This window comes from Heteronotia binoei, chromosome 6 (genome assembly GCF_032191835.1).
Source record: "Heteronotia binoei isolate CCM8104 ecotype False Entrance Well chromosome 6, APGP_CSIRO_Hbin_v1, whole genome shotgun sequence".
NCBI lineage: Eukaryota > Metazoa > Chordata > Lepidosauria > Squamata > Gekkonidae > Heteronotia > Heteronotia binoei.
This window is the reverse complement of record NC_083228.1, coordinates 35801097-36089454: the sequence shown is the minus strand read 5'-3', so window position 1 is coordinate 36089454 and position 288358 is coordinate 35801097. Positions and strand designations below refer to the sequence as shown.

General features: G+C 42.5%; 3 protein-coding genes across 6 annotated transcripts; 1 reads left to right on the top strand and 2 right to left on the bottom strand.

The window, feature by feature from the left end:
• Positions 1 to 47064: 47064 nt before the first annotated feature.
• MINPP1 (multiple inositol-polyphosphate phosphatase 1) lies at positions 47065 to 65873 on the bottom strand. Its single transcript, XM_060241255.1, has 5 exons — positions 65281 to 65873; positions 62503 to 62700; positions 60097 to 60194; positions 55749 to 55882; positions 47065 to 47942 (listed from the first exon to the last, which is right to left on the bottom strand). Exons 1-5 carry the CDS (start codon positions 65864 to 65866, stop codon positions 47552 to 47554), a joined length of 1407 nt encoding a protein of 468 aa, XP_060097238.1. The 5' UTR covers positions 65867 to 65873; the 3' UTR covers positions 47065 to 47551.
• A 33774-nt stretch (positions 65874 to 99647) lies between these two features.
• On the top strand, positions 99648 to 212885 carry SGMS1 (sphingomyelin synthase 1). Of its 3 annotated transcripts, XM_060241251.1 has the most exons (7): positions 99648 to 99683; positions 154584 to 154646; positions 199007 to 199854; positions 204520 to 204637; positions 208646 to 208799; positions 210063 to 210229; positions 211248 to 212885. In XM_060241251.1, the coding sequence occupies exons 3-7, from the start codon at positions 199232 to 199234 to the stop codon at positions 211425 to 211427; spliced, it is 1242 nt and encodes a 413-aa protein (XP_060097234.1). In that variant the 5' UTR covers positions 99648 to 99683; positions 154584 to 154646; positions 199007 to 199231; the 3' UTR covers positions 211428 to 212885. The 3 variants fall into 3 exon arrangements, with proteins under 3 accessions (XP_060097234.1, XP_060097235.1, XP_060097236.1); XM_060241252.1 differs by lacking the exon at positions 99648 to 99683 and having other exon boundaries at positions 154564 to 154646; XM_060241253.1 differs by lacking the exons at positions 99648 to 99683; positions 154584 to 154646 and adding an exon at positions 170733 to 170755.
• A 24694-nt stretch (positions 212886 to 237579) lies between these two features.
• On the bottom strand, positions 237580 to 277943 carry A1CF (APOBEC1 complementation factor). Of its 2 annotated transcripts, none has more exons than XM_060241250.1 (13): positions 277814 to 277943; positions 268772 to 268915; positions 266949 to 267083; positions 261993 to 262123; positions 261019 to 261257; positions 260050 to 260214; positions 256834 to 256931; positions 254973 to 255243; positions 251733 to 251944; positions 249830 to 249966; positions 247843 to 247976; positions 240443 to 242504; positions 237580 to 240408 (listed from the first exon to the last, which is right to left on the bottom strand). In XM_060241250.1, exons 2-12 carry the CDS (start codon positions 268868 to 268870, stop codon positions 242353 to 242355), a joined length of 1773 nt encoding a protein of 590 aa, XP_060097233.1. In that variant the 5' UTR covers positions 268871 to 268915; positions 277814 to 277943; the 3' UTR covers positions 237580 to 240408; positions 240443 to 242352. The 2 variants fall into 2 exon arrangements, with proteins under 2 accessions (XP_060097233.1, XP_060097232.1); XM_060241249.1 differs by lacking the exon at positions 277814 to 277943 and adding an exon at positions 277470 to 277600.
• Positions 277944 to 288358: the final 10415 nt, after the last annotated feature.

Here is a 288358-nt window from a genome sequence, read left to right as displayed (position 1 = left end):
TATGTACAGATCAGACCATTGCAATATCATAAACTTTGTGCGATATAGAAAGAACACGACATACTTTTAAAGTAACTAGTAGTATAGATAAGAACTCATGAAACCCAGCCATAAAAAAACAGAATAGCTAAACAACTGAAAACTACTGCTTAACAAACTGCTTCTCACACAGGGAGTTTGGACCAATGTAGCTTAGTTTTTTGAGCTTATCTGGGACATGGTCCAGTGGAAATTTCCAGAGCTGAAGCACCTATTGTGGTATTGTAACTCTGTGCTGGAAGTCCCAGTAGAAACTTTGGGTGTCACAACAAAAATGGAGATATAAGCAACACAAAGATACTGTAGAATATTGTAACAGTTAATTCAGTTCTGGGCAATTGTAGCTGTGTGGATGTACTTTTTTCACAAAAGTAGTGCAGCATTTTCCCTCATTTCCTCAGAGGAGTGGTACTCAGTGGCTCAGTAGCCACATGTGGCTCTTTTGAGCACTGTTCTTCAATTTGGCATCTACCTCATATTTCAGAATAATGGACAAGAACCATGCCCAGTGGGGTTTATGGTTGGCAGAGTGGCTGCTACCTTGAAACAGCCATGGTTAGAAGAATGAGTAATTTTGGAGCCTCTTTGAGGTGTGGCTCTCATGCCAGGGATGGAAGTAAATGTGGCCTTTTTGGTGATGGTAATTGCAAAACTGGCTCTCCATGGGCCATAGACTAAGTACAACTGCCTCAAAGTATGGGATGTAAAATACTGTGAACACGGGCGCAAAGCAAAGATCCTCTGGATCCCCACTGAAGTAACCATTTGGTTTTTTTTTTTTTTTAAGTAGTGAGGTACTCCATTATTGAAGTAACTGTAGCTGTTTGAAACAATGCAACCTCACCATGGTTAGCTAGCAGGACTACTCAATTTTTTTCTTTACTTCAGCACTGTCCCATGCAACTTTTTGTTCATATGGGTCCCACAATCCCCCTGGGATCAAAAGAGGGCCTTTTGTCCCTCTTGCACCAGTGGAAAAGTTTAAGCATTATTTAACATTGAAAAGAGGACATTCCTGTTGCTATTCTTAGATCTATCAGCAGCGTGTGATTCAAGTGACCACTCCATTTTTATCCATCAAATGGAATATGGAATTGTCATTAAGAGAGTAGCCCTTTGGTAGTTTTTGGTCTTTTCTGTTTGAACAGACACAAAGAGTTTCCACTGGAGGAACCAAATCAATGGTCTTGGATTTGTTCTTTGGAATGCCACAGAGTTCTATTCTGTCACCTGTGTTGTTCAGTATCTATATGTGGCTGCTGAATGAGATTGTCTAGAGCAGTGTTTCCCATTTACAGGGTTGCGACTTGGTACCGGGCCACGAAAGCTTCAATACCGGGTCACCAGGGGTGGACCAACAGCCCCTGCCCCCCTCCCCTCTCTGTTTATCTTTGGTACTGCATGCGGTGCCGCACTCCAGCCTCTGCCTTCCATGCTGCCACTGCCACCGACTGTAGCATTCTCTGAGCATCCTCCATGCAGAGGACGCTCAGAGAGCACTACAGAGACTGTGTGTTGGCCAGAAGCCCTCCCCCATCCCTCTCTGATGTTCGGAAACATCAGAGAGGAGTGGGAATAGCTCCTGGCCAGGGTGCAATTTCTGTATCGCTCCCTGAGCATCCTCCGCCTGGATGGGAAGAAACCGGGCCACAAGGGGGAAAAGTTTGGGAAACCCTGGTCTAGAGCTTTGGGGTTGGATCTCATCAATGAGCAGATAACATTCAGATCTATGTTCTGTTGTCCAAACCTCCAGATGCAACAAACAGATAACATTCAGATCTATTGCCCAACCCTCCAGATGCTTCCATCTTGGCTGTGAAATGGTGTTTGGAGGCCATGTTAGGTGACTAAGGGTAAAACAAGGTGGAACTGAATTTAGACGAGACAGAGGCAATACTGGGTGGGAAGGCTGATGCTTTGGAGGGACTGCTTTGGATGGAACTGAATCGGCATTTGCAGACCAGGTTTATTTTTTAAATGTTTTTTATAGTCTGCCTTTCTCACTTGGCACTCCAGGTTGATTATACAGAGTAAGTCAGTACAGTCAGAATGGGACATCCAGTAAACAGTGCAATAGATCTAGTTTGTAGAAATCTGGAACCAACCTGAAAATAGTTCTGACTCAAATTCTGTTAATTCTTTTGGACCTCTTATTTCTGAGGTATCAAAACTTGCAAAAAAAGACATAAATTTCAATAGGATTCTCAGTGAATTAAGAAAATTCATATCATCGTTATCTGTCCCTTTAGCTTTTTATTAAATGTATTCCTTGACCATTTTCATTTTCTTATATATATTTGTAGCTATATATATTGGAATATAGTAATATTTTAATATGCTGACCTAAGAAATGGCCCTCCAACAGAACAACCTGATCACCTTCTTGCAGTAACACGTTCATAGATTAACTGCATCCATGTTTTTCTTACCTACTGTATAATGGTATAAAGAAGGCATTGTTTTGCTGCTGTGGTTTCAGAAGATTTACTTATGCCCTGTGAATTTGCTAAGGGTTTCTTTTTCTTTACAGCTGTTGAAAGTTTCTCTCTCTAAAAAGCACATATCCTCATAACCATGACAATGAGCTTTCCTAAGTCAAGCAGGATTCAGGCTTCCTCAACTTGAAATAAGAGTAGGGTGGCTTACTGAGAAGAGGTATTTATTACATTTCCTTCTCTCCAGGCTTGCAACTTGTAGAAGGTGAGTTCCCCCTATCCCTCAGCCTGTTTTCTTCCCTTACATTGGTCTGTTAGCCATTCTAGTTATTGACCTCTGCTCTGAAATAACAGTTGGTTATGTAATAACACTGCAGCTGGGATGTTGACTGGAGTGAGTCATACAATGTCACTCAAGTCTTGGCACACCTACACTGGCTTCCAGTTTGTTTCAGGGCACAATGCAATGTGCCAGTCTTAACCCTCAAAGCCCTATATGGTTTCGGACCAACATACTGAACCTGCCTGACCATTATGGTTGTTTTCATAGGCACAGTTTCAGGTCTCCCTACCTTTTGAGATCAAGTGGGAGGTAACCCAGGAGAGGGCTTTCTTGGTCATTGCATTAAAGTTCCAGAACATTCTCTTCTTGGAGATTTGTTTGTCCCCTTCTATTGTCCTCCCTCAGCAGGTGAAGGCTTCTTTTTGTTGTTGTTCTGTTTGGCAGTTCTTCAGTGATCCCTCTTTCCTAACCAATGTTTTCTGTTTTGTATGTATTTTAACTGTCTTATATGTATTTTAGCTCTGTTGTTTAACTCTTTTTAAAGTTGTTTTAATGAGGCGTGTTTGGGAGGGGGGTTTATTTTGATGTTTTTATAATGTGATTTTATCATGTATGTTTTAAATTGTTAGCCTCTTTGATGGCTCTTGTAAGGACAGAAAGGGGGGAGATATAATTTTGTATAAATAAATAGGCCATTAAGTTAAATAATAAGTAACCTGAACATTCAGAAGTTAAAATGGTAATTAATATCTCATGAATTTTTAAAATTTATTTATAATGGTGTGTCCCATCCCGGCTGAGACAGGACTCCAATGGAAGCCCCTTCCGCACCCCCCGGGGCCCCAACATACTTCTCGGCCGCCCGGTGTGGCCCTTGCGGCCGATGTGCCCACCAGTGCACGGAGCCGGTGTGTCCAGACCCAGGCTTGGGAGAAGTGGCAGAGCTGCGGCTGCGGCCACGGAGCGGGAAAGGCAGGAACGATGGCCCATGGAGAGGGCAGGAAAGTCAGGAGCTTTGAGCCCAGATGCAGCGCCAGCATCCCAGCCCCCTCGGCCTCCCCATGGAGAACATGCCCCAGGAAGTCCTTCCACAGCATCCTTGCTTATAAGCGGGGGCGGAGCAAACCTGGGGTGGGACCTGGGAGGAAGGGAGGGGGCCAGGGGAAGTATAAAAGGCCAGAGGCTGAGAAGTCAGGAAGGAAGCAGTGCATGTTGGATCAAGCCAATGGCCCATCCAACCCAAGACTCTGTCATACAATGGCCAAAACTCGGGTGCCATCAGGAGGTTCACCAGTGGCGCCAGAACTACAGAAGCCCTACCACTCTTGCCCTCCATGTACGAAGAATACAGAGCATCACTTGCCCTAGACAGAGAGTTCCATCTATACCTTGTGGCTAATAGTCACTGATGGACCTCTGCTCCATATATCCTCTCTTCAAGCCAACTATGCTTGTAGCTGCCGTCACCTCCTGTGGCAGTGAATTCCATGTGTTAATCATTCTTTGGGTGAAGAAATAATTCCTTTTATCCATTCTAACCCAACTGCAGCAATTTCATTGAGTGCCCAAAAGTTTTTGTATTGTGAGAAAAGGAGAAAAGTACTTCCTCTACCTTCTCTATCCCATGCATAATCTTGTAAACCCCTATCATGTCACTCCTCAGTCAATATTTTTCAAAGCTAAAGAGCCCCAAGCACTTTAACCTTTCCTCTTCTAACCCTTTAATCATTCTAGTTGATTAAAGGCCTCAGAATCACTGCCACCTCTCTAGGGCCAAGCAAGGGGTGCTCCACAATATGTTCAAGGTAGGCAGGATTTGATGCCACTGGAAGCCAGCTGACCAAACCCTAGACCGGATGGGTATGGGTGGTGGCAGAAGCTTACTCTCCTTCTTTTCTTACCTTTTGATGGGGGTGGTGGGTAGTTAGGGCCCCTTCCAGTGTGGGACCCAGGTCAGTTGCCCTGTTGTCAGTTGACTAAGACCACCTTTGGCTTTTTGGATGTCTGGACCTTTGACCATTTTTACAGTGCTATCCTAATCAAAGTTAAATCATTCTAAATGCTTTTAAGTCACTAGGCCTAGAAAGGTGTAACTTTACTAAGGATGGCACAGTTAGCTCATTGAACCTCTGTCTTCTTACAGAGGTGTTATTAGTGTTATTCATGTCTCAGTGATGCAACATTGGACTATTGTGTAATGTGCTGATCATGGGGTCACCCATGAAGATGGCTTAAAAGCGTCAAGTGATACAAAATGCTACTGCCTGTCATAATGTGTGCCAGTCAGCATATTCCTGTGAAAACTTTTTAAAAGAGCTACATTGATTGCCTGTGTGTTCTGAAGCCCAAATTAAAAAGCCAGTTTTACCTATAACTCCTCATATGGTTTGGGCCATTTTGGCAGACATAATTTCTTCTGTGAAACTCCCCATAGCTTAAGATCCACCACGAAAGCCTGCTACAATTTTCGTCTTATGTCAAAGTGGGACTTCCTTGGTTGTCACTGCATAGCTCTAGAAATCTTGTTCATGAGCTGTTCAGGTAGATTTCTCCATTATGGCATTCTGGAAGCAGGGAGGTAACAGCTATTCTGATCCTTTATATTTTGAGGAATTAGCTTGACTGTGTGTTTATGCTTTGGTTGTGCTCTTTTTATATGCATATACAGGGCTTTTTTTGAGCAGGAACGCAGTTCCGGCTGGCTTGGCATCAGGGGGTGTGGCCTAATATGCAAATGAACCCCTGCTGGGCTTTTTCTACAAAAGAACGCTATGTGAAACGATTGTGATGTCAGGGTGTGTGGCCTAATATGTAAATGAGTTCCTGCTGGGCTTTTTCTACAAACAAAGCCCTGTGCATATACATGTTACTGTAAGGTGTATAGTTGAACTGTTTTATGTCATTTTCAGAGATTTTTACATCCCAATCAAAATTCCTGCAATTGACTCTTCTAACGTCACGTATAATCCAGCACTGGATAGCATTAGTGCTGTTGTCCTCTGTTGTTGATATCTACATGTGGGGCCAGGGTAGTTTAAAAAACTAATTAAAAATAAATAAAACTTTTCACTATTTTACCTGGTAAAATGAAATTGTGGCATCCTTTAATTATATATCAATTAAAATTATATTATCATTTAAACTTGAGCTGTATATTATCAACAATATTGCAAGTTCTACATAAAAATAAACTACTCTAGATTCTGGTAGTGGAAGATGATGTGATTTGTGAACTTTGCATACTAAAGTTCTTGTTAAAAGACATAAATCTCCACACAGGAAATTATAGCATGCGTTCTCATTAGAAAATATTTCTTTAATTATCAGTTAACTGTATTGCAATGCCCAAGGGTATATACTAAGGATCATAACACACAATAAATACACTTTCACCTAATTTTACCAGCATGCTGTACATGATATATTTTTTCCACCCTTAAAACACATGCTTTATGATTGACATTACCTTATGCAGTTTATATGTGCTGTTCCTCTACGTGCTCCAAACTTCACTCCAATAATGCTCATGATCAAAGCTTTATTTGTAGGGAAAGCACAGCAGGAACTCATTTGCATATTAGGCCACACACACCTGATCTCACCATTGTTTCACGCAGGGCTTTTTGTAGGAAAAGCCCAGCAGGAACTCATTTGCATATTAGGCCACATCCCCTGATGCCAAGCCAGCCGGGACTGTGCTCCTGTGCATTCCTGCTAAAAAAAACGCCCTACTCACGGTAGTATGTGACCAAGGGATGCAAAATGTCTTCTGAGTTTATTATTAATGCAAGCATTTTATCCACAGTATCCACTGTATTCACATAACCACCATTCTGATTTATTAATAGGAAAAAAGGATTCTGAAACATTTTGAGGGATTGTGGCTCACCATCACCCATGTCAAGTGAAGGAGCGCAGAGGTGCTTCACCTGAGCCCTTATCCTGCCTCCATGTTAGCTTCTCCATTTGAATTGACTATTTTCAGACTTGGGAAGGGGTTTTTGGACCCCTTTTGACCTCCTACTCTCTGCAGGCCCACATGTACTGCTGATGGAGTACACCTGCTGTCCATCCTGCTCAGCCTGCCTTCTGACCCCTGGCCTGGACCCCACTCTCTCAGGGTAACAGGAGCCAAGCAAGAGGTCAGAGCCCATGTGGATGGCCATCCCATTGTCTTCCCACCCCCAGACTTGTTACTTGTCTACCTGCCATGGGAACTACCCCTTCGCTGCCCATCTGAAGTTTCAAAACGGTGTGCTGGCTCTTCATATTGCCTTTGCTGGCTTCTCAGCCTGTTGGGAGAGAGGTCAGCCTAGCCCGGGCAGAGTCCCCAACAGCTTCCAAGATTTTCATCTATCACCAATCACAGGCCTGCAGCTAGCATCCCCATGAACCTATGAATGGTTGTTGCCTCTTCCTCCTTCATACAAGGGGCATTCAGTCACTGTGGCATCATGGTTGAGTATCTTTGGCCCTTGCGTGTACATCAAGGTGTGGTCAGGTACGTTCAGGTGTCAGGGAAGCACTGGAAAGTTTTCATGTTAAGATGCTTGCATGTGCTGGATTTAAGTTTATTTTATTATTTAAAACATTTATTAGCTGCTTTCTCCCCTGCATAACTCAAGGAAGCATATAATATAGATAAAACATTGAAAAAACACAATAGAAACAGTTATAAAACCCAGAAAAGTCACAGTTTATAAACTCCAATTAGGACTGCCAATAATGAAAGTTAAATAGATCAAAATGCACTTTTAAATACAACAGATCTCAAGTCCCTGGTCTACCTTTCTGCTAACTCAAAAAACCACTATCTTGTCAAGATTAAGTTTCAGCTTGTTCACTCTCATCTAGCCCATTACTGACTCCAAGTAAAACAATTTTATTGCATTGTTTTAAAATTCAAATTGTTTTTTTTAATTGTTGTTCAGTTCATGTGATCCACCTTTAACCCATTATGGGAAAGGGCAGAATATATGCCTACTAAACCAGCAAGCAAGCAAACAAATAAATAAGTACCAGTTCAGAACATCAACAGCATCCTTGGAATTAGGTAGAAAAGAAAGTTATCATTTGCATATTGGTGACACTAGCCCAGACCACCTCACCCAGCAGCTTCATAGAGATGTTAAACAGCATGAAGGATGTGATAGAGTCCTGTGGCACGCCACCGCTCAAGGGGCAGAAAAGGAATCCCCACAACACTACCTTCTGAGACCAGCCCCTCAGTTATGACTTGATCCACTAAGATGCCGCTTAGTCCCAATGCTGAGAGGAGGCTCAGTTGAATACTATGGTTGATAGTATCGAAGGCTGCTGAGATCCAGCAGAACTAGTATGGTCATGTTCCCCCTATCTAGTTCTCAATACAAGTAACCAACCAAGGTGATCAAAGCAGTCTCTGTTCCAATTTTGGCCTGAAGCCAGATTGAAATGGATCCAGAATATTTTAGGGCACAATAAGTGGTGGTTATAGAACACGCATGAAGGTTCCTTATACTAAGTCAAACCATTGGTCCAGAAAGGATAGCATTATCTAATCAGACTGGCAGCAGCTTTCCAGTGCGTTAGGTAGCGGTCTTTCACATCATCTGCTACCTGATGTTTTAACTGGAGATGCCAGGGATTGAACCTGGAACTTTTTGCATGCCAAATCGATGTTCTACCATGAACCACAGCCCTTTCTAAATTATCTGGGATGAAGAACCAAATACATATTGAGCACTCATTATATATTCAGATGAAATTGTAAATATTCAGTTGGAAGAGAATCAATAGATGTTCATGAAGAGATGTCACTTGTAACATATGTCAGCTAGCTGAGGTCTTTCACAGTAGTTTAAATTTAAAAAAAAGAAAATAGAGCAGATCAGTTGGGAAGGAGAAGAGGCTAAATTTTTGGAAGCTGCATTCAATCTTTGCAGGCTCTTTTAATGCATTTCTTTCTTTCTTTGTACTTGCCATCAATGTACAATCAAAGCTTATGGCCAAATAATTGTTTGGTTAGTTCTAATCAGTATGTGAAATTCAGTGTCCCTCTTCATAATCTGTCTGCTTGCACATGTGCCCTGCCCCTTCGTTTGTTATCTTTGAGATTATTTGAGATTACCAGGTTGCAGTGTTCTAAACACTGTACTCGTCTTTCCTTTTTGGCAAAAGTGTGCAACCCCTTTTGTTTCTAGGCACCACGTGTCATTTTCCTATATTTTCTGTTTTCTACACAGCTCCCCTCTGCCCCCCGCTTAGTGTCTCCACCATCCACTCTTTCCAGGCTGCTGCATACCTTATCCTGCTTCCTTTGGCCCCCATGTATATCACACAGCCTCTCAATTACTCTTCCCTTGGCATAGCACCCTCCCTGTTTAGCCTCTTTCTGTCTTAATGCCCAATCCCCTCTGCCCTTTACCTTTTTATTACAATTGCCCATTCCATTGAGAGCAAAACAATACAGACAGATAGCAATGGCATGCAGATGCACATCTGATTTAGGCTCATTGTTCCTGATGCAAAGCTGGAAGGCTGCCTCCCATCCTTAGTTGGATCAGATTCAGCAGACAAAATGTGGCTGTGGGGTGGGAAGGGGGAATATCCTGTTTGCTCTGTCCCTCTTCTTCATCTGGGTAAGGTATAAGGGAATTCATGTGTGAATTTAAAATAATGAGTCTTACATGTTTTTTTATAAAAATATTTATTACAGAATAAGCAAAAACAAAAAATGCAATCATATAACATAAGACATCAGATGGACAATGCGGTTGGAGTAGGATTAGAAGACAATTCAAACAACAAACTGCCTAGGTGGTTAGTAGAATTACAAAGGCAGAAATAAATGCAATAAAACCAAGCTGATATCTAGAACAATCACCACAGTAGACTACAATTCTGTTGCATTGTTGGAATGGCCCCCTGGACTGTTCCATTCTATGACAGTTCTAATCCCCTTAGAAAAATGCCCTCCTGAACACTTCCATTGTTCTGTGGAATGACAGACATGTGGGAACCTTCCTGACCCCCTCAAGAAGAAGGAGGAGGAGGTCTTACAGTTAATATTCTAATTGCCCTTGCTCTTTGCATAAGAGGAGAGATCTTAAAAGATAGTCAGGGCTCATATACAAAACATGATCAATTGATGCTGGCATTTCACTATGAAATGTTCTTAATTTGGTCCTATTATTTGCTGCAGCAGTGTTGGAGTAGGAGTTTACTTGCAGCTGCACCAGAATAGCTTAATGAATTGTTGGGGTGAGTTGCTGTTGAGCAAAATATTAAGTGCTATAAAGCCTATCTGCTAGTGGCAGAGATTGCAGATACTGCAAAGACAGGCATCAATGAACCTTGATAAATCATTTCTGTTTCCAATGAGCCAGTTACATTGGCTTGTACTCCTTGTTGTATGCTAGTAAAATAGTAAAAAAATTTGCACTAAGATACTTTCCATGTTTAAAAATTGATAATGAAAAAAACCTTAGCCCTGCACTGGAACAGGATTGCCACGTAGCAGAATTGACCACCAGCCTATCTTGCTTTGTACAGAGGGTGCCACTGTGCTAATATTACCAGATAATATCCCAAGAGTTATTTATATTTTCAGGATCATATCTTTAGGATCAGTCCGTTAAAGTGTCAAAAAGACAAGCAGAAGAAGATAAAGCGGCAACTGTTTCCAGGCAGTTACGATCAACTAGCAGGCTGCAGGTTCTCAAAAGCACGAGACAGCAGTCACCAAAACAGAAGCAAAATGTTCCAAGAACATCTGAAATCCTGTGCAGACTCATTTAGAAATAAATCCCATTGACTGAACTGGAATAAAACTTTTTAGGATTGCATTGCACTACCTTTAAAATGCTTAGTTGGTTGGTAATAGAAAAGATCTCTAATGCAAATATAAAATCTACATTTAACAAAAAAAGTCCTTTTCTCTTTCATGGCTATCTCTAATTAAATGTTATTTACACATGCCACAAATAATGCAAGGGAGTCACCTGTGTTTAGATGTGAAACACCTTAATGAATGTTTGGTGGCATAACAGGATTTTAAACTGATGCCATGTGAAAGAAATCTTTGGGGGTAAAAACTCTGGCTTGAGCAGAGAACACATATTTACAGCATTATCTATTTTTGGATTTTGTTGTTTGTTTACATGACTTATCAGGAAGCAATTACAGATTTTCAAATTAAGCATTTGTTGATTGTCAAATAAACTCAAATGTGGGTATGTGATTTATCCCTCCTGCTGAAGCTGAAAATTCTATTCATGGTAACTTTCTTTGGACTGAGTACAGATGTATCTGAGAGAAAAAAATGATTAGTAAATTACCCTTAGAGGGTTTTTTTTGTATGTTTAAGTTTCCGTCCGATGAGCTCTTGGGCCTGGTTCAACATGCAAGGGAATGAGATGCTAATGCAGTGATAGAGACCCAAAATTAATTTTTATATTAATGGAGTGCAATTAGACATCAGATAGAACATCACATTTTCAGATGTTTCCCTCCAGTGAAAATTCCCTTCAAGTAGTGAATGAGCACAGTGAGCAAAGGCATAGAACTGATCTCCCTGTAATTCTAGCTTTCTGTTTGTGCAGAGTTTATAATGAGGAAACCAGGGCCCAAGCATTTTTTTCCCCAGGCCCAGTACAAGCTTGTAATATGCCCCTCATCCCAATACCTAGTCCTCTATCCCATACATACTATCCCATGAACCATGAGAAAGGTTCTTATAATTCTGAAATTACTGTTACATATTCTACATTTCTTTTTTAAAATACTCATTGTTGCTACTCCTGTTTTAATAATAACACTTCTCCTGAGAGTGCTATAAGTTTGCTATTTATTTTAACTTTCTGGTCATTAAAAAGGGATTATCCTGATTTCTTAAAATTCTAATAGAACAATGTGGCTGCAAACATTAGGCTAATTAGCTTCAAAGCTTTATTTTTCTGCCCTTTTTCATTGGAAAATCATGAATCACGCTCCCCAAGTCAGTTCCTCGTTAACGTCACATTAAATAGACAGGACAGTTAGGTGGCATACCTGCTCTTGTCCCATTGTAGAAAGCTGGCATTTTTTGAGGAGTGCTAGCTCAACTTCTTTCAGCTTTCTGCCACAGTCACTGACAAAGTGCCAAACACCTGTAGAACTATAAACACTTTTAGGGTTGCCAAATTCCAGGTGGGGCCTGGAGTTCTCTCAGAATCACAGTAGATCTCCAGATCACAGAAATCAGCTCCCCTGGAGAAAATTACAACTTCAGCAGGTGGACTCTATGACATTATAACCAACTGGGGGCCCTCTCCTCCTCAGACTCGATCTTGCTCAAGCTTCACTCCCAAATATGTAGTAGTCTCCCAAGTTGGCAAAGCCAGGTGTAGTGGTTAAAAGTGTGGACTCTAATCTGGGAATACCAGGTGTGATTCCCCACTCCTCCACATGCAGCTGCTGGGTGACCTTGGGCCAGCCACTGTTCTCTCAAGAGCAGTTCTGGAAAGAGCTCTCTTTACGCTATCTACCTCACAGGGTATCTGTTGTGGAGACCGGAAGAGAAAGGAGATTGTTAACCATTCTGAGACTTTTGAGTTAAAGGCATGGTATAAATCTAATCTCTTCCTCTTCACATTTCACTGGAAATTAGTTACCACCAACTTGATATTGATGGACCATTGTCAGAGGAAAACCAATCTCTCTGTATCTCAGTCTCACTGGCACATAAGCACAGTCTGTATTCTAGAGAAGGGCCAAGCAGGAGGCTCAGAATGCTGTTTGTGATTGGCTACAGCAAATCTCACAAGAGATCTGGAGCACAGATACAAGGAAATGAGTTTCTGTAAATATCCTCAGGCACAAACTACTGTTTGTCCTCAGTTTTCTCCCAGTGGTAATAGGGATTCCAATCTGAGCCACCGTTGAGCCCCTTGGTACCTCCAAGCCCCCTGGGGTAAAGTATTCCAAGGGAGCCTTGAAGCTGGAATCCACCACCTGCAGTATGAAATAGTACAGTCTGATCTACCATCGCAGGGCTTTACCTCCTCATCCTCTTGCAAGTGTGAACAAGGCCTTACACATCAGGTTCCAAATACAGCGGCATTAAAAACAACAAAACAATAAGGGTTACTGTAGCAAGGTAACAGTCTGATCATCATAGGCAGAGCATTTTTAAAATGTTCTTGCTTATACTTTTTTACACACAAATTCGTAGTGTTGAGATACTAAGAGCTCAATTCAACCCATTCTAAAGTAGGCAAATAGAATTCTTTGGGAGTTGTTGAAAACATGAGTGCTGTTGTGTCAGCAGGGTGTGTAAAGCAAGCAAGCTTTGTAAAGCATACCTTCCACAATTCCAGTCATACATAGAATCATAGAGTTGGAAGGGATCTCCCTGGATCTTCTTCGTGGTCTCTGTGCATTCACACATATGGGTATTCCTCCAGAATGGCCCTGACCTCGGAGAGTTCAAAGCAATCTTGATCGTAGATCTGGCGCGCCTCCCCCTCGTCCTGGGGCGGAGCCACCGTTTGCGCATGCGCGGACGAGGGGGGAGGCGTCTAGCCACTCAGTTTCTTCCTTACCGCTGACCCGATCGCACCTACCTCGTTGATCTCCAACTTCCTCATTGCAATCTTCAGCAAACTACCTCTTTCTTCAAACCTACTTCAGTCTTTCATCTTCACCGGGTATCGTATAAAAAAAAAAAAAAAAAAAAACCTTCCTCACTATCTTTCGGACTTTCTCCCTCACCCCCCCCCCCCCGGGAGCGGATGGAAGGAAGGGACAAGGTCACTTTCAAACGCTGCACGCGCTGCTCTGCCAAGATCCCATCGTCTGACGGGCACTCCCTCTGCCTTTTCTGCCTCGGGGAGACCCACCGCACGGATTCCTGCGTCCACTGTAGCCAGTTCGGCAAACAGGCCCGCAAGAATCGCGCCGCGAGACTCCGGAGCCATCTAATGGAAGCCTCCCTCCGACCGCATGGCGCGCAACACCAGCCTCCGCCATCTTCCCCACTCCACGTGGGAACGGCGCAGCCGGCAGCTTCCGTGGCTCAAGGTCCCTGCAAGCCTAAGTCCGGCAAACATACCACAAAGTCGGACGGCACCAAGAAGCGTCACCGCTCCGAGTCCGCCCACGTGGATCCGACGAGCACCGCCAGCATAAAGAAAACCAAGTCTGCGCATCGACCCTCCGACCAATCTGGGCAACCCACGAGCTCGAACCCGGCCACGAGCTCGACCGCAGTAAGATCGACATCGAACCCGACCACGAGTTCCGCCTCGGCTCCAAAGACACCAACAGTGAAATCGACGCCGACGCCGAACATCACACCATTGGAGATTGTGCGCATCTCCTCCAAGTCGCCGTCAATCACGACCTCTCCACCCGACCAAATACTCGAGGTCCACTCCCCTGCAAAGAGCCACCAACCACTCGACCCCCGCGCCTTCATAGATCTCTCTAAGCCGCTGGAAGCCCAATCCCTGACCAGGGAACCTTCAACTCCGAGAGTCCTTTTACCACGGCAACCCACACCAAGAGCTCACAGCCGCCAACGCTCACGCAGTCGCCGACGCTCCCGCAGCCACCGTAGGCAACGTTCCCGTAGCCGCCGTAGGGACAGCCGCCAACGTTCCCGCAGCCGCCGCAGTCACCGTTCCCACAGCCGCCGTAGAGAGAGATACTCCTACTACTCCCCGTCGAGATCTAGATCTCGCTCTCCCCGGACCCGACGAGGGCACCGACGATCCCCCTCTCACGACCGCTACCGCTCGGATTCGAGAGGGCGCCACTACCACAGCTACCATGACTCCCCTCGGTACCGAGACCGCGCGGACAGACACGATCGAACCCGACACTACGAAGCGTCCCCGCGCACACACCACCTCGACTACGACACACTCGCTCAGCTCCATGACGAACGCAGTCGCCTCGACCTCGAGCCGAAACTGCCCTCACCACCGGGCTCCATACACACTGCGACAAACAAACAGCTGCCACCTGTAGAAACCCAACCAGACCTACAGCACGGATCCGACGACGACTCCGAAGCCGAACTCTCCGAATCCGACCGCTCCTCGGGGTCGGACCTACAATCCCCGGCTTCCGACATAGCTAAACCGGCGGACCTGTCTCCATCAGAGGGTCCGAAATCCTACCTTGACTTAGTCTCCAATATGGCGAACTCGCTGAATCTGAAGCTTAACACAGACGCACCCAGGGTCTCGGACGTCGTCTTTGACCTCGTACATTCAGACCTCCCAGCAAGCTCCTCTCTCCCTATGCTTCCCGTCCTCCTCGAGACACTCAAGGAAGCCTGGGACAAGCCGGCATTGGTACCTCCAACCTCCAAAAGAGTCGAAGCCCTTTACAAGATCCACGCACCCGATGCAAAGTTCTTGTTCACCCACCCGGCTCCCAACTCCATAATAGTTCACTCCTCCTCGAAATCGAAACAGACGAGACACCCGGTACCCCCGGAAAGAGAAGGCAAGAAGCTCGATACTATACTCGCTCACTACAGCTGCAACAAAGATACAAAACTACACGGCATGCTTCTCAGCATATGCATACAACCTAACCACCTATCTCAACACCCTGATACCCTCCTTACCCGAGGAATCACAAAAACCAGCCTCTAACGCCCTACAGGAATTAGCAAGACTGAGCAAGCAGCAGATTAACACAGCTCGCCATGCTGCACAGTGCTCCTCCAAAGCCTTGGCCTCAGCTATAGCCTTACGCAGACATGCGTGGCTTAGGTCCTCGTCACTCCAACCGGACATTAAATATAAGATTGAGGACTTACCCTTCGACGGCCTTGGACTGTTTAACGCAGCCACAGACGACATCCTCACATCAGTCGATGACGGCAGGAAACGGGCGAAACGCTTGGGGGTCTCCCAACACCAACCCCAGTTCAACAGGCAGAGGAACTGGAAGTCCACCTACCATAAGGGTACCAAGTCCCCCAGACAGCAAACCTCATGGAGACGGAAAACCCCCCAGTCCAAGCTGTCATCCCAATACAGACCACGCACGCAAACTTCCAAAAAGACCGCAGCTACCTCAAAACCGTCTCTTTGACCACCCTGCCACGAGACGTCCAGTTTCCCTCCTTCAGCCAAACCCCCACACCCGTCTACAACAGTTTTACTCCGCCTGGAGAGACATAACATCGGACGCTTGGGTCCTCACCATCATACAGAGAGGATACCTAATAGAATTCACATCCACCCCGAAACATCACAGATTTCTTACCACCCCATCGTCCGCACCGCTACAGACAGAAATCGCGTCCCTGCTAGACAAGAACGCGATAGAACCAGTCCCACCCCAATACCATCGCACCGGGTTCTATTCCCGCTACTTCCTGGTGCCGAAAAGGGACGGAGGTCTCCGCCCGATCCTCGACCTTCGCAAACTAAACCTCCACATCACCTACAAGAAATTCCGTATGATCACACTCCAGGCAATCCTTCCGCTTATCCCAGAACGCTCCTGGATGGCATCCATAGATCTACAGGACGCCTACTTCCACATCACAATCAACCACCATCACAGAAGATTTCTCAGATTCGCCGTCGGGGAGCAACACTTCCAGTTCCGCTCTCTCCCATTCGGCCTATCGACGGCCCCGAGAGTCTTCACCAAATGCATGGCAGTGGTTGCCGCATCATTACGACAACGGAGCATATCAATATACCCATATATAGACGACTGGCTGATCGTCGCCCATTCAAGGGAACAACTCCAACTGGACGTCTCCACTACCCTCTCCCTCTTGGCCACACTCGGCCTCCAGGTCAACTTATCAAAATCCAAACTAACCCCCACTCAGAGAATTCAGTTCATAGGAGCAGACATCTCCACAATCTCCCAAACAGCCTCTCTACCGCACGACAGAGTACTCAGCATACAATCTCTGACCAACACCATCATTGCCCGGCGCTCCCAGACAGCCCTAACGTTTCAAAGGATGCTAGGCCTAATGGCAGCAACCACCGCAGTCCTATGCTTCGCAAAACTTCACATGCGACCCCTGCAGATGTGGTTTGTCAGGACCTTTCATCCTCACACACAGCACCAATCCACACTCTTGACCCTCCCATCGCACATCGTAACATCCCTCAAATGGTGGACGATGGAACATCACCTCCGCACGGGCATGCCCTTCAAACAAGCCCCTCCCTCAGTGATCGTCACCACGGACGCCTCCAGGTGGGGATGGGGAGCCCACTTAGGAACCCTCACAGTCCAAGGCCAATGGTCGGACTACGAGCGGTCCCTCCACATCAACTGCCTAGAGCTCCTTGCAGTACACAAAGCGCTGAGATCCTTTCTCCCATCGCTACGGAATCAGCACGTCCAGGTCACTTCCGACAACATCGCCACGGTCTTCTACATCAACAGACAGGGAGGCACCGCCTCCATCAGACTCTGCAAGAGGGCCCTGGCATTGTGGCATTGGAGCATCACCCAGGGCATCTTCCTCACGGCCGTTCACCTACCAGGGACCGAGAATACCCAGGCGGATGCCCTGAGCCGCCACTCGACCAACAACCACGAGTGGTCTATCAGCACTCAATACATCCAACAAATCTTCAAAACCTTCGGAACCCCGAGCATAGATGTATTTGCCTCACCATCAAATGCCCAGTGCACCCACTTCTACATGAGAGGTCCACCATCCCAGCTCTCCAGAGGGGATGCATTCCTCCAAACCTGGAAGGGAAAACTACACTACCTGTTTCCCCCCATCCCACTCATCACAAGGGTCCTGCAGAAAATCCAAACAGACCGCACGAACTGCATCCTCATAACCCCATGGTGGCCACGCCAACCCTGGTTCACCACCCTCCTGTCTCTGTCCAACAGGACATTCCTAATCCTCCCACAAGCACAGGACCTCCTCTCCCAACAAGACGGGAAGGTCCTACACCACAACCCGGCATCCCTCAAATTGACGGCCTGGAGAATCAGTTTTTAGACTTTCCCCCGGACGTTCGCCAAGTCCTAGTGAACTCTAGAAAACCATCCACTAGGAAAGCCTATCTACTAAAATGGAAGCGCTTCACCCACTACGCCTCTCAACACAACTTTGACCCTAACTGCGCTACCATCTCTCAGGTATTAACTTATACCTTAGCACTCTCAAGAACAGGCCTCTCATACTCCTCCCTGAAGGTACACCTCGCAGCTATCTCTGCCTTCCACCCCCACATCGGGGGAACAACAGTCTTCTCTCATCATGCCACGAAGGCCTTCCTCAAGGGCATCATTCGCCTACACCCTCCTGTCAGACAAATCCTTCCAACCTGGAGCCTCTCTCTAGTGCTCAGCCAGCTCATGAAACCACCCTTTGAGCCCATGGCATCTATTCCACTGCACCTGCTATCGTGGAAAACAGCACTACTCACGGCTCTCACCACAGGCAAGAGGGCTAGCGACATCTGTGCCCTGAGGGCGGACCCACCCTACACAATCTTTCACAGTAACAGGGTGGTCCTTCGCCCCGACCCGACCTTCCTACCAAAGGTCGTCTCTCCATTCCACCTAGGGAAACAGTCAACCATACCAGCCTTTTTCCAGCACCCCTCGGACGCAGGCCAGAGGGCTCTCCACAACTTGGACGCGCGCAGAGCGCTAGCTTTCTACATAGACAGAACTCGAGAATTCCGTAAGGATCCGAGACTCTTTGTCACCTACGCCACCCATAATAAGGGCAGCAAAATATCTACTCAGAGGCTCTCTAAGTGGCTCGTTGCCACCATAGAACTCTGCTACCAACTGGCGAAACAACCAGTCCCGCAACACATACGAGCTCATTCTACTAGAGCCGTCGCCACCTCGTCAGCTTTCACGAAGGGCATCCCTATTGAGGACATCTGCGATGCAGCGGTCTGGTCCTCCACGTCTACCTTCGCCTCGCACTACGCTCTTGACGTTCGTGCCCGGCGTGATGCCTCCTTCGGACAGGCTGTACTTCGCTCCATCTTCGACTGACCACCGTAAGTACCACTCTCATTACATTCTGGTCTAACCTTGCATACTTTTTACAGATCCAGCACCCGCCTCCGAAGGGATAGCTCGCTAATCACCCATATGTGTGAATGCACAGAGACCACGAAGAAGATGGACAGGTTTCTTACCTGTAACTGGTGATCTTCGAGTGGTCATCTGTGCAATCACACAGACCCACCCAGCCTTCCCCGCTGCTGGACACTCACCTAGCACGTCTTCCACCTGTCCGGTGGCGGGAAGAAACTGAGTGGCTAGACGCCTCCCCCCTCGTCCGCGCATGCGCAAACGGTGGCTCCGCCCCAGGACGAGGGGGAGGCGCGCCAGATCTACGATCAAGATTGCTTTGAACTCTCCGAGGTCAGGGCCATTCTGGAGGAATACCCATATGTGTGATTGCACAGATGACCACTCGAAGATCACCAGTTACAGGTAAGAAACCTGTCCTTATTTACCCCAATCATACATAGCATCATAGAGTTGGAAGGGACCTCTTTCTAGTCCAACTCCCTGCACAATGCAGGAAATTCATAAATACTCCTCCCCACATACACCTCAATGATGCCTGCTCCGCACCCAGAAGACTGCAAATAATAACAATAAAACCTTCCAGGATTCCTGACAACGCTGGCCTGGAGAAAAATTGCTGGCTGATCCCAAAGTGGTGAACAGCATTTCCCTAGGCATGTAAGAATGGGCCACAAGAACTAATCACTGATGCAACCCTTCCTGCTCTCTTTCTCATATCTGCTTAAGTTCACAGAATCACCATTGCTGTAAGAGGGCCATCTAGCCTCTGTTTAAAAGCTTCCAAATATGAGCCTCCTACCTCCCCTAAGCCATGAAAATATGAACTCTCTCACTTACGAATACTTTTAAAAAACGGTGGCAGACCTTTTCTTTCCATAACACAAATCTAATAACAATTTCCTCAGAAGTGTGTGTGAAGTTCAGCATGTAAAGTATGCCTCAGCTTGATGAGTAGGTGAAGAAATGCCCTTATATTTGCAGATACCAAAGACACAAAGTTCTGATTTTTACATTGTTGCTGAAGAGAATTTGAAAAGTGTTCCCCCCTTCTCCTTTGTTGTTGCATTTTTTAGTGGCAAGTACCAGAACTTTTTTTCTAACAATAATGCAAACATTAAAATGGAACAGATGACTACATTTCACTTAATGATTAAGAAAAGGCTTGGTAAAAGTTAAACTTTCATTCTTTTTAAGACTGCAAAGTTAGGCTATGTCTCTGTGTTAATCAGCCTGCATGTCGGTCTAATGTGGACCATTTTCAGCAGTGCAACCCAGAGTTACACCTTTCCACTCCCATTTACTTCAATAGACTTTAGAGGGGTGTAACTTTATTTAGGAGAGTGCTGTAAGTCATTACATTAAAGCTATAAAATGCGCTTTGGCATAGAGCCTTGGGCAAATGTATAGTCAAGAGATGAACTGGAGCAAAAGTTATTACAAAGCCAGAGTACATGAAGAGATATTCATAAATGACAATAATCAAATGCATTGTTAATGTTTATTGGAGCTGTGTTGAAATTGTAATTGCAAAATATTTATACTTTGTTATTTAATAATCACTATTTGCTTTTTCTTTATTTCTCTGTCCTTTAAAATCAAATAAAAATCTTTGAAAAGGAAAGATAAATGACCTTACATAAAATTTAGGAAGGTGTGTGAGACTGATCAGGCCTCATTAGACATGCAAAAGATTTACAGATGTTGCCTCTTATCACAGTAGAGTAGTCCTGAACTGCTTAACATGTTCACAGGAAAATAATATAACTTATAACAAGAGAGAACACTGGAGGTATCACCCTGCTATATTGTGACATCCCTGCATACTTGGTGTCTTTTAGCTACTACACATCATATCTACCTAACTTTTATTGTCAATGTTTACAAAAGTCTTTAATGCAAAAGTACTTCTAACAGAGAACTTGACAAGCATAACGCAATCAGTATGGGTCACTCAGAAACAAACTGGAGTCTAGTCATACTGAAAAATGATGTAGTTATACTGAAAAATATTAATTTTGAAATTATTATTTTTTTAATCCAAATAACCCTGTGAAGACTGAATATTTTCATTGCCCCAGAGTATTCTAATAATCTGACCTGCCTGAGTCAGTTTAAAGGATGTTGAAGGAACGGGTGAAAATATGTGCCATGGAATGCACATCTCAATTCTAGTTTCCTCCCCCAGTCTAGGATATGACAAGATCTTTGCGGGCTTTGACCCCTTAGATTCAGGAATGAAGGCAAGCCAGTATGGGCCACTCCAGAGTACCAGTTAAAAAAAATGCTGAAACTGTTCCAATCTTCTGCTTTGAGACCCCACCTTAAGAGACTTTAAGAAATTTAAAGTTACTGTAATCTTTGTTTGAAAATGAAAGAGGCTCTGGGGGAAGCATTTATTAGGATTGGAGGAAAACCCTTACATTCTCTCCTAATTATCCTTTCAAGGTTAGAGATGGGCACAAACTGGGAGCTTGGTTCATTATATGCCCCATTTGTGATCCATGGACCATCATGAATTTTTAGCTGCCTTTCAAACTGGTGAGGTTCATGGCCCAGTAGAACACCCCCTCCCCAGGCTTGTTAGAGACACCAGACTTACAGGGAATCTCTGACTCACCCGCCCCTCCAAGTTTGGGTTAGGATTGGATGTACAGGTTCTGAATTATTGCCGCCCCCCAGTAAGGTGCCACAGGAAAGTGCTTTCTGGGGAAATGACAGGCTATCATTTCCCAGAAAGTACTTTCTTAGGCTGTAACTTGGACTTCATAAATCTAGTTCTTAACAAAGTTGGAGGTCAGGTAGAAGAGAGTCAGATGGAGATGCCTTGCGTTTGGTGTCTCTAGCTTTCACAGGATCTGTTATATACACTCCTGAACCTGGGCCTGTCAAAATGACAGCTGCAGGCAGTCATTTTGACAGGCACAAGTTCAGGAGTGTATGGTATGGATCCTATACAAGCTAGAGACACAAAACTCGAAGGACATGTAGAGGCGCTCTGATGTGAGTTTGATGCCTCTAGCTTGCAAAGAATCTATTCTATACCCTCCAGAACCAGCATCTATCAAAGTGACGAGGTTCTAGAACAGATCTTGTGCAAGCTAGAGACATCAAACTCTTAGCAGACCTCCCCCAGATGCTCCTTTACATTCCCTCCAGTTTGTTGTTTTGAACTTCAGTAAACATTTTGATTCAGTTGAGACAGTCTGTTTGGGAATGTATTCACTCACGAATTGGCACAAACCTCCACAAAAAAGTCAAAGTTCGTGCTGGGCACTTTGCCAAAAACTTGATTTTGCAAACCATAAACAGGGCTCCCCCCCCTTTTTTTGTTTTGTTTTATGATATGGTTCACGCCTATCCCTATTCAAGACTCTTTCCACTACAAAGCTGGTGGGGAGAGGGAGAACTAACAGTTTACACTATCCTGTAATCTGTAAAATAGAGGCAGGCTGTGTACCTTGAGCCTGCAGACCCCCCAAACCCATTTTCCACATCAAGCTCTTCCTTAGTCCATAGAGAAAGGGAGAGTTTATTTTAAAAGCCCTCTCAGAGTTTAGGATTAGATGAGTAGCTTCTTCCTCAGCAGTCAGTGCTATATGGCACGTGCTCATAAGCACTAAATCTTTGAGGTTCAGGGCGAGGTGTACAGGAATCTATTCCTTTAGCCTCAGACCTCAATAATTTGATGCTATTTAACTATGGAAGGGAATTTCCAGTTGTTTAACTTCTCACAACTCATGGCCCCACACTTGTTTTCTCGCGTGGTAAACTTAGTTTCTCTCTGTGGAGTCATCAGGGAAATGAAACAAGGCAATTCACAAATGGAGGAGGATGCCTCAAGTCTGCATAAAAGTATTACTTTGGGGGGAGTGCCAAAGAGCCATCCCAATAAGAGCTGTGCCTCAGAAAAGCTCTCCTCTAAATGCAAAGAAATAGAAACAGTTAAAAGCCATGACAGTAATAAAAATAAGACAGAGTGAAAGTTGGCATTTGGAAGATACTTTGTTAATGTTTGTAAGTGTCAGCTGTACAGGAGCTAGCTGTTCAGAAATACAAATTTAATTACAGAAATGTGGGCTCAAGCTGAATCACAGCCCAGTTTCTGAGACTGATTGTTAATACACAGAAACAAAGTGATACATGGCTATGACACATAATGTACAGAAACGCATCCCTACAAACAAAAGCCAAAAAGATTGGCACCCTGAACCAATAGAAATTATGTTCAGGACAGAGCTAATATCTGATGGGGAGACTTGGAGCCAAATTAGACATTATATATGACTTGAGTCAGAACATAAGTGCCTGATCCCAGCTCCCTGTCATTTATATGAACAGGGAAACTTACCTTGAAAATGCTCTGTTCAGCTGTAGAATACTCCAAAGGGGAAAGAGGGGCTTCATGTTTCCCCTCCCATGTCATTTTTGCCAGTGGATATGGCCAGGATTGGGGGCTGCTTGTCTCTTTCTCTAGTGTCACCTGTCCCAACTTGTGTCACTTGTAACATCTTGTTTGGTTCTTTGTTAGATTTTGAGAGTAAAGGCAGGTGGGACAGTTTAGTGTGGGAGAGAAGAGTTGTATCCGCAGGAGCATCACAAAACCAGATTTTTGGTTAAGTTTACCTGTCTATGTAAACTGTGTAAAAAGAGTTTGCTGGGTCTGATATGTAACTAAGTGGAAGCAGTGTGTTGTATTTGATTATATAACTGTAAACGAGAGAGGGTTTTCCCCCCCTTGGGCATGCACTGTGTAGGACCTAACATCCCACAACTCCTGGTTAATATTTAATATTTACCACACTTGAGTTTTTTTCTGAATAAACTTTGTTCTTGTTGAATTTTAAAAGCAATCTGTCTTGTTCCTGTCTGTTTACCTTACTGTCCCTCAGTTATCAGTCCAGGCTTGGGTGGCTTAATGAGGCCCAGATTCTGTTCTTTCAGACTTTTTTTTTAAATTCCTGCTGAAAACTCTGGGGTACTGTCGTATGTGTAAGTGTCTGTGGGTGGAACTAAGTGAGTTTGGAAAGTAGATGGGGAATAACTCAGGGGCATGGCAGAATAGAGACTGAGGAAACAGTTATAGGAACTTAGCAGAGAAGCAGAGAGAGTTCAAGAGAGGGAGCTTTCAGAAGTTTCAAGCAGATTGGTTAATAAATACTTTTTCATATTATTTCTGTCCAGGGCTTTTTTGTAGCAGGAGTTCATTTGCATACTAGGCCACCACCCTGATGTAGCCAATCCTCCAAGAGCCTTACAGGGCTCTTAGTACAGGGCCTACTGCAAGCTCCAGGAGGATTGGCTACATCAGGGGTGTGTGGCCTAATATGCAAAGAAGTTAAGAACATAAGAACATAAAAGAAGCCATGTTGGATCAGACCAATGGCCCATCCAGTCCAACACTCTGTGTCACACATTGGCCAAAAAAAAATTTATATATATATACACACACACTGTGGCTAATAGCCACTGATGGACCTCTGCTCCATATTTTTATCCAATCCCCTCTTGAAGCTGGCCATGCTTGTAGCCGCCACCACCTCCTGTGGCAGTGAATTCCACATGTTAATCACCCTTCGGGTGAAGAAGTACTTCCTTTTATCCATTCTAACCCGACTGCTCAGCAATTTCATCAAATGCCCACGAGTTCTTGTATTGTGAGAAATTTCTCTACTTTCTCCATCCCATGCATTATCTTGTAAACCTCTATCATGTCACCCCACAGGCGACGTTTCTCCAAGCTAAAGAGCCCCAAGCGTTTCAACCTTTCTTCATAGGGAAAGTGTTCCAACCCTTTAATCATTCTAGTTGCCCTTTTCTGGACTTTCTCCAATGCTATAATATCCTTTTTGAGGTGCAGCTACAAAAAAAGCCCTGCTTCTTGACTCTCAGTTACGGCCCCACTTGAACCATAGTGAACCATAGAAACCAGCTATAGCAGTGCGGCAAGAACAACTAAATTGGAAAGGGCTTTTGCAACAAGAAGCTGGGCTACCATACAAGCCAAGAGCATAATTGCTCCAGTAGATACCAGCAGAGGCTGGATCAGGAGGCTAGTTATTGTGAGAAAAATATCAGGGCATTCGTATTGATCTTATACTTTTGAATAGAGCACTAAAATGTAATTATTACCCATGATCAACCATTGATTATGGGATTTGTGACTGTGCTATACTAAGATTTTCTCAGTGTTTGATATAAAGAATGGATTCTGGCACATAGAACTGGAAGCTATTTGACCACATCTGCAACTCCTTTGGAGGCAGGGGTGTTAGTTTTTTTTTAGTAGGAATATAGAGGAATGCAGTTATGGCTGACTTGGCATCAGGGGGTGTGCCTAATATGAAATTGAGTTCCTGCTGGGCCTTTTCTACTAAAAAAGCCCTGTGCTAAACAATGGTGACACCAAGGGTGTGGCGTAATAGGCAAATGAGTTTCTGCTGGACTTTTTCTACTAAAAATGGCCTGCTTGCAAGTATTGTTGGCTCTGTATGAAAATGGGCATTAACCCCTATGGTGAAAAGCTTTACATCCCAGAATTTTCACACTCCTTACAATGTTCCCTCTAAGCTGCAGAGTCTTGTGAGCAAAAAAATCTACTTTGTGAGCTACTGGCATTAAAGTTGTGAGCTACTGCATAAATTATTGTGCTCTGGGGTCAACCTTCCTGAGCTAAGACAAAAATGTGTGAGATGGAGGCTAAAAATCTGAGCTAGCTCACAGGGAACACTGACTCCTAAATGTGCATCCAGATCTGTAGTAACTGGGTTGGCATTCTGTACTACCTCAGTGGTTATAAAATTCCTTGTGCTGGTTAGCAGAGGTAAGGAGAAAGTGGAATAATTCACATCCCAGGTGTGTAGCTATCCAGTGCCATAGAAATGCAAATGATCCTAGCCAGACAAAAGATAATAGCCAGGTCTTACCTTTGGGCAGCGGCGTCACTAGGGCGGGGCCAAGGGGGCCATCGGCCCTCCCCAGAGCATTCTCATTGGCCCCAGGCACTGACCCATGACCCCCCCCAACAGGAAGGGGCTGGCCCTGGGACTAGAACGCTGCTGCTGTGTGTGGGCTGGCCGGGATTCTGAAACCGGGGCCGTGTTGCCGCCGGCTCAGCTAAAAGCGTGTGGGTGAGTGGGGGAAACTTAAATGCTGCAAAACTGGTATCTTGGATTACGGGGGCTGGTCATGTGACCAGAGGGTGGATGAGGGAGGGGCCATGTGAAGTGGGTGGGGTTGTGTGCAGAGGGGGTGACGCAGCCCTCCAAAAGGGGTGATGCCCAATGGGGGGGGTGACTTGAATCAGTTACACCCCAGGGTGCAACCCACCCTAGTGACGCCTCTGCCTTTGGGACAGGAAAAGAAAGACAATCTGCAAAGGGAGGAGCAAGGTAAATTATAAGACATCCAGACAGGAGGTAGAAGAAACTATTCTGTACCTTAGCCATTTTTGACTGCAAGCCACCCAAAGCAGCTTCCATATTAACCTAGACTCCATTTTTAGCACATGTTGCTGAGACAGGGGAAGAGCTCCAACCACTAAACTAAAGTAATGGGTGATTTCTAAGTGTTTTGAAGATTCAAGGATCAACATCTTAATTTTCTTTCTTCTAGGGCTTGGGTGTCAAACATACCGCCTCAGGCTGGAACTGGCCTGTCCAGGACTCTTATCCGTCCCAGGAGCAACTAACTCTTATCTGGCCACTGCTTTCTCTGCTTCCTTCACCTTGGGGCTGCTGTTGCTGCCTCCACTGGTGTGTCACTGCTTGATCTTGCCTGCTTGCATTCCATGGGGAGTAGTACAAAGGTGAGCCCCTAGAATTGGGGGCAACTTTGCCCAGGAGATGGATCTGCATCCAAGCTAAGCATCCATGTGGCTAAGGTTAGTCAAACCTACTTCCCTCCATTAGCTGAGGTCTCCTTCCCCCACCTTTATTCTTTGCTACTTACTGACTGAGGGAGGGAGAAAGAGGAAGAGAGAAGGATGGAGGGAGAGGGATCTTTTTGACAAGCACAATTTACATTGAGATTTCCCTTCAGTTAAAAGAAAAGGAAGTGGGCAGGGTAAAGTGATGTGTTGCAGTAGGAGGAAAGGGTAATCAAAAGGAAATTATTTTGGTTCATTCTAAAAAGTTTTTTTTTAATTAGATGTTTCTCTGGGATTTTATTTTCCTTCAAAAAGACTCTGATTAGGAATGACAACACTTGGATTTGATTCCATTGTTTAATTATTAGAAATAGATAGCTAAGGAGATTCCATAAGGAATATTATTTAAAAATACATTTATGGTTCAACATGTCCACTGTCTCCCCACCCACCTCGCTGACTTCCTTTCTTCACATTAATCCTTCTTCCTTTGCTTTTTAAAATGTTTCATTATCATTACTAGCACTGAGTGGATTTACTCATTACTAGCACTGAGTGAAATTAACACCTTATTTCACTTGAGAGATCCCCCTCCATTTCTAACAGATTTTTAAAGAAACTTAACAGCACATTATGCAATCTTTATTTGTGGATTTGATCTAGAGATTCAAGTTACAGAAGAATTTGTAGAAATCATTCCAATGAAAAACACAACCACAGGTGATTACATCTTCAAGAACTTGTTAGGCGCTCTGGATAAAATAGGGGCCAAATGGGCAACAGCAGTGAGTCTGGCCACAGATGGAGCACCGCAGATAGTGAAGAAAAAAGCTGGAGTTGCTGAAAAACTCAAGGAAAAATTGGTAGCTGCAAACCCAAAACGTCAGTTTTTCAGTTTGCATCAGGAAACTCTGCAGTAAAAATCTGAAGATGGATATTGCAATGACTGTGGTCATAAAAACTGTTAATTTTATTCAAGCCAGAGCTCTCAACCACAGGCAATTTAACAGTCTTCTCTAGGAAAGCATGATCAGACATGGAGTACAATATCATACTTAAGTGTGCTGTTTAAGTCATAGAGCTGTACCTGAAACACTTTTATAAACTACAAAGTGAAATAGAAATAGTTATGGATAAGAAATAGAAGGCTGTTTCTGAATTACAAGATAATAAATAGCTTCAAGATCATGCTTGTATGGTGGTTATTATAGCATACCTGAACTGTCTCAACAAAAAGATGCAGAGCTGAAACAAAGCTGTGAAAGAATTTCATGACAGCCTTTGAGATGAAGCTTCAGCTTTGGAAGAAGCAACTCAGGAAAATAATTTGGCACTTTTCCAACATGAAATCTCATCTGGTGAAATTCTGAACTAAAAAAAATAAATCCCAGGAAAGATTTTTCGACATCAGAAACCTATACAGAGATTTTGGAATTTCCCATAATCCATTCAGTGGATGTCTGTGGGGTTCTAGAGGAGCTCCAGGTGGAAATAAGTGATTTGCAGTATACTGAAGTATATGGATTTGCAGCTGTACCGAAGGGTAACCTTTCTGAAGTTGACATTAGCAAATTTTGGCAGTTTTGGGATCCAGATTACCCCAATTTAAGGCCTTTGCTTTTAAAATTCTTTCTATGTTTGGGGCAATGTATGTCTGTGAACAGTTCTTTTCTGTAATGATTGTCAATAAATCAAAGGTATGTTTTCAGTTTACAGACACACATGAACAGCATAGGATTTCTCCAGCATAGACATTGACTTCAGATTGATACAATAATTCAGAGCAAGAGGTGCCAGTTACCAAAGTCTGTTAAATAAAAGAAATACTGTTGGAGTGATGTTTTAAGCATGTTTGTATTTTGAGTAAAAAAATATCACTAATTGATTTTGCTTGTGTTCTTTATAAAGTTTATATCTTTGGTACCTGGCATTACCTTTTATGGCACACATAGCCCAGCCAGACAAAGTGACATTTATGTCAGATCCAGCTCTTGTAACAAATGAGTGCAACACCTCTGACCAGGATATGAAAGATGTGGGATTATGGTTTTATCACCTGTTCTTGCTCAGTCCATTGATGTTTGTGCTTTTATTTATTTACATTTTAAATGCAGTATGTTTGATCTCTTTGGTCACATTAAGCCTTGGTTGGTCACATTTATCAAGGAGCAGTAGGGGGCGGGGTGCAAGAGAGTACTGGTCCTGGCTGTAGCTAGAGGGAATGCTGTGTCCTACCCACTTCCTCACCAAGTTACTCAGGTCAACAGTCTCAAGCAACACAACAGCTCTGTGAGACTATCTTGGTATTGTGTCTCTAGTACAGGGTATCAGACATGTGGCCCAGGGGCTGAAGTCTGCTCCTTCTCCCTCTCTCTTGCTTCTTTCTGCATCGCAGCTTGCTTTTCCAGGCTTGCTCAATTGCACAGGAGCTACAGAGCAAAGCCTCTGTCTTCTCCATTGGCTGAGGCTCCTCCCTTGGGGAGGAAAGCAGGGAGGGAGAGATTGCTTTGCTGTGCTCTCTCAATCACACAATATAATATAATACAAGGGTTGGAGAACACAGAAAGAAACAAGAAAACAAAACCCAAATCTGTGTTCTAAGACGCTACAAATACATTTATATCATGACTAAATACATAATCATATTCATCATTGCCACTTTCCTGATTAGATCAAATTCCTGATTAGACCAAATGAAAATATAGTAATACTCCTATTTATGAACAATACAATCTTGAAGATAAAGTAGCTCGTGAAATGGACGGTCTGTTCCAAGAAGAAAGTTGTAGATCAGTTTGAAATATAGTACACAATGTGATGGACCCTCCATTTCACAAGCTACTTTGCTACAGCCATGCAAGAAAAGCTTCTCGGTTGCACAATACAGAAAAGTTTTTCTTTTTTTGTTACAAATAAGTATACAGATGTCTGTCTTTAACAACATGCATTTTACACATTTTTTTATCCATTTTGTAGAGGCATGGTGATAGCTACGAAACACTACCAGAGTAAAATTAACTAAACCAGGGGTCGTTTTGTAGAAAAATAGGTGGTGGAGCTCATCCAGGGATTGTTATGCGGCTGCACCTACTATTCAATGGACAAGGTGGGAAGGAGGTGGAGAAACCCTCAGAAAGGTTCAGGAGCTGTGCTCCTGTGAGCTCCCACTGAATCTGAGGCCTCAACTAAACTCTTACAGGCTACAAGAGGTTAGATCCCATGAAAGATTTTTGCAGACTGAAGGAATTTCCAATTGCAGAGTATGACTTCCTTTGCATCTACCCACTGGCTGTCATCCAAAACGCTGCTCCTGGGAGACAGGAGGCCTCCAGGAGTAACTTGGTGGGAAGTCAGAGCCCTGAAGCAGGAGGATGGAACTGGCAAAATCTCCTTTGCCCCTCCAATTCAGGGTTCTAAGCCACAATATCTATTCACTTGTTTTATAATTCATTTCTTCTAGGTAAATTATTGATAATGGTATGTCTCCACTTTACCAAGCAAAGATTGCTTTGGAACATCACACTGCTAAACCAGAAGTGTGGGAAGAAATACCCCCCCAAAAGGAAAGAGGTACAAAGTTTTCTGTGTTGCAAAAGAACTCAGAACACTTCTTTGTTTGAACTGTGCCACTTCTCCTGACCTTGCTTATCTTGTTGTCTACCATTTGAAGGAGTTAAAATTGACAAGTATGGGGTGTGTCCAAGAGCATGTAAAACCTCTACCTGGAAGCACCTCAAAGCAGCTACATAAATTTGAGGAATCAGTAAAGTAATTTCTAAACCCTGTCTTCAGACTAACAAAAGAGACTATTTTCAGATAAATTCTGTGATCTCTTTTTGTTGTTAACAACCACTAGCTGGTTATCTAACATCACACAAAGTTCACAGCCTGATCAAGGTACATTCTCAGCAAGTAGTTATTTGCTCACAGTTTTGTTATAATTAGAACTCTGATCAGAATTACGTAAGTTACTGATTTGGCTGCATTTCACTCAGATTAAACATACTGGCCCAGTGTTATTTTCCTTCAAGAACAAGAGAGAAACATTGCTGATTAGAAGTTCTGAACAGCAGTGAAGTGATCCAAAGAACACATTTCATTTCCTACTTGCCTCCCAGTTGATTCAAATGCATTATTTCACTCATGCAGAAATGTGTTGTATTTCAAACAAAGCTGTTCTTCCTATGGGCAACAGTCCAGCATGGAAATTAAGGGCTTCACCACCACTATATCAGTCCTGCAGATTAAACTTTACTTAACAGATCTATTTTAGGCATTCTTACTCACAAGTAAATCCCAACACAATTGGGCTTTCTTCCAAACTTTCATGAGGCTGCAAACTTCATTAATGAATATCCCATATCATCCAGTTTGCACCAGCAACTCACAACCCAAGCACAGAAAGATAAAATAAAAAAAAAACATTAACTTCACTTGCTAATCATTTTGAATCAAGTGCCTTTTAACTATCAAGTGACCATTTATTTCAAAGCCAGAGAAAGTCTTCATAGAGAAACTAGATTCAGGTCCCGTAGCATCTTAGAGACCAACAGGTTTTCGAAGTAACTTTGACTCTCAAAAGCACATGCCCCCAAAATCATGGTACAGAACAAATATGCGCAATGCAAAAACCCCCAAAAGAGTAGCCTTCAAAATTATAATAGGCTGCCAAAGCACTATTTTTGTAAAAAAAAACAAAAGATTTTTGCAAGAGACTTGAAGACTGAGACAAAAATTACTCAGCCAAATCTTCATAAGAAAGGAGTTCCAAAGATTGGGAACTGCATTTAAAGACATTCCTAGACGTCCCCTTACCATCCGTGCAATAAGGAGAAGAACAGCAGAGCATCCCCTGCAGATCTTAAGGCACAAGATATCTTGGTCCCAAGTCATTTAGGCCTGTAAAAGTCAACACAAACATTTTTGAACTAAGTCTAGAAATAGCTTGACAAGTAATGCAGCTGTTTCAAGATAGATGCTATATGTTCTCTAAATATAAACTCATTTTCTGGCATTTGCTGAAAACTGATTAAGTACTCAAATCATAAGTACCTAGGTATGTATGAAAGTAGTTATGGAATTTACAGGTCACCTCTCCAGAGTTCTGCTCAAGATGGCTAAAGTGATGCTGTGATTCTTACAGCAGCATCAGATCTAGCCCTCTTCCTTCTGAAATAGTTCTGTAGTTATCCCTTCCAACAGACATTTTAACTGATATTGTGATCTTACTCATCAGCAGTAGCTGTGGGAGGACAAGGAATGACCTTGGTCTCTACAGCTACTTCAGAATCCTCACCCTAATTGAAGAGACAGAAATAACTATGCTGTCTTCCTTCCTGCCAGATCAACCCTCCTTCTGACCCCTTTCAGAAGGAGCACTCCTTCTGCTGATGGTCATAAAATAGTGACCCATGCAGCAAAATGCAGCCACAATCAGATGGGGAAAATAAGGGGTTCTTACTGAGCTCTGGTAGGCTGCCATAGAGGGTTGAAGGGCTGAACTTGCAGATCACAGGTTATATAACCCTGCACTACACTATTGATAGAACAATGAATGAGAGTAAACAAAAGAATACTGCCAAACCCAGCAGACATGTCCTCACATGATGACAAACCTAAACCACCACACTGTGTGAAGGACAATTGCAATTCTGGTCATGTTGAGATCACCAGGACCTGTAGTTGGCAGCGTGGTCACAGAGCAGCTCCTGGGGGCAGGCTGTTCATTTTTCTCACGCAAGAAAGTGAAAAAGCTGAAGTTCATCCATCCTTTGCCCAGATAAGGGAATTCAGAGTATTAGGAATTTGCAATATCCATAATGAAAAAGTACAGAGTGACTACAGAGTGTGTACACAGTTGATTCACATGAACAAACAATCTGTATAGCACTTTGGTTTGGTTTGTGACTAAGCAAACTAGGAATTTGCTAAGGGAGTTCTGAGCTTGGCAGGATACTGTAGAATATTATCTTCCAGATTAGGTAATCAGGATCAAGGTGGAAATGTGACCTTTTGAATTAGTACATGGCCGATAGTTTTTTAAAGCATCTGACACAGAGAATGCTAGTGTCACAAAATAAATGCTCATATCTGACTCTAAAATGAATTACACCTAGGATGATACAATTCATTCATGCTACAAGTTATTCTAAATTCTGGTTTAAAACTCATAGTCCTAAAGCACTAGGAGGCCTATGGTCATAAACTAGAGAGCTAATTTAGACATATCCAAGTTCTTGTCTGCAAACAGTAACAGCACTCTCCCCAGTACCACCCTAGTGCTCCAACACAAATTCCTTTTCAGACTTCCATTAGTTTCCAAAGCAAGCCATCATTCCACCCCCAAAATACCATCAACTAAATAACCCATCAATTTAGCAGCAACTAAATATATCCCTATTGTTTTCAATGAGAATCATGCAATTTACAATATTATTTACTTTGAGCCATTGTGACTTTCCCAAGCAGCGGGGATTGGCTGAGCCCAGTATACCTTGACTGCTATGGGCTCACATGGAGGTGAGCGCTGGAGGAGTCTAGTAAAATCAGGATAGGTATTCTTGTCCCAAGCGCAGCTGTCTGGGAAATATTCCGGGCTCCTTCCAGAAACACTTTTTATTTAAGGGGGAAAGCTTTTTGACTTAACAGAGAGATGAAAAAATGTGTAGGTACTGTTCTACTGTATAAATGAACCTGCATCCAACTTCCAATATAAACAAAGACCAACCAATGAGCCTTGATCAGAAGGGGGCAGTTTTTCCCCACTTTAATTCCCACATCCATATCTCCACCCAGTTTGGGGAATTCAGAGTTGTATGCCAGCTCTATTTCCAGCACTATTAGAAACATAATAACCTGCATTCAACTCTGTACCTTTAAAGGTGGGCAGAGAAACAGAGCCAGTTCTAGGTTTTGAGGGGCCCTGTTTAGATAGGGGTCAGAGGACCCCCTCCCCTATCCACAATCCAGACTTCCACTTGCACCTCCCCTTCTTTCCCTTCACATACCCCACCTGCCTCTGCATTCTTCTGCCTGCTTTCAAGTCTTCTTACTGCCTGTGCTCACAGCTACCTACATGCTTTTTCATTAATAGCACTGAGTACTGTGTGTGGCTGGGAGTGCCACTGCTGTGACATTCAGAGCACTGTTTTCATCACCTGCATACTCTACCCTGGTAGTGCTGGGCAGCCAGGAACACAGGAGGTGGAGTACTTGCGAGCAAGTGGGAGAGGATGTGCGGGCAGAGGGCAGAGGACGTGTTTGGGTGAAGGTCAGTGGCCACACCTCAGAGTATGCTGATGCCAGCCCTGGCAGAGAGCCACATATGGCCATCTCTTCTATTGCTGCTTGTGACAGCCTGCACCTTTAAAAAGGTAAAGTGTTGTATAACAGCTAAGGACTGTGAAGGGTTAATTCCTCACAGAAACAGAGAGCCTTGAGTGACAGTCTGCTGCAAGGAATCTGATTGGTTAGCATCCACTGAGCAGAGGAACTCTTGAGAATTGAATGGAGGAGAAATTCAGTCTGATTTCAGCCTTAGCAGAGAAGAGTTGAATACTGATAGTGTCTGAATTCAGCCCTGGCTGAGAGCAGTTTAACATAGACAGGTACTGGAGAGGTTGGCAAGGAAGGTGGGTGGACAGTTAGGCAAAGACTTTCATTCAGAGCAAAGAAGAGATAGATCTTTTAGAGATAAGAATTTCCTTACCCAGTCAAAACAGGGAGATCACTCTGAAGACTGGAGAGATCCCTGGTCTGATGTGGTTAGAGACTGCCTTGTGAAATCTTAAGAGTCAGTTAAAACTCAAGAAGAATACTCCCAAGGAAGCAGGAGACCATCTCCCAGTGATGCTGGATCCGCCCCCCCCTCTGGAACAGAACATGGGGCATTTCTTGTTCTCGGTCGTGGCGAAGACATCCAGCTGCGGGTACCCCCAAAGCTGGAATACAGGCTTCAGGAAACACCACTGCAGTTCCCACTCGTGTGGGGAAGCCCCACCCCTGCTGAGGGAGTCTGCCTGTATGTTGAGGATCCCTGGAAGATGTGCAGCCTTCAGAAAGATGTCGTATTGTAGACACTCCAACCAGAGATCCATCGCCAATGCACAGAGCCGGCGAGAAACTGTTCCTCCCTGCCTGTTGATGTAGCACAGGGCAGTGGTATTGTCCATGAGTAACGCTACAATCTTCCCTGCCACCAAGGGGCGGAAAGAGCGTAGGGCAAAATGAACTGCCAGCAGTTCTAGGTAATTTATGTGGCACTGAGTCAGTTTTGGTGGCCAAGGGCCCCCCGCACACAGACCTTCCACGTGGGCCCCCCAACCCCACAAGGAAGCATCTGTTGTGATAGTCACAGTGGGAGTCGGGAGATGAAAGGGAGCTCCCTGACAGATGTTGTTCTCTGACTCCCACCACTGTAGCATCTGAAGAGTCATGGATGGGATGACGAACCTCTTTCGAGGTGAGTCTCTGAGTGGATGAAACTGGCGAAGAAACCACAACTGTAGGCCTCTCATCCTCAGTTTCGTAAAAAGTAGCATGCTTGTCGTCGCTGCCATCAGCCCCAGCATCCACTGCAGCAGCTGCGCTGTGCCCCACTTTCACCTCTGTAGAAGTTGTACCAGACAGATAATGTCCCTCGCTCTCTGCAGAGGCAGATATGCGCGATGCAGGTTCGTATCCAGCAAAGCCCCTATGAACTGCACTGTCCTTGACGGAGTAAGGTGAGATTTCTCCAAATTGACTTGCAACCCCAAGGTGTCGAGAAGACGTAGAGTGATGGCAATGTGAGTTGACAAGCTTTCCCTCGACTTCGCCACAAGGAGCCAGTCGTTGATGTATGGAAAGACGATAACTCCCTGGAGACAGAGATGGGCAGCCACAACGCTCATCATCTTCGTAAACACCCGAGGTGCAGTGGACAGGCCAAATGGAAGAGCTTTGAACTGGAAGTGTTGGGAACCCACTGCAAACCGAAGGAAACGCCTGAACGCCGGATGGATGCTGACATGGTAGTAGGCATCTTTGAGGTTCAGGGTCGCCATCCAGTCCCCTTGACTGATGAGGGGCAGGATTGTTTACAGCGTGGACATTCTGAACTTCTGGTACAGAATAAATTTGTTCAGATTCCGAAGATCCATAATTGGTCTTAAGCCCCTGTCCCGCTTGGGGACCAGGAAGTAACGAGAGTAAAAAGCCCCCGGCCTGGCCTCCATCGGAACTCTCTCTATGGCTTGTTTCTGTAGGAAGTTGTTCACCTCCACCAGCAGAGGTGGGGAAGGGGGAGTGGTGATTACCACGGATTGGTTCGGAATCTGAACAAACTCTATTTTATAGCCCTCTTCTATGATGGACAGCGCCCACCTGTCTGTAGAGATCAACTCCCAGGCAGGTAGGAAAGGGCGGAGGCAGATAGATGCAGAACCAGTGGGGACGATGACGCGTGCCACGAGAAAGTCAAAGGCTCTGCTTTTGAGGGCAAGTGCCCTTGGACTTGCCAGAGGTCTGGGAGACATAACGGTTCCTGTTGTTGCCTGAGTATGGTGGCCGGCTGTCAGGCTGGGTCGAACGAGGTCACCATTGTTGTTCAGGCAAGAACTTTTGATAGGTCTTCTTGGCCCAGGGTTTGTGCCACTGCTTTGCCTTGGGAGCTCTGGAGGTTGCCTGCACATCCAAGTTCCTGGAGGTCTTCAGGCTCTTGTCTATCTCCTGCAGTGCACTATCTGTGGTGGTGCTGAAAAGGCCGTCCCCTTCAAAGGGCAAGTCCTCGACAAAGGCCCTCGTGTCTTGCTGCAGAGTTGTTGACCTTAGCCATGAGTGTCGACAAAGGCACACGGCAGACGTGATGGTCTTTGCGGACACATCCACCATGTGCTTTGCTGCAGCCAATTGTTGCTTGGCCACAGCAAAGCCTTCTTTCTGCAGCTTCCTGGCAGCAGCCTTTTTGTCTTCGCTCAGGGAAGAGAGGAGAGGGGTGAGTTGTTCCCATACGGAGTATTGGTATCTAGCCATGCAAGCAGCATAGTTAGATACCTTTACCCCTAGGGCCCCTGCAGAATAGACTTTTCTTTCCATATTGTCCAGCTTCTTCCCTTCCTTGTCAGGTGGGGATGAGTGGACCTTATGCGCCTTGGAGGAGGAAGAGACGACCACTGAGTTCAATTTCGGGTGGGCGAAAAGGAACTCGGCACCCACCTCCTGGACCCTATACATGTGGTCCAGCCTTCTAGATGACACCGGCATAGAAGATGGTTTCTTCCAGGGCTCCTTGACTGCCTGCAGAATCACTTTCGTGACCGGCAAAGTGATTGCTGTGGATGTGTCCCTTTGCATAATGTCGAAGACATTATCATCCACGACAGGTTGTGATTGCGTCACAGGCAGGGAGAGGAAAGTTGCCATCCTCTTCACCAGTTCGCCATAGGACTTCAGATCTTCCGATGGCGATATAGGAAGATCCTCGGCCGTATGGGACACTGGCGAAGGTTCCAAGGCTCTTTCCTGGTTGTTGGTACCGCTCTCAGAGTCCGACGAGGAAGACTCCCTTTGCATGGAGTGCTCGGAGAGGATTGGCGTCGATTTCTGGATGGGTGAACGGGTCGATGCCGATGGTTGCCGATGAGTCTCAGCCACTGGGGTGATGTGCCTCTCCGGAGGGATCGATGCTGATGCCGTGGGCCTTCTGGAGTGGTGTGAAAGCCTCGACAAGTAGGATGCCTCCGATTGCTGATCCCACTCTGCAAACTCCTTCGGTGGAAACCACTGATATGGTGGGTAAGAGTACGGATAGGTGGGCGGCCACTGGCGCTGCTCCCACAGTGGTAGTGGTGGGAAACGGCAGCGTGCCATGGAAGGCTCCAGATCTCGTCTGCCTCTAGGCTCCATCGGGGTCGATGGGTCCATCGGCGCCGATGCCTCCACTTCGGAGATCGAACCACTCCTACTACGTCGCCTCGACCCAGAAGAAGAGGATCGCTGAGTGAGGTCGATCTCCTGTTCGGACATCGAGAGACAAGATTGATGAACACTGCCTCTCGATGCCGATGGGCTGCGGCACGGGGACGCCAGGATCTTCCTCGGCGGAGCAGAAGTCATCGGTGCCGAAACATCGCGAGAAGGCGATGTAGTGCAGGACCTCTTCCACTTCTCTTTCGACTTCGCCTTCTTTGGAATGGATGCTTGGGTCCCCGAGTCATCCTGACGTTTCTTGGCGGGCGTATCCACTGATCCTTCATGGGATCGTTTTGTGGAGGAACCTTGCTCAATCGGCAATTTGGTCAAGACCGGTGCCACATCAGCCGATGTGACCGTCGGGGCTGCAGTGTCTGCCATCGTCGATGCCGATGGGCCCGATGCCGATTTTTGAGGGTGAAGTGCCGACTCAGTTAAAGCAGCCGAAAGCTGTGCCACTCGGTTCTTCCTCGTTTGCTTGGAGAAGCGGAGACAGTGCGGGCAGGACTCCACGCGGTGCGCTTCACCCAAGCAGAGAAGGCACAGAGAATGGCCGTCTGGGGGGGGCAATCTTCTTCCCACAAGAGCAGCAGCATTTGAAAACCCCCCAACATCTTTCCATAGATGCCAAACACAAAAAAACCCACTCAGAGTCCTCTGAGGGGAAAAATTTTGGGGGGGAAAACAAACGGGGGGAAAGGCCCCGAAGGGCAAGTCCAACAAGCACAAACTCTTTTTTTTTTAAAACTATCTACTAACTAACTAACTATCTATACTAGAAAAAACAACAAACAGGCTATATACAACGATAAGGCAAAAACCAATATCTCACCGACCGGGGACACGAAAGGTAGACCCTCTCCGTGCAGCGGTCAGAAAGGAACTGGCGGGATCCCCGCACTGGCGCCGGTGAGCATGCGTACTGGGACGTCTGTGCATGCCCATTGGCGCCGAGCGCGGGAAAATCCTGGGCTTTTCAGATACCGATTCGGGGATCGGTGCAGGCGCTCTATCCCATGAGTGTGAAGAACAGAGACCACGAAGAAGATCTAGGGCAGCTCAGTCACAAAGGAAAAGAAAAACTGAGGGAAAATCTTGCCTCTGAGGGAGGGAAGTTGGATGGGTGCATTTAGAGAAGGGGTTACCCTCTTTGAAATGTCTTACTGCTGACCAGCTCTCAATATGAAATGAAATATTAGGAGCATCATCCTGCTAGCCAATGCTGCATTCTCATGAATCAGTGTTCCCAACAAAAGGTTAAGTGGCTTGAGTGACAAATATGCCACTATCACCGTGCTATAACTTTCTCTCAGTTTGGTGTAGTGGTTAAGTGTGCAGACTCTTATCTGGGAGAACCGGGTTTGATTCCCCACTCCTCCATTTGCAGCTGCTGGAATGGCCTTGGGTCAGCCATAGCTCTCCCAGTTGTCCTTGAAAGGGCAGCTGCTGTGAGAGCCCTCTCAGCCCCACCTACCTCACAGGGTGTCTGTTGTGGGGGGAGAAGGTAAAGGAGATTGTGAGCCGCTCTGAGACTCTGAGTATAGAGCGGGATATAAATCCAGTATCATCATAACTTTCTGCCTCTGTCCAAGATCTTACATGGTAATGTTAACCTAGCTAAGGTAGAAGCTGTGCGTACTCAAATTGTCCCGATTTCCTGATATTTGTCCCTGCCTTTTGGACACCCAATACCATCGCACTGCTTCCCTTCCATCCCTCTCCTATAACTGTCTGAATAGTAAACAATGCCAGGTATGTTTGAGTTGCAGCTTGTCTATGAGCACAAGCAGATCCATTGTGCTGTTTAACAACCAATTAAACACATGGGTGTGTGATCCATTGTGCTGTTTAACAACCAATTAAACACATGGGTGTGTGATTTTTTTTAAAGTAAGCTGTTCTGGTCCATTTAACATAAGAGACCTGTACAAGTATGTGATCTTTGGTGTGATAATAGTGGTGTTCTATAAGAATGTCCTTATTCTCACAGAGAAGTATTGAAGGGTATACAGCTGTAAACAGTATGGAGTTATAGCCACATTTTCTATGCTGCTTTTTGAGAGACGATCACATCATTGAAAGCCCTCTAAAGAAAACGAGGTGACTGTTATAAAAATTTACAGGACACAGAGTAAATATAGACTGCTGTATCCTGTGTTATTTCCATGAACATTTGAATCCTGCAATTAGGAAAACCTTAGTTTTGCATTATTTTCAAATTCCATCCATAATAAAAAAAATGTATTGCAACAAGAGTACAGCTTGTTCAGATAGTAAAGATAAGGAACATAAATGAGTTCCCAAAAATAATTTGTGTACATTGGCTTACTAAATGTGTTTCAGTAGAATTTTGGAATGGATCTTGCATGCCAGCAGAGGCTCCAACCCATTGTTTGATTTGAAGTACACAAGGTTTGTTAATTTCTACTTTTGTGCTTATGTCAGGTAGTAATCTCTGACTCATTAAAGAAATAATGCTGCCTCTCCAAACAGCCACCTTGGATCCCAAACTGGAAACAGAAAATACTTGTGAAGCATCTCAACACAGCCATAATTCCAAATGCTGGAGACCTGCATGCAAGCTGTATTTATCCCATGTGAAAGGTATAGGTCTGTTGGGGTGTCATCTGTCTGAAGTCACTGGGACTTGCCTACAGGTAATTGTAGGCAAGAATTACATTTCAGCAGCCCTAGCTGACATGCTTGTTAGCTTCCACATGATCACTTAACATCAGTTTGCAGGGTCAACAGCAAACTTATGCTAGGCCAAAGTGCCAGCACCTTAAGGGAATGGCCTGTTTTAAAAAGATGTTGAAATCACTACCTGCACAATGTTCTCTCTAAGCTGTGGAGTCTTGTGAACAAAAATTTTACTTTGTGAGCTACTGGCATTAAAGTTGTGAGCTACTGCATAAATTAGATTGCTCTGGGGCCATTCCTTCCTGAGCTAAGACAAAAATGTATGAGCCAGAAACTAAAAAACAGTGAGCTAGCTCACACTAACTCAGCTTGGAGGGAACACTGCTGCACACCCATCATAAAACTAGTATATAGGCAACTATTGTACCTAAAACTATACAAATGTTTTCCTGTTTTCCTTCCTACCCCCATCATTTTTTAAGGAAGGCTCTGTGTTTGTCTGTCCTTTCATTGGACTGCAATTCATGCATGAAGGAAAAATCAAAACAAAAGATGAGGAAAGATAACAGGCAATATTTGGAGAATCAATAACTTTCATTTGGGAGCCCCCACCCCAATGCCTCTTTTCCCTTAGAAAGCCAGTCTGAGCTTCCAGGTTTCTGGTATGACCAACAATTCAACCATTAATCTCCTGCTTCCCATATCTATTTGCATGATGTCTGTCCAATTGCTTATCAGCATTCTATGTGAACTAAATTTTTTTTTGTCATACCAGATAATTGACAAGCAGGCCTAAGCACACTCTCAAGGACACAAGTCCAGACAACTGTCTAATGCAAACATACTTAAAGCCTAATTCTAATTCGAAGTTACTGACAATTTGGCAGTTCTTCAGAAGTGCTGGAGCTGCTTGCACTGAGAGAGGGAAAGTAAGCCCAGAGAGCATTCTAGATATTTATTAAAGGGAAAGCACATGCCATGAGCAAACACCTACATAAACATTTGTTGTTCTAATAAGACTCATTAGGGATGCTGTAAGATCTGTGAAAAGAAACAAATGATCACTAGCTTCTCATAAACAAAATAGCTTTTTCCCAATTTAAAATTCAAGGTCAATTTGCTGCATTATGGTTCACTATAAAATATTCAGATTATCCAAGATTGCACTATTCACAGGAAAAAGCCCATGTTCTCATAAAATGCTGCCAAGCAAGACAAGACTATGAAGATATATATCACGTAAGTTACTGAAACAACAGGTTTCTGCCATAAATGACAATTTTATTGAAAGCAAATACATCAATTCACAGTTTTCATCAAAGTATATATTTAAAGCTTAAATTCTGCATCTTTAAAAAGAAGAAACAGTCCACTTAGTTGTAACATTTTCAAAATATTTATAAAAATCACATTTTTTATTGATAATCAAATTGTATGAATGCCTAGAAAGATCTATCGATTGTGGAGGCATAGCACAGGTTTTCAGCTCAAAAACACTGAACAGAGAAGTGATTTTTTTTAATTAACAAAGATTGAGAGTAGGAGACAAACACTTAAATCCTCTAGATATAAAGATTGATTTTGTGCAATTACTTTCATTTGAACACATAAACTGTGATATCCTTGATAGGCAGGAATGCAATCAAGAGAGGAACCATTCTTCAAGCCTCTTCCAATGAGGCAGAAACATGATCTCCACTGTTTGAGACTACACATACAGTTCCCAATTCTGGTCTGAGACTCTGTGTGGAATGCTGGATTGATGACTGATACAGTAAGCTCTGACAGTGTTGATTAACATACCCAATCCAAAACTCTCTTCCAAATGGGATGACTAGAGGTGTCAAAACTAACTGCACTGACCATCTGGTGCACTGATTCATCTCTGTGTGTGCTTCTCTCTAGATTCTAGAGTACATGCCAGTATTTTCAAAATGTAGCTTTAAAACTCACTAAAGATGAATAATTACTACTATGTATAAATGTATTCAGTAATTTTAAATCAAGCTCTCATCACTTCAGTGAAGGTTACTGAGTAAGTAATATTTACTGCCAAAACCTCCAAACACAGAAAAATATCAGGTAGCACAGGCATTTCAGCAGTCCCTCAAATAAATACAGTGCAAGTAAAATATATCTTTGGCAGAAGTTCACAAAAAAACCCTGACCCATAAGCATAAAACATGTTTTTCTTTTTAGACATCTGGACCAATTTTAGTTTTTAAAGTGTTGTCAGATACTTTTAACTGCATAATAATAAATAATATTATTATTATTATTATAACTGTATCCAGTGCAAAATTTCAGCTTGCAGTACAGCTTTTGCAGAAGTGGAAGTGGAAGAAAAAGACAATGATAGTCTCTTATGCTAAGTCCAATTTATTGCATCTCCACTAGCATTTCTAATTTGTGTAATAAATTTCTGGGCACTTCAACATACAGAGAAGAAAGTGCTAGGTGTTATACAAGGTCTTGCACATGTCAACAGAGTTAGCACAGTTTCATGTTTCTGCTTGCACATCACTGGATCCAAGGTATCATATTAAATGCATACCCATTACAAAATATGAAAAACCATGTCCATTGATCAACAATGCTATCTCAAAAAAATCATCACTGTGTAAATTACAGAGAGCCAGTTTGGTGTAGTGGTCAGGTCCAGCTTACCCACTAGACAAACTAGGTTGTTGCCTAAGGCGCCGGGAGGCAAGGGGCGGCAAACTGGGCTCTTCCCCCCCTCCAGTGCCCCAGGCAAGCACCTAGTTTGCCTCCCTTCCCCCCGCGGCTGCTGCTAGACCCTTTTGGCCCGCCGCCACCAGGCTCGCTCCCCCCGAAGCTCACCGCCACTAGCCCCCTCCGGCCTGCCACCGTGCCCCTCCACACTCACTCCCCCCCCCCAGAAGCTGACTGCAAGTAAAAGTAAGCCCTGCTGGCTTCTCACAGCCCACACTTGCATGTTTTGTTGAGACATTGCGTAACAAAATGCGCAGGCGTGGGCTGCAAGTAGCCAGCAGGGCTTACTTCACTCGCAGTGAGCTTCAGGGGGGGAGGGGGAGAGCCAGTACGGCAGCAGTGGGGAGGGTGGCGTTGGCGGGCCGGAGGGGGCTAGCGGTGGGGAGGAGGCGATGGGGAGGAGGTACAGGGGGCACCAGGCAGTAAGTCTGCCTAGGGCGCCATGGGGCATTGGGCTGCCCCTGGTAGTGGTTAAGTGTGTGGACTCTTATCTGGAAGAACTGGGTTTGATTCCCCACTCCTCCACTTGAAGCTGCTGGAATGGTCTCTGGGTCAACCATAGCTCTCATTGAGCTGTCCTTGAAAGGGCAGCTTCTGTGAGAGCTCTCTCAACCCCACTCACCTCACAGGGTGACTGTTGTGAGGGAGGAAGATAAAGGAGATTGTAAGCCGCTCTGAGACTCTGATTCGGATAGAAGGGTGGGGTATATATCTAAGTCTTCTTTAATGTGATATAATTTGCCACTCAATAACAGAAGTGTTTTGCCCATTCTGTAAATTACAAAACCAACACCAGATCTTCCATTAAAGCACCCCAACACTACATTTTACCTGCTTGTCTGACATATTCTCCTACTTTATCTTCAGTGATTTAGAAGTGTCCATTAGGGATGTGCACCTTGAAAACAAAATCAGTATTCAAGGAGCTGAGAAGTATCAGTATTTCTGGTTGTCCAGGTTCCAAAAACTAGTTGGGTATTCAGATGGGGAGAGGGGTTGGAGGGGGATTTCAATGCTATCTGGCTCCATTATTCCTTTCCAGAGAGTAAGATGCACCATTTGTGGAACAAATTGCACCAAAATTGCATCAACAACCCCCAAGTTTCAGGTGGCTCTATGAATTAAGGTACTCCCAACCATCCTTCATTGTTTCTTATACAAGACAGGGATTCAATGCTTTCTCTGGGGCAAAGAATAGCCAAAGAACCAAAAGCAAGCAAAGTAACTCCTAGCCAATAGCTTCTCAAAGGAGAGAGAACCAACAAGACCAAAGAACCAATGCAGAATCAGGACAATGTGGCAATCCTAATACTACAAATGTACAACCTGAGAACCCAACCCAATGTCAAACCAGAGAACTCTCTAAAGCAAACTGAATAGGAACACTGTTGCAAGCCCAACAAACATAAAATTAGAGAATTCAACCCAACGGACAACCCAAGAATTCAAGGCAATGTTAAAACAGAGATTCCACCACAAGCCTGACACAAACCAACTTCCACAAAGAACACAATGTTGCAAGACCCATAGAATTAATTTCAAAGCACATAATCTAACAAATCAATTTGACAAGCTGAAACCAAGTCCTGGAAGATACTGCAGAAACCACAAAATTCAAGGGAAAAACCAACACAAGCCTTAAAGCTGTCATTCCCAGTTACTCCAGAATATTCCCAGGACCCATTTCCTGGTATCCTGGAAAATCCCATGTACTCTCCAGAGACCTGAATATATCTGGAAAACACCAATAAAGATATTTTTCAGATATATATTGGACCAGATATATACAAAGGCACATCCGTAGTACCCATCTGAATCAAAATCTTAACAAGCAGCTATATTGGAGATTTAGGATGTTGGTGCAGCTTCCACAATAGTCACACTCCATATTTAAGGGAGCCTCTCCTATGGTTCTTACTGCCAATTCAATACTGTTTAAAGGTGATGTTATAAATCAGTTTTTATTGTTTCCCCACTTCCTAGGAACTCAGTTGTATTTACAAAGCAGAAATAAAACAACCTAGTCCTTCTAGATAAAGAAGTGCTTCCCAGTAACTTCACAACAACTAGTATTTCAAGTTACAAGATTCTATGCCTCCATGAGAAAGAAAGAAGCGATGAAATTTTAATCAGGAGATCAATTTGATCTTAGTTTCTCTCTCCTATTTTGTTATGCAGAACCAAAGACCATGATACTCTTATGTATGTTAACTAAAATTATATAATTAGATTGAGTTTGCAAGCCAACTGCAACTTAAAACACGCTTATACTATAAGCAGACAAACTAACCACACAGCCCCTAAATACATAATTCACCTTCATCTAGTCTAAAAAGAGGTTATCCATGATACATATTTCACTTAAAAGAAGCAACAAAGACAAGACAGTTTAATATAGTAAGAATATTTTGATTTTGTTTGTTTGACTTAATTGTTATGAAAAATGCTAATGTCCATTATTTATCCTTTGGGACAGCTCTAAAAGTGAGATAAGCGCAGGACTTCCTTAGAGAATGCAAAGCTCTGCAAATTAAACAGACATTCCAACAGGTTTATTGACTTTGTGAATGATTTTGCACTCGCCCTGCGCCGCTCTTGACGTTCCTCTTTTCAGCGCGGCGTCCTTCTGATTTCCCACTATCTGCCCCGGGGCTTCACATCGCGTCGCCATTTTTGCGCAGCAAAGAGAAACTGGTTTTTAGTGATTTCTCTTTGCCTTGCAAAAACAGCGACGCAAGCTGAAGCCCCGGGGCAGATAATGGGAAATTGGAAGGACGCTGCACTGAAAAGAGAAATGTCAGAGCTGCATAGGGTGAGTGCAAAATCGGTCTATATCTTTCAATAAGCAAATCTCAAACTGGCCTGCATATTGGCTCTTTAGAAATATCTGTAACACTGTTGTAAGGCACACTATGTTCTAATTTAACTCAAAATGTTCTGTAAACACTGAACGATAAATTTTAACCTTGAACCCCTGTTTCCTAAATATTTTCTGTCTTATCTGCATAATTTGCAATCATGATTGCTTCTATTTCATATTCAGGGTATTGTATGTTCAATTATTTGTTTTAAGGGAATTTTATTTTTGAAGAAGCGATGCTTGTTACTGTTTATCCTTCTTAAAATATTTGTTCAAAAATACTAAATACTATTATCCAAGATAGCGCCATTAACTAAAAGCCATCCAAGTAAAGACATAGTTTGAAGGTGAAAGAAACTTATACACAAATGAACAACTATACAAAATTGACTAAAATGTAGATTGAATGCTTTGTGATGTTAAGTGCAAATTACTGATAAATGTATGAGACTGGTTTGTGTCCAGTAAACCCTAAGTAATATGCTGCTTCTGAAAGGGGACTCACTGGCACATGCCTCTCTTCTGCTGCAGCCAACCACGTTCTCTAAAATACGGCCCCATGGCTCAGGAAATACTAAAAATTGTCACTCAGTTGGTGGAAGTGCCCTTCCACTGGCAGGAAACAAGTACTTCTCCTAATAAAACATATTTCCAGCTTCCCCATAGGAATGCAAAGGATTTCAACACAATGCAATGGACCTAGACAAACTTTACCAATGGCAGAACAGAATTTTCCTGCCTTCTCCTTTCTACTGCAGTCCACCGATCTCTATGAAATACTGCTCCTGGGAATACAAGAACCCTAAGGAATGATGTGACGGGGACTCGGAACGGGGAGTCAGGATTCAATCCAATAGACAAAAACAGTGCAAAGCAGGGAGAGGCCACAGAAATCTTTTGATGTAAGAAAAGCCCTACACAACATGCCATAGATGTTACTTGTGTTGTGTGAAAGCAGATTTCCCTTTATAATGTTCAGTTTATGTTACTCCACAAAGCCCAGTTATTCTTCACTCTATTGTGCTCAAACTAGTGGCTCCTCACCGTCACTGTCATGAAAGAAGACAATGACAACCCTTTGGACTGGTTTGTATTTAGACAGCAGCCATTACTCTCCTTCTACAGTCACAGAATTCTATTATAATCATATTATCACCAGTCAAAACTAAATAAACTGGGGGGGGGGGGGGAATGGGGTCAGAAGAAGGTGACAACCCATGCAGCTGTCATTGGACAATTTTTTTCAAGATCTTAAATACGTTCCATTCAGAAAGGAATGATTTCAGTAAAGATTTGTAGGGTTAAAAACTACAACCCAGTGTTCTATCAGCGTTGTTTTTTGTTTTGTTTTTTGCTGGTTTTGCAAATGACTATTCCAGTGAAGCAGGGTGTTTTTTTTAAATTCACAGTGTCCAGAATATTCATATTGGATAAAATGGGATTGATGTGAAATTAAATTGCATGCTAAATAGAATGTTCTTACTCCTGATGATCTTGATTCCAGCGACAGCAGTACTTTTTCAGGAACAGAGCTATTACCGAAATGCCTGAGGTATTCTGAATGCTACCTAATAAATGCTTACTTTTGTTGGGATTTTAAATTACAAGAAGTTGTCTAAGATGCTGTTTGAAAGCAGTGCAGTACAACAGAATGCCTCCTAATTAAGAGGATATGTTCTAGGATATGTTCTGTACTGCACTTTTCCCCCAGTTCAAGCACCAGCTGTAGTGTTCTGAGGCAAGTCACACACATCTGTGAAGTGGCATTTCTGAAGGATATCTTTATAGCGGTTTTTCAGGTTGGCAAATGAAATGACCGTCTTTTTTGATGAAGGATATTCCAGCAGTTTCTCATTGAGCAGGATCTGTACTTTGTACTCTTCCTTGGGAGACTGGACTTGATCACAGTGGTAAAGCACGAACACCAGGTTGGCAGCATAAGGGACAATTCGGCCACTGCGAAATTTCCGATTCATATGCTTACGGTAGTTATTTGCTTTAAGAGGCTCGTTGTCCTTGAAGTAACCCATGAGAGCAAGGAGCGGCTGAAGGGTCTCTGCATGACCAAACTGGAGGATCGCAGGTGAAGAAATAGGCTTTGAACTAGAAAGCCAAAACAAAACAAAAAAATCAATCAAGTTAATTAAAACAATAAAAATATCAGCATACTAGAATATACTCTAGTACAGTATTTTAAAACGTTTGCTTCACATACAGAGAGCTGAAGAACAAGGATTAGCAGTCAACAAAAGCTTAGCCAACTGACCTGTGAAATATTGGCAAAATAGTCTCAAACAATAGTCAGCTATTCCAAGCTTTGTTTTGGAGCCAGAACTGGTTAGTACTTGGATTACAGACTATCAAGAAGTCTGGCGTTGCTGCACAGATGCAAATGATGGCAAATCACCTTTGTTCACTTCCTGCCTTGAAAACCCTACAGAGTCACCTTGTTGGCCATAACTTGATGGCATTTTCACCACCAGGATAACTATGCTGATTTTTCGAAAACAATGATTTAACAGAAGACTGGTCCAGAGTCCAGTTCACCAGCAAAGTTCTGCATATGGCAGCTCTCTTCCTCACAGCAGATGCAGCAGACTGTGATAGCCCTGACTTCTGGGCATGTGTTTTGCACTGCTCAGATATTTTTGCTTCATGTAAATACTGTGGTCTTGTTATGAGATACCCATGGGCAGCAAAAGAAACTAGACAATGTAGTTTATGGAGAAAAAAATGGAAACAAGTTCAGCGAATGAGGGGCTAAGTGCAGGTGCGATCTGACTCCTTACTGGGCTAGGAATCAAGGAACTCCTTCCCCTCCCACCTGATGACTACAGAAGGCAATAGAAAGTCAGGCTGTCACACATGGGGAGCATTCTGGATTTCATAAAATATTTATTCAATTTATCATCTCTACTGAGACACCAATTCAAATAACTGTTCTGTTCAGTTGCAAACCACTCGTTTGAGTCCAGTAGTGCCTTTAAGACTACCATAGCTTTATTCAAGGTATAAGCTTTCATGAGCAAGTACACTTCTTCAGATACAGTGATTAAGTGTGCTTCCACATGAAAGCTTATATCTTGAATAAAACTGTGTTGGTATTAAAGGTACAACTGGCCTCAAACTTTGTTCTGCTACTTACAGCACAGCTACCCATCTAAGCTGTTCCTTTGTTTGCTGAATTTGCACTGAAGTATTTGTCTGGCTGCTTCACCTTGACAGATGGTGACCACACCTTTACTTAATCCACCTACACAAGATTTCCAAAGACGTTGGATTTCATGCTTGGTGCTGATGGTATATCAAACAAGATGGCCACTTCAAGCCACATTCAGCTACTGTTTAAGAGCACCATCCCATTTTATAACTCACCACCGAAACTGTTGTAATGTGCTTCTCTTTTAAGCTTTTGCTGTAGATTTAAAGAATCTTGTTTAACTACCTTTAGAACTGATTTTTATCAATATTTAGAAAACTGGTGATAGTCGTTGAATAAGCCTTTACCACTTCTTTTTCTACTATAAGTTTCAGTAGAATCCACCAATTAACAGACAGGTGCAACAACGTTTTAAAATTAATTTTGCAGTATACAATATACCTGAGTGCAGGGTATTTTTTGTAGCAGGAACTCATTTGCATATTAGGCCACACAGCTCTGATATAGCCAATCCTCCAAGAGCTTACAGGGCTCTTACTACAGGGCCTACTGTTAGCTCCAGGAGGATTGGCTACATCGGGGGGGGGGGGGTGTGTGGCCTAATATGCAAAGGAGTTCCTGCTACAAAAAGAGCCCTGCCTGAGCTGCAACATGGGTGGAATTTAGATTAACACACAGCTGAACTAACCAGCGTGGTGTAGAGGTTAGAGTGCCCCTACTTTGCTGTGGAGGCTTGCTGGGTGACCTCAGGCCAGTGACATGCTGTCAGCCTAAGGTTCTTGTGAGGATGAATGAAGTAAGCAATAAAAACAACAGCTTTAGGAATTCACAAACTTAGGACATTATCACTGTTAAATTAACAAGGGTATTCAATATTTCCAATAACTACGGATAAACATAAAAAAGTAAAGCAACAAGCTAGAGTCATGGTATAATAAGCAGAAGCCTCTTTGCCCTTCCAATTAATTTGCTACACTGATAAAGTCATAAAGTACACTGATTTGACCTTTTGAGACTGACCACATGCATCAGCGGACCCTACCAGAGTCCTAAAGGATAGTCTTGAGGTCTGACAACTAACAATGCAACCCTAAGCGACACTATACCTTTCTAGACTTCAACAGACTGGGCTTAGGATGGCACGGCAAGTCCCATCTCATTAAAACTTTTCCATAAGGAAGCACAGCCTGAAGCTGTACCAATATCCTACCTCCAGAGCTGGCAATAAAACACTTGTGACTACATGAAGGCAGTTAAATAGTGAATTCTCAAGTTTAAGGAAAGACACCCATTGATGTTTCCCTTTAGTCAGAACGTATATATTAGCTTTGTGCCTGCTTACCTGAAACCCCTTTGCCCTCAATCACCTCTGCTATGTTGGTACAGCTTTTGACACACACACACACACATCCCTGCAGAATGATGTGACAAGCCAGTGTTTAGGAATAATTAGACTATTGGACATTCTATGCAGCACAGGTACAGCTAAAAGCTCTGTTGGTTTTTTTTATTGAAGTAGAAAGTAGTAATGAAACCTAGATCAACACACTAGTACATCAAGGGTAAGAAACCAGAACCAAAGTTCATCCAGCAGGATATCTGGCAGCACCTCAAGCCTAGAAGCATGAACTGCTCTCACTCCTAAAATGATCAGTGTAAACAAATGTCTGTCCTTTCCATTTAGGCAAAAGGTATTACTTAAATCATCTGTTCTGTTGAATGCCATACCCACAAATGATGGGAGAATATGACTGGCTCACCAAGAAGGCGTTTCTCACAAGCACAAACTCAGTCATAATGTCTGACGTGCTATTTAAATTGGCTGGTTTGTGCAACAAAATGTAGCTTTAAATTACAAATATCTGAAGCATAACTACTGAGAGGGGGAAACAAGCATGGCTCTGCTTTAAGCTGTATAACCTTACATTTCTATTTCTAAGAAGCATATGCCAGGGATAGTCGAGTGCACACATTACCTCACCAATGGTTTGGAGATCCTGCATCTTATCCCTTAGTAGTAAATCCTGAAGAGCTACTACTAGTCAGTAGACTAGACTAATGGTCCACTCTGAATCGGAAGGAAGCAGCTTCATACATTTGTAATTAAGGAATATATCTAGTCAACATTAACTATTTCTTCAATTCCTGAAAATCCTTTCAAAAGACCATTATGGTTTGTCACCTTCTCCATTTCCAGTACTTATTACATTCAATGTAAACACTCCTTCCCCAAAACCTTCTGTTGATTTTCATGTAGTTGTTACTTTCTAACAGCTAGTAATAAAAATAACCAGCAGAGTAAACTGTGATTACCATCTCTTCTTTTGAACTGAATAAAATGACCACTTTATCTGGCACTCCCTGTTCTGGGCAGAATATTAGAAGCCATTGTTTCACAATATTTACTCAAATACAAGTCTATTTATTTTCTCAGCTATGCCACTTAAAAAAGGAGATTAACTTACGTTTGTAGAGTTCCGTCTGGTAATAATTGGGGAGGGGGAAGGATTGTAATATTTTTAAGGGAGTCATCTTACATTGAGGGCCATCTTTCTTTTAAGTAAACATGGTACTTTATAAAGCTAAAGACTTGGAGGAGGACGGAGGTGCATTGGAGTCCCCCTCACCCATTCCCTGTAATGGCTCAGTGCACTGACTGCATACATATCCACGTGCTAATGATGGCGAGAAAGCATGTCGCTTTTATGTCCCCGGTAATTCTCTGCACATATATGAACTGTGAAGGACTAGATACTACTAAAAAAATTGTTGTTGTTGTTCAGTCGCACAGTCAAGTCCGACTCTTTGCGACCCCATGGACAAAGTCACGCCAGGCCCTCCTGTCTTCCACCATCCTCCGCAGTCTGCTCAAATTTGTGTTTGTTACATCAGTAACGCTGTCCAGCCATCTCCTCTTTTGCCATCCCCTTTTTTTGCCTTCTGTCCTTCCCAGCATCAGGACCTTCTCCAGTGAGTGCTCCCTTCTCATTTGGTGGCCAAAGTATTTGAGCTTCAGCTTCAGCATCTGACCTTCCAGGGAACAGTATGGGTTGATTTCCCTTAGGACTGACTGATTTGATCTTGCAGTCCAAGGGACTCTCAAGATTCTTCTCCAGCACCATATCTCAAAAGCATCTATTCTTCTGCGCTTGGCCTTCCTTATGGTCCAGCTCTCACAGCCATACATTACTACTGGGAATACCATTGCTTTGACTATACAGATTTTAGTTGGCAGGGTGATGTCTCTACTTTTTATTATTACTAAAAAATTAATAGTGTATTGAAAAGGATTGCCCTTATAATCATCAAGATGCTGGATAAATTAAACAACTGAATATCAGATATTCAGGAGTTGGGATTTGGCAAACATCTGAATGAAGTTCTAAAAATTGCAGTGCAGAAAAAAAACAAACATTCAAAGTCCCCTCTCAGTGTTAACCCATTGTTGCTACTCGAGGCAACAGACAAAAGTGTCATCTGACCATAATCTGTAATGCAATGAGATAGAGGAGAAGAGAGAGTCATATTCACCTTTTAACACTGAATGAAGTATGGCACCATCATTAGGTATGGAGTACTATACTGCCTTAAGGGGACCTCCTCTCCTGTTATGACACCCTGGAGTGCTTGTGTTCCACTTCACATGGACTTCTGGTGGTGCCTGGACCTTGGGTAGCTGGTTCACTTTTGACCAAAACAAGGGTTTTTTCAATTGTGGTCCAAATCTGGTGAGATTCATGCCCCGTGGACCCTGCCTAGGTTCCACCAGGCCTGTAAAATGGGATTATTCCAACAGGCATTCCATTGAGGCAGTTTTACTGGGCCTACTATCAGTGCCTCTAATCAGAATGCCAGAGTATTAAATTGTTTTAGAGAATATTTGTATTTTATGTTTTTTATTTAAGTTAACCATCTCAAGCACCAGGGAAGGGCTGAAAACTGAAATAAATAAATTCCTTTGCCCCACAGGCCTCCAATTTTGTTGGTGTTTATACACATCTAAGCAATTATGCAAAGGGACAGATTCATAGGCATGTTATGGCATTGATCTAAGCGTTCAGGGAATCCTTGATATATTCCTATCAGGGAAAATAGGTGCACTTGTAGACTTAGAGTAGCATTTCTTCTCTGCGGCCCAGAAGCCCTCTATTGGTACTAATTTCCATGCATGATTAGCAGGCATGCACAAGACACCATCCTCACCACTGCGCTTGGTAAGCAGAAGGTCCCAGGTTCAATCCCTGGCACCTCCAACTAAAAAAACTCCCGGCAAATAGGTGTGAAAAACCTCAGCTTGAGACCTGGAGAGCCGCTGTCAGTCTGAGTAGACAATACTGACTTTGATGGACTGAGGGTCTGATTCAGTATAAGGCAACTTCATATGTTGCTAGTGGACAGTAATTGCAATTACTTTTGTTACGATTTGTTACTTTTGTTACGATTTGTTATCCCAGCTTCATATGAAGTAGATAAACATGAGGCATTTGAGCCATGCCACCTTGCCCCAGGTTCTCTCTTATAAAAAAAGTTCTACTTACCAAAATATATTGTTGCTGTAAACTTATAAATCTGCATTTAGAATACAACTTAATACTTTCTCACTTCTCCATTTCACTAAAGTTGAAATCCTATACTCTGTGAATGTTTGCACATCCTACTTGCCTCTTAGATATCAGCAAGTTTTCTAGCACAGGTGCTAATCATTATGCAAGATGTTTTTCTTGGACCTCACGTATATTTTACAGCTTATGTATCATAGGGAAGAAATGTCTTTAAATTCTGCAAATTCTATTCTGCAGTGCCTGCTTGCTCAAATATGACTGGGTCACATTTAAACATTCTGGAACTCAGACTGTGGCAATCCTCCCAGCTGGATCTAAGCTAAACACCGAACAAACAAATGAACTTGTTTTCAACCTCAGCATGAAGTTTCAGATTTGGATGTAGCTGAACACTTTCTCCCCTGAGGTTAAACGGTGATATAACTTAAGAATGTTTTCTAAGTGGCATAATCAAATTGATAAGCGCTCAATAAAAAATACTAGATTAATCCCTAATCAAATCAAAATTAATACATACATAAATCTCTCTTTCCACAATACTGCCTTAGAGTAAGGAGTCTGTTAAATAAAATAGTATTCCCTCCCAGTCCTTAAGGAGAGTTTTTGTTTTTCTCTTAAACTTTTATTACCAAGGCTCTACTGCCTTAAGCTCCTCCTGTGTTGTTCTGTAAGGCATCCCACACCACAATTAGGGTTGCCAGCCTCCAGGTGGGGCCTGGAGATCCCCTGCTTTTACAACTGATCTCCAGCTGGCAGAGATCAACTCCCCTGGAGAAAATAGCTGCTTTGAAGGGTGGACTCGATGGCATTGTACCATGTTGAGGCCTCTCCCCTCCCCAAACCCCACCCTCTCCAGATCCACTCCCAAAGTCTCCAGGTATTTTCTAACACAGACCTGGCAACCCTAACCACAGGGCAAAATTCCCTTGACTATTTCTGTATGCCGAATCTTGGACTTTGTGGAAATCTTTGTACAATTCAAGCTCATTGCAGAAAATTTAAAACTTTCTGATTGAATGCAGCTGCATAGAGAAAGTAACTTCTCACCCAGCGCTTCTTTGCTAAAATGACCACTTCCTTGCAGTGGTTTGCATTAGATGCTGTAGGATAAAGGAAGCATGCTTAAGCAATTTTCACCAGCAGCATAGCATGAAATACTTAAGGTGAGAAGTCTTGTTTAGGCATCAGTCATACCTTTGAGTTGCTGAATAAATATTTGAACTTGTGACCAATTACCATGTGAAGAAAGGGCTCATGTACCTCTGAACAGTACAAGAAAAAAATGTCAGCAGCCGTAGCAGGTTCACAAAGGAGTGAGAATCTGCATCTGCTGAAATTCCTTTTTCTACACAGCTACTGAAGACAAGCAGCCTTTGGCATCTAATTGACCAATATAGGCTAATTGCATTGCTCTTACAACGTGTGCGTGTCACAGAGGCAAAATGAAATTAAAATTGGAGATAAAGAACCAGCTACGTAGTTACAGTGGTAAGAGAAACAATCCTGATGAAGCAACTACATGCTTTAATTATATCCAATGATCCTCTAGGTCAGAGGGTAAGCACAGTTATATCGGTAACATCTCAAGCCTTGATTCACAACTAGGTTCATAAACTGAAGTACAAATATTAAAAGATATGGCCATGGCCTCAACGTTACTAACACCCAACTATACTCGTGTTCAGTAAACGTAGACAGGATTTGATTCCAAATAAGTACACTTAGGGCTGGAGAACAAACCAGGTTTATAAAAGAGTTAGCTTAAATTATCTGCGTATACCTAGAGAGGGACCCTCTTTAGTTTTGTTTTGCATGGAAAAAAAAATCAAATTATGAACTTTACTGCTGTTAATCAGGATCTCAGAAGAGTGTTCTCATCATCTTAACCTCTTAGGAATGCAAGGATCATCCAACACTCACTTATTGAAGGTAAAGAAGTGCTTAGTATTTGTTCCAGCAAACAGGAAACGGAAAAGGTAAAAAGTTGTTTGCACCACATTTAACATTTTGCGTTTATACTGCCATCAGCTGTTAGGAGATGGAACTACACTACAGAGTTCCCTCACTGAATATAACAAGCAACTCAACACATTAAATTAACATGAAAGAGCACATTTAATACTGTCACGAATGAGAGCATGTGGCTCTCCCCTCCCCCAGTCCATCCACAGCACACATACACCTTACTTTTTACATTCTGCTACAGCCTGGTCCAAATTTCTGATGATATCCTGGAAAAGAACGCAGCTGGAGCGACTGTTTATATCATATCCGTATCCTCTCTTCCAGTATTGCTTCAGATCATTCAGATATTCAAGTACCTAAAATCATAACATTAAATGCTTTGTTGCATTAAAAAAAAGTATTTGTGTGTGCGTGTGTGTGTTGATTTGATTCAGTAAACAGTGTGAACAAACGGACCAAGGAATGGATTTGTCTCTAGCATAACCCTGTCCCCATCTGAAGAAGAAGAAGAAGAAGAATTGCAGATTTATACCCCACCCTTCTCTCTGAATCAGTGACTCAGAGTGGCTTACAATCTCCTTTATCTTCTCCCCCCACAACAGACACTCTGTGAGGTGGGTGGGGCTGAGACGGCTCTCACAGCAGCTGCCCTTTCAAGGACAACCTCTGCCAGAGCTATGGCTAACCCAAGGCCATTCCAGCAGGTGCAGGTGGAGGAGTGGGGAATCAAACCTGGTTCTCTGGGTCTGCACACTTAACCACCACACCAAACTGGCTCTGTACTGTATATGCAATACAGCACCCCCCCCCCCACACAAGTCAGGTACCGGTAATATTTTTTAAGTCCCCCTTGCTGCTCCACCACGCTTAGCAACCAGGACTTTGGTAGAGTCCTTACTTTATACTCCTCAGTGTCAACACAAGCCAGGCACAACAAATGAACAACCAAAACCCATTCATTATTACAATATGAGAGAGAGTGAGAGAGGAAAGCATTTAAAAAAAAATACTGAAAAAGGGGCTAAAGGGGAAGTCTCCTCTATTGCTATTCATACTGGAGAGAAAGGAGGTAGTGGCAGCTACAAGCGTAGATGTCTTCAAGAGGGGATTGGATAAACATATGGAGCAGAGGTCCATCAGTGGCTATTAGCCACAAGATATAGATGGAACTCTCTGGCTGGGGCAAGTGATGTTCTGTATTCTTGGTGCTTGGTGGGAGTGGGAGTACAATGGGAGGGCTTCTAGTGTCCTGGACACACTGATGGACCTCCTTATGGCACCTGGGGTTTTTGGCAACTTTGTGAGTGTTGGACTGGATAGGCCACTGGCCTGATACAACATGGCTTCTCTTATGTTTTTATGAGTCACTTGTGCAAGAGAATGAGACGTGTGTCATCTATGTTGCTGACTTTTCAGACACTGTGGAATTCAAAGGATGTGCCCTGCTTAACAAAGTTGCCAACTAGGCACTTAAACTTTTAAACACCTCTTTAAAACATGGACTGCTAGGTGTTTATGTATATTACTCCCATCATTCATACGCAATCATACTCCCATCATTCATATGCTAGGTGTTTATGTATATTGCTACCATCATTCATATGGAAGATGACTGATCAAAAAGGGTACCTAAACTACCATAAAAAAAATACTAAAGAAGTGCAAGACCCAAGTGCACATGTAAGTACCGGGCATCATCCAGATGCAACACGACATTGGGTGGGGGGGCTCTTTTGCTCAGAAACGTTCATGGAGGCTAGAGATCTATGGATCCAGAGGAATATATACTTGTACTGCAGGCAGGGATTCACATATTTCCTAGTAAGCACACACACAAACACTTCTGCAAATAGTAAGCTAGCCTGTCGAGAAGATAGGTTCAGTATGAGGTTGTAAATTTATGTTGTAAGGCTTTCAAAGAAAAAAAAATACAGCATAGTACAAGGTGAGGCCAATGTGTATATAAGACATATTATCAGTTCCCTGCAAAGTATCATCCTGTCTTTGCTTCATTGTTTTCTACCAATGCAATACCAATTTCCATTATTATATCTGCTCTCTGTATCATGCCTAACAGGCTATGCTGATTCAGATTATGGGAACCCTAGTCCTAGTTCACGGCTCATTAGATGTCTCCTCGTAAAGATTGTATCAATCTACGCTGTGCTTAGTAGAAGCCTCTTTGTATGGAATGTTATCAACTTACTGTACACTCTGCTCTGACTCTCAGTGAGAAAATTGGAATATAAATACAGTAAATAAATATATATGAGGACAGCTGGCACGGTGTAGTAGTTAAGGATACAATCATGGAATTCAGGTTCATGTTATGTCAGGTTTGTTTATTTATTTCTTGTAAGCATTTATAAGCCACCTTTCTTCCTTCTAGGAACTCAAGGCAGCTTGCATGTCTGAGCTGACAGCTGAGTTTTTAAACAAAAAAAAAGTTAATGGAAAACCTGTGAGGATACACACTCAAATACATTACGAACAACAACTGTAATCCAATCTAGAAATCAGTACGCAACAAGTTCTTTCTCAGGCATTCACAAATGCACTTCACAAAGAAGCAACTCCACAAATTCTTCCAGAGAGATTCAATTTCTCTCTGAGCAAATAAAGCAGGAAAATAAATTGTAATAATTATCAATGGAAAAAATGGAAGTTGCAGCAATAGTGTCATTACAAACTGATCAGTCGCTATTTGAAATATATTAAGATAGTTTAGAGCTGAGGAGATTAAACATGCTAGTCCAGCCACTGGGCGTCCCTTTGCTGAGCAGACAGGTTAAAACGGATAAAAGGAAGTATTTCTTCACCCAAAGGGTGAGTAACATGTGGAATTCACTGCCACAGGAGGTGGTGGCGGCCACAAGCATAGCCACCTTCAAGAGGGGTTTAGATAAAAATATGGAGCAGAGGTCCATCAGTGGCTATTAGCCACAGTGTGTGTGTGTATATATATATATATATATATATATATATATATATATATATATATATATATATAATTTTTTTTTGGCCACTGTGTGACACAGAGTGTTGGACTGGATGGGCCATTGGCCTGATCCAACATGGCTTCTCTTATGTTCTTATGTACATAGGCTAGGGTGGGCATTTACTTCAAAAACAGTAAAACCAGGTAGACTTAATTCTCTCCCTAGCCTGGGTTTCTTGGACCATAATAATATGAAAGTCAGATAAATAGGAACTGACAACAGGATCCTTCAGTCTACCACTCCAGCCTGTGATGTTCCAGGATAATATTTTCACATGGGCACTTGGACATAGTCAGCCCCAGGAGAAGAATTATTTGGACAAAGGACATCATGGGACTTCTCAGTCTCTTTATTTACTATAATCATTGACTCCAAGGGAATATGCTTAGTGCTTTGCAGTGGGACATCTAAGGTTACAGAAATATCTTTGTTTATTTTAGGGGAGGTAGTCCTAAGTAGGGGGGACTCCACTAAGAGTTGGGAGCTTTTTCTAATCTCCCTGAGAGAGGACAACAGTTCTTGCGTCATATTGCAGGAGTTCCCAATTAGCATTGCAGGGATTGCATTTAGAAAGGAATCTGCACAGTGCTCTTTTGAGTCTAGAGCTTGGAAGGCTGCTTTTAAACTGAGTTTTCAGGGCAGTTTTCATGAGTTTCAATGTTCACAGTGGTCTCCTTCATCTTCTAAAGGAGGACAATTATAAATGTACTTGGGTAAAATATGTAGAAAATAAGCTGGAGAAGATTGGTCTTTTCTCCACAGTACTTAACAATACAAACCATCAAGATGCACTAAACTTGGCTAGACTGAGGGTGACAACTATAGATCAAATTAGCACCTCCATGCAAGGCATGTGCTAATTTCGCACTAGGGATTGTGTCCCCTAAGAAAATCCCTTCTTTTATGAGCTTCTTACAATCCCCAGATTTAGATATGCTTTTATGCTAGCTAGGCTGAATATTTTTCCAACTGCAGAGCTAAGGGGACATTTTGCTAAAATTCCATACTCAGACTGGTCTTGTGACTGTGCATCAGGTATAATAGACACTAGACCACCTTATGTTATTCTGCCATCAGCGGACTGTGTCCAGATCCTTTTGCATTACTCCTATTTTACATAAACATTGACTTCCTGTGGAATCTTGGGTGACAACCCTACTGCTGGCAGATGTGGACCCTGAAATCTCACTTGGTGGCAAAACATTTGTCAACAGTGTTCTCTCTAAAATGGCCTTGTTGTGCTGTTATTATGTACTAAGATTTCAACTCTAATTTTATAATGTTAAAGAGTTTATGGAATTTTATATTAACATTAGGTAGTCTTTCAGATTATTCAATTATATATTGTGGTCATGATTATTGGTTTTCCTCCTTGTTAGTTTTAAATTATCTGTAACTTGTTTTCCTGTCTTGGTTTATCTTAAGCTTAAGATCATTGGTCAAAGAAGCTAACAAATAAAAGGAAAAAGGAGATGAAGGAAACTTATCCATTGCTAGCGGCATAATTATTTGAAACAAAGTAGTAAATCTACCTGTGTTGGAATGCTGAATTAGCAGGACACAGCACTTACCAGAGCATCTTCTTTACTAAATATTGAACACCAAGGGCTGCTGATGTTTTTGATAGCTAGCTCAAAGGAACATGTGAAAAATGCCACCTGAACCAAATCTGTAGAAAAGATAAGCAACAGTTGACATAAAAATCACAAACTGCTATTAATTGTTAAACAAGTTAGATGACCCAAGTCACCAAATGCAATGCTTATATGAAAGTGCAACCACCCCCACCTCAACCATGTGTGAGACAATGAAGCAAATGCAAAAAAGGCAATGCAGGGCTAGGTCATGCAGAGGGAGACGATATGCAAGAACAAATGGAATCTGAAGTGAGAGCATGATTCCACCCTCATCCTGCATTTGTTTCATCTCTACAACTTGCTGTGTACCTGTAGAACTGTGGACACGCAGACTATAGCTGCACTGCCAGAATCCATCAGGGCCATTGTTTACAACTTGGAATTTACATGCATTCACTCTGATTTTAAAAAACAAAGTGTAATAAACCAAGGTTTTTATATAAACTGATTTTAATCTGCTGTTTAAATACTGCACACAAGGAAGATATGCCATGTGCTCAATGAATATACTTGATTAGTATAAACCAAAATGTACTAGTGGAAGAAGTCAAAGTACAATATGCCAAAAAATAGTAAAATGAAGGTATAAACATATCTGACCAGGGAGTTGCTATTAGATGTCCCGTTCATAGTTTTCATGGATGGAGGCAAAACTGGAATGTGAATGTAGAGATTCCCATCTGGCTGTCATCAATCCGCTGAGAGGGAATCAGGAGGTTGTTTTATATGTGGGCTGACTTGTTAGATTCCAGCAGCACTGGAAGTGGGTGGTTCAAACAGGTTACATTGTTCGTTCAGAGGACTGGAGTGAAGCTCAGTCAGACCACTGGTATGGGCATGGCCTCAGGGCAGGAGAGAACTGTGTCCACAGTTTTCCTGATGGCCTTTGGCCAATCATTGTTCCTGTTTGCTCATCTGGATGTTTGAGCAGGAGCTGAAGGTTAGGGGAAAGGAGACCCTGAATTCTGTGTGAATTCCACCACTGGCCTCATAAGGGGCTTAGGAGCAGCCCATTGAGAAAGTGGCTGGGGTCTCTCTCCAAGGTGCACAGGAGAAGTCCAGTGGAGAAACTGGATGTTGCAAACCACTTCTCTTCTCTAGTTCTGAGGCTCCACAATCCCCTGAGCAGACAGAGAGGAGTGTCAGGGATGAGGGAATTCCTGCACTCTTGAGGGGACACCATGAGCCCCACATATCACGGTAATCGGTACATGCAAAATAAGCATGTTGTTTGTTAGCAGCTACTGAATTTACTGGTAAAAGGGATATTTTGTAGTAAAGAAGCAGTGCAGCAGCAAAATGCGCATATAACTATTATGTAAAAATTTCATGGAAGAGTCCCCATAGCATATCCTTCCTTTTTTGTGCTGTTAAGTCAGAACTGACTTATAGCAACCTCATACAGTTTTCAAGGCAGGAGACATTCAGAGGTGTCTTGCCATTGCCTGGCTCCATGTCAGTCACTTCTCAGAGTTCAAAAGAACTTTTCGTTGAACAATGAAGAGATGATGCAAACCAGGAAATTCACTAGCCAGGGCTGATCCTGCTTAGCTTCCGAGATCTGATGAGATCGCGCTTGCCTGGGCTATCCAGGTCAAGGGCTATGTTCCCTCTAAGCTGCCGAGTCTTGTGAGCAAAAATTCTACTTTGTGAGCTACTGGCATTAAAATTGTGAGCTACTGCATAAATTATTGTGTTCTGGGATCATCCTTCCTGAGCTAAGACAAAAATGTATGAGCTGGAGGCTAAAAATCTGTGAGCTAGCTCATGCTAACTCAGCTTAGAGGGAACACTGGTCAAGGGCTGTATCATTTCTACATTCCAGCCATCTAAAATGCTGTCATAAGTTCACTCAATAGAATACGACTTTCTGCTCTCTTCAGCCTACCATCTAAGCACAAGCTAGAGATAAAATGGAAACCTCATGGGTAAACGTAGCATGTGTGCATGCACAAACACACCATGTGCATCATAATACATGTCACTACTAAAAGTAAGAACATATTTCTTAAGTTCACATGGAATAAACCCTTAAATGGTAATGAATAAACAAGGTATTATATAGAGGTATATAGAGCTCTCTACTAAGGTTACTTTAACTTTTGAAAATATTTAGATTAGAGCACAGTAGCATTTCAGAAACCAACAAGAGTTTCAGGGTATAAGCTTTTGAGAGTCAAAACTCCCATTGTCAGACTCGAAGGTGGTACTGGACTCAAATTTGACTGCCGACTATTTTACTGCCGACCTCTGAAACGGAAAATATGCTAACATTTATTCATGTAATAGCAGAAACCAGTTAGCAATACAGGCAACTTAAGAAATCAAAGAGAGCATTACCTGCATTTAACTGATCTGCTTGTAGACACAATTTATCTGCAACTCTCTCTACCACCTTCTTCATCTCAGGACCTGTTTTGAAGTCATCCAGTTCATGCATAGCTTCCTTATTGTTTTCTACATCTCTTACAAATTTTTCACAAAGGTCAAAAAATCTCATTAATGTGTCATTAATTTTAATGTCTCCCAGCATAGCAGCTGAAAATGAAAACAAGAAAATGCATAGTTAATTCTTTTCATGTAAAACTTTAGAATTATACTGCACAGAAAGTTAAACCATCGTAGATTAAAAACCAAAAACTAATGTAAGGTAACCATCGTAGATTAAAAACCAAGATCAATACATGCATGACTAGATTAGACAAAGTTTTTAGTTTTTTCATACTAACGACTGGAGTGTAAGAGCAGTCTTACTGGATCAGATGGAAGTTAATCTGGTCCAATATTTTGTATCCAACAGGGACCAGCTAATTTTTTTCAGGAACCAGCCAGTAAAGCAAATCATCTGTTGCTTACACCCAAGATATTACACCCAAGATATTCCGATATCTATTAATCCTGAACGTCGAAGCTCCATTGAGTTATCATGATCACCAGAAGAGATACCGTGCTCCTTTTTCTTTGTGATGACCATTTTACATGGGTACCAAAGCAGACCTGGAATCTGTCACATTAAGCCAATGAGATTTCCTCCCTTCTCTCCTCTGAGAAATGCTCTGAACATGTACAATTTCTAGAGACAGAGCCCAATTATGATTAATTAGCAATCAAACCCAATGCAGCAGGAGTAGCGTAATGTTAACGGAACCAATGTGGAGTCATGATTAGAGGGGAAAGCACAGGTTCAGATCCCTGCTTACCACAAAACCCTTTGGGTGGCCTTAGATCACTCTCAATTTAACCTACCTAGCAAGATTGTTGTGAAGCTAAAAGGGAGGAAAGGGACAACCATCATGCCACCCTGTGCTCCTTGGAGACAGGATAACAAACAAAATAACCCCACAAAGGTGAAACTTTCACAATCCTGTTCTCAAAGGGTGTAAGGTTTTGCATTCCACTCCAGCCTATGATTAGCACCCTCCCACGATACTGGAAAAATCCTTTTTGGCCTGATGCCAGGTCAAAGAAAATGTACATGTAGCTTTCCTCTTTTTGATCAATAAGAGCTCAGTGCTTTTTTCTCTCTTTTCCCTGAACAGTCAACAGTCAGGATGTCAGCAAAGGTCCAGTCAACTATTTTGAAAAAGCAGCTGCACATATAGATATGATGGGTAATGTTTAGTCAGAAACTCTTTGCTTTGGAACCTGTATTTCTTTCCTCATCCATCATGATTTATTCCTAAATATATACATTTATGCCTACAACAAAACTTCTAAAAACTGGGACCAAATACCTTGAGAAATCTCATCTCTGCTGCAAGCTGACTCGCAATACTAGTTCAGTGATAAATAAAGAGTTAATCATTGCTGTGCCAAAATATTAACTGAATGTCTGGAGAGAGTAAATGCAGCATGGTCTCATTTTCTGTTTATACTCCTTTTTTTAATTAAAGGAAGACAGTAATGGGGTTAAGGCTCATACATAATTTATGCGCAATTGCTGTCCCTAGGGAAAACGTGGTCTCCATTATTCCCTATGGACAAGTGTGGTCTCCATTATTCCTTATGGGCAAGTGTGGATTCTCTATTGGCAATCATATATAGTCTATGGGCAATCGCTCTCCTTGGGGCAAGTGTGGTCTCCATTATTCCCTATGGGCAATCATGCATTCTCTATTAGCAATCATGTGTAGTCTATGTAGTCTTTCCTTAGCACTAGCCTGGTCTCAATTTTTCCTGATGGGCAAGTGTGCTCTCCATTATTCCCTAAGGACATTCTGTACTGGCAATCACATGTAGTCTATGGGCAATCACTGCTCCTACTGGGAAAGCATGGATTCTATTATTTCCTTTGGGCAAGTGTGGATTCTATTATTTCTTATGGGCAAATGTGGTCTCCATTATTCCCTATGGGCAAGGTTAGTTTCCATTATTTCCTTGGGGAAGGTTAGTTTCCATTATTCCCTATGGGCAAGAGTGGTATCCTTTATCCCCTATGGGCAAGCCTAGTCTCCATTATTCTCTATGGGCAAGGTTAGTTTCCATCTGCCCTATGGTCAAGCGTGGTGTCCATTATTCCCTATGGGCAGTCATGTACTCTCTATTGGCAATTATACATAGGCAATGGGAATCGCTGTCCTCAGGACTAGCCTGGTCTCCATTACTCCCTATGGTCAAGTGTAGATTCTCTGCTGGCAATCATGTATAGTCTATGGGCAACCGCTGTCTTTAGGTCAAGCCTAATTTCCATTATTCCCTATGGGCAATCATGCAATCTCTATTAGAGATCATATAAAGTCTATGGGCAATCGCTGTCCTTGGTTTTAGTACCTCCTGCACAAAAGCAACATAGCAGAGCCTTTACTCAACAGGATGTACTTTCCAGTAAACACACAGCAGGATTTTTTTTTTTTAACATGGGGCAGCCTTTGGTGGATGTTTATAAGGAACATGTAATTCCTTATAATCCAGTGGCATTTTAAAGACTACAAATCTATTATTTAAAATGTCACTAGACTTCTGCTTTATTTTTCCTCTACACGGTTGCCGTCTGTAGGCCTAGGCTTTGCCTGGAACGACGATTTCAACACCGCCGAGGGCTGAGAAGGAGCGACTGGGGCAGCTTAAAGTGACCTGGGGGTGGAAGGAGGGCGAAGGGCCGGAAGAGAAGCCACTCACGGTTGTTTTCCAGCGTGGGCTGCTGCTGCCCGTAAAGGGCTCGATAGAGCCCTTCCCTGAAGGCGTCGCTGCTGTTCACGCATCGGGACTTGTGGCTGCTGATGAAGGCGAAGCGGCGCTGCGGGGCCAGGAGGCCGGGGAAGCGGGCGGCCAGGCGTCGGGCCAGCATGCTCATGTCGTAGCGGCCGCGCTCGGCCAGCATCCCGTCCATCTCCTCGCGGTACCACATCGCCCAGCCGGCCAAGGCCTCGGAGGCGGGGCAGCTGCCATTCCTCTGGTCGAGCAGGCCGTGGAGGCGCGCCAGCTTCTTGATCTGGCCGCGGGTGGGGTAGCGGGTGCCGTGGCGGAAGACGGCGTTGAGCTGCAGCGGCGTGCAGGAGGCCGGCGGCAAGGGGAAGCCCGGCTGCGGCGGCCCCAGCGACAGCGGATCCCGCAGGAGGTGCGGGTTGACGATCTCGTAGCGGGACTTGGTGCCGAAGTAAGGGCTTAGCCGCTCCGCCGCCGACTCCTGCTGGCCTCTCCCGACGGCCAGGAGCGCCGCCAGGCACAGCAGCCGCGACCAAAAGCATCCCGTGCAGCGCGACATGAAGCCGGCGGGGGCCAAGCGGCTCTGAAGGGCGCCGGGGAGCATGGCTCTGGTCTGGCGGCGCCTCTCGGCTCAGGAGGGGAGGGAACCACCTGGCCGCCCAGCGACCCGCCCCCAGGCCGAGATAGCGCCTCTAGAGCGCCGCGCGCGCAACTGGGCCGGCTCCCTTCTCCCCGGCGGATCGAGCCGGGGCGCGCGTTTTGTACTGTGCGCCCGCCGGAGGGGCTCAATTATGCGGTTAGCTGTTCATTGGTTAAAGCACATGCTTGGGAGGGCGTGGGCGAGAGCGTATATTTGAGCCAGTCGCCTACATAATTGAACGGGGGCAGGGGAATGTAGACTGGAGCAGGCATCGCGTAGGACTGCAGAAGGTTTGTCTGGTGCACCTGTGCGTCCGTTTGTTCTGCAAAAAAGCAGCCCCCAAGAGAATGTGGACAGTGGACCTGGTTTGGGGGCAGAAAGGCAAACAATTGGCACTACTGGGCTGTTAGCTCTGGTTATTATGGGCGGCCCTATAAACGGCATCCCAGCTGTGTTTCCGACCAACTAAAATATTTTATGTATTTCGTTTATTTATGGGACTCAATGTGGTTAACATCATTCTCCTCTCCATTCTGTCCTCAAAACGACCCTGGGAGTTAAAGCAGGCTGAGAGTGTGTGACTGTCCCAACGTCACTGAGCGAGATTCCATGGGCAGAGTGAGGACTCGATCCTGGGTTTCCCCAAATCCTAGTCCGATAATCTAGTCACTGCACCATGCTAGCTATAAAGCGGCACGAAGCAGCGTACACAAACTTTTCACCAAACTGGATGTTTTTGAAGGAGAAGAGAAAATAAATGCATAATACGGCTGGGATTGCTGGGGTGATAATTTATAACCCACCCCGGTTGCAAAAGTGGAAATAATAACGCTGGGAGACGCTACGCGGCTGTTAGTCACAGTCTTTCGCTGTGCCACAATGTGTAAAACTACTATAGGGTGTATTAATATATGCAGCATAATATATTAATTAAATTATGCTGCGTATATTATCATTCATTTTTATAAAACTAACAAGAGTTAAGATCTGAATTGCATCAGTCAGTCGTTGGAATTTTCGGCGGTGGGGCCCCCTGCTGTTTATTCCTGGGTTTTTCTGTCGCTTCCTTACACGTGGCTGTCACCTGTAGGGGGCAGCCTCGTGCGGGGAGGAGAGTGACGTCGAAAGAACAAGGAAGTCACGTCTCCAGATAATGCAAAACGCCCAGCCCACGCATTCTCCTGCCCTCATCCATAATGGCCACCGCCTCTCATATGCAAAAGTGACAGGCGCCCTGAAGCAAGATGACGTTTGCTCTCTTAAGTCCAATACATGGTGTCCTCGTGGGGTTAAATAAAAGAGCCCCCTGGCATCTTAAAGAGTAACGAAATGTAAAGACGCATAAAATTCCAACAGAAGCTTTCATGAGTCACTGTTCATAAGAATTCAACAGGAGCTGCTGTAATGCTGTTATCAGCGACCGATAGTGTGTCTTGCCCTTCTAAGGTGCGGAAGACGATTGGAGCTGCACGTGCTTCTAAGATTAAAGGTTCCATCTGACGGGTTCTTGGAATGTGCGCTATGCACTGTACAACTTGACACTGGTCAATTAGGGTTGCCAGTAGGATTGCCACTCCCTAGGTGGGGGCAAGGGATCCCCCGGTTTGGAGGCCCTCCCACCCCCTTCAGGGTAATCAGAAAGGGGGGGAGGGAAATTAGACCGATTTCCATAGGGTCTAATGGAGAATTGATCCTCAGGTATCTGGGGCTCTGGAGGGGTTGGTTTTTGAGGTAGAGGCACCGCATTTTCAGCATAGCATCCGATGCTACTCCTCTAAGCACCCTCCAAGTTTCAAAAGGATTGGACCATGGGGTTCAGTTCTATGAGCCCCCAAACAAGGTGCCCCATCCTTCATTATTTGCAATGGAGGGAAGGCATTTAAAAGGTGTGTGGTCTCTTTAAATGTGATGGCCAGAACTCCCTCTGGAGTTCAATTCAGTTTGTCACACCCTGCTCCTGGCTCTGCCCCATTGTCTCCTGTCTCCACCCCCAAAGTCCCCAGATATTTCATGAATTGGACTTGGCAACCCTAGTTGCCAGCTCCAAGCTGGGAAATTCCTGGAGATTTGGGGGTGGAGCCAGGGAGAGCATGGCTTGCAAGGGGAATAATGCCATAGAATCCACCCTGCAAAGCAGCTATTTTGTTCAAGAGAAGCTGATTCCTGGCGTCTCAAATGCAATTGTGGGGGGGGGGGGGGGTCCTCCAGTGACCACCTGGAACAAAGTATGGAGCAAAAAGGTTTAAAAATTATTTCATATTTTAGGACTTGTATTATGTCGCATATTTTTATTCTGTGATGGGTGTTACACTGGGCATGCAAAACGGAATATTCCAGGTAGGGGTTTGCCTCAATTCAAGATTACAGCAGTAAGCAACACAGACTGTGGATTGTAAACTATGAATTTCAGCCTGCAGGTGGGACCTGGGGATCCCCCAGAATTACATACAGGTCATCTCCAGACTACTGAGATCAGTTTCCCTGGAGAAAACGGATGCTTTGGAGGGTGGATTCTATGGCATTATACCTCTGAGGTTCCTGAGCTCCCTAAGCTCCATTCCTAAATCCTCAGGAGTTTCTCAGCCTGGCAACCACACCCCCACTATCCTCTGCTGCTGGCAAGGGGGACCTGGTGACCCTACTATAATCATAAAGAACTTGAGAGTTATATGATAATTGTACCCTAATTCATCTCTTTGTGTGTTTGTAGGTGCTTTTCATTTTCTTTGATACAAGTTCCTGACAGCACCTGCACAAAACACCCCACATGTAAAGGATATCCCCCCACACCAGAGTTTCCTCTAAACTGAGTTAGTGTGAGCTAGCTCACGGGTTTGTTTGTTTTTTTTGCCTCAGGCTCACACATTTTTGTCTTAAATCAGGAAGGATGGCCCCAGAGCAAACAAATTTATGCAGTAGCCAAATTGCTCACTCACAACTTGAATCCAATAGCTCACAAAGTAGAATTTTTGCTCACATGACTCTACGGCTTAGAGGGAACATTGCCCCCCCACCCCCCCGGCCAGTGAGCATGAATGGAAATTTACTCTGTAAAACTTCTGCATGTACAGAAATAATCATTGTCAAAGCAGTGAAGACTAAAAATCGGCCATGAAATCACACACTACTTTACAAATTACAATTGTCTAGTAAAAACAAACATCAAAAAATAATAGCAATTTTCCACTCAATTTCTACACATCTCACAGCAGAGAACATCCTAGTGCACCACACCAAATCAAAACAGATTTCCCTGTACTTCACCAGTTAGCTCAATGCCTGACATAACAGCTGTAGGAGACCTGCCATACAACATCGGATAAGGCTTTAAAATGGCAAGTCACTTTTGCTGCATCCTTCGAGTGTGCTTCTTGAGTTACCACCTTGTTTTTATAGCAAAGCAAGGCAGAAGTTCAGAAAGTAAAGATTTTCCTTACATTGTAATGCAGGGCTGAGAAGGGGGAAATTCATTTAGTAGGTAATATCCTTTGTGCGGTTTTAAAGGTGTAAAGATCAGGTGACAGTTCTAGCTGACTAGTGGAGGATGTTCCGATCAAAATCAAAAGGCCCAAACATGGTTATATTGGCTTGGGGAGGGGGGGAATCCTGCTTAAAATAAAAATCTGAGTTCAGTTCTTTAGCTGTGAAAACAAAAAGAGGTTCATAGCCTTCAGTTCTACCTATCAATATTTGCTGAAGAGTTATTAAATGGGACATTACATAAGAATACACTTGAGGCGGCCTTGAAAGAGTACACGTAACTGTCAAGCAGTTGATCCATCATCTTAATGTCTTTGTACTGCTTCTACCACAACACTGGGAGCAAATTCAGTTCTTAGAGACCAATTGGAAAGAACATTGTATTATATCTCCATAGCTGAAAGAGCCTTCAAGGAGAGAGCATAGAATAGCCATAGGGGGTAAGGCTGTCACAAATCTGTTCATGGCTGCAGCCAGCCCTTTTTTTGGTAGCTGGAACTTCTTTGCATATTAGGCTACACCCCCCTGATGTAGCCAATCCTCCAAGAGCTTACAGGGCTCTTCTTACAGGGTCTACTGTAAGCTCTTGGAGGATTGGCCACATCAGGGGTGTGTGGCCTAATGCAAAGGAGTTCCTGCTACAAAAAAAGCCCTGGCTGCAGCTCTTAGCAGAAGAGATTCAAAGAATTTGTTATGAAAGTCATGGAGATTCCCTTGATTGGCATTTCAACATTGATTTCATGATATTTTAAAGAGGTTATGGGTGGGAGGTTGGCTTTACAAGTCCTGCTCTGTAGTGCAATCTGCTGATCTAGGATATCTGCTAAAATTTAGATTCCAAAATAAGGCAAGGCTTCATTTTGGGGGAAATGTAACATTAAGCCAATGAGATGTAGTGGCTAGAGAGTTGATTTAGGGCCTGGGTAACCCATCATCATATCCTCCTTATGCCATAAAGCTCACTGGAGGACCTTGGGGCAGTCATTCTGTCAGCCAAACCAAACTCATAGAGCTGTTATGGGGATTTATTTTGAATCCCCACTGTGCTATGGAAGCTTACTGGGTGACCTTTGTGTACAGAATACAAGATTATAACAAACCATTGTGTAAAACTCTATTTTAGAGAGAGAGAGAGAGAGAGAGAGAGAGAGAGAGAGAGAGAGAGAGAGAGAGAGAGAGAGAGATGAATGTTATACAATTATATACCGACAGGAATTGTCTTATATTTTGTACATGCCAATATTAACAAAGTTAGAGAATTTATTTATTAATAAAGTTAGAATTTATTTATTTATTCAATTTATATCCTGCCCTCTCTGCAAGTGGGCTCAGGGTGGGTTATGAGGTCAGATAAATTGTGGCGATAAAACAGTATCACATTTATCATATACAATCAGAACATTCAAACTGAAGTGATAATGAGAAACCAACATAAGACATTGCCTTGGTAGCAGTGCTTGCCAGGGCTACCAGTAGGTGAGGCCAAGGGCAGGAAGACTTTGGATGCCCACTGCCTCACCTAAAAGCCCCAAGAACAGTACTGTGTAAAAGTATTGATTATAAGCTTGCACTTGCAGAGAACTGGCATTAACACTGGGACAACTTTGTGTGTGTGAATAACTTTATGAGCAGTGGTTCCATCTAGAAAGGAAGGTGACCTGTTGAAACCTGCAACTCAGCCTAGGAAGCATGTTTTGAACTTTGGTCTGAATTGAACTACTAGCAATAACTCAAGAGTCTGCTTTAAGGCTATCAGACTTTTGTGGTGCATATTGTGGACTATACCATTGTGTATTATTTGAGTGAGTGTTTGTGTATTACATGTGGAGTATTTCAGAATTATTATGTAACAAGGCACTTATAAATAAAGAAGACACCATACAGGTATATAAGTTCAAGTTTATTATCAATAATTTCACACAGTGCAGTTCTTGTGGTCGCTTAGGCTTATACACTGTGATTTCCTAGGTTTTGCTGTTCTCAACTAAAAGCCCGGCAGATCAGCACCGCCTTGCAGGGCCTGCGGAATTGTAATAGATCCTGCAGGACCTTGGTCTCAATTGGGAGCTCGTTCCATCAGGCTGGGGCCTGGGCTGGCCCTGGTTGAGATTAGTTGAATGTCCTTTGGGCCAGGGACAACCAGAAGATGTTGATTAATTGAGTGCAAGGCTCTACGACAGTGCTCCCCAACCTTTTTGGCACCAGGGACCGGTTTTGTGGAAGACAATTTTTCCAAGGACCGGGGGATGGGATGGTTTTGAGGTTTTACAATTGTGCACTTTATTTCTATTAGTTTGGTGTAATGATTAAGTGTGCGGACTCTGGGAGAACCAGGTTTGATTCCCCACTCCCCCACTTGCAGCTGCTGGAATGGCCTTGGGTCAGCCATAGTTCTCCCAGAGCTGTCCTTAAAAGGGCAGCTTCTGGGAGAGTCCTCTCAGCCCCACCCACCTCACAGGGTGTCTGTTGTGGGGGAGGAAGGTAAAGGAGATTGTGAGCCACTCTGAGACTCTGAAATTGGAGGGCAGGATATAAATCCAATGTCGTCATTGTCTTCTTATTATTACTACATTGTAATATATAATGAAATAATTATACAACTCATGGCCTGGTTGTTAACAGGCCACGGTCCGGTACTGGGCCACGGCCCAGGGGTTGGGGACCCCTGCTCTATGAGGCACATATGGGGAGAGACGGCTCCTGAGATATGCAGGTCCCTGGTCACATAGAGCTTTGAAAGTCTGCACTAGAATCATGAACTGGATCCTGTACTCTATAGGCAGCCAGTGCAGTTGGCAAAGTGCTGTCTGAATGTGAACCCACACAGGCATCACTGTTGGCACCCATGCCTCTGCATTTTGCACTAGCTGCAGTTTCTGTGTCAAGTTCAATGCCAGCCACATATAGAGCAAGTTAAAACAATATGTGATTCATGTGATTGTAATATTACCTTGCAAGCGGAAATAAACTCACAAAAAACTTATTGTCCAAGCCAAAGACAACAAAGAGCAAAATAAAGATGCAGCTTGTAAATAATCTTCAAGTGAAAGTTACCGCTTGCAGTTATCAAACTGACAAGATTCCTAAGTTGATTCTTCTTTCTGGTCTTTATCAGAGTAACATTTTCATCTACGCGCAAGAAGCTTGAGTCTGGAGCTGGTTACAAATATATGCAAAAGATACACATAATTATGTGGAGCCTTCTGCAAGTAAATAATGATTTAAGGGCAAACTGTTATCACAACTTAAATATTCCATTTACCGCAAATATCTAATATGAAACAAATCCCAGTTTAACAAGGAGCCAAATATTCTTCAAACTCAAAAAGTTTGGTAAGAAGTTCTCAGAAGTTGTCAGTATTTATAAATAGCTCATTAGTTACAACAACATTATAACTAATAACTAGGGCTTTTTTTGAGCAGGAACTCACAGGAACGCATATTAGGCCACACACCCTGATTTATGTGGGTGAGTGTGTAATTGTATAAAATTCATATTAGCTTATAAAATATATATGTAATAATAGAGTTTTACACAGTAGTTTGTTATAATTTTGTATTCTGTACACTGCGTTCCCCTGTGTTGCTTGTCTATTGTTTTGGGATGGCTCAGTGGAGCAATCAATTCATGTTCATTGATGCAGATAAAGAACAGATTCTGTATAATTTTACCATGTTAGAGGAACGATTTGGTGATAAAAATGTTGATTGGGCACAACTACTATTTTTGAAGAACAAGGAAACACAATTACTTCTGCATGCCATTCTCTCACTGACTATTGTAAAGTGAGACATATTCCAAGAGGTTTAAGAGTCCAAAAGGGTCCTGCCTTATTTACAGACAATGAGAATTTTAAGATGAAATGGATCTTGATGGGTGACTTTTGGCAGGTTACATGCCCTCAGCCTAACGTACCTCACAGGGTGGTGAAAATAAAATCAAAGAGAGGAGAATAGTGCAAACTCCTTTGAGTCCCAATTGGTGAGAAAGGTAGGGCTATAAATGAAGAAAATAAATAAAATTTATTAGCATTGTGCAAATGAGGCAGCTAATATCTGTATACTTTGTGCTATTAAAGACTCAATTATGGATCAATAGACATTTTTAGGCCTAGCCAAATTATACGAAGTGTTTGTTACAGAGTTAGTGTAGTCTCTCCAGGATTTCACCACCCCAATCTGTAGGTGGAGTACTGTGTTTTGAATGTTCAGCCATGTAATGTTCTGTGTGGTCTTCACAATGGTGCCACACCTCGTCTAAGCAGGTATACTCAGAATCCTACTCTAGTCTACTTAGTAGAGCTTAATAATGAGTAAAGCATTCTTAAGGATTGTACTGGGGGTCTCTCCTGAGGAAAATAATTTGTCCTATTCAAGTAACTTAATTTGATGGGGCATTCTTCCAAGTTGGAAGACCTAGTCACTGGGGTAAGACATTTCCAGCTATCAAAGCCACCAGCAGGTAGAAAGAGGGCACAAAGGACTGGTTCTCCATGTTGGACCAGTTCTCAGTAAATTATTGCAGTATTCCATGGAACCTCATGTATCATGTAGGGAAAAATCCCAGCAGAACAATGAATCACAACAACTTTTAACCAAAACAACCCCGAACTCAACAATAACAAAAATGGATTTTTGCTGTAAACCACATTGCAAGCCAATCTGTTCACAAAGCAGGGTTTAAATCAAGGAAATAATCAAGCAACAGGACAAATATTTCTCACATAGGAAAAAAGGACATGTTTGGACAAAGTCTATAATAGAACCCACCTTCCTAACTTGGGTAAGGTGGTTTTCTGTCCTTTGTGGGGAGATCTGAAGTTTGTTTAGAGTGTATTGGGTGTGCCATACTGTGTCCCTGCATTGACAACACCTTATTTATGACAATTTTGTAGCAGTTTGCAACTCTGTGGCTAGATACAGACGGGGAGCTCCATGTGCACAGGAGGCATCGCAAATTGTGCCTCCCCAAAATGGAGCAGACAAATCCTAATTGGACACTCTTGCACAAGCTGCCCATATATTGTGTATGTGTGTGTGGGGAGGGCACAATGGTGCATTCACACAGTTGTTGCATACCATCCCCCTTTGTGTTTTTTCCTCTTAAAAAAGAATGCCGGTGAGCACCTGAGCAGATTGGTGGATTCACACCACCAATCTGCCTTGTTTGCGAGCTCGTGCAATCAGCTGCCAGGAAACGTGGGAGAAGTGTGGCAGAAGACTTTGCTACCACTTCTCAACTGGTAGCTATTTGATGTGTTTCAGAGACGTCAGAGAACGGAGTGAGTGTAAGGGCAGAAAGGGTGGCAGCTGTTTGCGTCTGACCTTGACTTTTTGATCCGCCTGGGGGAAATGCCTATGTCAACTCAAACTGGCCATCTGAATCCAGCCCATGAGTCAGCTGAGACAGATGGTCTTCAGTTCCAGCCACTCTGTGAAAATCTTCTGCAAGACTCAGGAGTGTGCTAGACACCCTCACACACATGGGTTGAACAGGGGGAGGGACAGTGGCTCAATGGTAGAGCATCTGCTTGGGAAGCAGAAGGTCCCAGGTTCAATCCCTGGCATCTCCAAAAAAGGGTCCAGGCAAATAGGTGTGAAAAAACCTCAGCTTGAGACCCTGGAGAGCTGCTGCCAGTCTGAGAAGACAATACTGACTTTGATGGACCAAAGGTCTGATTCAATATAAGGCCGCTTCATATGTTCAACATAGATGAGCATTTGTTTTTATAGTGTTGCCTGGATATTGCTCCTAGTTTCTCTACACATCTACACTAAATCCACTGGGATATGTTCTTTTAAAAAATTAAATTATAAAAATGAAATGACTGCCAAGGTTTCACCCTAGGGAAACAATACTGAGGAACAAAGACAAAAGGTCCATGATTAGGATTCTCCAGGTCAACTGCTTTGAAGATTAGGGCGGCAGTACCAGTTGATTGATTTACCAGTATTTATATCCTTCTACAATTTAAAACACCCTTTCAAAGATGCAACTAGGTCTGTAATTAGATAGGTTGACTTGTCTTTTTTCTGCTCAGGAGAACTAATGGAATTGCCATGAACTTTGTTTAGCTTGTTTTTAGATGGCCTTTCAACTAAAAAGCCCCCAAGGTGGTTTCACGACACAATGAAATACAATTTTAAAAATCAGGTTAAGTACAATTCTAAAACAATTCAACTTCAATACAAAAGTCTTGGAAGAGGATGCGGAGGAAAAGGTTAACATTCTCTCAATGATACTTCATAAATCGTAGACGTAATGTAGAAGCACCTACTCACTACTTTTCCAGTTTCCTCAAGAGATTGTCTCTGAGGTTCCTTAGTAGGCAAAGAGCCAGCAGAAACCAAATTGGTTTGGTATCAACTTGCCCAACAGATTAGTGAACAGTGTAATCACGCCTCCTTGGAACCATCCCTGGCATTTTAGAATAATTGATTTAGAGACACATTATGAGTTTTAGAAAATTACACATATTGCTCAGCGATTTGTGTTGCCAAAGATAGCACATAGAATAATGATTCAAAATCCAAAGAGTAAAAAATAGCAGTACGACAATTCTTACCTCAGGAAATGCCTTTCCTTGGAGTACAAAGGTCTACGGAGAGGTCAATCCAGTCAATCCAAAATTAGGTTCAAACTAAACGCAACAAATAAAGTTCACTTTGGTTTTAGACTCAGTTATATCCTGAGTATTTAGCTTCACAGGTCCTTGGTGAGTGAATCTGAGACAGTTGGTCAGTCATGCTCAGATTCATAGGGTTCTTATGAGAATAAAACAGAGGAAGTACATTGCCCTGAAATGGAATAAAAATCTAACAATATTTAAATAAACCAAATATTACAAGACCCATAAGCTTCTAGTGCTGCTTACAAAGGGAACAAACCCAAGCAGCACTGGTTTCTCTGGAACTTTTCAACATGCATAAAAATTGGTGGTACATACCTATATTTTAGTGCCTCAGATTATTTGTTATCAAGTAATGTCATTATATGCTTAATTCCTAAAGAGACCCGTTGTCTATCAGTGTGTTGCTTCTTACATTTAATTTGCTGTTTGTATGTGTAATGTATGTGAGCTAAAAATGATGTTGGGATTTGGGATTTGAGGGTGGAGCTTAAGAAAGGTGGGGTTTGGGGAGGAGAAGGACCTCAGTGGAGTTTAAAGCCATAGATTCAGGGTTTTTTTCCTGGAGCGGAATACAGCAGAAAGGAGTTCTGGAACATATTTGTAGAAAGAAAGTTCTCAAAAAATGTTTAAAAGTTCATGAGGGGCACTGATGTGTTTCTTCTTCACTTCCCTCTTGAGAGTTCTGGCACCTCTTTTTCCAGAAAAAAAAGTCCTGCATAGTGTCCACCCTTCAAAGTAGTCTTTCTCTCCGGAGGAACTGATCTATGTAACTGGGAGATCAGTTGTAATTCTAGGTGGCCTCCAGACCCCACCTAGAAGTTGCTAAGCCTTACACTTTTAAGGCGTTCATCAACCCACTTTCTACATATAGCATATATCAGCAAGTGTATAAAGTTAGGTTAAAATCAAAATACTGCACAATGGTTTAGTTTAGCTGAGTGATTTATATCCTGCCCTCCCCGCCGAAGCAGGCTTAGGGAACTATGACGTTCCATAGTCAAGAACAAATTCATGTTTTTCATCTTGTGGAGATGGCGGGATAGAAATCTAAAGTAATACAAATAAATAAATAAACGTATCGTAGACATACATGTTTTAATGAGCCATGGCTACTAGTCAAATGTACTTTCTTCCTAATGCATAACATGGGAACTGTGGTCCACAGAACTAATATTATTTGGAAATACTCAGAGACTGTACTGAAGGAAGAGGAACTGGTTTTAAAAGGAAACACCTTGCCCCTTGCAACATCACGGGGAAAACTACATTGCAGTTCCCTTTTTAGATTTTTTTTCCGTTGCATGTGTGTGTGTGCGTGCGCACATGCTGGGAAGTAATGGCAACCTCTGGTGACTCCTACTAGGACATGGAGGTCATTTAGAGAAGTGGCTTGATAGCCTGCCTCTGCCTCCTGATCCTGGTATTCTCTGGAGGTCTCCCATCTAAATATTTGTCAGGGTTGACCCCACTTAAGTTCTGAGATCTGACAAGATCTGGTTTGCCTGGATTATCCAGATCAGGGCTCTCCCTTTTTAGCTTTGATTTAACACGTCTCATCAGAAAGTTAAAAAAAAAAAAAGCACTCAGCCAATTACTGCAATGGGCAATATAATATAGTGAGTTCTATACATTAATGAGGCGAGGTTGTAGTGAACATAGCTCTTTTATTGAATACAGCATGGTATAGCGCTAACTACGAAGACTGAACAATAGGGCCGTAGGGCCCCTTATGTATACACACCCAAAGTTCCCACACTGCCTGTGACCGGACCATTCAAACCAGTCGGGGGCTCTTGATTGGAGCAGGGCAGCAGGATTTGGATCCTGCTGCCTATTGTTCCTGAGTCCCCCAAGCGCTGTCCTTCAGGCCCCAGTGAGCCAGGCAAGAACTCCAGCTTATAGATACAATTCTAAGCACATATGCAACAGGCAAGAAAACAAAGCATGGTAGGAAGAAACAGGAAACATCCCCCAAAATACTACTTCTGTGCACCCTGAAGAAGCTGCTGCATCAGCAAAGCAAAAGTAACAGCTCTGGCAGAAAGAAAGTTATGATCATCTGATGTGAGTCCATGCGGCTCTGAGTCACGATCCCTTTCCCGTTCAGTCTATGGCTGTGGTAATCTTTGTGTTCATAAAATAATGAACAGATCATCACATTTCTTTTCCTGTGCCTCTGAATAGGAAAGGGAAGCATGGATTTGAGCACAAATGATGTGAAACCATGTGAACTTCACTAGACCATAATTCCTCGGAGTAATGCAAGGTCATTTAGATTGCCGTGTTAAAAAGAGAGGCAAGTGGATGAAGTCAATACAGATTATTGCATTTACTATTATAATTATTGTTAAGCATATGTAGACTATAAAAGGGTGTGCCAAAAGCAGTAATCAGATATGCTATACATGAGCAAAGAATTATTCATGTTGTTACAACTACACCATCCAAAAGAGGGTTTGGTAAAACTGGATAGAAACACAAATGGATCAGTTGCCTTCGGCAGCACACTTGCAAGCGTCAAAGCCTTCAGCACGAAGATACTCGCCTTAATCAATATTCTGCATCATCACCAATAACATAAGTTGTACTTACTTAATTGTTATCCTAATCATTCTCTCCTCTGGCCCTACTTAGAGAAACATTATTGTGAGAGATGGTGATTGGACTGTGATTATCCAAGTCCAGCACACTATCTGCTATATCACCATCTCTCTCTAGCTGATAAAAACATCCTTGCGCCTTACATTAGCCCAGTTAAAGTTACAGTCCTAAACAGAGTTAGATGCTTCTAAGCCCATGGATTTATGTAAATAATTGTGGGAGGATAGGGAGGGAAGGGTCGGAGGGGGAGTGGCTCTGTATGGCAGAAAGGGTATACAGTAAATTTGAAAATCTAAGAGAAATGGATTCATTTTCAAAAATGCTATGAGTGGAAATAGTGGGAAATTGGTGGAATCCGTTAATAAAGGTAGAATTAGTAGCACATTAATGAACAAAGGCTATTTAGGAAGAATCAGTATGGGCTCTGTAAGGGAAGATCTTGTCTCGCTAACCTTTTTGAGTTCTTTGAGGGGGTGAACAAGCATGTGACCCTGTTTACCTAGGCTTTTAGAAAGCTTTTGATAACGTTCCTAACCAAAGGCTACAAAGTAAACTCAACAGTCATGGGATAACAGGGCAAGTCAGAATCAGCATGATGTATTGGTTAAGTGTAGCAGACTCTAATCTGGAGAACCAGGTTCAATTACACACTCCCCAACATGAAGCCTGCTGAGTGACCTTGGGTCAGTCACTGTTCACTCAGAGCTCTCAGCACCATCTACCTCACAGGGTTTCTGTTGTGGGGAGAGAAAGGGAAGGTGATTGTAAACTGCTTTGAGACCCCTTTGGATAGAGAAAAGTGGGGTGTAACAACCAACTCTCTTCCTCTTCTTGTGAATTTAAAACTGTTATTTGACAGGAAACAGAGAGTAAGTATAAATGAGCTGTTTTCACAGTGGAAGATGGTAAGCAGTGTGGTACCACAGGGCTTGGTACTAGGTCCAATGTTTTTTAACTTGTTCATTAATGATTTGAAGTTGGGAGTAAGCAGTGAAGTGTCTAAGTTTACAGATGATGCTAAGCTGTTCAGGGTGATGAGAACCAGGGAGGATTGTAAGGAGGGATCTATCAAGGCTGGCAAAGTAGGCGTCAACATGGCAAATGAAGTTCAGCATGGGCAGGTCAAAATCCGAACTATAAATACATCTTGAAGATAGAAGAGGTTATTTGTTAGTAATATTAGCCAATAGAAACAGGGAAATTACCTTTAAAGTGGCAAAATATTGCTGGTTTTCTATTAATAGGAGGAAAATGTGGTTAGATATGGCTAACCCTAGACAAATAGTATCCCATAATAATATATGGCAATTGAATTCTATGTATTTTATATTATATAAACTATACTGCTATAATTTTACTGATTGTTTGGATATATTTTAAAGTGCATACTGAAGTTTGCTGACTGAATAACTATGTCTTTTTAGGATAGATTTATCGACTAAATTTTTAAACATTCATCATTGCTCTGTGATATGTAGCTGGCTCAGTGTTTGTTTTTAATACTGTTAGTGTGCCTGGCTGTTCAGTTTTTGTAATTCTGAATTGTTACTAAGAAAGTGATGGCCTTCGGCTAATAAAAAACTATTAATCTATTCTACTAAAAAACGATGCATGTTCTGGCGACGTAACAAAATCACCTTCCCCTGACTCTTCCTCTAGGCTTTCTTGGTGAACAGCCTCAGAATTAGATGTCAGTATAGGACTGCACATCTGGCAGACCTCCTGGGTGGACTGGTCAGCAGCTTCGGCTGCTATGGCCTCTTCAAGAGCTATTTTGAATGTGCACTCTTTTTTCTTTTGCAAATAGCCACCATTGTACCTTCATGTCTAGCAAACCGCACACCAAACAGTCTCGGAGGGCAGTTTCTAGATCTGCAAAGTTGCAACAATATGCTGCTTGGCGTAAGCTCGCCACTCTGGGCTCCTCCCTGCCACCGCTCCGCCTCTTCCTGCCTGGGCTTCAGCCCTGGGAGGGAGGAGCTTCTTGCCGCCACTACCAAGGGAGGGGGTGGGGATGGGAAGCCTCTCCTAGGGCCTAGCAGTAATAGAATACAACAAAGTTTATATTGCAGCAGGTAGAAAATCCAGGGCTTTTTATTTGCACAGGCATTGCATACAGTTTGATGGAAACATTACCGTAGATGCCAGTGTGCTGAACTCAGGCCCATATCTAGGATTTTTAAGCTACAGCCCTGGCTGTATTATGTAGATTAGGACCAGAGAGATTCAAGCGCAAATCATTGCTTGTCATGTAATTTACTGTGTAAGCCTGGATCAGTCTTTCTCTTTCTGCCTAACCTACCTCACAAAATTGTTGTGAAGGTAAAATAGAGGAGGAGGGAACTAATGGCCTGAGCTCCTTGAGGGAAAGGTTGGACAAATGCACTAAACAAACAAACACTGGTAAATGTTTTTGGTAGCTAATGTTATTTTGATTACTGTTATCTAATTTTTGAGACTGCACAATGTTTTTATCATAACTGAGAAGCCACTTGGCCAGCATAAAAAGAGGGTGAGTATCAATAGGCAAACAGTCTTATATGTATGTTTGTATGGGTACCCCCCACAAAAAAAAATTATACTGTGCACCAATCTTCCAAAGGTGCCTCAAATAATACAATGACACACACAATTCTAAGTCAAATATGAAACAAGAAAATACAAGTTAGAAAGAACAGGAAGAAGTGTGTGATTGATTGATTTAGTAAAATGCTTATACCCTGCCTTGCTCTTGGCTCTAGGTGGCTATTTATTTATATGTATTCCCATAAAATTATTGCAGAAAAAGATCACTTCCCAGCATGGGTGTGTGTGCACACACACACATACATGCCAAAATGGTCACTCTATATTAAAAATTGTATGTACTTGTATGAATGTGAGGGTGCACAAAGATCAAGAGCTGTAGAGATTGTCTTCACAACTACTTTTTAACATTCATACCATATTAAAACCAAATCATAGGCTCGGCTTGCTTTTCCTGCTAGCACTTGCAGAACGGGCAAGATTGCGTTGTTACCAGCTATCACTTTTTTGATTATCTTTGTGTATTCACTTATTTAGTTTCTCACTGAGACTCAAGATGGATTTCACAATTAAAAGCATTGCAAATAAGGACAATATAAGACAAACAATGCAATGAAGCTGGATTGCAAGGATAAGAATAGTGCTGAACATATATGAACATATGAAGCTGCCTTATATTGAATCAGACCCTCAGTCCATCAAAATCAGTGTTGTCTCCTCAGACTGGCAGTGGCCCTCCAGGGTCTCAAGCTGAGGTTTTTCACGCCTAGTTGCCTGGACCCTTTTTAGTTGGAGATGCTGGGGATTGAACCTGGGACCTTCTGCTTACCGTGCTTACCATAGGGCTTCCTATTCCACTGACCGGCCGTATGTGGCGATCCACCTCTGCTGTAATATAAATTTATTTTATTTACTATCTTTGGTTCATATAATATGTGACCAACTGAGCTGCCATTTGAAACTTTGTTATGATTTGTCAAATTGTTTACATTGCTCTGGTTTTAACTGTTGTTTTTATACTATTTTTTGAATGTTGTGATCCGCCCTGAACCCTTCCCTGGGATAGGGATAGGGCAGACTATAAATTGCATTAAATAAATAAATAAATGCTCTACCACTGAGCCACCGTCCCTCCCTTTCTCACTAATACAGAATATACAGCGATTAATGTGATGAACTGCTTAAAATTTGACAGATAGACCTCACTGTTTACATTTTTCTTGTATATCTGTATGTGTACACACATGCTGTCATGGGCCAGCCAGCTGCCATCTCCTCAGAGGAGGAATCTGAAGAATCAGGCCCTGCACCAATGGAATCCCCACCTGAGCAGCTGAGTTTAGCAGCAGACCCAACAGGGGAAGCATCAGGAAGTGAGAATGCTTTCCAGTCATGGCCAGGCTGCTCAGTCTTCCAGGATAAGAAACACCACAGAGGCCGGTATTTCCATCTCCGTAGGCCTCTCATGAACCAGCAGAGCATAGATGGAGGAGAGAGTGCTTGACAACTCTAGAGATAAGATGAAATGCTTACCTGATTGCTCAGCAACAATCAGTATTAATTCCTGGAGTGAAGTCCTTACATGACCAGAACTGACAGGCTGATAGGGAAACAGTAAAAGACCTGCATCTGTAGGAAGGTGAATGCAACTGTAAGGAGTGACACCTGGGCCTTGGGGGATGAATCAGCAAAAGAGGCAGATAAAAGGAACACTCTGAGCAAGGCTTGGTGTGGAAGCAATCTTGCTTTTCACCCCTCTATGAGCTGACCTGCATAGCAAACAGAGCTCTACCCTGACTTGCTGCTTTGTACCTTGATGCTGGTAACCTGTGCTTGCTCCTATAGTCCAGGATCCAGACCCTGTATCCCGCACCTGTTCCCCAGCACCCTTGAGCCCTTGACCCTCCTTTCCTTGACTCTTGGACTGGACCTTTGATCTCTGACTCAGGACTGGTTTGTAGATGTGGCCTCTGTACCTGTTGTTGTGCCTATTGTTACTTTGTTTGTGTATCTCAGAAACCCCAGGTAGAGCAACAGTGAAGGCTTTGTCTAAATGTGACACATGCACACACACACATTTCATGCACCAGATGAAGTGGGCTTTAGTCCATGAATGCTTATACCATAATAAATTGGCTTTAAGGGGCCACAAAACTCATTTTTGCCTTAAGAGTAAATAGAAACTATGGACTATTTTTTCTGTTATTTCCGCCCTGATCTGCCAGAGCATGATAAGCTCAGCCCGCACTCATCCAATGCCTGTTACTCTTTTGGAAATTAAAAATAGGCAAAGGTGATTGTCTTGCCGAGAGGCATCATATATAAACCAATAGGGAATAGTAAATATCCAAGGAATTCCATATATTTTAATGTATGTTATTTAATTTATTTATGAACATTAAGAATAGAACATTAAATTTGAATAAAATTTAAAAATATGTCTGAAGAGTCCACCAAACTACTCTTAAGCCAGGAAAAAAGGAATGCCTACTTGTCCCACTGGGTCCCAATTTAAATGTGACTGTGGGCAGGCAAGAAAATGTTACTGCGACATTCCTTGCAAGCTGGTTTCACTTTTAAACAGAGCCCTCAGTTGATACATGGCAGCCAGGCAGTGTGAGAATTCTAGAGTGGCAGAGTGGTTAGAGCATTAAGCTAGGACCAGAGAGGCCATAGCTCAAATTCCTGTTCTGTCAAGGGGCGTGTGAAGTGACCTTAAACACAGGGCTTTTGTTGTAACAGGAACTCCTTTGCATATTAGGCCACACACCCCTGATGTAGCCAATACTCCTGGTGCTTACAGTAGGTCCTGTACTAAAAGGCCCTGTACTTGGAGGATTGGCTACATCAGGGGTGTATGCAAAGGAGTTCCTGCTACAAAAAAAGCCCTGCTTAAACTGATCACACTTGCTCAGCTTATCCTATTTCACAGGGTTGATGTGATGATCAAAATAAATTGTGTACCATTCTGAGCTCCTTGGAAGAAGGCTAGAATAGAAATGTGCTCAATACATAAACAAACAACCTGCAAGAACAGAGTGCTTACTACCAATTCCACTGGCAGGACTGGCTCAACCAGTAGGTGTGTTGGGTAACCTCTTACAACAGCAATATGGGAGAGAGGATGATGCCAAAATAATCTTCCCCAAGCCTACAAAGTGGGAGTCTGTTCCCACCTCCAGTTTTGTTCAATGTTGTGCACATCTGCTTATAGTACTCTATCAGTATAGCAGCTAGAATATCGGACCAGGATATGAGAGAACCAGTTTCAAAATCCTCATCCTACCTCAAAGCTTGCTGGGTGATGTTAGGCTGTTCTCAGCCTACCTACTTCACAGGCTTGTCATGAGAATTAAATGGAGAAGGGAGGGGCATGTACTCTGTCCTGAGCTCCTTAGAAGAAAAGCGGGAGGAGGGGGCAGAAGTATCAGGTAGAAAAAAAGTACCATATTACTGAGTCCCACTCTGTGTAGGATGCTTCCAGACCATAAAGGGATGGTAGACATCCAATCACTGGAGCTGTTGAAGGGACTGGAAAGATTATGTGTTCCATGTGGTATCACCCTTCTGAAATAGGACAGCAATATTACAATCCGCTTGCTATTGCCAGGGGTGGAGCGCTCTTGTTTAAAAGATCTCTAACGCCAGGAATTTTGATGTGACATCGCCATGAGCTGTTCTCAAACAGTTTCAACACACCCTGCTGGAAGAATGCCACAATTTCTATTAGTGATTCTGCAAATACACCTTCCTGTATGCATCCTGCTAAGTATAAACATATATTCCTGGCTGTTACTGGAAATCCTGCTTCCTCAGCATGGGAAGACAAATCCCCAAACCCTGTGTAGGTTGTTCCATATTTAGACTTTATACCCTGACTGCTTTGACAGTTCCTGGGCTGATTCTGATTCCAGTGCAAGGAGAAAGTGGCACACTGCTGCATTTTGTTGTTTGTGTGGCTTGAAATGAGTTTGGCTGGAGTACTGGTGGCTATGGATAGCTCAGGCTAGCTCTGTCTTATCAGATCTTGGAAGCTAAGCAGGGTCTGGCCTGCCTAGTATTTGGATGGGACCTCCAAGAAATACCAGGGTCCTGATGCAGAGGCAGGTTGTGGCAAGCCAGTTTGGTGTAGTGGTTAAGTGCACGGACTCTTATCTGGGAGAACTGGGTTTGATTCCCCACTCCTCCACTTGCACCTGCTGGAATGGCCTTGGGTTAGCCATAGCTCTGGCAGGGGTTGTCCTTGAAAGGGCAGCTGCTGTGTGAGCCCTCTCAGCCCCACCTACTTCACAGGGTGTCTGTTGTGGGGGGAGAAGATGTAGGAGATTGTAAGCTGCTCTGAGACTTTGATTCAGAGAGAAGGGTGGGGTATAAATCTGCAGTCTTCTTCTTCTTCTCTGAACCTCTCTTGCCTTAAAAACCCTGCAGGGTTGCCCTGAATCAGCTGTGACTCAGCAGAACTTCCCACTACCACCACTGGTGACTACACTGGAGTAGTCTTCAAGACCCAGCTTTTAGAGGTGGCATTAAAAAGGTCTAATTTTCAAACCCGTCAAATAATCTTGAACAAAATACATAGGCAAATGTTAGAGGTCTGTCATCTGGGGAAATACCTAGCAAGTCTGTTACTCCAGTCAGTAAGGCTTGTGTTGTGCATGTTAAATGCTGTCAAGACACTTCTGGCCTATGGTGACCTATGAATCTGGCCTATGAATTAATGGCCTCCACAATGTCCTGGCAATGGACTTGTTCAGATCTTGCATCCTGAGACTCAGGGCTTCCTTCTCTGAGTCAATCCATCTCACGTTGGGTCTTGGTAGCACCAGCAATTATTTATAAATCATCTTAAACAATAGGCACTAGAGAACCGAACTTTTGCAACAACTGATCATTGTGGTGGGCAATGGGCTTTTGGAAGATCTCTCTGCCAGCTCTGTGTGGTACTGTTTTTCTTTGTAGATCTTCACGTTAAATGGGCTCTGAAGCAATGCACTGAAACAAAGGAGAAGTGTAAATGGATGCTACACACTTTGACTCTCATGAAATTCCCAGGAATTGGATCCAGACTATATTTTCCATCAGTGGAATGAACTTCCCTGCTTTCCCCCCTCCCACTGATCTCCACAAAATGCTGCTCCTGGTGGTTGGGGAACCCAGAGGAAACACCGAGGGCTGGGGGCAGGGGAGAGAGGAGGGTTCAGTGGGGAGGGAGAATCAACAACAACTGCCTCTCCAGTAATGTTAGTAGAAAATTTAGCCTGGGTTCCTCCCCCTCTCTCATTTAAGTAGGAGTGAAAAAATAAATCCCATGATACATGTTTTAAAGAGGGTCTGCATTTTGCTGTCAAGTGCTTTGATTCTATATTGAACATTATTTACACCAAGTATAGAAAATAAGAGCTGTGAAAGAAAAGATTCAGTGGCTTTTAAAAATACTGTTTTAAGATGCTGTGTTGATATATTCCACTTGGGGGCAACCTATTTCTATACAACTCAGCACCAGAAAGATATTTATAAATGTTCATCCTGTGTCATTTCTGTTCTACTGCCTGATCTTATAAAAAGGAGATGGCTGGTAGATATTTCCGATTCCATAATGTAAGTCAGAAGGTATTTGCATGTAATTCTGTTGTCCTGTGCTTTGGTGTTGATCCTTAACTACAGGACTTTGCATAGGCCAATAGATTACAAAGCATGCTTTAAAAGCCATAGTTTTTAAAAATCTAAATTAAATACAAATAGGCTCTACAAAAGCTTACACCATAGTAAATTTGTTAATCCTTAAATTGCTCTAAAATTCCTTTCTGTGTAAAATGTGTGAGAATAACATGGCTGACCCTCTGAAGTAATTTTTAATTAGCTTTTTAATAATTTTGGAAGATTGTTGTTATTGTCAAAACATTTATACCCCACTGTTCCTTGTGGTTCAAGGTGGCTTACTATACTAGATCTTAAAATTCCCATTTAAACCAGAAAATAATGAACTCCATAGCTGGAAAGTACCAAAGAACCACCTCATCCAACCCCCCTCATGAAAGGTAAGCCCATCTTCCATCACAACTGGTATTAATCCACAAAAGGTAAATAATATATTTATTGGTGAAGTAAATCAGTGTATCTGTTACAGCTCCATTCTGCCCATCAAGGGCTGAAACATAATGAACGCTTACCTGGAAATAAACCCCACTGAACACAATGCAACTAACTTCTGCTTAAGTGACTGTAGGATTGTGCAGTTGGAAGCAGAGGTAGTATACATGATTCTCCTTCATTTCAGCCTCCCAGCAACCCTGTGGAGCTTGTTAAGCTTAGATAAAACGTACCATCCCAAGGTCAGACAGGAATGTCATGGCTGGTTGAGGGATCTGAAGAACCCAGATCTCCCCTGTCCAGCATTCTAATTGCTAGAGCACACTGGCTCATATTCTGAGGCACTTTTTTGAGCAAAAATTTAAAATACGCTGATGGTGGATTCCTTGTGGCTTGCATGAATTTCTAAGCTTTCTCCCTCCAGCGTATTGGCCAGGGCTTTTATGTGTAGAAAAAGTCCAGCAAGAACTCATTTTCATATTAGGCGCACCTCATGATGTCACCATTGTTTCACACAGGGCTTTTTTTAAGAAAAAGCCCAGCAGGAGCTCATTTGCTTATTAGGCCACACCTCCTGATACCAAGTCAGCCAGAACTATGTTTCTGGGCATTCTTGCTAAAAAAAAGCCCTGGTATTGGCTATTGTCTTTCCCTAGTGTTGGTATGCCAATGGGTGACACACCAGAATTAATAATGGATTAACTGTAATGGACTTCCTAGCAAAGACTGTATAAATTGTAAGTCCATGTCCCTTCTCTCTCTCCTTAGTGACTGCCATTTCACAGTGTTAATAGTTCTATTAACCTTTATCTTTGTTCTATCAACACTTCAGCAATTTATAATGTCTCTCCATTCTGCTACCATAACTCTTTATATCTTCAAGCATGGTAGAAATGTCAACCAGTTGAATCCTTCCTTTCCAATGGCTGGGTGATTTATGAGTGATACAGAGAGAATGAATATGGAGAGAATTATTTGACCTCTGCTATAATAACAATAAAAAGACTCAGGGACTGGATAGGCTAAAGTTCTGAAACAAACTAAAAACAATGTTTCTTTGAACAATGCACAAGTAATACATTGAATTTACTGCATACAGATGTTGTGAGTCCCACTAGTATAGATAGACTTAAAAATGCATACATACACCACACACATCTGTGCGGGGAAGGTTTGATTGTCTCAATTACAAAATAATCCACTTTGATTTTCATTTAGCTTTTTGTTAGAAAACGAAAAGAATGGAAGTGTTTACATTTTAAAATACTTATCTGGATCCTCCATATTTTCTATGTAATGAAGAAATTATCTGGGAAAAATATGATAGAAATCTCTTAGGGCTTTTGTTAATGGGAGTGGAATCTTTAGGGGTAACAAAATAGAAAGTGAAATTGAAAAACCTGTCATGAATCTTCCTTTCTGTTTCCCTTTCAGGGCACGTTTCAGAAGAGGTGGCTTCCTTATTTTAATAGATTTACTAGTGTGAGGAACACTGATGGAGTGAATAGATAAAAATTGCAGTCAGACTTGTATGGTTGAAATCTTCGCAGAATAGAACTGGGGACAGGAAGTGAGGTTTTGCTGCTTGCATATTTATTTCTGTTTTCTCTTTTTCTGACCTCCATATTATTTTGGAACCAATTACAGTCAATTAATCTGAACAGAAAGCACAGATTATTAGCAATAAGATATTTCAAACTGGCAATTGTGTCCTGGCACAGAACAGAAAATGGACGTCTACTAACTAGTAAAATACACTTAGTTTATTAACTTCATAGGAAGATTAATCCTAAGTACAACAAAAAGCAGCAGTATTATTAGCTGACTCAAGACAAGTGTGACATTTCTAAGAAGCAGAACAAAAACACCATTCCATTTAGATAAGGCATCTAATTTGGGGAGAATCATAAATCTGGAATAATTATGTGATATACTGAGGTTCCTGACAACTAAACTGTGAAATATTGTGGCTTCAGTTGCAATAAACTCCTGTAATAAAATTCTATTTTAGTCACCTGGAGACTTGAAGCTGGGAAGACTAGCTTGGTCTCAAAATAATCTGCTGGGAGGCCAAATGCAAGACAGTCCCTTGTCAGCTTCATTTACCTCTCTCCCCCCCGCCCCCCACTGACTTGCTTAGAGCTCCACCCCCTATTAGTTGTAAAGGAAGGCAAAAGAGATAGAAAGCCAGGGCAGTTCCTCTTCTGCAAGTTAGGCTACCAGCAAGTCCTGTTGCCACAACCTCGCCTCCTCCTGCCATAGATTTGCCTTCAGAATGGCAACTGGGAGGGGCCCTGGCTTGGGGTCAGGTTATATGAAGGACTGCCTTCACCCATACTGTCCGGTCCTCCAGTTAAGATCTGTCTCACAAGCTGTCATGGCTCCTGCTGGGTAGTTTATGAACTGAGACATGGAATCTTCAGAAGAGGAACCAGTATTGCCATCTGAGGGAGAGAAGGGGAGTCAGGGAGACCCTCTGAATTGTAGCAGCCCCCTCACACTCTGACATGTCAGCTCTTGGGACCAGCCTTGAGGGACCTGATGCTGGGGCTCCACCACCAGAACAGCTGTCCTCCCAGATTCTGGGGCAGCTGTGCACCAGCCAAAATGGATCAGGGCCGAGACCACTAATCCTTCAAGATTCTCCCCAACTTGCCAGAAATGTCAAAGGCAGCAGGCTTGCACAGATACAACTGAGAAAAGAGGCAGCACTCAGCAACTAGCCAGTTTTCCACACAAGCTGACTTTTGGCCCCATGAGGACCAAGCCAGGAAAATTCCAGAGGCTGCCTCCAGAACAGCTGGGGCTGCTTTCCCCCAAGTTTAAGTTGAGGGTTAGGAAGGGAGCTTTTCTAGATTGAGTGCTTAGCAAGAAGAATAACCTTGGGCTCCAAACCCTGCCCAGCCATAGATGGCAGAATAAGTCCCTGTTCTTTAAGGACACCAATAGGCTTAGAGGCCTGAGGTCAAAATATGTCATTCTCTAAATGCCACCACACCTCCTGGTCTTCAAAGGTGAAGTAGGTGGCAACTAGAGACCAGGCATTTTCAAGAGTGACACCCTGCTTATGGAATGCCCTTCCCCTTGTGGCTTTCCTGGCACGTTGGTAAAATGTTTTTGTTCTCCTTAACCCTTAATTAAGGGTTTGATTTTTAAGACCATTTTATAAAGCACTGTTATTTGAAGGTACTCAGTGATCTGTTGTTTGACCAATTAAAAAAAAGAACATGGAATGTTTTTGGTTTTTTATTATGTTCATTGAAGACGTGGCATAACACTTTTCTAAATCGTCAAACTGGTGTCCCTCAGAGGAGTCATTTGGCAGCAAGGTTTCCAACTGTCAGTCTTTAGCCAATGATGTTAGCTGGCCTTGTGAATGATGGCTCTGAAAAGAGCTGTTGGTGGAAGTTTGCGCTGCCCCATCTCTTGCTTATTTCATCAGGTTGTGCAAGTCGGTCTTGTTTACAAGGGATTTTAATTAACTGGTTGACTTGTGTTGTTGATTTTTAGATGGTTGTCCTGGAATATGGAATTAGTCTGTTGAAGATAATTGTGAGCAGTGAACTGCATAATGTGTCTCAATTTAATGATTATATGAATTATTTATGCAGGCTTCTTTTGAGCTAGCCATGGGTGAGGAAAAGTGGCTTTAATGTACTCTTAAACAAAGAACTTGTCCAGACCTCAACTTTTGCTTCTCTACACAGTTTTGGCTCCCACGCAAGCCATTTCTGGCTCAACATTAGGAAGAACTTCCTGACAGAGCATTTCCTCAGCGGAACAGGCTTCCTTGGGAGGTGGTGGGCTCTCATTCCTTGGAGGTTTTAAAAAAGAGGCTAGATGGCCATCTGACAGCAATGCTGATCCTGTGAATTTAGGTGGAGGTATTTGTGAATTTCCTGCATTGTGCAGGGGGTTGGATAAAATGAGCATAGAAGTCCCTTCCAACTCTATGATTCTATGATTTATTTGCAGTCTAGGTACTGCCACCAGATGCACTGGAAGTTGAGTTGCCAGCTCCAGGGAGGGAAATACTTGGCAATTTGGGGGTGGAGCCTGAAAAGGGCAAGATTTGGGGAAGTGAGGTACTTCAGTGCGGTATAATGCCGTAGAGTCCACCTTCCAAAGCAGCCATTTTCTCCAGGTAACCTGAACTATGTCATCTGGAGATCAGATGTAATAGCAGGAGATCTCCAGCCACCACCTGGAGGTTGGCAGCCCTAACTGGAAGTCTCACCCAGTGTCAAGACTTCCTTCCCTTCCTTTTGCCCAAGGTGCTTACATTTCAAAACTGAAAAAAGATAAGGGGAGGTGGAGAGCCAAAAACAGATACAAGTCAATTTTAGATACTCTGATTTCAACATCATAACACTGGTGTGGAAAATAAAGGCAAGAGTTTTTGGTCTGCTGTACATGACCCCTAATATATCAGGGCCTAGAAAAACTTTGTGGAAAAAGAGGAGAAAGTCTGTACTTAAAAACCTGAAACGCTATTTTGAAGTCTGTCCTTCAAAATCTGAAGAAACTTACTGTTACGTGAGGATCTTATGGGGAGATTATTTAGAAGACTGGGAAAGGCCTAAGAAAAAGAAAAGAGTTGAGATTTGAAATGCAGCTGCACTTCCTAGATAATCCACCTCACAGGTAAATAGGACAATGATGCATTTGTTCTGTGTTGGATGGAAAATGCTTTACATCATGGGAGGGAACAAACATAACAATATGATTAATTCCAGGAGAGAAGCCACTCTCTAACATTAAGACACTAGACAACCAAGACTTATCAGACCATGTAATCAAGATCTTAGGAGCAATTTCCCCGGCTTGGTGCTTGAGTCAATGATTATGATGTTTGAATGAATGACTCAGTATGCCTGGACATGGGAGAACTCACTCTTACGTGTATATATGTCTTATCTCCTTGAATGGGATGCCTCTCTGTCTTAACCTGGGAGCTGCCTTCTGACCCACATCTCACTCCTTACACATGGCCTTCTATGGAGACACATGTCTCTGCCAATGCGCCCTCTAAGCTGTGGAGTCTTGTGAGCAAAACTTCTACTTCATAAGCTACTGGCATTGAAACTGTGAGCTACTGCATACATTAGTTTGCTCTGGGGCCATTTTTCCTGAGCTAAGACAAAAATGTGTGAGCCACAGGCTAAAAAACTGTGAGCTAGCTCACACTCAGCTTAGAGGGAACATGGGATTCTCTGCAGGTCCCGACAATGCCTTCATAGTCCCATACACATGATGCTGGACAAGTGGGCCATTTGTGATAGGGAAAATACTCTTTAGATTAGGCTTCTCTCGCTTCATTTGACTGCAACCTGAATGTCAACTGAATCTACTTGAATAAAAGTAAGTTTCCTTTTTCTTTTTGCCATTTACTTCTTGGGAATTTTGTTTACTGCACTCAGTATCATGCTTCTATGACTGGGCAAAACTCTGCTATAGTAACCAAATATCCCAATAAACGAAAGAGACGGAGGGTGCAACACTGACAAATGCTTCCATATCTAAAGAAATTGCAAGTATTGCTATGACATGTTCTTGGAAGACCCACAAATGGATACAGCACCCTGGCAAATCAGGATGTGTCATACCCATTTGTATCCATTATGAAAAATTACTAAGGCAAATACTCAAGGACCTGATAGAACCAAGGCCACCATGACTGGAAAAAAAAAATATTACACCCACTGTGAATGATTAAAAGACTGCAGGTTGCTACAGAAGTAACCTAACTGCCGTTGCAAGATCTAGTGGGGTTATCCGTTAAACCAGGAGAGCCATAGATGTTGAGTGCCTATGCAAATTATACTGGAAGTTTAAAGCAACAACAACAACAACAACAAAACACTAGGCATGATTTCCCAAGAAAATATCTAAAGGAGGCATTTAGACAAGCGAGAGATGGCAAGAGTGAAAACCTGCCATAGGAACTCTGTGAGTTCAGCCTTGTGCTGTTCCCTCAGCTACAACAGATGAAATGGCAAGCAGCCCAGAAAATGATGAACCTCTAAAACAGATGCTGCAGAAACCATTCCCTGGAATCATTGTCCAGGCTTGCATAGACTTACTGTGCAGGAACTCAATAACAACCAGATCCTAAGCCAACCAGTTTGGCAAAGACCCAAAGGGACCAGGCTGCTGAAGTTATCACTTAATGTCCATCTGCAGTGGACAATCCATAGTTTATGTATACAATATGGAAATCTGTCTGGGGCAGGGGAGAGAGGAGCAAATAAGCTATGTAAATGTTTCAGCACATTCATATTGAAACAATCAAACGTGTTACCAGTGGTCAAAATGTGCAATGGTCAATGCTTAATACAATGAGCAATTGAAATCCGGAAAGACTGCCTGATTGTTTTAGTAAATTCTATGGGCAGCTGCAGTCCCAAAAACATTTGAGGAAAGAAACACATCAGTGGCATAATCCTTTCTGTTCCCAAAGTTTACCTTCTCCAAGTTGAAACCTTTGTCTACAGCACCCACTGTCCTCATTCTGGGGTACTAACTAACCCCAAAGTTAGCTAGCAGTTAAAGCAACTAACCCATTTGAGAGCACTGCTACAAGCCAAGGTGAAGCCAGTCACTTTCAGCAAAATTACAATTCCAAACCCCGGGAGGGGCGGAATGGACAGGGTAAAATAGCCAAGGACACAGCTCAGAGATGCAGGAAGCAGCTCCGAATGGAACAAATCATGTAATGGTCAAGCAGGAATTCAACCTGTGGCAGCCCTTTCATTTTGTTAAATAGTTCCCACGAAGAACTTATAAGCAATCCTTTAACTTGCATAGACCCAGGAGAAGCTGTACACGGCTACCACAGGAATTCTGCATGGATGTTAAGTACATATATTTAGAACCCCAGGGATTCTAGTTCAAGGCCTACCATACCTCTGTTCCTGCTGGCCCAGAAGCACCCAAGAAAACATTTTCATTGTTTATAGCCCATCCAGAATCGTGTATTTATGGGTTCCCTTCAGGTTCACAGAGGGAATGAGGAAATAAACCAGATGTACCCTTCTAGGAGGAATAAAGTACCCTATTGTAATGAACATTTTGGCAGCAACTTAAGCTTAGAAACAGGAACGCACCTGTCACAGCTCTCTGCTTCCCAAGCAGTAATGGCTTTGAAACTGCCTTTATCAACTTGATATGCTCCCAGACTAGGGGTGCGCAAACTGGCTCTTGACCAAATGTGGTTCAGTACAGAAACAACTATGCCTCACTTAAAAAAACCCCAAAGTCTTAAATTGGTGGAGGAGTAGGTGGGATGCTAGGATAACTGGCATGTTATGTGATTGGCAGGCAAAGATTTTTTACAGGATTAAAGCGTTTCTTATAACTGCTTTACAGAAAGAAAAATTATAGAGTAAGCCAAGAGCAAACCATTCAGAGATTTATGTCAAGTGCTAAAAAACCCCCATGTTGGGTGCTTCTGTGTCTATCTACTGCTCATCAGAACACTTTTATGTATGTCACTTCCTACTCAAGGACTGCAGAACTTTATGGGTTATTAATCAGCATATCAATTATCAGTAACTAGCAGGGGAGCCTGCCCTATTTCCTCTCCCCCCCCCCTTTCCTTCCCTCATAGCCTATCCCTTTTTTTTGCTTCTTTCTCTACTTGTCATCTACCTTTATCAGTTTCTCTTCAGCTTTTTCTCCTTCCCTTCTCCGACAGCCTCTCCTTTAAAACCTCTGCAGTTTCAGCTGCTAAGTCAGGCAGGGCCCAGTTGACTGGCAAGGAATCCTCAATAAGTTAAAGTGTGTGTGTCTTAACATCACACACACATTACTTACTTTCTCCCCAGACTTCCCGTTAGCTTGCAGTCCAGTCAGAAATCTGGAGCAGAAAGTTGCTGATTTCCCTTTTCCCCTGATATCATACCGCCCACCACCATCCTGTGTAAAATCTGCCCCCGTTTCTCCTAGTGTCACCTGAGGTCAACACTTAAAGGGGTATATTTCATTAGCATTCCTAATGACAAGCTGGGGAGTAAGGAAGTACACAGACTTTTTGGATCACTTTGTTACTACAAGGCACAAATTCAGGATAGCTACAAGTCAGATTCTAGGTACAGCTAATTTTTTTTTTTTAGAAAAAGCCCAGCAGGAATTCATTTGAATATTAGGCCACACCCCCCCAATGTCACCTTTGTTTTGCACAAGGCTTTTCTTAGTAGAAAAGGTGCAGCGGGAACTCAGTTGCATATTAGGCCACACCCCCTGACACCAAGCCAGCCAGAACTGTGTTCCTGTGCGTTCTTGCTAAACCCCACCCCCTGCATCTCAGTTCCCATTATTCGTACTACATAACAGTGGTCTGTTAAAGTGCCATCTGTTGGACGACTTATCTTTGTGTTTTGCCTCCTTTTAGTTTTCATACAGATTATCCTGTTTGTTCGTTCTTCCTTTCTTCATGAATGTGAATGAGAAGTCTGTTATGCCTTAAAACGAAGATAAAAATAGGACGAAGGCTGATGGTGCAAAATCAGGTAAAAATATACTTTATTAATTAAATTTCCATGTTTTTGTTTTGCCAGGAGGCTTCATCAGGGGAATGTGTAATACATTATTACAGCACTTAGTTTACATAAGTATAGTTAGAATTATATACTGTACATATTATATTAAGAATTAAAATCTGGGTCCTAAAATATCAGTGACATACAAAACCACTAGAGCTTATTCTGTCCTTGAAGATAAACTCCTTGTAAAGAACTGAGATAAGGCTGCCCAGCACCCAAAAGATTTTGGCTCAAAAGTAAAGAAATCTTTTGACTGTGCCTAAATGAACGTTACTAACCTGTTCGTCTTGCAGCAGTTCTTTAAAAAGAGTAAAAGATCAGTAGGTAATTGTCACTGGAAGAACTTCACTAAATTCTGGCATCGTTGATGTAATCTTTCCCATTTTTTTACAGATGTTGATGCAGTTCTAAAGACACATGTAACCATTTCAGTGTCATGTCTCCCATTTTTAAACAGCTGATGCAATTCTAAAGAAGCATTTAACCCTTTAGGTGAGCAGTGCTTTTTTTGTAGAAAAAGCCCAACAGGAGCTAATTTGCATATTACGCAACAACGCCTGGCCTGAGAGTATGTGGCTGCCGCATGGCGGTTTGGGCCAGCTGGAGCCCTGGCCAGCCCAGGAGGAGCTCCGCCCCTGTGGGCTCTGGCAGAAAAAAAGCCCTGGGTATCAGTGTCTAGAGTCTAACAATCCAGTCTGCTTCTTTTTTCAGTAGCACCCTTTTTAAAAAAAGACGTTAATTTCTGCACAGGCCCAAAAATAAAACCAGAGGGACCATGATTAGTCTCAACAAAGTGTTTAGCCAATGGGGCAGTTGTCTTTTTCAATTTTATATTACTTTTTATGTTCTGCTATGTATGTTCTTAGCTTTCTGGTTTCCAACCTAAAGGTTTTCTTTACAGGGGCATTGGATGATATATATAACCTGTGTAGAGTTACCTGTTGTAAAATCCTTTAGCATGTATTTTTTCTTATCTAAAGGGTTGATAAAGTATTTCATATTACATGCTAATTTACAGCAATCGTTCTTATATTATTGTAGGAAAGACTGCATATAATCTGATCACAAGCAGTTTCTCCTTGAGTATGAGTAATTTCTTCCTGTTTGCAATGTGCTAAGCAAATGGTCATAATATGCCCCCGAGCAGTCCATCTCCTCCTGCAGGTCAGATCCTCTGACTATCCTGAAGAGCTCCACTCTACACTGTATAGGCACAGTGATGGTGGGAAAATGTTTCTTTCCCACCATAGACTATGCTTTAAAATGAGCTTCTGCCTGTGTCCTACTGGATTTGGCCCAATAGGTCTTTCTCCACTTTGCTTTAGCCATCCCCCTTCTCATCTGCAGAATACGGACAGATTTAAACCTCAAAACCAGGGATTGCCTATGGTAATTGTAGGTTAATGTAGTAGGGTGCAGCATCTTTAAGAGGGCGTGAAGTTTCAGGTAGGGATAGGATCCAGAGACAGGTGACTACTACTCAGGAGCCAAGATCTGTGTGGACTAAATGTCCCTGATAGAAGGCCATTCTTCATGTGCGCTGGATTTATTGAGGTGGCTGTCAATTTATTGTTCCGTCACCCTAAACTGGTTTGCAGGGCTGAGGAAGGTTGGTTTAAGGAACTGCTGCATTCTTTTTCTAAAGGGAATGAAAGAGATCCTGTTCCTTTCTTCTTCTGGTGCCAATGCTGGAATTAAACCTTAAATCCACAGATCGTTGCCTGCAGCACAGGGCTATATATGTAGAACACAGCATCTCTGCATGTTCTGCTGTGCAGCGAATGGTTGGTGCTGATTTGGGGAATCCTAGAAAAGAGAACGACAGTGGGCCAGAGAGAGCAAAAAACTAGATCATCACTGACTTAATGAGTTACAATTTGCAACGCAGACATGTGGGAACCTTTTGAGGCCCCGCTGTACACCTCACCCTCTAGCTTCTTGGCACAGAGTATGCTTCTGACAAGACATGCAGAACCACATCATCTTTACACTCAGTGTTAATCAGGGTATCCAGCAGCACATGTTTGCCTATAAGAACTCACTGAAAAGGTGGAACCATTTCACAACCATAACTGTATTCTCATACAGAACTTGAAAACTGCCCAAGGGGAAAGCTAAAAACTCATTAAGTCCTCCTTGTGTAAAAGCTCCGGGCTTCTCTTTCACACGGTTTCACTCTGTATCAGTGCTATAAAATCTGATTTTGCTTAGAACACCCCTATAGGCGGGCCAATTTTTTTTTTTTAAATACTACTTTTTAAGTAAGCCTGTTTAGAACCTGCTGCCTGCTATTTGGGTCTCTTCTCTCATTACTCTACACCATTAAAAAAAAAAGTGCTGCACCCATATCTGGCAATGGCCACCTGGTATGTCTCTCCATGGCATTTTATTGTCAAACTAGGAAAGTGTCAGAATACAGTGAGGCCGATTTCTCACTAGCAGTTGCTCCGCCCATGGACTTCTGTTTTCCCTGGTTCAAACAATGAATTCCCCACCAGTTGCTCCAAAAAACAGGAACAAGAGTAAAGGAAATGGGAAGCAGCTGTGGATCAAAATGCGCCTGCACAGAAACTGGTGGGGAATTGGTTACTTGAGCCAGGGAAAGCAGAAGCCCAGGGGCGGAGCAACAATGAGTGGTTCGAGGGATAAGCTTTCAAAAGTCACAGCTCCTTTCATCAGGAATGGAGACAAAAAGGCTCCAAGATCTCCATTCCTGCTTGTGTCTGAAGAAAGGAACTTTGACTCACGAAAGCATATACTTGAAAATCTTGTTGATCTCTAAAGTGCTACCGGATTCCAAATCAGGCCAACTAGGGTTGCCGGATTCACTTTGGCCACCAGCAGGGGATGGGGGATATAATTGCCAGATCCAGACTGGGAAACTCCTGGAGCGTTGGGGATTGAACCTGAGGACGACAAGCATCTCAATGGGGTCCAATGCCACCCCCCAAAGCATCCATTTTCCCCAGGGGAGAACTGATCTCTGTAGTCTGGAAATGAGCTGTAATCCAAGGGGGACCCCCAGATCTTACCTGGAGGCTGGCATCCCTAAATGCAACAGGGTTAACTTCTGAAACTATCTTCACGATACAGCTTCTGAATGCTGACTTGTAATCCTGAGGCACCCTTTCTCTGCGAGTCTTGCCCTAACGCCTCCTTCAACATGCTTAGGCTCGAGTTTGTAAGCCCGCAAATCCTACGCACGCTTACTTCCAGGTAACAACGCTTCCCGCACCCACCCCACCCCAAAAGGGGACTTGCTTCTATAAATAGCTGCCAAGGCGCTGAAACCAGGCCAGTCCAATAAGATAGCCATTAAAAAGAAAACGCAGTTGGGCAAGCGAGGCGAGAAACCCTGTTCCGAATGCAAACCTCCTTCCTTGCATGCCTGGACGTTGCGCGGCACTAACCCGGCTCGGGAAAGGGGCCACGCAGGCCGGCTCCTGAGGTGTTCCCTCCTCCTCCTCGGCACAGCCAGCAGGCGGAGCCGCCCGGACGGAAGATGGCTGCGCGCGATGACAAGGCCCGTCACGTGGGACAGCCGTCGCTGGCTCGCCCGCCCCCAGCTCAGTCGCCGTCCCAGACCCCTCGGGCCGCCAGCTGCTGTTGCCGCCGCCGCCGCTCCGGTCCTACTATGTCCCTCTGGCTGCAGGCAGGCAGCCCGCGCGAGGAAAGCCACCCACCCGCCCGGCGGCCGAGCCCAGCCTAGGCTTCCTCCAGCGCTCCAAAAGGCCAGCCAGAAGGTCCCTCCTCTGCAGACGCCGCCGCTGCACGCCAGCCTCTCTCCCTTCTCCGTCCCGCACTAGCAGTCAGGAGAAGGAAAAGGAGGGCGGCCCGCGGAGGGAGAGCCAGCAAGCGAGCCAAGTGAGTGCCTCAGGTTGCCAGATGCGCCACAGCCCGGCCGCCACCGCGCTCTGAGTCTCCAGCGGAGCTCCGAAGACAGGCAAGCAGGGCAGCGAGCACGAGCAAAGGGCAGGTTTTAGACAGGAGGCTGCGGCCGTGGGGAGAAGCGGAGCTGCCTACGGTGCGGACGAGAAGAGGAAGACGGAGAGGAGAAGAGAAGGTGGGGTCTCCAGGCCCTTGCGTGAGGAGGAAAGGAGCTTGGGGTGGGGTGAGAGGCACTGGAAGCCAGAGGTGTTGCTTTCTGCCAAGTCTTTGGCTAAGCAGCGGCTGGCTCTGAAGGAGGCGGCAAAGCGTGCGGGTGGAGTGAGGTGAAGAGTAGCGTAGCCATGGGTGGCATTGAAGTAAGATGTGTGGCGTAGTCGGGGGCTGTGGTTGGCCCGGTGGGTTGCTAGGATATATTTGCTTTGGTGGGGATGGAGGCCGAGAGGAGGGGGGTTGGGTGCCGTGGTAAAGTAGAAGAAGAACCACTGAAGGAAGCTGCTTTCCGGAGGAAGATGACAGCCGCACAGCCGAAGTGGACGGGGAATGTATTTTGTTATACTTGGAGAAGGGGGCAGCTGTTGTGCTCAGAGTCTGCTTAGGTTCCCTCTAAGCTGCAGAGACTTGTGAGCAGAAATTCTACGTTGTGTTAAACTTGTGACCTACTGGCTTTAAAGTTGTGAGCTGCTGCATAAATTATTGTGCTCTGGGATCATTTTTCCTGAGCTAAGACAAAAAATGTGTGAGCTGGAGGCGAAAAAGTCTGTGAGCTAGGCTCAGCTTAGAGGGAACACTGGTTGTGACGTGGAGCAGAGGCAGTGATGATTCTGGAAGCCTGATCCTTAGGACTGCATTGGGATTCTCTCTGAACTTTGCGGGGCTTACTTTTGAGGAACGGTTCAAGTGGACTGGCGTTGCAGTCCTGAACCAAGTTATATCCCTGGGTTTGGAAGGGGGTAGCTCTGTTTAAGATTGCAGTGTTCCTCTCATCGGTGATAACCTGAGAGAAGCGTTCAGCATGAGGTGGAGGGAAGGTGTCACAGCATGAGGCTAAGTGCAGGGTGGTTGTGTGCAACACAGAAATTATATGGTGTGTTGGGGTGACAGTGCATGAATAACAATCATGCCAGTTATATTGTTATGTTTGGTTGAAGGGTTTCATGTGGATTTTATCGGCCACAGCAGCTGTATAAGGCCGGGAGGTGTTAGTACCCCCATGCTTTGGATGACGTCTTTGTTTGAGAGACAGTGGCTTGCCCGAAGGCCACTTCGTAGTTGATGAGATTTAAGGTGGGTAGCTAAAAGTAGTTTTCATCAGAGGATATGGTGTCTGTACGGGCAAGGTTAAGGAGAAAAGCTTCGTGTAACTATGTTTGTGTGATTCGTGTCACAGTTAGAAAAAGGAGTGTTCTAGGGTCAGCTGCCCTTTGGGGACCCTGGGGCTGAGATAATTCTTTTGAGGAAGCTGTGAAAGACAGCCAGGTATCTGAGTCACATGATAATGGAAAAAAGTTACCTATTCTGCTACAGTCGTACAGTATTATTCCGCCTAGACTGCTAGGTTTCTTTCTTAGGTTTAAAATTTTTTATTGGCATAAGTTTTCCTGTACAGTAGGAAGTGAAAATTGAAAGAATTGAATGTGTTGCAGTGTGGGACTAGTAAATGTGCTGCTTACACTATACATCAGTGGGGCTTAGGGCTAGTGCTAAAATGCTAGTGGTACAATCCTTATTAAAAAGTAGAATAATTTTTTGTAGGAGGGACCTGATGGGAGTAACTTTTGACATTCCTTCTAGTAGCCCTAGTAGGTATGTAAATATGTGGATTTTGACAGTTGTAAAATCATTTTCAGCCATTATTTTTACTGTTTGTTGGGAATGCATGTGATGTATGATTGTGATACGTGTGATCACCATTTAATCTGAAAAGGGTGACATATGTATTTCAGTCTTGGTGGATATATATTGAAACCCAGTAGTTTGATACTTTTATACCAAGATGGCAAATATACCCCATCCATACAAAATGGCAGTTATGGAGATTTGGGGGGCTTGCATATGGCACACTCTCCTGGTACGTGTGGTAAAATGTAATTACTGAAAAGGGCTTTTGAGTTAAGCTAGAAGAAGAACAGGTTTTTATACCTTACTTTTTTTCTACCTTAAGGAGTCTTAAAGTGGCTTATAGTCACCTTTCCTCTGCCCACAAGAATCACCCAGAGACTTCTGAGAGAACTGTAACAGGCCCAAGGTCACTCAGCAGGCTTCATGTGGAGAAGTGGGAAATCAAACCCAGTTCTCCAGATTGGAGGCCACCACTCTTAACCACTACACCGCACTGGCTTCAGCTAAAAGTTTTTCTGGGTCCCTGCAACAAGATTGAGGATTTACTATGATGATGAGAGAAGAGCTTATACTATGGCTGAATTGCTGGCACAAACTAGCAATGATTTGTCAGCTACTTGTACCATAGTTTGGTGACTGGTTTTTCAAAGGTTAGCAGTGCCAGCAGTTGTTCCAATATGTACTTTAAATGTGGACAAACTGTCCTAAGTTCTATGATGTCATGTCTCTTTCCCATATTGAATTGTTAGTAAGAGTGGGTTCTGTGCTGTTTACATAGTTGAGTTAGTGTTCTTGCCCTTGCAGGTATTTATTTTCAGCTGCTTGCCATGTTATATTTTAAATATATATTAAAGATCTTTTAACTTAATAGTGCTGTGAGGTATTGTGAAGATCCAAACAACTCAACCTTTATGTGAACAGAATTTTAAGGCAGATTTATATTATATAAAGGTGTTGGTGGTGAAAATGTAGGGGACTTGTGCACTCTCTTTTTAACAAATAGTTGAAGGGGAAACTACTATAGCTTCCACACTTTGGGGAAAGTGTGTATGCACGTGAAAGCTTATACTCAGAATCAAACTTGGTTGGTTTGAAAGATGCCACTGGACTCAAACTTTGGCCTGTTCATTCATTGTGATTACGCTAAGTTAAATCTTGCCTACAACAAGTAGAACTGAATGTTAGTTTAGCAATGCCACCTTCTTGGGGATGCTAACCTCCAAGTGGGATCAGGGGCTCCCCCAGAATTAAAGCTCATCTGCAAAATACAGAGATTAGTTCTTCTCTGGATGCTTCTCTGGACAATTCTTTGAAGATTAGATGCTTCTCTGGATCATTCTTTGAAGCTAATGTAGTGAAGGAGTTAGAATGCTTGGGACTAGGACCTTTGGAGACCCAGATTTGAATCATGCCTCTGCCTTGGAAACTTGCTGGGTAACCTTAGGATAGCCACATACTGTCAGCTTAGCCTGCCTCACAGGGTTGTTGAGAGGATAAAGTGGAGGAGAGGAGAATTATTTAAGCTGGTTTGGGTTTCTATTGGAGAGAAAGGTGGAGTATAAATGAAGCAAATAAATACCATTGGGTTCTCCATGGGGAGCTCCAAATGTGAGATGGGCTTGCAAACGATATGTTTGAGTCACTGCTTGGTATTGCCACATTTACCTAACACAAGGAGTTGTTTTTGGCTTTGATTCAAAAGCAACAATAACTTTTGTCTTTGAACTAGTGTTTTTTTTTTTTTTAAAGGGTGCAGTATTTACTTTGAAAGCATTTTGAAGACGCAAAGAATGTTAGTGCTGTTTTTGTTTTTTTGTAGAAAGAGGCTACTCCTGGATTTGCGCTCCAAGTGATTTTGAGTAAAATATGAATGTTAGATAAATGGAGGATTGTAATCTTTTTTTTGTGTTACAAGTTGTGATTTAAAGCACTAACATGTTTTGTTTAGAAAATGTCTACAACTAACTGCTTCTTTAAGGAACCTGCTGGAGGTGATTTTCAAAATAAAACAGTAAAAAGTTTAAACATCATAAATTGTTCATTAATTCTGGCACTAAAAAAGCCAGAGAATAAAAACATAAAATGTTGTGCAGCTTAAAATGTGTCTTGCGCAAACTTAACAGCAGAATAGAAAAATGCTGCTAAAATTCAACCCTTAATTAGAAGTCCATGTAAAAATAAGCTTGGCTGGATACCTAAAAGAGAGTAGCGTAGGCACCAGGTGAAGCTCAAAGGGAAGGGTGTTCCACAGGTCCCATGCCACTGCTGAAATAGCCCTGTCTCTGATTGCTACTCATCTCTCCTAACAAGGTAAGAGCACAGGGACTACGACTAGCAAGGAAGATTTTAGCTGGCAGGTTGAGCTTGTGAAAGGAGGCAGTTCAGCCATTTTGAATTATGCCTAGAAAAAGATGGCCAGCTAGTTCTGATTGTTTATCATGAGGGGGGGGGTGATACATCCCCTGACAATAGTTGCTTTTTGGGCCAGCTGAAGTTTCCAGCTTCCTCCAGGACAGGCTGATTTCTCAGGCGGCTTTGTCATTGACCAAAAGCCTTGTCTGGATTGAGCTTCAATTTATTAGTCCTCATCCATCTCATCACTTTCTCCAAGCACTGGGTCAGGATTTCCACCGACTCAGCAATTAAAGAGAAACAGAGATGGGTGTCCTCTACATTCTGGTAGCACTTTACTTAAAATCCCTATAATGAACTCTCAACGCTTTTTCACATAGATGTTAGAAAGTGTGGGGAACAGAATGGATCCCTGTGAGGCTCCATAGCATAAATGCGCTAGGGCTGAGCAACTATCTTCCAGAACCACTGCCCAGAATCAGTCAAGTTAACAGTGGAATCACCCTGACCTGGATGGCCCAGGCAAGCCCGATCTCATCAGGTCTCGGAAGCTAAGCAGGTTTGACTCTGGCAAATATTTGGATGGGTGACCTCCTTGAACTACCAGAAATCAGGAGGCGGGGTGGACTTTATTCAGCCACCTCCTTCAATATCCTGCAACCCTCTGGTAGGAGTCAGTCACCAGAGGTCATCATGAGTTCCAGGTGCACAAACTCACACATGCACACACACTCTTATTAAAAATACAAAAAAAGTTAACAGTGGAACCACCAAAGCACAGTGCTCCCTATTTCTGACACAGTCAGCCTCTCCAGAAGGATGGTCATTGATACTGAAAGCCATCGGAAGGTCCAGGAGAATCAACAGAGAGAAACTCCCCATGTCATTCCTGCATTTAAGATTATAGGTCAGGAGAATCAAGGTCATTTCCATCCAAAACCCAAGCCTGAATCCAGAATAAAATGGATTTAGATAATTTGTATCTTCATATACTGCCTTAAACTGCCTACCCACCATCTACTCAGGCACCTTGCCAAGAAAAGGAACGTGGGTTATCAGGTTCTAATTGGGTTTCAGGGACATTTTTTGGAGGAGTCTCATGACTGCATCTTTCAAGGCAGTCAGAGTAATATCATTCCATTGAGAGAAATTTATGACCTCCCAGGCCCACACAGTTAACTTGATGTAGCAGGAAATTTAGCCTGTAACCAAGATACTTGCACTCAGACTATAAACAGCATTTTTGAAAGTATGTCCTCGTAATTTAGTGGACTTTACTTGCTCATATCTGTGCTGAAAATTCTGGCCTTATGTACTGATCCAGTTCTGTGTTGTGCATAGACTGCTGCTTTAGCTATTGTGCCATGGTAGGCCTCTCTCTTGATTACTCCTCATCCCTTTGAAATGGTTTATTTGTGAGATATGTCCACTAGTTTAATTTGTTAATAGACAGTTAAAAATAAAATTGAGCCAACTTTGACTCTTATAAGACCTGCGTATCATAGCTGATTTATTCTTCAGACTGGTTTTTTTTCCTTTTGGAATTTTTTTCCTTCTTACAACTAAGTTTTGACTCATAGAGTTATTCCAATAAAGCCCAAAACGATTCTGACAGTAAACTGCATATTTCCAACAGACACACACACTGACACCTGCCTCCCCACCCATGGACAGGAGAATGGCATCCTTAATTTGTTTTTACTATTTCCTCCCCATTACCAAGTGTTCAGGAAGGGGAATGCTAGATAACGCTTTCCTCCCAAGACGATTCTAGGAAATAGTTGAAAAGCTGATTCTGTTTTGATGCATACCAAGAAACAGTAGAATATAGTGTAGGCTCTCATATTTCTTTTTTTCCCCCTACTCATCTTTTACATCCTTTTGGAAAAGAAATGCACCCACAAGCTTCAATCCCCCCAAGAATGAGAAAATAACCGCAATGACTGTAAATTTCACTTAACCTATTGGCTGTTTGGGAGCTTGAGATTGCACTCTGTACCTATTGACTGACGTTGTCATAGCAGTTGGATGAGGGGAAGGCCTTTATTTTCTAGAAAAGGTGACTTATTAATAGAAAGTGGTAGGTTTTATTACTAAGGTTGCAATCATGTGCTCTTTATTGTGGAGTAAACTCCACTGAACATATTAGGACTTGATTGTGAATTAATGTGCCTAGGCTCAGGCTCCAAGTTAAGAGTTAGACGTGGGCGAAAAAATAGCACCTACAGTGATAAAGAAGTTCTAGAACCTCCCTCTTTAGTTTTCCATCCTGGGATATGTAGGTTTTTAACTCTCAGGATAATTGTAATTTACTGTAACAACGCCTGCAATCCACAAGCAGGGCTGGCTCTGCCGCTAGGCAAACTAGGCGGTTGCCTATGGTGCTGGGAGGCAGGGGGCGGCAAATTGGGCCCCCCCGGCGGCCCAGGAAAACACTTAGTTTGCCTTCCTCCCCCCCCGCTGCTGTGGCCACTGCCGCAGCCACTATCCCCATCCAGCCCGCTGCCGCCCCTCACACCCTCCAGCCGGTTGGCGAGCTCTACTCACTCTCCCTCCCTCCCGCGCCGCTCACTGCTTACCAAACTAAAACCTGTCGGCTACTCACAGCCTGCGCCTGCCATTTTGTTGAGTCAAAATGCGCAGGTGCGGGCTGTGAGTAGCCGACAGGCCTTAGTTTGGCGAGTGGCGTGGGAGGGAGAGCGAGTAGAGCTCAGCGACTGGCTGGAGGGGGTGGGGGGCGGCGGCAGCAGGCCGGAGGGGTGGCAGCAGGCCAGAGGGGGATAGTGGCCACGGCAGTGGTGGCAGTGTGGGGGGAAGAAAGGCAAATTAAATGCTTGCCTGGGGCGCCAGGGGGCAAATGGGAAAGGAAGGGGGGAGGGAGGAGACGGGGGGACTCTGTGCTACAGGGGGGCGGTGGGGGGGCGCCTGCCTAGGGCGCCAGGGACGCACAAGCTGGCCCTGTCTACAACACACGTGCATGTAGGAACCTTCCGCTGAAATTAGTAATCATTACTTCCAAGCAAACATACAATCTGATGATGAAAAATATAAAATCAGTGGCAAATGGTGCAGCTAGAGGCGATTGTACTTAAAGTTGATTGAATAGAGAATGTATTTTTAAGCCTTCAATTTGATGTGTAGGCTGTAGAAACTGCTGGCATTAGAACCCTTCTCTGGAAGAGCTAAACTTTCTGATTTCTTTCTGTTGTATATGTGGTTGGAATTGTATCTAGTATATGGAGTTCTTGCCTGGCTCATTGGAGCCTGTAGGACTGAGCTTGGGGACTCAGGAACAATAGGCAGTAGGATCCAAATTCCTGCTGCTCTGCTCCAATCACGAGCCCCCTGCTGTTTTGAATGGTCCAATAGCATGTTAGCGTGGGAACTTTGTGTGTATATGTAGTTGGCCCAGTCTTCAGTCTTCTGAGGCAGCACTATACTATGCTGTATTCAATAAAAGAGCTATGTCCACTACCACCTCGCCTCATCATTACATAGAACCTACTATATTATACTTTCATTTTCTTCACTCACATTCATTGCCATCCTCGTCACATTCTGTATTCTGTGTGCTTATTTTCTGCAGATCCTGTTGACTGGAGTGCCCATCTGTTGACAGAGTCTTGTCAACTGTAGATATTTTTCGTGTTGAATCAAAATGATATCCTAAAGAAAGTTGTGGAAATGCTTTCATTAATATTTACTCTTGCGCATTCAAACTTTTAACATGTAAATTTGCTTCCTAGTTGTTTTTTCTTATTTCCCATGTTATTTTACTACCTAAGGAGAGCTTTTCCCCCACATGTAAGGAAAAGCGTATGGTTTGCAATATGTGGGGTGCTTTTACATGGCGACCGTTTGCAAGTGGATTTTGCTATTCTTACCCAGTAAAAATCCAGCTGCAAAGTGCGTTATTTAGTGTGTGTGAATGCACTCCTTGTGTTACATATTTATTTACTTTATTTATACCCCCACTTTTCTCCCAGTGTGGATCCAAAGCAACTTACATCATTCTCCTTTCCCCCATTCATCACAACAACCCTGTGAGTTACCGTATTTTTCGGACCATAAGGCGCTCCGGTCCATAGGATGCACCTTCCTCCTGGGGGGCGATCCGCTGCCTCCGCCTCCGATCCCGGCGCTTCCCCCGCGCCTGCCTGGCTCCAGCTTCTTCCAGCAAGCGCTGGGATCGCTCCACGCTGCCCTCACCGCAAACCCAGCGCTTTGCGAGTGCCGGCTGCGGAGAGGGCAGCGTGCTTCCTCCGTGCCTGTCTGCCTGGCTTCAGCTCTGATGCTTAAAGCAAGCGCTGGGATCAGAGGGCGGAGGGAGTGATCCCAGCGCTTGCTTTAAGCATCAGAGCTGAAGCCAGGCAGACAGGCACGGAGGAAGCACGCTGCCCCCTCCACAGCCGGTGCTTGCGAAGCGCTGGGTTTGCGGAGAGGGCGGGTGCTTCCTCCGTGCCTGTCTGCCTGGCTTCAGCTCTGATGCTTAAAGCAAGCGCTGGGATTGGAGGGCGGAGGGAGCGATCCCAGCGCTTGCTTTAAGCATCAGAGCTGAAGCCAGGCAGGCAGGCACGGAGGAAGCATGCTGCCCTCTCCGCAGCCGGCGCTCGCAAAGCGCTGCGTTTGCGGTGGAGGCAGCGTGGAGCGATTCCAGTGCTTGCTGGAAGAAGCTGGAGCCAGGCAGGCAGGCACGCGGGGGAAGCGCCGGGATCAGAGGAGGAGGCAACGGATCGCCCCCCCCCGGAAGGTACCTTCACTCCATAAGATGCACACACTCCCCCCCCCACTTTTTTTGGGGGGGGGGGAAGTGCGTCTTATGGTCTGAAAAATACGGTAGGTTAGACTGAGAATGTGTGAAAATTGAATCTATAGGTATAGTATTATAGCTGGGCCAATACTGGTGAACCTTGTGTAGTGAAGTAATTTAAGATGTTCTGAGATGAAAGAGAACAGTGAGATTCCATTGTTTGAAAACTGTGACTGATCCATGGCAGTTTTGTTTGTAGTCTGTCTTTACATCAACCCATTATATGGTCCCATTATACAAAATGGAGCAATGTTTGCTGATTCAAGCTTGCATGTTTGTTCTAGCTGCCAAGATGGCCTGCAAGTTTCTCCCAAGCCAACCGGGTATTGTCGCATCACATGATGTGCCTTTGGTTCCTGATTAAAATAGGTGAGGCTGTGCTGGCTAGTGTAGTTCTTCTTACTGTGCAGAATTCTACACAGTAGTTTGTCCAGGAGCTGTAATTCATGTTTTCATCTTGAACATATGTTTTAATGTAACAATTAAGATGTCTGATTCTACTCAGTGCTTCCCAAGCATACATTTATCCTTGTGTGGGGAAGAGGGAGGGAGAATAACAGTTTAGAACAATTTAGTCAGTGTGGAAATCAGGGGCCAAGAGATAAAGAAAATAGCAAAGGACGAGGAGTAGGATGCTTCAGTTTGCTCATCCAGTCATTCTGTTGACATCAGTGGCCGAGATTCAGGTAAATAGTGCTGGAGGAGGTGACCCTTTAGTAATAGCCATTCATAAGCCAGAATGGCAGCAACAGGGAGGATGGACTCTTGTGTTTTCCTCTGCCAGGCTCGCTGCAGCTCAGCTCCATGAGGCTGAAGACCTGGGCCTTGTTCTGGAACAGGAAAAGTGCCAAGGAATGGCTGGGGAAGCTTGGTCTCTCCCCCCTCCCCCCTGCAGCTCAGTGACTGAAGGGAAATAACCTGTAAGCTGTTTGCTTCCTTTCCATATAACAGTTGCAAGGTAGTCTGCTTGCGCTCAGCCATGGTTCTGTGGCAGTATGGAGGCAGTATGCATACACATCTTTTCTTTCTCTTCATTTGGTGTGTGGGGGGGGGATTTGTCCCCACATGGGGAGGTTAAAGGGGAAGGTTCCCCAATATGGGGGGAAAAACATCCTTCTTTCTTGTACTTGACCCTATTGTGCTGTTCTAAACATCTGCACAAGGGCCAGTCATTTTACTTTTAAATGTAATGGTGGTTTGGGGACCTACAAGGAATCACTGGTCAGGGAGTATGGGAGAGAAACAATCTGAAAATTCCACCCTGTCCCTCAGAATCTCTGCTAGGACTCCTTAAGCCAGGGGTGTAAAACACCTGACCCACGGAGGGCTCCAATCAGGCCCTCCAGCACCTGGCTGTCATCTGCTTCATTTTCCCTTGCCTGCTTTTTTTGGTTGCCATTTTGTGTTTCTCCCCGGATAAGCCAGGCAGCAAAGCAGCCTTTCCCTCTCCACTCTCCCTTTTCCCAAAGGGAGGAGGAGGGAGGAGCAGCCTCAGCCAGTGAGGGAGCTTGGCTCTATAGCTCTGCTGGGCGATTAAGTTTGCCAGGCTCAATTAATCACTATGCAGAGCTACTGAGACAAGCCTCTTCTTCTAATTAATGGCTGAGGTCCCTCCTCATGCCCCAGGGAAGGAAAAAAAGAGCCAGAGCTTCCTTTGCATAGTCAAGAGAGCTACAAAGAATTCTTTTAACATTAGCAACATTTTTGTGAAGGTATGAGCTTTTTCCCTTGTTACAGAGAGAGAGAAAGAGAGTGTTTTGTTGGGCTTGTTATGGGTGTAACTGGGTTCCCCTTCTCTTTTTCACTGTACTCATGCCCTCCAGTCTTTCTCAATAGGAAAGCATGTGAACGGTTTAGAAGAGAAATATCAGTATTAGGCTGAGAGTGTGTTCCACCCCAGGTTTACCCAGCAAATTTTCCTTAATTTTTCTTTCACATTTTCCTTTGATTGGGGGTCTTGAATTTAGACTTCCAAGATAGTAGGCTGACACTGACCACTGCATATGACTGTCTCTCTGTTCTTGTAGTTGTTTTTTGGGGGAAGTTGTATTTTTTTTTTAGTTGTAGTCATTTTTCTAGAGGAAAATTATAGTTTTGTTGACAAGCACATAGCCCTCAGTCTGTGCCATAGTGCCTTCACATGTTCTTGCTTAGTACGTGATGCAACTTCTGTACAAAAGCTCACAATGCCCAGCTGCTTCATGTTCCTCTGAGTCTTAGGCTCAAAGCATTGACCATGAGATGTCTGTAATGAATGTCAGTGAATCAAAAGTAGGTTTGCAACTTACAGATGTACACACCTGAACAGCACATATTCAAGACTGGTACAGCGCAGACATTGCAGTTTTTGATGCAATAATTCATAGCAAGAGGTGACATTTATCAGAGAGGGTAAAACAAAATATTGCAAGCGTGCTAATATTTTAAGCACATTTTATTTTAAGTTTTAAAAAATCTTTAATTGTGTGTCTGTGCACTTTATAAAGTTTATATTACATTTTACGATACACATGGCCCGGCCTGACCCGACAAGGTCTCATTTATGTCAAATCCAGCCCTCATAGCAAATGAGTTTGACACCCCTGCCTTACTTGAGCAGGCTGGTTTCTGCTTCCCCTCCTACAAGTGATGTTCAGCTGCTGTTGACACTCTGTGTTTCTAAAATATTGTTAATACTTATCAGACTGTTTTAAAGGGTTCCCCCCCCCCTTTGGTTAATTTACAGATTTGTATTTTTCTGCATTGCTGGGAAGTCCCCTAAGTAGATAGAGACCCCTGCTGTGTCTGTCTCTTTGTAGCCCAGTTTATGAAATTCTCCAAGGCAACCAGTCAGGTTATTAATAGTCAGAGGAATTCTATTATATGTGTTGACTGTGTAATACTTCTAAATGTCCAGCTATAATATATTGAATTAAGGTATTTATTTACAGGACTGCTATTTACAAGAACATTTCTTAACAGGCTTAATGCTTCTGTAATACTGTACCTTACTCTTCCATACTTAGTATCCACCTTCCCCTTCCCCCCAGCAAATACTGACTCATGGATTTGTCCACAAAATCTTTCTATAATGCAATTTTACCTCTTACTGCTGATTTGCTACACTGCAAATTTCTGGCATCAGTCCCCTCTTTGCTTTCAAGTAAGAACTTGCCATGCAATTGAAGTTTGTCGGTTGCCAAGCCTGAAGAGGCCTATTCATATGCAGAATAGAATGTAATTGCAGTGAAATATTCTGCAGTACTACCACCTGTGTACCTAAAAGTTTTTGGAAAGACACTTGCCTAGGAAAGTCCATAGAATCATAAATTAGATTGGTTCAAAGGTATCATAGCACTTTTCATTGTTTGAAACTTTTCATTGCATCTTGTTTTGGGGGGAAGGTAAGTCGTCCCCCCCCCCACACCTGGAGTAATACTCTGTGAATGCAGAGACTATTTTTCTAGGTTCTTTTAACTGTGATAAATTGGAGTTCTGGCAATATGTGTAATTATAAATGGCAAAATGTAGTATGAAAGAAGTCCCTAAAATGTAATTAGAAGGAAAATCCTACAGGTAGAGGGAGGGATGCCACCAATGCCAATGTCTTTAATAACTCAAAAGTCCACCTTTGTATTTTTATAGTTTTTTTCTTGCAATAATCATGATTCTGAAGGTTACATTTACCAGGAGGAGAGAAACTACCGGGAAACTGGTACAATGTCACAATGATGGCACAGTAAACATAATTGCATCAAGGTTTTTCTCCCCTGCCTATGAGGTTTCATTACTGGTTGCTTTTAAAAATCCTTGTGGTCTCCTGGAGTGCATGCATCCTGTTTCCTTAGTCCCTGGGAAAAGAGGGGAGGAGACATGTTGATGATGTAGATATGCTGGCTGCTGTGGAAGTTGTACACAGTACATTTGTAGGGAATCTGACCAATAACTTTGGAATACCTTTCCTGTGCAGATCTGGTGGAGAGTAAAGCCTGCACATCTTTCACACGAGTGTTAAAAATCTTTATTTGGGCTAGCTTTCTGATTAGTTGGGATTGTTAGTATCTATTTGTAAGGCATAAGATATTTCTTCATTTACTATAAAGGAAGTTCTCTAGTATTAAAAATTATGCTTATTGGTTTAAGATAGCATTTTTAAAAATTGACTACTTTGTGGTTTATAAGTTGATACATACATGCTTCATTCTTGATAGAGCAACTTTTCTAGTTGGACCATTAAATGATTACTCAAGAAAAGAGAAACTCACAAAGTTGGTTTTAACAAGCAAAGATATAACTCTTGCTTACTATCTCTGCATGTTAACCTTTCCTTTGTATGTGACTAATATTAATATTGGTAGTTGCTTTAGTCTGCTGATAAATAATGGAGTTGCTAAATAGCAAACATTTGGGTATATAGGAAATATGTTCTAAAAGGCTAAGGAACATCCAATGTTCTCATTTGCATAAACATGTGCAGATATTATTTATAAGGGATAATTTTTATGGAGTTGAATTTTTATGGAGTCTTTATATCTAACTTGTTTTTGTATAGTTCCTTTTAAAAATCTTTATTCTTAAAGCAAAGGACCACAGTAAAACAAAGTAGAACACAATTGCAGGTTCAATAAGTATTGCAATTAAATTAAACTGAGGTAAGTCACAGACAATATACTTAAATTAAAAAAAAACCCCACATAATTTAAAACAGAGAAACGGTAATCCTCTAAATCCCTCTTCACTCCTTTTCAAGTCAAATTACAAGGATACAGTTAAGAAAAGACAGAGAAGAGTCAGGCCAAAGAGATTGTAACTGCTTGGAAAAAGTAAATTGAAGAACCTTGAAGTTTCTGGAATGTTGGCTGTGGGAGTGCATTGCAGGAAAGGTGACCAAATCAGATGGATTTGCTTGGCCTTTGTGCAGTTCAGTTTTCGATTCAGTAGGGATGGCCTATTTTGTTAAGAACTATAAAGGCAAAACAAGCTATCAAGTTGCTATGTAAAGCCTATTAGGCAAGAATTATTCACCTGGAAAACAAATGCTGATTTGTTCGACAACCACCATAATAACTTAAGGGATTTGGAAATATAAAGTCTTAGTTCCGAAGTTCTAAATCCACCAAAATCAATGGCATTTAATGCTGAACTGTCATTTATAGAATAGCAGTTTTTATTTAAGTCACTGGGGCATACTTCCATGTAAATGTAATTAAGTCTGAAATATAAGTAACTGTTTAATATTCTCAGGTGAAATTGTGAAAATCTTCGTTTGGTCTTTTTAAGTTCTCAGCCAAATTTCTTGAGTGAGTTCCAGGCAATAGCTGGAATCAGCCCTCCAAGGATGTAAGTGGGAACTGCTTTGGAAATACAGGAGGGGAATATTTCTTTCCATCAGCAGCCTCTCATGTCTCTGTCTATAATTCATTGTACTATAATTCATTGTAATAAGTGGATACTGACCTCTTACCTTTCCATAAAAAGGTAAAGGTAGTCCCTGTGCAAGCACCATTCATTTTCGACTCTCGGGTGACATTGCTTTCACAACATTTTCACGGCAGACTTTTTTACAGGGTGGTTTGCCATTGCCTTCCCCAGTCATCTACATTTTCCCCCCAGCAAGCTGGGAACTCATTTTACTGACCTCGGAAGGATGGAAGGCTGAGTCAACCTGGAGCCAGCTACCTGAACCAGCTTTCACTGGGATTGAACTCAGGTTGTGAGCAGAGGACTCCGACTACACTACTGCAGTTTTACCACTCTGCACCACGGGGCTCTTACCTTTCTATAATTGCATGTTATTTCATCTCTTGACAAAGGAATTTATCCAAAACGATTGCTATCGAACCACCGTAGAGATTTTCAAGAGATTCTCATATTGGATTTGGAATTATTGGCTTAGATGCTTTTTGGAATCCTGACATTGTTATGTGTACTATGTTTTGCTGGTGAAGACCTGCTAGGTTACTGCAGTTTCTGGGAAATCCTTGTACATTGCTTGAAGTCATCTTCATGAGGGTTCTGTTTTCAGAAGATTTTCTTCACCTTGGTTGAGGTGGATTGAGCTGTAATTTATTGAATTCAATTTGGATTGATTCTCTATTGGATACTTGGATTTTCTGTTGTGTGACTTGTTATATGTTCTTGAATTTGTGATGTGTGTTCTTCTTGTGATTACAATTGTATTTATTCTCTAAGTATTTTAGGATTTATTTTTTCTTTTCATTGGTTTGCTTATTTCCCTGCCGATAATATATTGTCCCTTGTGTTTCCAACAGGCCCACAATCTTCAAGGGGCCTTTGAGGAGTTTCAGTTTATTCGTTTTCCACAATAGCTATTGTCAAGTGCACTTATTTAGGACATCAAGAAGCATCAGAACTGGATGTCCAGTTTAATCTTGAGTAGTCTGCTTTTGCTGTGATTTAGACTTGTGCAGTAAAGAGAAGAATAGTTTAGAAGGCTTTGCATCTGGAATGATAGCAGATCTTCAGGGAACAAGATTATTGTGAAGAGAAGATGTTATGGAGTGTGCTGCAAGGTGAGGAGCTCACAAAATCATGGTCTATACACCAGGTGCATAGTTCAGGATTCATTTAGCAGTATCTTATTATTTAAGTAAATTGATGGCTTTGCCTAGGGTCTTAGCTGCTAAAAGGGTAGATTGGCCAAACAAGTTTAGAACTCCCACTGTACTGGCCTGGTAGTGGATGGTAGTGGATGATGCCAAATTATTTTGGTATGTGTTCCACGCGATTAACTGCTGCAGCTAAATGCTGACTGGCCCTACCTAGGTAGCCCAGGCTAGCTTAATCTTGTCAGATTTTGGAAGCTATTCCACGCGATTAACTGCTGCAGCTAAATGCTGACTGGCCCTACCTAGGTAGCCCAGGCTAGCTTAATCTTGTCAGATTTTGGAAGCTAAGCAGGGTTGGCTCTGGCTAGAATTTGGGTGGGAGAAATCCAGAAAGTACCAGGTCATGATGTGGTGGCAGGCAATGGCAAACCACTTCTAAAAGTTGCTTTCTTTGAAAACTCCATAGGGTTGCTATAAGTCAGCTGGTGGCACTTTCTACCATCAAATTTTGATAGACCTGCTTGTATCTTGTGTCAAGATTGGTAGCATCTTCTCTTGCCTCTGGGGCATTGGTGAGAGGAGTGCCACTTTTTAACCAGTCATCTTTTTCTCTAGTGCATGATAGCTTTTTTAAACTGTCGGGTGGAGGGCTCATATCTGCTATAATGACAGCTGCTTATTCAGTCCTCTTTATTCCATCCTTAAAAGGGAACCAAAATCTTGTAAGTAGAGGTCAAAGTTGAAGATCTTAGACTTTTAGTCTCATCTTCAATCTCCGAGATTTCTTACAGCTAACTTGTATACTGAGTGACTGCTGCATTTTGATGGGTGGTGGTTGTCATATGCTGTTCTTTAATAAACTTGGTTTTATGTCAGGCTTCAGTCTTGTGTTTTCCTGCTCTTCTATCTTCACAAATTCCTGTCTTTCCTTGTTTCAGGGTGCTAGTGACTTTAAGCTGAGGAATCAAGAATAATCTTACTAACGTGTGTAATATAAATAGGTGTTGTACAAAGTTCTTAAATTGGCTAAGGTCCTACCTGTAGGCTTACAGTATGAATAATACTGTGATTACAATTGAAATTCTCTGCCATCTCTTGATAATGTCCAGCTAGTTTTTCATAGATCTACAAGATTCTCTGAGGAATAAGTGAAATTTTGGCATCAGCTCAGTAATCTGAGGAAGAGCCCTGTGGCACAGAGTGTTAAAGCTGCAGTACTGCAGTCCTAAGCTCTGCTCACGACCTGAGTTCGATCCCTAGCGGAAGTTGGGTTTTCAGGTAGCTGGCTCGAGGTTGACTCAGCCTTCCATCCTTCTGAGGTCGGTAAAATGAGTACCCAGCTGATTGGGGAAGGCAATGGCAAACCACCCTGTAAAAAGTCTGCTGTGAAAACGTTGTGAAAGCAACGTCACCCCAGAGTCAGAAACGACTGGTGCTTGCACAGGGGACCTTTCCTTTCCCCCCAGTAATCTGAATGGAGTTCCAGTAACATAACATGTTTATCTTGGTCAGTTATAAAGCTGAATGATGGGATGTGTTTTTGGGGTGGGGAGTGGTTACATTACCTATGCCACTTTTTAATCTAAAGTTCTGAACTAAAGGTCAAAGATCTATACTAGTGTGCTTGACATTGGTAGTACTGTAGATCAAGAAGCCCAGTGGCATTTATTTTGAGTGCTCTTTTGGTTGTTCCTTGTTGATGTTCTGAAACACGGTTCTGGTTCAAAGGTCTGACTTAAAAATGGAATTGCTACGCTAAAGATTATTGTAATAGCTGTATTTTGGAAAAATTGTTTATTGTTTCAATTAAGCTACTGCTTTGTGCAACAAATTGTGGCAAAAAAAAGTGTTTGAAACTGCCAATTTTGTATAATTCTCTCATTGTGACACCTAGAATTAGAAGATCATGCATCAAGTTAACATGGTTTGGGTGTTACTTCAGAGTAGAAGCTGAGAATTTGTTTTGCTTGGTTTGCATCTTTTTTCTTGTTTTTATTTGGTAAAAGCTCCCCCCCCCCCCGCAAAAAAAAATGTATTTAGAGGTTTCAAGTTTCTTTTACTTGTGTTCTGTGTTTCCTGCTGCAGCTGGTTTCCTTGGATTTATAATACAACACAGCCTCGCTTAGATCTCCTTTCCTTGTGCAAGTCTTTATAAATATTTTCTTCTGTTTCCACATCTGTCATTGAGCCATTACTATCCAAGCAAGGAAGGAATTGGTTTTAAAGCCAGAGCTTACCTATGGAAACCTTTTATTGTTCCAGAGAGTAATCCAGAAAGCTGCCAGACACTGATGGGTGCAGATGATGAGAAAATAATGTACCCAAAAGGCTAGGAAAATGGAAGAGATAGCCGTAGTCTGATTACAGACTAAGGGCTAGTATTCTAGAAATTCTTAAGAAAAGATTATAGAATGTGGATAAACGGCAGAAGCTTTTGGGCTGCATATGAAGGAGGCATTTAGAACATTCATTCTTTTACAAAATATTAGCATGTGTGGATAGATTAAGTTAAGCAAGAGCTTTGCGATAGAGAAAGGGAAACTAAACAAAGAACAAATCATATTGTGGGTATAATTTTCGGGCAGTTATTTGGTGTAAAATAGAAGACAGCTCCAGGGAAAACATACTTTTGACAAAATATTCTTAACTTTAAAAGTTTGCATTTTATACCTATATATTAGTTGCTGTAGCCTTGCTCTGTTGCTTTGTACAAATCTTCTGATCATAGTAGTTGACTGTTAGGCATTGAGCAAGATAGATCCCTTAAAAAGGCTTGCGTTATAAATTAAAATTGTAGTGTACATTACTAGGTGGTCCGTTGCCTTCTGTTCCAGTTGTACTTTAACAAAAAGGACTTTGACAAGTAAAATGTTATATGGTCATGGAAGCGTATATATTGGTTTTTATTCACTTGCTTCATTTATATCTTGCCTTTCTCTATAATGGGAACCCAAAGTGGCTTTCATGGTCCTGTTAGATTCAGCTGAGACTGTGTGTAGGTCACTCAACAGACTTTCATGGTGGAGTGGGGATTCAAGCCTGGGTCTCCCAAATCCTAGTTGGACACTCAACTACTACAGCATACTAGTAATGGTATTGTTATTTAATCAAAATGCTGTAGAGCTATGTAAGTATAGCATTTACATGTATACTGTCTTGTTTTTTAAAGGAAATTAAAGTTAAGATGGTTTTTTAATTCCTAATTGGATCCCCCTAAAAATTTGAATAGGGATGACTTATAAACTTCACAGATGAGAGGCTAAAACTAAAAATCTTGATGGTATGGTACTGTTGGGGGAGATTCGCTGGATGTGAATGAGAGCTGCATTCCTCAAAACTACTTAGTAATCTGTGCTTTGAGTAGTAACTCAGTATCAACCAGTGACACAAAGAAGAAGGAAAGGCTCTGTCATACTCATTCAGATGAAACATGTATATGTACATCTTCAGTCTCTCGACATGAGGCATGGGTCTTCAGCTCTGTTTCTTTTATGACCTTTAATTTTGACGCACTGTGAAACATGACAAGTCTCATGCCAGCTGACCTTTCCAACTAGTTGGAATGTCTCAGAGCCTTGGAATTCGTTAATTTAAAATGTTAAGTTGTCACTGAAAACTTAACACACTTGATGCTCCTTTTTGACTTCTGACTCCAAAATGCTGGGCATCATTTCATGCTCGCCTTTTCCTCAGCTGAGACTGCTGAAAATTTTGAATATGACTTTGGAAGCTGAGATGCTTGGAATTTTTACAGTTCTGTAGTGCACCCCCCCCCATTAGCCTGCAAATATTGCAAGTAGTCTGGAAATTGGTTGTGAGTGAAGATGATAATTACACATTCAGCACTGTGAGGAACAGACATCAGTTGTTTACTCGGTATGATTTTAGAATTGTTTGCATCTTAGTAGAAAGTAATATTTGGGAATTTATGGCAGGTGGAGAATTCATACGATAATTGTTCTGTGGGGATTCATTTATATATATTTAGGCAAGGTTTCTGTGTGATTGTTTTGGCAGTACTTTTGGTTGGATTCCATAGAAAGATCAGGTGCTGAAGGCATGACTTTTGCCAGTTTTCTCTCTCCTGTTGCAGATCTCTTGAAAGCTTACACTCTGGAAAATTGTTGGTCTGTAAGGTGCTACAGGACTCAAACTTTGTTCTTCTACTGCAGAGTAACACAGCTTCGCACCTGAAACTCTCCTCAACTTGGCTTGCAAACTTTAGCTTTTTCTCATGTCTTCTAGTTTGTTTCTTTGTATGTGTGTTTGTTTAAATATTTTAACACAGGAGGAGCCAATCCTCCTGTGGAGTTACTCCTTCTCATACCTGTGAAGTAGCAGCTCTTTTTGCAAAAGGTTATGAAAATTCCTGTTCAGGAACTGAAAAGCCACAATCCATGGTACCTTTGCTGTTGTAAAGTGCACAAGCTGAGACTTGGTCACATCACTGCATTGTTTTAAATGTACAAAGCAGGCTAATGGTAACTGTATATTTTATCTTTGGCCCTTTTTTGTGGGAGAAAGCTCTGGTGGTTCCAACCATGACCCAGCCAAATAGCACTGTGGCTACTGCTCTGTCTTTCATGATGGCCAGTCCCCAGTAGTGCATCCCTGGATTGTTTCCTTGGTTCCTACTACTTCTGTTGGTCCCATAAAGATAGATTCAGGTGGGTAACCCTGTTGGTCTGAAACAGCAAATTAAGTTTGAGTCCAGTGGTACCTTTAAGACCAATGAAGTTTTATTCAAGGTATAAGTTTTTGTGTACATGCACACTTCTTAAGTGTGCTTGCACATGAAAGTTTATATCTTAAATAAAACTTTGTAGGTCTTAAAGGTGCCACTGGACTCAAACTTTGTTCTGCTGGTCTCATAATTTATGAGGTTCATAGTACTAACTGTTTGTCTTAAGGGTCAGTTAAATGCCATAATGTGTCTTGTTTCAGGGCACTTGATAAAAATTATTTACGTATATAGAAATGATGACAATGTAATTTTTTGGATCAGTGGCCTCTGGGGTCATATGTTTTTTCACACATCCTGGGAAGTCTGTTTTCTGGATGCAACAATTGTGTGAGGTTTCTGCAGTTTTTCCTTATTTTTCAGCACTGCCTTCATAACTCTCCTACTTTTCCTATGGTTAGTAAGAGAACTTTCAATTAAATCATCTGTTCTTTTGAAGTTCCTTGATACCTTCTTGCACTTAACTGTTTCATCCCTCTCTTTCCAGACTACTGCATTCTTTGCAAATGTTTCTCATGTATAATATCTTAGTGTAATATCTTCTTTTTATCCAGCATCCTGTTGTTTGGTACATTCCAATGAAAGCTCCTTAAGGACTGTGTTGCCATCTCTTCCTCCTCTTTAGCATTGCAAATCATTTGCATTATACAATGTTGCAGCTGTGTCAAGGCATAGCAAGGTGGTAAAGAAAGGACTAGGTCAGGGTCAAAACTTTTTGAACTGTTCAACACAGAACATTTATTTTCTTATGGAAAAAGTGTTAGATGTTTATAGAAAAACCAACAGATAACATAATCTCAGTCTTCTTGTTCTGTTTTTAAAAAAATAAAAGACAGAAAACTTGATGCAATTAAAATTTGTTTAGTTCTGCAGTTGCGTATTTTAATACGATAACCACTCTGTAAGATTGATTATCACCTGAAATCTTCCTGTGAATAAATTAAAATTGGTGTTTGCTTTCTAAATGAGTATAAACCCTATTTCCACATTTGTGCTTATTAGATTGTCACAGAGCCAAGAGTGTTAATTTCCTCCTGAAAAAATGAGACCCTAATTTTCAGTGCAGTATTTTGATGATGTTTCCTTATCCAGAACTTAATAAAACTGGCATGAGTTCTGTAATGAGAACAACTGTGAGCACGTTCAAATGAGCTATATCTTAGGATATTACAAATAATATATTAGTGACCTAACCTCACTTTCTGGGAAAGAGATTACAAAAAAAGAAAAAGAAGATTACTTACTTGAGAGTATGTTTAACAGAACTTAAAGGAAATAGAATCTAGAGGTGCAATCCAAAACTGAATTACACTCTTGTAAACCCATTAATAGAAATGGATGTAAATCATCTAACTCTGTTTAGGATTTCCCTGCCAGTTTCTTTAATATTTTTTTCTGCATAGTCTTGTATCTAATATGAACATTATAACAATCTGTGCTGCCTATCTCCCCTCCCCACCCCAAAGTCTATTTGGATTTGAGTGGATTTTTGTTGGCTACTTATTCATCTCTGCTAAGCTGTGTACATAGAATTGTCAAAATGATCCTAAAGAATTTGAAGTAAAACTTCTTCAGTTTGATTGTAGTGCATTAATAAAAAACAAAGATTTCAGTAAAAAGCTAGACGTGCACTATGGCTAAGAGCATGGTCAGCGGATACAAGATCCAAGAACATCGTCATTGCTTACCCCTTCCAGGGTGGTTGTCTCTTTGGCAAACACCTGGATAAGATCCTGGTGGAAACGAGGGATAAAAAGAATAAATGCCACGCTTCATCAGACGTCAGGATGGTTGCTCAGCGTTTCAGTCCTCCTTTCGTTCCCAACACACCCTGCCTAAATGCAGACAGAATAATAAGAGGAGTACCTGGAATTCGTCCAAACAGCCTTTTCGCAGACCCAACTTCAACAGCAGATTCAGCAAATCAGGTAAACAGGCGGACAGAAACGATCAAAAGAACAAGCAATGACTACCAAAGCATGCCCGTTGGTGCCCGCCTTACTCACTTAGTGAATATTTGGCAGAACTCCAAAGTAGATGCCTGGTGCAAAGAAGTGACTTTGGACAGGTACAAGCTCGAGTTCCTCAATTTCCCACCACACCGATTTATCTGTTCCCCAGATCACTGGAACCCTCAAAAGAGACTCCAAACCTTGGAGGCCATTCACCATCTTTTGGCCATACAAGCAATAGAGAGAGTACCAGTGGAAGAACAGCAATGCTGAGTATACTCCATTTTCTTCACGGTGCCCAAAAGATCAGGAGATTGGAGGGCAGTTCTAGAACTGAAGTATGTCAACAAATTCATCAGGCCAAGACACTTCAGAGTGGAGACCCTAAGGTCCGTAGCAGAGTCTCTCAGACCCAGGGAACTGCTAACATCCATCAACCTGACAGAGGCATATCTGCACATACCAATCTTCGCAGGCCACAGGAAGTTTCTAAGGTTCTGCTACAATGGAGGTTATTACCAATTCAAAGCCCTTTCATTTGCTCTGGCATATGCCCCGAGGGTACTTACCAAGATTTTAGTAAACCCAATAACCATCCTAAGAGAGCAGGGTTTATACGTCCATCCGTACCTGGACGACAGCTTGATTTGGGCATCCTCGAGGTCATCAGCTCATTCAACCACCAATCGTACTATTCAATGCCTGGAGGAGTTCGGCTTCATGATCAACAGACAGAAGAGCTCCGTCATACCAGCTCAGCGCCTGGAACACAAGGCACAGAAAATCAGAGAGATGGTGATGGCAGTCATCAAAAGCAAGCAGTCATCACTGATGTCCCTAGCGTCACTCCATCAACAGATTCAGTCCAATGGGGAAGATTCCATTCCCGGCCACTCGAGAGCTTTGTAAGACCTTACCAACGTCAGATTTCCAAGAAGGCAGATCTTACTCTTAGAGTTCCCCTCCAGGTGAAGATGAGCCTAAGGTGGTGGATGAATCTTGTCAACCTGTCTCAGGGGAAGATATTCTGGATTTCAGAATGGCAACAAATCTTCACAGATGTCAGCCTGGCCGGTTGAGGAGTGACTTACAATCAGATTCAGGGGAAGTGGACCAATCAGGAATCAAACTTACCGATAAACGTACTGGAGCTGAGAGCGATCCGGTTAGCACTGTTACACTTTGCCTTTCTAATACTTCACAAACACATCCTGATCTGCACAGACAATATAGCAGCCAAGGCATACATCAACAAGCAGGGCGGATCCAGATTCCAACTACTATACAAGGAAGCCTGCAAGCTGTTTGTATCCAGATTCCAACTACTATGCAAGGAAGCCTGCAACCAGTCGCACATTGACTCGATCAGAGCAGAACATGTCCAGGGAATCCTCAACACTCAGGCAGACTGGTTGAGCAGACAGCATCTACACCAAAGGGAGTAGGAACTCAACCAGAGAGCCTTCCAGGAGATCATACATCGTCTGGGGAAACCAGAAGTGGACTTATTTACCTTGCCGTCGAACCACAAGGTACCCTGCTTCTTCACCGGATATCACCACCATCTAGCAGAAGCCACGGATGCGATGACGGTGTCATGGCCAAAGGAGCTGGTGTACGACTTCCCTCCGCTGCCGTTATTACCAAGACTCCTCAGGAGGATAAGGGATAAGGAGGAGAAGTCATAGAAGTAGCCCCATACTGGCCAAGGAGACCATGGCTGGCAGATCTGCAGGAGATGATGATTCAAGGGCCGATGCCTCTTCAGGTAACAGAAGACTTACAAATTACAAATACCTTTATTGGCATAGAAATAAAAAGTGCAGCACAGCAAATTTACATGGAGTTTCAGCTATAAAAACCAGTCAGACATCAAGAAGGGGAGCTAGTCTTTTGCTCTCTGATTGTTATGGCAGCCAAAAGGTACTTTGTAACCAGGCTTGTGATATGGGAACATTGGTCAGATAGTAGAAAAAAAACTAAATTCGCTTCAGATAATCCATAAAAATTAGACAGAATAGGTTTAATTACACAGTCCCGCACTTCCCCATAAAAATCACAATGAAGTAAAACATGGGCGACTGTTTCAAGGTGCCTTCCATTACATGGACAGACTCTATCCTGATAAGGAATGTTGGCAAACCTCCCAGACAGTACTGCTGAGGGTAGAACATTTGAGTTTTTCTACCATAAAAGAGTGGCTTAACTGGGGTGAAGTAATCTGGGAAAGGTAGGCAGCAGGCAGCCCATGATCTGGGAAGATACTAAATGCTAAAGGGGAACAAGTTTTATGTCCAGAAGAACAAAGGGACTGTTTCAGGATTCTGAATGTCTGCATTTCACTTAACATACAGAGGTTGCCCAGGGGTACACCTAAGGAATGTATTTTCTTCTGGATCTGACTATACCAAGTGGAAACGAAGGAATCTGCTAGCATCATATGGATATAACTAGCAGGTCAGCCCTAAAGTATAGCCAAACTTTATAGTTAGTAGCCATGCCTTGATCTCCATCAAATGGGTTCCAGTCTCTAGGCACATTCCAGCATAGCTGACACAGTTGCGGACTCCTAAAATACGGCGTAAAAATGCTGCCTGAATTTGCTCAAGTTGGAAATTGAGGGCGCAAATCCAAATGGGGATCCCATATAACAACTGAGAAACTGTTTTAGCATTAAAAACACAAATAGCAGCTGGGACAAATTGGTTGCCGTTCTTGTAAAAAAAGCTAACCACTGCAGACGAACTACACTTTGTTGAGATGACTGCTTGTTTGCGTTGTACTGTCCAGTTATGATTATATTGGAAAAAGACACTCAAGTATTTGAAATATTTCACCTGTTCAATATTATTTCCCTTGAGGCACCAGCTTTGTGGTTTCCAGGACTTTGGAAATACTAAAATTTTGAATTTTACATAGTTTATGGACAGGAAATTTGTCTTGCAGTACGAAGTAAAAGCGAGTAACAGGCGCTTGATGTCCTTTTGCGAATGTGACAGTACAACTGCATCGTCGGCGTAGAGCAATAAAGGGATAATGGATGGCCCAAGTTGAGGGGAGTGACCATCAATAGCATTTAGAGAAGGGGCCAGATCATTCAGGAATAAATTAAACAAATAGGGGGCTAGAATACAGCCCTGTTTGACTCCCCGATTGGAAATTACATGCGAGACATCTCTTGGGAAAACTCACTTCTTGGATGAAAGAGCAAAATCTCCCAAGTAGGGAACAGATTGGATTTTGTCCCGGCAAGTCTACAATGGACCACTGTATAATTCTTAACCATCTGATAGAGAAATACAGTTCGACATCCCGATCCAGGGTGGTACCAACTGACCGCATGAAGGTTGAAAGACAAAGGTTAACACATCTAAGATACTCAGAAGAGGTCACTAAAACCATTATGGCAGCCAGAAAAACCTCCACACAAAAGATATACAATTATATTTGGAAGGTGTTTGTCAGATGGTGCTGTAGAAAGCAGGCTGACCCACTTCACCCACCAGTCAAGACTATCTTGAATTTTTTGCAAGACGACTTGGACTCTGGTCTCAAGGTCAATACCCTTCAACGCCAGGTTGCAGCACTGGCCTCAGTATTACCAAAGGTTCACAAGTCGCCTATTTTTAAACATCCACACATCTTGAGTTTTCTGAGAGGCGCCTCTCTTTCGCAGCCACCACAGGTGCATAGGTTCCCCACTTGGAACTTCAACACCGTTCTTCGGGTACTGACAAAAACATCCTTTGAGCAGATTAAGGAAATTACCTTAACCTACCTGCGAATGAAGGTTATGTTCCTGGTGGTCATCACATCTGCAAGAAGGGTTTCAGAACTGGGAGCCTTATCGGTGGACACAAATTTTTGTGTTATTCATAAAGACAAAGTTGTCTTGTGTACTGTGCCATCCTTTCGACCAAAGGTTGACTCATCATTCCATAGGACGCAAGAAATTTGCCTACCGTCCTTCTGTCCCATCCAGTACACCGGAATGAAAGGATGTGGCACTCACTAGATGTGCGAAGAACTTTAAAACAATACATAGCTAGAACCAAAGACATTAGGGCTACAGACTCACTCTTCATCAACATCGTCTCCAGCAGCCATCAGCAGGGTAATAAGACTGTGTATTGCAGAAGCCTACAAGAGTCAAGGTCTACAAGTACCTCAAGGCATCACTACCCACTCGGTAAGAAGTGCAGCGACGAACGCAGTGCGAGCCAATAGGGCATCAGTGGAGGAAATTTGCAAAGCAGCAACATGGTCTTCCCTGTCTACATTTATTCGCCACCATAAAATTAATTCATAGGCATCAGTGGATGCAGCCTTCGGAAGGAAGGTTTTACAACATGTTTTGGAGATCTGAGATGGCAGAGACCCACCCTATATGTACAGGGACACTGCTTTAAGGGGTCCCACAAGATGTCCTCTACCTCAGAGGGAGAACGACCATTGGATACTCACCGTGAAGGGTCCTTCTGCTCTGAGGACAAGAGGACATCTTGGTCCGCTCAGCTCGCCATCGCCAAGTTTCAGTAGGTAGAATGGGGCATCTGTCTAGCCTATCTATATACTACCTAACGCTATTCAGTCTGTGCCAAGTTTTTATGTTATTCTACAGTTTTCTACTGTTTGTTGTTCCGTTATTCTAATGTTGCTCTTAAGCTGCTATGTTTTACAGAGGTTCTAGTTTTCTGTCATTTCTACTGCTAATAGGAGTTACTGAACTGGCTCAAGGGTGACTCCCACAGGAAACAGGAAGTTTAAAATAAATAAATAATTTATCCTGCCTCCCTACAAGTAGGATGGGAAATCACCCACAATATGTCCTCTTGTCCTCAGAGGAGAAGGACCCTTCACGGTGAGTATCCAGTGGTCGTTCTTGCTGTTTGGAGTTGCCTGGCATTAAACCTGGTGGCGGCGAGCAGCCCTTTCCCCTGCTCTCTGTAACAAATGCCTTACTGAAATTAACAACTAAGATTTCATTTTGTGGCATTATTGGTTTCATGGAGCTTGCAACTGTATTCAAATAGCTGGTAGGTGTGTCAACTCTTGTGGAAATGTTCTCCCTCTGAGGCAGAGAACATCTTGATAAGGGGATTCCCACCATTCATTAAATGAAGCGGGAACTATTTTTCCAGCTTCATGTCTCCAGCCTTGTGGCAATCACTTTCTCCAGTTTGGCAACTCCAACAGTAGTTTGGAATAAGATACCACCTCTTTAATTGGAGAAAAAATGAGAAAGACGTACTCAGTAAGATACAGATAAAGGCTGAGACAAGAAGGGATTTTGCTTCACTGCCTCTTCAAGATGACTCTGGGAGAGGGAAAATGTCCTCCTTTCCTCAAAGGAAGCCATCCTCTTCCGCTTGTTTCCTGCCTCAGAAGGGGAGAGCATCTTAGGAAAAAAGCTTCGCCTTTGTCAGTCTGATCCTTCTCAACCTTTCCTGGTTTTTCCTCTTCTCTGCTGTTTTGTTTTTTTGCTTCTCATTTTTACTGCTTCCTCCCTTCCCCTCTTCTCTCCCCTCCCATCTCTGATCTTTGGAAGAGTGGTGGACAGGGAGGCTATCTCAAATGCTCTGCAATTAACAGCAATTGCCAAAGAGCAGGAAGTCTGTGACTGCCTTAGAAGTGCCATGATCACATGAGGAAGATGGCTTTTTGTCGGTGGGAGAAGCTGATCCTTTCTTAACTATAGCAGGCATAAGGCATAAGCAGGCCCATGAGTGGCATGCTCAAGTGGCTATAGCCGACCCCTTGCTGCCAGAGGGAAAAAAGCGCACGAAAAAGAGATGTCTAACTTCAAGTGCGCCAAGACCAATAGCCAGGTCATATGCTGGTGCAGAACAAAGAAGACTGATCTACTGAAACCACTGCTTCCACTTACATCAATCTTAGCATTTCTGCAAGAAGGGGTCAAAAAAGGGCTCAAAACATCCACTCTCAAGCAACAGTCTTGGCTACCATTCTACCTCATTTCAAGGGAGTTAGTATTTCACATTGTCACATCATTAGATTTTTTCTGAACTCAGAGACACACCCACCACAGATCCACAGGTTTCCCACATGAAACAACGCGCAATTATTTCCACCCTCACAAAGCCACCCTTTGAATCACTCCAGGAAGTCACATTCAGTTGGCTGAGGATCTAGGCTCACTTTCAGTAAAAGCTGATCTTTGCACAAAGACAAGGTCGTACTTAGGCAAGATCCCACCTGTATTCCCTAACATCCTTCTGTTGAAAATCTAAACATTAAAAAAAAAATCTTGGCATAATCTTGACGTCAGAAGAGCCCTCAAGATATACATCCAACGAACTAGCCACTTTAGGAAAACTGACACATTATTTATATCATTTTCTCCTCTAAACATGGGGCAAAGAATGTCCAGGTTGATTGTAAGCAACACCCTAAGAGTTTGCATCATCGAGGCCTACAAAGCTCACAAAATTCTTGTTCCTGCAGGGATAACAGTCCATTCAGTCACAAGTGCTGTCAGCAATGTCACATTCACCAGACATGCAACCGTAGACATCTGCAAAGCAGCAACCTGGTCCTCTCTATTTACATTCATTAGGAACTACTAAATCAACACCTTCAGTCCAGCAGATGCTGCCTTCAGCAGAGGATGTTGCAAAACATCCTAAGCAATGATGACTCTGATCTACCCCAAAATTGAGATCTCTGCTCTGGGAGGTCCCTATCAAAATGTCCTCCACCTCAAATGGAGAATGGACCATTGGATACTTACCATGATGGGTCCTTTGACCCTGAGGAAAGGAGGACAACTTGTCCTTCCTGAAGTCATCATCAGGGAGTCAGTAAGCAAGCTCTCTTCTTGTGTCAGCCTTGTTTACTTACCCATATTTTCTGTCTGTGTTGCAGTCTTCTTGTCTTTCCATTTTTTCCTCTTATAGAGTTGATAATCTAGTTTAACTGCTTCTGGAGTCGCCAAACTGATGAGGGTGAATCCTGTGTGCTGGAGACAGGAAGCTGAAAATTAGTTCTTGCTTCCCTTAATTTGATGGTGGGAATCACCCTATCAAGATGTTCCCCTTTCCTTAGAGAAGGACTGTTCACGTTAAGTATCCAGTGGTCTGATCTCATGCATGAAAATGGCATTGTTATTTAACTAGCATTGTTTTAAATATCACCAGTAGAATGTGTGGAATCTTTGGTCTGATTAGAGAGGTTTTTCTTTGTTTAGATAGCTAAGCTCCTGTCAGTAAAACCAGTCCGCACAAAAGGGATTTCTTGAATCTTCAGTTTGTGGTCCAGTAAATCAGGAAAACGGAACAACTCCCCCAGTCATAAAGCATGTTCACCATATCATCTTGCATGACAGTTATTGAATTATCTTGAACAGATAGTTTTGTGGGTGCCTGTTTAAGAATACACATTATCTGTGCAGATAAGATTGGCCAGCATCCAACCATGCATTTTAGAAAAAGTTATTTTAAAAGAAGGAATGGCAGTTTCTTTCAGTTCCTTTTCTGAGACACTCCTCCCATTTTGTTCATAATGTCACTGAACCCTCAGAAATAGCTTAGCGGGGCAATGAGAGGGGAAATTGCAGAAACTGCTGCTCCCTCTTAAGAAAATGTATTGCCATTAAGTCTCCTTAATTATGTGTTTGGATACACAGGTCGTTGATGACACCGGCCCTTGGGTCATTGCCAAACTCGAAATTAGCACCAAATGGAAATCAGCACCAAATTGTTTAAATTGCTTTAACTTAATGTTTATCTAAATTGTTTTATTGTGATTTACTTTGTACTGTGAGCCACCCTGAGCCGCCTTTGGCGGGGAGGGTGAGATACAAATCGAATAAACTAAACTAGCATAGTTTGTAATCAATCATGAATTGGGGGTGGGTGGGTGGTGGAATTCAGAAACTACCGATTGCCTTATGGCTAGATTGATTAGACTTGAGAAAAAGCCAATTCTAAGAAACAGCCTTTCGAAAGAGAAACTGATTATATGCAGATTTAACTTTGCCTTTAGACTAATTTAGAATTAGAGATCATTAGCCCACTTTCTAAGGGCTGCTGCTGCTGTTTATTAGTCATTACTGTATCTTGTATATTTGTGTGTGTGTGTGTGTGTGCTGAGCTCCCAAATCCAACAAATGCCCTCTTAAATTGTTTCAGTAGCGTTGATACTGTCAAGCAGCTCTGGATGTGACTGCCTGCTTGCGAGTTGATGATATTCATGTTCTGGGAGAAGGCAGATCAAAGAAAAATAGATGTCTTGTGGATGCACAGTTTCTAAACAGTGATTAAACCTCAGATATGCTGATGATGGACTATGAAGCCTAAAGCCAATATTATGAATTATTAAGCACATGATGTAATTGAACTGTGCTTCATTTTAAGGAAGAACAAATAATCCCTTTATATGTTACTTTAAATTATAATTCTCTATGGAATACATTCTCAGAACTTGCCCCTCAGATATTAAAATATGAGCAAAGATTTTTGGCACTGGATTCCATTGGCACTTACCATTATGGTGCTCCCGTAAACTTGGGGATCATTGGCACAGACAGTGTTCCCCTGTATTATTTGTGCTTTGCTTGACTTCTTTACAAAATACTTTGCAGCAATTGGTCATAAAATGGACTGGCCCTGATAAAGTTCATGTAATTAATGGTCCTCTGTCCTTGGGGACATCAAACACTTCAAGAGATGTATCCTGAGCATGGCACATGTGAGCACTGTGATACACGTATGGGTGGATATCTGGGTTTAAATTCTCCCTTCAAAGCAGCATGATCTCCCTTGCTGAGCAACTGTGTGCTAAAACATGTCTATATTATATTGAATCCAGACATTGCAGTTGATAGATTTTGAATTGCACTGTTTGGAACACAAATGCATATGGTCAGAATACTGCTTGGGCTGGAAAGACTCTAGCTATTTGAAGAAAGTAAGTTTGCAAAATAAAAAAAAATGTTAATTTGATGCCTCTGGATACACTTTGTAAAACCTTACTCTCCATCCTGCCAAGTTTTTCACCAATGGGATATCTTACAATGGAAAACGTTCTCTTTTCCTGGCAATTAGTACCCAGTGAAATCAGCCTTGCTTTTTTTGCTGCTTCCTTTTTTTGTAGTTGTAGCAATATGCTTTGAATAATTTTGTTAAATGTCAGTGATTGTTTTTTGAGGTTGCTGTACGTATAAGCCATACTGTAACTGGCACATTTCTGTTGGCTGGTGTTTTGTGGCTTTGATTTTTTGTGATATGTTCCAGCAAGGAAATGGTTTCAATGGAATGGAAATAGTTCTAGTTTTGACTGAAAGCTTGTAGACTGCATGGATCTTGCATATTTAAAATTCTACAGGATGGTCTGTAACTAATTTTTTAAAAGTTTACCTTTTGTCTGTAGTTCATTGTAACATAGTCTCTTGGTAACACCCCTTTTAGCAGTGTTTGTATGTTATACTGAACACACATACATCTCTTCGTAAGAAAGAACTGGCATATATTAACTTCAAAAATAAAACTGAGAACCAGTACCTGGATAAATGTGTAGTTTATATATCATGTTCAGCATGTTTTGTACAAGGAGCTGTTTGAATCTTAGCTTTAGCCTATGTAAAGTTACTTGAAAACCAGTTTTGTAGAAATCGGTGGGACAGGGACTTAAGTTCACATGATGCTACTTATTTTGATAGTTTTGCTTTTCCTCCAAGGAGTTCAGAGCTTGCTTGAGAGACATTCACATGGCCAAGGCCAGCTTTCTGGTTGAATTGGCTGGACATTCGAAAAGAGATCCTACATGTAAACTCCTAAGCCTAGCTACTACATTCTACTGACTTTTAGTACTTTTAAGTAGTCACCAGATTGGGGCAGCTGGTAATCAGGACACCCAAGAGTGGATTAAACCTGGAAGAAATAAGACTTCTAAAACGGGAGTATGACTGCTATTTTTAAAGCCTTCCTCCTCAAATTAATTTCTTCAGTCATTACTGGTCAGTGGCAAACCACAGAGGAAAAACTAGTTTGGTAAATAGCCTCCTTAAAAATGGTTATTTATTGGGGTCCAGAAAAGTATGAGCAAGAGTTTTTTTTTTAATTTAAATTTTAAAACTTTTAACAATTAACATACAGCACTAAACCAAAATAATTATAATAAATTTCTGTGCATAAATCTGTTCCCTTTCGTTAATTACATTTCTTTTCCCTAAAATAAATAATTAAAAGAAAATCATTGATACATATCAAGGATTACTTTCAATAATATTTTTTTGTGTTAAGCAAGAGTTTCTTACAGAAACAAACAAATCTTATTACTTTGCATTTCATTATTTTGAACCTACATGAGTTAGTGGCAGGTGGCAGATACAGAAAAATATTTATTAAGAATAGATGCCCTATGCTAAGCAAAAAGTCACATTAAGCCTTTTACAAGGTAAAATAATTATACCTACTTGTCAAATTCTGATGTTCAGATGATAGATAGCAGTTGCTCCCCACCCCCAACTCTACTTCAGTTTGGAGAATCTAATGGATCACGGAGAATACTACTAAATAACGGAGACTGCATAACTGTGTGGGTTGCTTCTAAGGAAGTATGAATGTGTACCTTTAGAATATGAGTTTCCTTCCTATGCAGTTAGGATTCCCCATTGAAAATCTTAGTCTGAGATCTCTTATGATTTTCAGAAACGTGCAGTAGCTAGTTTACCTCATGGAGAAGGATTACGTAAGCGCTTAGGGTGATTACATAAATGGGTAGATGGCAGTATTCAGAGTCTGTGTTGGTTGCAGTTAAATGGGTGCCTTAACATTACTTCATTTAGCTGTATTGCCTGCCCAAAAGGTCAGAGTAGATGATATCCCATTAATGTTCACAATGGCCTGTCCTCTTATCCAGTGAAGCTACAAATGAGCTGGGGTTTGAACTGAGGACCCCTAGGCATGAGTCCATCATGTGGAAGCGCCATGGCTCAATGGAAGAACATCTGCTTGAAATCCAGAAAGTTCCAGGTCAAATCTCCAGCATCTGTAGTTAAAAGGAGTCAGGTAATCAGAAGTATGAAAGACTCTGTTTAAGATCCTGGAGAGCTGCTGAGTAGGCAATATCAACCTTGATGGACAAGTTATTTGAATCAGTATAGGGTAGTTTATCTGTTCAATATAAATATGACATACAAAGCTGCCTTATACTGAATCAGGCCATTGGTCCATCAGGGCCAGTATTATCTATTCAGGCTGGCAAAGACTCTCTGGTTGGGGTCTTTCACATCACCTGCTGCTTCATCTTTTAAATTGGAGCTTCTGAAACGTACTTTATGTCAAGCAATTGCTCTACCACTGAGCCCCAGCTTAAAGTTAAATCTGGGTGCTAACACGGTATTGTGTGGCTTGACATCTGACTTTCTACTGTCCAATATAGTGTCTGTTCGACTGCTTGAAACAAGGGCATTCAGGCCATGCCATGTTTTTATGCAAGCCTGCACCATTAATTTGTGAGACTTGCATAGCTTGTTCTAGTCTTATAGTAGCATTCCTTCTCCACCTTCCCATTTAACACACTTAAGAACTCCAGGGAGGACTTCATGAAAGCCATTCTCTTTCTCAGCCATAGCTTTTCTCCCTTCTTCCTCCATATGGGAATAATTTGTACAGACTTTGCGGTAAGAATTACCAAGATAATATAGGTGGGAAATAAACCTCTGAACACATATTTTTAAATGCAATTTCTACAAACTTGCAAATTTTCATTTGTAATTTTTTAAAGTATGTGTCATTATTTGGAATGTTTAGAATAAGAAGGCTGATGTAAATCCATATTCAAATTGAAATACTTTTCTTGCTTTTCAGGACAATTATGCCTATTAATATGTATAATTCCAAGGTTTTTCCTAAGATTTGCTTTATTTCTAGCAACATAAGCAGTTTAATGTATTCTTTGTTGAATTACAGGGGTTTTTTTGTTTTTAATGTCTGACACATATTTATTTTTACAACTGCGGCTTCATGTGAGCATCACTTTTAGCTGCTGTTAAGCCAAGATGTGCACAAACAGTATTGCCAGTCTATCACACACATCTCACACCTCTCCCCATCCTCCTTGAGCAAAGAAGCCCAATTACCCAGGATATACTTAATGCAGGTATGTGGATTTACTAGTTATTCCTTCACCCTCCAAACTGGGATTGCAAACCAGCATTTAATTCAGGTTTGTAATTGGGATAGGGGAAGGGAATATCTCCAGTCAATCCATGTGTCTGCATTCCTGTGTCATGACTAGGGCTTTTTTTTTGTAGCAGGAACTCCTTTGCAAATTAGTCCACACACCCCTGATGTAGCCAGGTCTCCTGGAGCTTGCAGTAGACCCTGTACTAAGAGCCCTGGAAGCTCTTGGAGGATTGGCTACATCAGGGTTGTGTGGCCTAATATGCAAAGGAGTTCCTGCTACAAAAAAAGCCCTGGTCATGACACACCATAACCAGCATTTGCCATGGACATATGGGAATAGTGAGGTGTGCATGAGTGAGGTTGGCACCAATATGGAATTGTGTGCATTTTGACTTAATGCTGGTTAAAAGTGACATCTGGATGAAGGCCTGGTGCCTCTTCTGTGGCAGTTGATGAAGGCTGACAATCTTTTAATCATGTCCCTTGGGAAGTTGTGTTATGACAAATTGTCTGAGTCCCCTTCAGCTGTGCATATAGTGGTGGTGCTCTTTCCAAGAAATTTCATAGCAGTGTTGGGCATCCGTGGAATTTTGGCAGTTCAAGCGGTTGCACAGCTTAATTGCATGTCTGGGCAAACCTTGTCTAAATGGGTTGGTGTCCATGGCTAGTACTGAGCATTGTTAGTAGCACAGTACTGAGGATCCTCATTCACGCTTTGAGACGTTTTCCTTGCTCTACAGCTGTTAATGTTGACTCCCTTTTGCAGTGTTTACATGAGGAAACACACTGTTGTGGTATAGTGTCAGTAATTGCTGTCAGCACAGAAATGGCTTTGTGTACACAAGGACTTAGTTATTTAGGATTATTGCTTTGCATATGAGCTTATTGTCAAAAATTTGTCAAAGCAGCCTTTCAGGTTGTGGACTAATTGACAAGCCATTTTAGTTTGTTTTTCAAAACACCATTAAAGCTTCTAAATAATGCAATGTATTACAGACTCACATCTCACATTTATTTACTTCATGGGATTCATAGAGGAAAGGATAATATCCTTTTATATTGTGTTAAAAAAGTAGTTCTGAGCAAGAGAAAATATTTCTTTTCTCTGAGGAAAGCTTGAGATTTTCATGTTTTCCATTGCCTGAGGAAAAAAAATAACATGGGAGTAGTTAAACAATGTACTTCCTTAATGTCCATTTTATTGACTGTTATAATGTCCTTCTCTGTATGTATGCTTGTCTGTCCATGTTTTTTTTCTCCTGAACTGATATTCTTGGGTGGATGGGAAAGGTAACATTGGAAAACTGAGTTGGCGGAGAAGTAATATACCATGGTTCCACTCTAAAGAGAACCTTACATGAGCTTAGGTCACTTGTGTTTGTGTAAAGAGGTCATGGATTTTTGTGGGTTTCCCACCTGGCCCTGCTTTTGCCACAGTCCATGCTGTTGTGGCATCTGTTGAGAGCCAGTTTGGTGTAGTGGTTAAGTGTGCGGACTCTTATCTGGGAGAACCGGGTTTGATTCCCCACTCCTCCACTTGCACCTGCTAGCATGGCCTTGGGTCAGCCATAGCTCTGGCAGAGGTTGTCCTTGAAAGGGCAGCTGTTGTGAGAGCCCTCTCCAGCCCCACCCACCTCACAGGGTGTCTGTTGTGGGGGAGGAAGATTAAGGAGATTGTGAGCCGCTCTGAGACTCTTTGGAGTGGAGGGCGGGATATAAATCCAATATCTTCTTCTTCTTCATCTGAACCAAAGATCAACATATTGGTGGTGGGTATGATAAATTATAGTGCGAGGAATGAGAAAGGCAGGAAAGTCCTGTTGTGTGAACAGTCACTTCTTGCAGCCAAGTCTTGGCCATTTTATACTGAGTTTTGGCTAGGAATTTTAACACTTATGTGACCAATGCCTGTTGGCAGTAAAGGTTCTCCCCTTTACCTTAGGAGCTGCAAAGGGAAGCAAGCACCGTTCTTTGAATTATAATCATTGTTTCTCACAGATCAGAGTTCTTCTCTCTTTGTTAGATAGTACATCATTTAGAATGGCACTGTGTAATGTTTCTTAATGGGTTGGTTAGAAGATTCATTGTTTGGTGTTCCATGCCAATTTAGAAGTACTTTTTTTCTTTTCCCATTGTGTTCTTTGCCATATTGTGGGATATAGACTCCAATAGCTTACAGTACAAACTGAAACCCATAATTTATTTTTTGGGGTATGCCGAATTTCTTTCTGTCAAAGAAAGAAATCCTTTGGAAAAACTTTTATAACCTTTGGGAATATACAAATATGCACTTAAAGGCTCCTGATATTTGCAGAAAATTGGGAAGCACACTTGCAGATCTTGGCAGGCAGGCAGTGAGTGAAATTGGCTAGTAATAATGTGCTCTGCTCTGTTCTCTTCTGGCAGTTTTCCAGTACCACAGAGAAGAGGTCAGAGAGAGAAAAGAGCCTTGCTTCTCTTTGCATGTGATGAATTTTAGATGTGTAATTGAATGTTGATAACTATCGAAGTCTATTAAAATGAAATGTCCAGTTGGCTTAAATCAGACCCACTGTGTCATCTGATTTCAAGCTCCCACTGTATTCCACTTCAGCCTCCAATCTGTCCCTTTAGCCTAGTCTTCACCATTTTATATTAGAGTAGAAGTGTTCTGGTCATATCAGTCCTGTCTAATGTCCAGTGTTTATGTTGGTAGTGGCAAAGATTAAGTGGTAATGATACATGCTTTTGGATACAGGAAAAGCAAGTTTAATAGTAAACAGCTGTTTGTCCCCAAATTCCTATAATTTCATTAATGAATATTAAAGACCTGCAAAACAGAGGAAGGTGGTCTTTTTTTGGTGTTAAAAAAAGTCACATTTAGATTTTGGGGTGTATCAGCCCAGCAGAACCCAGTTTTGTATAGATTTTGCAAAGCCTGAATGTAGTAATAGGCCACTGCGATTCTTTTTATCCAAGTTGATATCCGTAATTATTTTAGATTAATCTGCATCTCAGAATGGCAAAGCATGCATGGTGTAGTGGTTAGAGTATTGGACTAGGATCTGGAAGAACCAGGTTTGAATTCCCATTCTGCCATGGAAGCTCATTGGACAACCTTGGGCTACTAACTTTTAGCTTAATGGTCTTGGATGCGAGGTTAATCTGGCTGTGACTTATCCGACAGGGCTAGTTTTTGTGAGGATAAAATGGGGCCTTTTAAGAAGAAACGCAGAGTTTAAATATCTAGATAAATACTTGGAAAAGAACAATGGGGAATTGCAGTGCTCCGTTGAAAAAATAATTTTATTCATGAAAATGAATGTATTTTGTGGAACATACTTTCAAGCTGCATGGAAGTTAAATTTTTTGCTTAGATTTTTGCCCAGACTTAGAGCCTGATCAGATGATGCCAGATGCAGATGTACTCAACTTGTTATAAATTTCTTTGTGTGTGCATGTTCAGGTCTTTCCCTCCATTGAGTTGAGTAGGGAAGCTCTTCTTTTGAAATGGGATAACTGTCTGCTGACAGGTTAAGGGGGAAACTCCACAATAGAAACCTCAACCTCAAAAAAACCCACAAAACCTCTTTGGTATGTATTGTTGCAGTGGCCTTAGAAAGACATGTGAAACAGGTAGGATTATATTTCATTTTGAAAGGCCACTTCAGAATGCAAGTGTTTACAAGTTGGAGTCTGGTACAGTTAAAAAAATAACCTTGCCTCTGCTGTTTGTGTGTCTTCATAGCAGCCTACATAAATTGTGCTAATGAATGCTTCATAGCTTGCCATACAATTCCCGGTCTTGGCAAGAAGGGTAGACTAGTCCGTACTGTTGTTTTAAAGCACCGAGACTGCATAATAATGAGTGTAATAGAGTTTTCCCTTCCCTGAAGTAAAGTATCTGTTTATATATGTCTTAACGATTTAGTGCTGGGACACAGCACCACTCTTGTTGAAATGAGGAAATTACTCTCCATGGTAAAATGGAATATAGAATATAAACCATGTTTGTTTTCATAATGCTCAGAAAGCTCTAAGTGTCTTTAAAGGAAATACTTTGAACAGACATGCTGCCATTTTAAATCTCTCCTGAATAAAGTAAGAACTTCTGCTGGTTTGTCAAAATGATAGACAGAGTGGACCAGGTTCTAAAGCTTAGTTGTCTAAACTGCTGTCTTTAATTATGCAATGCCTGATTGAAGCTTGAGACAAGTGGCGTATATACATGAAAGCTTATATTCACAATTAAACTTTGTTCATCTTAAAGATGCCACTGGACTCAAACTTTGTTTTCTTACTTCAGACCAACATGGCTACCCACCTGAATCTGTTAGTATGATTGAGCACTTTCAAAGCCGGACTTATCTGTATTCAGAGTTCTCAAACACAGCAACTCTTTCCCCAGAGTAAGGGGCCTATATTTATAAACAAAGCATCTTGGTTGCATGTGATACTTCTCTAATCCCCCACACTGATATTTAGAATAGGGCTATCTGCTGCACTTATTGAAGTAACAAATGAGTGGAATGGTGTGCTGATTCCTGATCCATCTGTAGGGTTGCCAGGTCTGTGTTAGAAAATACCTGGAGACTTTGGGGGTGGATCCGGGAGAGGGCGGGTTTTGGGGAGGGGCCTCAGCATGGTACAATGCCATAGAGTCCACTCTTTCAAGCTGCCATTTTCTCCAGGGGAGCTGATCTCTGCCAGCTGGAGATCAGTTGTAATAGCAGATCTCCAGGCCCCACCTGAAGGCTGGCAACCCTGTTATGGCATAGAAAAAGTGGACTTCTGCTTGATCAATGAAACAGATTCAGTATTCCCCATGGCTGTCACCACTCCTGGCTGACTGGCTGGCTTTGAGGATCTGAGAGACTGAAGATTGTGGCTTTGCAGAAGAACTGTAATAATCTTTGAAAATGGAAATAATATTATTTGCCTTTGCCATTTTTTTTTGTAAATTATGAAATTATTACCAATGAACTATAAGAAATAGGCAGGGCTTTTTTTCTGCCGGAGTCCACAGGAACGGAGCTCCATCTGGGCTGGCCATGGCTTCAGCTGGTCCGACCCGTCATGTGGCAGCCACATGCCCCCCAACCAGGTGGTGTGGCCTAATATGCAAATGAGCTCCTGCTGAGCTTTTTCTACGAAGCCCAGTTGATGGAAAACCATAGAGTATTTAAAATGCTTGTCTTGAATACTAATTGAAGCCTTGTTTTTTCACCAGAAATATAACAAGTTACATTCTGTCTTTTAAAAATAATATTTCCCCCCTTATTCCCCACTTTGCCTTTTCTTTTCTGGTTAATTGGTAATTCATGTAGTAACTTGGCAGTTGACATTTAATCTACAATTCCTTTTTGGGCTACAATCCAGTTTCTAATCATTTATCTTTTTTTCCCCTTTTTTGTGAAATACTACTTTTAAAGTAGGGATATACTGCCTCTGTTTGAGCCAGAACAAGCTTACAAGGTGGAATTACCACACCTACATTGCATGCATTCATTGCTGCTGATGCTACGAATGAGATTCCTGAGACACAAATTGACTTCATAAGTTAGCTGTCTTCACTTGCACAACTGTTTCCATGACCCATGATTTTTATATATTTTATCTAAATCATAGCTCTGGTGATTGCTTTGAATTATATTCAAATTATATATGAGAATGCGAGACTGCGGTTCTCTGCTGGTTTTTATGGCTTCTTGTTTGGGTGGATTTTAGACTTTTAATGCAGCAGTCAGTAAATTTGATAGCTGATACATTAAATTATTGATGCAGAAGCTTTAAATCCTCTGTGCCACTGGCCATGGACTGTAATAAAGTAAACTGAACTGAAATCCATTGCACAGTCCTTTATGCAGGTCAAAAACAGCCCCTTGAAGTGGGAAGCTTATCGGCAGCTGATGTAATCAATGCTGAAGATACTATATATGTGCAGACTGCTAACAGTAGACCACATCCTGCATCAGTTGAAATTCCAAAGTTGTTTTTGAGGGTTGTCTCATGTAGTATTGCAGTAGTCAAGCCTGGAAGTTAGAGAAGAGTGGACCGGCTCAGAAAGATCAAAACCTATAAGGGATGAAAATCTACATATGAAATCTATACAGGCCATGGCAGCGCTAGAAACAACTCCTACTTGCTTTTTTTTGGAAAACAGGTTAGGGCCCAGGAAAAACCCTAAGTTCTTTGCATGATGAGATAGGCACTCTTTTCTGATCAGTAATTAGTTGCAGATAAATCAGTTGGTACCAAGGAAGAGAGACCATAGCTCACATGGTAGAGCACATGTTTTGCGTACCGAAGTTCCAGGGTTAAATCCTGGATAGCTGCAGTTAGAAAATCAGGAGGTGCATTATGGGCAAGGCTTCTGCCTCAAAACCTGGCAAGAGCTACTGCCAACCAATGGCATGTTTCAACTAGCATCACCTCTGTCTTGTCCCAAATCAGTTTCATTTTTCCCCCCACCCTCAATCATTTAACTACAGCTTCCAGGCACTGGTTCAGGACAAAAACAGCTGCTCTCAGGTACCAAGTTCACAAAACGTAGAATTTATGGGGATTAGTAACTGTAAACTAGATTGGCAAAACAGTATGACTGTGCAGGTCTCTATGGGGGGGGGGGGGGGAGACAAAGGATTTGCTGTGCATAATTCCTGAGCTGTGAGTGAGTAGTGGAAACCTCAGATGTTATAACTGACCTTGAAATACCAGTGTGTGCACTACACTGTTAGCTAATTAGAGATATCTTCATAATGTCTCTTAACAACAAAGGAGCAGAGTGCTGCTGAACTTAGATGCCCATTTATTGTGTATTAGCTCTTGCAGATGACATTCTACTTCATTATCCGGGCAAGTGGTGGCTATATGAATTCAGGATCCAAGATACAATGGAGAACACATCAAGTTAACAAAATTGGTATAAAGGTCAAGGGAATATTTATAACAAATAAGAGAATCTCCAGCCTGAATAACAAACCTCTAAGGGTTGGGCAAGTTGAATAATTCTAGTTGTTTATATTTGCAGAGTTATTATATGAGAGCTCTTGCCCTGGAGCAATTAAGGGTTAACTCAGAATGAACAAAAGAACCATTACTTGTGTTATTCATAGGACATAACGTAGCAATACACAGTGTTGCTTTTCTCTTTTGGTTCTCAAATATCACCATTCAGAGATAGAATGGCCATATACCAGATGAACCCTTGTGCAGTTTTCAGACTTTTGTTAGAACCTGTGACGGAACCGGCCCGATTCTGCCTTCAGACCGGTCCCGTCAGCTCCCTATTGAGTCGCCAACTCCTGGAGGGAGCTATTTCTCCTCCTGCCCCTTGGGCTCGCTGCCACCACCTGCTCAGTCTAGGGGTTCAGATTGAGAGGAACAGGACTCCCAATCCCCCTCTCCAGCTATGAGGCCAGGCCTCAAGGTCCTCTGCCACCCTGTACTTGGGTTTCACAGAGACCTCAGCACTTCTTTGGGGCACCCCTGGCGAATTGGCACCTTATCCAACTGCATGCCTTCCCCCTTCCCCGGGGCCCCCTTCTTAAAACAGCGTGGTCTGAGCGGTCGGGGATCTATGTGGTACAGAGATGGACTGCCAGCATTTAAAACAGTAAAAATATTTAATTAAAAGAGAAAAAGAAAAGTAAAGAAAAGCACAACGAAAACAGTTGCATGTAAAAAGTTAGCACAGCACAGCACACGCACAGCAAACAGCATGATAAAGAAAAGGTGTTCATAAACGCATTCTATTGTCCCTGGTCTAAACTTGCCCCGCCTTGGGGATGACTTACTTGGTCTGATTGCCTGGGGGCCTCACAGGCAGGAGCCTCCATGCTCACCACTTGCTCGCTCGAGCGCCAGTTGCAAAACTGCTTTCTCTTCCTGCTAACTCCAATACAAAGAACAAAAGAACTTCCTGCTTCTCTAGGAGACTTTCCCCGTAGAGTTGTTGGTTTGGCTCTGGAAGGGAGGGGGGAGTGAGGGGAAGGCTAGGCCCAAGCCTGCTTGGAAGTTTAGTGATCCCTCCCAATGAAGCACCAACATTGACTGAGATGGCGTTTCTCCACAGAACCCATGAAATATAAGCATTCTGGAGAAATGCTCCCAGAATCCCTTTTCCATTTTGGGGTGGGGGAAGAGGAATGTGGCCTGGCAGTGATTTTTGTATATGAGAGGGGATAGCTGTGGAAGAAGCGCTCCCTATAGCTGCTGAATTCTGAATAATGATCTAGAGGAATCACAGTCAGCAAAATGCAGAAGTAATGTATAGAAACAAACTGAAAATAAGTACAGGAACATTAAAGAATTTTAAACAAAGTTTTAAGTGATTTTCTTGAACAAAGTGACTACAATAAATATATCTACTGAGTATAAACTGTAGAAAAATATTCACGCAATAATCAGAGCAACTTGAATCATCAGAAAATAGTCATAAGACAGATAAACAGAGCTATTTGGTAACAGTCCAAATGGTGCAAAAGCCTTTAGAAATTCCAAAGATGTTTGCTTCAAATCAAGAATATAAAGTCCAGAATTTATGGTATGCAGGGCCTTTTTTGTAGAAAAAGTCCAGCAGGAACTCGTTTTCATACACCCCCTGACATCACCATAGTTTAGCATAGGACTTTTTGTAGAAAAAGCCCGGCAGAAGCTCATTTGCATATTAGGTCACACCCCCTCATGCCAAGCCAGCCGGAACTGTGTTCCTGTGAGTTCCTGCTCAAAAAAAGCCCTGATGGTATGTATAAAAATATGATGCTCTAGATGGTGATGGTAAATGCTGTGATGAGGTGCCTGGATTCTATTCCACTCATTTGGTTTACTGTCTGTTTATTTTCTGGAAAATTTGTGTTTGTACTATGCATATGTCCCTTTAAATCCTTATGTTCTTTTCTCAACAGCTGTAACAGTTTAGGAAATTGTTAAATAATGCTATCATATAATTATTCTCTTATCAGACTTAGAAGTTTCTTGAACCTCTGGTCATAGCAAGTTACTGATTAGTGCCATTATCAATAGATTATTGTGTATATCTTTGCATATGGAGTCGGTGAGCACTTTAAACTTAATGTTTTCATGTTATATACTCTTATAAAGTTACTGTCTATATTGTAGGAGTCTTTCAACAGTATTTTATAGATACTCTACTTTGGGGTTTTATCTCATTGCTGCTTACTGACAAAATTCTTGAAGTGTTTTTGAAATGAGTGGAATAGAATCTGGATACCTTGTCAACTATTTTCCGTTGATTCAAGTTGAATTCTGAGTGGCATGCAATCCATGTTTGAAGAGCCTCTACCCTTCTTTCCCCTTGTGCTCTTTGAGTTTTTGTCACCGGGATCAAGGAGGCATACACTGGGCGAGGAGTACATTGTTGTTGCTGCTCCGTTTATAGCTGAACTTTCCAGACCCTTTACTTGAATTTCCATTGGCCTCTGCTGTGTGTAGTGAGTGTGTGTGTGTGTATTCACATAACAGGTTATCATCCTAGCCTTGGGACAAGATCTTTTGAACATTTATGTATGCATCTTTTCTTACCTGAACCTTTGTAAGAAGGCAGCAGTGAGTCATGGTCAGTGTCCCATGGCACTGAGCAGAGCAGTTCTGTTGCGGGGGGACAGTGGTATTGGAACTTAACCATTGACCTGTTAACTTGCCTTTAATTAATCTTAGCAGAAAGTACTGCATGCTTAGAATGTCAAGATCATTGTAGGTATGCACAGCAAAATGATGCATGTATGACTCAGGCAGGGACATAATAACCCTCCTGCTGGACTGAAATGGTCAAAGTCTCCTTCCTGGCCTGAGTCAGCCACCAGCTCTGGACTAGGAAGAAAATCCTTCCTGAGCTCTAATATAGCAGTCAATTGTACTCTGAGAATAAAAATAACATGACTTACGGTATCATTTCCTGGTGCACACTGGATGTATTTGTCTTGTCTCTCTTCCAGCTTTTCATGACAGGAATTTGGTTTATCTGCTGATTTTCCAAACAGGTATCCAAAGTGAGAAATAATAAAACTGTAAAAAAGAGTGGTGGGAATTCTGAAGGCAATGATCTATATATCTAATTCTCAATTGTGCCTCCTGTGTGCGGATGCTTATTGCCACAGATAGGGGGCACATGGAGGGTAAAGAGATTTTTCTGCATACTGAGGGAACTCTTTAAAAAAGTACATGAATCCTCCCTCCAATAAAACATCTTTCTCTGCGCATGTGCAGAGAATAGACCAGCTGCTGGTATTTCATTCTCAGTACTCAACTTCTTGTAGATAGATTTCATAATGGTTTCTTCTTCCTTTGTACCAACCTCCCGATTGCTTTTGTGTTTGCATTCTGGGAAATGAAGTCTTCTTACCCACCATAGCTTTTTTTGCAAGCTTCACTTCCTCCTGCATGGCACATGGGTTCTGGCATTCAGTGAGTGGAGGGGGTGAAATGTTACCACTGCTGTGTTAGAGTGGGAAGCAGGAGGGCAATGGTGTTTGCAGGTAGCAACTACTGACTCCACTGCTCTCTGATGGGTTACGAGCTGGATGTGCAGGGGCTCAGCAGCTGTCTCTTCCCATCAGGTGCATTCATGTCTGTGTCCCGAGAGTGAGTGAGTGGGAGAAATTCTGGTGAGTGGAGGGGGAGAAATGTTACCACTGCTGTGTTAGAGTGGGAAAGCAGGAGGGCAATGGTGTGTGCAGGTAGCAACTACTGACTCCACTGCTCTCTGATGGGTTATGAGCTGGATGTGCAGGGGCTCAGCAGCTGTCTCTTCCCATCAGGTGCATTCATGTCTGTGTCCCGAGACTGAATGGTGCAACTATGGGTGCTGGACAGGTCAGTGCTCTCTTAAAGAGAAGAGGAATTGGGTAGGTGACATGAACACTTGGTGCAACATTTTGCTGCGGGTTCCCTCTTGTACTTACAAAGCTGCACTGAGCCTAGGCCATTTCATCCTTGTTATGTGCATCATACCCAAAAACATATTGACAGGTTGGTCCTAGCCAGAGAGTAGCTGCAAGTGACATCCTAAACAGAGTTACAACCTTTTAAGCCCCTCAATTTAGAAGACTGTAACTGTGCTTAAGACTGCACTGTAAGTGAGAGAACTCAACATTTTAGCAGATTTGGGGATAAAGAAGGTTATTTGTCATAAAGAACAAGAATACTTAAGCATACTAGGTGGCATGATTAATATGGAAATGCAAGAGCCAAGAGAAGATTAACAGTTCTAGAATATTTGCAAAATATTGTGCATTTGCAGCCACTTCAGATGTGATTCCCACCCCCCTCCCATGCAGAGAGAGATGCTCTTTATATAGGGGAAAAAACCCGTATGTGCTATCACTTTTGGAATGCATCATGAGCTTTCTTTTTGCCACAGCTGCACAGACTGGGAAATCAAGGAGTAAATAGTAGCAAGGGCGGCGGGGGGGGGGGGGGAAGTAAATACAATGAGTAACGTTCTTGCTTCCTTTGTGTCCCGTGTTGTATGTTAGTTGCTGTTTGGAAATATAGTAAAACTGTTTACTTTGAAATAAAAACAATTAGCTGAAGTAGTTGAAAGAGAGCTAAAAGTTGGCTTTTCCATTTACGTTTTGCATGGAAAGAAGGAAAGCTGTATTATAGTAGGAAATGAATCTCTACTACCTCATTTTTCTCATTTTCCCATTTTACATAAATTAGAAAAGAGAAGGTAATTAATTTAAACTATTATTTGGAACAAGGTTTTTAGACGTGGAGGAAATGCATAATTTAAGGAACGTACCCTGTGGCCACATAGTTTTAGTAATGTGTCCATGGACTGCACATGAAAGGAATAATTCTGTCTTTTTTAAAAAAGGACTATATGAGACTGTAATGAGTGGTTTGTTACAGGGGCACATAATTGCTTTAAATTACTTTTGGCAAATGGACAAAGATGGCAGTATCGACCCATTATTTAAAAAATCAAGCAGCAGTGTGATATCTTTTAATTAGGACTAACCAGATTGGCACAAAGTAGTGAGCAAGCTTTTAAGTTCCCAGAGCTCTTCATCAACCTGGATGTTCCAGCATAGAAAAGTAAGGACAGGAGAAAGAGAAAAATATATTACGGGGCATGGAGGAAGAGTCTAGAATTCGTAGCCTTCTCAAAATGGAGGAAGGAAGTGTTGGTGCCTGTTGATAAACATTACTGTTTATTGTGAAAGAGTCTCTTTTATTTTTCATTATGCCACCAGGGGATCTAGGAAAATAAGAGATTCTTCAATAGACATCTAAAAATAAATAAAGACATAGCCTGGCAAGAGTTTCTGGTAAGCACTGTGTTTTGTAAAGCATATTTGCCTATTCTTAACTTGCCAGAGGCAACCAGCCAAGCGACAGCTCAGAAACCTGCCTGCATTTATGTTGTTGGGAACAGACTAACTGAAAAGTTGACTAAGTGGGTGAAGGGAAAACAGGTCAGCTTTGGAAAGAGTGAAAAACTAAATGTTCTAACTGCATGCTTGAAGTAGAACTTTGTCCCATTCTTGAACAGTGATCTTCCTTATAACTCATTTTTTTAAAATTAATGATTTGTACAACAGCTGATTTATGTTTGCCTCATAGTTTTATTGATTTAATTCATTTGTACCCTGCTGTTGTCCCCAGTGGGGATTCAAAATGGCATACATTGTTCTTCTCTTCTCTATTTTGTCTTTCTTCTCTTCTCCATTTTGTTTGAGATCCATTTTGGTATAGTGGGGGGTGTTGTTATGAGGGACGAATCAGACATAAATGAAACCTTGTTGGGCCGGGTCATGCCATGTCGGGCCAGGCCATGTGTGTACCTATTTAAGATTAGGTAGCTGAGATATAAACTTTATAAAGGACACAAACAAACACAAATATTCTTTTAAAAAAACTTAAAACATTAGCACTTGTTGGTCTTAAAGGTGCTTTCTTTGTATTTCTCCCATGAGATCCAGGGAACTGGGCAAAGGAAGCTCTGGCTCTTTCCTTCCTTCCCCAGGGGACCAGGAGGGAAAGGAACCTCAGCCAGCAGAAGAAAGAGAGGCTTGGCTCAGTAGCTCTGCTGTGTGATTAAGAGAGCCTGGCAAAGCAAGCTGTGATGCAGAAGGAAGCAAGAAAGAGGGAGAAGGAAGCAGATGACAGCCAGTTGCTTGGAGGCCTGATAGGAGCCCTCTGGGGCCTGATTTGGCCCCCAGGCCACATGTTTGATACCCCTGGTGTAGTGGTTAAGTGTGCGGATTCTGATCTGGGAGAATTGGATTTGATTCCCCAGTCCTGCACCTGCTGGTCAGTCATAACTATCTCAGAGCTATTCCTCTCAAGATTAGTTCTTGGAGAGCTCTCTCAGCTCCACCTACCTCAGGTGCCTGCTGTGGGGAGGGGAAGGGAAAGGAGATTGTAAGTTTCTCTGAGACTCCAAAGGAAGAGTGGGGTATAAATCCAATCTTCTTTTTTTCTCATGACATTTCTGTGAGGTAGGTTTGACTTAGAGTACGTGGCTAGCCTGAGGTCACCCAGCGAGCTTCTATGGCATGAGTGGGGTTTCAGTCCCAGGTCTCCCAGATTCAACACTACACCACACTAGCTCTCATGGGTTATCTTTTCTTTTTCCCTGAATTTTATCATACTTAAAGACAAGATCTGACATTTTTATATAGTGAGAGATATTCAGTTGTGGTCTTGGTGGTGCTGAAACAAGAGCCAACTCCCCAATAACCTTTGTTTATACAGCTTGCTGTTGCAGAGAACATTTCCCCTTCCCCAGTACTTAACCTCAATCTGACTTCAGAGCACCATCCAAAACATGTTCTTCTCTTATTGAATCTTCACCAGAAAGAACATGATGATAAATACTTGTTTAGTAGGCAGCTCAAGAGAATTAGAACAACTGAACATTAGAGGTGTGTTTCAGAATTTTCCACTGACATAATTTAGATTAGTTTGTCCCAGTTTACCTTCTGAATCTGTAGGAAAAAAAGGATAATATGTCTTCATGTGCACAACAGAGATAGTGAGGACAATGCATTCTAGTATTGCTGAAGAGGCTCCTTGTGCAGTCAGCTAGGGAGACGTCTTTTAATTATAATGAAAAATTTTTGGCAATAGCATCAGTGGAGAGCTCCTGCTCTTTTTAGTGTAAGATTAGGTGATCTTGATACAAAACTGTAAGATATGGTTGGTTATTGCTGTACATTGGTTTAAATGTTTGAGAAACTGTTGTTTTATGAGATACTGCACCATAACGGAAGAACCTGGATTGAAAGTACTGTAGTTTCCTAGAGGGCAGAGTTCAGAAAGTGGTTGCTGCTCTTCATGGTTCATGAAGAGCCAGTTTGGTGTAGAGGTTAAGTGTGCAGACTCTTATCTGGGAGAACCGGGTTTGATTCCCCACTTCTTCACTTGCAGCTGCTGGAATGGCCTTGGGCTAGCCATAACTATTGCAGGAGTTGTCCTTGAAAGGGCAGCTGCTGGGAGAGCCCTCTTAGCCCCACCCACCTCACAGGGTGTCTGTTGTGGAGGAAGGAGATATAGGAGATTGTAAACTGCTCTGAGTCTCTGATTCAGAGAGAAGGGTGGGGTATAAATTTGCAGTCTTCTTTTTCTTCATCATCATCATCTTCTTCTTCTTCATCATCTTTCATCTAAATAAAACTGCTAGGGGTGGTCCATCCCAGAAGTTTGAGTGTCTTCAGCATACGAATTCCAGCCTAAGCATTACCAGGGTTGGAATCCACAACTGGAGATTCATCTCACCTGGACAATGGGGTTCTTCCTGTGCTGGATGTGATTGTACTCCTGAGAGCCCATGTTCACAGTTTGGCTGTCTTTCTGGATCCAGCACCACTCCTGGATTTCTAACTAGCCTCTGTGGCCATGAACTGCTTCTTGGGGAATTCATCTTGCCACAATTATGGTAATTTCCAGACTGGTCTGTTGTAATGTATGTTATATGGGGCTACCTTTGAGAAGTCTCTGAAAAGCACAATGTATCCAGAATTTGACTGATAATTGTTTTAAAACCCTGAATTGTACCACAAACACTGCATATCCCAACATGACACTACCTGCCTTATTAGGCCAGCTGTGTAGATGACACCTTGTGTTCTAGATCAAATGATAGAGTCTTCTGAGTGACAGCAACAGTGCTTTGGAACTCACTTCTCCAGGACACATATTTGGACCCATCCCTATTAAGATCAGGAACAAGATTATGGTTGTCTTTTAGAGGTGGTAATAATGATGGTAAAGCTCTTCTGACAGTGCTTTATTTTAGTTTATTAATATTGGGTTTTGATTGTTAGTTCTCTTTGATATGCTCTTAATTTTATTCGTAATTTTATTTATTGTTTTGCATTTAATTTATGTAAATTTTAGTCTTCGTTGTAAGTGGATATGGGGAGGGGGGTTACTGAAAATAGAGATAAGAACATTTAAATAAAACAATGTAATTGCTCTTCTGTGGGCATGTGGTATAGCTAATTAGCTTGCATTAGTAGTATCGATCTGTTTCCCAGTAACCTTTTTTTTCTGTTGTCAGGCTGTGATGCACGCTGTAAAGCTCTTTATTTTCTATCCCTGCTGCTGGTTCAGGGTCTTCTCTAGCCTGTAGCACAGGAAGGGACCAAAAACAACTGGTTATTCATCAGACCCTTCACAGTCCTTCAATACCTTCAGTTGCAAGCAGCAGATATTTTCTAATGTTGTGTTGATTTTCAGTAGCTGTTTTACAGAGTGTTGATCTTACTGTCTGTCAGAAGGATGCTGATGGAAAGGCATATATCAGTTTTGACTTTGAAGGCTTATCCACAGGAGGCTAGAAGACCATAGAGATGGTTGTGTTTGTAGCAAAGGATGAAATTTGGTGGCTGTTCAGACTCAGGGGCTCAAAGTATGCTTGATAACCAGCTGTAATAAATGTTAAGCCTTAGTTGAAACACCCACATGTTGCAACCTTCAATATGGAAAGCTGCCCTGTGTTCCTTAATGTCTCTCTAGAAAGCTAATTTGAAAGTATACGCTGATCCAGGGTGAAGTTTTGGGCAAGGATATAAAGGCACCATTTGTCTGCGACTACAGATGCTGATATGGAAATCCACGTGCTTGAAATAGCTTTGTAAAAATTTGCCTCCACAGCTAGAGAGCTGTTCGTATTCTAAGGAGAACTGAAACCGTCTGTTTCATGTTACAAATGACTCGCCCATTCTGTACAATCAATCACTTCTGTTTGGAACTGTTGCCACAGCAGAGGAGTGCAAACTGGAAATGCCCCTCTTGCTTAACTTAAGCAAGCTAGGGCAGGGCTCCACCTAGGAAAGTTGTCGTCACTTACCACATAGGCACTTCCGTTTGATTTCTCTAGCACATCTTGATATTGTGTGTTTCTAGCCCTTGCTGTTACAGATGGCAGAAAATGTTAAATAATCAAATCGGGAAGTTAATAAAAGGAAATCCTACTATGTAGCCATATACAAAGATTTTTCCCCATGAGATTATTATAAATAGCACTCACATACCCAACAGGATTTGGGAACTGCCAAGTTTGTTTTATTAAAAGAATTATATCCCTCGTTTCCTTTGTGGCTCAAAGCAATTTACAGTTCCAAGATTAAAAGCATAAAAAATATAACAGAACCCCAACCACCTTCTTCTCCAAGAAAACACCAGTGACTTCACCCCATTAAAAACCATTGCAAATTTATGGCCTCACAGTGTCTCCTAAACTTTTAAAGGTAGTACCCTCCTCACAGCCTCAGGCAAGCCCTTTTCCATGAGATGGAAGTCAATGTGAAGAGGGAAGAGGCTTTAGTAGATGCCAAGTGGAGCCATCTTACTTGGAGGAACAGCTGGAAAGGGGCAAGCATAAAACTGCAGTTGGCACAGAGAGATTGTTCATTAAAATGAGTTGCAGAACAAGTAATAATGCCAATTAGATGCAGGCCTGCAGTTTATGATGATTGGTTGATGTGACTTTGTTGAAAGCATTTCTACAATGTTATGTAAATGCAATCACTTCAGGTCACTGAGGAATGGCTCAGACATTCCTCAGTGACCAAAACATGCTTTGGCATTATAAGAGTGAGCTTTGGAATAATGTATTTTCATGGTTTCCAATTTTTGGTTTGGAGGGCAAGTAGTTTTCTTTGGCTATCATAGGGTGATAACAGACACACGTTTTAAGCCACCCTGTGGATGGGAAGCAGGTGGATCAAAAAAGCATGTCCACATGCATACATCTGCCTGCCATCTCAACTGCAGCCTGCCCAGGGCCAGATCGAAGCCACCTCAGAAAAGCACCACTTACAAAGTGGTGCCTAATTTCTGATGTGGCTTCAAGGTACTTCCCCAGCCGTCTGGAATGCCGGGAAGCAGCCGGGGAGGAACCAAGAGGCGCATGAGTGCTCCAGAGGCTCTTCCAGGGCCTGTTTTGGGGGTGGACCACGTGCTGTCTGGAGGCTTCTGGTCTGCTCCTTTTCCAGCTGGCTCTCTTTGGGGCAGCTTGATGCTCCCCTGAGCTGGCCATCTGTAATCACCCATAGTGTTGTTATTTGTCTCAAAGCAGGGAGGTTCAAGTTTCGCTCATGAAGCTTTCAAGGGAGTCTGGGACCATTGGTTCTGTTTTAGCTTAGCCTATTTCTTGTGAGGATAAAATTGAACGAAGCAGAAATGACAATGTCCACCTTCCTTGGCTCACTGGAGAAAGGATAGGATAACAATGTGAGAAACATATAAATGGATCTGCCGTTTCAAGGACTGTAGTAGCCATTTCAATCCCCTTTAAAACTACAATATGTTATTAATTGCAGTATAAAATTATAGAGTACACTTGCATATAACTTCAGTAGCACATTGGGGTGATTTTTCAGACAATTAATTGGTGGAATTCTTTGGCTTGTCTGTATGCTCTCAGTGCTGAACCAAGCACATTAGTGCCAAAGTGCAACTGAGAACTCGAGATTGGATGTAGAAATAATATGTTATGAGGCTGTGGTTTATTCCTTTATGCCCTGCATTTTTGCTCAGTGGTTGCTCAGAGTAGTTTATATAGTTCCCATCCTCCATTTTATTCTCACAACTATGCTGTGATGTAGTTTAGCCTGAGAGTGGCCCAAGGTCACATGCATCTTATTGGGTGGTCTTGGACCAGTGGTCGCCCAGCAAGGTTTCATGGTGGAATGAGGGTTTGAACTTGGCTCTCCAGAGCCTAGTCAGAAACTCTTAGCCTGTTAAAAGAGATTAGAAACATCAGCTGAGTAAATATGAGTGTGGGTTAAATATATAAAGTGTTTCTAATGGTGAGGGAGGGAATGTGTCGTCATTGTGAGCAGCCATGGGAGCTCACAGGAGCACAGCTTCTGAACCTTTCTGAGAGTTCTACCTCCTCCTTCTGAGAGTTCCACCTCCTTGTCCATTGAATAGTAGATGCAGCTGCATAACAATCCCTGGATGAGCTCCACCACCTATTTTTCTACAAAACAACCCCTGATTGTGAGAAAGAGGAAGGGCATAAATCTGTGCGTTCACTGGAGGCTCTTTGGAGTAAAGGCATTTGCAGAGGACTGAGCAGGTGATTGCTAAATAGAAAGGTGAGGCTGTGCTGTATGTTGCACAGTGTGCCTGCACTTCACACAGTTATCAGTAGAGTTTGTGTAAGAAAAGCAAGTGATAGGATCTCTTGCTCCAGATCATTGAAGGCAACTGGATTTTTAAGGCTTGTTGTGGCACAACATGTCTCTCATGGGGTTTACAAGAATCCTTACTCTGCATGGGTTGAAACATACAAAAGCAAGTAGCATGATTTTCAGAGCACTATTTTTACTGTGCTATTTAGAATGTGAAGGTTTATCTAATAAACATACAATTGTTATCTGGTGCACCTGTATCACACTTTTCCTGAGAGCTCAGGTAGTGTGTTGTACCCATAACACCCTGGGAGCTGTTTTACTGTTCAGTAATTGGTCTAGACTACTGTAACTCACTCTTATGTAGGGGCTGCCATTGAGATTGACCTGGAAACTACAGGTAGTCCAGAATGCAGTGTTGTGGTTCTTTCTGAAACCTCATGGACAGAGCACGTTCAACCAGTGCTTCACCAGTTGCACTGGCTCCAGGTTGAATATTGGATCAGGTTCAAGGTTCTAGTACTAACCTTCAAGTCTCTAAACAGACTTGGACCAATGTATCTACAGGACTGCCTCTCCTGGTATACCCCCTGAAGAACATTATGCTCCAGAGAGAACTTACTGGGGGTGACTGGCTCTAAAAATATCTGGCTGTTCTCAGCCAGAGCCAGGGCTTTTTTGGTCCTGGCTCTGACCTGGTAGAACTCTCTACCAAATGACATTTGTATCCTGTGGGACCTAATGCAGTTCCACAGGACTTGTAAGGCAGAGATGTTCCACCAGGCCTATGGTTGAGGGCAGCAGTGATTTTTCATCTTGTGTGGCACCTCTTTCTCTCCTTCCCCCATGAGGGGGGAGGATATAATTCTGGTTCATTTAAATGTCATCTGAAATTGTTTTTGTATTGCTATTGTTTTATTGTTTTTAATTAGCTTAATTTGATGGTGAATACGTTTACCGGAATTGTTGTCAACCACCCTGAGCCCACTGTGCAAGAGAGGGCGGTCTATAAGCTGAATTTATAAATAAATAAAATGAGTTGTAATTCTGGGAGATCCCCAGGTCCCACTTGGAGGCTGACATCTCTGAATTGTCTGGAAATCAGGTATAATTCTGAGAATATCTCTAGGCCCCACCTGGAGGTTGGCAACCTTAGTATGTGCTGCTGTTAGTTTGAAACTACATCTGTTATTGTTTTTGAAGCTGTTCAGATTCTTCCAGCATAAGCACATTCTTCTCAAAATTTATAGGGTTGGTCTTGTTATATTGTGGGGCTCTGTATCGCAGTAGATCAAAATATGTTCTTTTTTAGTTTTCACTAGGCAAGCACAGTACAATGAAGCAATAGAATAAGATAAACAGATTTTCTTTCCTTTGGGTTGGGTTTGAACCATGTGATGTTTTGCTGTGGACAACATGCACCAATAAAGGCATTTTCGTCCTCTGAATTTTATTTTAAAGTGATTTTTTCTTTATTGCTTCGCAGTTTACATTTGTACAGTTATTTTGTGCAGCGGCAGTCTTTCTTCTTAAATAGTACTTTTGAAGTTTCTCTCTCCTCCTTTCTAGAGATAGAAATATTTAGACTTATTCAGTTATGGCTGAATGTTCTTCTCCGAGAAGTAGCTGAAAACTGTGCAGTTTCAGTACTGAGGTCTCCATCATAGCAGCCAGTTTCTAGAAATGGATTAAGGCCAGTCACAATTGCCTTGGATTTCTTCAGTCCTCACACAAAGAGGGGAGTGGATTTTTTGCAGTTGGAGCCATTGACATAATCTGTGTTTGGACACAGCAAACTGTGTAAGACAGAGAGGAGAATATGATTGTACAGTAATATATCCGTGAATAATAAATTCATGAAATGGGGGTCTTTGTTTTGATAGGAGGCAACTCAGAGGCATGTCTTCAACAGATTGAGAGGATGGATGACAGTGCTGTGACTCCAGGAAACAAAACAGGTAAACGTGGGCTGTCTTACTCCTTTAATAGATGTGTTTGTAAATTTCTGGAATAAGCAAAAAGTCGGAGTGCCTCATCAGAAATATAGAATCTGTTGGGGTTCTTTTATTTGTATAGGCTTATCTTTATTCCGATACATTCTCTTCTCTTCTGCTTTTGTTGGTACTCAGCTTTAAGTAGAACCTTTAAGTGGTCATTTTACCCCTCACTTTTTAGAGTGCAGAAGCTTTTTTTTTAAAGCTAAATGTGAATGAGCATAATCAGTACATCACGATGGCCATACTATACTTTCATTTTTTTTATTTTCCATGTCACAGTTTCGTCAGGAACTCTTTAAAAAGTATTAAATATATGTATAAAAACACTGATAGTAGTTTTAATGCTTTTCTGGGTTTGCAGCTGTTCTGTTTGTGTTGGGATTGTGGTCTACAAATTCAGAGCTGCTCATCCTGTTCAGATATAATGTAGGATCTCAAAATTACTCTTGCTCTACTGTTGCAGATTTATTCAGTGTGTCTTTTGATAGTTGCTTGTTGGTATAATAACTTAGCCTCTATATCTCTTCCTTTTGCCATTCTGCAGATTTGGAAACACTCATGCTTATCAGCTTTCCTTGCTTGTAACATGAAGTTTTACGCAAAGTGTAATATGAAATATTTCATAAGCACTGACTGTGGGTTTTATTCAGATGAATTACAGTGCCTCTCATTCTGGAACCCCATAAGCAATAATATCTGAAGAAACAAAGCAGTTTTTTTCCAACCTTCATTTTATCACAGAAAAAGTTTGGGGCACTGTTTTGGAGGATTAATTCCAATTAATATGTAAAATTCATGCTCATGCCTAACTCTTTGCGTCTTTTTCTCTGCAGCTTCCAAAATTCTCTTGCATGTCTGTCTCTTCCTATCACTGTCAGTACTACAGAACTATACCAGTCCCTAGGCTGTGTGGGATATTAACAAAAAGGACAGTAGCTCAGCCACAAATATACTTGTGAATGAAGTACAAAGTATGTGGCTGCAGGGTACAAGGTTTTGTATTTAATGATCCATGCGAATAACTTGTTGTAAGATAACAAACAGTAATTAGTATGTATTTCATATAATCAAAATATAAAGGTTACCGTTCTCAATAATAACATATCAAGTTCATGTCTTACAGTGGGAGAGAAGCCTAAGGCAGTGAGAGGCTTGCAGTTGTATCTTGTTAATTACCACTAAAGTGTTTGTATTTATGTGATCTTGAATTAGGGTTGCCAAGTCTAATTCAAGAAATATCTGGGGACTTTGGGGGTGGAGCCAGGATTCTTTTGGGGAGGAGCCAGGAGCAAGGGTGTGACAAGTATAATTGAACTCCAAGGGAGTTCTGGCCATCACATTTAAAGGGACAGCACACCTTTTTAAATGCCTTCCTTCCATAGGAAATAATGAAGGATAGGGGGACCTTCTTTTGAGGCTCATAGAATTTGACCCCCTGGTCCAATCGTTTTGAAACTTAAGGGGTATTTTGGGGAGAGGCACTAGATGCTATACTGAAAATATGGTGCCTCTACCTCCAATAACAGCCCCCCCAGAGACCCCGACACCTCCATATCAATTCCCATTATACCCTATGAGAATTGATCTCCACATAGGGAATAATGAAGTGCCCAGCAGACATTTCCTTCCCCCTCCCTGTTTCTGGTGACTCTGAAGCGAGGGATTGGCATCTCTACTCGTGAGTTGCAGCCAGCTTCTTCAAAGTAACACAGACACACCATCTCAAGAGGAAGCCTTTCAATCGGAGACTGAAGCCTCTGGAGGTGGAAAGTCACATGGTGGCTTGGGGGCAGGGGCTTTCCCCTGCCAGCCAGCTGACTGGGGGCGGGAAGGAGCGTGGGAAAGCAGAAGAACCCCTGCTGGGACCCAGGGATTGGTAAGCCTACCTTGAATGTGTGTATAATGTGGGAGCATTTTATGATAAGTTATTTGAAACTTTGTGCTCTTGGAGTTGTAAGGTTAGGGTTTTTGTTTTGCTATTCTTTGCTATTATATGTTATGAACACTATAGTTGTTGGAGTGTTTGTTGGCAGTATATTTTATCTACAGATAAGAGATACTCTGATGAAGATCAACTCAAAACAGGAATGGAGTTCTGTAGAAGAGTTGTAGAACACGTCTGTAGAAGAGTTGTGAGTGAGATCTATTACTACATGTAGAAGAGTTGTGAACTGGATTTATTACTGCTGACAGAAGAATTGTGAACTGGACTTGTTACTGCCTTAGGGTTCTGTCCCATTGTGAGAAATATGTGGAGTTGTTGAACTTGCTATGTTATTGCTATGTTATTTTTGAGAAGGCGAAATTTTCTATTTTGATTATCTGAAATACCTACTCATTGTTCGTTATCTTACAGCTAGCTATTCACATGGATTATTAAATTTTTGTTATTAATATGGAATTTGTACCCTTCAGCTGTGTACTTCATATATGGGATATTAGTCATTCGGTCTCATTTCCTCATTGGCTATAAGCTTACTGTAGTATGTCCCTTTTCCCTTCAAATTTCCCATTGGCACCTGCTTTTCTGAAGGGCTTAAACTGTGTATATGGATTCACTGTGTGCAAATAAAAAGTCCAAAGGACAGAGAAAATAAGTATCTGCACAAAGATTAATTGTGCTATAGTTCACTAGGAATAAACCTTAGGATCTGTTTTCAGTACCAGGGATGAATTTTGGAATGTGTGATGGTAGAGGATATCTGAACATTATGAAGAGTTGTACTTACTTCTAAACAACTACAGCTTGCACCCCCTCTTTCCCATCAACATTTATGATACAAGTTCCATGAAGACCCAAGCCTCAACACCCTCTACATAGAAAACAAGTGGTTCCCTCGCTTTTGTATTTACTTCAGTATGACTCAAAGCATATAGTTCTTCTACACACACACACAGACAGAGAGGTTTCAATTTCGACTTGCTTTTTCAGTACCTGTTTCCAAAAGTGCATTTCTTTCCCATAACTGTCTGCCCCTAGAGGCAAGCAGTTCATTCTTTACCATCATCCAGGGCTATGTTTATGACTGTGGTCAGGCCAGGGTTCTTTCAATACGTGTGCTGCACTCACAGAGTAGTTGCTCCTTGCACCCCATGGTAAAGTCCACTGAAGGTTCCCCACCCTTTTTTACAGCCCATTTCAGAGTTCTTCCCAGAATAAAGACAGAGTTCTGGGAGAGGACAGGTCCAGGTCCAGGTTGTACATGTCTCTTACACTCTGCTTAACTTAACAGGGGGGGGGGCATTCCCCTCCCCCCTTTCCCCACCTTGTTAAATATTCTATTTCTGGCAAAATTTCAGCACCACAAACAAAATATGGTGTTACAGCACAGAAAAGCAATATGGTACATTTTTAAATTAATGCATAATTTAAAAATATGCAGGCATGAAAATAGCTACTAAATAGGCACTGAAAACCAACAGTAGCATTAAAATATTTCAAAACCAATTAAGACAGTAATAAAACAGTATAGCATTTTAAAAAATAAACCACTAACAATAAATAAACCATTTTAATTGCCCTCCTTCCCAGTAAAGTACAGAGCCAAAATGCCTGGGTAAATAAGAGATCCTTCCATAATCAGGTGATGAATAAATAAGTGGTTTTCTCTTAGCTTATTAAATATCTTAATCTTTGTTGTGCATACAATAGTCATTCTACATAAACATTTAGATCATGAAATCCAAGATACATATCTGTGTAAATTCAGTCAGCTGACTTTAAAACTGAGAAGCCAAACTTGAGTCTATCCGAAAAACTATCTTGGGAAATTCCTCTCCCCCCCCCCCCCCGTGAGCTATAACTGAACCTTGTTATTCTGCTGCTTGTGGTCATTTGAAGTTTGGCTGAATGAAGTGTTTTAAAGTTTGGCATTCATTTTGGTTCACATAAAAGATCTAGAAAAGTTTTTGAGTTTAGGGTTCAGGCTGGGTTTGGACCCATGTTTAAAATGACAGTATGAGTTAGTATAACTGCACTGTATTTTAAAAGAGCTACCGTGGTGCACCTCCACATTTGGTTGACCAGATACGAATAAATTATGGGTGCTTTCACATGGTGACTGTTTTCCAGTGGATTTTGCTATTCTTACACAGTAAAAACCCAGTTGAAAAGCATGCATTCACCCACTGTTTTCAAGTATTTGTTCCTTATATTTTCCATGATACAACAAAAAACATTAATTAGCTTAATATGTGGAACAAAACTCCTTGTGCTGAAATTTGAGTGTGTGTTGTAAATGTAACATCATTACCGATTTTGAAATACCTGGGTCGTATGCACACACTAATGTATTTTAAAGTGTAAGTAGAATATGAGACCCCTTTAAAAGTATTAATCTTACTTGGCTCAAAAGCAATATTTTCGGTTCCCCTCCCCCCCCCCCCCACTTATCCAAATATGATATGAGCAATCTTGTTGCACATTTAGAATACTCGTTACTTTAAAAAAACAATACTCTCCAGCTAGATTTTCCTTTATACTGTGGAAATTAGATTGTAGTATAGTTTGTTTCAAACATGAACAACACTTTCATTTGCAGTCTCTGGAACTGTTGGAAGAAAAGTTGTTTTGGTAAAAGCATCTGAAAGGCATTTTGCTATGAAGATTAGAGGGAGGAGATTTTGAAACTGACCAGAACCAGAATGTTTGCATTCCTGAGAATTCTGCTGAAAACAAAATCTTTTTTTTAAACAAACAAAAAAAAACTGAGTTGTAGTCACTGTACAGTATCAATCTCTCCCTGAATGTACAGTCTTTTTTTTTGGCTTCCTTTCTTGTGAAGATGTTCTTTTTCAAGGAGGCTTCCATGCCTGACAGCACTTCTCCCTCACTATAATACCAGCTCTACTTCATTTGCTCAAAGTGACATCATAAATTGGATTGAAATGAGGCTAGTATGTAGACCTAGGGCAACAATATGTGTGGGGGATGAACATTTCTTGCAAATTAGATTTGAGTTTTGTGTTTCATATTTAGATTGTATTACCCAAGGATATACTGTATTGGCTAATCATGGAGCTTGCTGATTTTATTGGACACGTTGTCAGCTTTTGATATTGTTTGTTGGCCAGTATTTTAACAAAACTTAATAGAGTGTCTGGAAGACCTAAAGAATAAAAGGCAATCATATCAGTGAAACATGACCTGTGGTGTCCCTGGGAGACTGATTCTCTCACCATAGCACTCTAATTATGTATACCCTTTGGTAGAGATTTTCTCCCTCTGAGGTGGAGGACACCTTGATTGGGTGATTCCTGCCATCTATTAAGGGAGGCAGGAACTATTTTTCCAGCTTCCTGTCTCCAGCCTTGTGGGAGTCACCCTCTCCACTTTGGTTACTGCAACAGCAGTTTGGAATAAGGTACCACCTCTATAATTGGGGGGAAAAGGAGAGAAATACTAGCAAAGACATACTCAGTAAGATACAAATAAGATAAAGACTGAGGCAAGAAGTGATCATGCTTTACTGCCTATTTGAGATGACTCCAGGAAGGACAAGGATGGACCCTTCATGGCAAGTATCCAGCCATCCTGTCTGGATTGCTGTCACCAGTATGCAGCTGACACCTACCTATATATTTCTTGAACTAAGCCACCATAAGGAAAGACTGAGGTGGTGCTAATTGGGAAGGCTAATTGAATGTGGTGCCACCAGTACAAATGGATGGTGTTAAGTGGGGAGAGGCCATGGCTCAATGGTAGAGCATTTGCTTGGTATGTAGAAGGTCTCAGGTTCAATCCCTGACATCTCCAGTTCAAGGATCAAGTAGTAGGTGATATGAAAGACCTCTATCTGAGACCCTGGAGAGCCACTGCCGTCTGTGTAGATAATCACAATAATGACTTTGATGGACTGATGGTCTGATTTGGTATAAGGCAGCTTTGTGTGTGTGTGTTCCTTAATTTGGTGAAAAGCCTGAAAGTCAGATAGGATCTAGTGCTGATGTTAGAAAGGCAAGTTGGGAAAGTGGTTAGGAGAGCTTTCTGTTATTTGTATCAGGTACACCTTCTGGCTTCATATCTTGATTGTGTTGACATTGCTGCGCTGATAGATACCACTGTATGGTCATATTACTCCTTTGCATTGGCAGCTTCTCCCTAAGAGGCGGAGGACATCTTGGGTGTTTCCCACCGTCCAATCAGAGAGGCAGGAATCTTAAAAACTTCCTCTTCCTGTGGCTGTGGGAACCACCCTTCTTCCAGTTTATTTCCTGCCTCGACAGGGAGAGCAAGCATTTAGGCTAGGTTCCTATCCTTTCAATTAATCTTCTATCTGTTAAAAAAAAAATTCTTCCTCCTCCTTACCTTGCTACTTTTTTCCTTGCTTCTAACAACTAACTCCTCCAGCCTTTTTCCGTCTTTTCCAGTCTTTTCTTCAGCCTCCTCTGCCTGTCCTTCTTATTCCCCCCAACACCTTTCGAGGAGCGGCGCAGCGGCGGCATGGACCAAAAACACAAGCCGAGGCAAGCAGAGGAGAGGGAGAATGACGCGTCAGGCAAGAAGCGTTCATGGACGACGGCCTGGTTCCTGATGCCTGGCACGGAACCGAGAGACCACCCCCCGGAGCTGGCATGACCGCTGGGCTTGCCTCGGCTACCGGCAACGTGCCCTGTAGGGGCAAGGCTGTGAAGAGCGGACGCAGGCGGCGCTGGTCTTCCCCAAGCTGCGGAGGAGGCTTCCTCGTCAGGGCTCTTTCCCAGCACCGGTGGCCATCTTAGGGAGCGCAAAAAGGCGTGAAACGGGAACGACCAGCAGCCCTGCAGCTTCCAGACACAGGAACATCCCGATGACAACCTCCAGGCGGGAGACTTCGTCATGAATGGCACCCAGCCTGCACTGGAAGCCAAGCAGACTTACCAGCCCCAGACGGGCTTGGGTAACGTACCCTTAATGGGACCTTCTTTTCTTTCGGAGTTTTTAGAGTCCATAAGACAGACTGTGGGTGCAGCAGTCAGGGCAACTGCTCATAAGAGACCGGGGTCCCCCAGGTCAAGTTCCTCCTCCAGGTCACCTTCTCCCAAGAGGTCCAGAGGTAGCACCAGCCACCTTAGGGCTCCAAAGAAGTCATTGGTCAGTGACCAGCTGGAGAGTGAAAGATCCCTTTCTGAGGCTCGCTCTGAGGATTCCTATGGGGGAGATAGGGAGGAGGGCGAATTCTTATCTGATGAGGAGATAGAGAACATTACATTTCCAGAACCCTCGTCATGTTTCTTCAAGGCAGAAGAGTTCCAACCTCTCTTGGCCAAAGTGCTGTCTGCCCTAGACCTCCAGGTGTTCCCTGAGGAGCAGGAGTCTTCCAGCCCACTAACTAATCCCAAAAATAAACCCAAGGGGAACACGGAGTTTTTTCCTAGATACAGATCTTCTGATAAGGTTTTTCCCTTTCCGGAGTTATTCGAACGCCAGCTAAAGTCTGAGTGGGCCAAGCCTAGTGCTAACAGACAAGTGCCGAATTTTGTCAAGAAGCTTTATGAGTTACCTTCCTTTGCTAATGATATGCTACAGGTACTGTTGGTGGATGCCCCAATCGTAGCCTTACAGTCGCATGGCCTGTTAGCTGAGGACGGCCATGGCTCAGTGCGAGACAACTGGGACAGAAAGATAGACCTGGCTTTGAAGAGGAGCCACGAAGCTACGGCCCTGGCCATCAAGGCAGCTGCGACCAACTCTATAATCTCCAGAGCAGCGATCGCCTGGATAAGGCGGCTAACTCAACTATTGCCAGACGCGGATAAAAGGATCCTGGAAGACACCAGCAGACTCCTTAGGGCTTCTGAATTCTCAGTGGACGCCTCTCTGGATGCTCTTACGTTTTCTGCTAGAGCAATGGCGTCAAACACCGTAGTGAGAAGGGGCCTATGGCTTTGGGCCTGGCCGGCAGACATTCACTCGAAGTCGATTGTTTCAGCCTACCCCTTTCAAGGAGAAAAGCTGTTTGGAGACGCCCTGGATAAGATCCTGCTGAAGACACAGGATAAGAAGGCGGCCATGCCCAAGTATCTGAGACGTTTTGACAAAAGAGGATTCGGGTCTAATTCCTTTCGTACCTCCGCCGGCTTCTCCAAACCTAAACAGGAATATAAAAGATCAACCTGGGGACAGCCCAAACAGAATTTCCGAAAGGGCTTCTCCAATCCCCGATTCCAGAGAAATCAGTTCGATAGGACCGACAAGTTCAAGAAGGGATCCAAGCCCAATAAAGCATGACTGGGACTCCATCCCAGTAGGAGGCCGCCTACTACATTTCCACCAGACGTGGGCGGCCTCGAAGGTCGATGCTTGGACTCTGGAAATTGTTTCGTGGGGCTACCCGATAGAATTCAAAAGAACACCTCGGGATCGTTTCATTGTGTCTCCTCTGCGTTCAAATCCAGGACGAAGGGACGTCACCTTCAAAGCAATACACCATCTGCTAGAAATCGCGGCAGTAGAACCAGTCCCTCCATTGCAGAGATGTCAAGGAAAGTCTCCTGTGGTGGACCAAGGACCACAACCTACGTTAGGGGAGAACATACTTTGTAGAGAAGGAAATACAGCTGTACTCGGATGCCAGCCTATCAGGATGGGGGGCGACCCTCAGCGAGATCCCCACCCAGGGTCAGTGGACGACCAGGGAGCGAGTCTCCCAATCAACCTCCTGGAACTCCAGGCCATTTGTTTGGCTCTACTTCATTTTCAGGACCAGGTGACCGGGAAACATGTCGTAGTCCGAACGGACAATATAGCAGCCAAAGCTTACCTAAATAATCAAGGGGGGTCCAGGACCAGTTCCCTTCACAAAGAGGCCAGGAAGCTGTTCGAATGGGCGGAGACTCATTTGAAATCGATAAGAGCAGAACATATCAAAGGGACTTGCAATGTCAAGGCAGACTGGCTCAGTCGGGAGAGCATTCAATCGGGAGAGTGGTCTCTCAACAAGAAGCTTTTCCTGAAGATAGTGGAGCACTTTGGTCCGCCAGTGTTGGATCTCTTTGCGTCCTTTCAGAACCACCAGCTTCCTCGATTCTACATGAGATACTACCACAATCAAGCGGAGTCCACGGACACGCTAACATCTCCCTGGCCACAAGGTCTTCTATATGCCTTTCCTCCAATCCCGATCATTCTGAGGTTACTCAGAAGGTTCAGGCTACTGAGGGCCGAGGTCATCCTGGTTGCTCCCTGGTGGCCTTGATGTCACTGGTTCTCTTCAATCCAACAGATGTCAATAGCGAAGCCACTTCGCCTGCCAACCTGGCCGGACATGCTGTTGCAGAGACCGGTGTGGCATCCTCATCCAGACTGGCTGAGATTGACCGTTTGGAGGTTGAGAGGCGCCCTCTGTTAGATCTAGGCTATCCAAGCAACGTGACGAATATCATCCTAGCTTCCAGAAAGGACTCCACAATGCAGATTTACGACATGTCTTGGAAACCCTTTCACAGGTGGTGTCGGAGAAAAATTGTGGACCCATTACATCCAGAGAGCCAGTTTAGTGTAGTGGTTAAGTGTGCGGACTCTTATCTGGGAGAACCAGGTTTGATTCCCCACTCCTCCACTTGCACCTGCTGGAATGGCCTTGGGTCAGCCATAGCCCTGGCAGAAGTTGTCCTTGAAAGGGCAGCTGCTGTGAGAGCCCTCTCCAGCCCCACCCACCTCACAGGGTGTCTGTTGTGGGGGAGGGAGATAAAGGAGATTGTGAGCCGCTCTGAGACTCTTCGGAGTGGAGGGCGGGATATAAATCCAATATCTTCTTCTTCTTCTTCTTCCTTAGAGGAGCCTCTATGAGCTCTCCACCACAAGTACATCGCTTCCCTACCTGGAGATTGAATCTAGTGCTCTCGGCCTTAAAAGGTCCACCATTTGAACCTTTAATATCAGTGCCTTTAAAGATGATACGCATGAAGACCATCTTTCTGGTGGCAATAACATCGGCCAGAAGAGTGTCAGAGATCGGAGCCTTGTCGGTTAAATGAGAGCTTTGAGTGTTCCACAAGGACAAAGTAGTTCTCTATCCAGACCCTACTTCTCAACCGAAGATCTCTTCTAGATTTCACCAAAGCCAAGAAATCAACCTGCCATCTTTTTGTCCGGATCCAAAGCATCCCAAGGAGCGCACATGGCATACTCTAGACGTGCGAAGAGCAATTAAAGTCTACCTTATCAGAACTGAATCTATTCGCAAGTCAGATTCCATGTTCATTAACATAGCAGCGCCCAGATTGGGGCAGAAAATGTCCAAGTCAGCAATTAGTTACGCCACCAAGCAGTGTATAATGGAGGTGTATAAGGCATTACACCTTCAGATACCGTCAGAGATCACTGCGCACTCGACTAGAAGTGCAGCTACCAATACAGCTTTTAATAAGAACGCCTCCATCGAGGAGGTGTGTAAAGCAGCTACGTGGTCATCTATCTCCACCTTTATCTGCCACTATAAACTGAATGTGTACGCGTCGGCGGATGCAGCCTTTGGCAGACGAATCCTGCAACATGTACTGCCTGAGTAGGGCGATCCCATCCTGACTAACATACTGCTATGGGAGCACCCAAGATGTCTTCCGCCTCTTAGGGAGAACGACCCTTGGCACTTACCGTGAGGGGTCCTTCTCCTAAGAGGACAGGAGGACATCTTGCCCTCCCTTCTATCGCCCTACCTTGGGCAGCATCTCTCTGTATCTGGTTTCTTCTGTATCCTTCGCCTATAGCTGTTTTTACCTGCTGATATCTGTTACCTATGGTTTACCTGTAATTTTCTATAAGAGTTTGTTCTAGTCGGTCGGGGAGGCTAATGCCACATTTTTTCCCGACCGACGGTTAGTTTCCTGTTACATAGGAGCGTTAGATACAAGAGTTTTCTTACTGCTTATCGGAGTCACCCGAACTGGAAGAAGGGTGGTTCCCACAGCCACAGGAAGAGGAAGTTTTTAAGATTCCTGCCTCCCTGATTGGACGGTGGGAAACACCCAAGATGTCCTCCTGTCCTCTTAGGAGAAGGACCCCTCACGGTAAGTGCCAAGGGTTGTTCACTGGTTATATATTTGCTTCTGGGCACAATTGAGAGAGCTGGTTGTTGCCTTAAAGCCCATCATGGTGTAGGACACATATATAGTGGGCAGATTTCCTCCATATGGTCCTGTGAGCCAGCTCCAGTGACCAGGTAGTAAGTAAGTAAGTAAAATTTTATTTGTATCCCGCCCTCCCCCGCCAAGCAGGCTCAGGGCAGCTAACAGCATCTGAGAGTAAACAATACAATAATAAAAACATTAAATTAACATTAAAACCAATCAATACTTAATTAAAACATTACTAAATCCGACAGTAACATTGTTGTTTGACGCTATACCTGTCAGTTGGTATAATAATAACAGATCCCTGAACCGGACCATTCTGGCGTTTTCCTTTATTGTACACTTATTGTTCAGCCGTTCATAAACGCCAGTTTGAAGAGGGCGGTCTTGCAGGCCCTGCGGAACTGATCAAGGTTCCGCAGGGCCCGCACCTCATAAGAACATAAGAAAAGCCATGTTGGATCAGGCCAACGGCCCATCAAGTCCAACACTCTGTGTCACACAGTGGCAAAAATTTTTATATACACACATACACTGTGGCTAATAGCCACTGATGGACCTGTGCTCCATATATTTATCTAAACCCTTCTTGAAGGTGGCTATACTTGTGGCCGCCACCACCTCCTGTGGCAGTGAATTCCACATGTTAATCACCCTTTGGGTGAAGAAGTACTTCCTTTTATCCGTTTTAACCTTTCTGCTCAGCAATTTCATCGAATGCCCACGAGTTCTTGTATTGTGAGAAAGGGAGAAAAGTACTTCTTTCTCTACTTTCTCCATCCCATGCATTATCTTGTAAACCTCTATCATGTCACCCCGCAGTCGTTTCTCCAAGCTAAAGAGTCCCAAGCGTTTCAACCTTTCTTCATAGGGAAAGTGCTCCAGCCCTTTAATCATTCTAGTTGCCCTTCTCTGGACGTTCTCCAATGCTATAATGTCCTTTTTGAGGTGCGGCGAACAGAACTGCACACAGTACTCCAAATGAGACCGCACCATCGATTTATACAGGGGCATTATGATACTGGCTGATTTGTTTTCAATTCCCTTCCTAATAATTCCCAGCATGGCGTTGGCCTTTTTTATTGCAGACGCACACTGTCTTGACATTTTCAGTGAGTTATCTACCACGACCCCAAGATCTCTCTCTTGGTCAGTCTCTGCCAGTTCACACCCCATCAACTTGTATTTGTAGCTGGGATTCTTGGCCCCAATGTGCATTACTTTGCACTTGGCCACATTGAACCGCATCTGCCACGTTGACGCCCACTCACCCAGCCTCAACAGATCTCTTTGGAGTTCCTCACAATCCTTTCTGGTTCTCACCACCCTGAACAATTTAGTGTCATCCGCAAACTTGGCCACTTCACTGCTCACTCCCAACTCTAAATCATTTATGAACAAGTTAAAGAGCATGGGACCCAGTACCGAGCCCTGCGGCACCCCACTGCTTACCGTCCTCCACTGCGAAGACTGCCCATTTATACTGACTCTCTGCTTCCTATTACTAAGCCAGTTTTTGATCCACAAGAGGACCTGTCCTTTTACTCCATGACTCTCAAGTTTTCTAAGGAGCCTTTGATGAGGAACTTTATCAAAAGCTTTCTGGAAGTCAAGGTAAACAACATCTATCGGGTCGCCTTTGTCCACATGTTTGTTCACCCCCTCAAAGAAATGTAACAGGTTAGTGAGGCAAGATCTTCCCTTGCAGAACCCATGCTGAGTCTTCCTCAATAACCCGTGTTCATCAATGTGCCTACTCATTCTGTCCTTGATAATGGTTTCTACCAACTTTCCCGGTATTGAAGTCAGACTGACTGGCCTGTAATTTCCCGGATCTCCTCTGGAACCCTTTTTAAAGATGGGGGTGACATTTGCTACCTTCCAGTCCTCAGGAACCTCCTCTGGGAGCTGATTCCAGAGGCATGGGGCCTCACTTTTTGCAGTGTTAAGGAGGGTAATCAACTACAGTGATTTATTTCTGAAGCTATGCCTACATTTTGAAACAACCAAACAAAGATGGTATAGAAAGTTCCCACCTACTCTCTTTTCCATAAAAGGTGCAAAGCAGAATTATTTTGATACACCTTTGACCTAAGTACCTAAGGAATGTGTTTGGAAGCTCATGGTGATATAGGTTGCAGGCGTTGCCAGTAACTTGATGTACGTTGTTTTGTGCATTTTAATTGTTTTTTGCTGTATATGTTTATTTTAGAAGATGATTTGAACATTGTGGAAAGATGGGATATAAATATTTTAAATAAAACAATAAAATTATTTATTTTTTGTTTTGTAAAGGTTTTATTCCCTGAATATTTTGAGATCATCAAGTACATAAATCCTTTGATCAATTTAAAGAAATTGCTGCTTGTCTATATAGGTGGGAAATTCTTTTTTAGCTTCTGAATTTTTCTGTTTTGTGGGGTTAGTTAAAACTGCGTGGTTATTAAATCATGACTGTGGATGTCTTACGGTTCTGGTTAATAAACATGATGAAAGGCTCAGTGAATTTGGCTTGCCTATTATCAGTAAGTGACTAGGGCTGAGATCTGTATCTGATATGAGATGCTGTCTGAAGTCTAAGGTTCAGAGAGTGCATAGGAGTTTATGCTACCTTTGAGACGTGGCTAATCCTTCAGCCTTCTTGGGATGTAATCCTTGGAGAGAACATACCTTCTTAGCATGACTAATCTTTTAACCTTTGTCCTGTCCGCAGTACATTTGTAAGTGCCCCATTGGTCATGTAGTAACCCTTATAAAAAGTAGCAGAATCCTGGAAAAGAGAGTTGAAACAAAATGCATATCCTATCTCGAGTAAAACTCAGCCAAAAAAAAAAGGCACCCTGCCAGCTTCCTTCCACACTTCTTAATTAATGTTGTGGTGGTGGTCTCTATGTGGGACTTTCCTTGAAGACTGTTTGTAACCTTCTGTTAAGGTAAAATACAGCAGACAGATTGCTTCCTGTTTTAGTCTTTGAGGGGAGGACTCATCAGGGCCTGTCTGTCAGCAACTGTGAGCAAGTTCTTACCAGGTGACTTGCAGCCACCTGATGATAGCCAGGATAAATTATGGTTAGAGTTTTAGATTAAGACCGGCAAGACTCAAATTAAAATCCCTACTCTGCTCTGGCAACTCATTGGGAGACTTTGGACCAATGGTACACTCCTAGCCTGCCTCACAGGATTGTTGGAGGATAAAATGCAGATGAACAATGTAAGTGGCTTTGGATCCTTAGTGGGGAGAAAGATGGGTATAAATAAAGTAAATAGATCTAGCAGAGAATGGGGCAGATTAAAGGTTGGCTGGCTGATGGGTGGGAAGGAAGCAGAGAAAAAGGGAGAAGATATGGGGGCTGCCAGGAGGCGGGAATGAAGAAATGGTGGGGATTAAACCCCCCACAAGTTCTTGTGGGTCCCTCCTTATGAGTTTTATATTATCATGCATCATCTTGTACACTTCATAATGGAGAAGTCATATATACTCTTACTATATGAGCATAATTTATTTTGCACAGCTTTTCTGTGCTGAATTCTTTTACTTAGTCTTGTATTTTACCAAAATACATAGATGCTTTTCAGTAGAAGTATGTCTTTGATAATGTCTTGTAGGAAATGTCTACATTTTAGTATTTAACAGTGCAACTATAAACCAAAGTATACCCTTCTAAGTCTATTGTACTGTTTGTCTTGACGTTCCGTTTTTTTCCTTTCTACTGCTTTACAGAGCTCTTAGCTACTAATTCCCCCTTTCTAGCTGGTAGTAGAATGAGCCTCCTATGCTCATTTGCACCATATATGATGTGGCTATCATCTTTTTGTGTGTTCTTGCTGATTTTGGCCGCCTATTTCAGAATGCCTGAATGATTTGTAGCATGTGTGTTTTCATGCTCTGCCTGCTATTTTTACCCCTTCACACCTCCTTAATCAGTCTGTTAACTCTCATAAGCATCAATATTTTGACAGTAGCTACTATGCTGTTAGAATACTACCACTGGTTGTGGCTCCAGATGGGAGTATTTACCTGTGTAGTCATTGTATATACAACCAGGGCTTTTTTTTTTTTTTTTGGAGCAGGAATGCAGTTCCAGCTGGCTTGGTGTCAGGGGGTGTGGCCTAATATGCAAATGAATCCCTCCTGGGCTTTTTCTGCAAAAAGACCTGCACAAAACAATGGTGGCATCAGGGGGTGTGGCCTAATTTTCAAATGAGTTACTGCTGGGTTTTTTCTACCAAAAAAGCCCTGCATGTAACATTGCGCTGGAGAGCATTTCTAAGATCATTGTTGCCATATAGCTCACCTATAAAGCCTCTCTCCCTTTCTCTCTGGATTAATGGTGTTGTCAGAGTAGTTCAAAAAGAGGATTATCTTTCCACGGACTCCATTATAAATTCATTCTTTCTCTGTGATTTAGTCATATGGTATTTCTTTTGTATACATTGGTTTTGTTTTTAAAACAAAGTACAGTTCTGTGTACAGTCACTGAATACTGTGTTATGAGATGACAGTTTGTAACTTGAGCATGTGCAAACATTTTTTGTGGTTAGGAGTTGGAATGAATTTTTAGACTTTCACGTAATTTTATTTAAGGTCAAGAAATCGAAGTTACAAAGCCCATAATATCAATGGCTGCTCTGTAAATGCTTGGGGATGGGGAACTACACTTTCTGGAAACAATGAGAATAAATTTGTTTTCATCCTATAATTGCTTCTTTTATTTTTAAGCTCTGGAAAACAGAGCTAGCTGATGGCCACACCCAACATACTGGGAAATCTACATTCTATTGGCACTCTCGGTCCCATTCTCTAGTCTCTGCAGACTGCAGTGAAACAGATCTAGCAATGGTGAACTGTGTTAGGCTTAAAGTTCTCTAAAATGGGAAATAGTTCCTCCTACATAAGTTACAGGATTTCTGCAGATGAACTGGATTTCCCAGTATGGTGTTACTCCTCTTTGCTTAAAAGCTAGTGACATTGCTTTGTACGCCGAGAAATGCAGCTGGGAGAGTAAGCTGTGACTTCGGTAAGAATTATTTATTTAAGAGCTTTATCTAGGCATATATATAATTTACAACTTGGGTTGTTGGTTTGCTGCTTTCTCTGTTGGCTTTTGATGCAATTCCCCGTTTCTGACAAAATCAAAAGGAAAGAGATTGAAGACTCTCTTTTAACACAGCAGGGATACTTTTGCTAAAGCGTGAAAGGCACATGGGACTACATCTAAAAATTAGTCTGTGGAAGTCTCCTTTGCATGCATACAGGAAAGGCAGTAATCAGAAGAGGAGGAGGAGAACAAAGTTTCCTCAGTTAACACTGGAATAGTTGTACACATTTCAGTATTCAGTAGACCTCTTGAGTACTTAGGAATGTTAAAACATACAGCAGAAGGTTTGAGAAATTAAAATGAAAAACTGTTTTAGAGCACATTCAATTAAAATTCAAGGTTAATATAGTTCCAAACATATTACTTTTATTTATTTATTTTAAACAAACAGAATATATATTAATTTTATAATGGCTGTTACAACCATTGTTGATCTTTATGTAGCCCTGAAGGGGTTTTTTTTGTCTTTTTTTAATCTTTTATTGGGGAAAGGTGTCATTTCTGAATAAATTTGCACAATTTTCCTTTTTGAAGCATCTTCATTTATGTTTTGTCAGCAGTAATCTCTATATAAAGCATCCCAGTCTTGGGATCTCTTATGTTGCTATAGTTAACTTGCCCTGGCTGATGATGCCTCTTTGATAGTCACTAGGTGACTCACTGCATAATAGGATTATGACAACTGTCATAATTGTATATATAGGAAATAGGAAGAGTACTACGTATTTTTAGCATCTTTAAATGCAGTGTAGGTGTCTGAAGCAGGTTGTGCCAACGCCTTGTAGTGTATTAGTTCTCTGTGGATCATAAACTAGTGTGCGGTTTACAATTTAAAGTCCGTTGTATTAATGATTCACTGAAAGTGCTGTCTTATGTAGACTATACTCTTCTAATTCAGTTGAAATCAGGGGGCTTAGAAGGGCTTAAGACTGGTCTGTAAGAAGGCAGTTCTGCAGTTCTTAGGAGCATTTCTCACCTGTGGATAAATGAACATTTTTAAAGCAGAAAATGTAATCTTTTTTTCCCTCATACTCTTATCAGCATGACATTATCCCATTTAGCAAATGCAGCTTTTTCACTTGGATATAAACTGTGCCTGGGGGGGTCTTCAGGATTTGTTATAGATTCTTGTGGAAGCTGAACATATTTTAAATCTTTTCTGTATAAAATAATATTACAATGTAAAAAAAACCCCTGGCATTTAAAAATCACTAGGAAAAAGCTATATCTGAAAACACAGCAGACAAGTTACCTTTAAAATTCAAATTCAAACTTTTATAAATCTGTTGTAAATTTACTTTTTGCTGCAGTTTTGCAATTCCTAAATGACAAGAACCTTTACTTTGGAGAATTGGAACTTTTCTCCAGTGAGTAAACAGACTGATTAAAAATAAAATCAGTTGGCTTCCAAAAAAGAAAGCAAAACCCTGTGTGCTGTTTCAGGCTGCACTGAAAAGCTTTGTAACATAAGGAGAGATCGTAACGTGAAGTAAGCTTTATAGTTTAACTTCAATACAATGAATTTAAAAGGACAGTCATGGAGGCACAGTGATGAGTTCAGAGTGTTGTACGTTGAGCATTGTGGGGCCTAACAAGTTGGAGGAAATGTGCAAAAGCAATTCATGTTGAATGCATGCTGAAGGTGAAAGGGCAAAGCAGATTCAAAGGCTTGAAAGAAAGAAAACAGGAAAAGATAAGGTGTCAAAAGGATGTTCAAGACCTTCAAAGAATACCAGGGTTATGATGCAGAGGCAGGCAATGCAAATCATCTCTGAATGTCTCTTGCCCAAGGTGGGGTTGCCATGTCATCTTGACGGCACTTTCGATGACCTTCACTTTTGTCCCTGTGAGGCTTCCATTACTCTGCTCATTGTGCATTCTGATTAACATCTATATGCCTTTGTCCATGACTGATTCTCAGTATTCAAGCACAGCTCTTTCATTTTCACTATAGTACTACACGAGTTAGGAAGTGAAGATAGGGATACCAGTGGGAGATGACTGGCCTGAGGATTCCAATACTCCTGGGGAGGGGAAGGTATGACAGTGGGAACAGACATCGATATAAGGGAAGTAGACTGAAACAAGGTGGTGCTCGGCCGCCTTCCGGTCTGTGTCCTATCCCAATGGTGACAGGTAGTGGGGTCAGGCTGAATTACTCGCCTCTGTCATTGGTGTTATGCAATGCCAGGTCCATAAATAATAAGACCTCGGTCCTCCGAGAGTTCCTGCTCAAGCAGGATGTGGACCTGGCTTGTGTGACTGAGACCTGGGTGCGAGAGGGAGACACTGTGGCCCTTTCCCAAACGGTTTCCCCGGGTTACTTGGTCTTTCACCAATCATGGACTAGCAGACGGGGAGGAGGGGTGGCTGTATTCATATGAGAGGCTTACTCCTTTAGGGCTCTCCCGGTCCCAGAGATCAATGGTATTGAATGTGTCGGTCTGGTGTGGGACATTGGGGAGGGGTTGGCGATATGGCTGGTGTACCATCCGCCAGCGCTTTACCATCCCTGACCAAGGCCGTAGCAGGCTGGGCATTGGAGTATGCAAGTCTTGTGATCCTGGGTGACTTCAATGTCCATGCTGATGACGTGGCCTCCAGTAAGGCGATGGACCTAGTGTCATCCATGGCAACACTGGGACTCTCCCAATTCGTTACATCGCCCACTCACCAGGTGGGGCACATGTTAGATTTGGTCTTTGCGGCTGGGGTTTTGGTGGACGATATTACTGCAGAGGTGGTGCCATAGTTGGACCACTTTGCCCTCAAGGCTCTTGTGAATGTTCCACCCCAAGCCCGTTTGGGCAGCAAGCTTATTTTGGCTCACTTGCAGAGTCTAATGGATCCTGAGTGGTTCCAAACGGCTCTATGGGATCCCTGGCCCCCTGGCAATTTTCTTTATGACCTGGTTGAGTCTTGGCAGGGCTGGCTCTCCAGAGCCATTGATGAGATAGCACCTTGGCACCCTCTGCGCCCTCATGTTAAACTGGCCCCGTGGTATACCCCGAAGTTGCAGCAGCTGAAACGAGGGCTCAGACGGTTAGAGAGGCAATGGCGGCGTACTCGAGACGAAGTGACTAGAACATCTTATAGAGAGTTTATGAGGGAAAGTGGGGTGAATAGTACCAGGTGTTCCCTGGAGAAAACTTCCTCTGTAGCCAGGCGGATGCCTGCGCTGCAAGTAAAGGGAGAAATTAAGATCAGGGCAGTAAATGGTTCATATTACTAGAAACAGCAGGGCAGTGTAAAGGCTGATTGTGGTAATGTGAAATATCTCTGCGGTATTGCATAACCCTAGCCTTGCTCAGGAAAACGGGAAGTGTGAGTGTGGTTAAGTTAGCTAACAGATTGGTGTGGTGCCATATAGTGTGACAAAGCAATGCATTTCACCCCAGGAGATTCCTGGAGACCCCAAAGATGCTATTTATTAATCAGGGAAACTGTAGTTTGGTTTGTTTTATGATTGCAATGATACGGCCGTGTGAGGCTATGTAGGAAGAGCTAGTGCAGAACGCGGCAGTCAGGCTGTTACTGGGGCTCCCTAAGTGGGAGCACAGCCGAGGCTGCGGGAACTGCACTGGCTGCCATTAGTGTACCGGATTCATTACAAGGTGCTGGTTATTACCTTTAAAACCCTATATGGCTGAGGACCTGCCTACCTTAGGAACCGTCCCTCCCCATATATTCCCCAGAGGGTACTGAGATCTGGTTCACAAAATCTGTTGACAATCCCTGGGTCGAAGGAAGAAGATGATATTGGATTTATATCCTGCCCTCCACTCCGAAGAGTCTCAGAGCGACTCACAATCTCCTTTATCTTCCTCCCCCACAACAGACACCCTGTGAGGTGGGTGGGGCTGAGGAAGGCTCTCACAGCAGCTGTCCTTTCAAGGACAACCTCTGCCAAAGCTATGGCTGACCCAAGGCCAAGCCAGCAGGTGCAAGTGGAGGAGTGGGGAATGAAATCCGGTTCTCCCAGATAAGAGTCCGCACACTTAACCACTACACGAAACTGGCTCTCCAAACTGAAAAGCTACAAGAGAAAGGGCTTCCTCGATTACAGCTCCCCACTGGTGGAACCAATTGTCAGAGGAGGTGCGGGCCTTGCGAAGCCTTGCCCAGTTCCGCAAGGCCTGCAAGACTACCATCTTTCAACTGGGTTTTTCTTAATGTGGAATCTATTGTACCGTCGTCACGAAAAAATTGTAAGATGGGTAACATCGTGACTGTAGCATCAAACTAACTTGATGGAACTAAATTCAATAGTTTTAATGTATGATAATAGTATATATAAGTGAGTTGTAATATGTTGTGTAAACAGTTTGTTTTTTAACTATTGTAATGTTTGTATATTATATTATGCTATGTGAACCACCTTGTATATTATGTTATGCTATGTGAGCCACGGGGAGGGCGAGATACAAATTAAATATTATTATTATTATTATTATACCAGCCTCCAGGTGGGACCTGGGGATTGCCAAGAACTACAGCTCATCTCCAGACTACAGAGATCAGTTCCTCTGGAGAAAATGGATGCTTTGAAGGGTGGGCTCTGTGGCATTACCCCATTGAGGTAATCCTGTCTCACACAGTAGCCAACCACTTCTTATGGATGGCCAACAACAAGGCATAATGGCTGAGGCTTTCCCCTAATGTTGCTTCCTGACTCCGAGATTCAGAGGGTTAGTGGGCTCTGAATGTGGAGGTTCCCCTCAACCACCATGGCAAGTAGCCATGGGATGACATATCCATGAATCTATCTAATTCCCCTTTAAAGCTGTTTATTCCGCTGACCATCACTACATCCTTATTTTAATCACTTTCTGTGTAAAGTAGTATTTCCTTTTCTCCTTCCTGAACCTACTCGCCATCAGTTTCATTGGATGCCCTTGAGTTCTAGTATTTTGAGAGAAAAATATCTTTTCGTCAGCTCTCTCTACCCTGTGCATAATTTTATAAACCTCTATCATGTCTCCCCTTAGTTGTCTCTTTTCTAAACTGAAAAGTCCTGAACTCTTCATCCATTCTTCATAAGGAAGAAGCTCTAACCCCCTAATCATCTCAGTCAACCTCCTATAGTTTTTCAGCTTTGCAATAACCTTTTTGCGATACAGTGGTTAGAACTGTACACAGTATTCCAGATGAGGCCACACCATAGATCTAATACAGTATCAGCTGTTTTATTCTCAGTGCTTTTCCTAATAATCCCTAACATAGAGCTTCCTTTTTCACTGTTGTAGCACACTGGGTTGACTCTTTCATTGAGCTATCCACTATGACCTCCTCTCAGTGTTAGCAAGTTCAGACTCCATCAGCCTATACTTGTCTGGATTTTTTGACCCAGCGTGCAGCACCTTATGCTTACCAGCACTGAACTTCATTTGCCACATTGTCATCCACACACCCAGTTGTGAAGGTCCTCCTGGAGCTCTTCACAGTCAGCCTTGGTTTTCACCATCCTGAATAATTTTGCATTGTCTGCAACCTTTGCCACTACACTACTCGCCCCCTTAATTCCAGACCATTTATGAATAAATTAAATAGTACCTGCCTCAATAACCATCCTTGTGGGATTCCACTGATTGCTTCCCTCCATTGTGAGAACTGTTCAATTATTCCTACTCTTTGATTTCTGTCATTTTTTAATTCATGAAACATGCGGGCACCACTAGTCACTTTCGCAAACAATCCCTTTGTTTCTTTGTCATCTAAAGTCTCCACTGATTCTCTGGCTGATTTCCTGCTTTGGGTATTTATTTTTAAATATTTGTTTCTCTTGATGCTTTTAGCAACTTGCTCTTCAAAATGTGTTTTTGCATGCCTAATTATTGACATATTTCTTTTGCCAGAGCCTGTGGCCCCTCTTGTTCAGTTCATTGGGGTTGAACCAGTTTTTAAAAGAAATCTTTACTTTTTATAGCTTCCTTGACATGAGTTTTTTGTTTCTATTTATATATCCTGCCCTTTCCGCAAGCTCATCTCTTTTGTATAGATTTGGCCTGTCTCAGAAAGGTCCCCAGTGTCTTACAAATCTAAACCTGTTCTTCTGGCAACACTTTCTCAACCACACACTGAGACCCCAGAACTGGCCAAGTGCCCCTTTGAGAATGCTACCTTTGAGGTCCAGGATTTTAACTTTCTGCCTAGTAACCTGATTTTTTCCCCCTCAGGACCACGCAGCTACATTCCCCAATATCACTGGTGCCAACATGTACCATGACTGCTGACTCCTTCCCAGCACTGTTGACCTATCTAGACATTGCATTATGTTCGCAACCTTCAAATTGGGTTAGGCAAGTTATTATGTGGTCAAAATGCCTGTCACAGACCCCACTCTCTATATTCCTAGTGATTGAATCACCCACTACCAGAAGCCCACTTTCCCTCATCCCCTCAAGGGTGTTCTCAGTATGAGAGGATATTGGTCCATTGTCCAAGGAACAGGTCCCTTCTAAGGGATCACATCCCTCCTGCTCAGACTGATGCCCTCCAATCTGGAGGCTCTCATTCTCCACAACAGCAGAGGAGTTGTCAGCACAGGAGTAGGACTGTTCTGAGGGTCTCTTTTCCCTACCTGAGGGTCCCTGAGGGTCTCTTTTCCATACCTCTCTCTCTGCCTCAGCTTCTCCAGGTTGGCAGTCTTAACCTCAAGGGAATGAACTTGCTCCCCGAGAGCAACAAGCTACATGCAGTGAGCACACACCCACAATTTCCATCCAGTGGGTAGATAACTGTACATGTGGCACTCTCTGCAAAACACCGGATAGCCCCTGCTCCCGCTGCTGACTTTCAGCCTTCATAACTGGTTAGTGATTTTAAAGGTATGTAAAGTGATGTAGGGTCTCCAGGCCTGATCCCCCAGAGGCTTACACCTCTTATTTATTTATTTAATTCAATTTGTATCCCACCCTCCCTGCCGAGGCAGGCTCAGGCAACTCACATGGTCATGCATATGCATGAATACAAGCATACAATAAAACATTAAAACAGTAAAAACAATTTAAAACATAAAAACTGATATTTCATTTCAGGTGCTATGTTCTTAAGTGTGTTGTCTTGCTATTCCAGCTAGGTGTTCTCCGTAAAGCAGATCTTAATGGTCCAGATGTTCTGTATGGAGCAGATTGCAAGAGGTGGTCCAGATATTTTTTGGAGACTATAGTAGCCAGTGATCTAACTTGCAAATGCCTGGTGGAAGTGTGTCATCTTACAGGCCCTGCGGAACTGTACGAGCTCTTGCAGGGCCCTGACCTCCTCCGGGAGCTCATTTCACCAGTGTGGGGCTGGTACAGAAAAGGCCCTAGCACTAGTTGTCATGAGCCTGGCCTCTTTAGGGCCGGGGATTGATAGCAGGTTTTTTGACCCAGACTGAAGTGCTCTCTGGGGAACATGTGGGGAAAGGCGGTCCCTGAGGTATGCAGATTCATGGGCATATAAGGCTTTGAAGGTAAGAGCCAGCACCTTGAAACGAATCTGGTATGCAATGGGCAACCGGTGCAGCGTTTTCAGCACAGGTTGAATGTGCTCCCATAGGGAAAGACCTGTTAACAACCTGACTGCAGCATTCTGCACTAGTTGGAGCTTCCGGGTTTGAGACAAGGGCAGCCCCATGTACATTTTGAAGGTCAACCCCCCTGGCTCCCAGCAATAGCAATCAGAGGATGGGGCCATGCAAACAGACCTTGTTCAATGAGCAACAGACCAGAAAAAAAAAATCTAAGCAGACACAAACAAAAACACAATTCTCCAGCAGGCTACAAGCACCTACTCACCCTCAAACTCTGCCCTCTCAGAAAGCAACCTCAATTAATGCTCCCGAATAATTTAACAGCTTAGGAAAGCTTAAAAAAAAAAAACCCTCACCTTGCCAGCAGCTCTCCAGTTTGGTGTAGTGGTTAAGTATGCGGACTCTTATCTGGGAGAACCGGGTTTGATTCCCCACTCCTCCACTTGCACCTGCTAGCATGGCCTTGGGTCAGCCATAGCTCTGGCAGAGGTTGTCCTTGAAAGGGCAGCTGCTGTGAGAGCCCTCTCCAGCCCCACCCACCTCACAGGGTGTCTGTTGTGGGGGAGGAAGGTAAAGGAGATTGTGAGCCGCTCTGAGACTCTTTGGAGTGGAGGGCGGGATATAAATCCAATATCTTCTTCTTCTTCTGGTTCTTTCTCCCAGCCCAGCTGGCTCAGTTCTGCCATTTCCTCAGACTTCACCCCCATAATCTCTAGGAGTTTCCCAACCTGGAGCTGGCAGTCCTACCCCACAAGTCTTCACTGGTGTCTAGGGAGGACGTGGTCACCCTATGTGATGATGGTGTGGTTGACTTGAACTATAATATTTGTTTACAGTCAAACAGGAATTCGTGTTAGTGTAAATGCCTGTAAAAAAAATATACAGGTTCAATTATAAGCTGCAATACTTAGCTCCAGTCCTCACCGCAATTCATAAAAACTATGTGACTAACTGGGGCAGAGATTTCCTCCCCCCCAAGCAGTAGCCTCCGCCCTATTTCTGTGGCCCATGCCAAGCTGCTTTTGAATTTTAAAACATGCTGTGGGTGTGGGACAGAAGGACTGCTTTTGAAACTACTGTATCCTAGGTCAAGCATGTGACCATTTTCTAAATTGTTTCTCCTTATGTTATGATAAACTATTACAGCTTGTTAGTTACGCTGAAGTGAATTTAATAGATAGTTTCTACAAAGCAGGGTTAGAGTGGTCATTAGTCCATCTTAAGTTTGTAGAATAATTACCTTCTCATGTCACATGGCAGAGCGGCTAACTTGTTAAAGTTAGCATTTAGCTCTGCAAGAGCACAACCTTTTGACAAAAAGAAATTTGCTTAGCAGTTTTGTGTCTCTCTTCCCCCACTCTCCTACCTCAAGTTTTTTCCGCTATATAAGATGCAATAGAATTCTGTAGTCTTTTAAAAATGAATAGTAATTGCATTTGAGCTGTAAGTTAAGTAAAAGCAGCCAAACAGGAAAGAATGTGGCAGCCTATTCTCCTGTGGATGTGTTGGCTTGGAGAATTCTCCTGTTGAGGGTTGTAGATGATTTCACCCTTGACTTTAAAGCAGTATGCTTTTTAGTATATTGCCAACTAATAACTTCAGTTTGTGCTTCCCTGCCTAAGTGGTGGTTACAATGACATTTTAGGTAAATATTCTAGAGTGTTCTTTCAGTTTCAGAAGCCTTTGTGTAAAATTATGACTGACAGTATGAATAGTTTTGGAAAGAAAGGGTTGTGTTGTTTTGGTTTCAGATTTCTTGAATTGACATGTTCTAACTTGTGAAGGGTAAAAGTAATCCTTTTGTGACCCACTGAAAATAATGAATAAGTACTAAATAACTTTCACTGGTCATGTTTCCCCTTGGCTCTCCTCCCTCCCAATCTATTTGGCTCATGCTGTCAATTTAAGTGGATATAATGAGTCACTGTTTGTATTGTTACAACTTTGTAGAAGTGCTTCGAAATCTTAATATTTTAATGTTGTGGTAAGTACCCAGCTTGCTGGGGGTAAAGTGTAAATGACTGAGGAAGGCAATGGCAAACCACCCGTAAAAAGTCAGCCATGAAAACATTGTGAAAGCAATGTCACCCCAGAGTTGGAAATTATTGGTGCTTGCACAGGGGATTACCTTTACCTTTAAACTGTCAAAGAAGGTGGAAATTCTGTGTTGGAAGTAATGGCCAATATTTTTTGTTATGAATGCCTCTTTAAGGCCATGTATTTTCACAGGGTATGAAAAGGAGAGAAAGATACTTTGTAGACTTCCCAAAAGAAAGGGAACGTGTACGTTGTTCACCATAGAGGTGTTTTTGAGAGAAGAGAATGAGCAGGATTTCAAAGGTCCTTAATATACTTTAAAGTGGTAAGGGAGGAATGTATAGCGTTGCATCCAAATTAATAAGTGGAGCAAAGCTTGTGGAATGGGGTCCCCCTTCCCAGGCCCATAGCCAGAAAATTTCAGATGCAGGGCCCTTGAAATAAAATTCTGGGTGGAGGGGCCCACCACTCTGGTGGCCCCCACTCTCTCCACAGCGGTTGCTCTGGCGGCTCTGCCCCCCTCCATGGCACCTCCCCTCCCTCCATCCCACCTGGTGCTCCTGGTGCTCTTTCAAGGCATACCCCCCGCTGATCACCTGTTTGATTCGGAAAAGCAGCACCGATGCTGGCAGCTCTGCTGCGTTCTACCTACTTCCTGCCTGCCTGCTCCTGGGACTCTTTCAAGGCTGCCCCCCCCCACTGATCAGCTGATCGCAGGGAAAGGCAGTGCCAAGGCTGGTGGATGGGGGGAAGTGGAAGGGAAGTGAGGAGAAGGCAGTGGAGCCACTGGCCTTGGCACTGCTTTTCCCGCAATCAGGTGATCAGCCGGGGGGAGGGCCTTGAAAGAGCCCAAGAAGCCGGCTTCATCAGGTGGGAGGAAGGGGGAGGGGCCGCAGAGGGGGGCAGGGGCCATCAGAGCTGCAGGGAGATCAGAGGCTGCCAGAGCAACGGTGGCGGGGAGAGCGGGGCCGTGAGAGTGGATAGGAGAGCGAGGCTGCCACTGCCAGGAGGGGCCATACAGGTAGAAGGGGGTTGGTGGATGGAGGGACTCCTAAATTCACAGGATCTTCACTGCTGTCAGATGGCCATCTAGCCTCTGTTTAAAAACTTCCAAGGAAGGAGAGCCCACCACCTCTCGAGAAAGCCTGTTCCACTGAGGAATCGCGCTAATGGTCAGGAAGTTCTTCCAAATTTGAGCCGGAAACTCTTTTGATTTAATTTCAACCCATTGGTTCTGGTCCTACCTTCCGGGGCCACAGAAAACAATTCCACACCATCCTCTATATGACAGCCCTTCAAGTACTTGAAGATGGTGATCATATCACCTCTCAGCCACCTCCTCTCCAAGCTAAACATCCCCAGCTCCTTTAACCTTTCCTCATAGGACTTGGTCTCCAGACCCCTCACACCTTTGTCGCTCTCCAATGGATCCGTTCCAGCTTTTCTATATCCTTCTTAAAATGTGGTGCCCAAAACTGAATACAATACTCCAGATGAGATCTTACCAGAGCAGAGTAAAGCAATACCATCACATCACTTGATCTGGACACTATACTTCTGTTGATACAGCCCAAAATTGCATTTGTGTTTTAGCCACCGCATCACACTGTTGATCCAGTTTTAAGAGTGGTTATTCAGGAATAAGTCCCACAAAGTTCAGTGTAAGTGTGCATAGGATCTCATAGTTAGTACATTTGTAAAGTGCTTTTTCCTAAGGATAAGAGAGATAATGTGAACAAGTATTGTTATTTCCATATTGGGGACAGGGTTTCTTCCACCATGTAGGCCAGTGTGGTGTAGACATTAGAGTGTTACCATGAAACTCACTGTGTGGCCATGGGTGAGACTGTCTGTCCCAGCCTAACTACCTCACAAAGGTGGTGTTGTAAGATAGATTGGAGGGGGAAAGAGAGTCACATGTGCCACCCTGAGCTCCATAGAGGAAGGGTGGGATAAATTGTAATATACATCATAGTAATACATAATTAGCATTAGATGTTAATTTCCATATTTCAAAACCTTTGGTAAATAGTCCTGCCTTTCTTGAGACCTGGTTCTTGGCAGAATATTTTTTTTAAATGTACAGAGATGGCTACTTTAAACATGACCTAGTTCCTAGTGTATTAGGGCCAAGATGTCACTGCACCATAAATTACAATCTAACTAAATTATCTTGAATTAAGAACATTTGAATCACAGCATGTGCAGTTTGCTTTCTAATGCATTATGTCAGACTTCAGGCCTGAGGGATCAATCCCCCCCTTGCCAAAGTGTTGAAATCCATTTAGTGGCAAAATGACTCACAGCACAGGATGGTTACAGTTCATAATCACCAGCAGCATTACATGAGCAAAGTACACTGGAATATCTGACAGCAGATGTACAACTTCACATCTGAGCTCTTTATTCATCAAGGAATTTAGTGGCACAATCTAAGAAATGTTATACAAAGATCTGATCCCAGACAGCCAATTCTATTACCGTTATATAGGTAGAAGGTAAAGGTAGTCCCCTGTGCAAGCACCAATCGTTTCCAACTCTGGGGTGACGTCGCATCATGACATTTTCACGGCAGGCTTTTTGCAGGATGTTTTGCCATTGCCTTCCCCAGCCATCTACACTTTCCCCCCAGCAAGCTGGGTACTCATTTTACCTACCTCAGAAGGATGGAAGGCTGAGTTAACCTTTTATAGAAAAGGAACAATAAGGCTAGGGGTGTATGTTGTCTTTGTTACATTATTTTAAAGCTGCAGTTTGTACTGGCATGCTTATACTAATTTACTAGAAAAGTATTGCTGCAGGACAGCTGACTGAACTGGTTGTCTTAGCAATGAGGACCAGGGTGAAAATTCTTCTCGGGTCAAAACTTCCTTGAAAACAGGATACAGGCCTTGTTGTGCTGAGAGCTGCTATTAAGCCAAAGAACAATGCACTGTGGTTTATGTATTTACTTACTTCATTCATCTTCCTGCTCCTTTCTTGTTGAGGCTCAAGGCAGCAATCAAAGAATGCAATGGAGTCCAGTATAATGCATACAATAAACAATACAGTGAAACTGGATTATGCAGAGAAATAATGAAATAAAAACATGAATATATCCAAAGACATAAAGTATGGAGAGAAGAAAGAAAAAGAATGGCTTACAATTTTTTTCAATGAAACTACGTCCATTCCCTTCATAAAAAGCACCCCTCTGAACAATTCTGTTTTAGTACATCCCTGGGTGCGTTCACATGCACCTTTAGCTCTGTCTTACCCACAGTTCCCATTCTGATTTTATTAGCACGTCCAGACAACCACATCTGTCCCTCGAATGCAACTCGTCAGCATCCCGACTTGCCCCGGTTTGATGTCGGCGTTATTAGACACCGGAGAAAGTCCGGTCCTTTTCTGAAGAAATGGCACACATTTGGGTTATTCCTGTTTGGATAGCTCATGCGGGATACTGCCCCTTGGGATGTTTGGCATCTGCCTTCCACCCCTCCCACTTTTTTTTTAATAAAAAAATATTTTTTAAAATAAATTTTTAATAATTTTTTTTAATAAAAAAAAAGCCCCAGGAGACATGCGCACAACCAGATCATTGGGAATCTGAGGCGAGGCTTCAGCTTCTCTGATCAACACAGAATCCACGTGAGTGGAAGAACAAGGGGGGGAAAAATCTTTTTTCAATGTGGAGGATTTCCAGATATCATTGTCACTGCCCATTTTCAGAAAAGTAGTTCCTGGCAGTCCCCTAGCTTGAATCACCAACGTTAATTCCGGAAACTCCCCCCCCCCCTTTGAAGCAACGTTTGATTCCCCACCTCCCAACATTTGGGTGCATGTTTAATGAAAACACCATGGCAGGAATCACCGTATGATTGCTCAGCAACTGAATGAGAGTGAGACGACTTTGAATCTGCTTGATTGGTTGTGCACATGCTCCAAGAAAAGAGCGTGATAGCATTCAGTATATCTGATTGTTCAACAATAGGACGATATCAGGACGAGTCGCATTCTTAGATGTTCATCTGATCGGCTCTGCGTTGAATCAATATTCAGCGGTTCAAATTGGAGCACTGCATGCCCACTTTTAATATGACGTGTGACACCCCCCCCCCCCACGGTCTCCTATAGGAATGCCCTCCTGGACACTTTCATTTTACACATTTCTTCTTGATTTCTAGATGGGAAGTATTCCAGAGCAGTTCTCATTTTCAGCAGGAGCTCACAGGAGTGGAGCTGCAGAACCTCTAAATTTTATTGTGCTCTTTCTCCCACCCTCCAAAAAGGTACTTGCTTCTGCGCTCCATTGTTTTTTAACCCCCTCTGAGAATTTTGGTGAACTCCAAGATTTGACAAACTTTCTAATATCCTTCCCTACAAAAAAAGGGAAAATAACCAAAACATATAAAGCAGACAGATTGAAATCTTCATCATGCCACTGTGGCCACATAGGAGAAAGTGATTTTAAAAGTATGATGGGAGTAAGGTTTTATTATGACCAGGGTTTTTTTATAGCAGGAACTCCTTTACATATTAGGCCACACACCCATGATGTAGCCAATCCTCCTTAGTACAGGGCCTCTCCTGTAAGCTCCAGAAGGATTGGCTACACCATGGCCTAATATGCAGAGGAGTTCCTGCTACAAAAAAAGTCTTGATTGTGACAGTCATAATTCAAAAAGCATTTTTAAGGTAGATGCTGAGCTGATATAATTTAGTACACCTTTCAGTGATGTCAGGGGATGTGGCATATGCAAAGGAGTTGTGCTAATGAGCTCTGGCACTTCTTTTTCTACAAAATGACCCATGCTCCAGAGAATGCCAAGGGTCTCCTGACGAACTGAATGGGTTCTTTAGACTTAGGTGATTTACCACCATAAAGTGTGAGATCGAAAAAGAGAGCATAATTCCATTTCTGTATCTCTTACAGTCAACACTAAGTATGGCTGTCTGATTTCTGGAATTTAAAATATATATATGTTCCAGGAGAGGATTAGAAGGATGTTTGAGCCCCTTCTGGTAAGTGTCTGGTGTTCCTTACTAAAGCCTATCCTTGTGCATTGAAAACCATTGACCTAAGACAAACCACCAGAGGGCAAAAAAGATTCCTGAAAGTAATCATGCGCTGGTGGTTGTTCCCAAAGTAGGCCATGTTGTTTAAAATTCTGCAAGAAAACGAAGCTGTGGCATACTTTTTGAATGAATCAAGTTTCCACTGATTGTATTCATGGTAAGCTTACGCTTCCAACCCCTTTGTCTGTTTAATGCTCTCTTGCGTTCCCCACTGAAATAATAGTGTGTCAGCAGATTAGTGGCTCAGTTCAGGGAAGTCTGAGCGATTATAAAGCCTATAACATAATTCGAATGGATTAATTGATAGATGACAGCATAGCTGAAACTCATCAGTTATTTTCCCCTACATTGCTTTACTATAGACTGATCATGCTTAAACATGCTGCTTTGAGATAAGGGAGGGAAAGGATGCTCATGCAAGCCACTACTTTGGAAGTGAAAAAGGAGCTTACATCATGCTTTTCTCCTTCATTTTACTCTCACAAGAATTCTGTGAGGTGGGTCAGGCTGTGACTGGCAGAAAGTCATCCAGCAAGCTTCTGTGACAGAGTGATGTTTTGAGCCTGAGCCTCCCAGCTGCTAATCCAACACTACAGCTACTGTACATGGTTTTGATTTTCATATTTTCATTGCAAGCTTTTGAAATAGGCTTGGTGAAAGGTGGGTGACAAACTAGTTTGCTGCTTCCTTGTTTTTGTGTCCGTCTTCCCTAATGTGTATTTGTAAGTTTTTAAACATCAATATAGTTTATTATGGGAGGTGGGTTTTTGTTTGAGCTCTGGTTAGTGGAAATGTTGAGTACGTTCTCAAGGGGTTCGTTACTTGAACTGGTTTTGGTACTTCCCTTTTTGTTTTGTCACTCTACTTATATTCTTATTCCATCTTCAGTATCAATGTCAGGCTAGGAGTTGTCACTCTGTGATTCCAGAGGGGTTGCTTATTAGTTTGTAGCAGCAGAAATAAACAGAAACCTTGTGGGACTTTAAAGACAAGATTTACTTATTTTAGTGCAAATTTTTGTAGTCTGAAGTCCACTTCTTCAGATACAATGATTCTTCAGAATCCTTACCTTGCAGTTATTTTACATAGGGATGTGTGTATGGGGCAAGCAACAGGGTCAGAGGGTCATAAAATTCAGAGAAAGTAAATTTCTTTTTTAAAAGCATGTGTTTATTCCCAGTTGGGATTGCTGCACAATGTAGCATTGGTGGCATAAACTGATCATCAGTGTTCTGGATCAGTGGTTTGGAATAAATGCTTCTCCCTTTGCTTTTGGAGGCATTTAATCTCGTGTTGGTGGTATATTAATACTAGCTTTGGTTGCTGCACGGGATATATTGTGACTTCTTCCTTCAATCCTGAGTTTGTTGTGTGTGCTGTGTGTGTATGTAGGGAGAGAAACATATTTATGATCAAGAGAGACCCTGCCTTCCATCCCAGCATGAAGGTTAGAAGTAAACTGGTTCAACAAAGTTCCAAAGAATGGGTGAGAATTTCCCTTTGCATGGGATGGTTCTTTCTCAAGCCACCTTATAACAACTCAGAATTCATCTTTTAGTGACTGTGTTCCCAGCTTCGTTGAACCTGTTGGAGCTCAACTATTAGAGTTACTTGGCTTGCTGTGTATAAGGGAGTGTGGAAGATGCTTCCATTGGAAAGAATGATACATCAAGTGGTTTCTGCCTTGGATTATAAAACATTTCCATCTGAACTTGCAAGCCTGCATCTGCTGTGGTTTTGACAATGGCAAATCTGCTGTGTTTGGCATTACTGCTGGATTGTCTAATAATAATATTGAAGAACCATTGGAGAAATGTGAAGTAACACCAAATGGATTTTCTGAGAAAAGCTTTAATAGTACACTATTGATATTAGTACCACAGCATGTGTGTGTAGAAGTCAGTACTGTTTACATAGAATCCTTTTTGATTATTCTCTTAAAATGGGTTGTTGTTCTTTGTCACTCTTAGAGTGCCACACACATCACTGGCACTTACAGACTTATTTGTAGACCTTTTCCTCAGCCTCATGAGGAATTAAGACTGGGAAATGTTGATCAACAGAATGTAAATAGATGCAGCCCTTGATGCTTGTAAGACGGGCAGTTTTGAAGTCACAAGGTCACATTCATCTGTTGCAGCTTTGTTGTACACAAATTGAATCTGATGTTAAATAGGTACGCTGATGCCTTCTACTGAGCTGGTCACCAATCTGGGAGAGTTTATTTTATCTAGCATTAAAGAGCTTTAAAAACGCCATCTGTTTTGTCTGTTGCCTTTGTACCTCCCCCTCCCCCCTGAGAATGGATACTATCACTGTATACTGATTATTTTTCTTATTCAGGCAAATATTCTGAATAAAATTGGTTTACCCAGAAACCCCCGCTAATGGCATGCATTTGACTCTGCCAGGCCAAAAGATAGATTTATATTTGCCCCCAAGGCTTAATTGTTCTTTTGCAGGCTGCTGGGCTCTTTTCCTCGGGCCTTCAGCATATCCGGGCAAAAGGGAGCTTGGAAGCTGCTTGATTAGTTTGTTGCACTTTCCCTGATTAGATATAAGAGAGTATAAACTGATAGTTCCTCTGCGTACAGACAAGATTAACTGTGTTATTTTAAAGCCTTGTCTATATTTTGTTAGAGTGGTAACAATGATGGATGCTTACAGGAAAGAAAATAGAAAATATTTTATTTCTGCAGTGATTTTGCAGCACAAGCTAAAACCAGAAGCCAACAAAGTAGTTCAGGGGTGGCCAACAGTAGCTCTCCAGATGTTTTTTGCCTACAAGTCCCATCAGCACCAGCCAGCATGGCCAATGGCTGGGGCTAATGGGAGTAGTAGGCAAAAAAAAATCTAGAGAGCTACCGTTGGCCACTCCTGAAGTAGTTCATGTTCTTTCAAACTCAGGTCTCACTTTCCTTGTGTGTGGGGAAAAGATAAACTACTGTTAAATTGCCCTACAAACACTCCCTGTGCTGGAAACGTAGAGAAAAACTGTCCACTATTATCATCTCCAGGGATTTTTTTGTAGCAGGAACTCCTTTGCATATTAGGCCAAACCTGTCTGATGTAGCCAATCCTTCTGGAGCTTACAGTAGGCCCTGTACTAAAAACCCTGTAAGCTCTTGGAGGATTGGCTGAATCAGTGGTGTGTGGCCTAATATGCAAAGGAGTTCCTGCTACAACAAAAGCCCTGAAATCTCTGCATTACAGATGGGGAGGGGGTAAGCAGAGAGATTATATCCGGGTTGTGGGACGGTAATAAAATTGGACCCTGACCTGGATGCTTCAGGCTATCCTGGTCTTGTCAGATCTCGGAAGCTCAAGTAGGGTCTGCCCTGTTTAGTACTTGGATGGCAGGTCCTCTTGGAGCTCTTCATAGTCAGCTTTAGTTTTTACCATCCTGAATAATTTCGTGTCACATGCAAACTTGGCCACTATACTACTCACCCCTAGATCAAGACCATTTATGAATAAATTAAATAGTATCAGCCCCAATAACAATCCTTGTGGCACCTCACTGATTGCTTCCCTCCATTGTGAGAACTGTCCACTTATTCCTGCCCTTTGACTCCTGTCATTTAACCATTTTTTAATTCATGAAATGTGCAGGCACCACTATTCAGTAGACTGTGGATGTCCTGCAAAGTGGAAGAGGGCATGTACAACCTCTTACCGCATGGAGTTCATACCAACCTTGCCAACATCTTCTAAACTTGGAGCAGTGTTCCACACCTATGAGTGGTGCACACACATGGCCCCTTGATGTCATACAGCTGCTACCTACATGCAGAATGTCAGGAGGGGTATGTTTGGGGGAACACTGGCTTGCCTCTTTACTCTCAAGTAGCTGGTGGCAAATCCCATGTGGCCACTGTGTATTATGGATTTGATTCCCAGGCAGAGGATGCTTACTAGAAGGCAGAGCTTGCTTTTTGCCTTGCAACAATGTGCAGCAGAAAAACAGGAGGCATAGGCCAGGCTAGAACCCACGCCTCCTGCTTGCAGGAGAGGTTTTCAGACTGCTCACCCAGCTAGACCTATAGGAATGAGAAGCACCCATAGGCATCCTCTAGCTGCCTTGGCGTTTACCGCAGCTATATGGACTAGGGAACAGAAACAGACAAGGTGCCATGGAAGGGCACAAAAAGCATAACATGATTGCCAACTTTGGCTTGACAGATTCCTGGAGATTGTGGTGGGGGCTGGGGGGTAGCATTTGGGGTTGGGAAAGAGCTCACTAGGGATATGATGCCATGGAGCCTGAAGCTGTTGTTTTCTTCAAGGGAACTGATTTCTGTAGTGTGGAGAGAAGTTGTAATTCTGGAAGATTCCTGATCCCACCTGTAAATTCTCAGCCTAAATATAACCAACACTCCTGTCTCTATTCCCACATGTGCAAAGCTCTGAATCAGGCTGGCTGAATTCCTCATGCCATGCTCCATCAAACATTGTCATAGGGGATATTGATTGGTTCCAGTTGGTATGTCTTCTGAATACTCTGGCCTGATATACCATTATAGGGCTTAGTTGCCAGCTTAGGTTTAGGATGGCGCTCTAAAAATGCATTCCTAAATAGAGTTGCATATGTCTGTGACCACTGACACCAGTTGACTTGGCTTAGGACCGGTGTTCCCTCTAAGCTGAGTTAGTGTGAGCTAGCTCACAGATTTTTAGCCTCCAGATCATACATTTTTGTCTTAGCTCAGGAAGGATGACCCCAGAAAACTCTTATTTATGCAGTAGCTCACAAGTTTAATGCCAGTAGCTCACAAAGTAGAATTTTTGCTCACAAGAATCTGCAGCTTAGAGGAAATATTGCTTAGGACTGCACTGGAAACCACATAAAATCATTGCACAGTAATTTTGAAAAAACACAGCATTGAAAGAATTAACCACACAAAATATTTTGGTAAAGGTAAATATAATTAGATTGCCACTGCTGCCACCCGCTCAAAAGCCACCCAGTCCCAAAGCCAGCACTCAGTTCAGCACTTCATTCCCTTGCATGTGACCACATTGTGCTTTTATCCTTTACTCAAATGTGAAATTTTTAAAAGCTTGTGGTGTCTTGAAGATTAGCAGGATATATTGCAAAAGTTCGTAGATTTCAGATAGTTTATTTACTTCAGTTGTACCCTGCTTTTTTCCCTAATGGGGACTCAAAGTGGCATATATTATTTAACAATATATTATATAACATATAACAATCTCCCCTTCTCAGTTTTTCCTCACAATAACCCTGTGAGATAGGTAAAGATGAATGTGTGTGATTGACCCAAGGTCACCCAGCAGACTTTGATGGCTTAGTGGGCATTTGAACCACACTCTCCCCAATCACCACTGTTATATACAGGGATGGATGGATGGATGGATGGATGGATGGATGGATGGATAGATAGATAGATAGATAAATTTATTGTCATTGTTCTCCACAAAAAGAGAGCAACGAAATGAGGTGCTCTTCCACAAACATACCAACACATCAAACACACATATTCATATTCATACCATTTAAATACATCTAAAACCATTTAAACCATTAAAACCATTTAAACCATTTAAATACATCTAAAACAGATAAACATTCATAAAACCATTAAAACCATTTAAACCATTTAAATACATCTAAAACAGATAATCCTTCATAACCCTGCATTTAACCTAACCACAGCACTTGGATAGAAACTGTCCTTAAATCTGTTTGTCCTAGCCTTCAACACTCTATATCGTCTACCTGACGGTAAGATCTCAAATAGCAAATGGCCCAGATGTGAAGGGTCCCTTAGGATCATTTGTATCTTCCTTTTACATCCCATATTATACAGATCCACCAATTTTTTTTGTAGCAGGAACTCCTTTGCATATTAGGCCGCACTCCTCTGATGTAGCCAGTCCTTCTGGAGCTTACAGTAGGTCCTGTACTAAAAACCCTGTAAGCTCTTGGAGGATTGGCTGAATCAGGGGTGTGTGGCCTAATATGCAAAGGAGTTCCTGCTACAAAAAACCCCCTGGTTATATATTTATTTTGGGAAATTTGGGGGGGCAGGTTTTCTTTGTGTGTGTGTGTCCACCTGGAAGTCATGACAACCTTTGGTGACTGACCCCTACTGGTCGCTGAATAAAGCCTGCCACTGTCCTCCCCACTTGGTATTTCAAGGTGGTCTCCCATCCATGTACTTGTGAGAGTTGACCCTGCTTAGCTTCCAAGATCTGATGAGATCGGACTTGCTTGGGCTATTCAGGTCAGGGCTATTTTGGGAATTTTAGTGCTGCCTAATCTTGGAAATTTGTCCTAGACAGCTTAAAAATAACATAATAAAATATAACATTAAAAGTTAAAAATTAAAAATTAAAACCCAGCATTTAAAAAACCCTAGCCATAGAAGGGGCCTCACAATATACTTCCTCAGTAGGCAATAAGAGTGTGTGTTTGTGTGTATATGTACACTGCTGGGTCTGTTCCCACACATATGAAAATAGGTCATAGAGAAAAAAATCATGATCAGCAGACTGAAAAGGTAGTGAAATACAGTAGGTCCAAAATCTGATGTTTATAGTAAAAGCACCAATGTATACAAGATAAGCACTGTTGATGATCCCAAATCCAACTGGAAACGGGGGGAGGAAAGTTTATTTGTAGTCTCTCAACATATATTGTCTTTAGCCAACTTTTAAAATGGAGAAAGTTTTGGCTGAGATCTTAGTGCTGATTTGCAAACATGTACCTCGTTATATCTGGTTGCTTGATGATTCGCTACTAACTGGAGCCACTGGACTGTATTTGGTGAGAAAAGATTGAAATATCACAAGAATGCACATTTTTATTATGCTAATTTGTGAAATTGGCTTGTAAAATGAATTCCTCAGAATTGTTAGATTGGAAAATAGGGAGCCAGAATTATAGGTTTCAGAAGTGATGGGTGAAGGCTTTAGTAACAGGCTTATCTGTTACTGTGCAACTCTGTGTAGATCCTTTTCACCACTGTCCTAGTTATAGATTCAGGAAACAAGAGTGCTCCTTCAGATTCTTCCTGTGACTTCATAACATGGGAAGGCCTTTATGGAATCAATTCAGGATAGGAACACCAAAAGGTACACCATCTGTAGTAGACTCATGCTGATCCCCTGTTTTAGCTGTGTGCTGAAATGTTGTAGAACTGATCTCCAAGGTAACCACTGAACAGTGACTTGTATCCAACCATGCCCTAAAGTGCTTGGAATGTGGTTGGATTCTGGCCACTGTTTCCTAGGCTTGGTTTTATAGCCATATATGAGAAGCCATGTTTTCAAAGCAATTAAAAGGCTGAATGCTGTCCAGTGTAACAATCAACGCGGAGGTGTACATTGTGAAGAACTAGTGAATTTAGGCTGCGAAATATAATGGACTTGGACAGCCTGGGCTGAAAATGTTGATAGCCTTGGAAAGTAGCTCTCTCTTGGTGCAACAGAACTGGCTAAAATGGGATAATTTTGTGTGCATCACTGTCTGTGCTCGGAAGGCAGGGTAGATCAGGTTAATGAAGACCACAGCAACAATTATGACTAGGGTTGATTTTGTAGCTTAACAGTGCAATCCTAAACAAGTTTGTATCCTTCTAAGCCTGTTGACTTGTGGTCTTAGAAGGCAGTGCTTCGAATTACAGTTAATAGGGTATTTAAGTATTCAGCAGAAACTTCCCTCAGAATCTTAACTACTTATCAGATTGCAGGGTCAGATTACACTTCATCCAACAACTTCCATGGGAATGAGGGTTCTTCAGTGGACTCCGTACTAAATGGAAGGTTTGATTAAGTTGATTGTCTTTCATTCGTCTTAATAAGTGTTAATGTGTTTTGGTGAAGAAGCTGCTGTCCTCTTGTTTTGTAACCCTCTTTAGATATATATGTTCATTTAAAACAATTCAGACTACATAAATCAAATAGTTGTTGAAAACGAGGCAGATTTTTAATTCAGTGTGTGGCTACGTAACAGTCCATTGGCATTTTTCTTACTATTCTAGTCATTCTTTTATAGAACTTTATTTAACATAATCAAGATTGCATAATAAATTAACATAAATTCTTTAAATAACATTCAACTGATTTTTTATTCTCCATTTTATCAATTGAACAACTCTTGAAAATATTGTTTGCCAAACTCATGTATCCTTTCTTCCTTGTCAAGAATGTCAATTTGATTACCAGCAAGGTTTCTTTACATTTTGCGATCCAGTCTTCTGTTGGAATATTTTCTGTCTTCCGAAGTAATTCTAGCTGCTATCATATGAAAATTCTTTTGGAAACATGGGTATACAAAATGACATCAGAGTCTCATTTGGTGGCCAAAGTGAATGAGAAGGGAGCACTCACTGGAGAAGATCCTGATGCTGGGAAAAACAGAAGGCAAAAGAAGAAGGGGACGGCAAAAGAGGAGATGGCTGGACAGCGTTACTGATGTAACAAACACGAATTTGAGCAGACTTCGGAGGATGGTGGAAGACAGGAGGGCCTGGCGTGACTTTGTCCATGGGGTTGCAAAGAGTTGGACTTGACTGTGTGACTGAACAACAACAACAACAACTGAAGCAGATTGATTGAAGCAGATAACTGCTTCAGTTATACCCTGCTTTTCTCCCCAACAGGGACCCAGAGTGGCTTACAACATTCTCCCTTACTCTTATTTCAACAGCAACAACCCTGTGAGGTAGGGTTAGGCTGAGACTGTGTGGCTGTCTCAAAGTTACAGTGAGCTCCCATGACATAGTGGGGATTTAAACCTGGATTTCCCAGATATTTGCATCTGTATATAATGGAGAATGTTTTGTTTCCAAAGTATCTTCTGTGTCTCAGAAATTTCTGAAGTTCCTTAAATGTTGAGAGTGGTGTGTCTGACATTTGGGGGCCTGCTAATGGAAACAGGGTACTTAGAGACTTTGTGGAGCTCTATGAATGTAGACCCAGGAGGGGAAATGCTAGACAATTGAAATTCTTGGGGCAGAAACTAGGATGTGATCTTTATATGGGAATGACACAGAAGTGTGTGACACTGAAGCTCCATCTTGTGCTACTATAAGGCCCTGTTCAGCAACTCTCTGGTATCTGTCAAAGGTTTCACCACCCACAACCCACACATTTTCAAGCTCTTCTCCCACATGAGTAAGGACTGTAAACTTTGATCACTTTTCTTCACTGGCTTTTACTTGTGTCTTGTTTATTTCAGTGGAACTTGTTTCCAAGAAGACTGCGGTCCAAGTTGATCATGAATGTATGGTTGACTCATACCTCTTGCTACTTTAGCATATAATTTGCTTTCATATTGAAACTATTCTGATTTTTTGCTTTGTAACACTGTAAGCATCATGTTTCAATCTCCTGCATAATGCAGAAGTTGCCAGATTTCTTCCTAAAACAACCTCAGGCATTTTTTATTTTGTAAAAAGCTTCCTCAAAACAAAAAGTTATAAAGGTTGTTAAAAATATTTAAAACAGAAAGACAAAGGAATGAAGAGAAAAATATATTTAGGAAAGGACCAAGGCTCAGTAGTAGAGCATCTGCTTTGCATACAAAAATTCCCAGGTTCAGTCACTGGCATCTGCTGTTAAAAGGATTAGGTAGTTGATGAGGTGAAGAATCTGTGTCTAAGATACTGGGCAGTTGCCATCAGAGTAGACAATACTGACCTTGATAGACCAGTGGTCTGATTCAGTATAAGGTGGTTTCCTGTCATGTCATCTTTTGTTTTTAAACTATGAGCTCACACTTATGAATTGTGAGGTGATTGCTGAGACAACAAAATGGATTTGAGACCAGGAAAGGCTGTATCTACACTTGTTTTGTGTAGCAGGAACTACAAACACTAGTTATACTAACCAGTATAATTCATACTGAAGGATATTTTGATTTTTACTGAGACCCATCAACAAAAGATTCTGGGAAAAGACGAATACTTTTGTGGGGCCTTGTTTTTTCTTTTCTTTCCCTCCTTTCCCTTTTTCTTTTTGTCCCCCACTTTCCTTTTTCTTCCTTTGTGCTTTTTCTTTTCCATTCTTTTTACAAAGTGCTTATTGTAGCATTGCCTGCTTTGATGAGTAAAAATAATCTCTGAGTGGCTCAATACTAGGCTGAAAAAAGTTACATCTCTTAGAATATCAGACTTCAGCAATTCCAGGTTAGCCCATTTTTTCCAACAAATGAATTGGGGCCTTTTCTTTAATCCTTGGCTGAAAGCAGTAATTGCAGAATCAAAGTGCATTATGTCCAACAGCATTTTCTCAGGATGCTCACTGAAATGTCCAGTATATTAGTAGAAGATGGAACACAACTTTGGAGTGTCAAAATGACAGCTGAGCCAATTTACATAAAAATCACCTAATTTAAGTTTTGGCTGCAGTTCTCCAATGGTTTAGCAGGCATGAATACTTCTGTAATATTTTAAACGAATTCCTTTTATCAGTTAGCTGTATAAATTTCTTGATTTGAAGCAGCCATGGGACAATTTTAGATAAAAAGCGCCAGCTGTCTTACTTAGCCAAGTGGTATCAGGGGCACTGGGCCAGCCAGTCTACCCCTCCTTCTGTTCTTCTTAGATGGCTCCCTGGGAAATACAGTTTCTCCATATATAGCTAGAGCAGACAGAAGCCCTACCTGCACCTCAAAAGAATCTTGGGAGTGCATGACTATTGTTTGCCACTATTTTTGCATAAGGACGAGATTCCTGTTCAAAATAGCAGAGAGATTTGAAGTTTGGGTTGAGTTCTGGTATTCTGAAAAATTCTCTGCTGTGTGGTTTCTTTGTTTGTTTTAAAGTTCTGGTTTAATTCAGCATCATGATTGGTATAAATGATTTGTATGAATATGCCAGCAAGGTAAGGGGACCTGATTTGAGCAGATTCAAAGAGCACAGTTAACATACGGTGGCAGTCCTAAGCACTTTGGCACTACATGGGGTTGCTGTTTTTTTTTTTTAAATAACAGCAATTTAGGGATCCCAGCTCCCCAGTCCAGGCAGGGGATCCTAGGGCTTCCAATCCCAGGTGGGGCAGGGGATCCCTCGGTTTGGAGCCCCTCCCCCAATTCAGGGTCATCAGAAAGCGGGAGGGGGGATGTCTGCTGGGCACTCCATTATTCCCTATGGAGACCGATTCCCATAGGATACAATGGATAATTGATTCATAGGTAGCTGGGGCTCTGGGGCCCCCTGTTTTTGAGGTAGAGGCACCATATTTGCAGCATAGCATCCAGTGCCTCTCCCCAAAATACCCTCCAAGTTTCAAAAGGAATGGACTAGGGGTTCCAAGTCTATGAGCTCCCAAAGAAGGTGGCCCTATCCTTCATTATTTCGAATGGAGGGAAGGCATTTAAAAGGAGCACAGTCCCTTTAAATGTGATGGCCAGAACTCCCTTTGGAGTTCAATTATGCTTGTCACAACCTTGCTCCTGGCTCCACCCCCAATGTCTCCAGATATTTTTTGAATTGGACTTGGCAACCCTAGGGGATCCCCTGATTTAAGGAGGGCTTTCCTGCCCCCCCCCAGCCAGCTGAAGGGCATTAAACTCAGATACACAAGAAGTGCCTCTGGGCACATGCTTTCTGCACTCACACACAGGAATCTAAAGCTCTAGAAAAGTGAAGCTCAAGGTTCTGGGAAAGACTGCCTTAAGTCCAAGGATCTGGGAAAAGAGCAGCTGTTGTTTTTGAGAAGGCAGGTTGTTATTTCTACCACCGGCACATTGTGTCCCTGGTTTTGCCTTGAAGAAAAATAAGATGATTGCATGATAGGTTTGTATTATAGCACATAGGTAGACCTGGTGGTATTCCTAACCTGTGCAGTTTACCAATCGATCATGTATTTTGTTTTGGATAGGCTTTGTGATCTTACAGTTCAATTAACTGAGATGATAGGAATTTATACCGTGGGTGAAAGTAAATACTGGTGGGTTTGATTTAAATCAGATTGATTTAAATCACTAGTTAAATCAGATTGATTTAAATCATAGTTTTCTATGTAAGGACTCATTCTTGCTGGTGGTTGCAACCTTCATATTTACAGCCCAGATTAAGGATTCATTTTTAGACTAACTTTTCAGGTTTTACAATTGTATAAGAAAATTAACCACAATGATTTCATAATTATCAGTCTCCAGTTTAATAATAATAAAAATATAATTCCTATTTGGACAACTTTACTGCTATACTTTATTGGGAGGGGAAAATAAGCAAATACCAATAACTATTTAAATTGTTCTTGTATTTGGTTAAACATCCATGAGGCTAAACTCGCAAAGATCTCAGGACTTCTGGAGTATTCTCTAAGTTTCACTTTCGTTTATACTGCTCACCCTCCCCTCCTCACACTCAGCTTTTCCCATCCCCCCCTTATCCAGATCTATTCCACCACAAACAACCTTCCATCCATTGAACTTCTTGAAATGTAGCACTTTAGAGGTAACGGGATGATTCCATGTACATAGATTTTCAGAGGAACAATAGGATTGAGGTTTCTTTCTCAACTGTAAATGTTCATTTAAAACATTTTTTTCTGTTAAGATGAGGCTTGTTATCTCTGTAGACACAAATTCTCAGTTTTGAGGACTGCAAAGCCAAGCATCTGTGATAGTATCTTACATAGAAAAATTATCCAAAATTAGGGTTGTCAGCCCACTGGTTACTGAGAACCGTTTTAACAACCTTAGAAGGAACCTGCTTGTGAGAAGGGCAGGATACAAATCCAGTAAAATAAATAAAGTATGGACATGTCTTTTCGTTCCTGTAAACTATTGGATTGGCTGAGATACAAAATATTCACTTTGGGTTCCAGCTCTGAGGCGATGTGTGCTCCTTGACATGCAGTCATATCATCCCAGTAAAATCCCAAGAAGTGACTTATGTAGATTTAAACCTCTAATATATGGTGAGGAAGGAGTTTGTCCCAAAATTATATGCATCATAACAGTTGTGCTGCATGGCATTTTGGAACGAATGCGAAGAGATAACGGCTTCTCCTCGTTCATGCCGAAAAACACACCCAAAGTCAGGCAGTACAATATCCAAAGTGTTTTCAATAGATTAAGAAGCCACTAGCATGTTAGTTGTTGGTGCAAGAAAAAATGAAAATGAAACTCATCTTACTGCATTAAGACATAAATTGTCTGCTTTATTGTGGCCCGTGGCGCAGAGTGTTAAAGCTGTAGTACTGCAGTCCTAAGCTCTGCTCACGACCTGAGTTGGATCCCCAGCAGAAGCTGGGTTTTCAGGTAGCCAGCTCAAGATTGACTCAGCCTTCCATCCTTCCGAGGTCAGTAAAATGAGTACCCAGCTTGCTGTGGGGGAAACTGTAGATGACTGGGGAAGGCAATGGCAAACCACCCCGTAAAAAAGTCTGCCGTGAAAACGTTGTGAAAGCAACGTCACCCCAGAGTCGGAAATGACTAGTGCTTGCACAAGGGGACCTTTCCTTTCCTGTCTGCTTTAGTGTTCCTCTCAGGTTAAAATTTTTTATTAAAAAAAGCATTAGTGACTATGAAATGTAAATGGTATTCTAACTATATTTTCTCTTTTTCACCCCAAATTTTTTAGAAAGGCTGCTGCAAACCCCAAATGAAGTGAACATTTCCTTTATGTGCCACATGTGGATAATCACACGAGGTGATTTGAAACTGCTCTGCATGAATTTGCAAAACTGGTTTCTGCTACGCTTCAGACAGGATGAGCTAGCAAAGGAACAGTTTCCTGTTCAGCTAAACTAGTGACAGCCGCCCTGTCTAAGTTGATTTTAAGACTGGATGCACGTTTTTGGACGAAATGAAAGAAGTTGTGCTCTGGTCACCCAAGGAGGTGGCAGATTGGCTATTGGAGAATGCTGTGCCAGAATACTGTGAACCGTTGGAACATTACACCGGGCAGGACTTGATCAGTCTAACGAAGGAGGATTTTGAGAAACCCCCTTTATCACGTGTATCTTCGGACAATGGCCAGCGCCTGCTGTACATGATAGAAACCTTAAAAATGGAGCACCACATTGAGGCACACAAAAATGGCCATGCCAATGGGCACTTGATTATCAGTACGGAGGCCCCCACCAGCGAAAATGGCTTTAGTGACAAAACCAAACTGAATGGGATGCCAAATGGTTATAGAAAGGAAATGATACAAATCCCCATGCCAGAGCCAGAGCGTTCCCAGTATCCTATGGAGTGGTCGAAGACTTTTCTGTCTTTTCTTTATGCACTTTGCTGCTTCACCTTTACCACAGTGACAATCTCAGTGGTCCATGAACGAGTGCCTTCCAAGGAGGTGCAGCCGCCCCTACCAGATGCTTTTTTCGATCACTTTGACCGGGTGCAGTGGGCCTTTTCTATCTGTGAAATTAATGGCTTGATCCTTGTAGGGCTCTGGTTTCTTCAGTGGATGTTCTTAAAATACAAGTAAGTAAAAACCTTTGGAAGTGTGACCTTCTGATGGTCAACTTTATTTGGTCTTTGTCTACTATAAAATAATTTCACTTCAGTGTGTTGATAAAAAGAACAGCATCTGTTTTTGAAAACAGCTTTATTTTATTTTAAGAAGGAGGCTTGAAAAGTACTCAAAGACAGGAGAAGTGTGTGTAAATATTTTAGTGATCTTAACGTTATCTGGCTTACAAGGCCTTATTTAGGAGTAAGTTGCCCGCAAGCAGCTATTATGCAGCTCTTGCCTGTGTTTAGGGTTGCCAAGTCCAATTCAAGAAATATCTGGGGACTTTGGGAGTGGAGCCAAGATCAAGGCTGTGACAAGCATAATTGAACTCCAAGGGAGTTCTGGCCATCACATTTAAAGGGACGGCATACCTTTTCAATTCTTTCCTTCCATAGGAAATAATGAAGGATGGGGCACCTTCTTTTGGGGCTCATAGAATTGGACCCCCTGGTCCAATCTTTTTGAAACTTGGGGGATATTTTGGGGAGAGGCACTAGATGCTATATTGAAAATTTGGTGCATCTACCCTAAAAAACAGCCCCCCCCAGAGCCCCAGATACCCATGGATCAATTCTCCATGATTTTCTATGGGAATAAATCTCCATAGGGAATAACAGAGTTCCCAGCAGACATTTCCCTCCCCTCCCCCTGCTTTCTGACAACCCTGAAGTGGGGGGAAGGCCTCCAAACCGGGGGATCCCCTGCCCCCACCTGGGGATTGGCAACCCTACCTGTGTTAGTGGTGCCATGCCACCTCCTGATCCCCTTCTGTTTCGGTCCTACTGTTCTCATGACTTTAAAGACTTAGTGTCATTTTGACCTTATAAGAGAGGAATGGACTGTGCATGCAGTTGACACAGTGATGACCTTTGTAGTTATCTCGAGGAACTAGAGAGAGAGAAACATTCATGCAACCATTGGCGCTGCATGGTTTGCCACTTGGATGCTTGCAAGGGCAAGTTCTTACCTGTCCTAGACAAATGCCACTTCTGTATTGCTGTGCATTTGTATGCATTTGCCTATATCAGAGATGGCAGATAAACTTATGCCAAGAATGGATTAGCTATTTAAGACCAGATAAAACTGAATTGATGGTTGTGTTTTAGCAAAACTGGCTTTTATCAGTTTGAAGATCTCTGTGGTTTGATGGTAAGTTGATCTCAGAGTCCAGAAACAAGTATATGAAAATCTAGGGCTTAACTGTTGAATATCTGGAAAATAGTTACAATATCGTCACTGAAGTCCAAAAACAGAACCAGCTTTGCCGTTGATGCTAATCTTTGAGAAGGCGCTGTGACTCAGTGGTGGAGCATATGCTTGCCATGCAGAGATCTCAGGTTCAGTCTTCAGCATCTCCAGTTAAAGACTTTGGCAGTAGATAATGGGGAAGACCTCAAGAGCCACCACCAATCTGAATCAAATACTGACTTTGATATTCTAGCATCTGATTCCATATGAGGCAGCTTCATGTGTTCTTCTCCTTGTTTTCTAACCCTTCCTGAAGGCTACATCTGAGATGATTGTAAGGTAGGCTTTTAAAATGCCAGTCCCTTTCAAGCAGTGAAGCAGCAGGCTTTTCCTTATAGGTGCCAAATCTGTTCTGCTTTGGTGCATGGACATTGGGGGTGTATCCTGGGATTCCTTCAGAGTCAGGGAGTTCAGGAGTTGCTTGAGTCAGCATCTGTATTTGCAAATTGTAAAATGCATTATGCAACAGTTTTCACATTGCCATCAACCTGAATAACATGTTAGCTCTTACTAGAACTTCCAAAGTAGATGTAGAACCATGCTGCTCATAAGCATTGTCTACAGAAGCAGGTAGAAAATCTCCTGATTTAAATGCTTGGGCTGCTGCAAAGAGCTGCAACAGGAAGCAAATTTAAAGCAATTTCCACATGATGACTGTAACATGTTCATCTTACTAAGATCAGTTTCAGACTGCCATGTTGGTCTGTAGTAAAAGATCTAGATTCGAGTCCAGGAGCACCTTAGAGACCAAGGTATGCCCTGAGCTGGATAGCCCAGGCAAGCCTAGTCTCATCAGATCTTGGAAACTAAGCTGGGCCTAGCCTGACAAGTACTTGGATGAGAGACTTCCAAGGAATACCAGGGCTGGGATGCAGAGGGAGGCATTAGAAAGCCACCTCTGAAATGTCCTTGCCCCACGAGGGGTTGCCAGAAGTCACCATGACTTCCAGGCATGCAAGCACACACATATACAGAAAATGCTAAAAATAAAGATTTCTGACATATAAACTTTCAGAAGTCAGAGCTCCTTTTATCAGATTATCATTAAGTCTTAAAGAATTGGAAAGCTACTATAAGTGGAGTTAGTGCAAATTTAAGCAGAGTTTTTAAATACGTTTTTACAGGGCTTTTTTTTGTAGAGAAAGCCCAGCAGGAACTTATTTGCATACTAGGCCACACCCCCTGACATCACCACTGTTTCACAAGGGGCTTTTTTGTAGAAAAAGTCCAGCAAGAACTAATTTGCATATTAACCCACACCCCCTGATACCAAGCCAGCCAGACCTGTGTTCCTATGTGTTCCTGCTCAAAAAAAAGCCCTGCATTTTTAAAAAGTGGTTAGGAAGGAAAGATCACTCAGGAAATGCCAAATGAAACAAAAAAGTCTTTACATGCTGTCAGAAAACAGCAGCCAGAGGGGAAAGACAAATCTCCCTTGGGAAAGAGTTCCAGAGCTTGCTGGGCCTCCGAAGCTGACTGTAGTGGTCAAGCAGGTTCATAATGGATTAAGCAGTCTTTCATCAGGTATGTTGGTCCCAAACCATACAGAGCTTTGAAGGTCAAGACCAGTACCTTGATTTGTGCTGGAAACAACTTGGAAGCCAGTGTAGATGGGCTAAGGCTTGGCTGATATGATCCTTACGCCCGGCTCCAGACAGCATCTTGGATGCAACGTTCTGTATCAGTAGAAGTTTCTGAACATTTTTCAAGGGCAGCCCCACGTAGAGTGCATTGTAGTAGTCTAGGCGGTAATGTTACATTAAACATCAGCAACAAATATTTTAAGACACCCCTTTTTACTAGCACAACAACCTCATTCTTAAAGAACATTTTTAAAGTTTAGCTTTGACAAAATGGCAGTGCTTTATAAAATAAATGCTACAGTATACCGTAGAAATAACATACTGTTATTCAGTAGCCTGGATACAAAGAAACATGAGACTTTCCCCATGACCTGTGGGAGCTTTGAACTTTTATCAGACAGCCTCAAGTGATTTTCAGATATTGCAGTATGCGTCAGGGTGGGGATCTGCAAAATAAAGCAGGAAAAAATTTCACTGGGCATGAACAAGCCTTTAGATATTCTCAAAGCAACTTGTTATACTAGGGATTCACAACTGAAACAGTTGTATGGGGCAATATTGTCAAGATATGATATAACTAGACCCCACCCTTACATCATCAGATCTTGCCCCATAAATTTCTGTACTAGGAGTGCTGGGGATTTGGCATCACTCAGAACTCAGACAAAATAAAAATCACTATCTCATTCTATAGATCATTTGCAAATTACAGGTTCATGCACCATCAGTTTGCCTTGGGGCTGTGCAGGGAAGGAAGAGGGGAGTGTAAGCTTTCAGGTTTTGCTTTTTGAAACTGGCTGCCTTGGAGAAGTAGTGTTTCTTCTCCAGTTTAAAATGTTTTTTAAACAAGTAGTTAATAAAGGGTTTAAGTCTTTCTGTGCATGACCCTGAGGCAAATTGAGTCTAGACAGCCAGCAATTTACATTTTGTGGTTAATTATGAAGAAGAGATTGGATTTATACCCTTCCCTTCACTTGGAATCTCAGAGCGGTTTACAATCTCCTTTTCCTTCCCTCCTCCATAATTGACACCCTGTGAGGTAGGTGGAGCTGAGAGAGTTCTTTCAAGAACTGCTCTTGAGAGAACAGCTCTGAAAGAACTTGTGACTGACTCAAAGTCACACCAGCAGGCGCATGTGGAGAAGTGGGGAATCAAACCCGGTTCTCTAAGATGAGAATCCACGCTTCTAACGACTACACCAAACTGGATGGAATAAGATGTGAGCATTGTCTTTGCCCCTGGTGCCAGGCGAACCAGTTTCAGTTTGGGTGAGGCAGAACCTGCAACCTTAAAATAAATTATCCCTCATGTAGCATTTCTTTTTCCTGCAGGAATGAATAGCAGTAATAAAGTGCCACTCATAGCAAGAGGTAAATTTGCATTCTGTCCTGGTGGCCGTAGTCTGTGGGGGGAAAAATCAGGATTTTGGTTGTGTCATGAAATTTGTCTATTAGAATTAAAGACACCTGTGAATTAAGCCTGCTCTTACCTTTATAATTCTGCCTTGGATTCCCTTCTGCATCATGGAAAGGCAGTGTTGGGGGGTTTCAGACTGCTGGCTTTCTGCTTCTAATTTTTTCAACAGACTTCTTAGTTTTCTCTTGTCTTCCCCCATTAAATGGAAATAATAGCTTTCAGTGGCCATAAGCTATCATTCACATTTAATATTTTTATTATATAAACAAATGTAGAATAATGTATTGTGCTACAGTACATAGATGACAAATAGACGAACATGTTTATTTTATACCAAAGTCTCCAGTATTTCAAGTGATGCACAGTTTTTCCTGTTTTTCTCCTCAGGTCTATTATTGGCAGAAGATTTTTTTGTATAGTTGGCACGCTGTACCTATACCGGTGTATTACAATGTATGTAACTACACTTCCAGTACCTGGCATGCATTTCAACTGCTCTCCAAAGGTAATTTGTTTCCCCTTCTCATCATTACTTAGTCTCTCTCCCTTGTTTTCTGAATGGGCCTCATGCATTTGGAACAGTTTAGCCAGTGTGACATGATCTTCTTGCCAGAAAAAAAAATTGGCAGTGTTTATTGCAAAGTTAATCCATATTGCTTGTTGTTCAGCCATAGAGGTAGCTAATGACCAGATCCTATAACAATCCCATCTTCTGTTGGGGGATTATCCTTTTGATTTTCATTTGGAGAGACATAGTTTCATTATGACAGAGAATTCAGTCTCACGTCCTCTTCAACCAGTGCTTGATTAATGAGTAGGGCTTGAATTCAGCAGGAGCTCACAGGAGCACAGCTCCTGGACCTCCAGCCAGGGTCTGCATGCAGTGGGGAGTTCTCTCCCTGCTGCACATAGATCCTGGGGTATATGCAAATGAGATATGCTACTGAGCTCCTGCACCTTTTTTTTCTACAAAATGACCCCTCTTTATGAGGAACAAGATATAGGGACTGCTTAATGAAATCTATATGCGCCACTTCAGTAACCTTCCATTTGAGCCGCACCTCCAGCTTTGATCCTAAAGTGTCTATACAAATTACCGGTGCAATTTGTTGCAAGCTATGAGGGGTACATGCACAAGAATCAGGAATGTGAGTGGGAATCCTGCCCTGATTAATTCAGGCTATAAATTCTACCAAGGTGGGAGTCCCATGCCTTGTTGGTTCCCAAGATGAAAACAGACTCTCCCTTTATGACACAGTCATCTAGAAAAGACTGGAGTCAACTTACGGTGGCAACATTAGTGCCTCCCAGACACTTGAGGTGTTTTGAAAGAGTATCATGGTGTATCACTTGGAAAGGTCCTTAAGGTTCTAGTAATATCAACCGGGTTCAGTGCCCTCTGTTGACCTACAAGTGCATCTGCTGTCCAAGACCATTACAGCCATGTTTGCCTGTCAGTCCACTCTCTTAGCACTGTTAAGCCCATGGTCTAAAGATTGGTCTGGAAATTGTTGAAACAGCTGGTGTCATTTAGAAAGGTCTTGAGTAGGGAGGTGTCACCATCGATGTTCCCTCTAAGCTGCAGTGTTGTGAGTAAAAATTCTACTTTGTTAGCTACTGGCATTAAAGTTGCGAGCTACTGTATAAATTAGTGTGCTCTGGGGCAGTGTTCCCTCTAAGCTGAGTTAGTGTGAGCTAGCTCACAGACTTTTAGCCTCCAGCTCACACATTTTTGTCTTAGCTCAGGAAAATTGACGCTAGAGCACAATAATTTATGCAGTAGCTCACAACTTTAATACCAGTTGCTCACAAAGTAGAGTTTTTGCTCACAAGACTTCAGCTTAGAGGGAACACTGCTCTGGGGTCATCCTTCCTGAGCTAAGACAAAAATGTGTGAGCTGGAGGCTAAAAATCTATGAGCTAGTTCACGCTAACTCAGAGGTAACACTGGTCACCATCTGATGCTTTTTCCTGGAAAAGAAAGGTGAAACATTGACTGCTGATTGTCTGGATTATTAGGTTTTTAGAGACTCTGATAACTACAGTCTTGAGTGGGGATTGGTATGTTCCTCTCCTGTAGCACAATGTTGGCATTCCTTAGCAAAACAAACAGCAGACCCTCTCTTTTCTTTCCAACTCTTTAAAACCTTGATAGGCAAGGATATAAATAGGGGTGTGCACCCTTCCAGTATTTTTCGAGTTTGGGTATATTGAACCTGAAAAATATTCCTAATATTCTTGAATATGAATAACAGTCTGTTATTAAGATTTGGTAAATATTTTTGATTGCCAGATTTTTTCAGCTCGATTATACCATATGGGACCATTATAGGGCACTTTCACACACACTAAGTAACACATTTCAATCCACTTCATTGCCATAGGCTATAATGGAGAATCGATCCAGGGGTTTCTGGGGCTCTGGGGAGGGGCTGTTTTTTGAGATAGATGCACCAGATTTGCAGCATAGCAGTAGTAAAATTACCTATGAATGTTTATGATGCTTAACTGTGGCCAGTGTGTGCCATTGTGGAGATATGTGCCAATGTTAGTGACCCATCTTTTTGTTTTGTATACATGTCAGGGTGAGGGGGGGGGAATCTTTATTAAATCGGGCGATTATGCAAAGTTGAGTGGGATAGCTAATACCTTAGAATCATAGAATCATAGAGTTGGAAGCGACCTCCACTGTCATCAACCCCCTGCACAATGCAGGAACTTCACAATTACCTCTCCCACACACACATCCTTCCTGACCTAATTCCTGATCCTTCTCATGATCTGCCTAATTCACAGAATCTGCTGCTTGAAGGGCACTTGGCGTAATTAGTAGACTGATCAAAGCCACCAAGTAATACACTGTCTTTCAGTTTGCAAAAATATATTACAAGGATTGTGCACAACACATAATAAACAATACAATAATGATAGAGGCCAGCGGTGCTAGGTCCTTTTACACATTCACAAGGTGGGTGCTCCTGAGGAACGTAGCTTCAACGCAGCCGCTTTCTTAAAAAGAGCCCAGTGTTCACACTGTGAAATGAGAAGCTTAATGCTGTGATTAGAGACTGTAGAACAGGGTTCCTAAATAACTGAGCTGTTAAACTGAAGAAGGAATTGAAACATCTTCAAAATCTAGAGAGACATCTTTTTCAGAAAGCGGCAGCGTTGAAGCCACGTTCCTCAGGAGCACCCACCTTGTGAATTTCAGTTGGACTATTTCCAAGTTTGGACTTATATCTATTCATTTGGGGATGGGATTTTTGGCCCTCTTGGGGTTTCTGTTACTTTAAAAAGCACTAGCACCGTCGTCCTCTATCATTATTGCATTGTTTATTATGTGTTGTACACAATCCTTGTAATATATTTTTGCAAACTGAAAGACGGTGTATTACTTGGTGGCTTAATTCACAGAACCAGCATTGCTGTCAGTTGGCCATGTAACCTCTGTTTGAAAACCTCCAAGGAAGGAGAGCCCACCACCTCCTGAGGAGGCCTGTTCCACTGAGGAACCGCTCTGTCAGGAAGTTCTTCCTGATGTTTAGCCCAAAACTCGTGATTTAATTTCAGCCTGTGTAATGCTAGTTGACCATAGCCTAAGTGAATGGTATTCAGGAAGAGAATTACGTTTTTAGACATTTCCTGCTATCCTGTATAAAGAGGATGCCAGTTGGGTTTTTTTAAAAACTATCATGACTTAACTGGCCATCTGACTGATGAGAAAAAAATAATAATAAATGGTCAGGGAAACAAGTGACTTGTTCAACTGCATAATTTTCTAATATTCCGATTGACTGTGAAAGAATAAAATGTTAATTTTTCAGCTGATAGCAAATATAAAGAAATTCTATGGTAGAGATTTATTTGAGGGCTATTGTTTTGAAACAGATAATCTCATTTATTTAATAACTGACCATTATGATGCACCCCATTGTTTGGATTTTTAAAATACATACAGAAGTGTCATCAAGTTGTAACTGATTTATAGCAACCTCAGCAAGGGGCTTTCAAGGCAAGGGAGAAGCAGAGGTGGTTTGTCATTGCCTGCCTCTGCAGAGTCTTCCTTGGTGGTTTCCCATCCACGTACTGACCCTGTTTAGAGACCTGATGAGATCAGACTATTCCAGGGATGGTCAAACTTGCTTAATTAATGTAAGAGCTACATAGAATAAACATCAGATGTTCGAGAGCCAAAAGACATGAATGTCAGATGTTTGAGGGGGGGAGGGAAGGAAGAGAGAGGCAGAAAGAAAGCTACTTTAATTTTAAATGCATCCTCCAAGCCAACCAGTGGCAGCTTCAAGAGCCACACAATATATGTGAAAGAGCCACATGTGGCTCCCAAACCACAGTTTGACCACCCCTGGGCTATACTATTCTGCCTTCCCTCCCTTAATACAAATAAGTTGTTCTTTTATAATATAAACTAATTTTCTGTTACAGTTCTAATCAAAGTGCATCTTACTGCAAAATAACAAATGCTGAATTGTTTTTTCTTTTAATGTTCTGTTAGCTCCTTGGAGACTGGGAATCGCACATGAGGAGAATAATGAAGCTGCTTGCTGGAGGAGGGCTTTCCATCACAGGGGCCCATGATATGTGTGGCGACTACCTGTACAGCGGTCACACGGTTATGTTAACCTTGACGTATTTATTTATCAAAGAGTGTACGTTTACGATCTTTCTCAATACCAGCCTAGAAATGTGTGTTAATCTGAGATGATTCCCTCTCTGCTTGAGTACCTTAGGATATAAGTATCTCAACACAGAAAGCTAAGGCAGAACCTCTTGCCAACTGTGTTAATCTGTGTTGATAAAATCTTGGAATTTTATAAGAGTGATACAAAGGAACATGATCTGGATCCTAACTGTGTTTTCAATGGGCAGAAACCCCTTCTGCCAGTGGAAGAGGATCAGGAATTTTGCTTCTACAAGTGCGATACCCCTTGCAGAAAAACAGGATCCATGCCAGCATATGTTAATCCTCCACTCCTGTTTCCGTTTGATATATTCCCCATTCTGTCCATTTCATGATCAGATTGTTAAATGACTTGTATGGTGGGATTGAGCTTTGATATTTTAAAATAAAATTTCTGTGCAAAATGTTTGCTGGAAATGAGTTTGACCATCTAGCCAAAGAATGAGTTTAAATGTTAATAAAATTGAAGTTACTTGGTCAGTCACTTCTGCATCCTAAGATTCATAGGAAAACCAATACCATATGACAGGGGTGGCCAACGGTAGCTCTCCAGATTTTTTGCCTACAACTCCCATCAGCCCCAGCCATTGGCCATGCTGGCTGGGGCTGATGGGAGTTGTAGGCAAAAAAAACATCTGGAGAGCTACAGTTGGCCACCCCTGCCATATGAGAAGAACTGAGATCAGAAGAATATTAGAAGAAGAAGAAGACTTGGTTTTGGTTTTGGGTTCTGTTTGACATATTGGTCTCTTAATGGACTGCTTGCTTTTGTGCTGGCAGTCTGTGAACTCTTAACTGTATTAATTGATGACATTGATCAGTTTTTGTATCACAAGTAAATATTAGTAAATCATTGGGAGGTGCGTGTTCAGAGACGTAGAAGCAGCTTTTAAAATATCACTGGATATGACAATGTGTCTGAAGAATGACCTAACCTCAAATCCAGAAATTCAGTTTTGTCTTTGATCTGAAAAGCAAATTTTAAATGATTTTAACAGTGCTGAACTTCCTTGTTAAAATGCCAGTTGTGAGTTAACTTCAGGTTAGCTTGGTTCACTATTACATTTAAAGGTGAGCTTTTTCAGATTAAAAAGAGCAGCAATTATATTATTCTTAAATAACATGATACAATATTCTTGTGGGTGTTCCATTTTCAAATTGTGATATTTGGTCAACCATATTCTTGCAGAGGAGGGTGAACCAGACTTAGAGAATTTTTCCTTGGTTTCAGATTCACCTCGGCGACTCTGGTGGTATCACTGGATTTGCTGGATTCTCAGCATAGTTGGGATGTTCTGTATTCTCTTGGCTCATGACCACTACACTGTGGATGTGGTGGTGGCTTACTACATCACTACAAGACTTTTCTGGTGGTATCACACAATGGCCAATCAACAAGTGAGTTCTTTTCTTCCTTACCCTCCTATACCCGTCATTGGGTTAATGGTACTGGCTTAGGCCAATCCATTCCTATACGTTGTGATCAGTGTGAGATGAAAAAAAAATCCGATGCTATATTTTTCTGTGGCCTTTTTTTTTTGCCCCATATATTAACATAATCTTTGTCTAGTTGTTAGGGCTGTCATGCTTCAAATCAGATATGTTAGATGGGATGGATGAATGAAATGTTTACTTCCTATGGCAGCAACTTGGAATTCCAGTGGCATATGCTACATATACTTAGTATGTTTGTTCTTAAAATATTTTTTAAAATCTGAATTGTGTTTAAAAAGGTAGAGGTAGTCCCCTGTGCAAGCACTGGGTCGTTACTGACCCATGGGGTGATGTCACATCGGGACGTTTTCTTGGCAGACTTTTTATGGGGTGGTTTGCCATTGCCTTCCCCTGTCATCTACACTATACCCCCAGCTTGCTGGGAACTCATTTTACTAACCTCGAAAGGATGGAAGGCTGAGTCAACTGTGAGCTGGCTACCTGAACCCAGCATCTGCTGGGATCAAACTCAGGTCTTGAACAGAGCTTGGACTGCAGTATTTTAGCTTACCACGCTGTGCCGCGAGGCTCCTCTAATTGTGTTTAGGGAGAGGGGAATTGATTATTGTTTACTTTTGTAGTCACACAGAGCTATCATATGTTCTTAAACGCTGAGGTAGAACTTCTTCTCGTAAGATGCTGCAAGTGTACAGACAGGAACCATGACTGCATCTTTTCTAATTTAATAAGAAAAAATGGTACCTGGTAAATGTTTACAGAATGGACTGCTTGGGATCATTACTTCAATTGCAATATCTTAGTTTTTGCCCTGCTGAACTTCTAGTCACCTGTCTCAAACAAAAACTTATCATGGCAATTAAATGTAAGCAATCTGTCGGTAGTACCCTGAAGGATAAATTTAATTAGTGTGAGGATATGTTTTGTTTTTTCTGACTTTTTTAAAAAAAATACTTCTTTGCAGGTGCTAAAAGAAGCTTCCCAGACCAACCTTCTTGCACATGTGTGGTGGTACAGGCCCTTCCAGTACTTTGAAAAGAATGTTCGAGGCATTGTACCCCGTTCCTATCATTGGCCATTTCCTTGGCCGGCACTACTTGTGGGTAGACAACCGAAGTACAGCAGATTGGTGAATGGCACATAACAGCTACACCAGGGGAAAGGCAAGAGAACTGTCCCAAAGTGCTAAGAACTCCGCAAGAGAAGATGCCATAAAAATTGAACTGCTCCCTCTCCTTTAACCTTTTAACAAATTACCTTGACTTTAATCTATTCTCTTACCTGGTAAGCACTGTGATCTTTTTTTCTCTCCAAAGGATCTGCGATGGACAACAATAAAAGAAATGGTAACTTCTCATGCACTGTACACATTTATTGTTAATAGATTTTGAATTTGCATTGCTCATCACCATGTTTCTTTGTATATGATGCAGCGGCATAAACAAAAAAAGAGAGGCTTTTATATCATAAGTTCTGGTCTTTCCAGTCTCGTCTGGGAATAAAGCGTATTATTTTCTTGGGAAAACATAATTTTCATATCTCTTGCCCCAAAGATTGGGCTGTAAGCCATTTTCTAGCTAATGTCTATATGAAGGTTTCTAAATACCTGACTAGGATAATAACACAGGAATCTTTCTACCTGTTTCGCCGAAGTTACAAATGATAGACACAGAAAGGTTTGGTAAACTTTGATTTTGTAAATCTGCAGTGACAGTGTCAAAAAGTGCAAAAAAATTATTCTGTTGTAAAGTGATTTTCTAAGTATTTCCTAACTTTATTTTTCAAAATGATATGCGTAAAAATAAAATCTAAAAAGATTTTTACATGTCAGAGAAAAGAGTTAAAATAAAAAATGCTTCTTGGGAGAGAGATTTGTCTGTTTCTAGTGCCTTTCTTGTCTTGATTGTATGGTCAGTAGGCAGTCTTCAGAAATTTTTATTTAAAATAAAATATTCCATGAATCCAAGGTTATATATGTATTGTACACATGACTACATTTTTATTTTATACCTAAATTGACCTGGAAATCTGTTTGCAATGTTGAGATGACTTGAGTCTGAAGGGAAAACCAAATATGATCTTCACACATTTTTGGCAGGCTGGAATGAAATGTGCTTTTAAAGTTATTTTATTGTCTACTCCATACATGAATTTTAACTATAGCAAGAACACAGCCATGAATTCCTTCTTTAAAAGTTTCTTCCCCCCCTCCTGATGATCAGCAAATCAGAAATCAAAAAGTATAAACAATGTTTTGTCCCTGAATGAAAATACTATTAAAAACAATTGATTTCTTGAAAACAGAATTGTGCAGAAACTGCATGTAACCCTAAAAATTTGAATCCTGCCATACATATTGTGTTTGGGGGGCGGGGGGGAAGTATTCTATCCTATTCTTGCCAATGTGCAGAACAAAATAGTTTTTTAAGAATGAAGAAGCATATATATATCTATATATATATAAATATATATATATATCCATTCTGTATTTTACGTGAAGCAGAGTTATCTTCTGTAGGGTTTTTGTGTGTTCCAAACAAGGTGAAATTTGTATTGTAAAACAATAATGGTGAAGGAAAATAAAAACAGCTTTTAAACAATTTTTTTCCTTGTAATTCTCATTTGTGTGGGATAGTTTTCCTTTGTTTCACAACTGGTTATATCTTTTTAAATAAATATTTGTGTGTATGCGCTCACAGTTAAAACATTCAGCTGTGGTCAGAGTTATTCTACAGTCTGTGCATTCAGTGAACTTTAAACCAAAGAAGTCTGGAGGTCTGACTTTCATAAAATGACCTAGTTTCTGGTCAATTTTTCTCAATCATTGTGCATTTGTGGTGTACTAAGCAAATAGTCTTCATCTGGTGAGTCCTGATTGGCAACTAGGCCATGCTCCAAACATAAACTGGATTACACATCTTTCTATTTCTCTCCCATTTTTTCACACTCTTCATCCTCCACGACAGAATTTATCCTCCTCTACTTTTTCTTTGTTACAACACTGTGTCTGATTTCCCATTAGCCTAATGCCATTCTCACCCTCGTCTCATCAGCGTAGCTTCTGTTGGATTTCACACTATCTGCCCTGGGGCTGCAACTCACTCTGCCTCTTTTGCGTAGCAAAAAAGATCCTCTAAAAACCAGTTTCTGTTTGTCGCACAAAAAAGGCAAAGCTAGTTGCAGCCCCAGGGCAGGTGGCATGAAATCCAATGGAAGCCCCGCAGAGAAGAGGAGCGTGAGAGCAGCGTAAGGCCAGTGGGAAATCGGTCTGTGACCGAGAGCTGAAAGATGGTGATGGGCAGCTAGTTGCTCAGTGTGCTTCATGGCTGCGTTGGGAGTTGACCTCTGATTTCCCTGGTTCTACTGTACATACCATTAGTTCCACCATATTTTTGTTCAAATCTTTTAAAATGATATAGTGGTGGGGGGGAGAGAAAACACGGTAGGAACTGTGGCTCAGTGGTAGAGTGTTTGTCTTGCATGCAGAATCTCCCAGGCTCAAGCGTTGACATCTCCAGTTAAAAAGATCAGGCTGATGTGAAAGACTGAAAGAACTACCACCAAACGATACTGGCCTTGATAAATCAATAGCCTGATTCTCTGTAAGACAGCTTCTATTTTTAATTTTTTTTTGCATTTTTTAATAAATTGGAAATATATGATAATATTGAAGTTTCATATTCCAGACCATGGTAAAAGCAAATCTTGGATCTGAATAACTTGACTACTATTCCATACCTACTAGGTATTCCACGCTATCTTCCTGCTGCCCTGTTCTCCTGAAAGTTCATTTTCTGGAGTGCCATTGCTGCTTCATCCTCTTGGTACCTCTGCCATCTCCATGCTGAATCCAGTGAATCTACAGCAGTCAGGAACAGTGTTCCCTCTAAGCTGAGTTAGCGTGAGCTAGCTCACAGATTTTTAGCCTCCAGCTCACAGATTTTTGTTTTAACACAGGAAGGGTGACCCCAGAACACACTAATTTATGCAGTAGCTCACAACTTTAATGCAAGTAGCTCACAAAGTAGAATTTTTGCTCACAAGACTCTGCAGTTTAGAGGGAACATTGGTCAGGAGCTGTTTTTTAGCTGTGAAAGCCTTGATTGATTATTTATTTTATTAGAATTTTAGCCCAACCTTCCCGTAGAACAGGCTAAGGATGGGTTACATCATAAAAGAATCAACAACTAAAACCAATTAAAATATATAAAATCTAATATTACAGAATATCAATAAAATGGCAAATTCTGTCTCAAACAAGGCCTATTTTCCAGGTCTGGCAGGTTCTACAGCACTGAGATGGAATGAAAAGGGGAACCAATAACCGGTGACATCTGCTGCCTCAGTTGAAAGCCTGGCGAAAGAGCTCAGTTTTACAGGCCCTGCAGAACTGAAGTAAATCCCACAGGCCCTGGATCTCCAGGGGGAGCTCATTCCACCAGGCAAGGGCCTGATGGTGTATTTCCAGGGATTTTTTTTGTAGAAAAAGTCCAGCAGAAACTCATTTGCATATTAGGCCACACCCGCTGATGCCAAGCCAGCTAGAACTGCGTCCCTGTGCATTCCTGCTCAAAAAAAGCCCCAGGTATATCTATTATTGCTTTGGACTTAGGCCATTACTACCAGCCCAGTTTCCGAAAATGGGAACCCTTAAGGAAATGTGTAATGGTATGTTCTGGTATCCTGCTAAGTATTTCAGGTACCTATTATATTTTTTTATATAGGCTCATCAGTGTATGTGGTACTTCACTAAATAACATAAAAAAACTAACAAAGCCTAAACCTTGCACGGACAACTTGGAAATCTGAATTACAGCTAGGGAAAATGTTGATGCAAAGAATGAGTTGAGCTGGATGGACTTATACTGTGGCGACTAATGGGCTTAACCACATGCTTTTACCAGGCCAGTTAGTCATTGAGAAGGGATGAGGGGTGGCAGGGAGAAATGGCACCACATAGGTATTCCTAGAGAGACTTAAGTGGCATCAAAATAATGAGCCATTTAAGAAAGACTCTTGGTGACAGAATATTGGAGGAGTGAAGATCCTAGGCAGGACCAGGGCTTTTTTTGAGCAGGAACACACAGGAATGCAGTTCAGGCTGGCTTCGTGTCAGAGGGTGTGGCCTAATATGCATATGAGTTCCTTCCAGGCTTTTTTCTACAAAAAACTCTTGTGTGAAACAACGGTGACATCAGGGGTGGTGGTCTAATATGCAAATGAGTCCCTGCTAGACCTTTTCTATGAAAAAAGCCCTGAACAGGACTATAATGGCAAATGATGGTTGAAAAATGAGGCTTGAAGATCTAGAGAGCTGCTGTTGTTTTTAAAAATGTCTTAAACATTACTGGATATATTCGGCCCTTTTAATGCTCTGACCATTCTAACTGGGCCTGCTGTTGTTTCTGTATGCTTAGTAGCTCATATGCAGTGTTTCTGGATAATCAGGGAAATGATGTCCCTTGGGAGATGGTTTTCTGTATGATGTTGTACATCCTTAGCTATCATAGCTGAAAGTAATCCTGACCTCCTTGGGACTCACACTGCTGGTCACTACTAAGGGCTTGATCCTCTGATGCTAAACACATTTAGAGGGAAACGAGCTCTTTCAACCAGAGTAAGCTGCCATGAAACAAATTACTTAGGAGAACAGATTCTCAAAGGGACTGCCTCTTTTTTTTTTATCTCCAAATGATGTCTGGGGCAGAACGTGAGACTTTGGAACTAACATGAATGTGTATGAGTAGGGAATGAACTTTGCAGACCTTGTACATTGTTGAATGAGGCTTACACAAATGATATGGCTATAAATATTTATTGAAATATAGTATATTTGATAGTTATTAATTAAAGGTGTTTCTTCTGCAGTATCTTCTTCCTGTGAGTCTCTTTTTGGTTGTATCTCCCCCCAGCAAGCCTGCTGCTTTTAAGCCTTGCCTTAAAGCACCCTGGCTTGGCTTACATGGTGCCCCACCTATTCCCCAGCTGCTGCTGCTGGCTGCCAGATTGTCCTGCCTCCAGGGTCATTAGCCATTATCAGACCCACCTGGGGTTTGCCTTGCCTTTTCTGAACAAGCTTCTCTGAGCTGCTGTTGTCCCCTCTTGCTCCCAGCCATGCCTCAGGGCTTTCCTCATGAGGAGCACCTCCTGCTCTCTGGTAAGTGGGGTCCCTCTCTAGCGTATCCCTGTCATGTCTTCATGTGTTATTTGAAGCCTCAACCAGATAAGGTGCATGGGATCTCTTAACAGACTGCCTAATGTCTTGAGCTTTGAGTAAAAGCAGCTGCCAGAGTAGGAGGATTGGAACAGAGCTGAAGGAGGAATGATTTTCTTCCTATCCCATAGCCCCAGTCTAAGTTCCACTGTCCTCCAAAGCTATTTCCAACACATACCCTCCTGCCCATGTATATAAGTCCATTTGAACTAGTACTGTTAGGTACACCAGTTTGGTATAGTGGTTAAGTGCACAGACTCTTATCTAGGAGAACCTGGTTTGATTTTCCCACTCCTCCACTTGGAATGACCTTGGGTCAGCCATAGCTCTCACAGAGCAGTCCTTGAAAGGGCAGCTTCTGTAAGAGCTCTCTCAGCCCCACCCATCTCACAAGGTGTCTATTGTGGGGGAGGAAGGTAAAGGAGGCTGTAAGCTGCCCTGAGATTCAGAGTGAAGGGAGGGGTATAAATCCAATATCATATAGCAAAAAGTAGCTTGAGGGGAGGGGGGAGATTTAGGTTAGGAAAATGGAAGACCTCAGAAGGATGGATGATAGATCTCCCTTGCCTAGTCCACTTGCAACTGAGAGAGAGAGGCAGACAGATATATTGACTCCTTTGTTTCAAGGTGAATTATTTTAAAAGCTAATGCAGTTACTTGATTTTAATGGTGTGCTCGCAAATGAATGCTTCTACAGAATGGTGTGCTAAGTGTTTAGCAGGGCTTTCCCATCATGGACAGTGAATCTAGTTGTTTTTCTTCTCTTAAGAAACGGAATAAGTGTTACTAAAATAAGTAATGTGGAAGGAATTTGCATGTGACAAGGAGAGCTGGATAGGAGCTAATTTGTTGCCACTAAAAGGGGAAATGAGAAGCAAATGAAGAGTTAGAGACTTGAATCTATGGGAACCCTTTGTCGTCATCACATGTATAATTGCAAGTATCTGTTTCTACTGAAAACTTTCAGTTGCTGTCATCCATGACAGAGGTTAGGCATAGCTTGAGTTGGAACTCTTAAAAGGACTTGATCTGAACAAATGCCATTTATTGACGCAAAATGTGTTGTACATTTTGTGTCTATTGCGTCTATTGTGACTTGGAGCGGTGTCCACCGTAGTTTGATTTACTGAAAAAGATGCTAAGGTTTGATGAGGAATTTCAGAACTATTTGATGACGAACTGCCCCTTGGAGCCCCCTGGTGGCTTTTCATGGGTAGCTTGCTTGAGAACTTTACCACATTGAGTTTATATGGAAGTTGGTCTTTTAAAAACGCCTGCCTAATACCTCAGTGTTTGGCTGTCCGGAAAAAAATTCAGAATCCCCTAATTTGGGTTTGGTTTTGATTTACATTCTTCCAGTAGTCATTTCTGCTCCACCCCCCCCAAGCAATCTGGAAGCTTTGGCAAGGATTGGACAAGTGGAAAAATGGGCAAAGAGACTGAATGTAGGGTAAGACACTAGTCCAGTAGCTGGTAAAGCCAGAGTAGTGTAGTTGTAGAAGTGTTGACCTGAATGGGCACTCCTTCTCAGTGAGAGCCAAGCCACCCAGTGGGAAGGGCAAAGCTGGATCTATGTACAAGCAAAGTAAGTTACAGTTTGTGGCTTCAGATTGTAAGAAACCTTTATATACAGAAAATTACTACATTTCAGTGTTAGAATAGTGCTCATTTTTGGTAATACTGTGGGGGCCTCCACATGCCTTAATCTAGCCCTGGGAGGGTTTTGGTTTTACAGGTGCAGTTCTTTAATTCTCCCTACAATATCGAGGGACAATAAAAGATAATATTGAGTAAAATATGGCAGTGAAAATTTAGATGAAGGAGGCAGGGGCTTTTTTTGTAGTAGGAACATATTTGCATATTAGGCCACACACCCCTGATGTAGCCAATCTTCCAAGACTTTACAAGGCTCATAGTATAGGGCCTACTGTAAACTCCAGGAGGACTGGCTACATCAGGGAGATGTGGCTTAATATGCAAAGGAGTTCCTGCTACAAAAAAAGCCCAGGAAGTAAATAAGATTAGGGGAAAGATTTATGGGTTTTTTTTTTTAAAGAAGGGTTCTGGGATCAATCTGAATTGAAATTAGAAACAGTAAGCAGGAACATGATAGTCCCCATAATTATATGAAATGTGAGTGTTTTATTGCTGGGATCCCACTGAAGCAGTACTTGAGCAGAAGTGTGCAGCCAGAGAATCTGCTTCCTACAGCTCAATGTACAAAATGTTCCAGCCTCGATGAACACACAAAACAAAGGCTTAAAAAATTCAGTGTTTCCCCCGGGAGAATAAAATGTCAATGTATTATTCATTGCAAATAACCCTGACATGGCATTAGCAGATTCCTGGCTATAAGGCAAACAAAAATAAATTCATCAAAATTCAACCCAAGGTAACCGAAATAGCACTTCAGCCCCCTTGTGAACATGGGAAGATGTAACAAGTTTGGTTTCCTGAAGTGGCCCCTCCAACCTGGCTTGCATTTGACAGCCATTTTAATTAGCTCAAAAATCAGTCATGCTGTGCCTAATGCTGCAAGTGTCAGCTACAGAATAAACCTGAAGGCGAGAGAGGGCTCCATACAAAAAAATCAGAAAAACAAATATATCCCTTCTAAATGATAACAAATGCTAAAAAGCGCACGTGATGCCACAAGTACAATGTGTGATAAGGTTTGTCACCTAATCAAAGGGTTCTTAACTCATTGTTTAAGTTTGCATATGGAATTTTTTTAAAAGCATAGCTTGCTTTCAAAGCTGGCACCATCTTAAATGAGGTGGTCTTCTCTGTGGGAAATTGGAAAGACTGTACATCTTGGACCCCAGGAAATCTTATTGTGCTGATCTCACATTTTAGAAACAAAATGCTACCCCCCCCAAAAAAAACCAAAACACAACAACAGGGATGTAAATCAGAACTTGTGTGACTTGGCATTCCAGAACTGTCATTGGTGAAATCTGGAATTTCCTAGCAATGAAGGCCCTGCCTGCCAATAGCTTTCTGCTTACATTTTGCTCAGTAAGTGAATCTGTTTTAGAAAATACCGCAACTGAGAGGATGTTGATAAGCAACTTGATTTTCAGTGGTGCATTTATTAATTTCCAACTACACTTAGCTTTAACTTTTATGATAAATGATTGGCTAGGAAAACTTCAAAAGTTATTGTATGCAAACCAAGGATTCGTTTATCAGAACAGAGTACTTCTTTGCTTCCGTCTTCAGTATTCTAAAATTGTGTCTATTGTTGTGATTTTGTAGGCTGTTTTGAGGGTTATCTGCAGAGGAAAAGTTAAGATAGAAATAGTGAGTTGGATCCTGCCAGCTTTTCCACTGTGTTTTTATTTGCCTAACAAGTAGAGATCATGGGAAATGGGATCCCAGCATAGAACCAGCCACGTGGGAGGAGCTACAATGAGAAAGGGAATCCTGTGAAATCACCCCTCCTCCTTCTCCTTACACATGTGCTTTTTGTAGCAAAGACTGTACATCTTGGACCCCATCTTGGAAGGGACAGTGGCTCAGTGGTAGAGCATCTGCTTGGGAAGCAGAAGGTCCCAGGTTCAATCCCTGGCATCTCCAAAAAAGGGTCCAGGCAAATAGGTGTGAAAAGCCTCAGCTTGAGACCCTGGAGAGCCACTGCCAGTCTGAGAAGACAATACTGACTTTGATGGACCAAAGGTCTGATTCAGTATAAGGCAGCTTCATATGTTCATGTGTTCAACATTGAAGGCAGAATAAATAAAGAGCTATGTTTTGAAACAGTGCACTCAAACTATGTTTTACAGAAATTCTTACTTTCTTAAATGTCTGTAAGTACTATAATGCTTTGCTTGTATATGTGTCTGTGTGGACACATCCATGCAGGCAAAGCAGTGAAGTACTAGTAAACGTTTTAGAATTCTGCAAATGCAATATAAATGTCCTAACTCGCAATTTTGGGAGGGAAGATGCTGGGACATGGCTATAAAAGCTTCTGTCTCAAGGACTGGGAAGAGAAGAAATGAAGTCTGACTCCTTAAACCACTGTGAACTGTTCTGAGAGTCTTCAAAGACCTTTATTATCTCAGTAACTTTTAGAACAATAAGGTAAGCCAGCATTGTTATCTCCACATTGCTGAAGGGAGCTGAGAGAGAGCTCTTTGGTGAAGACCATCCAGTTAACGGCAGAGATCTGAGTCCAAGGAATTCCTGATTCACAGTTTAGCTACTACTGCACAATAGTTTTCATTTATTTCATTTATGCCCTGCGCTTCTCCACAGTGGGGATACAAAGCAACTTATCAAATAATTTTCCCCTCCTCTATTTTATCCTCATCATAACCACCTTGTAAGATAGGTTAGCTTGAGAGTATTCAATGGGCCCAATGTCATCCAGTCAGCCTCCATGGCAAAGTGGGGATTTGAACCCTGTTCAGGTCCTCCTAGTCTGACATGTCACTATGCCACATTGACTTGCACTCAGTAGCTCTCAGTTTCACAAGGATATCTGTCCTTGGGTACAGCTGCCACCTACTAAATTGTCTACATTCTCCAGCAAAGTGTGAACCTAGAGAGACCAGGCTTATGACAAGGAATCTGTCTAACTGCTTTTTTACACACACAAACATCTTCATTTGCTCCAGTGGTAAATGTGCAGATGGGTTTGGTGAATTGTGCCCTGTAGTCCAGATGGGGTCTGAGGCCTGCATATCTTTGGGATTGCCTCTCCCCATATGAGCCCCCCCCCCAGGCTTTGAGATCATCTACACAACATCTTGTGATCTCTGGTCCTAAGGATGCCCAGTTGGCCTCAACGAAGGCCAGGGCCTTTTCATTCCAGGCCCCTACCTGGTGGAATGAGCTTCTGTTGGAGATCCGGGTCCTGCGGGACTTACCTAAGTTCCGCAGGGCCTGTAAGAGGGAGCTCTTCCGCCAGGCTTTTAATCTACTGGCCGTCTTCTGAAACTTTCCCCCAGCACTTTACTATCTATGTGCTTTACTATCTATGTCAAGGGTCTGAGTTACAACTTTAAGTGATGTCAATGACCTGAAGCTGTACTAAGTGGTGTTAATTAGTTGAAGTTGTACCAGCTGCTGAACTATGGCCTCTTGCTGTATTATTGTTGGAGTTATGGTCCTCTGTTTTAATCTGTATTTATTATGTTTATGAGATTTTAAATTCATTGTGTTTAATTTGATATGTTTTATTTATTGTTATTGCAATGTTTTAATGTTGTAAGCCACCCTGAGCGTGTGGTGTATAAATCGCAAATTAAATTAAAATTACATTTGTCTCCTCCTCTCTCAGGTTTGATGATACCAACTATCCAGGGCTTTTTTTGTAGCAGGAACTCCTTTTCATATTAGGCCACACACCCCTGATGTAGCCAATCCTCTTGGAGCTTATAGTAGACCTTGTACTAAGAGCCCTGTAAGCTCTTGGAGGATTGGCTACATTGGGTGTGTGTGGCCTAATATGCAAAGGAGCTCCTGCTACAACAAAAGCCCTGCAACCATCAACAGTCTGAAATGGCCACCATCAAGCAGACTTACCTCCATAACCAGCAGTGCAATATACACAGCATCCTCCTGAATTCTAGGGGACTAACTTACTGAACTCTATTGGGACTTCCAAGAATGTGTTCATAGGATGGCACTGCTAACATCCTGAGATGTACCTATATTTGAAATGCTCTTCTATGTTCATTTGTTGGGCTGTTACCCAAATGAACCAAGTCTTCCTTATTCTTGCAGTTTGGGGGAGCTATGTGTGCAGCAGAAACAGCAGCGGGGTGTGTGTGTGTGTGGAAATGTTAAGTGTGACGCAAGGCTTCTGCTGAAAATGGCATCCTAGTGCTGTGTTTTTTCCCTCCTCTCCTTGTAATACAATGCCACACTTTCCTTGCGTCCATCAGGGATAGTCAGTGGTGGGGAAACTCATAAGATGCCATGAGAAAGAAGTGTGCATGCACACAAAAATGTATACCTGGAATTAAACTTCGTTGGTCTTAAAGGTGCCACTGGACTCAAAGATTCAGGTCTGTTGCTTCAGACCAACAGACCTGAATCTATGAAAAAAGGGTGTCACACTAAATGTTGTTGAGGGAAAAGGGAAGATCTTGACATGGGAGAACTGTTTTGGCAGCCTTTCCCCTTGTATATAAAGTATTAATTGGTTTGTGCAGCCTTCCAAGAACATCACACATGATTATATGTTAATAACAATTAGGACCAGAGTGTGGGGTTCTGCCGCCCGTGCAGCATGATGATGATGAAGAAGATGATATTGGATTTATATCCCGCCTTCCACTCCAAAGAGTCTCAGAGCGGCTCACAATCTCCTTTACCTTTCTCCCCCACAACAGACACCCTGTGAGGTGGGTGGGGCTGGAGAGGGCTCTCACAGCAGCTGCCCTTTCAAGGACAACCTCTGCCAGAGCTATGGCTGACCCAAGGCCATGCTAGCAGGTGCAAGTGGAGAGGTGGGGAATCAAACCCAGTTCTACCAGATAAGAGTCCGCGCACTTAACCACTACATCAAACTGGCTCTCCCAGAGGTGACATCATCATGCCAGTCACTGAAGTGCCATTGTTTCTAGGCGCTGAGGGGCTGGGGAATTCCTCCGACTCTTCAGCATCCAGAAACAACGAGTGGCGCATTCAGGCTTCAGCGTTCTCCTTGAAGAATGTCGAAGCCTGAAAGCGCTATTGTTTCTGGGCGCTGAGGGGCTGGGGAATTCCTCCGACCATTCAATGTCCAGTCAGAGGTTCAGGGACGGCATGAGGGGGTGCCTGCCCTGTACCCCCATTGGGAGCTGCTACCCTAGGCAATCGCCTGCTCCCACGTGCCGTCCCTGAAAACAATCAGGGTTGTAGCTCAAAGCGTTCTAATTGATTAACCAGATGTGTTTGTGGCAATCATTTAATTTAGCATAAATTTACAAGAGTTCTACATCAGACTACACAGAACTTAGTCCCATGGGTTCCAATAAGTCTTAATTTCCAAGGAAATCTGCTGAACTTCAGACCTGCAGCCTGCTTGGAATGTGCTTGGTGTGATGTCTTGCACTGGTAGAGGAAGGGGGCTAATCAACCAGCAGGAAAAGTCTGACCCTCCATGAACTGGAGGTTGGATTTCATGGAAAATCTCTGTTGACAGAAGGGATTTCTGTCTCTGCAACAGAAGTCCTTCATCTATTCTTCCTGGTAAATAGAGGACACACTGGAATCTGCACTCGGAGTGGAAAATAGAATATCTCCCCTCCTTCCATTAGAGAAATTATCCATGAGATCTAGGTCTATATCTTAATTCCTTTTCCCTTCCTGCCTTCCAAGTCAATCAGGGGGTTAGGAAAACCAGATTCCAATTTAGAAGGTGGCCTTGTGTGAAACAGCACCTGATTAATGGTGGTATTTTTAAAAAAAACTGCTCGGCAGTGTCTTTGATCAATTGTATTAACTAAACATTGCCATACTAATAATGGTAAAGGGGAAAAAAGGAGTATTCTTTTGCAGCAAAGCTGAGGGTTTCTTGAAATTCTTGAGACTTCAGGCATTTTTCAAACAATGGAAGAGGCAAAAGAATGCATTTCTTGTTTTTGTGTAACATCATATAATTGGGGCCAAAGTGCTCTTTGGTCAGCAACAAAGGGTCTAAAGGTCATAAAATTGCGCATTAAAACAACTGCATCTTGCAATGCAGCATCTGCCTGGCTGTATACATTTTTATTCCAACCTGATTGCACTTTCCTTACAGCAGAAAAATAAGGCAACACTTCAGGAAATTGGCAAGAGCTGTATCACTGTGCTGCTTGAAACACCAGGTGAGCAATTCCTCCAAGGTTTCCTGTGTATCAAACAAGATACTGCTGTGATTTTAACAAGGATATTATATAGCAAATCCCAAGAGGGTCATGGATATGCCAAGCCTCACATTTCCCTCAAACAGTCACACACTGACAGTATCACACACACACACAGAGTTTACATTTTTTAATGCACTTTTCTGTCACCTTATTGCCTTTGTTTCAAAACTGCTTGAATTGATGGTATGTGCTTTGGAACTGGTTTCTTGTCATGCCATGATAGCCATCAATTGCATATCTCTTTGCAGGGTTTTAGCTATGTACATTTTTGTACTTCCAATTCCCATGGGAAACTGTATAGACTTGTCACAATGCGTATGTTCTTCCAGCCACTTAATTCTGCCAAAGAATTCTTCATTTGTTGCATGTCTTTGGCCTTTTTCATTTTTTAAATGCCTTAGTCCTGGAATCACCTGCCTTCTATGACACTTATCCTTTCCCAGTTTTTAAACAGCATTTAAGCACATCCAACAAGAGAGCTTCATGAATTCAGAAATGGGTGTGTGTATACACAATTGATGCGAATCGCGCACCCATATTGTGGGTTTCATCTGGGCCCCGCTGAACTTGCTGGATACATCTTATCCAGATGGGGAATGCCAGTTATTATCTTGTGCACTAACTGTTGCATGAAACTTGTACTGGATCAGGCCATACATTTTTGCCACAACCTTCATTGCCGGTTCTTCTCTTCTGCTTGCTTTCCCCTTTCTGCAGCTTCCACTCTTTTAAACAGAAAACTGTTTTGCTTAACCCAATTGAAAAGTCCTTGGAGTGGGAGGCACTTTATAGATATCTTCAACTTACACTTCCAGTTTTGTGTAGGGGGGTAATGTTTGGAGAATGCAAATGGAATCCTTGGATTTGTTTGTTCATGTCAATGGGTAACCAGATTTTCCAGAAGTAAAACAGCAGTTTAGGAGAGTGTATGAATAGTCATTTCACACCGCAGAGAAAATGCAGCTCTTGGAAGGCCCTTTACCTGTGGCCTGAGATGTAGGTATCCTAAGTAGGATATATGTTTTGATGACCTGTTCTTTGGCTCATGGTAGAAGATGCCAATTACTGCCAATTGTGTTCCGAGTTCGTTACAAGGTGCTGGTTATTACCTTTAAAGCCCTATATGGCCGAGGACCTGTCTACCTTAGGGACCGCCTCTCTCCATATATCCCCCAGAGAGCACTAAGATCTAGCTCCCAAAATCTCTTAAAAATCCCTGGACCAAGGGAGGCCAAACTGAAAACAACGCGGGAGCAGGCCTTTTCAATAACGCCCCCCCCATTGGTGGAATCAACTACCAGAGGAGGTACGGGCCCTGCGAGACTATAATCAGTTCCGCTGGGCCTGCAAAACTGTCCTTTTTCAATTGGCCTATAAGATGGAATCCTGAAGTGACAACTAGCCATCTGATATATACATATACACCGCGTTGTACGGTAGCACCTTTAACTGTAGTGGTTTTTTAATTAATTTATTAATATTTTTATTGTATTTTATTATATAATGTATTGTTATGATCATGGTTCATTCCATGTCCTGTAAGCCGCCCTGAGCCTGCCTCGGCGGGGAGGGCGGGATATAAATAAAATTTATTATTATTATTATTTATTATTAAGTAGAAAAGATTGGATTTATACCCCACCCTTCACTCGGAGTCTCAGAGCAGCTTACGCAATCCTTTTTCTTCCTCTCCCCACAACAGACACCCTGTGAGGCAGGGGAGGCTGAGAGAACTCTTTCAAGAACTGCTCTTGAGAGAAACAGTTATTTCAAGAACTGTGACTGACCCAAGGTCACTCAGCAGGTGCATGTGCAGGAGTGTGGAATCAAATCCAGTTCTCCCATAGTAGAGTCTGCGCACTTCCCATTGTTTCAGTCTGGAAGGAAGGGCCTGGGGGGAAGTAGAGAGCTACATTGCTGATGCCATGCAGGAATGGGGGCTACTGAATGAGAGAAAAATATCCACTGTATTCTAATGTATCTTTGTATTAGCATTTGAAAAGAGCAGAGTAGACCCCAGCTTCATTCGCCAGAATTTTTTTTTTATTTTAAGCCTTGCTTTAGAGAAGACCAATGGAACGTTACAACAGATTCTCGTTGATTACTTTTCACACTTAAGAGGCCTGGCAATGCAGACACCAATCTCCAGTTCTGATGTTTATTGCCTTTGCTGTTTTTTTCTGTCCAGTCAACCCAGGCTGACAATTGCCAGGCCCCCAACTTGCTAGTCTTTTAATCTGCTAAAACAATTTTCACTATTTTGCACACTAGTTCGCTGCCCACTCTCTATATATGTAGGGCTGCTAATTCCATCCCATACTGTTGTCTGCTGAAGTGTGCTTTTAGCACATGAAAGCTTACATTGTGAATAAAACACTGCTGGTCTTAAGACTCTTAAAGATCCAGTAGCACTTTTAAGACTCTTAACGGGGTTACTGAACTTCAGCTTTGTTCTATAGATCCTCTCTCAGGAATTCATTTTTCCCTCCTGGGAACTGAAGACAGCCTTCTGTTTCCCTAGGTCCCCAAACCCACTTGCCTTCTCAGTGTTCAATATATTGTTAATTTCAGTGGGGAAAAAAGAAAAGGCACATTTTGAATTTTTGAGAACAGGCAAAACTTCCCTCCTCCCTTTTCACTTTCTCCAGAGAACAGAAAAGGGAGGACAGTGGTGCTGATCAGTGGGCAAGCAACAAGGAGAGGCCACCCAAACTGTATAATTGCACCAGGCGAGAAAAAATAGGGCTTCCCAGGTCACATCTGAAAGTTTTGTGCCCCAGTTGCATTAGAAGCTGTTAAACGAGCTCAGGAAACCAGAGGGAAACCAGGAATGCAACAGTTTGGGCATAATGTTGTCGGGATTCATTGGAATAAATGAATGAGCAAGTGGGGTCAATAACACAAGCAAAGGCAAGTAAGCACTCTTTTCAGGCATAGCAAAAAGCTGTTTGGTACGTTCAGAATACAAAGCTGTAATGTATGTGTTCGACCACTGGATGTCACTGGTGTTCCATGTAAAATCAAAGCCCCCCTTTTAAAAAAAGTTGTCAAAGGAAGACCACCGTTCTGCCTTCTTTTGGCAATGATTGGAGGTGTGTGTGTGTGGGGGGGGGGGGGGGAGGCAGCCGGTTTATGTTAAGTTGCCTTGGACTGGAGTCTTCTGCAAAGAAAGAAAATGTGGTAACCATTCACATAAATACCTGTTTGTAACTCTAGTGGCGGGGGAAAAGGGTAATGGGTACTTGTCTCATGATGGACTCTAGTACATTTATCCCACCCGTTTTCCAGGGAGTTCAGGACTTCATTCATGGTTCTCCCTTCCCCATTTTATCCAGACTGCAGCCTTGTGGGATAGCTTAGGCCAAGAAAGAGTTCAGGGGTCTAACAGCAGAAATATGGCAACATGTTCCGTGTTGGGAATTCAATTCCCAGGCAGGTGGCCATCTATTTGGATTGGGGCTGTAGTGCACGGGAAGACAGAGTTTAAGCCTCCCTGCCCCCCCCCGCACCATTTTTCTGACCTGAAACTGCCACTGGAGGGGTCCTGTGGGGGAAATTTATGGGTTCTGATGAACTACGTGCAAGTTACCCAGATTGGGGAAGTGGCTTCCCCCAAGTCTGTTTCAAATTGGAAAACAGGTCGGGGAGGAAAGTTTTATCCCCCTAGTCCAACATGCTGTGGTCCTGATCTGCATCAGCTCCTGTGTACCTGGGAATTGAATTCCAAGCACAGAATTCACAGCGTGTGTCTGGTTGCCCAGCCCCGCGAAGGACGCAAGGGGAAATGAACCAGGAATGCAACAGTTTGTCAAACTCCCTGCCTGGGGATTTGAACCTGTGTCTCCTTGGGTCCTAGTCTGACATTCTAACTATTTTACTACACTGTCTTCACCTACACTGGCAGGCTAATTTTTGATGTGTTGTGGGATTTTGTAGATGCATGTGCAGGGCTTTTTTTTGTAGCAGGAACTCCTTTGTATATCAGGCCACACACCCTGATGTAGGCAATTCTCCAAGAGCTTACAGTAGGCCCTGTTCTAAAAGCCCTGTAAACTCATGGAGGATTGGCTACGCAAGAGGGGTGTGGCCTAATATGCAAAGGAGTTCCTGCTACAAAAAAAGCCCTGTAGTATGTGAGTGAGAAAGAAAATGTACCCACTTGCATGAACACCTATCTACAGTTGAAAACAATATCACCAGCAAAATCTTTACGTGTTCGCTGTTGCCTAGCAAATATCCACATCAAAAAACTGAGCACAATTTATGGACTGGTTCTCTGCCTTTCTCATAAAATTGCCTGGAGAATGAGGGGCCAGTCGAAAGAACCCTAAGTTTGTTTACTGTGATGACTTTCCAGCTGCTTTCTGGTTGGCACCTGGGCTGCCAGCAGGAAGGGCAGTCTGCATGTGTGCCAATGTGTATTTAGCCGTCTGGCGGGCATGCATATTTTGGATGTGGGTGGCTTGTCTGAGAAGTGGTTTGCTCTCTGGTTTTCGAGGCACTGGCTAAAACTGTTTCCCCCAAAAGGGTGTTAACAGCCAAAGATCTAAGTGAAGCACCTATGCAATAAAAGCTTCAATGCCTTTGCAGCGGGAGCAAATGAATGTTATGTCAAAGAGGAAGGATTCCAGGAAAGTGTGCAAGGAGGGACTCAGGGCTGGCCCAAGACTGTCGGGTACCCTGGGCAAGGCTAACTTCTGGCACCACCCCCCTGCACTGATAACGTTTCTGAATCACATGCGGGTGCCTAATTCGGCACACCAAGAAGGTCAGCGCCCTAGGCAATTGCCTAGTTTGCCTAGTGGCAGGGCTGGCCCCGGAGGACTCTCTGGTGGCATTCCACTTCTGACACGTGCAATTCCTCTGACCTCTCTACCTTTGCTGGTACTCTGAGCTGTGGCCAGGGGAGCACGGCTGCTCTGGGTGCTGTGGCTTGCCCAGCTGTCCAAAATGCTCTGCCTCTTGTACAACTCACTTAAGCACCATAGAAGATAAAAGGTGTCAAGATTCTCCCCCACCCCTGCATATTGCATCCTCTGCACAGGCTGCACATTCTAGCTCCCTGCAGGAACTGTTGTTTCCCCCACTTAATTCTCCCCTGGATGTTACCTGCTCCTCCCTCACCTGCTGCGTATCATACCTGGGGTCTTTATGGCAGCCAGCAGGGGAGAGGATGGTGCAGGGAAAGAGAGAATGGATAGGTTGGAGAAGTAGCAGCTGCCTTGATTTGCTTGGCGCATCAGGGGACGTCAAAGGACAGAGTGGGTCTCCAGCTGGCAAGCTGACCACCTGACACCAGCTGGATTGTATCTTGTGCTTTAAGTATATTTAGGGCTGAAAAGTAGGTGTCTGTAATTTGTCGTTGTTAAAACCAGCTGATTGCCTTCTCTGGTAACAACTTTGAGGCTATTTTGAGGCCTTCTCACAGGAAATGAGTTAAGGCAGTTGAAACCTATGCAATGGTGAGAGTGGGGAGTGCAGCACTTCTATAATAAATCAAGATCCCTTGCTAAGGAGGCAGGGAGAGCCTAATTAAAATGCTACCTGTTTCTCCCACTGGGAGGCAAAGCACCACTCGGTTCACTCGGAATGCAGAATTAATGCAGCGACGAGAAGCTATAAATAGCCGGCTCTCATCACCAAGACAAAAATCAGGGTGCAGCAAAACATAAATTGCTTGGGCAGGGCTTATACAGGCCAACGTCCAACCCCACACCCTGGATTATACTTCAGTGGGGTTTCAAGTTGCTCCCACCACCTTCCCTTCCCCACCTCTTCCTCTCTGCTCACTTGGTATTTCCTTGTTCACAAGCCAGACCAGGGGGAAAAAGAGAGTCTTCTCTGTCGCAGTACAAACAAACAGTCTGTCAGGCAGGCTGCTGGCCACATCAGGGAGGGATGAGCTTGGGTACCTTCATTAACTGTTCGGGGCCATAAATTTAGCAGGAGGAGCCCTACAAGCTTGGAAAGCACCAGGCAGCTTTTCCAGTCTGCAAACCCAGGCAGCAGCATTAGGAAAGGCCTCTGCCCTTTGCGGTCTGCTGCTTGTGGGCAGTGCTGGATGGAATGAATCTGTGGGAAGACTCAGTGCAAGAAGTTTGTTGTATCCAAATAAAAGCAGGGTGCAATCACGAAGGGTCTGGACCAGGTGGCCAAACTTGTTTAATGTAAGAGCCACATAGAATAAATGTTAGATGCTTGAGAGATGCAAGATATGGAAGTCAGATGTTTGAGAGCGACAGGACAAGCAGGCAGGCTGACAGGCAAATGGAGGGGGGAGGGGAGGTGGAAAGAAAGCAATTTTAAATTTAAATGCATTCTCCCAGCTGCCAGCTGGCTTGGCTTGGAGAAGTGATTTAAAGAGAGAAAGGCCTTCTTCAAGCTGGTCAATGGGGCAGTGGGGGCTTTGAGAGCCACACAATATGTGTGAAAGAGCCATACGTGGCTCCTGAGCCCCGCAGTTTGGCCACCCTTGGTCTGGACAAAGCAAGTTCTGTTTGTGCTGATGTAATTCTGCGGGTTGGCTGAATCCTGGTGTTCACACATACAATGCTAATCACTGTACATTCTCTTTGGGCATACAGGATGCTCTTTGAGTTTAGTATTGTCAAAATATGCTAACCAAACTGGTACTCACCAGACAGTTTGTCACAGAGCAGGCACCATACAGTGGCATCCGCCTGTCACACAAAAAGCTACCCTTAAGGATGAACAGCACCATCTGCACTCTTACATGGTATGTCTCTTAACATTGGAGACTCAAGATGGATGTCTGAATGGTTGTCTTCTCCTGCGTGGAACACCCCTCCTGGAATGTGTTCAAACATAACGTGACAGAGAGACAAGGACAGGCTAGAGCCTTGGTGGACGAATCAGTTTTGTAACTTCAGGAAGGTTTGCATTTTGTTGTCATCATTTTAAGGAGGAGGAAGCTTGCTAATATTTTCCCATCCCAACTTGCAATCTGGGGGAGTATAGTCCAGCAAAAAGGACACCACACAGGACCTGGATGCCAAGAATTGATTTGTAGATTGGTTCTTGTAGACCTGTAGACTCTATTAGTAGACAGCTTGGCTGGAAAGCCACTGTGGTGCAATCGATAGAGTTTCAGCACTGAGAGTCTTTAGGAAATATCTGCACTTATTTGGGATTCAGGCCTTGGGGGATGGTTGGCTCTTTAAATATTTGCATGAAGTTTAAGTGACTGTGGAGTAATTTTTCTACTTATTAAATCCCCTGCTTTGTTTAAAATGGAGATTGCAACTCGTCTTTTCCAAATAGGGTTTCCACCCACTGTAAATTGATGACATTGACATTTTGAGGAGTTTCCCTTTTTTTTCACCCAAAAGGACTTAGTCCAGTTATTTAATAGGCTATTAATATTAAGTTTAAGAGCCCTGTGGCGCAGAGCGGTAGGCTGCAGTACTGCAGTCCAAGCTCTGCTCACAACCTGAGTTTGATCCTGGTGGAAGCTGGGTTCAGGTAGCCGGCTCAAGGTTGACTCAGCCTTCCATCCTTCCGAGGTCAGTAAAATGAGTATCCAGTTTGCTGGGGGAAAAGTGTAGATGACTGGGGAAGGCAATGGCAAACCACCCTGCAAAAAGTCTACAAAGAAAATGTTGTGATGTGACATTACCCCCTGGGTCGGTAAAGACTTGGTGCTTGCACAGAGGGACTACCTTTACCGTTTTTGATATTAAGTTTGTTATTAATATATACATTTTGCACATATATACCTTCATGAAGGAATAGTACTTTTATGTGTTAGAGACCCCGAAAAAGACCATTCAATCAAAACACATTTTGCCTTGTATTTTTTTTTAAATGGAATTTTTTTTTTTATAAATATCTTTTGTACCTGCTAAAGGACAATTGTTCTATTAAGCTTATATATACTTCTGTAATAGATTTATCTGTTTGTCGGCCTTTTCCAGTTTACAATGGTGAGCCTGGGTTTTGGGAGATCCAGGTTAGAATTCCCATGCTGGGATGGAAATTTGCTGGGTTACCTTGAGGCACAGACATTCTCTTGGCCTAACTTCCCTCATCGAGTGGTTGTGAGCATAAAAAGGAGGAGAAGAAAACAATGATGACGCAGCTGCACTGGGTTCCCATTCAAGCTAAAAGCAGGGAATAATGAGCTAACAAATCACAACAGAATAGCCTGTTACTAATTTTTCTGGGCTGAGAACTCAGAATCCCTGCATGTAGAAACCCAGCACCATCAGGAAACATGCAAGTTGGAGCGATTCTTCCGGATGTGCAGCTTTCCCATGTTTTCCTGCAGGAGTGCTGAGAGATACAGAGCTCCCATCCTACAGTCCAAAATAGTACAATCCAGGAAAAACTGCTGCAAATGTAGAACAGCCTCAAGACTATCCCAAGAAGGAAGGAGAAAGGGGAGAGCAGAGTTTTGTTGCATCTAACTTCCTGCCTTTATATCCTGGCTGAAAATCGCTGTTGCCCAGTGACGCCTCGCAGTAAGTAGGTCAATGTTTCTAGTGGAAATTCTGGCAGAGCAGGGCAAGGTTAAATGTGTTGTTGTGCATCAGAATGCATTAATAGCCTGGTGTTATCTTTAGAGGCAATAATGACACTATTACCATTTGTCAGCACAGTAGCTGACTTCAGGCATCGTTTTACCCAAGACTGTGACTGTTAGAGGACAGCATGGAAGTGATACAGAAACCCAAACTTTTGCAGACCCAATTTTTAAATGAGCCATGGATTTCAGATGTTAGTGGATGGGGCTTGCTGTGAAGGGTGAAGGCACTCTGCTGGCATAAAGGGTGTGATGTTGAACTCTGAAACGTTTCTTCTCATGCAAAGGAAGCAAGACCCATTTGGTATTATTCAGAAATCTTAATGCAGCTACAATTCATGACCTTGGTTTGCTGGCTGGCCTGCTTGGTACTTCTAGAGAACTATAACTATGCTGTACTTGCTTAGCCAAGTACTTGAGCTTAATGATAGATGATTAGACCAGGGGTGACCAAACTTGCTTAATGTAAGAGCCACATAGAATAAACATCAGAGGTTTGAGAGCTGCAAAAAAAAAAAAAAAAAGTTGTTTGAGAACCGCAAGACAGGAAGGAAAGAGAATAGATGGGAGAAGGGAGGGATAGGTGGAAAGAAAGCAACTTTAACTTTAAATGCATTCTCCAAGCCGGCCAATGGGGCAGTGGGGGCTTTGAGAGTCACACAATATGTGTGAAAGAGCCATATGTGACTCCCGAGCCACAGTTTGTCCACCCCTTAGACCGACTCATGTTCTCCCCTTTTCTAATTTAGGATTTTTGATCTGGCTGATTTTTAACTAGTTTCATATAGGGTTGCCAAGTTCACGTTGTGCAATTCTTGGAGATGGGGGGGGGGAAGAGTTTGGGGACAGGTGGGACCTCAGTGGAGTACAATACCATAGATTTCACCCTCTAACTGATCTCTATAGTCTGGAACATTTCCAGGTCTCACCTAGAGAATGTGGCAAGCGAATTACTTTTTTTCTGTTTGCTTGGTTCACTTGTCTACAGATTGTTTGCTTGGTTCACTTTTTTGTTCACACTAGTTGTTTTCTTGGCTTCAGTCTTACTAGAGTTATTATGAATTTATATTATGACAGGTTGATGCCTGTCTCAATGTAGGCTTGGCTGCCTTACAATCCTCCAGATTGAATGCTGCCCACCAGTCATGTATTGCCTCCAGGCAAGTGCTTTCCTTCTTGGCCCAGGAAGGCAGCAAAGACTTCTTTAGTTAGTTCTAGTAGACTGCCATTCATGAACAGAGGGTTTGAGGGTGGGAGTTGTTTGGCCACATGTTGCCCGAGTCTTTCCTAATGTAAGCCTCAAATCTAGGGTTGCCAGGTCCAAATCAGAAAATACCTGGGAACATGGGGGGGGGGGGGGGTGTGTGGAGCCAGGAGACTTTCCCATTTCCTAAAATAAATAAAAAATACAGCAGTGCAGTTCCCCTGAATACAGTCTTCATTTCCTTGTTCCCCAGCAGCTGCACTTCCACTAAATGAAAATGAACACACACACACACAAAGCAGGCAAAATAAACAGTTTGCAAGCCCACACTTTTGTGATCTCATTGGGCAATCGCTTTACTCCTGGGAATTGCTGAATGTAACAGTCTGCTGTATTTCCACCAGCTTCTTTAACATAGAAAAACCAAAGTACAGGAGACAGAGGTCTACTCTAGGGGGTGGTGTTTTCCTCCATCTCATAATCAGGTTCCAGTTAACTCTTTACTATCTATATAAAGTCCTTCATGACTTTGAACTCTGGTGTATTTTTAGACTGCCCCTTTTAACTTATCACCCTAACTTAAGGGACAGTGTAGGGGAAAGTCACTTAAAATCTGAAAGAGTGCCTTTTCTAGGGTGTCTTGAGGGTTCTGTCTTGGAAGCGTGAGAATTAGGGCTGTTGTGAAAGGGAAAAAGAGAAACAGCAGTAAGGTTTGAAGAATGACTGGGCTTGTCTCCCCCTCCCCTCCAACAGGTCAGGGGCTAGATGGATTTCAAACAAACACTGTTATCTCAACCTTGACTGTACAGAACAATTTAACATTATCTGCCCTGATGGACTGCAGTTGTACAGAAAGCAAAGATTGCTATGGTGATGTTTTCATTTTCTAAACTCCAGCCTTTATGGATTGTACTCTCTAGAGCCTAAAAACTAAACTAAAACAAAGGCCATGTACAAGCCCTTTCAAATACTCAAGTCACGTATTGGGTCTCTTTGAAGATTAACAGTGCCATCCTAAGCAGAGTAATTTCTTCCAAATCCTGCTGAAGTCCATGAACTCAGAAAGGCGTAACTCTGGTCAGGATAGTATTGGAAATAGCCTAGTTTCCCATATATATATGATTCCACACATGTTTCCGATCAATGTTCTCTCTGTGATGTTTGCTTGGGCAGGCAGTGCATGAGAGGCTTTTGGGCGGAAATCAGTCTACATGGACAGGGAATCAGGTTGCCAGCTCTGGGTTGGGAAATTCCTGGAAATTTGGGGATGGGGTCTGGGGATGGCAGAGAGAGTGGAATATGATGCCATGGATGCCAGCCTCCAAAGGGACCTGGGGATCCCCCAGAATTACAGCTCACCTGGAAAAGAGATCAGTTCACCTGGAAAAATTGATTCTTTGGAGGATGGTCTGTATGGCATTGTGCCACGCTGAGGTCCCTGTCCTCCTAGGCTCTGTCCCAGATATCCTGGCGTTTCCCAGCCTGAATCGGGCAACCTTACCCTCTGCTGGTAGCTAGAAAGGTCCTAGCAACCCTACATGGAGTTCATCCTCCAAAGCAGACATTTTCTTTCCGGAGACTGATTTCTGTAGTCTGGAGATGAGTTGTAATTTCAGGAGACCTTCAGGCCCCACCTGGAGGCTGGCAACACTAGCAGGGAGTAGCTGATTGTCTTCATCTCATACACCAACTTTTTCTCCCATCTTCCTATGAAGAGCTCAGGATGCACCAAATCATCCCATTTATCCTAATAACAACCTGAAAACAACTTGAGCCTGCTCCGGCGGGGAGGGCAGGATATAAATCCAATAAATAAACAAATGTATGTATGTATGTATGCATGCTAGACTGGATTACAAGACAGTCACTTTCCCAAAGCCGCTCAACTAAGCCTCATGTCTGAGCTGTCTGAACCCATTTTCATTTGGGTCCAACTCTAATTAAGGTACTCAAGATGGCCCTGCATGAAAAAACCACCCATTTTTATCTGTTGTTCTTGGACCTCCTTTATGGCTGTTCTCATGTTTGAACCCTCAGTACTGTTCAACGATATGCAGCAAAATAATTGTGTACAATTGAAATATGGCAGGTTTTTGAGGGTATGTGGAGGGAACTGGGTATCTGGGACAGGCATTCCTTTGGAGGCCTAGCCTTTTGAGCTAAAGTTCTGTATGGAAATCTCACTTGGGCAGTGTCATTATATCTGTAATATTATGAAAACATATGACAATAGCTACTTTATAATGAATCAAACCATTAACTTTTCTAACTGCAGTATTGTCCCTGAAGTCTTTCCACATGCTTTTCAGTACCAATTTCAGGTTTGCAGCAGAATGTACAGAGTTACAGCTAATTCTGAATCTTTTCAGTGTACCTATATAGATGTTTGTCACAATTGCACCAGATCTTTATGCTTATCCTTGATGGAAACAGGTCTCAGGAATCACCTGGGATGTTAGAAAATGAACCTGGAGTCCTATTGGGGAGGTTTGTGCAAATAAATGAGGTTTACAGTTTTATAAGAACTGTAAACCCTAATATTCATTTTTGAAAAAATATGCCTGTTTTCCACTAGGTGGCACAGTTCAAATTCATTTTGATCAGCTTAGGGCGCAGTCCACAATTCCATCCACCTTTGCCCGCAGACACAATTCACCTTAATTGCTTTATTTGCTTGTTTGTGCTATAACTTGGTATCTTGTGGGAAAGTGCCAGTGTGTATCAGTGCTTTACAGAGTGCCCATTTAAAAAAAGAAAGAATGTGACAATTTCTGATCTAGATGGACCTTCATTCGTACCCTGCAATAAATATTGCATTTGTCGCTCCCTCCACCCCCTAAGCAGGCATTCAATTGATCCTCCGACAGTACATTCCAAGATACATCGAGCATAGTGGTGCCATATTTTGTAAGCTTCTTCTCCTGAAACCAAGTTCCTTCCGCACAAGCAAGGCTTTTTGCTTCATGGAAGCATGAGATTCCCAAAGCATTGCTCAGATCATCGCAAAGGGCAGAACAATTTGTGCCTATTTGCTCAAGAGTGTATCAGGTTTCTCTTCCTCCCACCAACTGCCTACCCAAACTGTAAATATGATTGGATGTGTTTTTCAAATATGTTCTCAATGAATGCAACCATATCTAGTATGACCTTAAATGTTCTATGATTCTTTATTTAAAGCAAAGTCTGTTCACTGACACGCTTGCTACATCAGACAGCACAGATCACGCTGTGACAGAATATGTGAATACAGTGCACGACAGGCAGAAAAGAACCTTAGATATCTATTTATATTATAAAAGGCATGTATTGATTCTTGGTGCGAGAATAGAGAAGACAGACTAGTTTGTAAGTCTATGAAGAACAATAAAACCATTCCCACAAAAGTAGAAGCAAATGTAATTACCTCAGTAGATATTAAGTGTGTACAGACAATTAGTTTCTTTTAGGAAGCGCTCAGGTCAAAAGCTACAAAAAGAGGATGACACTTGTATATCAGGTTTCAGAAGTTTAATAATTACTTAGGTCATCTGATCACCGTTTGATTTGCAGAACAGCTTTACCAATGATTTCTCTTAATTCATGATTCAGACTTCAAGAGATGCAAGCTTACACTGTCTTTTCAAAACAAACTGTCGCTCTAAATAAAACTACATCTACAAGTTCACAGTGCTGGAATTCTATACAAAGACTGTACTAAACATACACACACATACAAAAAAAATAAGTGCTTATATGCACACTTGTTTTTTTAATACTGCTTCTGTGGCTTTGGCACCTGCTAACTGTTTATAAATAGATAAGGGGAGTAAGGATGGCTAGTTACTTAACAAATAAAAATTCAGGAAAAATATTCTCTCCGTGGCAAGAATTTCCCTTAATATTATTGTAATTCTGGGGAGCTCTGACAAGCGGATCAACAGTAAAAGAATGTGGTAGGATCAGTGTTCACTTTCCATGGGTCCATATCACATCTGTCTCATGAAGTGAGGGGTCATGTGAGATTTCCCCATGCCCTTGGCAAACACTCCCCCTCCTCAAATTCTGGTAGTAGGAAAAGGCTACCGAAGATTGAAAGGTGCATATTTCACATACAGACTGTCCCAGGTTCAATCCTTGACATCTTCAGGTTAAAAAGATAACCTCAGATTGGGGGGCTGGAAACACCCCTTGCCTGAGACAAAAAGGGACACTGTCAGTTCTGGTAAAAGGCATCAACGGCCTGATTCAATATGAGGCAACTTTATAGGTGCATGTTATTGTAAGGGCAGGTAGAGCTAAAACCACAGGTAATACTGTTTGCACTTGGCTTGGGTTTAAACTATTTCCTATGGCACATTGGACAAATACACAGGCAGAAAGGAAGCATAGGCTGTGATCACACACATGAAAAAATGCACTTTCAATGCACTTTCAGTGCACTTTATTATGAGAACCTGCAAAATCCAGTTGGAAAGTGCACTGAAAGTGGATTGAAAGAATCCACTTGGTTAGGTGCCAGGAAGGACTGGGCACTATGTTATGACCTGGCTTCTGCAGTCTTGGGCATGGGGGCGGGGTTTCTGCTTGGTTTCAGGAATGAGTATTCAGAGGCAAACTTGAGCCATTACAGTAGTAATTGATTTTGGTACATCAGAGTATCTATATGTTTTGAATTAATATGATAGATCGTTGGAACTTATTAACTAGGGGCTGGAACTGAGGCTGGGAAGCTTGGGTCTAGATATCAGTGTTATGCTGGGGTTCCCTTGCCAATGGGCAATTGCCAGGATTCTGTATGCCTGTGGAGTCTTTTGGACAACTGAAGTTCCACAGTTTCCCCACCTTGCTTTACATTTCATGTTCTGTTTACAGTCTAAAACTGGCAGGGCTGGATTAAGGGAGGGGGAGCAGAGGGGGGTGTTTGCCCTGGGCGCTGACGGAGGGGTGTGTGTGCCACATTGGGTATAGAGCTCATTGTATTCTATGGGACCATAAGACAGAATAGCCCATAATGGCGAGTCATTTTTCAATTTTGCCCCCCCTCAAAAAACATGTAGATCCAGTCCTGAAAACTGGGTGCAGTAAGAGTTCAGTCTCACTGAGGGCACATGTGTAGGTCCATAGGGGGCCCTTCTGAGCTCAAAGGCATGTAGCACCTCAGAATTTGCATTCCTTGACTGAATACTGTTATCCTCCCATTCTCTATAATGCCTGACATTATGTGTGTGCTTGGGTGCGTTCTCATGCGTGTGTGTTTGTGTACACTGTACGTGTGTGTGTGTGTGTGGGGGGGGGGAACAGGGTTCTGGGACACCCTCTGTACTTTGGATCAAGCCCTTTGCATAGGTGATTTTATGGAAGAATTTGTTGAGGAGGAGATTTCACTTCCTACTGGGGATGAAATTCAAACAGATAATCAGATGACCCAGTGAATCTTGCTTTAGAAAGTTTTGCATAGAGCTGAAAGCTCCCTAGTGTGTTTCATAAAACCAAATAAATTCCCTGTACTTGGGGAAAGTGGTGATTCTTTCTGGGTTACATATTATGGGAGAGCACAGTTATTCTTCACTGTAGTGACACTAAATTCCAAAAGGTACCAAACTTCAATGGCTTAAATGGAATTATAAAAGAGACACTGATTGAGACCAGTGTTCCCTCTAAGCTAAGTTAGCTTGAGCTAGCTCACAGATTTTTAGCCTCCAGCTCACACATTTTTGTCTTAGCTCAGGAAAAATGCCCCCAGAGCACACTAACTTATGCAGTAGCTCGCAACTTTAATGCCAGTAGCTCACAAAGTAGAATTTTTAATCACAAGACTCTGTAGCTTAGAGGGAACATTAATTGAGAACATGTACTATCAGTCCTGGTTATAAGATTCTGGCTCTGAAGTTTAAAAGTCAAGGGTTCCAAACTTGGTGCTGTTCTTGGAAAGCCACTCATTGTTTCTAGTAGCCACAAGGTTTGGCTTTCCAAGACCGATTCCCCACTAGGCTTGTTCCGGCATCTGAGTTCTTTTTCCCCTGATGCTTCTGTTCAATTTTGTACAAGCTACTGTGGGGCTGCGACTTGCCCCACCTCTTTCCCATGGCAAGCAAGATCCTCTGAAAACCGGTTTCTGCTTGCAGTGGGAAAGAAGTGGGGCAGGTCGCGAAATCAGACAAAAGTGTTGGGGGGGGGGGAAGCTCTGACACCGGAACAAGTCTAGTGAGGAATCGGCCCAAGTGTATTCTTTTCTGTAGCCACTGTTTGGTGAGCTGGTTTTATAGTGTATATGCCAAGGGATTTTGAACACTGATCTCAACATAAAACATAGCCTGACCTTTTCAAAAGAGGCACTCTTACCTTCCTGTGCAGCTAGTAGCTTTTCTTTAAAAACTTTTCATTATTTTTTTTTAAAAAACATTATATTAAAGGTTTTTCCAGCTGGTCATCAGAATTAATTTTATAGTCTAAACTGGCTACCCGGTAGCCATTTTGTGGACCTCTTCTAAAATTCAATTGCTAGTGATACTAACAGTTAATATAAAAAGACACTGTTGGTTATTTCAGTAGCTGATATCTTTGGCATGGGAGATTATCGAAGGATTACTTACAAGCTGAAATTCTCTAGAACAGGCTGAAAAATAGATACCATTCACACCATGTAACCTTCTCTAATCCTTGAAAAAAAGATGGCAGGTTCAAATCAACCAATAAGAGCATTCAATATCAAGAACAGAATGCAGATGATAGCCAAGGTGCATCTTCAGTTAATGGCACATTGCATTTACACTGGTAAACCAATATAAAGCATAGTCTGTGCTGTAACTGGAAAATCACTTTGACATTACAGGGTTCCTAAAGCTTTTCTCCCCCAAAACTCTATTTCTATTGCCTTAACAATTGAAGCAATACTATGCATTCATAGCATGACATCTGTCAAGAATCTGCTTTGGGAAAAAGCCAGAAAGAGAGAGGTGCTCATCTTTGAGCCATTTTCATGTTACACATAAATAATGGCAGCAGATGCGTGAATTACTCTTGCTTGCATTCAGTGTAGCTGCTGCTTCACAGTATCAAAAGCCAAGCTTGCTCTTTATGATCATCACAACTTGCTCTGGTTTTTCTTTGAGCTGTATTGCAATAGGGATTTTTTTAAAACAAAGACACTATGCTGTCTTTGAAGCCCATGTGCATATCATCCAGTTTAAATCATTTGTGGTGATATGATCCAATTTTTAGTCTGGAAAGCAACACAAAACATTAGAAGGCAGAAGACACCAGAGGGGATGCTGTGTCAGTCTATAGCAGCAACACAAAACAGTGTTCTGTCTTTAAGGTGACACTTTCCTGTTTTGTTTTAGTTGAGATGCAGTCTCTTGTAGTATTTTCATTTGGTTTACAAATGTAGTTAAAAATACATCTAGTTTAAATTCACTTGTGACAATGGGATAAGGTTGCAGGCGTAAGACTCATTGAATGTAGCGGGTTTTACTTCTATGTAAAGATGGTTAGGACCAAGCAGCATGCTCTCATTGTATATTTGGAACTCACAACTTCAAAATAATTATTCTGCCCTTGAAAAACTATTCGATCAGTTAAATAAGGTATCTGAACAAGAATGGGGTGGGGGCCCCAATTGATATGCCTTTGAAACATTATGGTCATATTTCTTTTACCAGTATGAGGCCAGAAACACTTCTTTCTTTTAAAGAAAGTCTCAAAAGAGAAGCTAGCACCTTTGAAATGGCTGCTTTTCACTGTGCCTCTTCTAGTAGAGAAGGGCCACAATCAATCATGGTGACTGCACCTATTGGAAGGATCTTGGATAAGGCACAATTGCTGATGGCTCCTGGTACATGTGGCTGCAGCCGCCGAAAAGAATTGTTAACTGTATAAAACGCATGACAACCAGGAAAACATTGGGTGCAATAGTTACACATCCCCAAGTGTCTTTGCACTCTTTAAAATACTATTGAACATTTTCCATCAAGGATCATTATTTGTAAACACAAACCCCACATGATGAATTTGAGAAGCTTTCTTTTCCTTTTTGAGGTTATAGGGTTTTTTTTCGGCATAAAATGACTTAAAGCCATTTTAAAAAGTTATCAGTGTTAGCATTATTTATCCTAACTAAACTGCTAATCTACCAGCAAAGAATTATCCTTCCATCAATAAATTTGCTCAATCATTAATTCAAAATCACCGTGTCCAGCTAATCATTAGCTTGAAGCAGCTCCTGTCCCCTGCCCACAGCTTCAATTCAAGGCAAAATGCTGCTTTACGTATAAAGCAGGCTTATTCTTAAAAAGCTCCGTAAGCATCACTGCGAGCCGCTACTGCAAATGCAGGATATGCTTCGTATGCTGCGTAGGTGGTCAGGTCTTGTCCTAGAGTCACAGCTTGCTTGAGCTGAGTGGCTGCCACAGTTGCCGCTGCATTAGCAATGCTGTACCCTGCAGGGAAATACAAAAAGAAAGTGGGTTTTCTTGTTAGGTGAAGAGGATGACAGTGCTCCTTGATGGCTCTTCTGAGTGTGTCCAAGTACTCTGCTTTGTGATTTTAATCATACGTGTCTAAACTAATTCATAAAAGCTAAAATATAAGCCAGCAGATATCCACAGGATGCAGCGATATGGCACGTAGCAGTAGTATACGTGTGTTTTATTTTATCAATAACAGTGCTTGGTCATAGGAAAGATGCTCATAAGCATGTGTCATTCCCATTTGTAGAATTGTAATTTTACAAAAGAAGTTTTTTTTTAATACTAGGGGAAGGTACTTATATATGTAGCCAAAGCTGATTGATTTTTATGCACCACTTTTAATATTTATGTTGATTAAAGATTCCAGGATATAATATAATTTTAGGGTTTTTTAAAAAATGACCTTGATATTTTAATATATACAAGTTGTTTTTTTCTTCTTTCAACCTCTTTGGTTACCTGCAGCAGGAACGCTGTTCTGGCTGGCTTGGTGTCGGAGGTGTGTGGCCTGATATGCAAATGAGTTCCTGCTGGTTTCTTCTGGGTTGAAATCAGAGCAGATGATACTGACCTTGATAATCCAGTGGTCTGATTTAGTATCAAGCCAACAACTTTATGTGTTTGGAAGGTGAACAGATGCTCACCTTCTAAACATACAGACAAAGAACTCCAGTATGTTGGCCGGCCATGGTCTGCAGAGGTCTCATTACAAGAAATACTTTTACACCACTTCCACGCATGGTGGGTGAAAGGTAAGGTTTGACCATGAATGTTTTTTCTAGGATGGCACTTTACAAATCTGTCATGCAAATACGGTATATAATTAAAGGATCATTTGACTTTTTCTGGTGTAGGTGAACTCAGAAATAGGCATAAGGCCTTGAATTCAGCGGGAGCTCACAGGAGCACAGCTCCTGAACCTTTCTGAGGGTTCCCCCTCCTCCTCCCCACCTACCTACCTTGTCCATAGAATAGTAGGTGCAGCTGCATAACAATTCCTGGATGAGCTCCACCACCTATTTTTCTACAAATAGGTGTAAACCAAGATCTTTGGCAAAAAGAAAATGGATGGGTACAGGTACAGTTTTGCCCTGTTTCTGCATGTATAGAGGCCAAATTGATAGGCCTTTCCTACTCTATAATTCTGGAATTCCTTGCTGTCTTCCTCTGTATCTTTTTTGCTTTTGAGGTTTTCTTTCCAATCACAGATTCTTTTAATGAGGTAGGCTACTGAGGAATATTGCTTTTGTTGACTTTTGCTGTTGTCATGTTTCTTACTAATAGCATGTATTTAACATATTTAACTAGTCTGAAATCAACTTATATATGGAAATTTTTTGGAGAAAAAGGTAAATGCAAGAAGAGAGGGGTGAAACCTGAGATGATACCTTTATTGATGAAGAAGGGGGAAAAAAACTTTATGCGCCCTTACTTTAAATAAGTCTTGTTCATTTAGCAAATATCTAGTAGCTTTGGTTTGTCAGCAAATATCTATTAGACCGTAAGATAATCATCATAATTTCCCTAACCCACTCATATCCACCCCCCCTTCAAATCTATTTCAGACGGAAGTGTTTTGCTAACATTAAAGGACAATCAGTTACTGGACTGCTGGCACCTGGCTTGGTCTGAACATGTATTTCTCAGCCTTCCAAGTCAGACGTAATGGTGGGTAAAAGAAAGTGAGAGGTCACTGTAATTAAGTCGTAAATGGCCCTGCCTTCAATAAAACATCAACATGTCTTACATAATGCGGAAGCTTGAGCAAGCCGAGACTATTGATTTTTCTGCAATGGCAGGAAGCGGGATGGATTTTAAATTAAAAAAAAAAAAACCTCTGATGTTCCTGACCAGTTCCATATTAATGAACAGTACAGACTGGTGTATATTTCCAGTAATACAAAGAGTCAGTACCCCATCATGAGGGAAATGTAGTTACAGTGGAGACAGTTTTATTTATATTGCCTACAATACTTATAAACTGGGTGCATGGCTTGGTTCCATACGTCTTCTCCTCTTCCTGATCAGGTTTATAATATAATTAAGAATTCTGTCCTCACCAATTCATTGATTATTTGCTTGGCCAACACTTAATACAGTATTGTGAAATGTCAATGTACATGTAGGATTTATTTCCTACTGATGTTGCCTTTCTATGGGGATCAGTCAGGATCAGACTAAATGTGATGCAGGGCATAGCTATGAAAGGATCTCCCCAACACTGCGTCTTGGAAATAGCTCTCCAGGGACTCCATTAAGACTGGGGCCATAATACAGAAGGGAGCGGGGTGGGGTGGGGTTCCCCTTTGTATGGATTTGCTTAACTGATCCCTCCGAGCTGCTAAATGCCCCAGAAGGCAGTCTTTTTTTGCCTGTCCCTTTTGAGATTGGGATAATCAGGGTATGGGGCTGTTTTTGATAATTGAAACTGCATGGGAGAAAGAGTTAAGCCCCTCTCTCTGTACACTGGTGTCCCAGGAAGCTTCTATTTCCCTGTTAAACACACACACACACCAACACATATATCCCAGCTTAACTCCCATACCTCCCTCCCAGGAAAGATTACAACATAGTCTTTCTATTTCTTGCCTCCCCACTTTTCTCCTCAGTGGCTTACAGAATCACCTTACAAAGTACAATATAAATAATAAAGAACACCACATATCTCTGCTGTTTGAAGAACTGGGGCATTCACAAAGTCACATTGTTTTTCCTCTGGCTTCATTTGGTGAGGGATATTTCATTATCCTAGGGTTTTTTTTCCTTCACAGCTACTAATACAGATTCAAATAATTGTAACGTGTGTCAAGATACATTTCCCAGGACTGTGCTCTTCTTTACCCACTGAAACTCCTTTGCTGACCCCCCCCCCCCCCCCGAGGTGATCTGCACTATGCTGAAACAGTGGGTTGCAAAATATTCATTCCACACATACGTGTGGGGGAGCGTTTTTATACAAGCCTGCACTGGATTTGATCCACTTTGCTTAGTTAATGCCAGGGAACACAACTGGCCTAGTTTGCCTGTTTATATTAAATTACTGCAGTAGTCTCTCTGTTAAAAAGGGCCAAGGTGGCTTTGGATTGTGACGGCTGCTATTTGCTGTGCTCTGTGGCAGGTTTCTGTTGATGGAAGCAGGTCTTCTGAAGCTGGAGACTGGTGTAACATTTTATGTGTGGGCGGCACACAGGGCCAGCCCTGCTGGTAGTCAAGCTAGATGATTGTCTAGGGTGCCGGCCTTCTGGGGGCACCAAAATTGGGCACCCCCGTGTGACTTGGTGTCTTTATCAGTGCAGAGGGGGGCACTAGAAGTTAGCCTTGCCTAGGGTACTAGACAGTCTAGGGCTGGCTCTGGTGACACAGGTGGCTTTGATGCACCATTGGTTCAGGACAACTTTGTTTTCTGTTGCGCTGCTGGATCTGCTGAACCAGGGAAAGCCATTTTCTCATTTCAAGAGGATGCTAGCACCTGTAGCATCACTGGAGTGCCTTGTCCTTACCCCCAATCCCCACGGCAGTTTTGTTGCTGTATTTAAACTAATGTGGCACACTTTGTAACCAAGAATGCCACCTTTGCCTTTCACCATTTCTTCTTTGTTCACATTCCTTTGTCTGGCTTTTAGTGCCAGACTAAGCCTGTTGAAGCACCCAGACAAGGTAATAGCAAGGTTGCCAACTTTGGGTTAGGAAATTCCTGGAGATTTGAGGGTGGAGCTTGGTAAAGGTGTGGCTTGAGGAGGGAAAGTGACCTCATCAGGATATAGAGTCCATCCTCCAAAGCAGCTTTTTCCTCCAGGGGAATTATGTTTTCTGGAGATCAGTTGTAATTCCAGGAAATCTCCAAACTACACCTGGAGATTAGCAACCCAAAGTAATGGCCAGCCGGTGTGATATAAGATGCTGGACAAGATGGGCCACTGGTCTGATCCTGCAGGTCTCTGCTTATGTTCTTATGGTATAAATCACTCAAAAATGTTTATGTGTAGCCTAACTTCTTTGCAAGAAGCAGAAGCTGTAATTTGTAAGTAATCACCCCATCCATCTTGTGATGCTGTGCAAAGCCTGTTGCTTCCATTCTTGGTGAATGAATCACAACTTCCTCCCCACATGCAAAAACGGGCCGGGGGGGGTGGGGGGAGGCAGTTTCCAATGGCTATGTGGTTGTTGGACCTTAACCTGGATGTTCTGTTACATTTCCTTATATTTAACACTCATCTGAAAAGTGGCAAAACTTCACTCATTTGTCTTACTACCTGGTTGGTATCTGCAAGGACCAGGACTATGACAGATTAGCAATTCCTGTTTGCTCCGGGCATAAACTTTGCTCTTCTGTTTTCACTTCTCCATATTCCATTTGATGACTGATCCATTTTCTTGGGACCTTCCTATGATTGCAATGTTGTATATGCAACTGGTCACACAAATTGGCTGATGGAAGGGCTGCTATCTATATGTGACAGTCGTTGCATAAGCAGCTCCCTGTGTGGCTCTAACAGTTACTACACTTGTGATGAGAAATTGGCACAGAAGAGGGGGAAATCACACAATGAATTCACATGGGGAGAGTGGCTTCATTTGAACCGCTTCCCATGCAGAGCTGAATCCTTGAAACTGCATTTTTATGCAATTACAGTCATGGTAATTGCATAAAAATGCAGTTTCAAGGATGCATGTGTTAATTAGACGTCTCCTCAAGCTGCAGGGAGAATAGCAAGCAAGGGAATGAGGCACTGAGCAAAGAAGTAAATCTGGGCAACACCCAGTCATAAGTAAATACAACCCAAGTGGGTGTCTTGTCCATGCCAAAAAATCCAGTTACAAAACACCGCTACAGTGCAAAGATTTGATCAGAGCTCTCTTTTAATGTGTGATCTAGACAATATCTGCTTCACTATGCCAAACATGTGATTTCAACTGTAAGCATTTAAAGCCCCCCCCCATTTTAAAGCTTAGTTTCAACATACGAATATTTCCTCTGCTGTTACTTGCTTCCACGTTTCAACCAAAGTTGCCAGTCTAAACTAAATCCAGCCAATGCAAATGTCCAGTCATCAGCATTAGGCACATCATTAACACTTGTTTGAATAAATACCCCTATCCATCTCACTTGAGCCTGCCATGATGTCTTTGTGGTCAAGTTAAGCCATGAAATAGTTACCGGAATAGACGAGGGTTTGTTAAGAAAGGCTGCAAAGAGAGGGAAGTGAAATTCCACCTCAGAGACATGGTTCAAACATGTCTATCATTTTGCAACCCATAACAGCCAATTAAGGAGGACCTGGAAAGGAATCTGTCAGCATTCACATACCTGGAAAAGGAGCTGCAGCAGTTGAAGTCTCTGTTCCCTCTGTGGGGATGCCCAAGGTCTGAAGGGTATACTCTGCTGCATACGTTTTTGCTTCATCTACATAAGCACTTAGCTTGGGTGGCGTGAAGGGATGCCTACAAATCAGTGGCAAATGTTTGTATCTATCATTTTGCTAATACTAGCATCTTGGCAAATAATTCTTCACTCTCTCTGATATAAACCACCCCCTCCCTGCCCCCACAAGTACAGTGTCACTAATATTGCTTAAAGGCAGGGGTGGAATTCTAGCAGGAGCTCCTTTGCATATTAGGCCATGCACCTGTGATGTAGCCAATTCTCCAAGAGCTTACAAAAAAGAGCCTTGTAAGCTCTTGGAGGATTGGCTACATCAGGGGTGTGTGGCCTAATATGCAAAGGAGCTCCTGGGAACTTTCTGGGAGTGTTACTGAGGGACGGAGGGAAGGTGATGAAGGGGAAACCCCTGAATAATTATGAACACCCCTATAATAATAATAAATGAAAATATGGGTTTGGGCCTTCAAAAGAGAATGTCTGATGCAACATTTAGAGTGTCTGTTGGGAGGCCCCTCAGAAGAGCTTCTGCTAAACTGTCAAAGCCAGGCAGCCCAAATGGGTGTGAGACGAATGTGTATTGATAACAGGAAACTCCTTGTTGAATAAAGATAAGCAGACACACTGGAGAATTACCAGGGAGAAAGGGGAGGGGGGAAGTGAATCAGATAACATGTAAGGGGCTAGGCTGCAGGCTCTCTTTTGCTTAAAGCTGATGGTTTGAGAAGTGTGCGGGGTTCATTATTTTTGGGAGCCTTGATGCTCAAATGAACCTTGCTATTGGTGCCAAATAGTAAAATACCTCGTTTTCAATCAGTAAGTGTGCGCCTCGTTATTTCCCTGCTACAGTGACTGCAGAGAAATTTAAAGTGGTCACCTCCTGAGTAAAGCCTCTGACCGGGGTTCCTCCAAGAGTTTACAGTAGGCCCTGTACTAAGAGCCCTGTAAGGCTCTTGGAGGATTGGCCACATCAGATGGGTGTGGCCTAATATGCAAAAGAGCTCCTGCTACAAAATGAGCCCTGGCCAGCCTTGAAGATAGTCTTCATGGAATGATTGCAACACAAACATTAACAGATTGTAGATTTCAGTTTTGTCCATCGACCAGTAAACTTGGATGTATTCCCATAGCTGCCTATGAAAAGAGACCTGGTCTATATACTCAGGGCTTTTTTTTTTGTAGCAGAACTTTTTTGCATATTAGGCTACACCCCGTGATGTAGTCAATCCTCCAAGAGCTTACAGGGCTCTTAGTACAGGACCTACTGTAAGTTCCAGGAGGATTGGCTACAACAGGTGTGCGTGGCCTAATATGCAAAGGAGTTCCTGCTACAAAAAAGCCCTGCATATACTTATTGGTCCTGCATTTCCTTCCACATAGATGACTATGGAAGATCCATGTGCCTGTGGTCCTCATGTGGAAGGCATGGTTATATAACACACATATAGCTGTTTTTTAAATTAGTCATCCATCATCAAAACTCAGTAACCTATAGTCTCCTTTTAGTTTAAAAAATTTCAACCAAAATAAAGACTGCTTAAGAAGTATCACAAGAGTTTTTATCCTCGTCAGTTTTTGTAATAAAGTTAATGGGTGATTTACAAGCCATCCAATAAAGCATAATTTCTGTTTGTTTCTATATAACAAAACATATTAGTAATATACTTTCTTCTTTGTGCTCAAATTCAGAGGGATAGAAATAATTCATCGTCTGGCTGTGACGAATAATTATACTAAGGCTGCAATCCTATACACAATTATCTGTGAGTAAGCCCAATTAAATGCAGCGGGAGTTGCTTCCAAGTAAACACACATAGGATCAATTAGGCTGCACACAAATTGCATACAAGTTTCCACCTCCACGCACCACAAAAAAATCCCAGGATTAAGCCCAGCAAGAAGAATAGTAACATACATGGTAGGATTCTGACTGGCAAGGGCAGGTATAGTGATCTTATACAAGAACAGCTGTCTTTGGTCTTGGCCAATGGCAGAATGAAGTTGGTAGACAGGCTGTCCCCAGCTATTCTTCTGGCAGATTTCTTCTAATATCTAGAATGAAAAATACATTACCTGCTATTAGAATGCTGTGCTTATAAATGTGGCCCAGACGGTCATTTTTTCCCCTTTCTGTTGACTGCGTTGCTGATTTTTTTTTTTGTTTGCCAATGACTTTTAATCAGCGGGAGCTCCTTTGCATATTAGGTCATACACCTCTGATGTAGCCAATCCTCCAAGAGCTTACACAAAAGAGCCTTGTACGCTCTTGGAGGATTGGCTACATCGGGATGTGTGTGGCCTAATATGCAAAGGAGCTCCTGCTAGAATTTCACCTCTGCTTTAATCTTTTGGTTTGAAAAACTAAGATGCCAATTTGCAGGGGTCCAAATGCCAAGCATCTTTTGAATGTGGGAGGTCCCAGATTCAGTCTGAAGCATCTCCAGTTAAATGAGTTGGATAATAGGTGGTGGGTCCTCAAAGGGTCCTGGAGAGCCACTGCCAAGCAGAGGAGGTAAGGCTGGCTTTGAAAGACAAGTGGTCTGACTCAGCATAAGGCAGCTTTGTGTGTTTGGGTGACTCACTTCGTACAACGAAGCAGGAATGCAATAGCTTAAATATTTCCATGAAGGGTCACAAGGCCCCCTCCAGCCTACTTGGTTCACAAACCCAAAGGAGGAAGGGCTGCAATGAGAGAGGACTAAAGTTGGTTTACAAATTATCCTGCCCTCTTAGAGCTATCTCCTCCTCAGCTGGCCAGCACTACAACAGCTTTTTTGTGTACTTCTATAGCCCAGTCCCTGCCTCCGTCAAGAGATCAAGAAGCCATGCTGCTTATCTTTTAGCAAACTTACAGCAGGGTAGTTAGATTGTCCAGAAATTCATACATAACTTATGGTGAAATGTAGGGTTGCCATTCTCCAGCCGGGGACTGGAGTTCTCCCCGATTTACAAATGCTCTCTAGATTACAGAGACCAGAATTTTGGAAGGTAGGCTCAATGGAAGCACGTTCCCACTGAACTGCCTCTCCAAACTCTGGTCTCCACCCCCAGAGTTCCAGGAATTTACCATGCCACAGTTGACAACCCAATTCCATCGTAAAGTTACTATGTGCAAACCTTGAGAATACCATTTTAGCTTAAAATCTGGTTCAGATAGGGTTGCCAAGTCTGATTCAGGAAAATCTGGGGACTTTGAGGGTTGAGCCAGGAGCAAGGTTGTGACAAGCACAGCTGAATTCTGAAGGGAGTTCTGGCCATCACATTTAAATGGATCATGCTCCTTTGAAATGCCTTCCCTTCACTAGAAATAATGGAGGATGGGGGTACCTTTTTGGGGGCTCATGAAATTGAACCCCCTGGTCCAATTTTTTTGAGACTTGGGTTTTTTTAAGGAGAGACACCAGATGCTATACTGAAAAGTTGGTGTCTCTACCTCAAAAACATCCCCTCCAGAGCCCCAGACATCTCTGGATTGATTCTCTATAATACCCTATGGGGACTGGTCTCCATAGGGTATAATGGAGTGCCCAGCAGACATTCAAACCCTCTCCCTGCTTTCTCATAACCCTGAAGTGGCGGAAGGCCCTCCAAACCAGGGATCCCGTGCTCTCAACTGGGGATTGGCAACCCTAGGTTCAGATGGGGAAAGTGGGTGGGAAAAACTAATACATGGAAAATACGTTGAAAAAAGCTCTACTATGGGGAAAGGCATAATTGCATCAGCAGTTATTTTTCTTTATGACCTCTTTATAGCATCTCACAAAAACACAGGCAGTGGTCAAGGATTGGAACATATCTTCTAAATTTATTTGACCCACCTGTGGAGCAAGTTTAATTCCTTGTGGTTTTAAACTGACATGATTCATTGGTGTAAGCTCCATTCCGGGCAAAAGATCATAGAGTTTGTCCTCTCCCCTCTTCTCTCCTTTGAGTTGGTATCCACCACGACCCAGGGCAGGGTTAGCCAAGTAGCCACGGCCTCCTAGTCCTCTAACTCCAGCAGCCCCTACAGGTACATTCATGTAAATTTCTAGGAATGTAAGAAGGCATTAAACTGAAATCAAATCACCGGAAAATCTCCCTGATTCTTATTGTAATGGAAGGCTTGGCCCCATGCACTGATACTGGGTAAGAAGATTGGAGAAGGGAATTCTGGGTAGATAAAATCCTCCAGGTGGCAGTCAGCTGCTCTATTGTTAAGCTGGGTGAAGAGGGCCTTGGTGTTTCTTTCTCTGTTACTTCTTGTTTATAGGGCACAATTTAGTGAGAACAGTTAAATTTGGACCCAGCAGCTCCTTAGGGACCAACAAGATTTTTGGCATATCAGCTTTCTAGAGTCAAAGCTCCGTCAGATATGAAGTATCAGTGCTGAAGGCACACAATTCCTTTATTGGCTTTGAAAATGCACAGGTGCCTACAGGACGATATGATTGTAATTTCCATTGTACCTTGTGGGCTTTTTCATATTTTTAGTATTTGCAATTTTCACTTGCAAGCTTCGAGCAACTCAGTCTCCTTTCAAAAGAAAACTAAAAGCCCGCCTCCATCTGGAAAACATGATGAACTTGGGAACTGCAGTCCACTTCAATGTACAGCTGTCTCATTATCCTTCCTGCAGAATCGAGTTTGTATTGAATTCAAGGCAGGCCCTTATAATTAAAAGTCCAGGCCTTCATTTTGTGGGAGGCCTGGAGATATTGTGGTTGAAAAGCAAAAAAAAAAAAAAAAAAAAAATCTGTATTACTTTCCCCATCTCCTCTCTTCTGTTCAGTTTAATATGAGGCTCACCTGTCCATTGAATTTATGTACAGATTATTTTGACTGGGGTTGGGGAGTGAAATCTCCTTTCTAACTTGGTTTCCCTTTAAGGTGTAAACCTATCAGACTGATTAAAATTTGTAGGCATATATTTCAGCTTCTAAATCAATTATGCTTGACTCTGTTTTTGCCACTCCCAAATCTGCCACCTTTATTCATCACTTCTCACCCATTCCTGCTACACTTTATAAGTAATTCATTCTAGTAAGATGGTTCACACATGCATGTACATCACTTGATTTCACCCCTCCCAGTCATTGAGTTACTCAGGCACTTGAAGACATGGAAATGACTTTGAGAATTGGTGTTGAGAAGCACTGACTTTGCTTTGACATGACTAATATGAAAGTTGTATCTGTGGTACTCAATTTGAGGTGGTGTATTTGTACATTCATTCACATCAACTATGTATGCTGCAGCTGTAGACCTGAGCTTTGTGTGCGTGTGCTTCATTTATTCACACCTCTTAAAAACATTTCCAGAAGGAACACACAAAGGGATATGTTATAGCCTGGCAATAAAGGAAGACAGGGACGGGGACATAGGGGGGCAGCAGTGGTAAGGTCATGACATCATATATCATTTACCATAGAGTTTTCAGCAATTCCTAGAGAATACTGATGCCACTTTCAGGTTTTCCTCAGTACTGACATCACAAGGTTGGGCTGATGGCCAATTTTTTGGGTCAAGAAATGATCTATCCCCACCTGGGGGTTTGACAGCCCTTTGTGGCAGTGAGTCTTGCTCTCTGATCTGGCTTCTACTTTTAACACAACGCAGAAGTCAAACCCACCATTTCACCACCAATGATCTCCATGGCAGCTTATGCAGCCTGTTATGCACATCTGACACACATGTCATTTTGCAAATCCAGATTGGCATCTGTCTAGTATGCATTAAACTGTGGACTACTGTTCCTTTAAACTGTGTAAATGAGCAACTGCACATTAACACAGGAAGCCCCATAGGGGTGCGTGTTTGGTATAAACCGAGCCTTAAAAAATACTCGATAAATACCTAGTCGGTATTTATTGGATATTTTCTCAGCCATTCCCCAAGGGGTGGTGGTGATTCGGCTATCTAAAAAATGCCCATCCTGAAAATATTTTGGGTTGGAGGTGGACACTGGATAGTCACAGTTATAGGGCATTTAAAGCTCTCAATCTATTTAAATGCCTTTGGAGTGAACTCTCAGGAATTTAAACAGACTGTGGTCCCTTTAAATGCCTTTGGAGTTGACTCACTGTGGTGCAGTCATTTTTTCTCCATTGGAAACAATGGACAATGGGGGAACCTTCTTCTGGGGCCCATAGAATTGGACCTTGTGGTTCATTCTTTTTAAAACTTGGAAGGTTTTTTTGAGGAGAGGCATCAGCAGTTATACTATAAATTTGATGCCTCTACCTCAAAATAACAGCCCTTCCTAAGCCCCAGATATCCCCAGGTGGATTCTCCATTATAGCCTATGGGGACCTTTGACTATAATAGTACCCAACATAGGGTATAATGAAGCAAAAAAACAAACACGCCCCCCCCCAACAATCTTGAATATTTCCCCAAACTCAATACCATACCATTATCAGGATTTGGGAATATTGGGAAATACCAATATTTCTTAGTTCAACGTACCCAAACCCGAAAAATACATTTTTTTGTGTGCATACCCCTAAAGCCCCACTCAGCTGAAATCTGGAGCCATGCAGAGTCTTGCACTGCCCATTGCTCATTCCAAGATTACAACAGTTATGTTCTGCTTAGGATGTGAACTGCTCCACTCAGTGGGAGGGGGCGGGAAGTTAGAGGGAACATTGCTGTGGACCTGGGTTTCTGAAGAAATGTGTATGCAGAATTGCACAAGTTTGGTGTACTAGTTAGGAGTACGGACTCTAATCTGGGAGAATCAGGTTTGACTCCACACTTCTGCACATGCATCTGCTGAGTGACCTTGGGTCAGTTACAATTTTTGAAAGAGCTGTTCTTGAAAGAGCTCTCTCATCCCCACCTACCTCACAGGGTGTCTGTTTTGGGGACAGGAAGTGAATGGAGATTGTAAACTGCTCTGAGATTCTGAGGGGAGGAGTTTAAATCCAATCTCCTCCTCCTCCTCCTCATTATGATGATAACTCTAATATTTCCACCATATATCTACTTATCAAGTTAGAAACATTCAGAAAACCTTGCCTGCATGGATTGCTAATGCCCTATTTATGCCCTAAACAAGCACTTCAAAATAAAGTTACCTCTGATTGATGGAGGCCTGATAATGCCCCTGTTGCTCAGGTGTGCTTTGGCAGCTGGAAAATGGAGGCTGGGAATAGCAGCATAGGCTTGAGGTGCATAGAATACTGGGGCTCCCAGATAGGCTGTGGCAGGATCATAGACATGCCCAAATGTATAGGTGTATTCTGGCAAAACTGCCCCTCGTCCTCCTGTACCTCTGGTGTATCGCACATAGCTGTCTTTGTCTACTGGTTTGGCTAATGTAACCTCAATGGGAGAGCCATCCACCACCTGAGAACAAAATTAATAGGAAGTGTAGGGGAGAAGGGGAATTATATATAGGCATTAAAACACGCTTCAGTTACCAAAACTGAAAACCAAGTTCTGAGGTTTAGCCAAGCTTGCTGCGGAAAGTCATGCTCCAAGACAGAAAACCCATCCATCTGCAGAAATTTCTGGTGGATCCAAGCAACTATCTCCTTCAGTATGGCCAACTCTGGAATTGGAAATTCCTGAAGATTTAGGGGTGGAACCTGAAGGGTGGGGTTTGAGGATGAGAGGGACCACAGCGGGGTGTAATGCCATAGAGTTCACCCCATGAAGCAGACATTTTTTTCCCAGGAGAATTGATCTCTGTATCCTAGAGATCAGCTGGAAGTTGGCAGCCTTAGGCTCCTCCCATAGACACCTCCCTATACTGTGAGTAATCCAGGGGAACCTTGCTCTGTTTCTTCCTAACTGAAATTAGGAGGGCAGCTGTGAGCAAGCAGGCCTTTTCTGTGAGTATCATGTCCATACGGAACTGTCCAGCAGGCCAGTTTGTTGAAAACTGGTGCTACAAGAACTGCTGGACCTGGACAATAGGCCATGTCTGTGAGGCGGAATCTGCCATCTTAGTCTTTGTAATTTTAGGTTTTATATATTTTAAATTGGTTTTTTATACTGTTTTTACTGTTGACTGCTTTTGTGATGTAACCCTGAGGCTAAAAATCAAATAAATAAATAAAGTGTTTGGACTCTAGTATAGATGTTTATATTAACTAGGATTGTATGGCTTAACTTTTAAAAATTAGATCCCCCCCCCCCCCTTTGGTACTCTTGTGGCCTTTTAAACTTTTTTAAAATTGATTTTTAATTTTTTATTTATTTATTCATGTCAGCAATAGATAAATAAAAGATTAAAAGGCAGGTATAGCAATGGCAAACCACACCGTAAAAAAGTCTGCCATGAAAACATCGTGATGTGACATCACCCCATGGATTAATAATGACTCAGTGTTTGTACAGGGGAAATCTTTACCTTTTTATATCAATTTCAAGTGATAAATAATTTCAACTACAGTTTGAACAAAAGCTATCCTGGAATTAAATTGCACATTGTCAAAATGGAATAGTTTAAGCCAGGGTTTTTTTGTAGCAGGAACTCCTTTGCATACTAGGCCACACCCCTCTTATGTAGCCAGTCCTTCAAGAATATACAGGGCTCTTATTACAAGATGTAGCTCTTGGAGGTTTGGCTACATCAGAAGTGTGTGGCCTAACATGCCAAGAAGTTCCTGCTACAAAAAAACCCCTGGTTTAGACTGGTACTTTGCTGTTTCAAATTGTATAAAAGTATAAATAGCAGATACGTTCCTTTCATGCAGACAGTTTGCCAAATGGCTCATGATTCAAGCTCTAAGCATGCATTGAACATCATAGATTTCCAAGAACAGAAAATCGCAGCAGACCAAAATCATTTGGGTCAAATCCACATTGGTGGAACTACATAATATATCTTAATATTTATTTATTGACTATCTTTATGAAAGCTTATTAAGCCATGTTTATGCTAATCTGTTACATATGGTCTAGCAAAATAGTAAACAAATCCAACATTACCTTCCCATTCAAGACTTTCATGGCTTCCACTGCATCGTCTCGGTTATTAAAGTGCACAAATGCATAGTCTCTGATTTTCTTTACTCGTTCAACTGATCCTGTAAAAGAGATTCGGAAATTAGGTCTGCAGTGGGCATTGGTAAAGCTCTTATCTCCCATAGTTATTCTACAATCTTCAAGTTGATTATTCCGCAGTAAATATTAAGCCTTAGTGCACTGCAAGCAGTGAACCATTTAGCTAATCCATTTGTATTTATGCTAATCCATGCAACGGTCACCTCAAGGTTGGATTACTGTAATGCCCTCTACATGGGGCTGCCCCTGTGCCGAACCCGGATGTTGCAGCTAGTGCAGAACGCCGCTGCCCGGCTGTTATTAGGGCTCCCTAGATGGGAACACATTCAGCTGGGGCTTCGGGGACTGCACTGGCTGCCAATAATATACCGAGTTTGTTACAAGGTGCTGGTCATTACCTTTAAAGCCCTATATGGCCTAGGACCTGCCTACCTTAGGGACCGTCTCTCCCCATATGTTCCCCAGAGAGTACTGAGATCGGGTTCTCAAAATCTCCTTACAATCCCCGGGCCAAAGGAGGCCCGTCTGAAGTCAACTAGGGACAGGGCTTTTTTGATCACAGCCCCTTGCTGGTGAAACCAGCTGCGGGAAGAGGTGAGGGCCCTGCGGAACTTTGGGCAGTTCCGCAGGGCCTGTAAGACAGTCCTCTTCCGGTTGGCATACAACTGACCGGCATCTGAATATTTTAAGGAAGACTGTGGGATAGCACACTGATGAATTGCGTTTATTTTATTGTGTAAATTATTAATGTATTTTAATTCTTAATTTTATTGTTAGACTTTTTATGTTGTGAACTGCCCTGAGCCTGCTTCGGTGGGGTAGGGCAGGATATAAATAGAATGAAATAAAATAAATAAAATAAAATAATTTAGCAATGTACTCTTTCCCAGCTTTCTGGTGGTGGGATATATGTGTTATTAAAACTGAGTGTGACAGACTGCTTTGCACATTTGCTTATCTGCATGGTAAGAACTACCATGCCCATGACAAGGAATGCTATGCAATGTTTCCTCTAAGCTACGATGTCTTGTGAGCAAAAATTCCACTTTGTGAGCTACTGGCATTAAAATTGTGAGCTACTGTATAAATCAGACAAAAATGTGTGATCTGGAGGCTAAAAATCTGTGAGCTAGCTCACACTAACTCAGCTTAGGGGGAACACTGATGCTATGTAGTATTTCTGATGATGGAAGAGTTTCCAACTACAGAGAGAGCCAGTCTGGTGTGGTGGTTAAGTGTGTGGACTCTTATCTGGGAGAACCAGGTTTGATTCCCCACTCCTCCACTTACAGCTGCTGGAGTGGCCTTGGGTTGGCCATAGCTATCGCAGGAGTTGTCCTTGAAAGGGCAGCTGCTGTGAGAGCCCTCTCAGTCCCACCCACTTCACAGGGTGTCTGTTGTGGGGGGAAAAGATATAGGAGATTGTAAGTCACTCTGAGTCTCTGATTCAGAGAGAAAGGTGGGATATAAATCTGCAGTTTTCTTTTTCTTCTTCTTGCTTCCCTTCCAACTGCAGCCACGAATGTCCCACCCACATGCTGTTCCTGGGAAATGGGACAACCAGAACATCATCTGAGAAGGGAGCCTTGGGGACTGCAGTGGGAGAGGGAGGCAAAAAGTCTCATTCTGCTGACACAAATCCTCCAGTCCACATACACTGTCTGGGGGATCGAGTGTTGCAACTGATCTCGACCACAGAGACCATTTCCCCTGGAGAAAATGTCTATTATAGAGAGTAGAGTCTATGGCATTATATCCTGCTGACATCCCTCCCCTCCCCAATTTGTTGCTGAGTCCTAGAGGACAGGTAAATTTTTACTAGAAATCCAAATGCACAGAACTGTAGTAGTGAATAATCATACAGAGAAAGATCATGGTTTTTTTTTTTTTTAAGCCCTATGTCAGAAGCTATATATTTGGCTAAGTGTGGAGATTTTTGAAGCTGAATATAATTGCTTCTCGTATCATTCAGTTTTTTGTATCCTAGCTTTGGGCCTGTAATGAGCCACTGGAGAATTTGGGCTTTCAGTTCTGTGCAATGGAATTGTGGTTTTATGCCTGTTAATCTCAGTTTTGATGGCTGGGTATAACTGCTGGCTGTGATGCAACATTCTATTAAATCATCGCAGAGAGTCTATAAAAGTGCCAGTTGGGGTATTGAGCTTGTACCACCATCACTACCCTCCCCCCCCAAAGAAAGATTTAGATTTCTGCCAGGCGTGACCAATTAAACTAATTTGAATTTCTTGGGGTTGCTAACTTGTCCTATTTTTTTAACATCTATGCTCAATCTCAGTGCAGCAGCAGCTAAAACACAGCCCTAGGCACTTGCCTTCCAAGGTACCCTTTGGTACCCTGAAGCCTTCAGTGTCATCTGCTGTTAACTATACCTGAGAGACTATACAGGCATCCACCCTCATTAAGAATACCTTGAAAGGTGTGGCCCCTTAAGATTTCCAAACAGCCCATTTTCCTGCAATATTTGTTCTATCACCCAAGTTCTCTTAAGGCATGTGATTTTAAATATGCAGTGTGATTCATAGGATAATTTTGCATGAAAAAAAAAAACAAGCAAGAAGAAAGGAAGGAAGCTCAAGAAGGATGAGATGCTCATGGACCAGAAGCTGTTCCCAGGTAGACAAGATACTGCTTAAATAAAAGCAAACTGATCAGTTTCAAGATGGATACCAATAATAACATAAACAGATTTTGGATGTGGCCAACATGATTGTAGTATGCCAGCCAAAGGAAAAGCAGTGGGAGTGGGGAGAAGTTCCATCTCTACTGGCTCTTTGTTTCTCCCCTGAAAAATGCCCTGCCCAATAGCAGTGAAGCAGTGGCAAAGTTTCAAGTCTATTTTTTACTGATGTGTATTTGAGCTCAGGGTGACATGTATGGTTCTCCTTGGGATGAATGGGCCTTTAAGGCTACTGTGGGGGGGGGGGGGCGCTAATGCCTTGAAGGTCACCATCTGCCAGGACCACCTTAGTCCTGAGCAAATGGTAATCATCTCCCCATGCAAGTTGTATGGGAGCCACTGCAAAACAGCAGCTGGGGTAAGAAAAGAGGTTCTTGGCCAATTGGAGCTCCACAAAGTACAGGACTGTCTGGGTGGGCAGGCAGGCTCTTTGTTCCTTTTACCTGGCTTAACATTGTTGAATTCTTTTTCAATAGTCTCTTCAGTGGTTGATAACATAAGATTTCGCACGTAGAGGATTTTTACCGATGACATAGTGTCTTCATCGACCTCGACCTCTGGCTCTGCCCAATCTACAGCAATAGGGTGTCCCCACAATTGTATTCTTCCTGTGAAGCAGTCAGAATTCCATAAATATAGGACTTTTAATTCAAATTAGATATAACACATTTAGGGGAGGGAAGTCTTTCTCTGCAAAGATCTTAGCAGTAAAACAAGCTGACATTATTATGGAAACTGCTATTCAGTATAGCAAAACAATGGTAAGAATACAGATGGTCTCCTTCCCTAAACTTTGTAAATTCACAACTGCTGATTTGGATTCAATATTTTCTTCAGTGGGGTTACTTATGTATGTATTTAGTAGAGACATTTAAACCAATCTGAAGCCTGTCAGAAACTGATATAACCATTATAGCTGTCCTAGAAAAAAAAAAACACTGGGGATTAAAACAAAATTCCTGATCCTGGTTTTCCATGAGTTGCTGAGTTCTATGTAGGAAAAAACAAGAAACCCCCTTTTCCCACTGTTATGGATGCAGTTTACAGAGATATGGCTGGAATTCTCTTGTGGTTGGGTCAGCAACAGCTTCTCTTACACATTCATCCTGCATGTGCTATTGACTAAGATTTGCTGGTTGCACAACAAGCTGCTAGACTGCTGCCAGGTTATTCCTGCACCCAACAACCCTGGATTGTCACGTTTGTGTATGGCATGACAAAAGGTGTCATATATGTATGGAGATCTTTTTCTTTGAACATGCACAAGAATTATTGCATAGTGGTAACTTAGAGCCATGCACCTTGAACTCTCCTTCCCTTGCTGGGAATACCCATTTAGTTTGCTTAGGTTGGTGGCCAACATCTGATTCTGTCTATACCCAGCGATATTGCAGTATTCTTATGCATACTACCTGGTAGCAATTTTCTTCTTGCCATAGCCGCTGCTCGGTGACTGCTGTATTCCACAAAAGCAAATCCGCGGTTTTTTGTTTTGTCAGCTGCGCTAGGGTATACGATCACATCAATCACACCATCTGTAACTTTCTTCATTTCTGCTAAAATTTCTTCCCTCTTCTTGGTTTTAGGGATCCCTCCTACAAATAAACGGCAGTTGTCTACACTGGCACAAACTCCTAGGAGCCGTCCATTCCTGCATATAAACAACAGTTCCATTTTTGTAGTGAAACTTCCTTCTTTGAGAACCACTGATCAAGACTATGCTTCAGAACTATGAGTGTCATGTTAAAACAGATTTGAGTCCAGAAGCACCTTAGAAGAACAAGAGCTTCAGGGTTTAAGTTTTTGAGGGTCAAAGCTCTGTCAGACTTGACTCAGTTCTGTTTTACTGTAGACCAACATGGCTGCCCTCTGGAACTACTGCCTTGTTAAAGTATCTGAACAGTGTAGGTAGCAAATCATAAACTGATAAACAATGCCCTCTGATGGGGATGGGGTTTACCAATAGCAATCAGATTTTTTTTAAAAAAGAAATAAATTAGGGATAGGTTAAGATTTTGTTCATGAAAATATTTCCCATCTTTTCATAAGAGACGATGCTATATAGAAAATCTAATGCAAGAAGGATTTGTTCATACATACAATCCGTACATTTTAATCTTTACAACTTCTCTGTAGCGGGCTTAGACTGAGATTGGACAGCAGTCACTAAGGGACTTCTGGTAGTCAGACTTGGCCCAGTTGCTGACCCCTAGTATAAATCCTTGCTATACCATGTGTGGTTTGGATGTGAGGCCCAGTGTGGTTTGAAGCATGGCTTTTGTTTCTTAAATGCCGCACGGACCTTGAGTAATCAAGTTACGCAAAAACATTTGCAGGATAATTTGTTGACTCAGTTTGAATCTTAGCTATATAATACCAAGTTTACCTAATTTCATAATTGTTCAGTTGCCTGATAGCATTCTTGGCCTCCTGCTTGCTGGAAAAGGTTACGAAAGCATATCCCCTGTTGTTTCCATTGAAGTCCATCATCATTCGCATTTCATAGATCTTACCAATCTGAAGGAACAAAGAACAATCTTGTATAACCTTTTTTCTTAGACAGAACAGTATTTTAAACAGTGCTGCACAAAGTTCTTGCAATTGTACTTGTGTATCAGTTCCTCCTCAGAGTAGCTTAACCACTGCCCACGATTGTTAAGCAAAGCTCAAGATACGCCTTCTGATACATGTTCAAAGTCAAAGTAAACAAAAGGAAGCATCTGTTGAAGTCAACCCTTGCTGCTCTAGCACTGTTGATCTAGTTAGTAAGGTAAATGGCACACACTGATAACACACTGCCTGCTCTTCTGTGCATGTCTGAGGAATTGTGGAGTGCACTTATCCAAATGTACGTAATGATTTCTTGCATTGATCTGTTCTTTGTATTTTTTAAAAATCCCACTTCTGTTTGTGTTGAGAACAAAAAGAGAGAAGAGGTTTCTAACAGTGCCATCCTAGACAGAGTGACACCTTTCAAAGTCAGTTGAAGGCTACGGATTTAGGATGGCATAACTCTGTATAGGATAAACACTGTTCATCAGAGAAAGAGCCTCCGCACAAATGGCAGAAACATACCTACCAATTTAAATTGGTGTAGGCGATTTGAATGACTCTTCTTCTATGACACTTTTTGTTCCCCTGGTAGCAACAATGAGCAGTAGGAAGACAGAGTGTCTGGTTGCTTCTTTTGGAAATTACTTCATATCTGTCTTAGGCTGTGTCTGGTACAAAAGGATATCAGGTGTTCTTTAAACAGTTCTTTAAACAGGGTAATGGTAAGAGGAAAAGTAGGTGGCTTGCACTTTCTTTCTTCATATTCTGGTCCTGTCTGAAGGTGTGTTAAATTGAGGTTTGTGTGTGGGGGGAGAAGGGGGACAGAAATACATAGTCCCCATAGTATGTATTCTGCACCCATATCTGTCTTTGGTGCACTCGAGACTTCTGTAAAATATCTATTGTTTAACTTGTTTATGCTTTTACTATCTCATACTAGCAACACAAGAGGAAGCCATGTAGAAACACCCAACAAAATGCAATAGCTGTCTCATACACATAACACATTTATATATCTTTGAAGGCATAATGTTTGCGCTCACAGGACAGGGTTATTCATATGGGTGAAATGCACACTGCTGGGAAGTGATCCTGAGAGAAGAACTGACCATCTTTGTTTTATCGGGCTTACTAGTTCTTTTTAAAGGTTACAATAGTTGAGGGAAATTTTAAAATTATTTTTAGTCAGGTTTGGATCCCCCCTACAACTTTCAACTTTCAGAGATGGCAGGATTTCCATCTGGGGAAATGGGACTTCACCAACCACATTCCCTCCCAGAGCAGCCCAAAATGCTCCTCAAATGCTAGTCTGGTGTGATAGGGAATAGCCTGGAGGGAATTGTAGGTCTGCTTCAGGAGGGGGAATCCGTGATATTCACCCCTCTTGCATGCGTGGAAATTTTAGTTGGGCTCCAACCCTCTATTTTGGTTTTGTTTAGCATTTATTTCCTCAAGACCTATCTGAACAGGGACTGGGCCACATAGAATGTTCTTCATCTTCATGTGAGTCCCAATTTTTCATGGGCTGATTTCGCACTGACCTTTTACTGGCGCGACCACCCTCCTCACGCCGGCGGATCTGCAGGGATTTCGCACCAGAAGCGCCGGCGCAGCCAAAAGAGCCGGCAACTTCCGTCGCGAAACCAGCTCAAACGGAAACCGCCAAGAAGCAGGAAAACGTTTGAGCGGGTTTCGCGACGGAAGTAGCCGGCTCTTTTGGCTGCGCCAGCGCTTCTGGTGCGAAATCCCTGCAGATCCGCCGGCGTGAGGAGGGTGGTCGCGCCAGTAAAAGGTCAGTGCGAAAACGCCCATGGATTCATGCTCACTGGTAGAAACACAAACCCTGCACTGGAATGCAAGTAGTATGCTGGCACAGGGGTGTGCATATGTAAGTTTCCTTTGTACAATCTTTCTATTGCTGACTCAGGGGATCCCTATTAAGTCCATTGGCCTCTCTGCATACATGAGCCTTCATTTAACTGTAAATTTTGACCTATGAGCAGCAGGTGGGAATGGGGCAGCTATACTGGGGGTGTGGTAGGCTGGGCTGAAGAAGTCTACAAGACAGCTCTTCTGTACTATTTTCTTGTGTTCTGGGGAGAAGTGAAATAAACCTGAGAGAGGCCATATGATTTTGTTTTGTTAAACTTATTTTATGTTTATTGTATTTAAAACATTTCCATGCTGCCTTTCCTTCCAAATAGGGTCCTGAAGGCAGCAAACATTAAAACTTCAAAACACTTCAACATTAAAACAATGAAGATGTTAAAGTAGCATTTAAAAAGTGTATATATAGAATATTGAAACAATTCAATAAAAACATATAAACACCTGACACACATAACACAGGTTCATCTTACAAACTATAAACTATGGTCACAAACCCGATCTCACAGTTACCTAGCTAATCTCTTAGAAATGTAATGTTTGGCAGGTCTTGCCTTCATCCAAAGATTGGCTCCAGCTGGATTCTATTTATCCTTCAGATGTGACCTGATAATATGTTAGTTGTCTTCTTGTCAGATCTCAGACCACCAAGGAAGTCCAGGGATTTTTGCCAGAGATAAGCAATGGCAAACTGCCTTTGAAAGCCTCTGGCCTTGAAATCCCTATGGGGTTGCCATAAGTCAGCTGTGACTTGATGGGGCATGCATCCTACCTTAGGCTAAAGATGGTTCCTCTAACAGCAGATTTTCATTGGAACTGGAAGAGTGCTTGAGAGAAGGCCTCTTAGGCTGTAGGAAGTCTTAGGCTGACTCTACTCCTAAAGTACCCAGATATTTCCCGAGTCAGACCTGTGGCAACCCTAGACTCGTCCCCATAGGGCATAATGGAGAATCAATATAGGGGTATCTGGGGCTCTGTGGGGACGGTTTTTTGAGATAGAGGCACCACATTTTCAGTGTAGCATCTGGAGCCTCTTCTCAGACCCCCCCGCAAGTTTCAAAAAGATTGGACCAGGGGTCCAATTCTATGAGCCCCAAAAGAAGGTATGCCCATCCCCCATTATTTCCAATGAAGGAAAGGCATTTAAAAGGAGCATAGTCCTTTTAAATGTGATGGCTAGAACCTCCTTTGGAGTCCAATCATGCTTGTCACAATCTTGTTCCTGGCTCCACCCCCAAAGTGCCCAGATATTTTCTGAGTTGGACCTGGCAACCCTAGTTCATCTTCAAATTCTTACAAATGTATTTAGAATTGAGGCATACATAACCTGAATTAGTTTCCCTTTTCTGTACTTTGCCTCTTTACAAAGAGTCATGGGCCCTCAACAGCAAAGTGTGCCCCTATGATTGTAACTGTTCTAAGTTGTCTTGCTGACATTAGAGTACATTAATGTTAACGAAGTCTGCAAATATGTTCTTTAAAACAATCTCTCTACTGGAATGAATGCGGCATAAAAGTCCATAATGTGCCAGCATGGTCACAGACAATTTTTTTTTTTCTGTTGAGGAACATAGAGCAATATTTTAGACATACCAAAGCCTTATGTGAATTGTCAAACTGAAAGATCACTAGGCAACCCAGAGAACAATCCTAAACAGGTCTACTCAGAAAGAATGCTACTCAAGTCTATTCAGTGGGCCTTATTCCCCCGGAAAGCGTTCTTAGCACTGAGCTACCAGTACTCTGGACAGCCACTCAATGGGTGCATCCACACACACTTAAAAACATGCTTTGCAACTGGATTTTTACTGTGTAAGTATGGCAAAATCCACTTGTAAACAGTTGCCGCAAGAAAGCACCCAATGTTCCTAACAATATATTTTAGTGCAGGAAAACACCTGGTTGTGCTAGTTATTGGGGTAAGGTGGTGGGTTCTTTTTCACTACCCATTCCCCAAGTGTAACACATGAAGCAGGTGATCTTCAGATAGTGGATGGAGTACCATAAAAATGTACCTTGGTGCCTAGAAGTGGACTAGGCAGTGACATCTCAAGTCCTGCATTACTATTGTGTCTCCATCATGATTTCCACTCAAGTTCCTCTGCACACAAATGCACCTCTCGGGGACCAGTGTGGATTCAGATGAAAGCCTGATATACTGAAGTAAACAATTTATATCACATCTTCCCCCTAGGACAATGGATGAGATGGCAGCTTGATCACTCCTGGCAGCTTATTTTCTCCTGAATGTGGCCAGTGTTTAAATATTAGAAGTAGTTATCTGGGGGTGCTTCTATTTCTTATTCCTATGCAAAGTCACATGCCTGACATTGGCAGCAATTAAATTGGCTTGTCTGCCATGACCTAATTACTAGCAGAGAGACACCTTCAGATCTGCTGCCATCTTTGCACATGCAGGAAGCTTGTGTGCATTTGTGTGCCAGCCCCATAAGTTGCATTTCCAGCCGCATCATCACTAAGTAGCCAATAACAGAACAGGGTAGTGGACCTTAGTGACACCAAATTTTGAATGACTGGAACAGCATGTCTCTATTTTCTTTTGTTTTTTAGTTCTGCTGAACTGTCTGAGTCTGCAGCCACCGTCCCAGGCTCTGGATGAACTCCCACATCACCAGGGTTCTTTTTTGTAGCAGGAACTCATCTGCATATTAGGCCACACACCCCTGATGTAGCCAATCCTCCAAGAGCTTACAGGACTCTTCTTACAGGGCCTGCTGTAATCTCTTGGAGGACTGGCTACATCAGGGGTGTGTGTGCTAATATGTAAAGGAGTTCCTGCTACAGAGAAAGGCCTGCACATTACCATAACAAAACAAACACATTCATAAAATTCTTTCTATATATGTAAGAGAAGAAAAGTTAGGAAATATAAAAGTATTACTTTTTCACATAATGGTATAAGTTCATCTTCAAAGAGGTCCCGGGGTAATTTTCCAATGAAAATCTCACAGCCTCTTTCTGGCAGTGGTCCATCCCAACCTGGTGGTGGCCCTCCATACTTTCTTTGACCATTTTCCTGAGTTGAAGAGAATGAAAAATATTTTGAAATACAAGTAACATCAAAATTGCAAGTCCCTTCAGGATACATCAGTTAATTTTCCTCATGTGATGATGACTTGGATCCTGCCTAAAAGTTCTGAACACTTTTCCCTGTCACCCCAGAAGCAGTAGTTCGAGGCAGGGAGGATTTGGGGCTGCAGCAGGAGGAGGAAGGGATGGAAGTCACACTCCATGGATTGAAATCATTATGGTCATAGAACTTTTAGACAAGGTCTTTTGTAGCTACATTTATTTAATTAAAAATGCCTTAGGACAGGGGTGGAATTCTAGCAGGAGCTCCTTTGAATATTAGGCCACACACCCCTGATGTAGCCAGTCCTCCAAGATCTTACAAAAAAGAGCCTTGTAAGCTCTTGGAGGATTGGCTACATCAAGGGTGTGTGGCCTAATATGCAAAGGAGCTTCTGCTAGAATTCCACCCCGCCTTTGGACCTCCAAAGACATTCCAGCAGCCCCTACAGTACATGCCCTTTGGGAACATATTGTTTGGTTTGTTCCTCTGAGAATATTCCTGCCAAGAGACTATTTGGATTTCTTGTGCAATCAGTCCTATCATGACATCACCTCATGAGACCTGAAAGAGCCTCTTGGATTACTTTCATCCTAAAATATTATTTATAACAAAAATGTAGTACAACATCTAAATAGGATGAAAAGGGGGGAAAGTCTTTAATCAAACAGTTGACAGGGAAAGTATGCGAATTAGCATTTAGGCATTACCAGGGCTTTTTTTTTGTAGCAGGAACTCCTTGTAAGAAGAGCCCTGTAAGCTGCTGGAGGATTGGCTACATCAGGGGAGTGTAGCCTAATATGTAAAGGAGTTCCTGCTACAACAAAAGCCGCAGGCATTATAATCATGGCCCATAACTAACCTTGACTTTCTCATTGTATTCATTCAGGTAATGTCTGTGAATGTTAAAATATTAATAATTCTGTACCTTAAAATCTATGAAGGTGACAAATATTCTGATGCATGGATTTATTTCATTACGTTCCAGTAGAAATAAAAAGCGGAACTCTGAAGTTCAGCTGTTGGGCATGACAGACCATGGAAACTTCTTAGAAACTACCAGTAAGAGCATCACTGTACAGCCCAACTAAGATTGAGAAATCAGCCGATCCTTATTTGGATGCTACTCAAAGTATGGTAGAACAGGTAGTTACCATGGTTTATGTGATCATGGCAGTTGTTTTAATTGCAGTAGCTTTATGCAGAGCCTCTATATGGAGATGCCAGCTTATAGAAACAACCTCAACCAGGTTGGTGAGACTGCAAGCTCCTCTGGGAAACTTAATTGCTCCCAGAAGTAACAGAAGGGGGACTGCTGGTTGAATGAAGCCAGTCATAAAGATTTACTGAGTATTTTATATCAAATAATTCACTATGGGAAGCAAAGGTGGAAAGCATATTTCCATCACGTAACTTGTAATGAAATAACTTTGCGACATATACCTGGGAGGGGGGTGTTATTGATTCAGGAGAAAATTTTTTGCCCTAGGCACTGAGCAAACCCTTCTTAACATTGCCATCCTAATGGATAAAGTCATATGGTTTAGAAAGGCGTAACTGTTTAGGATGGCACTATTTAATTTACCCTAAATGAGTGAGAAAATAGTAACCAAGAATGTGATGGGGAATCCTACCTGAATCAAATTATATCCCGTGCGCTGAATTAATGTGCGGAGGGCAGCTTCTTTCTGGGTGCCGGCCAATCCTTCCCCGGATTTTTGATTTAATTCCATTGTGACTGATTATCATCAAAAAATCACGTTAATTAGGGGTGCTCACTGCAATCAAATTTAAGATAAATCAAGTAATTTTTTTTAAAAAAAGAAAGTTCCATAATGCCTGTGAAGATATTTTACACTGATCATTCAAAGTAATTTTTAAAAACCCAACTAAAAATACCTAGCACCTCAACAAAACAAAGAAAATCAACAGAGAACCTTTGGATTGCGATGGGGCTTTGTGGATGCTCAGGTGCAAACCTTCCCTTGAATGGATTGCTGAATCTGCTGCCACCCAAAAGAAGAAAAAGATCAAAGATGTGAGCTTTGGGATGAATGGTTTAGATGCTTGTCTTTGGGAGTCATTGCAAGTTTTTGAAAGATTTTCTATTTTCAAGTCCAGTGAATGAACTTTGCACCCAGTGTGTCAGCAAATTTCTCAACCACCACCTATTACCCTTGAGGTCATTAGCTAGATGATCAGTGGTACTTGCATCATTCCTTTCCTCCCCCCTTCACAAAGCAAGAATACTGAAAGTAGATGCATGGAAAGGCCTAAAAATATATTCGGGATCAGTTAACGTGAATTAATGCATTTTTTATTAGTGTGAATGTAAAACCCATGGACTTTAATTCACAATAACAAACACAATTTAGAATCCCAATTCCAGTGTTAAATGTGCAGTAAAACAATGGAAAAGATGGGGTTCATCTTCTACAACCAAACTTGTAGGCAGAATAAAAACACAGTGAAAGAGACAGTCGCTCATAGTGTAGAACTGACGGGATGATCACAGAGGAGAGAATTCAGCAGGTAAAACACTCAGCTCTGAGAACTAGGTATGAGTGATCATTCTCTCTATTGATCTCTTTCCCAGGAGGGTCCTCTTTATTCTGTGGGTGCTAGGGTTGCCAATCCCAATTGGGGACAGAGGTTATCCCCTGGTTTGGAGGCCCTCTCCCTACTTCAGAGTTATCAGAAAGAGGCTGGGTGGTTGAATGTCTGTTGGGCTCTTCATTATACCCTTTGGAGACCGTTCCCCATAAAGAATAATGGAGAATTGATCCATTGGTATCTGGGGCTTGGAGGGTGTTTTTTGAGATAGAGGCACCATTGCATCTGGTGCCTCTCCTACCCCCCCCCCCCAGTTTCAAAAAGATTGGACTAGGGAGTCCAGTTCTATGAGCCCCAAAAGAAGATGCCCCATCTTGCATTATTTCCAATGAAGGGTAGGCATTTAAAATGAGCATGGCTCCTTTAAATGTGAACTCCCTTCAGGGTTCAATCAAGCTTGTCACAACCTTGCTCCTGGCTCCACCCCTCTAAAGTCTCTTGGCTCCACCCCCAAAGTCCTCAGATATTTCCTGAGTAGGACATGGCAACCCTAGTGGGTACCAGGTCTTTGACCAGCTGTGACTGGCTCTGGTAGTCCCTTTGAGCTTTGGGCTGGCTTGTCCTGGATTTATTCCCTTAAATTGGTGTTATCACCCCTACAAATGTACTGACATTAAGATTTTTTGACCATGACTGAGGCAGGGCTCTAGGAAAAGCATTCAAATATGCATGTTGAGTAGCTTTCAGACATGCACGTCTTCTGCATGTCTTTCTCTCATGTGCTAGATTTGTAGAACAGCCAGTTATGTGCCTTCTATATCCACAATCAAATGTAGTACAACCCTGGAACAGTCTTACCATGTTGCATCTATCTCCTTTGTGTAGTTGGCTTTAGTGATTTTTTTAAAAAAGCATACTGTTTTTTCAGTTTGGGATCTATATTCATCCTAAATACAAAGTTTTTTGGTAGTGCTGTTATAAAGAATTTGTTGTAGCGCTGTTATAAAGAATTTGGGGTTTTTTGTAGCAGGAACTCCTTTGCATATTAGGCCACACACTCCTGATGTAGCCAATCCTCCAAGAGCTTACAGTAGACCCTGTACTAAGAGCCCTGTAAGCTCTTGGAGGATGGGCTAATCAGGGGGGTGTAGCCTAATATGCAAAGGGAGTTCCTGCTACAAAAAAAGCCCTGGTTGTCATTTACTAAAAATATTCTGTTGGAAAGTTAACTTAAATATCCCAGGGAGTCCTACTTTATTTTATATACTTCATTTGTATTTCAGCTTTCCTAGTGAGACTCAAGGCAGATTACATAGTTAAAAACAATGCAGTAGGAACAATATACAACAAACAACGATGAATATCATACAGTGACAGCATGTTATGCAAAGAGCTCTGTACTCTCTGGATCTTTCAGCTGAAACTTTAACAGATGCAATAGGAACAGAGGAAAGAAAGAAAAGCGAATGAAAGGGTGAGAATATGAAGATGATGATATTGGATTTATATCCTGCCCTATACTCTGAATCTCAGAGTGGCCACAATCTCCTTTACCTTCCACCCCCCACAACAGACACCCTGTGAGGTAGGTGGGGCTGAGAGAGCTCTTACAGCAGTGGCCCTTTCAAGGACAACTCCTACGAGAGCTATGGCTGACCCAAGGCCATTCCAGCAGCTGCAGGTGGAAGAGTGGGGAATCAAACCCAGTTCTCCCAGGTAAAAGTTGCACACTTAACCACTATACCAAACTGAAGGAGTCAATTGCTCACCATCTTGTAAATTTGCAAAAATCTGAGCCTTTGTTGCTGGGGCTTTGCTGCCCATGCCATGTCTTTAATATGGGGTCAATACTACTACATTTATCAATTGCTGAGATAATGTATATGAAATGCTTTGACCATTCTCCAGTACTACATCATTTTTATATACTTATTTAAACATTTATAGCCCACCTTTCCTCATGGTTCAAGATGGCTTACAATAATATTGATAAACATCCTCAGCTAAAGCCAAAAATAAAAGAGCAAACTCCAAATCTCTTCTCTCCCCTTTAAAAGATGCCTGTTCATCAAACTCTCTCAAGAGCCCTGGCAAACCGACAGGCCCTGACGTGCCTCCTGAAGATCTCAAGGAGGTGGACCCCCTCACCTCTTTGAGCCCTGGCAAACCGACAGGCCCTGACGTGCCTCCTGAAGATCTCAAGGAGGTAGACCCCCTCACCTCTTTAGAGAGCCCATTCCCAAAGCTAGAGTCATGATGGAAAAAGCCTGAGTTCTGGTTGATGCCAGCTGGGCCAGCATGTGTGGTACTTTTGCACATATAAATGCTACCTTCGAATATATAACAGATAGCTACCTTTGAATATCTATGGGATATGTCAATGGGGTCGGACTCGACTGTGTGACTGAACAACATCAAAACCTTCAAATATATACATGCTAACTATTAAATAGTACAATGAATAGTTAAACTTATGGCTGGAGCACAAGAAATTCTCACAGGCTATCAGCCGTAACTGTAGCAACTCTTGTCTGGTAACGTCATTCAAAGTCATTACTACTGGTGGTCTTCTTCCTTTTTAAATATTTAATTAAAATATGGGAAATAGATTATAATAATAAAACAAGCATGTTTTAATATTTTTTTTTACTGAAAAGTTCTGCAATGAATAACAACTGCTGACTTACTTAACAGTATCATTCTACTCAAGTGTTTTCAGTACTGCTAATTGAAGGTAGCGTCTGGTGGCAATACATTTCAGGATTGTTAAGATTTTATGAATATGTTCAGATTACATTTGCCAAGCTAAGGTTATACTATCTTTACATAGCTTTCTTGCTGATAAATTTGGGGAGCTACCTATAATTGCCAAGCTGTCCTATGATGATATTATTCACTATCAAATTGCTTTAAAAATCTTATTTGCTAGTTGTATTACAGCTCAGTTCTGAGTTACTAAAAATAAAGGAATTCTTTTTGCCAGTTAAAATTAGAGCACCTTTTTCATTCCTATTCAAAAGCTGCTTCAAAATGGGTTTCTTCGATATTAAATTTTTCATCAAACACTTTTTAATCTACTGCCTTTTAATATAATTTTGACACGGTCATAATCACCTCATGCAACAAGTAAAAAAAAGAATCAAGTCTCACTGTAATGGAAGGGGCCTTTTTAACCCCCCCCCCCCATTCAATTCCATCTTCTGGAAATGAATATATGAGTTTTAAGCCAGCAGTGAACCTCAGAAAATGCAAATAAATGATTCAAACTGACTTGCCAAATATCTATCACATTTTTATCCTACCATTCTTCCAAGGAGCTCAGAATCGTGTACATAGCACTTCCATCCTCCATGTTACCTTTGCAACAACAACTCCTCAGGGAAGTAGGGTAAACTGAGAGAGTGTGACAGGCCCAAGGTAACCCAGTGAGCTCTCTGGCCGAATGAAAACTTGAACTTAGACACCGTCCTACTGCGTCGATATTCTAACCACTGCACTACATTTTGCAGTTATTGGTAGATCGTATTTTGGATCGGCAAGGAAAGAAGGTGTCTTTCTGAGACTGTCTCCTCATCTGAAGAACAGTTTCCCAAATTTCAAATGGCACACCTTTTTCTGAACTAATGCTGAGGACCTGCCTTATATTTTAAAAAAGTTTTACTTTCAAAATACGTTAAAAGACTGTATCTCTCTGTGTGAGATGCTGTTTCTGATGCTGCTTGGAAGGAGATGGCAACTAAAACAGACATGGCCTCTCCTGAGGACGAATAATTTCTGTGTTTTTTGTTAGGTCACCCACCACCACACCACAAACAGGAGCTGAGTAAAAAACTAGGCCAGAGCCATGAGTGAATCATGCTGAGATGTAGCAGGCAGCCTCTTGCATGAGGAGTCCCCTCACCAGTCCGGCAAGGGAGATTTGAGGGATGTTCTTGGGGTCTTTCTTCTGCTGTATCCTTGCTAAAACATGGTTTATGATGGGGGAGTTAGAATGAGAGAATATCTGCAATAACAAACTCAGGATCACCCAGTAATAAGTAAAAGTTTGGATCTCGATTTCCTTGATCTAAATTCAGCAGGCTATACCATATATTTTCTTACTTTACAAAAAAAAAAATTGCCCTGATAAACTTTGAAAATAGGCTTAGAATATAGGAAGGCCATTTTCTTTTGGGAGTCATATAGTTAAATTTAATTAACATTGCATTTAACTGAGTTTCGTTTTGCCTTATAATTTCTGTACATTATAGCCTGCAGGACTCGATGGCATAGTGGTGGAGATTGTGAACCTTTCCATTCAAATCCTTGCAGCTCTTACATATGAACATATAAAGCAGCAGCATAGCTTTGGGTCTATATATACCTTGGATTTGTTTTGTTTGAACTAAATGTGCAAAGGTTTGAACTTGCTGCAAAGCATGCACTCTAACCCTTTTGGCTCACCTTCAGTCATATCAACCCTTCATGGATGAACACGCTTCCATTTTAATGGCAGGTTCTCAACACCTTTTTGAATCTACCTGAGGCTGACTCACAAGACCTTGCAATGCTGTGCCTAGTGGGGTTCTGGCCTCATCCCTGTATCTGCAGACACATTTGTCTTCAGCTGTTCAAAGATCAATGCACATGGCAAAGAAAGAGATTGTGGAATTTCTTAACCTGATGGAAACACAGGTTTTCAATGTACTACCTTTCCCTCCAGCTGTGCTTTTGCTTCTGGAGCGTGCTTGTTAGCAGTGCTTTCTGGAAGCCTAGTTACTGTTTCCATGAATAAGATAAGAAAAATGGTGTTTGTCGTCTACAGATCAATAGACCAATACTGAGCTGCAAGGGACTCATGTAGCAAATTGAAATGGATGAGAATAAGAACTCTGGAAACAAGTAGACCATTCGCCATCTTTTACGGTGGAGTTCTAAGAACTCCTGGGACTGAATATCACTGAATAGATCTGAACGTGACTCTGAGTAGACCTGCTTAAGATTACACTCTTGGTGAAAATTAAATATTAAGATATTTAGTTTTGTTCTTGTGTTTGTTTTATTGCATTGTTTTTATATTGTTTTTACATAGTTACTTGCCTTAGATCCTGGGAAGCCCTGGGGAGAGGGAAAGTACGCATAAAAACAGCTTCTGCATCACGGAGGGATTTAAAGGGCCAGGACATGGAGCTGCCTCATACTGCTCCAATTGCTGCACAGGCAGTAATTTTTCTCCAAACCAGATTGGGATCCTGGAGGGTTTTTTCGCCATCTCCTGGTTATGGAACTAGGGTCACTGGGTGTGTTTGTGGGGGAGGTATTTGTGAATTTCCTGCATTGTGCAGGAGGTTGAACTAGATGACCCTGGAGATCCCTTCTAACTTTATGATTCTATTATTCTGCTTCAAGGTCTTGCAAACACAGCCAGAACTCCCATCACACTGCCCATCAGCTATGTGGCAGATTGGTGGTTTAAAGGGGTACAAAATGTTCCAGTCCTGTAAATCCCTGCCCCCCCCCACAAGTGATTGATGGCATGGGGACAGCAGAGAGCTGGAGCCTGCTTTATCACAGGCTGTTCTCTCTTTAGGATGTAATAAATGTACCCAAACTGAACTCTTCATAAAGTCACCACCAGTCTAACTGGATTTGTTTTCACTGTATGGTCTTAGTATATTTTTGTAAATACAAGAGCAGAAAGTTCTTGGCCTCCGAGATTCCACCCAGATGAGGCTAGAAGCAGGTCTGAAGCTCATGAGCTCTAAAGAGCCAATTTAATGCAGCGGCTGAGTGCTGAACTTTGACTGGAAATCCAAGGTCCAAACTGCTGTTCAGGCATGAACCTCAGTGACTTCGATTAGTCAGTATCACTCAGCTCATTCTGCCAGACAGGGATGTTGTGGGGAGAATATGGGGTGGGGGTTGGTGGGAATTCTATCTATCTATCTATCTATCTATCTATCTATCTATCTATCTATCTATCTATCTATCTATCTATCTATCTATCTATCTATCTATCTATCTATCTATCTATCTGTCTGTCTGTCTGTCTGTCTGTCTGTCTGTCTGTCTGTCTGTCTGTCTGTCTGTCTGTCTGTCTGTCTGTCTGCACACACACACTTTAGGTCTTTGCGGAGAGATGGGATGAAAATGTAATAGATTCTCTTCACATCCTTTTTCTTCTGTTAGACAGCAGGGTGGATCTAACTGTTCTTTAAAGAACATTCTTCAGTCTAAGAAGCCTTTCTCCAACTTGAATGGCTGTTCTCTAATGGACGTGCCACTTAAACTAGAGGTAGGCCCCATGCTGGGGACTTATGGTGAACCCATGGGGTTTTCAAGGCAAGAGACGCTCAGAGGTGGTTTGTCATTGCCTGCCTCTGCATCATGACCCTGGTATTCCTTGGAGGTCTCCCATCCAAATTCTAGCCAAGGCTGACTCCACTTAGCTTTTGGGATCTGACAAAATCAGGCTAGCTTGGTCTATCTAGGTCAGGGCAGGCTCCATAGACTAGAGGAAAACTTCAAACTTGATTCAGTGAAGTGGGAGGAAAGGCATAGGGTCCACCCAAGCATGGCAGAAGATCCCAGAGGCATAAATACCTAAACCCTGTTTGACAAGTTTGGGAGCGAAGAGGCTCTCTAAGGAATAATTTAAATAATCATAACAGTGCTGCATGAGACAGGTCTCTAAGCAAGAAGTATATATAAAATCCAGCATCTAAGAAAAAACACAGGCTTCATTTTTTAAGTATGAGATTATGTTGATTAGGAACATCAGGGTTTTCTATAGCCTTTGGCTACTCGTCTATAGTTTTAATGAGAACTGTCCAAATGATAGAGAGATAACACAGTAAAAGCAAAATAGATTATGAGACTTGGACATTGCACATTTGTTGCCCAGATTGTTTTTATCAATATATTCACACTGCCTTGTTTTTTGTTTGGTAACTGAGCTTCCACTCAGTTGGTATTACAAAGCTCTAAGTGGTGTGCAATGATTCTTATAATGATGCTTTATAAATAGCACCAAAGTCTTCACTCTCTCTGTCCTTGCCTTTAGAGTCTATTATGCATCATTTTCAAAAGGTGACTTTGGAAGAGCACAATCGTAATTCCATCAGACAGCAATATGAATTGGTTGAATGGACACATGGGGTTTATGGGTTGTTATGGCCCAATGTAACACTGTGCCCTATATCATTCTTTTAATACCATCTGTCATTGCATTCTCCAAGGTCTTCTACTACTGCCTAATTATCACTCAACGCAGATTAATTTAATATGGATGGGGTTTTTAAAAAATTAATTTGGAATTTAGTTAATCTTTTCTGGATCAGAAGAAGAAACCCAAATATAAGCCACCAAGAAACATGCACCTGGTTCAAAACAACTTGCTTGCTAGAGCGCATGCTTATAAACACTATGGCACCCATAGACAATGTGGATAGGATGCAGTGGAAAGAGTTGCCTGCTTGCAAACTAGACAGCAACGTGTTACAGAAGTACAGTAATACCCGTCTATCATGGAGAGAGCTTTTTCATTGCCACAGTCAAGATATCCATAATGATTAGCTGCATCAAAATTGCGCGCTTACAAATCCAAAAGAGAATTCAAGGGGAGAGAATTAATTCTTTCTTGTCCTTTGCACTTCATAACAAATGAAGGTGAGCAGTGCCTCTTGCACTACTGTCTGACTTGCTGTCTTCCATGCAAAATTGGAACCAGCGCCTCTAATTGATATGTAACGCTTTCTTCTGACAAGCTAGAGGAAGCACGCCGTGGGAGCTGGCACAAACTTGCTAAGCAGCAAGAAGGCAACGTTCTGGTCGTTGTCACCACCGTGCCCGCCTCAGCAGTTGTCCATCTGGCAAATAGTGAAAATGCAACATTTGACTGCCTCAGATGCCAGCTTCCCAGCTATCTATTCATTGCCAGCTTTGAAGTGACTGTATAGCATATAAATCATTGCAGATAAAGAACCCCTGTGCCTGCAGACTCTAAATACTGAAATTTTCTTGTTCAGAAACATTTGCCATTTATGCTTTGCTTATAAACACCAGTAACAGTAAGAACCATTCAAATACTGAGGCCTATCTTTAGGACATTGCTAGTAGAGAAAACAGAACAGAACGGACTGTACCTGAGCAATTTCAGAGATCACCACCTGGAAAGGTTCACCTTGATTATGCCGAGTTTGCGACGTGTCACTCTGGTTATTCTCTAATCACCATATCGGACTCCAAAGGTTCACCAGCCCCAGGTTGGTTTACAGTTCTGTCGGTTAAACTTTAACCAGCTCTATCTCTCTTTGCTCCATGCAGCCCTTTGACCAGATAGCTAGGTCATTGCAGCTTACTATCTACATAAGCTACATATGTTTACAAAATTCACAAGACAAAAGTCAATAGGAGACCTGAGTACATGTGCACATGAGGTGAGAGGGACATCATTTTAAAATCGGTCCACTAGATTAACGTAGGAAACATTATTTCAGTTAAGGGATTTAAAAACGAAAATCATTTGCTTTATCACTTGCATGAACTACAGTCTGTAATTTTTTTTTTCACGTTTTCAGAAAGTTCTGGGATCTGTGGTTTCAGAATTATTTTTGTCCTAGGCAATCATTATTGGCATAGGTCTGTTGACAGCTAATTCAACAGACTATCTATTACAATTTAGGCAGGTATACCTAGTATGCAGTATTTTTTTAATTGATATTTAGTAAAGACCTGAGTTATAAACAATATCTCAGAATGGCAAAACAGGTCTTATTATAATGTGATCAAGAATCTTTTAATTCCAGTTTTAAAAATAATTCCTGTCTTTATGAGCGAGATTAAATGAAGCTATGTAATCAAACAACTAGCACAGAGTAACAATATATATATTGTAAAATTGTAAAATTCCCTGTTGTTGCAGAAACACATTCCTTGCTGGAGGAAAAAAAGAAGCTTTCCTTAACAATAGTAGTGTTTTTCAATTTACAAGTATTGAGGCAAAATATTCTGCCACTTACACAAACAAACAAACTCCAAAAAATTAACAAGTGAATTTGAAAAACATAAGCAATTCTTTAACAATATCATATTGACTTTAACTTTCATAACTCTATATGGGCTATGAAATGAATTGAATGAATTAATGGTTTTAAAAATGTGGGTAAAATGACCATCGTGTTCCCAACTCTACATAGGCAAATGCTGGAAGATTGGGGGGGGGGGGCAGTTCTTTAGGGAGAGTGAAGTTTGGGAAGGATGCAATGTTATTGTCCAAGTTCAGGCAGGCATCTGGTTCAAGAGACCACTAGCATAGTTCAAACACAGTCTGGAGTTAAACCACAGGTAGCCAGGAGTCCAAGCAGCAAACCAGAAGGGCAAATCCAAAGAGCACAAACCAGGTCATGGTCCAGAAAGACAAACACACTGAGATCTAGAACAAGGCATGGAACAACTGCAGGTACATGACTGTTTTGGACAACCTGCTTCCATGCTGGCTTTCCCTTTTCTGGTTTCTTTTATAAGCAAAACTCCACTTAGTTAGGATTCCCAGTCTCCAGGCCCAAGCAGGGGATTCCCCAGTTTCAGGGGCTTTTCTCTGCTTTGGACCAGCTGGCTAGGGCGGGGGGGGGGACCCTGCCCCTAAGCAGGGATGTTGCTGTGTGATGTCCCTGATGTGATGATATCAAGTGATGTCATCGCATCGGATGCTCTGGTTTGGGGCAAAACTATGGTTTGAGGGTGAATTTATCATAGAGTTTTGCCCCCCCCCCCAACCAGAGCATTGCTCTTGGGATCACTGATGTGATGACAGCACTTCCGGGTGACATCAGCATGTTGTGTGACATCCCTGACCACCCTGGAACACTCCCAAAATCCACCCACTGGAGCGATGAGGGGATCTGCCAACACTGTGAGTCATCCATGGACAAGTGCAACTCATAAATGGCAGAGCAGCCTGGATGGGAGACAGTCAGCCTTAATCAAGCACACAGGCAGAGGTTGACTGGTGTTGAGCTGCCAGCTTCGAGCTATGACTTCAGCCTGAGACTCTTTTTCTATACCTGATAAAGTCTCTTTATTGTCCAGCAGGTCTTCCTGCAGCATTCAAGGGCTGGGACCAGCTTCTTCTATCTGCTCCTCATTCAAGGTGTCTGCAGGCAGAACTGTGACAATTGCTCCCAGTTGATACTCTAGGACAGGGGTGTCAAACTCATTTGTTATGAGGGCTGGATCTGACATAAATGTAAGCCAAAATGCCCTCAAAACGAGGTTGGGGAATTGTCAGGTGGGCACCTGGCTCACTCAGGATCTTTTTACCTGTGTATACAGGATTCCACGTCCAGAAAGTAATGCTTAAAAATATCAGGGACTCTAATTAAGTAAAACAATTATAATTTATTAAGAAGAATATAGGCTTCCATACAAGACAAAATACTCATAAAAACACACATTCAGTCCAAGGAAACATAGATAGAGAGATAGGGGATCACATGGGTAGACAAACAGGGTGATATTTACCTATTGTAATCTTCAAGGAAGGCTCCAATGGCGACAAGCGAGGATGTGGGAGAAGGGACCCGAAACTGATCAAGAATCGGGGATGGATCTATGCAGCAGAAGTTGGGATACTGATAGAAGCACACCTATGGGTAGCTTGTCCACAGATTATAAGGACTCCCTTGAGTCCTTAGGGGATGGGAGGTACGAGGGAGGAGGAAGGTGGTCAGCTGATGCATGACCATCCAAAAGGGGAGGTTTCGCAGTGCCCATAAGGGCTGGACTACTGCGACAACCAATAGAAAGTCTTGCCTGGATCCTGGATATCTGAGAGAACTTTCAGGTTGAAATGGACCAGGGGGAGGCTCCAAAGTGACAGTTGGGGAGAAGAATAGAGAGATTACTTGGGTGGGGAGATGCTTAGGACTATTAGACTTATCTAAAAAGGTGACAATAGAGAGTCAAATCATGGCCTAGGTAACACCCAGTTTGTACAAAGGAACTTGGCTCTGGCTGAAGATAGTCTTCCTCTTCTTCTGTCTTCTTCTGGGCAACAGTCTTTGTCTAGAGCTCCATTAAACAAAGAAAGTGGCGGTTGGGCGATTTAACCACTCCTGGGGTGGGTAGGTTGCTTGCAGGCATAGGTGACATCTGGTGTGTACGTGAGCCATCTGCTTCGTTGGAATGGAGTCGAGCCTAGTAGGAAGATGGCTGCGTGTGGTGTTAGCCCTCCACGGTGGATTCCATAGTCAGAACTTCATAACCATTCACTTGGATAGCTCCTGGCGGCGCAGTTTCCTCCGCTCCAATGCTGGGATGGGCGTCAAATGGAATGATGGGAAACCATCCCTTCTCCTGGTGGGCACTCTTGTACCGGTCTAGAGTGCCTTTGTAGCGTTATGGCTGCTTGTACTGCATAAGTCCCTTTTACCCACACTCTCTGGCCAGACGTGTGTGAGTCACTTCTCCAGGTGCTCTGGCAACCAAGCTGGTAATCACGATGTTCTGTAAGGGGTTTTTTCCTCACATAAATGAGACCTCGTTGGGCCGGGCCATGTTGGGCCAGGCCATGTGTGTACCTATTTAAGATTAGGTAGAGGAGATATAAATTTTATAAAGAACACAGGCAAACACAGTTATTATTATTTTTTTTTAAAAAAGTTTAAAACATGCTCAAAACATTAGCACTGTCTTAAAAGTGCTTTCTTTGTATTTCTCCCATGGAATCCAGGGAACTGGGCAAAGAAAGCTCTTTCCTTCCTTCCCCAGGGGAACAGGAGAGGGAGAAGCCTCAGCCAATATAAGGAAGAGAGGCTTGGTTCAGTAGCTGTGTGATTCAGAAAGCCTGGCAAAGCAAGCTCTGCCTCCCCCCCTTCTTCCCCAATTGAGAAAATAGAGGCTGGAGCAAAGTCGCTGTAAGCAGACAACTATGATAAATTATTTAAGGAAATTAAAGCAGACTTAACAAGATGACAAGATATGCAAATCTCTTTACTAGGTAGGATCTCAATAATTAAAATGAATGTATTACCTAGAATATTATTTTTTTCCCAAATGATTCCCATTACATTACCGCAGTCATTTTTTCAACAGATAAATGTAATGGTATCCAAATTTATCTGGCAAAACAAAAGACCCAGGATTAAATTTAGAGTACTACAAAATGCCAAACGAAGAGGTGGACTGGTGTTACCGGGTTGGCAATCATATTATAAAGTGTGTACCTTAATGTGGGCAAGAGACTGGATGCTATTGAGGAGTAAGAGACTGTTGGTCCTAGAAGGAGGTGATCTTCCCAGAGGATGGCACTCATATATGTGGTACCAACCTCCCACCAAAGACTCTTTATTTCTTAAACATGAAATTAGAAAGTCTGTTTATAGAATCTGGGCCTGGATCAAACCACAAATGTATAAGTATACACCAAATTGGCTATCACTGATAGAGGCATCAATGAACCCTAATTTTATCAAATGGGAAGAAATTGGCAATTATGAAACACTATTGGATAAGCAAGGCAATTTGAGAATTGAAGAAGATATAAAATTGGATTGATGGACTAAGATGCAAGTTAAGTCTAGGTATAGGGGAGACAGCTGGCTCCCTTCCTGGAACGCGACGATCTAGCAACGGTGATCCATGCTACGGTCACCTCGAGGCTGGACTACTGCAATGCCCTCTACATGGGGCTGCCCCTGTGTCGAACCCAGAAATTGCAGCTGGTGCAGAACGCCGCCGCCCGGTTGTTATTGGGGCTCCCAAGGTGGGAGCACATTCAGCCGGGACTTCGGGCGCTGCACTGGCTGCCAATATCCTACCGAGTTCGATACAAGGTGCTGGTTATTACCTTTAAAGCCCTATATGGTCTAGGACCTGCCTACCTGAGGGACCGTCTCTCCCCGCATGTTCCCCAGAGAGCACTGAGATCGGGATCTCAAAATCTTTTGGTTGTCCCCGGGCCAAAGGAGGCCCGCTTGAAGATCACAAGAGACCGGGCCTTCTCTGTAATGGCTCCATTTTGGTGGAACCAGCTGCCGGAGGAGGTAAGGGCCCTGCGGGATCTCACCCAATTCCGCAGGGCCTGTAAGACAGTCCTCTTCCGGCTGGCCCACAACTAACGGCCCTGTATACCGACTACTGAATGCTGTATATTGTATACTGAATTTTTATCTGAAGCTGAATAGAGTGTAGCTCCACGACTGCTGGCTGTTTTAATGATGTATAGTTATAACAAATGTCTGATTTTAATTATATATTGTGAAATGCTAATTTAAAGTGTAATTTTATATTTTTATGTTAGTTTTATATATGTTGTAAGCCACCCTGAGCCACTCGGTGGGAAGGGCGGGATATAAATCCCAGATAAATAAATAAATAAATAAATAAATAAAGAATTTGGTTTTGCTAAAAAAAGGAATGAATTGGATGATGTTATGATTGGCACAGATGAAAAATTAATAAAGAAAATCTATAATCTATTGTTAGAAATGAAAATGCAAGGAGGTTGTGAAGGAAAGCTGGGTGAAATGGATGCAGGATACTGGACATGCTATAGAGTTTATAGATTGGGAAAAACTATGGAAAAAAAGCATAAAACTCACAAGATTAGCCATTTTTAAGGAAAATCTTTATAAAATGGTGTATAGATGGTATACAACACCAAAGAAACTTGCAAGGATCTATCAGAATGCTTCCAATAAGTGTTGGAAATGCCAGAAGGTAAAAGGCTCCCTTTATCATATTTGGTGGCAATGTTCAAAAGCGAAAACATATTGGGGCCAAATTCATAGGTGGCTCCAAAAGGTATTAAAAAGAAATATTAGCCACCAACCTGAGATGTACTTATTAAACATATGCCAAAAAGACATTCCAAAACCAGTATATAGATTTCTAGTGCATGCAGTCATGGTGGCCAGATTAGTCTATGCGAGAAGTTGGAAAGTTGAGCAGATACCTAGTCTAGAGAAGTTTGTACAAAAACTCCTTGAGGTAGCAGAAATGGACCACCTATCAGTGAGATTAAAAGAAGGGAACGTATAAATGTGTAAAGAAACACGGCAATTGTTGTATGTCTGGTTAAAAATGGCATGAAAACTTAATTCTTGACAATGAGAGCAAAATATATATCTGAAAATAAGAATAAGATGGAAATAACTTTGGAAAAGTTCATAATATGGTAGGCAATGTAAATACCTGATTAATAGTAAATGTATTATACTAAGGCATAATGAACTTAGATTTAGAGTACGGATGTTTAGACTAATCAATTTCTACCATCACTTTCCAGTAAGATGTTATGTTTTGTTTTATTATTGTATTGCTTATATCTGTCTGCTTGTATAGTATTTCGTTTTGTGTTGTTTTTGGTTGTTTGTATAGTATTTTTGGTATTGTGTGTATTAATTAATTGTTAATAAAAAGAAAATTCATAGGGGAAAAAAAGAGAAAATAGAGCTGTTGCTCTGTAGCGGCTGTGTGATCAAGCAAGCCGTGCAAAGCAAGTTGTTATGCAGAAAGAAGCAAGAGAGAGGGAGAAGTAAGCAGATGACATCGAGTTGCTTGGGGCCCTGATAGGATCCCTCCAGGGGCCTGATACAGCTCCTGGGCCACATGTTTGACACCCCTGTTCTAGGAGTTTCCCCTATTTATTTGATAACTACCATAGGGATTGTGGAAATTCCTAGATAGTCACTATGGAGACCTTTTTCTCCTCTTATCTTCAATTTTTGAGGGGGGAGGAGTTTGTTTCTGAGTACAGGGAATTCCCTGTTGGGCTCAGGCAACTGGAAAGTGTAGATGGCCTTATTATTTTTATCATATGGCCAGAGCTGACTTTTCATGCCATTAATATGCTTTGGGAACTAGTTTGAATGATTTAGTGAAAAGACTGTGATGTGAACATGTACTAACAAAGCAATCACAGTAAGAAAAAGAGAAAGTTCAGGTTTCCTTCCCTAAACCTAAAATTTTGCAATTTTGTTAAAAAGGCAAATAAATCAATTTAAACCCAGGTGCACTTCAATTTTCTTGGAAGTAACAATGGTTAGCTCTAGGGATTGCAGAAATTCCTGGGTTCTGGGTTGTACCCTTAAGTGGCATTGGCAAATTGCTGTCCCCCCGCTATTCCAGTGGATACCAGCCTCGGTTTTGCAAGCATGGTCCCCATTATAGAGAAAGGTGTAACTGAAGACTTGGTGGGTGAGTAGAAAGAAGAAAAGGAAGCATGGAAAGGTGAAGATATGAGGGTTTCTAGGAGGAAGAAAAGAGGGAACAATGTTGGGAGGGGATAAATTGAGGTGGCCTCACCAACTCCTAGTGGGTTGTGCACCTTGCAACTGGGCCTGGCTGAACTGCACAGACTTTTCTCAAGAGGGAGGGAGAGATGGATAAGCTGAAGAACCTATGTTAATTGAAGCCCCGCAGGGTTGTTTGGCTGCAGAACATGGTATGGGAAACAGCCACTATTTAACTGTTAAAATATGCTATGTGTTCCTGGCATTTCCTCAGGTTCGGTCACTTGAACTCATTGATTTCAATGGGATTAAGCACATTAGCTCTGTGATGGATTGTGGCATGCAGGTCAGGTACAGTCATACTTTAATTTTTGAACAGAATAATGTGAACATTCCCTTTCTTATTGAAGCACATTATGTCTCTGAACAAGGTTATATGTCTCTGAGCATCCAAAATAGTATGTTTATAGCTACAGTTATTTCAGTGAACAGAAATTAATGCAGTTACAAGTTTTGATCCTATAAACTTTAAATATTTCTAGATGGATTTAAAAGGGGGGGAGAATTGAACAAATTAATGGAATATAGCTGTCACTGGCATCACTGAATGGGACCTCTGGGTTTGTTGCTACAAGCATATATAGTTGCAAGCCTCCCCCCTCAATGTCATGCCCCAAATCTCCATTTTTGTTTTTGTGAGGTAGGTCTCTATCTCTTTCCATTGAGGGAAGAGGAAAAAGACAAGGCATTGTGTGTGTGTATGACCTGGGATGGAAGTGGAAGTAGCAACAGATACTGGAGTTAACCTCTTCCTAACCAAAATAATTCTAATCTGTTCTGCTCTATACCTTTATTACCTGGGTCATTTACTTTTAGGTTGTTCATGTTGTGTCCTGCTTCTTTAACAGACTATCCTATTAGGCCTCAGTGTTTGTAAGACTTGTGTGAAAATGGGCTGGGATAACAGATTCACCATTGTAGCTGGTCCCTTTTATAGGAGTGGTTGATCTGAATAAACTTATGCCAGGAGTTCTGGGCCAGGAGTTGGACAGAAAGCAGTTAGGTAGACAGAGATCCTTTGCCTGAGCCGTGGCGGCCTGGGAAGGGGAATCCCCCTGCCAGCTTATGATGGTGCGCCACTTGTAGCGGCACCCAAGGTCAGAAGCTTGGGGGTGCTACTGGAACCTTCACTGACAATGGAGGCCCAGATAGCAGCCACTGCCAAAGCTGCCTTTTTCCATCTTAGGCGGGCAAGGCAGTTCGTCCCTTTCTTTGACTGTGACGACCTGGCAACTGTGATCCATGCTATAGTCACCTCGAGATTGGACTACTGTAATGCCTTCTACATGGGGTTGCTCTTACCTCAAATCTGGAGACTACAGCTGGTGCAGAATGCAGATGCTAGCCTGTTATTGGGGTTCCCCATGTGAGAGCACATACAGCCTGTGTACCGGATTTGCTACAAGGTGCTGGTTATTACCTTTAAAGCCCTATATGGCTGAGGACCTGTCTACCTTAGGGACCATCTCTCCCCATATGTTCCCCAGAGGGTACTCAGATCTGGGACACAGAATCTGCTAACGATCCCTGGGCCGAGGGAGGCAAGATTGAAGACCACCCATGAAAGAGCCTTCTCTATAGCAGCCCCCTATTGGTGGAACCAACTTCTGGAAGAAGTAAGAGCCTTGCGGGACCTTGTCCAGTTCCGCAAGGCTTGTAAGACAGCTTTGTTTCAACTTGCTTTTAATGGATAGCAATATATGAGGATACTCAAGAAGGCTGAAGAGATTGAAATCTTACATTAGCACCAAATTGTTTAAATAATGTTTTAACTGCTATACTACTCAAAGTTTTAATTGGTTATTGTTTTGTATTGTAAATGCTTTTATTGTTGAAAGCCACCCTGAGCCTGCTTCGGCAAGGAGAGCAGGATATAAATCCAATAAAATAAAAATAAAATAAATAAATAAATAGGTAATTGATGCCACCACCCCCGCCCCCCGCCAAACAAGTGAAGTCTGGCCTGGATTTCTCAATATTGTTCTTAATGAATTAGAAGAAGCAGGGAAACAATAGCTTCTGTCCTCTTGTAATGTGGGGGCAGAAAACTGGAGTCTCCTCCTCTGTTTGTACTGAGGGATATCCTTCAGGAATAGGAAGGGCTGTGGGTGGCTAGAGTAGAAAAAAATGAACACTTATGTCACCTAGCCTGGAATCTGATTTTTAGCATTAACTGCAAACCACCTTAATGTAACTTATCTGTATAAGGGAGTGCATATCTCTGAGCATGTACAGAATAGCTTTTATTCACCCTCCAAACTATTGTTTAACTTCTTTCCTCTCCCCCTACCTCAACCCATGTGTGAGAGAAGAATGTTGTTTTGCTAATGAATTAAACCAACGATTGCTATTATGATCATAAGCAGATCACTTTTCTTTGAATGGCTGATGGTGTGCCACATTGCTGATATATGGGTTCTTCTAAAAGTAGGCATGCCCGCTTGTGGCAACTACTGCAAGTAAACTGAGCATGGAAAGCAATAGTTGGTACTAAAAGCTCAAGTACATTTCACACAAGTACGTAATAACTTTCGTTGTTATTTTAATTTTTTAACTGGGTCAGTAGCCCATTTCTTCAAAGGTGCATGACTGTGATGACAGATAGATAATAAGTGCTAGAGATGCCAACCTCTGGGTGGAGCCTGGAGATCTTCCAAAATTACAACTGATCTCTAGACCATAGAGATCAGTCTCCCTGAAGAAAATGGCTGCTTTGAAGGGAAGACTCTATAGCACAGGCTTCCCATTCTTCCACTGGATGCGTGGATTCCCCTGATTTCAGGGCCTTCAACCCACTGCTATGGAACTGGCCAGTGCAGTTATTTAGTGTGATATCATGATCTGGTCTAGCATGGTTACTCCTATATACTTGTGAGTTTCCTGCTTGTGGATGTGAATCTTTCTTTTTCCCCAACAGAGTCCTGCAATCACTGAAAATCTTCTGGCAGTGCAAGGCGAGGGGCGGGGGGTGGGGGGGAGAGAGGCTGTTTAAATAAAATATACTATGATGCTTGGGTGTGTGTGGGTAAGTTTCCATAATGGCAAATTACCTACCTCCTCTTTCATGAGTGGAAACTCATAATTTTGATAATTTATTTTTTAATGTTTAAAATATAAAACATCTAAGGAGAAAGGTATGCAATGGGGGAAAATGTAAGCAAACTAATTAATTGCTGTATGTCATGGAATCAAACAGCATCTTTTTTTTAGCCACTTTGGACATAGAAAGGGGGAAAAACACCCTTGTCTCTCGTTTATTAGAGGAGCAGGCTATTTTTTCCCCTTTTTAGGAAGGTTAGATAATGGAAGCTCAAAGTGAGCAAAAGCTATTTTTGTCTTTTAGCATCAGAATCTGGTTTCTTTTGTTCTCACATTGTGCTTTGTAAACAGGACATC

What these genes read in the sequence shown, in the direction of transcription:
- A1CF (XM_060241250.1), bottom strand. Translation starts at nt 268,870, where the DNA reads ATGGAATTAAATCAAAAATCCGGGGAAGGATTGGCCGGCACCCAGAAA. An exon ending in TTATACCATTATGTGAAAAA is followed by an intron (nt 262,124 to 266,948) that starts GTAATACTTTTA and finishes TTGTTCCTTCAG; the next exon opens with ATTGGTAAGATCTATGAAAT. An exon ending in CTGAACAATTATGAAATTAG is followed by an intron (nt 261,258 to 261,992) that starts GTAAACTTGGTA and finishes GTTTATATGCAG; the next exon opens with GAATGGACGGCTCCTAGGAG.
- SGMS1 (XM_060241251.1), top strand. Translation starts at nt 199,232, where the DNA reads ATGAAAGAAGTTGTGCTCTGGTCACCCAAGGAGGTGGCAGATTGGCTA. An exon ending in ATTTCAACTGCTCTCCAAAG is followed by an intron (nt 204,638 to 208,645) that starts GTAATTTGTTTC and finishes ATGTTCTGTTAG; the next exon opens with CTCCTTGGAGACTGGGAATC. An exon ending in ACACAATGGCCAATCAACAA is followed by an intron (nt 210,230 to 211,247) that starts GTGAGTTCTTTT and finishes ACTTCTTTGCAG; the next exon opens with GTGCTAAAAGAAGCTTCCCA.
- MINPP1 (XM_060241255.1), bottom strand. Translation starts at nt 65,866, where the DNA reads ATGTCGCGCTGCACGGGATGCTTTTGGTCGCGGCTGCTGTGCCTGGCG. An exon ending in GCCCACGCTGGAAAACAACC is followed by an intron (nt 62,701 to 65,280) that starts GTGAGTGGCTTC and finishes TTTCATTTTCAG; the next exon opens with CTGCTATGCTGGGAGACATT. An exon ending in GCTGTAGCAGAATGTAAAAA is followed by an intron (nt 47,943 to 55,748) that starts GTAAGGTGTATG and finishes TTGGCTTTCTAG; the next exon opens with TTCAAAGCCTATTTCTTCAC.